The sequence below is a fragment of the Pogona vitticeps genome, chromosome 4 (assembly GCF_051106095.1).
Source record: "Pogona vitticeps strain Pit_001003342236 chromosome 4, PviZW2.1, whole genome shotgun sequence".
Classification (NCBI taxonomy): Eukaryota; Metazoa; Chordata; class Lepidosauria; order Squamata; family Agamidae; genus Pogona; species Pogona vitticeps.
In genome coordinates, this window is record NC_135786.1 from 104,017,003 (window position 1) to 104,281,017 (window position 264,015).

A 264,015-nucleotide genomic window follows, 5' to 3' on the forward strand; every position below is an offset into this window, starting at 1 on the left:
CAGGAAGAACAAGACAACAACAACAACAACTCACCAACAAGTGAATGCCCAATATTTTGACAGAACTATTTATTCTCCTCGGGAGAAAATTAAATGGGATTTGCTCCCCAACAAGTACGCATAGGATTTCAGTCTCAACTATGCCTAGGTCCAAGACAATCTGGTGGAGCAGAAGGTGAAATGAACACACTGAAAAGAAGAGATCTGACACAGATTGAAATGTTTATTTTGCTGCAGGTAGAGCTTGCTTCGTAGTATTGATTTGGTCCCTGATTAAACGATAAAGCTCAACAAAAGCGACCTCTACTTCTAAAAGCTCTTGAGACACAGCAATGGCTGGATGACAGATAGATGACACAGGCTTGTTTGAATGTTCTGCATCATCTGGTACAGTGGCACTGAATGCTGCCATGGCAGTCCAAAGGGAAATGAGAGCACAAGCGGTGGCTTCTCATGGATTTGAAATGCAGGCACTTAAGATTTATTCTAAAAGTCACTGGAGTCTTAAAGGTCTACTGCTGATTGTGCTAAAGCCAACACTTCCAGGGCAATCAATAAGGCTTTCCAGAAATTGGGAAATACCTTCTGAATCCTTTAGTTGCCTGGCAAAGTCTAGGCATACCCATGTAGTGTTTCCATGCACACACTCTGTGGTATGTGTGTGTATATTGCACCAGATGTGTGTTGCTGGTTTTTCCTTTCACAAGCAATTCCTCTCATCTCTTGGCAAGGTGTTGTCTGAATTCCAGAAGGTCTAAAGGAGTGCCACTGGAAAGCAGACATTGACAATCCTGATCCATATATGGAGCCTTAACCATTTGGTGCTTTGGGCACTGACCAAGGTTTCTGGGTTAAACTTCAGAAGTCTTCATAGGTCTATAAAGGGAATCTTTCCATGATGTCCAGAACAGCCACTCCTGCTAGATGTTTTGGGGTGGGATGTGAGAAAACACAGCAGTGGTTCTTGCTAGATCAGTCTTTCCATGGGGGGAGGCTGTTCCATGTCCCACATTTCAACTCTAGATCCTTCCTTTTCCTGGCGGCTAGGGCTATAGGTCCCTTGGGTAGCTCGTTTATTGGCTGTTACAATGGATACAGTGCCTGCCAGAAGAAAGATCAGTAACAAAGCCAGTGTTACTGAGCCAACAGAGGTGAATATGTTGGAGGCCAAGTCAGTAGTCAACTGCAAGGGAAGAAAGAATGTGCAACATGACTGACATTGAAGAAGAAGAGGAACAGACAGAGAAGTTATCATGGAAGGTTAGACAAAATCCTGTTGGTGTAACTTTGTACCAGAATAACCCAGACTGGGTGCCAGAAACATTTAGTGTCTTATGGAAAGCTTCCTATCCTCCCTCCCCATTTTCAATTTTAAGGATGCCTAGGGAAGCCTTTGGGAGCCTCAAGATGCAGGTGGGGGAGACCTGAATATTTTAAAAAAATCACTGCTGGATCACTGCCAGCACGACGAGGACTGCTGCCAGTGATCCTGCAGAGAACCTTTGCTATTAAATCTCCCCACCACCACAAACAATCTCAAGGCTACCAAAAACATCCCCCATGTTAAAAGTAGGCCTTGATATTCTTGAAACCTAATATTGGGAGGGTAGGAAGCCTTCCATGAAATCAAACTAAATGTTTCCAACATGGTATTTAAGTCATGCCACTGCCAAGTTAGTTGGAAAGTTTTCTGATACATACTTAAAGATACAGTTATAAGAAATGTCTGTCTAGTTCTTCTACTCAGAAGGTCCATACACTTGCTGAGAAATGAACTGTTTCTCCCTCTTACCACTATAAATAAATTGTCTGGGGGGGGGGACATGTCATCTAAATATTTGGTGAGGTGAAGAATTCATATTTTGGAACTGTAATATTCCAAAGTACAAGATCCCATCTTAAAAGCAATATCCATTGTGGGAGTTGAGCTCTGGAAAGGAAATTCATCCCATCTCTGTATGACTTCTATGTCTTTGGAAAAGGAAATCCATAGATAGATCTATTATTTTCACAACAGTACATGTTTTATAAAACATGGCATCATCAACAATAAAACCAGTAAAAGAAAATGTTTCCAAAGTGACATCAATTAAACGGAAGAAAACTAGAATTTTCAGAGATAGGGAAACTATTCTCATATCCCCCCCCCCCCATCCTGTATGTATCAGAAACCAATGATGACAAGATGTACCATGAGAAAACATGGCCATTCTAGACAGCATCAGCCTGGGAGGATTTTGATATCCGGCCTGATTTTGCTTTGGGTTTTTTTGACTGGAATTACTAGTGACAATTGAACCATCAGAGATGGAATGTGTGCTTGGGGCTGGACTTTCCAATCTCAAATGTTTGAGAACAAACAAACAAACAAAGCCAGGAGGCCTCTCTCTCTCTCAAAAACTATATCCCAGAGATTAAGAAACCAAACTTGACTACCTGTGCAGGGAACAGTCTTTCTGACACTGATTCCTAGAAATATGGTTTGAATAAATTCCTCATTTTGTTCAACATTTGACCTTTATATAGTTCACCAGTACATTTTTATGCTGTAAGAGAATGCCACTAGACGAACATGAAACAGAGTCTTGGGGCAAGGGGTGGGGTGTAAGGTGTTTTTGTTTTAAAAGATCCACATACAATAAAACAAAACAAAACAAAACAAAATAAAGGAACAAAGCTAAACTTACCCTGTTTCCCCGAAAATAAGACCTAACCTGAAAATAAGCCCTAGTATGATTTTCCAGGATGCTTGTAATAAGCCCTATCCCAAAAATAAGCCCCAGTTAAGTGAAACCCCACCCTCTACCATTGTGCAGCATTGTGCAGGAAGCAGAAGATGATGACATGACTGCATTTGAATAAATGTAGATTGTTGTACATGAAAAAAAAATCCCCTGAAAATAAGCCCTAGTGTGTTTTTGGAGCAAAAATTATTTGCTCCAAAAATCTTATTTTCTGGGAAACATGGCAGTTCAGGGCATCTGTTTAGGAAATTTGTGAAAAGCAGTGATTACAGTCTTGCACTTATGATTATCATGTCCCTCAGAAAATGAAATAGTTAATTAACTATTAATTAAACATTTGCAACAGCACTCTAACCTTTTTTTAGGTAGCAGCCTTACTTAGAGTTTCAAGAAAGAGTGGCACATACAATATTTCACAATATTTCTTAAGAGTTTGATGAAACCATTCAAGATTCTGCTCTGCCTGGAAATTAATTGTTGGTGGATCAGAAGCATTTACAGATTGCCACTGCTCTGTGGGTTTAGAAGTGTATTAGTGTTGAGGCTCACAGCAGCAGACAGCCAGGACTTTCAGATTAGCAGGGGCAAAGATATCATCCGTTGTCCCTTTTAGTTTTCTGTGCTTGGTTGCAAACTTCTGGGTAGCTGACTGGAAATGGATGGGTTTTCCCAGCAATAATATACTGTTTTGAACTATCTGTTTTGCAGTCAAAAGCAAAGTTGTTAACTATAGGGGAGCAACTGAGGATTTGACTGATAGCACCAAAGTTTAAACACTACGAACATTTGTTGATGGATGGTGTGAACCCAGCTGCCTCTGGCCATTCCTCCTTGAGTGGAACAAGACAAAACATAGGTGGGATGAGCACAGAAGCCATATGGCCAATCTTGTGTTATAGTATGTTGTACTGTATATTCAGCCGATCTTCCCCATTCCTTCATTCTTATCCCATTTATGCCAATCTTGTGTGACCAAATTTAATCAACCAGGTAGAAAAGCCCCTAGTTAACAATGCTGATTATAAGTATTTTGGATTGACTTTATTCTAAATGAGCAATTAGGTGCCACTGGTTTTATGAAGGTTCCGCTCCTTATGTGGTGATGGTGGTGGGTGGGTGTCATTTCATCTCAGAGCATCTTGAGAACCATATCGGAAGGAGAGTGTGGCTCTATATAGATGCACAGACATCACATGCCTTTTTTGTTTCTCTCTCAAAGTGTTCGGTTGTGTGCATGCATTGTGGTTCAAAACCTTAATTGACTGAAATGTATGAAAGTGGTGGATACATCAGAACATTTCTCTTTCTCTGATCAGCTGCAGCTCCCCAAGGTGCCAGCTGTAGCCTTTCACATCACTATTTTTTCTTGATATCTGTTACAGGAGAATGTGGGGGGGGGGTGACACTGAATCCTCTGCAAGCAAAATGTGGGCTCTACCATTGAGATACTTTAGAGGGTAGGCCTTCTGCCTCCCTTGTTTGGTGGGAACAGCTGTCTTTAGATAAGATGATGTGAAGAGGTTTGCCATTGCGATATATAGTCATTTTATTTTAAAAAATCAGAAGGAAATAGTGTTCTGTTGGGTAAAGGGGTGGAAAACCTGAGGCTCCCCAGATGCTATTCCCATAAATTTCTGCCAGCTTGATGAATGGTGAGAGATGGCAAGGGTAGTACCTAGATGAATCTCCAGAGGGTGACCAGATTTTCACTTGGGTGATCTGTTTTGTACAGATTAAATGTGGTACTTCATTCATAGTCACACACAAGATAACTATGGTATGGTTGTTAAGGACAACAGCTGAAAGTCATATTGCCCTGATTGAGAATTTATTTATAAAAGGGGAGGTGTTGAATCATCTCATAGGACATAGGGGAAACACATGATTTTCACGCTTTGTTTTGTGACTCATCACTGCAAGGTAAAAATGATTAATTTGCAAATCTGATGGCAGGGGATCTGAGGAGATCTTATTGTGGGAGGGGAAAACAGGTTAGTTAAAGGAGCCACCTCAGGAACTTTGTACTGTGTGTTATACTTCATTTGATGAGGCAGTCAACATGGTACATAGGTGTGGGGGCAGAATTGGTGAAATGTGACATAAAATCAGTATTTCAGATTTTGCCAGTTCACCCGAGGGATTTTGACCTGTTAGGATTTTTCTTTCAAGGTTCTTTTTATATAGAGAGAGCGTTACCTATGGGCTGCTCAGTTTCATGTGCAGCACTTGAATAGTTCAGTTCCTTCCTTGATTGGAAGCTTAGGAGTAGAGTGGGATGTAAGAATACAGCCCATTACCTCAATGACTATCTTTTTTATGGGGAAAGGAACATTGTAAGGTGTAAATTTATACTGGACATCTTCTGTTCCATGGTGGACGGATTAGGTCTGCCTTTGGCTGAGGAAAAGATGGAAGGGCTGACTACGGCCTTGATGTTTTTGGTTATTGAATTAGACACGGTTCGGCAAATGTCTTAGTTACCAAAAGAAAAATTAGCTGACCTAAAGGTCAGGGTAGCTTCGATGCTACAAAAGAAGAAGGTGACCCTGAAGGAGCTGCAGGAGATGGTTGGACACCTAAATTTTGCCTGCAGATTGGTGGTGCCTGGTCACGCCTTTCTGCGTAGGCTGTGTACCATAATGCATGGGCTCAATCATCCTTTTCATAGGACCAGGTTTACTCAAGGCATGAGAGAGGAATTGAAAGTTTGGATGCAGTTTCAATGGCATTTCATTTTGGAGAGGAGAAAGGATGCTTAGAGTGGAGTTTCAGATCCAGTCGGACGCTGCAGGCTCCTTGGGATTTGGAATATATTTTAGAGGCAGATGGTGTGCCAGAAAGGGGCTGGAGGAATGGCACCAAGCCAGGGTCACTAGAGACCTGACATATTTGGAGTTTTTCCCCCCATAGTTGGTGCATTGTGGCTTTGGGCAAGTGCATGGGCCAACGCTGTGGTATGTTTCTGGTGTGACAACCAGGCAGTGGTTTATATTGTAAACAATCTGACTTCACATTTGAAAAGGATCATGACTCTGGTCAGGGCCTTCATACTGTGTGCCCTGACATTTAATATTCTGGTGCAGGCCAGGCATGTCCCGGGTGTAGACAATAGCTTAGCAGATGCATTATCACATTAACAGATCGAGCGGTTCAGAGAGTTAGCTCCTGGAGCCAACAAGTTCCTGGAGACTCTTCCCCCAGAGGTCTGGCAAATTGGTGTGGTGATGGAGAAATGGCAATAGGCCTGGCCCTGGCACTGAGGACGCGAAAGTGATGACTCTGCTGTGAGTATGGAGTTTCAGGAATTTAGAAGCCATGTGGGCTTTTTATAGTGTATCTAAATAGGAAAGGTTTGGCACCAGGAACTATACAGGGTAGGTTATCGGCTCTAGCCTTCTATGCAAAAATTAATGGGTACGAGGACTATTCATCAGACTACTGCCTTAGAAAAATGATAGAAGGCTAATCTAAGGAAACGGGCAGAGTAAAGGACAATAGAGCTCCTATATCACCTGAGCGGTTAGAAGGCATTTGTGAGCAGTGGGAGTTTCTCTGTAGGGATGATTATGAAGCTGCTTTATTCAGGGCAGCATCCTTATTAACATTCTTTGGATCCCTTAGGATTAGTGAAGTAGTTGCCTCAGGGAAGGGGGATGAAACCAGGGTAGCTTTACAATGGCAGGATGTTAGGGTAGTGGATGAGATGGTGCAGATTCACATCTGGTGATCCAAGGCCGATCAGTGGGGCAAAGGAACAGGTATCACCCTGCCACATTGTCACACTGAACCAATCTGCCCAGTGAAGGGTATTGAAGCATACTTATTTATTTATTTATTTAATTTATATGCCGCCCACACTACCCAGAGGTCTACTTGATCCTTAGAAGACCAAGCCCAGGATATCTCTTTATACATGAGGATGGTTCCCCTCTGACGAGATACCAGTTTTGGAGGTTAACTGATTTGGCTCTACATAAGGTAGGAGTTCGAGGACTGAGATTTGGGATGCACTCCTTTAGAATTGATGTGGCATCTACAGCGGCAGCCCCTGGTTACTGCCCAGTGGATATTAAACAATTAGGACGGTGGGCTTCGTCCTCTTATCGCAGATATGTTAGGGCACTTCCTAACATCTAGGCAGGGGCCTGGCTTTGTTTGTCTTACAGGTACCACAGTACCTGGCCAGGAGAAGACAAATCATGATCATGCTGCCACGTCCCCATGGGGCACTTGTCTTGGACTTGAAGCAAGGGCCCTTATCGAGTGGAAAGGGCACTGAGGATTGTTGTGGAACCAGATTTGCCATGTAGCCACCTTTGGTCATCATCCTCCAGAGGTGTTGGTAATACACCTGGGTGGTAATGATTTGACCAGGAATGGTGGAAAGGCCCTGATCATCAGTGTGGTTCGTGATCTCACCTGGTTGAGGGCCACATACCCTGCTATGTGCATTGTTTAGTAAACCATCATCCCTCAGCTGACATGGAGGGATGTGAGAGTTTTTTTGCCCATAAACACTGCCCGAAGGAGTATTAACGGGGAAGTCTGCAGAGCTGTTTGGAGTGGCTTAGAATTGGTGATTGGTCACCATAGGCTCTGTATAGCTAGGCCAGAGTTTTTTTCGGTCAGATGGTGTACCTCTATCTGAACAAGGTTTGGATGTCTTCCTGGAAGACATCAAGGGGAGGGGTCTGCTCCTGGCTGAAGCTTGGTGAGCTCAATGGCAGGCATGGGACTTAACTTGGCTAGTCCCTATGCACTGGCATGTAGTGTGGACTAAACAGGTATTTTGGTGAGTCCCATAGCAATATCAGGTAATTAAAGCTCATCTGAACTCCCAGCACTGCGGATTGTGTAATTACAGTGCTTGGGGGGGGGGAAAGATGCACTGGGGACACACCCAGACCAAGAGTCAACAGGCAGAGGGTGGCTTGAGGTCCAAGGATGGTCCCATTTTGGCTGGCCGGGTTATCATGGTCTTCACGGCTGTGAAAACTTGGGCCAGGGACTTGCCCAATTGTTTGTTTGTTAGAGGGTCCGTTCAGACCCATGTGTTCAAACCTGAGTCCACACTACAGCAGGATCCCCCTTTGCCAAAAGATTGGCAATGTTGATTGTTTTCAATAAAGTGTGGCCTGTGTTTAATCCATAATTCTGGCCTCACGTCTTTATTCCAGGGTAGAGGGGCAATGAAAAATCAGAAATCCCACTCACATGGAGACTCCCTGCATGTAAGCAAATCGGAAGTCAGAGGGTGGCTGTCACACATTCAGATAACCCTTTTCTGAATGCCAGAATAGAACCTTGGCTTCTCCAGGTCAATTGTGGAAACCATTCTCCAAAGTCTACAGTGATGGTCTTTCCTTGAACAAGTCATCTTTGCTGGAGCCTTAACTGTGTGTCTAAAAAACATGAGTTCATCCACATTACTATGGACACTCTATTTTGCTATGGGCATTCTGTAATGACACAGTTATGTTATTAAAGGAAAAGCTAAACAAGTCTCTGTCTGGCCAGTGCTTGGATAGCGAAGAGTTTCTCTGAGCTTCTTGAAGAAATGAGAGAAATAATGCAAGCATAATGAATGGTTCACTCTCTGGCTAGGCCTATTCATATTGAGCTACAAGCAGCCAGATGGCTAAATTCCTCACACGTGTTGTAAAGCTCAGTTTCAACTGCAGATGCCAATTATGTGAGTAATTGTTCACCAACAGGAGCCTGGTGTTCACCACAGGACATGTGATAAACGTTGGAATATCTAGTCTGCAGAGACAACGACAATGCTGAGGCACCAGATGGTGAGCAGTATGGGCTCAACCCAAACGTACCTTACATTACAGGAGGCACTCAGAGGTCCTGGGATTAGGACTGAAGGCTGACTGTCAGCTTGATATAATGGAAATATGGAACGCATACAGCCTCCCTTGTCACCCTGGCATTGCATATTTTCCACCATTATTGGGCCACCTGAGCTGTGAGCTCTACTAATGCCTAACTCTGGAACGAAGTGCCGCTTGGCAGAGTTGTTGCCAAATTTTCACCCCGAGCAAAACGTAAAGTGAATCTGAGGATTCCCCTCCAGGCAAAACATCTGCTAAATTTGGAAGGGAGCTTAAAGGTTTTTGCAAAGTTTTGCCAAATGTATAGCGGGAGTCCCAAGCATTCCAACTTTTTTCCCCTCAAGAAAGAAACTTGAAGCAATTTGCAAGTTCTTCTTCAGACAAAGCACATGAGGATTTTTCAAAAAGAGGCAAGAGATTTAGTGAGGCAAAATTCCTTACCTATGAGGTTGGGGAATCTGAATATATGCTCCTTCAGGGACTGGTCCTTATGTATCCTGAGTCCACTATTTCACAGATTTGCTGTCTGTGGCCCTGACCTCTTTGGAGAAGGTATAAAGTTATAGAGATACTCACCATGGTCAGTAATGTATAAATGCCCTTCCAAAATCTGTTGACTGAAAAGTACTGTATTTTTCCGTGTATAAGATGCTACTTTTTCCTAAAATCATTACACTAAAAATTGAGGGGCATCTTATACATGGACGTAAGCCAAGGAGAGAACAAAATGGCCCATACCTTCTCTCTGCAGAAGGCTTCTTTCAGTCACAAGGCTTAGCTTCCTACAGTCAGGAGACTTAGATTCCTCCAATCATGAGCCTTATGTAACTGATGTCAGCTGATGCTGAACAAACCAATTGGAACATATTTCATTGGAGGTGGAGCTGTAGGCAATGCTCAGGTACAACAGGGACTCATAATGTTTGAGCATTCTGAGCCCAGAGGCTGAATACTCAAAGCTAAAATTTCTTAATTTGGGGGTTAGAAAAGGTGGGGGTGGGGTGTCTTATACACGGGGCATATTATAAATGGAAAAATATGGTAAAGTGGGATGGGTAAAAATGCTGCATCTTGTGACTATTCTCTGGAACCTCTAAGGTCAGTCTTACCAGGTGGCAGGGTGAAGCAGCTGTCTTAGGTAGTAGATTTGGAATGTCATGAAAGGGCAGCAGATTTGTAGGTCTTTAAATAATAATTGCATTTGCACTCATGGGTATGAAATGTTGTTTTATCACAAATTTCAGCGGGTCCAAAACGCAGCAGCCAGATTGCTGACTGGGGCTGGTTACAGGGATCACATAACTCCTCTGTTACACCAGCTCTACTGGCTGCCAATCTGTTTCTGTGCGCAATTCAAAGTCCTGGTTCTAACCTATAAAGCGCTAAATGGCTTGGGTCCAAGGTATCTTTAGGACTTTGTGAGCCTGCCTGGGGGTTAAGAGAGGTCTTCCTCTCAGTCTCACCACCTTCACAGTTGCATTTGGTAAGGACATGGGAGAGAGCCTTCTGTGTCACTACTTTCAGACTCTGGAACTCCCTCCCACAGGAAGCCAGGCTGGCCTCATTTTGCTGTCATTCTGCAAGCAGGAAAAGACCTTTATTTTCAGACAAGCTTTCCCTTAACAACTGGCTGCCTGAGTAGTGCTTCCCCCCCCATTGGATGGTTGTGCCTTACTGTTTAGAATGCATTTTTACATTGCTTTTGTTTACTGTATTTTATTGTGGGATCTATTTGTATACTTTTATTACCTGATGTTAGCCGCCTAGAGTGGTCTTGAGTTGGCTAGATAGGCGGGATATAAATAAAATAAATAAAATAATAAATAAATATTTGAGTATTGTGGTATCTTTTTAATGTTTGTATATTTACCGTTTCTAGCTTTCAATATTGTCCTTTAATGATGTAAGCTGCCTTGGTCCTTGTTAAAGAGAAAGGTGGGGTAAAAATGAATGAACAAATGAACGAACAAACAAACAAATGGGGTTTACATCTTTTGAGCCAAAACAATAATGCAAATAGCTCTTAGTACTAGAAGCCTTATGTTGGGAGGATGGAGTGCCATTTCCTGCTTCACTTCCACAAGACATTTTCATGATTATCCTCCTCTGATCTCATTCATTTCTAATTTTATTGTGGGGAAATTATATTGGTATATAGTGTAAAGGAAGTTTTAGAAGAGGTATGAGTATACAGGAAGTGAAAAAAGAGCTATTTAGCTGATAAAAAAAACCTAGCCTGGCATATGCAATGTAAGAGATCAAGAGAATATATTTGCTTTTATGTTGGTTTTTAATGGAATCATCTCTATTACACATTGGCCAAAAGACAAAGCCAGCAGCGTTTGGGGTAGAACTTCCCAGCAGCTAATCAGTTTATGAGTACCCCTGGATCAACTTGATTTTTGTGCTTATCTGTGCAAGAGGAATACAATTTGCATGTGTATTTTTTCCATTGAAAATATGTTTTACATGTGTACGAGTGTACACCTTTGGAAGCTGCTGCCCATTGAGGGTAATGGGACACAGAGCAGGGTCACCAAAGGTGGCACTGAACTAATTTTTTTTTAAATCTAGACTCTTGTCTTGCCTTGAGACCTAGAATCTCTTTTTCCTACAAATTAACACTCAGTAGGTATTAGAGGATTGTGCAGTATCTGTTAGAACCCTGATAATAAAAAATAAAATCTGCTAATCAGCAGCTTGTAATCATGAAGCAAATATGTCCCTGTGCATTCAATTGCTAGGTTTGTTTGTTTGCTTGTTTGTTTAAATGAAACAACATCTCAGATAACTGCTTTCTTCATTTGGTGCCAGAATTCTGGAAAATGGTTTTTATCTACCATGCATTGTTAGCACGAATCAGTGATAAGCAGAATAGCTTATCTAATGTTTGATGCTGACAGATAGCAAAACATTAGATCAACAATTCTTCTGTGTGGGCGCAACATGCACAATGGAGCAATCTTCCGCTTCTAACTACATGGGTGGGGGGGGGAGCCAGTGCCTCATTGGCCTTGTACATAGCACACACCTCCCTGCTATGTTGCTCTTTACTGAAAAGTGGATAATTCTAATTTGCAAGTCTCTGAGTATGTTATTCCTTTGAGTCGCTTGTTGGAAGAAAGCCAACATGGCCTCAGGGACAGGAGAGAAAACTCAGCTAATTTTGCCTTCGAGGTAGCAACAGCTCATGGGCTGAGCAGGAGGGAGCACTTTATCCCTAATGGGGGAGTGGGGGCTACGTCAGTCATAAGGTGCCTGTACTTTGATGAATGAAGGAAATCATTATAAAAACATGACTCCTCCCAGTCTTTCATTCTTTCATTCTTTCTTTCTTTCTTTCTTTCTTTCTTTCTTTCTTTCTTTCTTTCTTTCTTTCTTTCTTTCTTTCTTTCTTTCTTTCTTTACACCTCCAGATGGAGGCATGATGGCCCCAAGGGTTAGAGAGCGGGCCGGACACTTTCCAGTCAAGAAGCAGATTGCTGAATAAATAAGAGCTTAGTATGAGGCTACCATATGAAGTGCTTGTCTACAAAGAAGGGCTAAGAAGTACCTTGAAAGAAGAATCTTTCCTCCCCTCTGCCTCCATGTCTCAGGGACATTGGCTGTTAGAATGCCTGCATCTGAGCACTAGGAAGCATGAGAATATATGCTTTACAGTGGACCCTTGACTTACGGAATTAATCTGTATTGGAACGGTGGCCGCAGGTTGAAAAGTCCGTAGGTCGAGGGTCCATTTCCCATAGGAATGCATTGAAAACCCATCAATCCGTAACATGCCAAAGAAAAAATACCTCCCCACCAAAAAAAGAAAATAAATGCAAAAAGCAGCATCTTGCTCGGACTCCTGAACTCCTGGCCATGCTTGGATTCCTGGACTCCTGCTGCCGCTGCCACTGGGAGCCAAGCCAAGCCGGGCGATCCTGGCCATGCTCGGACTCCTGGGCTTCCCCCATTGCTGCTGCCACTTCTGGGAGCTGAGCTGTGCTGCACTCGGACAGCAGCAGCAGCAGCGAGGGAAGTCCAGGAGTCTGAGCAAGGCTGGGATCGCTCTGCGCGGCTTGGCTCCCAACAGTGGCGGCGATAGGGGGACCTTCAGAGGCCTTCCAGGGCTCCTCCGCCACCATGGAGATATCTCGGAGGTCCCTCCCACTGCCAATCGTGCCTCTGAAGTATGTTCAGCGATGGAGGAGAGCTCTGAGATGCCTCCCATGGCAACAGAGAAGCCCTGGAAGGCATCTGGAGGCACGATTGGCGGCCTACGGATTGGAAGGGGGAGGCAGCGAAAGTGCCAAATTTGAATTGGGTGTTTCCCTGCCTCCCCTTTCTGGTCCATAGGTCGAGTCTCCAGCTGTAAGTCAAAGTGAAATTTTGTGGCTGGAGAAGTCCGTAACACGAAAAGTTCTCAAGTGGAGCCCTCCTTAACTCGAAGGTCCACTGTACTTTTAAAAGAGCAAAGCTCTGGGGAGCAATGAGTATACTGAGCTCTGTAAACAGTTTGTGCATGCCTTGGCTCTTGATTTGCCTCACTGTGTTTGACATGGGTCATCATGAACGATCCTTGCCTGGTTGTTGCTTGAACATGATGGGTTTCAGACCTTGGATTCCTGGTTGACTCTGTCTCTAACCCTAACCCTCACCCTATCCCAAAAATAAGCCCCAGTTAAGTGAACCCTGTCCTCCACCATTGTGCAGCAACCAGAAGAAGATGAAGGGTGCTACTGAGCGCCTGTAATCGAGGACCATGAAAAAGCCAGCCTTCTCATTATGAGAGCCCCACAACCGCTTTGAGTTAAATGGGGTTATGCAGAGCTTTGTACTCCACATGTGAAGATTTGGGAAGCATCTCTGGCACATATGATTCCTAGATGGAGTTTAGATATATATGCCCATGCCCACTTTTGTCCTACTTATGAGGAGAAAATATGCATGTGGCTAACATCTGGATGTGACCGTGATCCACTAACAAGTATTTGCTGTTTGAAAATGCAACCCTGGTTATTTTTACATGGGTTACCTCAAGGACATGGGCATACTCTCCCACATTGTTACTGGGAAACTGAGACAGCGGCAGGTGGCAGAAAATGAAACAGAAGTGTTCCTTAAAAATAGCAATTATGCCATCAAGTCAATTCTGACTTATGGCAACCTTTTTCAGAGTTTTCTAGGTAGAAAGTATTCAAAAGTGGTTTATCATTCCTTTCTTATGGGGGAATCCTGGGATTGTCTGCCCAAGGCTACACAGGCTGGCTCTTCTCTCTGGAGGCACAATGAGGAACTGAACTCTGAACCTCTGATTCTTTGGCCACTTATCCAGCTCACCGATCTAATCAGCCAGTTAAAACAGCGATAGATGTTGAGGTTTGCACCAGTTAAACTACTTCAGCTTTGAGATTCCCATTAGCCCATTTAACCGCTATGGACCTGATAAACCCTTACATATCATAGGATATGTGATACCAGGCACCTGAATTTTTTGGTTTTGTTTTGTTTTTCCTTCAGGTAGGAGTACATACATTTCCCCCCTCTATAACAGAAAAGTCAATATATTTCTTGCTGCCTTCAAAACTTGATGAGGTGTATATGCTTAATGTCTTGGTCAGGTGCGCTTACTCTGGGTGCTGAGCATGCATAGTAAGTACATGAACATTTCCAGCAGGCTGTGGGACCTTTGTTTTGTCCCAGCCTGGCTTCCAGTTCAGAGATCTAAAAAACAATCTGGTCTTGTAGAAGAACTGTGCTGAATAATGTGTGTGTGTGGGGGGGTCTCCCCGCTCTTTCCCTCCTTTTCCTGCTGCCTATGTAGCTTGCAGTCCCCAGTGAATCTTTCTTTCTAATGTAAATAAAGCTTAGAAGATCCCCACCGGCTCCTCCTGGTGCCTGAGTTTCATATTCCAATGGGAACGTGGCATGAAGGCAGGGGAGGGGAAGGATGAAACTCGAGGGACTGGATTTTGGTTAAAATATTCCAAGACATTGAAATGATCTGTTCCTCTCCATCTCATTATCTGTAATTGGCCCCAAACCAGTGGAGCCCTGTTTTTTTTTAAGCTACGGGTGTGTGCTTTCAATTTTTCCCTCAAAAGAGGCAGGGGAGGGATCCCATCTACTTCATGCTTCCTTTTGACATCCTCTTGTGGATTTTATTTCATGCCGTGACATGAAATGTAGGTTCTTCACAAACACAAGCAAGGGTTCTGTCTTAAGAGGGGTGTTGGCCCTCCAAATGGCATGCAAAGACAAAAGAGTCACATTTTTAAAGCACACACAACTCTGGGTATGTTCCTGTGGAGTTTCTTTTCTGTTTTTCTTTCTTTCTGTATTTGAAACCTCAAGTGCTCTTAATCTTTGCCACAAGATTGTCCACAGTGTGGAAAAACTGCCTTTTTTGAACACTGCCCATAATACCACCACCCCCAGCCATATTGCCCAGGGATTTTTAGTAGTCCAAGCTCTGATAATGGCATAAAGAACATGTTATGAACTACGTAGGTCTTTACAAAAAACAGAGTTTTCAAATTTGGGAAATTGAGAGGGGGGGCTGCTGTTTTTTGTCTCTGTATAAAATGCTTCATTGCTTTTTTTTACTGCTTTATCACTGAACCAGTGGATGGAAAGCAGTAGTGATAATTCATAATAAAGAGTAGAAGTATACTGTATTTCATTGCTTAGTGTTTTACCCAAGTACCTTTTCTATTTTTCAGATACTCTTAAAACAAGCATGAGGAAAATATAATGCTCCAGATACTGTTAGACTCCAACACCCATCATCCTTCCTCATCAAACATAGTGGCTGGGGTTTATAAGTGTTGTAGTCTGTCAATATCCAAAAGGGCCACATGTTCCCCAACTCAGCGTTTGTGTACCCACAGAAAGAATGTACGGCAGCTTAGAAGCATGCCCCCACCCCATAATTATCCTTCATATCTGACCTGAAACTGGAGCTAGTATCTTTGTGGCTGAACCAGTCTATCACTGTTCCACAAATATCATAGGGAGCAGGGTCTGAAAACTTTATCACAGCCAAGGTCTGATTCCTGCATGGGTATACCTATTTGCTATTAAAATGCATATCACGAAGGGAAGCTAAGGGTGCAACTAAACAGTGAGGGGACTGCAAATTCACTCACGTTGACTGGTTGCGACTACACTGGGGAATTCTGGTCTGTTTGCTCAAGTGGCCACTCTCAAACTGGATTGCTTGTTATCTGTGATGACTTTGGACTAATGAAGAGGTAATGATACCAGTTTTCGAAAGTAATGTGGTAGCAGTAACATTTTTGTAACAATGAGCATTTACTATCTAAAACATAGTATGTTTCTAAAACATTATTTTGGGGTGATTTGTTGAGGGACCTTTGACCATCTTCGTATTTTTAAAATGCCTACAGAGATGTCTTAACTTGCTTCCAGATGTTACAACTTTCAGGTAGCAGTGCATCAGGATTTCAGCCAATGTGTCTATGTTCCATGTGGGCATGTCAATGATACATACCTCTGTTTTCTGTAGAAGGTCTGTCTATTCTGAGTTGCTACCACTGCTGTAGTATGGAGATGGAGACCTTCAGTTATCAGACATTTTGGACTAATATTCCCACAGTCCCTTTGTTTCTGGGGATTTCTGGGCACTGAGGTCTAAAATATGGGGGGCAGGAGAAGATCCTGCTCCTATGGGATATTATTATGGTATTTTAAAAAGTGCCAATCACTGACATTTTGGTGAAGAGTTCACTGGTACCTTTCATTGTACCCTTAGATTTTACAAGGTTTGTGATTAACACGAAGTATAAGGAGCTGAGGGAACTCCTGCGTGTTGTAGGTAGAATTAGTTTGGCACTGGAGTAGAAAGGAGGTCCTATTTCAAATGAAAAACAGATTGGCGGGATATACAGTTCCTTGCTTTGTATAAGTGAATACACATACACACTGAGGAAAGAACAGAGGGATTGCTTTCATGATTATTATTAATTCTGGATTATTTGAATTATTGGATCTATATTAGTATGTTTTTTATGAATTATTATAGTATTAAGAAATGAGTAACAATGATTCCTTATAATCTGGAGACCAAAATCTAACTGTTACACCACCAAACAATTAAAAATAAACATTGTTTACAACATGGTGGTAAAAACTGCAGGGGAAAAAGAAAAGACAGAAAGAGAAAAGCAAGATGTTATGGTGTGTTAAAGACTAACAGACTTCTTTCAGTGTGAGCTTTCATGGATCAAAATCCACCTCAGACTGAAATAAATCTGTTTGTCTTTATAGTCTCTCAATATTCTCTCTCTCTCTGTCTGTCTGTCTGTCTCTCTCTCTCTCTTTCTTTTCCCTCTTTAATTTTGTCAATATGCTGAGACAGACTAAGAGGGCTACTTCTTTGTAAGTTAACGGCAAGTATGCTACCTTTTGGCAGTTTTGTTTTTTTAAATAAGAAGCTTTTGACATTACAGAATTTTGACCTCCTTTTCACTTATAAAATCTGACCTCGTCCTCCAGGAATAATGGCATACAGTATACATCGAAAATAATTTCCTATCACTCCCAAAACAGGTATGTCAATGTGAGGACAGATACTCCAGTCAGATTACAGTTGTTTGTTAATCCTTCAACAAGATAGCACCACTGTGCTGAGCTAGGGCCTGAAAATACTGTTACCATGTGGCTTATTCTTCAACCTGTCATATCAACAGTTTTCTTTCTTTCTTTCTTTCTTTCTTTCTTTCTTTCTTTCTTTCTTTCTTTCTTTCTTTCTTTCTTTCTTTCTTTCTTTCTGTTTAAATGGGGAAGGTTCAGGGTCCCTATGGGATCAAGAAAGAAAGATGAGCAAGGAGGATGGAAGGAGGAGGAAGCAAGAAGAAGGAAAAATACTCCTTCAGTCCTTGACACCTTTTTAGTCAGCATGATAATTACTCAGGAATAACTACATAAGGATGACTATGCAAATGTGGAATAAATTATTCATGAGGCAGCAGGCATTTATTATTGTAATTTAAGTGTCATTAGGATGTGTTCACATAACTAACACTTGTCATTAATGAATATATTAAGTAATCTCCCAAAGACAAATTCGGTGATAAAACCAAAGTCTTCTGCTATAGGGGTTTATTTTTAGTTTCGAATTCAATAGTGTCATTATCTACTGTGCTTATTCATGCTTTTTCTAACAGTAATTACTGTGATTATATGATAATGATAATGATAATAATAATGATGATGACGACAACAACAACAACAACAATGATAATAATAATGATGATGATGATGATGATGCCGACGATGATGATAATAATAATAATAATATCAGCAAGAGTATCTGTTCACACATTGAGATGCTATCATCATTATCATTATTAAAAAATACCAGACACAGTCAATCAAAATGATAAAAGCATTCACTAGTATTATATAATAGATACAAGCTTTAACCAAAAACCTAAGTACCTGTTAAATATCGGTGCAGTATATGTGCTATTCCTACTACTGCTGTTTTCTGTAGCTCTGATGGTGTTATTTCTGAGATCTGCAACTTATTATTATTATTATTATTATTATTATTATTATTATTATTATTATTATTATTATTATTATTATTATTATTATTATTATTATTATTATTATTATTATACCATGTGGACAGTGTTTTCTGTCAGCATTCTGAAAGGGATCTAAAAATACTTTAACAGAACTTACAAAGGAAGTGTTCTGTTTTGGCCATTGATAGTATTAGTGGTGACTGGCCTGCCAGAAAACAGGGAAGGTGAAAAGTACCCAGAGTACTTTTAGCTGGGCCACACATCATTCGTGTGGCTGTGCTTTTCAGAGTAGGCTCATTTGTTTCCAGGAACATCTATTAAGATGTGTAATTTGTAGTAATGTGACAAAAATGAATTAGATCAAGGCAGAGAGACTGAAATATATATGAACTGTGGGAAAATGGGGACTGAATACAAAGCAACTGTATGGGGCCCTGTACAGTCCATTGCAGCTTTTAGGTCAAAGGGTTGAACTGGCCCTAGCAAGGATGTCTGGGCAAAGTTTGAGGAACCATTGACCTGGAAGACTGCTGCTATCATTGGACTGCAAGAGAATGCTGGCATCACGAAAGGAGAGCAAATTTACCCAAGCTGTATACAGTTTTATTATTCTAAATACAGTAATATAATATTGATATTTTATAATAATAATAATAATAATAATAATAATAATAATAATAATAATAATAATAATAATAATAATAATAATAATAATAATAATAATAATAATAATAATAATAATAATAATAATAATAATAATAATAATAATAATAATAATAATAATAATAATAATGAGTTTGTGGCACAGCACTGTTCTGCTTCACAAAAGGGCAGTTTTTTAAGTCATCTAGTTACAGTAACTCTTAAATTACCCTATTTCCCCTAAAATAAGACCAAACCTGAAAATAAGCCCTAAGTATCATTTTTCAGGATGCTCGTAATATAAGTCCTACTCAAAAAACAAGCCCTGAAACCCCGCAAAAATTAATATAAGACCCTGTCTTATTTTTGGGGAAACAGGGTAGTAGCTTTGTCTGAAAACATGTGCTTGACAATCAGCAATTGCATGTGGGTGAAGGAGCTGTGATGTACATATTTGGAAGCCATGTTGCCACCTGAGGCAGAGCAGCCAAAAGCCTTCCTCTCAATCAGATCCAGTTGCACAGACTCAAGTTAGGTGCTTTGGCCACCTGGGAAAGAAAATCCCACAAGTGCTACCTCCCCACGCCTGGCAATAAAAACAAAGCCCCTGAAAGGGTTTCACCACCTGTGATGCTAAGCAGTAGCAGACATGCTAGGTGTGGTACAAGATGGCCGTGTCTAACTGCCTTTTCAGTCTCTCACACTTCCCTATAGGGTTGGGGCACTTTGGGAGCTTGTGAGAAATGAAAAATGTAGTTAGACATGGACAGCCGGTGCTGCTTGAATACTAGTGTAGAGAATCTTGTGAAACAAGATGGAGGAAATTGGAGCTCAGTCTATATGGACATTACACCATATAGGGTGAAACATATACTTTATTCAGTTCCGTGGAGGAAGCGGATTCACCTGCATATTCTTTTGCATTAAAAATTGTTCCTACAATTTAATAGCTATAAATTAGATAAGCCAGTTTGGGTCACATCATGACAAAACTCGCTGGAAAAGACAGTAATACTGGGGCAAGCTAAGGGCAGCAAGAAAAGAAGTAAAACCATGTATGAGGTGACTTAATGAATAAAAGGAGTCATGGTTTTGAGTTTCTGGAACCTGAGATGGGCTGTTAAAAATAGTATATTCTGGAGATCACTAATTAATTAAGTCAACATTAGTCTGAAGTGACCTGGCAAAATAATCACTCAATTGTTCTAAATATGTTTGTGTTTTTTTTTAAAATAATGTAATATAATAATAATATGCTGTCAAGTCAATTCTGACTTATAGTGACCCTTTTCAGGGTTTTCTAGGTAGAGAATACTCAGAAGTGGTTTATTGTTCCCTTTTTCTGGGGGTGCTCTGAGGCTGTGCAGCTTTCCCAAGGCTACAGAGGCTGACTCTTCTTCCAGGAGGCACAGTGAGAAATTGAACTCTCACCTCTGGCTCTGCAGCCAAATACCTAAACCACCGAGCTATCCAGTGAGCTAGCTCTTAAAGAATGCAGGCTTTTTTAAATGGTTTTTAAAAATTATTTTGAAAAATGGTTTTAAAACTGTATTTGAGGGGTGTTTTTATCTCTTGCACCTTGCTTTGGAAGCACTGGCAGGTGGTCAATAGTTTTAACAGAGAAGTGAGTGAATCTTTCTGTTCTTCCTACATGAAAATAGCTGAGGAAAGCAGCAGAGAAGGGCACCATGCTCATATCACAGCCCTCAACATGTGGTTTGGGTTGAAAATGATTGAATTGTTTACTCCTTAGCACAATGTGTGTCCCTGTGCGCTTGTGATACTGTTGCTGACTCAGAAAAGTAATTGAATCGAGGCCATGTTTTACTTATGCATTCTTCTTTCAGCAATTGCGAGGGGGGAGGAGAGGGAAGAAAAAAATTAAAATTTAAGCAGAGAAATCCCCAGTGATTCTTTTTTTGTTCTGATGACATTTGGTGAAATCAAAATAGCAGCCACCAAATGTATTCTGGAATTGGAAATGAAGGCTTTCTTTCCTCGGGGACAGTGGATGATCCTCTCTTTAGTGGAAGACACCCGTCTCAGGAGATGTTTAAGCAATCACACACCTCAGGGCTTGGCTGGAATGCAGCGTGGAATGGATGCGCTTTGGCTTTAGAGGTAACAGATATCTGAAGTGTGCAAAACATTCATAAATCATGACACAGAAAGCAAATGATAACACACAGGCATGAGCACAAATAGACACAAATGAAAGGAGGTAGATGCAAGGTGACAAAGGCAGAAGGTTTATTGTATGTACAAAGACAGGAATGCTAGTACCCATGTACACGTACAATGCCGTGGAAGAATACAGGTGTACAAAGAGAGGGACAAACAAGAATTTTGGAAGATAGAAGACATTTTTGAGGATGAGGTAGTAAGGGGGAAAGAGGTCCTTTATGATTGCAGGGAGACAAAGGGATGGGTGACAAGGATAAAATGTACTGAGTCTTTCCCTATACTTCAGTGAATTGTAAGATGCATCATGCATAAACAAATGAACAGTAATATCAAGTTTCTAGTACTGAACAAATATTTGGAGGTGGGAACTCCTGCTAGATTCCCTCTCTGCTCCACCTCAGCCTGCCATGCAGTAGCATCAGAATTTACAAGGAAACACCCTTGAGAGCTCCATGGCCACCTATAATATATGTAACGTAAAGCATTCCGCCAACCTATAATGTATCTTATTTTTTGTAGATTCCTTTGCAGTTCTCAGCTCTCATCCAAATGTTTCTTTCTCTGTTTTTCTTTTTAAAAAAGAAAGAAAGAAACCCTGTAGATATGGCAATCATTTCTGACGTCTCTTGTAATTTATTAGGAAGACTGCTGTTTTTACAATGTCAGTAAGGAGGCTGAGATAATAGGTTCTATTCAATTACACAAGTAGAAGAATATTATTCCCCTTCTTGCCATAGAATGCCTCAAGGTACTGACTGCTTGGTACCAGATTCACCTTGTGATTTGTGGTGGGAAGGCAGGAGATATTACTTCATTGAATTATTCAATATAATTAAAAAAATGCTAGAAGTTTACCTTTTAAACCTTTTCTTCTTCTGAACTAGTAAGCTCATCCATCCTTTCCTCAAGCCTCAGATGTTGGAGGCTGCGGTTGTAAACCCACTGTTGTATTAGGCTATTTGTAACCATATCCTCAGCTATTTCACAGTTGGCAACATCTGGAAGAGGGTTTCAGGATTTCCATTTGTGGAGCAGGGCAGTACTTTTATGTGTGTGCACCTGATACAGTTCAAAAAGATATATGTACAAAAGGCTGGGGAAGTTGAGGTCGGGGAAACAATTGCCCCATTCAGATGTTCTGCCCTAGAGTGTCAATCAAACTGCACCATACAATAAATGACTTTAATGGCCATTGCTCCATCCTAGGGGATTGTGGGATTTGCAGTTTAGTGAGGGCCTTAGAATTCTCTGCCAGAGAACTCTTATGAACTCTGCTGAACTACAGCAGAGAATTCTAAGTCCTTTGCCAGACGACAGATCCCAGGATTCCATAGGATGGAGTCACAGTAGTTCAAGTGGAAGCAAACGGATGTAACTGCATCTTACACATGATGCATGCAAAGTCCTCAAGCGAAGGGAGGCCTTGCTTTCAGTCTCACCATCTTCACAGGTGCATCTGATGGGGACACAGGGGAGAGCCTTCTCTGTCACTGCTTTCAGACTCTGGAAATCCCTCCCACAGGAGGCCAGCCTGGCTCCATCTTTATTGTCCTTCTGAAAGCAGTCCAAGAGCTTTCTCTTCAGCCAAGCTCTCCCTTAGTGACTGGCTGTCTGAGAGGGGTTTTAAATGGATTGTTGTGTCTTTTTGCTCTGAACGTGTGTGTGGGTTGATTTTGTTTACCGTTTTTACAAATGGCATTTATTTTAATAAATTATTTAAATTATTGTCTTTTACCGATGTAAGCGAAATTGGATCTTCTTTGAGGAGAAAGACAGGGTATAAACAAACAAACAAACAAACAAACAAACAAACAAACAAACAAACAAACAAATAAATAAATAAAGCAAGCAAGCCAGCAATCAAGCTTGCAAATGTGTTTGGCTGAATCTGCATACAGTGTTCCCATAATCAACAGCCCTGTCTCACCAAGGTTCTCAGATATGGGACTTCGGTAAGGACATTCAGCCAAAGATCGGTACAGGTGACTTTTCAGACCTTCATGCTGTAAGTGACTTCTCGGAAGGAGAAGGGAAGGGAGATTGAGAGGGAACATTAGGGCCAGCCTTCCATATGTCCATGTGTCCCTGGTGTTCTTCACTTCTCCATGTTTTTCAGCATAATGGCTTAGTAGGGCTGGTGTCTGTTTTATTTTTTAAAAAAGTTTTAGGAGAAAAATCCCTTCCGCTTTAAAGGTATTAAGGGCTCTCTCTGCCTTTACATCTCACCATCCTAACAAAAGGTACAGATAGTAGAAAAATCAGTGAACAAAACTGGAACACAGGGCATATTCAAATAGAAGTAAATTAAAATCAACAACTGCTTTGGGAATGTTTTGCCTGTTTCTCTCACTTTAAAATCACCACTGTATCAAACAAACAAACAAACAAACAAACAAAAACCCTACAACTCAACATGGATTAACATCATAGCCTGTGATTTCAACATCACAGTAAGGATACCAAATACCTCCTGGTATTCGCGGAACTCCCTCGCTGGGCACCTTTAAGAATCTACTAAAGACCTGGATGTTTCGGCAGGCTTTCTCACCTGATTACTTTTGATTTTCTTTTCTCTTATTGTCTTTTCACCTTTAATTGTTTTGTAATTTGTTATTTTATTTTTATAGTATTTTATCTCTGTTGTAAGCCGCCTAGAGTAGTCCTCCGCGACTAGATAGGCGGGATATAAATAAAATAAAATAAATAAATAAATAAATAAATAAATAAATAAATAATGTGCAATGGTATACAGTATTTTCAAATTGTTCAGATTATTGGTAAAAATGGGGCCAAAGAGTGGTGGTGTCTGCCTTTCTGATACCTAACTTAGCTTTCCTGCTTGGCAAAGGCATCTTCTGTTGTGCTTTGATGGCTTTAAAATGACAGCCGCAGGCCGTGATCACTGGTAATCATCCTGTTCACCCCACTCCACTGCTGGATCATCATCCATGCGCAGAATGAGGTAGGAGAGGAGCTGAAAAAGGTTCTGCCACAACAAGAGAGAGACAAAGAAGGAGAGGTCGCTTACATCTATCTCACAGCGTTCGCCAGCATAGTTCATCTCACAGACGCAGTGGAATTTGTTGAGCAGGTTTTGGCAAAGGCCTCCATGGAGGCATGGATCAGACATGCACTCGTTAATGTCCACTTCACACCTGCAAGAGAAAAGTTAGCCATGACTTGGCGCCAACATAAGAGGAAGAGGCAAGTCATTGTTCAGTTGGTGTAGGACCTGAGGAACACATAGCCCATGGGTTCAGGGTCTCTACTGTGCGGAGAAAACGGATGAATTTACTTGATTAGGACCTGGAGGTCCAGAGGGGCAAGGCTTAGGTTTCAATTCTCATTATTATATGAGGACGATAATACAGTATAAACTATGAATTGTGCCTCTGGATATCCGCAAGACCAGGGGATTGTGATGCCAGTGCATATGCGGGGAGTACATTACAATTTAGTATTGACCCTGCAAAAATAATACTCAAGGCCTACACCAGCCATTTGTGTGTCGGGGGGCCCCACAAAGCTGTTTTGCAGTCTTCCACTTCTCTAATACCGTGCCACTGAATTTTGGCCAGACACCATTAAACACCATCTAAAATGAGGTTTGAAAAAGCTTGCGTTCTTACTGATTTAAAAGCATGTTCTGATGTAACAAACCACCATGCATGATATTCAAAATAGAGTCTTCTGTCTATGAACACTGTCTGTGTCTGAAGGTTGTGTTTTGAATGCCCCTTTTAAACATTGTAGAAAATAATTGATTTATTTTCTGTAAAATGTGATCGCAGAAGGGTAGTTGGTTCCTGCTGGGTTGTGCTTCCAGTATGAACACTGTGGGACTCAAAAGGTTTCACAAGAGCCCAACATGAATTAAGGGTGGACTGTAAGATATATCTTAGGATCTGTAGCATAGGAGCAAACATGCAAGATTGTTTTGGGTGTGAATGGCTATAGAATAGATTCCCTGAAGTCAAACATTGGAAAAGGTTAGATCTGAAACAGCCTTCCAGAACCCAGTGATTCCGCCATCCCACACATGCTGAATTACTTTTTGCATCATACCCCAGACAGTATGGCCTGCAGTTGATTGAAATGGGCTTTCTGCTTACTTCAATAGAGAGGCAGCTCAACACACACTAAACAGCACCATGGATCTAATGTGAATAGGAAGCATTCATAACAAAGGACCTCAGTTTGTGCATTGCTTTGCGGCTCATGCCTTTTTGCATATGCATCAATGTTCATAAATAATTTGCAGAAGATTGCCAAATACACAAACACGTACATATATAAAGATGCAGAAGGATCTTCGCAGGATGACACAATTGGGGAGATCTCATGCCTGAATGTTTCCCTGTGGCTGTTGTTATTGCCATTACATTGTGTGAAATCCAAGCAACGACCTCCTTTGAGACACTATATTTAGACAAACATGTCCACTTTGATGTGGTCTAGTTCTCAAAAACAGAGGCATGAGCTGCTCGTAATTTTTGAAAATGAGCTAACTGAACTCTTACACACCAGAGGGGAGACCATTGTACTTCCATTAGAACCTAATTGTCTGCCACAGTGGCCTGGAAGTGATGGCTGTGGTGCTAGTTTCATTGCACGGCATTCCTGCATGGAAAACAAAGTTCACCCATCCCTTTGCAAAGGCATGCGATATACTATGTCAAAAGATCTCACCGCCGTCCAGTAAAACCCGGGAGGCACATGCATTCTAAGTGCCCTTGGAGCTCAGTACAGTTGCCATAGTTGTAACACGTGAGATTCCCTTTCTCATTCCCACACACTGTCGAGGGGATCCGTATGCGCCTACAGGGAAACAGCAGTAGGAAATCTGTGAAGTTACTTGTTCCGATTCTTTTTTTTTTTCAAAGCAAGTCTAGTTTTTATCTTCTGAAAATACATCTAAAGCCCTCAATTGCTTCTATCATATTTCAGCCTCTTTTTGGAATCACTGCATTATCTCTACGTCTGTCTATTTTTGGTCTCATCATTCTCCCCTTGAGGAGACAGAAGGTGGCTTAAAAAAATATTTTAAAGTCTCAAATGATTAAAAGCATACTGATTGGGTTTTTTAAAAAAGAAATCCACAACATACCAATATATTAAGATATTACTTTAAAACTATAATAGAAAGCCCACTATAGCTCCCTTTACATAACATTCCAGTGCTTGACATACTAACTTGAAAGTAAGGATCAGTGCAAATATTACTATTGGCACTAATGGGCCAGGCCAGGCCAGGCCAAAATATTTTGCTGCTATGCCCCCTCTCTACCATTTAAGTCAAGATCAATACTTATACCTCATTATTTTAGCAGATGGGCCACAAGATTCCACAAGTCCTTTTCTGACTCCCCATTCACAAGAACATCTCCATCCACAAGAAAACAGCAACAACAAATAACTATTTGCTGCCCTTCCAAGACATAGAAGATTTGCTGTCTGAGGTGGTCACCTCAGGGCAGATGTGCCCTACGGAATGGCTGCTTATAAATATTCCAGGAGAATTACAAACAAGAGCCAGCCTGGTGATCCTAATGAGAACATGGACATTCCCCAAGGTTACTTCCTGCTTTTAAGGCCAAGGGAAGTCATCGTTCAGCCACCTGTTTGTCTTTACTAGACTATCTTGTGTGTCAAGCATAAGGAATTCCCACAGTAACATGGCAATATATTAGTCAGATCTGAGTTTTTTGGTTGCTTCTCCCCATGTAAATGCAATTGAGAGTCTGGAATCAAGCACTAATTGCTAAGAGAATTCAGTGTGTGTGTTTTGGACACAAGAAATACATATTCCTTGCCTTTATTCGAAAGAGGACTTTAAGGTGGTATAAATAAAAATTAAAAATAAAGAACAATAAAGCCAATTAAAATGTTACAACAATCAGCAAAATTGAGAGGCTTAAAAACTTAGTCAAGTGGCATTCTTAATGCAAATATGCATGCAAATACAGTCCAGTGGAAAATCTATTTTAATGCCTACACTAATATAAGGGGTTTGATTTACCACTGAAAATAATACAATGTACAAACCAGGCAAGCCACCTGTCTGAAGGCATTCCAAAGCTGGACTGCCACCAAAGAGGAGGTCCTCTTGTTTGCAAATTATCGGTGCAACACTTTCATAGAAGCCATATAAAGAAGGGCCTTCTCTGATTCATTTAATATATGGGCAGTCTGATATGGGAGGTAGGGCCCCTTCAAATACTTGTGGCAGAAACAATTTAAGGCTTTGACAGGAAGCACCAATGTCTTCAATGGAGCTTGGCAAGTGAATGGGTGACTCCTTCAGAAGTGATGCGATATGTTCCCCCCTAAGCAAATGAACCCAAATATGAGTAGCCAAATTATGCACTAGCTGAAGTTTCCTGAGCAACCAAGCCCTATGAGGAAAGACCAAAAGATCTGGGCATTTTCGCCTTGTGAAAAGAAGACTGAGGTAAGATATTATAGCCCTCTTGAAATACTTGAAAGGTTGTCATAAAGAGGAGGGGCAGGATCTATTCTCAATCAACCCAGAGTGCAGGACACGTAATAATGGGGGTGCAAACCACAGGAAGCCAGATTTCAGGAAAAACTTCCTAACTGTTAGAGGAGCACAACAATGACACCAATCACCTGGGTGGTGGCAAGTGTTCCAACAATAGAGACATTTAAGAAAAAGTTTAAATAACCATCTGTCTGATATACTGTACTTTGATATGGATTCATGCATTGGTTGGACTCAATGGCCTTATAGATCCCCTCTGACTCCATTATTCTGTAATACTATTCTTTTTAAGGGTAGCCCCCATACAAACACATCTGGAAATTACATGTGCATTGAACATTGAAGTCAGACTATCATTTTGCTTGAAAGGGCCACACATGATTAATAGGATAAAATGGAAAATATTTTACAAGCTAACATTACCTTAAGAGATAATGCTGGGTCTAAGGGAAATCTCAGGATTGTTTCCTTGTGGGGAATGAAACTGCATACAGCTTGCCGTATTAAAGAACTACAATATCCACACTCTTTGCTCTTGCCAGAATTGAATATGTTGGCCCTCAACATATTTAGTTTAGACTATGACTAAATCTAGACAGCAATTCAGCAATGCAAGAAACTCTCCTAAAAACCAAAACTGAGTATCACCAGTATGCTAAAGTTACTGTAAATCCCCAGATTACTTCAACTAGCTGGTTTACTGTACAGTGGACCCTCGACCTACAGATGGCTCCACTTACAGACTTTTCGAGTTACAGAGTTCTCTGGCTGCAAAATTTAGGTTCGACTTGCAGCCGGAGAATCGACCTACAGACCGGGGGGAAAAAACAAACCAAACTGGAACAAAAACAGCCGGTTACGGATTAATCTGTTTCCAATGCATTGTAGATCAATGGAGCCTCGACCTACAGACTTTTTGACCTGTAGCCACTGTTCCAATACGGATTAATTCCATAAGTCGAGGGTCCATTGTATATAGAATTTGGATCACAGGACGGACTGTGGGATTTCAGAATCCATATGCAGTGGAGCTGAGCAACAATCTCTGCGATGCTATTTTCTGAAAGCAACCTAGCATCAGTTCACCATAATCCCCATTCCCTCCACAGGGCCAGTTCAACAGGGAACTGTGGTGAACAGTGTCAAAATCTGAGAGATAGAGAACCAAGAGGTTGCACATCTTTTTGACTCTGATCTGAATAAAGGCCATTCAGCAGGGTGACCAGAGCAGTTTCCATGACAAATAATGACCTAATCCAAAACTTAAATTGGTTTAGTTAATTTGTTGCAAGCAAGATTGCCTATGATTAAACTGTCACAACCACCTGGAGCACCTTATTTAGAAGGAAGCTGTTTCTAATTATCTGAGAGTAACTAAAATCTGGCTCCAGCAATAATTTCTTCAGTGGCGTCTCCTTCAAGCCACTGAGCCTTTCAATGAGACTATAATAATGTCCCCATTGGCTTCATGTAACTTGCTGAGATGGGCAAGGGTTGTGATTACAGGTGGCTGGATGAACCTCTCTCAACACACTGTCTCCCATGCTGCATCATTTAGTGTTGACTCCATAAAACTGGACCAGACATGCATGAAAGCAACTGTTCCAGAACTGTATCAATAATGGAATTGTGATCAATGTAAATATGAGCAACTTTATTGTCCTAGGACTGCTCTGTACATTCCAGTATAACTTTCTCAGGGTACAGATGTAGTAACCCCTTAAACTTTAGAAAAGCTTCTGCTGGGTGGCTAATGGTGACAGAGAAGTAAAGTTGCTTTGCCATTTTTATTTCCATAAAGGAGCAACAGTGATGTGTCCTCATCTCTCTATGTTGCATGGCATGCTCAGCATCCCCCCACATATCATGTCTCCCAAACTGTTGCAATTTAAACTGTAAACTCCTTGTGCCAGGAGGAGGCTTGGAGGAGGGCATATTAGGGGGTTTGCTTGTGTAATTTTGCAAAATATCACATACAGTGATGGTCATGTCTAAGTAATCACAATTAGTAAATTAGGGTGTGTTGAATATATGTCCACAACTTTACCTGATTTCCTCTCAATGCAACCTGCAGTAGTGCAATTGCTAATCAAGGGTTTGTTCAAGGTTTAATGACAGCCTCATTTAAGGCTCAGAAGTGAATGATACTCATAATGGATGAACGTCTTCATCATACTTCGCTACAGTACCTGCAATATGTTCCGGTAAAATTCTCAGGGCACAGACAGGAATAACTATTAATCTCATCTATACAGGTAGCCCCATTTGCACACAGATGCCCGCGACAGTCATCTATGTCTTCCTCACACCTTGCCCCCGTGTATCCAGGATCACATACACATTTGTACAATGTAATTCCATCACTGCAGTTTCCATGCACGCAAGGGTTTGATGTGCAGTCATCAATGTTGATTTCACAGTGGGTTCCGGTGTATCCATCAACACATGTGCAATGATAATAAGTATAGAAGTCTTCACACACTCCATCATGCATACAAGGGTTTGAGCTGCAGGCCTCCAGCTGAGGACAGCCAGTGATAACAGAGTTGGCAGATATTTTGAGGAACTGCTCTTCCTGTGGTTTTTTTGTATAGCCATCAGCACTGTCAAAGTAGGAGAGATAGATACCATCAATCTCTACGGTGCTCATGCACCCTCTCAGTCCATCCAGATTGTCGAAAGCTTTGTCAGCTAGGTAGATATCTGTCTCTTCTCTCAGGAAGTTGAGGTTTCCAGTGGCAACTGTACTTGTCACACCATCTTTCTCATCATCTAGATCAATGCGCCATCTTGAAGACTGAGATAAGGGTTCAATCATTGAGAAGGTCACTTGGTGCCACTTCCCATCACTCACTGGCTGAGAAGTGGTTAGGCTCAGTGTATAGAAGCTGTTGCCACTTTGCAGCTGAAACCTCAGCTTGTTATTCTGGATACCAATAGCAATGAACTCGGGCTCCTTCTCAGCATAAAGCAGTATCACATCTGAGTCTTGAGTCCGAAAGCCAAAGGTTATCTTAGTGAGGTCCCTTCTGATTTTCCCATTACTTCTGTAGAAGATTGCACTGCTTCGGCCATTGAAAATGGCATTGGCAACACCTGGACAGAGACAGCAGAATTCATTAAGCAGAAAAGAGGAGTGTTAATTCTCTGCTGCATTTTACTTTGGTTTTGGCATGTGATATATATGCACATGCTCAACAGTGAAAGAAACATATAAGTAAACGCTGAAGACAAGGATGTAAGGTTTCTTTATTAAACCACCAAAATATCACAGGCAAAAGCTAGCTTTTGACTTTGTGAGTGTTCTAATCAGGCTTGGCATTACAAAGCTGGGGATGTAGAAGAAAAACGAACATTCCAAAATTGTAGAAGAAACGCAATTGTAGAAGAAACATAAATGTTCCAAAATCCATGGCCAGATGTGTGAGCCAGGTTTCTTTCTTTAAAGCCATTTCCAAAATAGGGGCTTCAAGGTGAGCTCAGCAGTGGTAGATTTCAAATTTCACCTCTGACAGCATGGATTAGAATGGCCTTTTCAAGTTTTTTAGATTAAAGTAACAGTACCACTCTATTGCAGTGTTTTAGTGGTCTAATATCACTTACCCTTGCCTTTGGACTGTGAAAAAGGACCACACAGTGCTCTCATTCTCATTTCAATCAATCAATCAATCAACCAATCATTCAATCAATCAATCAAAAAATAAGTACATAAGTAAGTAAAGTAAGTAAGTTAGTAAGAGGACATAGTTCATGCTTTGTATGGAGAAAGTGACAGGGCATCTTCAACCAGAATCAGCCTTCCACAACATCGTGTCTTCTTCTATAGGTACTGGACTGCAGATCCTGTAAATGACACTGTCACCTACAGAGGTTCTAGGAGCGACTATCTAATAGATGGAGACAGAGGCTGGGAGTTTGATTCCCTACTGTACCTCCTGTGCAGTAGAGCTAGCGTGTGTGGCCTTGTACAATCTACACAAACCCAGGATACTGCCAGAAGAAGGGAATGGTAAACTACAGGGGTCGATTATCTCCCCAATGCTGTTCAACATTTATATGAGACCACTGGGTGGGGTCATCAGGGGGTGTGGGGCACTGTGTCATCAGTACGCTGATGACACCCAGCTCTACATCTCCTTTCCACCTACTGCAGGAGATGCCGTCCTGTCCCTCCAGCGCTGCCTGGAGGCTGTACTGCAATGGATGCAGGAAAATGGGCTGAGGCTGAACCTGGACAAGACGGAGGTTCTGAGGGTGGGTGCCCCCACTATCGATGGCTTGGGTGACTCTCTCTCATTTGGGGGGGTTACCCTTGCCGCAAAGAGTGGGGTCCGCAGCCTGGGGATCCATATGGACCCGGTGCTCACCATGGAAACTCAGGTGGCATCGGTGGTCCATTCCGCGTTTTTCCATCTCTGGTGGATTGCCCAGCTGCGACCCTACCTCGATATGGGGGCGCTCACCACCTTGGTACATGCACTCGTAATCTCCAGATTAGCCCACTGCAATGCGCTCTACGTGGGGCTACCTTTGAGGTTGACGCAGAAGCTCCAAGTGGCGCAGAATGCGGCGGCCAGACTCCTTAGTGAAGCGAGAAAATTCCACCACATTTCTCCAATTCTGGCCACTTTGCATTGGCTGCCCATTCGGTTCCGCATTGACTTAAAAGTTTTGATGCTTATGTACAAAGCCCTAAACGGTTTAGGGCCTTGATACCTCGCGGAACGCCTACTCCCACCAAGTTCTACCCGTGTCACTCGTGCGAGCCAGGAGGTGAGGCTGAGGAGCCTGATGCCAAGGGAGGCCCAGAAGGAAAAAACAAGAAACCGGGCCTTCTCAGCGTTGGCTCCTCGCCTCTGGAACAAACTACCTCTGGAAATTTGCTCAGCCCCCTCACTGGGTATCTTTAAGAGCCAATTAAAAATGTGGATGTTTCGGCAGGCCTTCCCTCCAGCTAATCCCTAATGTTTTCCTTGTCCTTCTCTACTGTGACTTACTTTGTTTGCTCTCCATCTTGCTAATGTGTCTACTGTATAATAATGCTTTTTAAATGTATTCATGTATTTTATGCTGTAAGCCGCCTAGAGTGGTCATAACTGACCAGATAGGCTGAATATAAATAGAATAAATAAATAAATAAACCACTTCTGAGTACTCTCTACTTAGAAAACCCTAAAAAGGGTTCCCATGAATCAGAATTGACTTGAAGGCACATGATTATTCACCATAAGAAACCTGCAGTTGATCAACATCCAAAAGATTGTCGTCTGGAAGGCCTGGAGACAGAGATGGGGAAAGAGAGAGACATCTAAGGACAGCCTGTGGGATAACTTAACTCCTGGCATTGTGAAATGTGGGTCACACCAGCACTGAGAAAAGCTGTGGCTGATTTTATAACCTCCTGAACTGTATACAATGAAAGGAGGATAGCATCTTGATAATTACAAGAGTTTTTTTCTGTCTTTCTTGCACTTAATGTTACAGTGGTGCCTCACTTGATGAGGATAATCCGTTCCAGCAAAATCGCTGTTAAGCGATATCCTCGTCAAACGAAATAAAAAATCCCATTGAAATGCATTGAAAACCTGTTCAATGCATTCCAATGAGCCAAATAACTCACCGTCCAGCGAAGATCCTCCATAGGGCAGCCATTTTCTGCTCCCTGTCTTGCGAAAAAGCCTTCCTAAATACAGCGGTGAGCCATTTTGTACACCTGGTGGCCATTTTGAAACCTGACGATCAGCTGTTTTTGATCATCGTAATGCAAAGAATTGGTTCCTGAAGCAGGGAACCAATCATCGCAAAGCAAAAAAAAACCCTTTCAAACATTGTTTTGTGATCACAAAAACTTCATTGTGAAGCAGATTCGTCATCAAGCGGGGTAAGCGTTAAGTGGAGCACCACTGTATATGTATATATACTCATGGATAATTGGTCTTAATGTTTCATACTTAATGAAAATACAAAATCCTGAAATGGCTTCTTCACAGTATTCTTGCTCTTTAACAGAACCTTTGAAGTTGATTTTTTAAAAGCTATTGCAGGACCACAGCTATTACAATATGTATTGGTAATGTCACAGGCACTAGTCAATTCATACCCACTTAACACAATCAGAGAAGCAATCAGCCTCAGGTACAGAAGAAATGGGAATTGGTAGTAAACAGATGTCTCTATTATTACCTGACTCATAGGCAGTTCATGATCTGGGCAGAAGGGACATCCCTTACATTCTGGGCTGAGTGAAGCGGAACCTCTTTCCTGTCAAATACATTTATTCTTTCCCATGACATAGGCATATATAATTGCTCAAAAGCTCAATTTTATTGTGATCTTTTTTGCTCTTTAATTACTTAAACAGCTTGAATAGAGTAGCACTATCTTCCCAATGTTAAAAACAAAGGAAACAAACCAACAAATAAACAACAGCCATCACAAAATGTCAAGAGGACTGAGGCTCTCTATTTACCCTGAAGTGGTTCTGAAAACTGGCGCTATGTTGCTGAATTCTTGAATGGTAAAGAACATTACTGGGCAACTTGCTTTTGTCATCGGACGTTGCAAGCTCATAACCTGTAATTTCTATCTGCCCTTAGGTTCTTATGGGCTGCAAATCAAATCAAGCAAATATAAGAAATAAGTAACTGAATGAATAAATACTTGCATTCAAATCCTTGATGAACCAGCTGGCATTGGGCTTCGTGAGGGCACGGACCGAGCTCACACCACTTCACTTCCTCGCAAGCTTTCCCAGCCGTATTTGGTGGACAAGTACAAGTGAAGTCATCCCAAATGGAATAGCAAACACCTCCATTCTGGCAGGGGCTGGACTGAATAGGAGAGACAGAAGTCTGTTGTGAGCAAACACCTCTGCTTTTGCAATCAAGGAAAGAAAGAAGGCTTCTTCTCTTACTAGACCCTCTTGCTTACAGGGGAAGATTGAATACTCCCGTTATATCATCACTTTGCTCACATGAAGTGGAGGGTAATCCATTAAAACCCACAACTGTTAGTCTTGAAGATGCTTGGTTGGCTTTGCCTTTATAATTTCTTAAGAGCGGATAAACTAAGAAATGCAAATATTTCTCTATATAGTACTAGACTATAGACCTTGGAAATAATGTATTAAAATAAAGTCTTTGCTTGGAATTCATTACTTTGGGCATAATGCCTGTGTACTTTGAGGGTATATTAAAAGTAACATGGTAGGTGATAATGCCATTACATTTTTTATTTTTTGGTGTAGTAACTGCCACTTCCTTATTTCTCATTGCTCATGGGGAGGATTGCTGGTTATTTTTCTACTTTTAACTGCTTTTAAAAATATTGATGAGGAAAAAATAACAAGTAATTATTTCTTGTAATGATTGTGAATGTTTTTTTTTTTTTAGTAGTGAAGAATGTTAATGAGTTTTATTTAAGAAAGAAGCATTGATTTACTTTTGGAAAGAAACTTGCTGGAATTTTGTTTGCAACTTTGCATGCTGTCTGTGGCTTGTGTGACTGGGAGGAACTAACCAATCGTTTCTTCCAGTCTTTGATTTCAAAGAGTCCTGCCTTTCTGCTGAGTGTTCCTTTCCCTCTATTTTGTCTGTAGGAGGCAGTTGTTTGTTTATTGTTGATCTGTTTGGTTGGTTGCTAAGTATGCATGCAATAAAGAAAGCATAGACAAGCAGCTTGTAATCACAAGCAACTGTAAGTAATGTTTTTTATTCTTTCTCCTACAAATGTCTCAGAGTGATTCACTGAAACTTTAAGCACCAGTTAATGAGAAAGGGATGGTCTCTGGGGAACTTGTAGCTATTATCCTCTGTTGATCTAGTACTTCCACTGTATAACAAAAGTGACTTAAGGTTTAGGATGCCCAACCTGTAGGCTGTGCTGGGAGAAACACACATGATCTAGGCTGTGCTAGGAGAAAAGGAATAGGAAATGCATTGCCTTTGTTCCTGGAAGTGTGATGGTTTATTCTGAAAAAAGAAAGCAGAGCAAGCCTATGAAAAGGAAGCAGCCATGATTACAAGTAAACATCTTCCAAAAATAGTATAACATAAACGAACAGCTCTTTTGTACTAATCAAATACCTCATCAACATGCAACTCAGAGAAGACTATGTTCTATAAACCCAAGTATTAACTCTCATGTAACTCATAGATGGTAAGTGTTTACTGTATATATTTATAATTGTACACAGTGTTAAATGAAGGATGTGTGATTCCTTGTACAGTAGCTCCAAGACCTGTGGAGTATGCATTTGTATCTATGCAAAGAGATAACATTCCTTCCCACTTTGACATTTTATGGGCCTCATTACCAGATCCAATGTTCATAATATACCGTATGATTACTCTCCTCCAAAATGATAGTATTACAGTAATTATGGGAATATGTTGGTTTGAAAACTACAGTGAGTTCAAGTTGCCCTTAATGAGTAGCAGGCTAACTGGTTATCATTACCTTTCCATTTAAGAGCGGTGTTTCCAGCCCCCCAGATGTTTTGTGGTATTGGCAACCACAAATTGCAAGACCGCATGGCAAAATCTGATCTTACCTGCCTGTTTCGGATATCGCATTAAGATATTCTTACTGTCACATGCTGTTTGGGACCGCTGTGAGTTCAAAAGAAAATTCCTTGCTGGAAACATGGAAATGGCTCTTTGAGAAACAGCATCCTTACCTTGCAAAGGTTGTCTCCAGCGCAGCCTGGGGCTATGTTGATCAGTGCGCTCTTGCTGATGACAGATTTCTCTGAAGTAGTGACAGGGAAGAATTCCAGTGGTTTGTTGTTCAGTCGTAAATCTTGGATGCACCCTTTGAAATACCCACCATTTACATGGGTTTCTTGGTCCTCTGGTAATCCACCGATGTAGATAATATCTCCCCTCTGGATTTTTATCATAGGTGTAAGAAGAAAACCTAGGTTTTGTGTTGAGTGGAAAAGCTCCATTTTATTTGGTTCTATTTTTAAAGATATTAAATAGAAATTTCCATCATTCACAGCTTGAGATCCTTGGAATTTGTTGGAGCTAGGACCTGACAGGATGAGTTTCCCATCTTCTAGCTGGATCTTAAGAAGTAGGAATGTGCTTTTTTTCAGAGCTAGTAACAAGCCAGAAGGCTGGCGTGTACGGAGAAACATTGATATAGTCACACTTTCATAATCGCTACCTTGCACAGTAAAAGCAGCATAGCCTGTGGATTCCTCATGTCCAAATCTTCCTGGAATGTATTCTTGAGCCCATGTAACACAGAGAAAGAGACAAAATGACAAATTTTAAGAAGGGAACATTGATGGAAATGTAACCATGCCACACACCAAAAAACAGAAGAACTTGTATCATGTATAACTGAATAATTGGTTGCCCTTTCAGCAGTGAAATAACACTTGTCTTCTGCCTGAAATTTCAGTATTGTGAGTGACCTAACTCATTGGCATGTAGGGCTGCTATATATTGAATTCGGTTGTCTCCTTAGATGGGGCCAGGGTCTGAACCAATGTGTATGGCATTGGGAGGATTTGGACAAACAGAAATCTCGAAGAATCTGGTAGGGCAAAGGCAAAACCAGGATGGATTCAGGAGAAATAGGGGCAACACTAAGAGGAAATGTGCAGGGACTGGAACAATCTGGAATGTAGTGGATTGTGGTGTCTTTTTTTTCAGATTCCAGTAATGACTTTCTGTTAAAACATTATTTTATGGGTAAGCTCAGTAAAATGCCAAATAGTTGGAAATCTTAGTAGCGTCAGCACTTTTAATTGCAGACTCAATCAGCGAATGTCTTGATGTTTTCAAACAAAATGATGTAGTAGGGAAATAAGAGAGAAGTTATGGGTAGAATCCTATTGATGATTTATGCTTGCCGCAGCGAGCATCAGCAGTGAGATAGGGGTGTCAGCCTTTTCAACGTGACCAGCCTGTTCTGCTCAGTGGGAAGCAGCGGCGCTCCGGCCCGCCTCTTGTCTACGCAGAGCTCACACATGCACACTTTCGCACTAGTGCCAGTCACAGGGAGATACAGGGGTGGGCCAGAGGTGCTGCAGCCACGCTGCGGCCGTACAATGGTGACAATGAATGACACCTTTTATCTGGTGTATGGAAGGTGTGCGGAAGAGGGGGGTAGTCTTATATGGCGAGTATATGACAAACTATATTTTGAGTGGAAATGTTGGAGGGTCATCTTATACGCCCAGTTGTCTTATATGCCGGCAAATACGGTAATAACTGGTGGTGTTGTTACTTTTAATAAGGAATGTTAAGTGATTATTTCTAAAATGTTCAGATTTATGATCCAGGGATTCTCATTATGATGTACATCAGGTTCACAAGGTGGTTTCCTCTCAAAGCTGTTATCATTCTTCCCTGATGCCTTGGAACATGAAAATCAGAAAGAGCATCACACATAACCTATGATTTGCCACTTTACAGATGTCAATAACGTGGAAGTGCTTCCAGTTGTCACATCAGGAAATGTATTTATCAGTTTAGAGCAACTGATAGGAAAATCTTCAAAATCATATGGATGAATACCATCATGTGAAGTTAGTTTCCACAAAAGTCTGGTGTTGCTGTCCATCAATATGAAAATGGCAGCATGGGATGGTGGAATTTAGGGCAAATTTTGTAAACCAGAACTGAAGTCTAAATAGCTCAAATAACTTTTAGAGTTGAAAGTCTTTTTAAAAATAGAGATTGTGAAGATTCCAAATTCAGTCTGAGATTTGATAAAGTTGTCTTGGTCCATACTTCTTAGGCTGTCTGTACGCTAGATGAAATTTGGACTCGAGTCCTGAAGTAGATGGCCAGTAGCACATGTGGCTGCCCAAACGTGCACATTGGGAATCACACATAGGAAAAAATATGGTCACATCAAAGGTGCACAAAGTACTGCTAAAACAGGCTTGGTCAAAGTGTGCACATGTGAATGCATGTAAGCATTTTTTTAAAAAAGTGTGCAAAATGCATCTGGTGGGAGTACAAAACAAGGGTTTTTGCCTCTCCCCCCCCCAAGAACAACAAAACCTGGTACAGAGTGGTAATGGTTCTTGAAAAGAAAGTCCATAGGTGCAGACTTTGTAAATATACACTTATCAATTAAGGAGTGGTGGTCCGTGGGGTGCTGTTTGATGTCTCATTTAGTGCTTTGCTATAGACAGCAAAATGTCTCAGGTCACGACAACTCCTAAGCTGCAGCATTGATAGATGAAGTGGACCTAAATCAACAATGACAACTGCTCATTCTAATCTAAAATCTTCAATGCACTACTGTTCATATATTTGAAACAGCATGAAGAGCATCAAATGGGTTTAAACCACCAACAACCAAACAGCTGTTCACAAGCTCCCTAGTCAGACTTTTATTTAAAAGAAAAACAAAGAAATGAACAAAGCAAGAACTTTGTGTCTGACTGAGATCTCCACAGGTTTTGTTTTTTTTAACTTTTCTGCCTCCAGCATTTTATTTTAATGAAAAGATTACAGGATCCATAAAACAGGGACATTCACCGTGGTACTCTTCCTTCTAAATATTACAGGCTTCATATATGTATCAGCCTTTTTAGGAGAAAAAAATAAATCCCTATGTTATTTCTCAATAGACAGTTTCATAAATAAGAAATGAAAATGTATTAATTTTGTAAATGAGGCTATTTTATCTTATATTTCCTTCCTTATGAGATTCTTCAAAATATGGCACATATGCCTAAATCTCCACATACCCCCTGGGTTGAAATGGGTGTTTCTAAGCATGAAAGTGTGTGTGTGCATGTTCTCTCTCTCCCTCCCTCCCTCCCTCCCTCCAACTTCTCTCTCTATTAAGGACGGAACTTGAAAGACATTTTTTATGTTGAAGAGAAAAATACTTCTGATTCAGCAAAGCCAGCAAGTAGCAGGAAGAGTCGCAACATTACAAAGAGAGGCAAAGGAAGGAAGGTTAGCCTTCAAAAAGGTAGCACGGTGCGCATGCAGTTTTCAATTACTTTGCTTCAAAAGAATTACTGGATCTCATCTGTGGTTTGATGGGCCTTTAGTATAACCTTGGTCAATATTAACCTCTTGAGCCATTACATCTGGATGCTGATGAAAATAAATCAACATTTCTCGGCTTTCTTTTTTTCCCTTTTTTCTGTGTTGCAAAAATGTGGTCCTGCACTTATTGATTTATCATAGATTATTTAACAAAGGTGCTTGCTTTTCTATAGCACAAAATATGATCTTTAAAATCCAGAAAGAGGGGGGCAAGGCAGAGGTGAATCTAATCTACCGTTTGGATTTGTGTTGCATATTATGGACAGAAGCTTTAATTAGTACTTTAATCAACAAATGCTGCAGTCCTAGAAATAAGGGGCTTATAATTTTGCAGATATATATAAGTCTGGCTGTAAAGAGTTGGCTGATGAGTGAGAAGTCATTTTAATTTATGACATTGCAATATAAGAGGACATCAAGTTTTCCAATTTAAAACATTTATTTGGCTTTATATTTTTAATTTGATTATGGTGCATTAGTTTAACAAGGGACGGAAAAGGGCATAGTAACAGTGATCTGGTGTTCTACAAATTATTTGCAATATGCTCAATCAAGTGTATGTTTATTTGAATGTTAACTTTGTAGCACCGATGGGGGTTTATCACATAGCAAATGTAGCTTATTAAACTTTAAATTATGTTTTGCTTCCAACCATATATCAAAAAGTCACTTATTTTGTTTAAATGTTATTGATTAATCATGATAACACTGGCTATCTTGTTTGTGTATGTCTATGGACATATGTGTGTATGACACATCAGTAGAGTTCAAAAGTTTGTGTGGATGCACATGCAGGGGAGAATGAGATCATGTTGGGGGCTCTACCACACGTCTGTTCAATATAGACCAACATTCCATTGGGATTTTACATGTGCTCAAAAAGAATCATGGAAACTGCAGTGGCTAACTGACAAGGTGCTGAGTATGTGCTGGGCATGCAACCAAACATGCAACCCAACACATGACTGCCATGGATTAGAGATGTCTGCTTATTAAGCATTCCTTTACTTGTGTGGATAGTGTTTGTGTACATTGGCTCTGTCAAACATTACACTGGACACCTGTAGGAGTAAGAGGGTCTTTCTCATAACTTGAAAGAAAAGAGTTACAAGTAACACAGTTATCTGGAAGCTGAGTCATGGCAGCTGGACTAAGCTGCATTAACGAAGGGAAAAATATGTACAAAGTGGCTCTGTGGGTCATTGTCCTGATGGCAATTTTTAGAGTATCTATTTTAATTGTATTTTAATTGTTTTATCTTTTATTGTATTTTTATTGTATCTTAATTGTTGTAAGCTGCCCAGAGACTTTTGGGCAGAGTGGGCGGCATATGAGTTAAATAAATAATAAAATAAATAAATAAATAACAGGGGCTCCTTCCAGCCTCTGCTCTTGCCATCTGGTCTCACACAAACTTGCCTTCACACATAAATATCTACATATGAGGACTTTCCATCTACATGAATGCAAGGGCAGAGATGGGTTTTTTTCTGTCATCAAAGCCAGGATGACAAATGTTGGCCATGGGGCCCTTCTTCAGATTATTACATGAAGTCAGTGGGGTTGTTCTGATGCTAGGGTGCCAGTGCCTTTTATAAGTGAAAATATGTTTGTGATATATAGAGATTAAACCCAAGGTGGTGAAGTTCCAGGTGACTAGGTAATATGAAGAGGCATAACTGTTTTGAGGTGTGTTTAATTTACAGATGGGAACTTTGTTTTCAAAGTTTCTTCAAACTCAAGTTGTCTCCAACTAAATTTCATGTCTATGGAGGAGAGCACCCTACCAATTTTGAAAGTTCTTTGAGTGAGTGAAACAGTAAATAAGCCTGTCAGGTTCTCCCAATCTCTCCTATAAAGCAACAATTGTCAGAGATTCTGATGGAAGCCCTGAGACTGGAGCTCAAATAACCAAACACATGCAAGCTGTTTTGGTGAAACTTTTGGCCACAGCTTTATCGTTACAGCTGCCAATGGCCGATGGCACTAGCATAGGGGACAGATCCTCATCAGCTACTCCACCTGGTGTCCAATACAAACCAAAGAGACAGACATAGGGTTAACCACATGGACACAGGCCACTGTATCGCCTTGTCTGTTCCCAGGTGAGTGAGGGGCATACAACAGTATATATAGGATCACTCCACCACTACCCCGCCCCATAGAGGGGGTGTGAAGGGATGCAGGAGGAGGCAGCTGGAGGAGGGGAAGAAAGGAGCAGAATTGAGAAGGCAACAGGTCTCTGCCCATCTTGGAAACAGAGGATGCCAGAAGCCATCTACCCTTACCAGGTTTATAGATTTGTGATGGAAACCAGGCACTGGAGACTCCAGTCACATGCGTGGACAAGGCTATGTTCACCTGGATGCTAACACAGCTCTGAAAAGGTGAGGGGGGGGACCACGAGAGATCAGCTGCAGAGACTTTCTTGTGGTAATTTATACAAGCCTTCTCTAAAAGGACCACTTTTTGTATCTAAGCTTTCTCGTCCTTCCTGACTTCCAGAACCTGGACTCTGAGGGAATTACAGTTAACTAACTGTGACCCACCCCAAGCTGACAAGTAATTTAGAGACTACAACTCAACCCTATGGGACTGTGGGGGAAAATGCTGCTGTAACTTTTATAAAAACTAACATGAGTCAAGAAGCTGAGATGGAGTCCATGGAGTTATTAACAGGAGCCCCCGACTCTGCTGGGGAGGGGGCTGGTGAGGCACACAGGGGGCCAACATGGAGGGCATCCCATGCCTGAAGTGCTGTACTACCACCACCTGAATCAGTCCCCAAGCTTCCCAACCAAGCTGTGACATGAAGCCAGAGTATGTACTCCACCTCTTTGTTGACTAAGCACATAAGCTACCTGCTTAGAACAGCACTTCCAAGAAAAATTCCAAACAGCTCAGGGTGGGTGGGAGGGAGCAGCTCCAGGAGACAAAGAGAGCTTTAGGTGGCTAGCAATGTTTTTTTACCACCACCCATAGCAGCTAGGTGTCCCATCCAAAGATATCCTGTCCGCCCAGCAAAATACTTCCACCCTGTCAACCTTTCTAATTGGCTAAATTCAAAACCAAGGGCAGGAGCAGCCCTGGGAAGAAGAAGTGTCTCCAAGATGGTGCCCGCTACTCTGGCTGGCTGGCTGTGATGTCACAGATGCTGAGAAAACATGGCCACCAGGTGTGTTCTGGATGCTTGTGCCCCAGTGTATATGGTGTGGAGGCATACATATATTATTGAATCAAAATGGTAAAGACGCACTGTACTGAGAAGAATAGTCAGGAGGAAGAAGATGTCTCAGACACTTTCTAATCATTTGAAATAGCAGAAGCAGAGGCCTCTCTTGGAGCTGGATGGTTTTAATTTTGCGTCATATAAAGAGGCAAACATATTCATCAAATGTAGTCCTGTTTTCCAAAGTTGGTTTTGAAACCTTCAGATAAAACACCGCTGCACTTCAAAGCCATCTGTTAGGATTATGGCTCTAGCAATGTCATTTTGCAACAACAACAATAATAACTGCAGCAACAATGGCAATAGTAATGATGACAATGACAACGACAATGATGTGCGTGTGCTGTGAAAAGCAGAATATGAACTAAAATAGTATTTTAAAAATACTAGAATCTAAATGAAGCTTTATGAACAATGAACCCCTAAGCTCCTTAGACCAGATATCAGCTGCTGTAAATCCACATAGCTCTGCTAAATTCAGTACAACTGTGCAATATTACATCTGCAACAGATACATTTTGGATCTAACCTGTTGTTAATAACAATGCCTTTCATGTCCATCTGCTCCTTTGGGCTTTGTTTTTTTCTTGTGATGTTTCAATTTTATTTGGGTTAATGCTATCTATTTTGTTAAGGATAAATATATCTGAAGGAGCCTTTGGTGGACTTAAATATATTTCAGAAGTATTCTCTCCATCTCACATCTTTACAACCTGCTTTTGCCATACCTGCTCAGGTGTCTTACTCCCAGGACAATCCTCTACATAGAAAAATAAGATGTAGTCTGAACTATATATGTGTTGCAGGATTGCAACTAGAGATGGGCATGAATTAAAAAAATGAATCACCAAATTCATTAAAAAATAACTAATTTGTCTATTAGTCTTAGTACGAATCAATGCCCTAATGAATATGAATGAACAATTATTTAGTGATTTTGATACATTGATTCATTGGACTATAAAGTGCCCCCCCAGGACCAAGAGACACCAGAATTGCAGGGAATCTTCCTCTTATTCTCCTCTACGATCTACCCATGTTTGGTAAAGATTGGGTTTCAGATGTCCAAATTATAAACCCACAAAGAGCACCCCTAGGAAAGTTCCCTCCAGGCACCTAGAGACACCAAAATTATGGAGAAACTTCCCCTGACTCTCCTCTACAATGTCTCCCAGTTTGCTGAAGACTGGGCTTCCTCAAGCCAGGGCATTTTCCTGGGGGAACCCAATTTTTGGGTGTATAACCTGGATGTCAGAAACCCAATCTTCACCAAACTTGGAGGGATTGTAGATGAGAGCTACGGGAAGCTTCTCTGTGATATTGATGTCTCCAGGTGTCCCAGTGGTTAGGCACAAGAGAATGCTAAATGACAGGGCCAAAACATTTTCCTTATCCCAGCACAGAGGAAGGTTCTAGTAGGAACCTTTTTCTCTGTTATTCATATTCTCCAGCAATCTTGGAGCCTATCTGATGACGATTGGTCACTGGAAGGTAAGCAGTGGGCTTCATTTTGCATGTTGATTGAACAAACACAGCAGCATTAGAGTATTTATCTCTGGACTGATAAAATTTCGTCACCTTGGTTACTTCTGCCCCTAGAACACACAGTGGGTAATAACCGCTGCTTACCCCTGCTTTAGTCACTGAAGCTATTTCCATCTTCGCCTGGGATAGCTATATGCATATCTAGCAAATTGAATATCTGCTGCTCCCACTCTGGAACTCGCTCCCATGGGAGGCCAGACTGGCCCCATCTTTGCTGTCACAAATGGGTGAAGATCTTCCTCTTTAGGCAGGCTTTCCTTAGACTGGCTGTCTAAGCAAGTTTTTAAAATGGGATGGGATGTATTGTTTTGCTCTTAAATCTATTTTAGTAATGCTTTGACCTAACATTTATATCATATTTATTTAATTCTTTGAATAATATACTGTTTTTAGCTTTTAATACTGTGTTTGTAATGATGTCAGCTGCCTCGGGCCCTTTTTAAGGAAATAGGCAGGATAAAAATATTATAAATAAAATAAATATATCTTGCACAAAGCTTTTCTGTGAAAAATGTAAGAGGGCTGGGAGAGAAATGCTTATGACTAGGGTGAATTTCATTTAAGTCAAATTTATTTAAATCACAATTCAAATCACAATTTAAATTTTAAAAATTGGATTTGTTGATGATATAGATTTATATTTTGATTTTGATTTTATTTATTTATTTATTCATTCATTCATTAGATTTAGACCCCCCTAGACAGTGTCTACTCGGGGTGGCTTACAAAATCTTAAAATATCATTAAATAACAATAAAAGCATCACAATAAAAAATAAACAACATTCATAATCATAAAAACATTTGAACAATAATATAGTGTGATCAAGATGGGGAATAAAAGAACAGAAAGATAGAATTCAAGAATTGACAGGAGGGAAAGGCTGCCTGAAGAGCCAATTTTGTAAATGGCTCTTACATTTAAATTGTGATTTTAAATAAATTTGATTTTAAAAATATCATTGATTTTTATCTAGCCGGCTTGCGACATAGCTGTTGTAAAGCACTCTGCATTTTAACCATATATGTTCTACAATATGACCTCAAGTGGCAATTAAGGTTCTGGTACAGTCCAGTTTGCCTTACCTGTAGCACAAGCTGGCCCAGTGTAAGGTCTGTAGCAGTCGCACTGATAGCTCAGCCACAAGTTCATGCAGCGCCCTTTGTTTTGACATGGGTGGTGTTCACACCAATCCTTTTTAGCACAGCCTGCCTTGACATTCAAAGACGAGTCAGAGGACATATTCTCTGGGATAACAAAGTTCAAGTCTATTTCAACGTCCTGAAGACAGCCTATAAACGAAGGTGCAGAATTCATATCATAGATGTTTTGCGGAGAGTCTACACTACTGTTCCCCACGGGCAAGCCACCCAAAAATGTGCTCTGGAATGCAAATATTGTCTGATTGCTATCTACTGTAGTAGTGGTTTCATGGAGACAGGATTCTGTGCAAGAGCTCTCGGCTAGCTTAAGAGTTACCGTCCTTGCTATAATTACCTCCACCGAATGCCATTCGCCGTCACTGACATTATGGGGTATATGCAAAAAGGCCTTGGATTTGTTATTCATTTGCATGGACAAGTGTAAGTAGCCATTCAGTAACTCCAGCTTCATGAACATGTCTTTGTTTCCTCGGTAAAATATCAGGGTTGTTGGTTGGACAGTCAGAAACCTAAGGTTTATGTTATAGAAATAGTCCTGGGTAGGGGCTGTGGCACTGTGAACCTGAAGGAACCCATTTCCCTGAAAAGACAATGTTGTCATTATTTCACAGTGTACTCCAGTGTATCCAGCTGGGCACAGGCAGCTAAATCTGTGTTGTCCATTTCTTAATTGAGGAATGCACACTCCCTCATTTTGGCATTTATGCTGAACGCAGCCGAGGAGGACATCCGTGCAGTTCCAGCCACCATAAAATATCCCATCCTCTTCTCCCGGCGGGCAATGGCAAGTATAATTTCCAAAAGAATTCTCACAGGTCCCCCCATTTTGGCATGGGTTTATGTGACATTCATTGATGTCTTCTTCACAGTGAATGCCTGCAAAAACCAACAAAACACATGAAAAGCAAAGGAGAAAAGAAGGCACTGATTGCACAGATCAAATTAGGCGAGTCATGTGACATGTTAAAAGCATATGCATGTTCCCTGATCTTATAACATTATCCCTCATGCATGCAAATGTTTCAGGGCTGCACACCTAAGAATCAAACATGCAAGTTAACAGAACAAAAGCAGGCTTATTTGCCAAATTAGGATTAATGCAAACTCTTGTTAAAATAAACAGATAGTGTTTGTTTGTTTGTTATGGGAGCTCTGATTCTAAACATGTCTTAATTGTATTGTCTAATTTGGCCCTTGAAACAACACTCAAAAACATTTGATAAAATATGCCAGGTATGGTAGATAAAGTTTGAAAACCTCTCTTAACTAAATCAATTATAAAACTCTCCCTGACGCTGGATTATTAAGGATTCTTCCAAGACAGATGGTTCTTCTTTCTACCATTAAAAGGCATTGTGTAGCTATTTTATCTTTTCCTTCTTATTATGTTTGTATGATAAGCAAGAAGACATAAGAAGCAGATGGAACAGTTACAAGTGGAAGACAGGGCTGTAGGGATCCCACCTCCCCAACCAATTAGGTGATTGCATAGTAAAACCCTTATCTGGAAGTATCCTTGTTTGATCCTTGTCATGCTTATTTTTCTGTCAAAATTACAAAAGTATCATATCAAAAATCTCTGTATTGTGTGAGTGCTGATAACCATTAGATTATTTAAGCTGATTTTTTTGTATCCAACAGCTTTGTGTTGTTCTGTGTACCATTGATAAGATATGAAGATTCCTCCACTCTAGGATGTGTGTATGGAACCTTTGCAATATGCTTTTATGGTCTACAGAATGCCAGACCTCTCTTTGTCCCTTTTATAAGGATATTGATAAAAAGGTAAAGGTAAAGGTAAAGGTTCCCCTTGGCATTTTAGTCCAGTCGTGTCCGACTCTAGGGGGCGGTGCTCATCCCGTTTTTCAAGTCGTAGGGCCAGCGCTTATCCGAAGACAGTTTTCTGTTATCACATGGCCAGCGTGACTAGGGAACGCCATTTTACCTTCCCACCGAGATAGTACCCATTTATCTACACGCATTTACATGCTTTCGAACTGCTAGGTTGGTGAGGAGCTGGGACAAAGCGATGGGAGCTCATTCCATCACGTGGATTCGATCTTATGACTGCCGGTCTTCTGACCCTGCAGCACAGAGGCTTATGCGGTTTAGCCTGCATTGTAATCAGGTGGTGGAAAAGGTGTGTATCTGATTACACCAGAAAGGGTTACTTTACTGGGAGTGATTTCCCTTAAAGCAACCCTTTGGTCTGTCAGGAAATTACTCTGGTCTGCCTCTCTAAAAAGGACCTGCCCTACAGTAGCAGCTACAATTATCCACAGTACAGAAACTGCAAAAAGTCATGGTAGCTCAGACAATGGTCCCTCAGTCAAGGTCGTGTAGAATAAATCCCACAGAGGTGCCCTGCCAAGCCATGCCACTTGTTCCTGCTGTGTTCTATCCACATCATTCAGCCAGTCTTAGGAGTGGGTGGGCGGGCATTCATCCTGATCACTGATCTGAACTTGGTGGCTCATTGTGTGTTGAGAAAGGATGTCCACAATGAGCTTGGCTGGAAAAAAGAACTTCCCTTTATTTACCCTACCTTGTCACAACAATGAACTCAAACTCCCATCAATTAGCTTCAATATATGCTACTTTTCCAGTTTCCAGTATGGGGTCCCCTCAGTGAAAAACTGAAAAGAGGATGATTTTATTTCAAGGGGATCCCCCACTATGACCACTATTTCCACACTATTGTAGTCCCAGTTACTATGTATGGATGTGAAAACTGGATAGTGAAGAATACTGACAGGGGATAAAAAAACCCAATTCATTTAAAATGTGGTGTTGGATGAAAATTTTGAGGATATCATGGATTGCCAGTAGAACAAAAAAGTGTGTCCTAGATTAAATCGAGCTCAAACTCTCCCTAGAAACAAAAATGACTAAACCAAGGCTATCATACTTTAGGAACAGCATGAGGAGACAAGAGAAGAAGGCCATGACGTTGGGAAAAGTTGAAGACAACAGGAAAAGAGGAAGACCAAACATAAGATGGATTTATTCAACAAGGGAAACCATAGCCTTGAGTTGTCAAGAGTAGAGCTGGGCTGTTCATGATGGGACAACTTGGAGGTCACTCATTGATAGGGATGCCATGAGTCAGAGGTGACTTGAGAGCACATAATGACAACAAATACTATAAACATGTTAACATTACTCAGCATTTGCCTCAGCAGAGGAGGGCTCTAAATGAGGTCACAGTCTTTAAATCTAGCCCCCACATCCTTATACCTTCTTGTCTCTGCCACCTCTAACCTCACCACAATAGTCAGCAAAGTCTGAAGGGGTGTTCTGCTCTCTTTTACTTAGCAGTATCTCAGACAAAACAAAACAAACAAACAAACAAACCTCAAGTCATATATGGGACTCCTCAATAAACAATGTTGCTATCAGTTTGGGATTGAAAAAAGCAGAGTATATTAATTCATTTGGGTATCAAGTCATGCATAGTTGTCTGATTTTATCTCCAATATTTAGGGCCAGTCCTTACATATAAGCTGCCTGAGGTAAAGGGAAAAATAATGCTCCCCATTTTCCCATATGCAGAATCCTACAAATATAGCATCGAATCTTACCTCAACATTGGTATCTGGACAGCATGATTTAGAGTGAATAAACTGTGTGACAAACAGCTCTGTCACTCAAGGAAGAAAAATGGCCTGGGGCTGCCACCTCAATACTGCCACCTGAAGCCATTGTTTTACTCTCTTATGGTAAGGCGATCCCTGCCAATAGCTATATTTTCCTTCTCATTCTAACTTCTTATGTCCTGTTTAACTATGATGTTGGACAAACACATATTCTAAACTATTGCTGTAATGTAAATGAGCCCCGAGACAGAGAGAGATAATTAATCACCAGATTGTCATGAGATTGTCCGTAGTCTCCCTCATTCATTCTCTCTCTCTCTCTTTGCTCTAATCCTGTTTTACTTCCAGGCAGAAAACAATCCCCAGATAAATAACTTGCTTGGGGTTTTCTTTAGGTTCCCCCCTCTATGTCCATTCAGTCACAGAGTATCTTTACATTACAGCAATCGTTTAGAATATGTGTTGGTGTATATGAAACCCAAGTTAAATCAACTCCAAGTCACATGGCAGTCACGGCGTTTGAGTTGCAGTTTGCATTTCCTTGGAACAAACCTTTAATCCCATGTTTTTGAAGGGACACCCTGCTCTCTCTCTCTCTCTCTCTCTCTCTCCAATTTAAGGCTGGGACTCAGAGCGGCAGGTGGCTCAGCAAGTGTGTATATGAGTAGACCCTGGGTGTCTGCCCTGGGAGGAGGGAAGAGCACTAAGAAACAGCCAAGCAAGCCAGCAATAGAAAAGGTCTGAAATGTCCTGGCTGGAGGGGAAAAGAGAAAGGTGGCGGTGGTGATGTTTTGCCTGCCTGCCTGCCTACCAGTGGCCAGTTCCAGGGTTTGTGTGCCAGCTCAATGGAGGGACATCTCCTTGGGTTGATCTTGCTTTGTCCATCCCTTTGCCTCCCACCCCGGGACTAGAAAAAGATTTCGGGGAGCAAGTGAGTGAGTAGAATGGGGTCCACTTCTATCACAACTACAGCAGGGGCAAGTGACTGTGAGAGTCAGCCAGCAGAGCTACTTAACAATTAACATGGACCAAGATATCCACATGGGGGGGGGGAGTTGATTTAAATGAATTTAAATGAATTAATTCCACATCCACATTAAAATTAATGGACCTCTGGCGGAAGAATTAAAAAAATACTTACTACCGCTACAAAAACTATGATCCCCTGTCAAAGTAATTCACTTGTACACATGTGTTGTGCATTCACCAGTTTTTACAGCAATTCAAAACAAGCTAAACCTGATTTAAATACAGGGGCTTTTAAAGTAGCATAGTTTTTAAAGACTTCCCCTCCTGCTGCTTCTCTTTTGCCTTCCCACTTTCTTTTCCTTCCTGAGCACACTCTCCTCACCCTGTGTCTCTCATCATCATATTCCCTCTTGCCTCATTCCATTTCCCCTGCTTGCTTGCTGTTTATTTCTAGCCCTATCTACCTTTGAGAAGCTCTGCCACCTGCTAACCTTTTCCTGTCCCCACCATTCCAACATAACCACCATCATGTGGCCAACCCTGAGGTGCCCACAAGGACTGAGTGGCACAAAGAAAGAAAAGCACTTTTTTGAATAGTGGTGTTATATTTTGCTTTGTAATTTGTAATTTAAAAAAGGGGGGAGGGGGAAAGAGCAGAGGATACCACTCACTCTTTTCCAGCCAAGCCAAGCCTTCATGTCTAGAGATTCTCATTCAGTAATCCATAAAATAACATAAAAATGAAAAAGAGGGCCTCTTTCATGACATTCCTCTTTCATTAAAACACAACAGTCCCATTCCTTTTTTGTGGCTCTAGCCAGCACTGCTAATGCTGAGGGATGAGGAGGGGTAAAGTCAAATGACATCTAGATTACAAACTGTCCAGCCATATTGCCCTCAGGTAAGAAACTGCAACTACTTGGCTATGTTCAAATTGTTCCTCAGTGATTTTCCAGCTAGTCAAGCTCTCACTTTAGAATACCTTCTCATAATATCTGTGAATATCATCTATCATCTCTGGTGGTACTTTACAAGGCAATTCAGGATTACTATAATCTTGTATCATATCTCATCATTTGTCCCTGAGGGCAGCAGTGCAAAACAGCGGCAAAGTAGTCAGGAAGGGAACATTATTTTGCCCACTTTGTATTCATTTCCCACAGGTATAAATGACTTTCTTGAATGTTGCCACTGCCAACCATGCCAAAAAAAAACTACTAAAATAACATAATGTGTTTAAAAATACATCTGACAGAAAATAGTTCCAGGAACATGTTTACAGTATTTGTAAACCAAATGCATTGCCACCTTTTAAATTAAGTGACACATTTTACAACTCTGAGGAAAAAATACAATGCATGATGAAGCAGAAATTAAAGACACATTAAAGTGTCTTTGCTGCTTTGAAGCACTTTGCATGTACAAAATTGTTTTGAAATTATTTAAAACCACAGAATGAGTGCCAACAATATTCCAATAAGGAACAAATACTTTGTTAACAAAAGCATAATTGGGGGGAAAAAAGCTTTGTGTCTTGGGTCTGCAATACGCATCAGTCTTGCTCTGCACCACCTTTTCTGTTTACCTGCCTTTCTGCTATATCAGATGAGATTTGGTTTGAAGTATACCAATATGTAGCAGATGGGAAATATTAATAACTGTTCTGTTGTAGCTTGATTCTGAACCAAATCAGGCCACTTTGGACAGCTCTGGATTGAGTCTAAAGTGGTTCATATCTGGTTCCCAATGGATCCCAATCTCTTCAGTGATCCAGACAATAAAATAAAACAACAGCCTGTCTCCAAAATATTGTGAAACATAAGGAAAACAATGAGCTAGGGAAAGAGGGAGGGAGAAGAGTAGATCTTTACTGTTTTGATAGGTATGATTTCCAATGCAAAGCAAAAATATCAGCAGCACTTTCCAGTCACAATTATGGCAGCTGCGGGTGTATGTGTGTGTTATTTTATACGTTGCTTTATTTTCTTCTAGGAGGAAAGAAGTTTCTGAAAAAGCTTTGGGGGGGGGAATTTCCTTTCCTTCATATTTCTCTCTCTCTCTCTCTCTCTCTCTGTGTGTGTGTGTGTGTGTGTGTGTGTGTGTGTGTGTGTGTGTGTGTGTGTGTGTACACATGTCTCCGCATGCCTTCAAATTATTTCCAACTTATGGCAACCCTTTTCAAGGTTTTCTAGGAACAGAATACACAGAAGTGGTTTACCATTCCCTTTTTCTGGGGGCTTCCTCAGACTGTGCAGCTTGTCACACAGAGTGGCTTTTCCCTCTGGAGGCACAGTGGTTGTCTGTTGAATGTGTGTGTTCCTCTCAATGTGGCTTTTGTAGCAATGTTCTTAGGCCTTTCTCTTCTCCCTACCCACTCTGCCATTTTGACCCTAGTATATTAATTTAGGTTGGACTTTTATTTCATTCTGTTAAAAATATTGGATTTTCCCTAAACACTTCAATATGTTCTATATGAAAGCAAAAGTTATAGACAGATGAAATGTCTATTGGTCCCAGATAGGGAGGGTTATTCCCCTCACAGTAGGCTACTACATTTCTGAATTTCAGGCACATATGCGAAAAAGCTGAAAGGCTATGGCAACTATTTCAGGCACAATGCCTTCAGAACTCTCTGCCAGAACTGTGGCAAGAGTACACCAAGTTGCCACAATGTGTATATGGGTGTAAAAAAAAACTCCCCAAAATATTATGGCCTTTTTTGTTTCCTCAATGGGAGATATGAACATCTGGAGCTTCAAATCTCAGCAGGTGTCCTGATTTGATTTGTGTTGGATCAGATCTGCATCAAGGCAAAAATGGGGATGAAGGACCCCACCCCCTACTTAGTCCACAAGTCATGCCTAGAGATGATCCAAACAATACTGAGTTAGATGGAGCAATGGTAAGACTGCTTCCTATATGTGCAGAAATGCCTATCAGGTCTAAAGCAAAATGCAAATACTCCTTCTCCAAACAAGCGGGTTGTTTTTAGATACTCGGCAGAGCCCCTAAACACACAACAGCACACAACTTTGTAAATTAAAGTAAAACAAATCATTTAAAAAACCACAAAATGGCCTGTAAGTACTATATTGATTTATTCTGGACTTGCTGCTCTTGAATGGCTGTGGATATATGTAGAATGCTTGTTCTTCTGGTTAAAGACATGCTGAAACAATGAATGCTCTATAGGATGCTACACACCATCTGCACCATGGCCTGCATGCTGTCTGGTCCCTTGGCGTTAATGGGCAAGAATAATATCCAAGTCCTTCCAGCAGCAGAACAAGGTATGTTGGTGGACTCAATTCCTTCCTTCCTGAATCCCACTACAAAGCCCACATTGCTCCAAAAAGTGGGCGGGTGAATCTCTCAAGGGGCCATTAGTGGGACTGCATGAGAGAAAAGAATTACCAATGCACAATGTAAGGTTCACTTATATGATACAGCCCCACATATTTTCAGCGGAAGTGGACAATATGCCAGTGACTGCATGTATCCCCAGCTCCCTACTGCCTGAAAATATGAAAAGCAAAATTGAAAAGGCTCAAAAAGTCCCTCAATGGGCAATTTTTGTTATGTCTTGAAGACTTCATAGATTCTTGAGCCCCACCACCACATCTGCACTACTTAATTTTATATATATCTATAGATATATATATAGATATAGAATATATACATTCTATATATATTTGGCCAGTAGGAGCTGCAGGAAGGCTTTTCAACTAAAAAATATTTTGGTAAGAAGGTTTGTGAGTGGAAGTCATGGGAGTGGATGCTTGATGTAATCATAAAAACACAGAACAATGGAGTTGGATGGGGCTTCAAAGGTCATTGAGTCCAAACTCCTACTCAATGTAGGAATCTGAGACAGAGAATAAATAAATATGATAGGAACCTTTGGAGCATGTATACCTTTTTTTTTTAATTTTTCATGCATAAACTTTTTTTAAAATGCAGTTCAAAACATCTCATTAGAATTGAAGGACCAGTGCAGAAATCCACCTTAAATTTTAAGTTTCCACCAACTTGTCTTGTAAATACTAGCTAATATTGCTTGTTAGTGGCCTTGTTGGAAGCCAGGGCAACTGTCTTTCATGTTAAGAGGATTATGAAACATTTATAGCACTGCAGATGCAATTTAGCTACTCAGAGAGGTCTGTCTTTCAGTAGGTTGCAAAACATTTCCATGGCAGAAAGGCATGAGGTATACTGAAACAAGCTGTGGAAAATAGTTTCTAAGGCACTAATTGTCTTGAGCCATTAAAATATCTACTAACTCAAATGTTCTCTGTCTTCTTAGAGGAAAATAAAAAGCAAACTAATCCAACTTTTACTGATGTTTACGGTGGACAAAAAGTTCCGATTAAACACATATCAGATGGCATCATTGTCTCAACAGCATTCAGTAATTTTTCTGCCCATGGTAACACACTGCATGTCAAAACAGGTTGTGACTTATCCCTGTCAGCCTTCTGTTTGAAAACTCTAATTCTCTTTGGTCATACTTTTCATATGCTTAATGACTTTATTTATTTCATTTAAAACATTTTTAGCCCACCCTTCTCCTTAAAAGGACCCAAGGCAGCTTGGGCCATAATTTTATGTCCTCTATTTTAAGGACTTCTGTTATTGACTGGGGTTTTTTTACATGAAAAAGTGAATGATGTTGTGTTAAATGTGGTTAATTATCAACATAGCTGGATTTGCTTTTTAAAAAGTTACGCAGGTTGATTTCTTGCCATTTCTTGTTTCTCCCCCTTGACTCCAAATTTCACCATTTACTGAATTGTAAAGGTATTGATAGAAGCAGTTACTGACAGCAAGATCACTTTGTAACTCAAAAGGGAAGGATTGCATTAATATATTTCTGTAGTTGCCAAAATATATCCTAGATATATTTCACCAACTGATGGTTTGGTTGTATTGGATAGCGAAGTCTGACTGAGAGAAAATTTCAAAATAAAATAATTACCCATAGTCATTACTCTAAGCAGCATAATAAAACCCATTGGTTTTGTTACTAATTTTAAAAATTAACAATATTTTTCTTCCACTTCTGCTCAAAATATATTCCAATTCATCTGCACCAGAAGCAAGATAAACAAATGGCAAATTTCTGACAACTAGGCGCTGACATTAACTTGGAAGCAAAAGAGAAGAGATTACCTGTGACCACTGCCATTAAAAGAGCCCAAGCTTGTATCTTAGCCGCAACCATTTTTGCCACACAAAATATAGGTCTCACATGTCCATGTACAATGCGACAAAGTTCTTATACATTTTGAAGAGGAAGACGAGTGGATCCACAAATGTGGCATATGTGTGATTATAGTCTTGACAGTGTGTTCTTCTCCAAGCCAGATCAGCGAGGCTTAACATAAGACTCATTACTGTGCTTACGCAATGGTTATTCATAGTGGACTAAGTCCAACATGATTCTCCAAAGAGTAGACCCATTGAAATCAATAGCACTTTTGTCCCTGGTAACTAACAAACCCCATTCATTTCAACAGGTTGACTTTGGGTAAGACTAACACTGAAATTAGCTGTGTGTGCATGTATCTATATCTATAGCTAACATATACACATGCATACACTCTCACAGACACACTTAGTATGTGATCCCAAATACATTGAATTGGAAGTGTTTTCTGGTCCATTTGTTGCTTATTCAAACCAAATATGATTCCTATCTCCATTGTGGTTGTATTTTAACTTGTGACTGGACTCTAACCTCTATGATTTATTTTGTTTAGCCCAGTGGGTGGGGAAATCCTTAGCAAGGAGCTATGCTTTCAAATACTGTGCAGCAATATCGGGCAGTTTCCTGGCTTTTTGAATTGTGGGTACAGAAGCACAGTATTCCACATTCAGAAACCCAAGGTTCTTTGAAGAACTGAATAATAAAAGAAGAATGTGATTTAATAGAACGGCTTCATAACAGAAAAAACGGGGAAGGTCGGATAGACAGTCAGATGAGGGTGAAATCAAGGTTTGCTTACAGAATCGAAACTGAGGCTCTTTGTTCAGAAAAAAACTATTTGCACAGCATACAAATGTTAAAGAAAGTTAAACTGACTGGGTTTCTTTTTCTCCCATGGATTAAATAGATGATCAAATTATCATGCTGTGACCTTTAAAAAGGCATAATATTAAAACAGGACATAATACAGTGCCCATACTTGGTAAACACCCATGCTAAATGCGTAACAATTTCCTAATCATCCATAAAATGTTACAAATTGCAGAAAGTCATAACGTGGGTGTGTGTGTGGAGGCTGTATGTCAGGACATTCAGGGACCTCCATTAGCTTTAACAAAATTCTCCCAAGTCAAAATTCATTGACTTCCAAGTGACTGTGAACACTGGATCATTCCAGTGTTACAGTGGAATTGGTAAGCAAATTCATTTTCACTCCTGAAAACATTTAGAAGGTTTTAGAGTCATGTTTATTTCTTAGATGAATACAATTGCATGGAGGGCTTGGACAACGTCCAGTCTGCTGTGAAAGGGATTGTGTATTTTGTCGCTTGTTGGCTGTTCCTTGTTCATTCTAATTGAGATGGGCATGTACATCCATTGTGCTGTCTAGTGTGAAACCGCTCCTGCCTTTAACTCTAGCCCAGGGAGAGAGCAGCTGGGAAAAACAGTTCAGTGGTTTGTGAGAATTTCCTGTATTGCTAAAATACAGGCGCATCTATATAATACGGAAAAGTGACTGCATTTCCATAGCCTCATTGTCAGACCATGTTATAATACAGTCTAAGAGCCAGCAAGGTAGAAAAAGATAGTTTTAATAGGACTTGGCTAGCTGAAAGAAGATCACAGTGTAAAGAGTAATGTTGAAGAAAAGGAGGTCTGTGTGGTATATATCAGCAATGAACCAATATCCCAAGGAAACCATGCATATGCCTAGCATCTTTATACAGAATATTAATATTTGTGCATCTTTAAAAAACAATGTGGGGTGGGGTAGGAGTGGAAGAACTTGGCGATTGTCAGTGAGCCTTGTGTCTGATTGAGGTATAGTGGATTGAGCACTGGATTACCCACCTTGGGTCCTTTTGGGGAGAAAGACAGGATATAAATATTTTAAATAAACAAATAAAACAAATAAATATGAGGACTCAAGAGACCTGCATTCAAATGTTTGCTCAGTTGTGGAACTTGGGCAGGGTGGTGGCGGTGGTGGTGTCAGGGGTGGCATTGGTAAAACCATTCCTTAAATATCTCGCATGCCTTGGAAACCCTACTAGAGTTGCCATAAGTTGGAATCAATTTGATTGCACATAACATACTCCCCTGTTTCTGATGGGCTTGGCTTGCAGGAAATATAGACTGTTGCTGTTGGGAGTAATAGTTCTTTAGGTAGTTCAGTCACATGCAAAACAGAGCAAAACTTCTGCAATTTCTAATAGTTGTGTGTAAGAGGACATTTCGTGCAGAAGGAATTTCATGCATATTTTCAGCAGCAGATACATTTGCTGAAATCCACTCTTCTGCACCATATGACAGATGCAGGAGTCCCTTCCTTCCTTCCTTCCTTCCTTCCTTCCTTCCTTCCTTCCTTCCTTCCTTCCTTCCTTCCTTCCTTCCTTCCTTCCTTCCTTCCTTCCTTCCTTCCTTCCTTCCTTACTTACTTACTTACTTACTTACTTACTTACTTACTTACTTACTTACTTACTTACTTATCTTTTCATGTATCTCTCCATGGATTTTGCAGAGTACAATAATGAGAGACCTCCGACAAAGCAGGAAAAAAAAAAAAGCTGAAAACTAACTCTTAGTGGGAAAGCCAATCTCATTTTATGGGGGGGGGGGGGTTAATTATGTAAACACTTCTTCCCTTTAGTTACAAACCTAGTGGTGGCAAACATTGTGGGTAGCCAAAGTTGACTTTTTTTCCCTGTTGCATCTTCTCTTGTTCCTGAAAGTGTCTCCAGACTTAATCTGACAACTAAAACTGGATAATGGTGTCTTAAAATCATCTCAATGCCTGTTTCGCCAAGCGTCAATGAGTCAGTATAAATATGCATCATCGCTCACATTCTTACTTACCCACAAACACTCTTCAAGCAAGAACTGAGATGCTATGGGGGACTGTTCCACCAAAAGAGATTGTGTGTGTGATATACCATCCAAAATATATATTCTCTAGTACTGTACTTGTCAACACACCATATTCTGGCAGCTTGTATCACAACAGGACTTTGTATTACTAGTTGGGAGTATAATGAGCAATGCTAATGGAAAGAATGCCTGTAGAGCAGGCAGAACTCTCTATGTTCATTCCTGACTGCTGGAGGAAAAGTACTGCCTGGCGTGTCCTACAGATGACTGCAACAAGTGACGAGCTTTATGTATGTATGTATGGCCTGTCACACGTACAGCATCACTGATAGGACTTTGGAAACATCCAGTAATGCAGCCGTTGTCAATCTTGTCACACATTCAGCTGGTAGTCATTGACATAACAATCCAGTTATTGAGTATAGAAAAGTCAAGGGGCACCTGTGTGAATCAGCCCATAACGATATGAAACCTTTTGGTTTCATGGTGAAAACCATGCAGGAATTTTGATCTGCATATTGCAATACCTAAAAGCCTCCCTCTGGTGTAATATTCCTTCCTTCCTTCCTTCCTTCCTTCCTTCCTTCCTTCCTTCCTTCCTTCCTTCCTTACTTACTTACTTACTTACTTACTTACTTACTTACTTACTTACTTACTTACTTACTTACTTATCTTTTCATGTATCTCTCCATGGATTTTGCAGAGTACAATAATGAGAGACCTCCGACAAAGCAGGAAAAAAAAAAAAGCTGAAAACTAACTCTTAGTGGGAAAGCCAATCTCATTTTATGGGGGGGGGTGTTAATTATGTAAACACTTCTTCCCTTTAGTTACAAACCTAGTGGTGGCAAACATTGTGGGTAGCCAAAGTTGACTTTTTTTCCCTGTTGCATCTTCTCTTGTTCCTGAAAGTGTCTCCAGACTTAATCTGACAACTAAAACTGGATAATGGTGTCTTAAAATCATCTCAATGCCTGTTTCGCCAAGCGTCAATGAGTCAGTATAAATATGCATCATCGCTCACATTCTTACTTACCCACAAACACTCTTCAAGCAAGAACTGAGATGCTATGGGGGACTGTTCCACCAAAAGAGATTGTGTGTGTGATATACCATCCAAAATATATATTCTCTAGTACTGTACTTGTCAACACACCTTATTCTGGCAGCTTGTATCACAACAGGACTTTGTATTACTAGTTGGGAGTATAATGAGCAATGCTAATGGAAAGAATGCCTGTAGAGCAGGCAGAACTCTCTATGTTCATTCCTGACTGCTGGAGGAAAAGTACTGCCTGGCGTGTCCTACAGATGACTGCAACAAGTGACGAGCTTTATGTATGTATGTATGGCCTGTCACACGTACAGCATCACTGATAGGACTTTGGAAACATCCAGTAATGCAGCCGTTGTCAATCTTGTCACACATTCAGCTGGTAGTCATTGACATAACAATCCAGTTATTGAGTATAGAAAAGTCAAGGGGCACCTGTGTGAATCAGCCCATAATGATATGAAACCTTTTGGTTTCATGGTGAAAACCATGCAGGAATTTTGATCTGCATATTGCAATACCTAAAAGCCTCCCTCTGGTGTAATATTTTTCACATAGAAGTATCCCTGAGACGCTCCCCCTCCAGAGAAAAGGTATTATATCAGAGTTCATAATACTCAAAAGGCTGATTCTGTGCGAACCTCCTGGTACAGTCAGGCTGTCAGCGTCCTTACTTGGACAGCCATTACTGCCTCATGCTTTTGAGAGTAGAACCACATAATATGCTTAGCATATACTGAGAAGCAGTACTCCCTGAAGTGGAGTTGATCTATTTGTCCTCCAGTACATACCTTATGTTTTGTATGTTTTGCTTTATAATTGGCCATTGGAAGGTGCATGTTAGCTTAACATGCATTTCTCATTGCATCTCTGAGGAAACTTCATTATAGGAGGGAATGGAGGTTACTCACAGGAAATATTTCTTTCCCTATTTTGACATGGAGTCTTCTGTTGGTATTAGATGGTGACGTCTAGAGCGTCTTACCATACTCCTGAAACCAACTAGGAAGGAAACAATGGACGTACTTTCTGATGTTCCGTAATACTTTTTAAAATGGATTGTTGTGCTTGCTGCTTTTAATTGTTTTTATTTACCATTTTTAATATAATACTTTTTACTTCTTTGAAAATACTTGTATACATACTGTTTTTAGCTTTTAAACATTTCCTTTTTAACAAAGTAAGCTGCCTTGTGTCCTTTTTAAGGAGAAAGGTGGGGTAAAGAGACTAAGAGACTACTGAGAAGTGGTTTATTATTCCACTTTTCTTGGGGAGCTCTGGGACTGTGTGGGTTGTCCAAGGCCACAGAGGCTGGGTCTTCTGAGATGTATAGTGAGAAACTGAATGCCTAACTTTTGCTTCTGCAGCGAGATACCTAATTCAAGGTAAGCCAAATGCAGCCAAATCAAAACTATTACCTAGCAGTTGGGGGAAGATTTCTTCTTCGTGGTTGTTGTGGGTTTTTCGGGCTGTTTGGACGTGTTCTGAAGGTTGTTCTTCCTAACATTTCGCCAGTCTCTGTGGCCAGCATCTTCAGAGGACAGCACTCTGTGCTCTGGTGTCCTCTGAGGATGTTGGCCACAGAGACTGGCAAAATGTTAGGAAGAACAACCTTCAAAACACGGCCAAAGAACCCGAAAAACCCACAACAACCATTAGATCCCGGCCGTGAAAGCCTTCGTGAATACATGTTTTCTTCACTTCACAGTCTTATTCATTTGATGTTAAATGTACATGAAATGGGACTTGCCACATTTCTACGTGCCTCTATTTCCAGCCAAAAAGGAACCTTGTGTTTCAACAGAGGGCAAGGAGGTGGGGGAGATGGAGGCTGCTGGATAACTGGCCATTTCTTTGCCTCACAAAATTGGGAGTGGCAGTCCAAACCCCCACCACCAGAGGTGAAATCTGAAACCTATGCCTCTCACCTGAGTCTGCAACCCCCATTTGAAAACCTGATTTTTAACCAAGGAGACTAGCACAGCACATCTGGCTGTGATTTTTGAAATTTTCTGAGTCACCTACCATTCTGTGGCATTCAATCTGATGGAAAGCTTTATGGGATCTATTGTGGTTGCAATTTTTCAGTGTTCTAATAGCTGGAGTCCCGAAGGCAGCATGTGTCGTTCTGCCAACTCCTGCGACATTGCTGGAACCAGTTGTATTGGCTCTTGCCTTTCCACTGGACCATTACAGCAATGTGGAGAGAGGGGATCTGCTGCTTGGGTAACAGCCTATCCTCCATATTACCTTACCCGGGCTTCATGCTCTGGAGAGGACACTCCTCGATTCAGAGCATGTTACCATAGTCTCTCAAGACTGAAGGATGCCTATGCCCAATAAAATCATTACCCACCCTTGCTCTCAGATTGTGTGTAAGGACTATGCAGCTTTTGCCTTTTTTTGTGCTGGGCAAAGTAGGTTAGACTATTTGCCCACTTAGCTCAGTACGGTTTCCTCTGAACCACATTGATTTTCTGGGGTTGAAGACAGTTCTTATTCCTTGCCATGCATGCTTCTTTTGAACCAAAGATGCTAGAAAAGAAATGCAAAGCATGGCTGAACTATGTAATCCCTCCTCAGCAAAAACTATGACCAGCTATGTCCTTGAAGTGGTAACCAATGAAGTAATAAATAAACCTCTGCTCAGTCCATAAAGAAAATCTTTTGCCTTTGGTAAGTAGGACCTTTTCAAAGGGAAATGGAAAGGCCATAACCCTTGGAGTTACAGAATATATTTTGCGTTTTATTTCCTTAAGTGTGTATTTATTTGTAGAGGGGGGGGGAAGGAAGGATGTCATATTGAATGATAGCAAAAGATGACTGCAAAGAAGAGAATCCTATGGCTTGAATGGAAACATGTTTATGTATCAGTGCTTGTGAGATTAATCCAAATGCCATTTTTCGCCAGCCAAGAGCATAACATAGAGCGTTGAAGTTGCCCTTGGCTGTGCTAGTCTAATTATGGCTGTATGTGAAACAGTCTTCAGTGTGTTTCGATTTCTCCCCAGCCTTCTCTTCCTTTCCAATCTATCTGAGTAAAGACCCACAATGACCCACGCTTGCTAGGCTGGATTTCCTGTGGAGAACAGCCTTGTTTCTTTTTCATGGACTGGACAGTTTGGGAACTGTCAACGTTAGCCGCTCCTCGCCCCTCCATCCCACTCCATCTCTGTGTGGTGCTTCCTACTTACGTTGACCCTTTAACTTAAGAGGTCACACTCTGGAGACATACTCAGCCATGCCTCTTGTACAGAAGCATGGAATTCTACCGGAGGCCAGTCTGTTAAGTCAGCCCACTTAATTTGTACAACAGGCTAAGGCCTGGTACGCTATTTCGTGATCCAGGTGCAATTATTTTTTAAAGGAAAACATGAACCGTTTTTGCCCAGTCTAGAAATCCAAGAGTTCAAAGGGGTGAGAGTGCATTTTTCACACCGTCCATAAAAGTCTGAAATACATTTTGAAAACAAGTTTGTAATTGTTACAGACATTTCTGATCCTTCTAATCTTAATGGTCACAGTGCTGTTGTTGTTTTAGGTGACATCATTTTTGCCACAGGCATTATGGAATCCTTATGTAAGAGGGCTATACACTGGCTGCTAAGCTGGGTTACCACAGCTTTAACAAACATAAAGGAAAATGTAGAAAATGGGCAAAGTGAAAGTCCGTTTTCCTGGTACTGTGCCATACATTCCACTGTAGAACTAATCAGGAAGTGATTACTACTTCTCTTTTTATTCTGCAGTTTTTCTTATGAAAGAAAGGAATGGACCAAATTTCTCCTCCACATACCTTTTTGTTTTAAATGGAGCTGGGGGAAAGATCACAGAAATGTATACTCGTTGCATGACCAATCAATTTTTTAAAAGAAATTGTTACATAAAATACAGTCAGTCATCAATAGTTAGCTTTGAGGTGGGTTTTTAAAATGGCCTTTTGAAAATTGATTGATTAACAGGCCAAACTTACAATCACTTCTTCACCAGTTTTTTTTTTCATGGAAACTACATAAACTACATTTTTGTTTTTATTCTAAATACAGTTCACATGAGAAAATTTCACTAGGAATAATACTTCCTAAAGAGAATGCTTAGGATTGAAGTAAATCTTTCAAAATTGCAATATATCTTTTTTTAAAAAAAAAAACACCAGGCAGTTTCTGAATTGCAATTTCCCCCTGCTTTAAATGGTAACACTACTTAAGCTGCTTTATTAGGTTTGTTTATCTGGATGAGAGATAATATTTCTGCTCTTTTAGTGTAAATATTTTGCAGAGATGCTTTACTTTAAAATTATTTTATTATAGGGATTACAAGTGAACTTGAATTAATCTTGTTTTAAATGAGAAGCAGAAAGATCAGTGACCTCTCAGATGCTTTAGAACTGCAATTCCCAGAAACCCCAGTCAGCACAACTGGTGGTGAAGGCTTCTGGGAGTTGCAGTCCCAAACTCCTGAGTAACCCAAGGTTAAGAACCAGTGGTATAGTGGATAGAGTGACTGACTAGGACCCTGGAGACGAGAATTTGAATCTCCACTTTGCCAGGGAAACTCACTGAGGGAATAGAACCACTCCTTAAATATCTCACTTACCTTAAAAGCCCTATTAGGGTCACTGCAAGTTCGTCACAACTTAACAGCACATAACTAACTCTAGAGACGTACAGTGGACCCTTGACTTACAGATGGCTTGACTTACAGACTTTTTGAGTTATAGACTTCTCTGGCCGCAAAATTTAGGTTTGACTTGCAGACTGAGATTTGACTTACAGACCAGAAAAAAACCAAAATGGAACAAAAACGGCCTGTTACGGGATTAATCAGTTTTCAATACACTGTAGGTCAATGGAGACTTGACTTACAGACTTTTTGACTTGAGAACCACCTTCCAATACAGATTAAGTTCTCAAGTCAAGACCCCACTGTAGTCCACTCTATCTATTACACTGCTAATGCTTACCAGTGTGGTAATTCATACAAAAACCCCAACCCGCAAACAAACAAAACGATACTTCAAATACAGACAAATCTGTATCAGGGAAAGAGAAGTAAAGACAATTGTGCCTTCGTTCACCACAACAGACAATTGAGATGCCTTTTGAACTATGCAATTTAGTAAAAGATAATGCAGAACATTATCTTTTACTAAACTGCAGCAACAAAAAACATCCCAAAGAAAAGGCAATGCAAGAAAGCAAAGTGGCTGTCCAATAAGGCCTTAGAAATAGCAGAGAGGAGAAGGGAAACAAAAGGCAAGGGAGATAGGAAAAGTTACAGAAAATTGAATGCAGACTTCCAAAGAATAGCAAGGAGAGACAAGAGGGCCTCCTTAAATGAATAATGCAAAGAAATAGAGGAAAATAACAGAAAAGGAAGAACCAGAGATCTGTTCAGGAAAATTGGAGATATTAGAGGAACATTTTATGCAAAGATGGACATGATAAAGGACAAAAATGGGAGGGACCTAACAGAAGCAGAAGACATCAAGAAGAGGTGGCAAGAATACACAGAGGAATTATATCAGAAAGATTTGGATCTCCCAGACAACACATATAGTGTGGTTGCTGACCTTGAGCCAGACATCCTGGAGAGTGAAGTCAAGTGGGCCTTAGAAAGCTTGTCTAACAACAAGGCCATTGGAGGTGATGGCATTCCAGTTGAACTATTTAAAATCTTAAAAGATGATGCTGTTAAGGTGCTACATTCAATATGCCAGCAAGTTTGGAAAACACAACAGTGGCCAGAGGACTGGAAAAGATCAGTCTACATCCCAATCCCAAAGAAAGGCAGTGCCAAAGAATGCTCCAACTACCGTACAATTGCATTCATTTCACATGCTAGCAAGGTTATGCTCAAAATCCTACAAGGTAGGTTTCAATATTATGTGGACCGAGAACTCCCAGAAGTACAAGCTGGATTCTGAAGGGGCAGAGGAACTAGAGACCAAATTGCTAACATGCGCTGGATCATGGAGAAAGCCAGAGAGTTCCAGAAAAATGTCTACTTCTGCTTCATTGACTATGCAAAACCTTTGACTGTGTGGACCACAGCAAACTATGGCAAGTCCTTAAAGAAATGGGCGTGCCTGACCACCTTATCTATCTCCTGAGAAACCTATATGTGGGACAGGAAGCAACAGTTAGAACTGGATATGGAACAACTGATTGGTTCAAAATTGGGAAAGGAGTACGACAAGGCTGTATATTGTCCCCCAGCTTATTTAACTTATATGCAGAATACATAATATGGAAGGCTGGACTGGAAGAATCCCAAGCTGGAATTAAGATTGCCGGAAAAAATATCAACAACCTCCGATATGCAGATGATACCACTCTGATGGCAGAAAGTGAGGAGGAATTAAAGAACCATGTAATGAGGGTGAAAGAAGAGAGTGCAAAAAACAGTCTGAAACTCAACATCAAAAAAAATAAAATCATGGCCACTGGTCCCATCACCTCCTGGCAAATAGAAGGGGAAGATATGGAGGCAGTGACAGATTTTACTTTCTTGGGCTCCATGATCACTGCAGATGGAGACAGCAGCCATGAAATTAAAAGACGCCTGCTTCTCGGGAGGAAAGCGATGACAAACCTTGACAGCATCTTAAAAAGCAGAGACATCACCTTGCCAACAAAAGTCCGCATATTCAAAGCTATGGTTTTTCCTGTAGTGATGTATGGAAGCGAGAGCTGGACCATAAAGAAAGCTGACTGCCAAAGAATTGATGCCATTGAATTGTGGTGCTGGAGGAGGCTCTTGAGAGTCCCCTGGACTGCAAGGAGAACAAACCTATCAATTCTAAAGGAAATCAACCCTGAGTGCTCACTGGAAGGACAGATCCTGAAGCTGAGGCTCCAGTACTTTGGCCATCTCATGAGAAGAGAAGACTCCTTGGAAAAGACCTTGATGTTAGGAAAGTGTGACAGCAAGAGGAGAAGGGGATGACAGAGGATGAGATGGTTGGACAGTGTTATCGAAGCAACCAACATGAATTTGACACAACTCTGGGAGGCAGTGGAAGATAGGAGGGCCTGGCGTGCTCTAGTCCATGGGGTCACGAAGAGTCTGACACAACTAAACAACGACGACGAATGCAGAACACTCCTGCTACTTTATGCCCAATACAATGAAAACCACTGAAGAATGGAAGCCTCTTTTAAGGGTAGCATTAAAATACCTCAAGGAACAGATGTCATGGTACTCAACACTGTGGAAACGCTCATTTGAAAACTGTTTTCAGTGGGCATAACCCCAGCAAATTAAGCATATATATAAGAGAACAGGACTGTGTATGAAGCTGATTTGTAATCCGCCCATGCCGCTCCAATAAGGGTGTTCTGTGAAGGGTTGTGTAGATTTGTAAAGAGTAAGCTCATCAGATCTCCTGATTTCAACCTTGAAGCTTATTCTCTTCTGGTTCCATACGAATAGGTTTCTCTTTTGCCCAGAAGTTTGCATGTTTGTGTCCATTTCTCAAATATATGCATATATTGAAGTATTATGATGTATTGTTTATTTATTTGAAATATTTTTATCCCATGACGCTCCTTAAAAAGAAACCAAAGTGACTTATATCATTAAGGGTGACACTAAACTCCAAAATTCCAGACCACCTGTCCCAGCGGTTTCATATAGATGTTAAATAGCACTGGGCACAAAACAGATCCCTGAGGGACACCTCTGGCCAATGGCCAGGGTGTCAAACAGGATTCCCCCAGCTCCACCTTCTGAGTTCTCTCATCCAGGAAGGACTGGAGCCACTGTAAAACAATGACCCCAAGACACATCCCAGAGAAACGACCCAGAAGGATACAATGGCATTGAAAGCCACTGAGAGGTCCAGCAGAACCAACAGGGACACACTTCCCCTGTCCAGTTCCCTGCATAGGTCATCCACCAAGGGGACCAAAACAGTCTCTGTCTCATCACCAGGCCTGAAGCCAGACTGAAATGAATTTAGATAATCCGTCTCATCCAGGAATCCCTGGAGCTGAGAAGCCACAACCAGCTCCAGCACCTTGCCCCAAAATGGGATAGTAGTGCCTGGCCAATAATTGTCCAGTACTGTGGCATTCGAGGAGGGTTTTTTCCAATAAAGGTCTTATTACTGCCTCTTTTAAACATGCTGGGATCCTACCTGCTTCAAGGAGGCATTCACTACCTCTTGGACCCACTCAGCCAGTCCCTCTCCGGCAGCATTTATAAGCCAGGAAGCGCAAGAGTCCAAGGGACAAGTGGTAGCCTTCACCTCTCCAAGAGTCCTGTCCACATTATCATGCTGCAAAACCTGAAACTTATCCATCAACATCAGACAAGCAGGAGCCAGAGTTTACAGGACCTGTACTAACTACAGCATCCAAATCAGAGTGGATCCAAGCAATTTTGCCTTTGAATGCAAGCATCTTTAGATTGATCCACTCATAGACTCAAGTGGGTTTGTCCGCACATTAGAATTCGAGGCAGTCCAACACTCCAGCTACTGCAATGTAGTCCAGCATGTCTAGAAGACATTGGCACCCTATACAGGCATTCTGTTCATGTGTGCAATCCACAGGCAATGAAGAAGTACATTAGTCTTGCTCTCCTTTATTGTTGTTTAATCACAGAAATAAAATAAGCTGAAGAAATGGAGGCTGCTCTACAAAAAACTATTTTGTTTCTCTGATCAAATGATCTCAGAGAGGGTCAAGGGAGAGAGAATCCTTCTACCCTCCTTGGGTGTGGACTCCACCTACCTCTGAAAACCAAATGATCCTCAAGTGAGGGGAAGGCTGGTCTAATATGTATGTGTATGTGCTAAAACATTTGGGGGGAAAATAAGGGATTGCAGATGTCTGTTCCAAATTTTTTTAAAAAATTGACAATGATTTACTAGAGACAGCTAGCTGTAAGTTGAACTGCTCCTACATGGACAATGACAATAAACACACTCCTCTCCTACAATTTCAGGTAAGTTAAATTTATGTGTTCAAAAGATTTCTGTGCATCATTGTCAAACACAAAGAGATGTAGCAGATTCAAAATATCTGCTGCTTGAAGGGCTGTGTCATTCATGTCTGATCGTATCATACCACAAAGTGCTGCAATCAGACTGGATGTACTGTAAGTAACAGATAACCCCACCGTGCTTTCAAGTGCAAAAAAGTACATAGCCCTAGGAGAAAACTATGTGATGGTGTGATTGCAGCAGAGCTTGGAAAGTTACATTTGGAATGTAATTATACAATTACATAAAACTATAATTACAGATGTAATTATAGAGTTATCATTCTTAGCTCCCAGAGTAGGAGCTATTGTTACACAACATTTTAAGATAACCTATTTTTTTAAAAGAAGTCATGTATCTTTGTTCTGCAGGACAACATGAGTCAGTATTTGAACCATGTAATATTTTCCCCTGTGATTGAGCAAGACCAGAGACCATAACAACAAAAGTTACACAGAAATTACTGATTCATCAAAAAAGAAGTGATATTATCCATTAAGTTACAAAGGTAATTTAATGAAGCCATACCATAGTTAATGGGGAAAGCATTAAGTACAAGAAATTTCTTGCTTCCACTCTCTGGTTTGGAGATGAGTGTGCATAAACTCTGCAAGAAGCCAGGCCTGTTATGCTACCTGAAGAAAAGGACAAGATGGCACCCCCTTCCCAAGGCCACATTTGGAAGATGACTGAAGAGGCAGTGAAATCTGACTTCATTACTGTGGGTGAGAGCATCCTCTATCTCACCTGAGGGCAACAGCCTAGCTTAAGGGCACAAGGCTCCTCAGCTTACACCGTTTTGGCCTCCAGAGGAGGGTGATGGCCACAGGGGTCTGGCCAGTAACCACTTCACACCATTGGGAATCTGCTGCTCGAAATGACAGCCCCGCTCTGCCTAAAGATAAGGCCAGCTATGTTCCAGAGTGTTTCTTGTGGGACCTCAGGAGGCATTTAGGTGTTTGAGACAGTAAGACATAGTTTCTATGTGGATAACACACTTTACAGAAAACCTGATCTTATAGCGGCTAAAAAAGTCAGTCTCCCCACCACCCCCCAGCTGAAAATATGAAAAAGCTTTCATATTCAAATTCCTCCCCACCCCACCCCCCATGGGACTGATGCACTTTTATCCAAATCTCCTGCCTTGTTAGTTCTATCGCAAAGACCTTTGATCTCAGAAATAGAATCACTTTCACTTATCTGTGGTGCCAAAGCTAAGGAAGCAAGGGAAAAAAATGAGGGGAGGCTTAAAAAGGTGTCACCCCTGCCCTGCCCTTCAAAATTATCAGAAAATCTAAGCCCCGATTTTACTCCCTTTCATCTCGCTATTCCTACTAGTGTGTTGAAAATATTCTCATGGGTTTTTTTTTTTACCTAGCACTTTTTCAAGGGCCGATGTTGTGCTGCAGTAGATTTAAAAGATGTTTCAGATGCTGTGTCTTGGAACCGAAAACAGATGATAACTGGTGTTAGTATGGTTCACGGTGGTGTGCAAACATAGGGGACGGCTGGATTCCCTGTTCTTTTCCAGCCATAAGGGAAAAAACCCACCCAAACTTTGCTGCTTCAGAAAGTTTCTCACAAAAGACTCCTTTGGCTTCTGATCCAGTACGAGTGACTAGCACTGGGAAGCATCTGAACTGGAAAGCCAAGCATTCACACATTAGCGCACAAGAGTATCAGAAGAGTATCGAAGAGTAGCAGATTTCTTGCTACAGACATTGATGCCGACAGAAATACTGTGTTAACCTTGGAATGCATATTTTCCTCACTGCATGTAGGCTCAGCTGCCTTGTCCTCATGCTATTCTCCTGCTGTCTTGATCCATGCCTCTGGCTTTTGATGCTGTACGCATGCCTAGCTTGATCCCATTTTCCACCTGGTTTGCATGCAGCTTTATTTGTGAGCTGTTCCTTGCACAGTTGCACAGATTTGGAGCATAGGTTTGTCTCAGCTCTGCTGTTTTGTTAAGGTAGGAAGCCACAGTTCCTTCCCTCAGAAACTTGGAAAGGATTGATTTGGGAGAGTAGCTTATTAGCAAAATCCCAACTATTCATCGCAAGGAACAATCCAAGTACCTTGCAGAAGAAGCAGCTACATTTCTAAAATAAGCTACAGTTTAGGAGTTTATGGGACGCCCATTCCTACTGTCACTCCATATCATTTTGTTTGTCTTCTTTGTAATGTCTCATGCTTTATTGTGAGGTTACACCATGCTTTGCTCTGTTTTCATAGTCAACAACTGGAGGGAGACTTGCATCCATTGTCAATTTCTGAATGGGTACAGTCCATGGGAATTCATGCTATAGTACATTTGTTGGTCTTTAAGATGTGACAGGATTTGGGTTGCACAATGTGATAGTGTTATGAGCTGTATATGCCTAACAATTATGAAGAAGGGAAGGGAAACGAGATATGGGCCAAAATCCTGTTCATGCAAGTTTTGTGGTGTAAGGGCAATATTTTTAGAATGTAAACATTTGGTCCTAAGTAATCCCTTTCATTGCTGTAATGTGCAGGAATGACAGGAGGAGAGCAAGGATTCTTTAATTACTAAAAATTGCCACCACAGTGGTGGCAGCTTTTTATAATTAAAGACTTCCCCTCCTGTCCTAGGGCTTCTAAGTGCTCCCAATAGTGAAAGAGACTTGAGACCATGGAAGCCTTAGAATGGAAGGAGGATATTGTAATTCAGGAAAAAAACAAAAAACCCTCAGCTGATGATACCACTCGTCTTATGCTGCAGAACGTGTACAAACAGGATTTCTGCCGTGGAGTTGCAGTAGATGTATGCTTACTTAACACATTATTATGTGTAAGGATCTAATGAATAGATTCTTCTATCATAAGAAAAGGTTGTCTCAACACTATGAAAAAATTAGAAGCTAGCTGTTTTCTTGATCTTTTAGAGGTCTAATAAAGGTATCACCTGCTCTAGCATCAACACTAGGAGACACATTAAAAAAAAAGTGAACCACTGCAAGATTTTTCACTCTGCAAGAGAGTGCAAAGATCAGCACTTTTCGCCATCATCAGCAGTATTAGCAAAAACACTGCTATTTGCATTAAATAGAAGATTTTCTATGAAAAATATGTGAATTTTTTTTTTTTGCAAAAAAATGCTGAAATGTGAAAAAATGGACAAAGCTTTTAATCCTGCACAGCCAAGAAAAAACTTGGGCAGGGGAACATTTTCTCTAGCAAGAATAAAACAGGATACAATTTACATCCTGGTTATGTGAGAAGACACATTTAATAATAATAATAATAATAATAATAATAATAATAATAATAATAATAATAATAATAATAATAATAATAATAATAATAATGATGATGATGATGATGATGATGATGATGATGATGATGATGATGATGGTGGTGGTGGTGGTGGTGGTGGTGGTGGTGGTGGTGGTGGTGGTGATGATGATGATGATGATGATGATGATGATGATGATGGTGGTGGTGGTGGTGGTGGTGGTGGTGGTGGTGGTGATGATGATGATAATAATAATAATAATTACATATTTTAAAAAATACAGTTCAGCTTCAGGACCACAACAATGACAAATGTCCTCTGACAGAAGCCAGTATGCAGAATATTTTCAGGTTGCTAGGATTTTACTAGCCATTGCCAAAAACTTTGAAGTCGAACTTCACACTTTAACAAGTATAGCAAGGGTGGAAGGAGGTGTTTGGCCCTAGACCTGTGTTTGATTGACAGCTTAATTTCCTGTGGCCTTTGGCAAGTAATCAAATGTGACCACTGCAATCTTTTGAGGCCTAGAAGAAGCTGAGAGCAGTAAAACCATTTCTAATCCAAATATAAAATCCTAACAAAGCTGTTTAAGTGGTGTCATCATTTAAAACAGAGATATATCACAATTCAAAAATCAGCCCATTATTTTAAATAAAGATAAATTGAAATACACACTTACCTGAGAATAAATTTAATTGAGACCCATAGGGGAAGGTGGAGAGAAGGAGGTATTGGAAGAGGCAGGGGAGAGAGGCTTACAGGAAGAAAAAAGGACAGAAAGGGAATGGATCTGTCCATCTCTGCTGCTAGCCACACCATGACCACGGCTTTCACGTGTCCCTTCCCACATTACCCCATGGGAATGTGGCCCTTCACAGAAAAATAATGCACGCATTTAAACTAGAAGCATGAAATAAAGAAGCCAAATTCTGTGGAAGCTGTTTCCTAAATTACACAACATATCTATCTCCCCCCCCCCCAGGGAATTGCACATTACAGTCCATTTTCTATCTTGGCAAGAGAGGGGCTTCTAGGCATGAAATAGGAAGGCAGAACTGAGAAAAATAGACTATTTGTCAAGTTATCTGCAAGAGTCTTTCTCTATATCTCCCACAAGCATTTCCTTGCCCCAGATAAGCTTAAGTGATATCTGTACATAATTCAAAGGAAATAGTTTGTCAGAATTTCCCCAAAATTAAGCAAATGGAAGTCGGGAAGTATGGGATGAACACTAAAAATATATCTATAGAAAGATTTGGGCTGTTGTACATAGAGTTGACAACAGGATGAACAGCTTATATTAGGGATGTGATGGATTAAAGAAAGGTTTAAAAATGATGGCAAAAAAGGAAAACCTTAAGATCTATTTTGAGTTTGTCAAAGTGCTCTTTCAAGATCAGAGAGTTTCTGAACGAGAGGATGGTGCTTTAAAGTGCTAATTGTCTCTCCCTTTTAATTTTTTTTTTAAAAACACACACATTTGCAGGCAGCAAGCATTTGCTGATCCTAAGCATTTCCTGTTTTGCTCTACTGAAGACCATTTATTACAGTGCAATCCTGTATACCTCTACTTGCAAGTAAGGTTTATTGAGTTCAATGAAATTTATTGGTAGAAAAGCACATACAAGATACCAGCCTTAGTGCTTTAATTCTAATCACTGTCAATCACATATTTTAGGGACCAATATCTTCCCTTTGTCTCTTTGATTAGCCAGTGAGGATCAACTCAAATGAAACGAGATCAGTAAGTCTTGTAGTATGGCCTTTCCTGCTGTGTTACCTTTTTATTTATTTTTTTAATGGAAAGGTTTACTCCAGAAAAGTTTTGTCTTATCAGCCATTTTGCTATTTAGACCTTTTGTGTTAATCAAGGCTCTAACAAATGCTGCCCTGGCTAGTGTCTTTTAAATGGCCAGTTTGTGTGGGAAGGTTCCAGCCCCTTAGCTCACCCTCTGCACTCACCACTCTCAGAACATAGGGAAAGAGTAAAAGAGGTTGGTCTCTGTGTGGACATTGTTTATAGACCTCCTGTTGAAGGCAATAGAGCACAGTGTTGTCATACGCTTGAGATCATGTGCTCTGACCTGAGGAGCTGGCTGAGTAGAAGGAAGAAAGGAGTTTAGAAAATCTCCCTGAACATTGCCTTGGTGGATGAGAGTACAGAAACTAGCTTACCAAGGCATAACAGGCTACAAAGAACTTATTTCCTTTTAAGGATATATCTGCCCCTAAAGTGAAAAAAAGAGATGGAGAGGTGGATAGGTTTTCTAGTTCAGATTTGTTTGTTTGCTTGCATATTCACACTGGGTAAAATCCAATGTCACATGAGTGACTTTGCTCACACAACAGTGACATCGCTCACAATAGGATGTTTGCCTCCTCCCCTCCCCGCTGCAGCTATAGCATCCCCACATTTGTTCCAAAGGGTTCAGCATGAGGGACAAAATCTTGTGGCTACACAGAAGGTTGTAATATTTATTGGTTTTATTAGGAAAAGAGGCCCTCTGTTCAACTGATGGAAGTACCTATAGGCTCTGTAGCCAGCCTCTTCTCATGGGTGAAAAGTAAGCTGGGGTTCAGTTTCTCTTTTTCTTTCATTGATAGACACAGAACTGTAAAAGTGCTGGATTTCAACCTAAGCTGGGTGGGTTTTTATTTTCCACAGAGTGATGAGCCATCCCTAGGTACTGCTGAAAAAAGACCTCTGCATGAAACCTGGAGGCCATTGCCAGCTGGCGTAGCTTGACAATTTTGATCTGGAAAGCCTGTCTCTCACCCTGTTGACCTAAGCTAGCCTAAGTTCTGTGGTGCTACAGGAGAAGTGATTGACTGATGGGCAGAGAACTGCTGTCTCAAGAACACCCGATGTCTACCTTTGCTCTCTCTACTAGGGTCCACTCTGCTTCTGCCCCTTACAATTCTATCACCTGATTGCATCCAGCCCTATCTTTGTGGTACATTTGAATCATGAGGCCTTGTGTGTTCTGGACCAGGGTCTGGATGGAATGATGGGTTGGGTCAGAGTCACTTAATTGAGTCCTTAGAAGATGGAGGCAGGTAGGCTGCCTGTTTTGGATGGCTCTGAGATATGCGAAGGATCAAGGGCATGCCTTGGATACATCTTTGTTGCTGGAGGCAAATACTGTATGACCTTAGTCTTTTAACAGCTTCAGCTGTGGCCATTCTTGAACAATCATAGCTTGGCTATAGAGGTTCAGGCACTGGTCAGCTCAAGGCTGGATGACTTCAACGCACTCTGTGTGGAACTGCCCTTGAGGGTGGGCTTAAAGCTTCAGCTGGTTCAAAATGTTTCAGCTAAGGCTTCTGAATGGGTGATCAATTCACAACATGTAATAGGCAACATGTAACACTTTTGCTGAAGGAATTGTACTGGCTGTCTATCAGGGATGTTAGCAAGTCTTTTGATTCAAGTCTCAAGTCCGGGTCTGAGTTCTTGGTATCAAGTCACAAGTCACAAGCCCCAAGTTGGAGTCCTTATTGAAAAACAAGCTTTTCCTCTCAGAAAAAAAGGGCGTGGTGAGTGGGTTCTGAGTTGCAAGTTGAGTCCAAGTCATTGGGGGGAGGGGGGGAAACTATGTCAAGTCACCAATGTGACTTAAGTCCAACTTCACAGTGAGTCTCATGACTCGAGTCCCCATCCCTGCTGCTTACTTGCTATTGAGCAGGATGAAAATTATGTTATTAGTATACAAGCGGCATAAGATCCGGTTATTGGAGATAGAAAAATCCCTCCCATAGACCCATGCAGTTCTTAAGTTCTTCTGGGGAGCTCTTCCTGATGATGCCACAAACCACAGAGATATTAAGAGCAGTGCATTTAGTATGGTGGCACTGATTTCAGTATCTGAAATACTCTTTGATGTCAAACATATACTGAAAATTCAGATTTTTAGGTGCGTGTTCAAGATCTAACCTATTTTGCAACCCTTTTTAATGTAGATTAGCCTTACCATCTATTTAATGGATAGTGCAAATGCTGTCTTTTGATTTTATGTATGATTTTAAGTTTGCCTTTTTGAAGTTAAAGTTGTACATCGCTTTCAGTAGGCTGTCTATAAATATGCAGAGACAAATGCACAATGCTGTGGCTAAACATTCAAACAATCTAATGTCAAACCTGCCCTGCACTTATCTGCATTTTAGAAATGCCTACTAGAGTTCATCAGAACGCGTATTGCATTCCCTTTTAACGGTATTTGCTGCCCAGCTCCTAGTTCATGCATGTTCATTTACTGTTCATTTACCACTTGATGGCTACAGCTGGCAGTGACAGGCATGCATGAATGAACCATCATAGTTTTCATGCCTTCAAAAACTTCTGTATCCATTTTTTGGGTTTTCTCCCCCCAACAATGTAAGTCAGCTCATATATTTTTCTATGAGGCATCAGAAACTGAGTAGTCAAGCATGAGAAATCAAGCACCCTGAATCACCCTGTAACCAGTCTTAGGGGTTCAACTCTTGGGCTAAATGTCTTAGAGCAAATCTGTTTTTAAAAGAACGCACTGCAGCAGAGTGACTTGGTCCCATTTTGTCCAGCCTTTCAGTGATGCTCTGAAAGACAGGCAAGGCAGATAGATAGGAAAGCTCTCACACAGAAAAGGGAAACTTGCACTTGCAGGTTTTGCACAAGGAAAGGAAACACAGCTCTGGATACTTCTTGTTCTACTGTTTGCTTCCAGCATCCCTTGAGGACTTATGTGTTTGGCTGTTTATATGTCCCCTGTATCCAGCAGCTGACACAAAATTGATACTGAGCCTATGGCTCTATGCTGTCCAGCTGTGGAAATGAACATTCACCACCAGTCAGCAGTATCAGTCTGTCAGAGTCCCCTCCAGCATGAAGCCCTGGAGAACTTGATAGTCCATGTGGATAAAAAGAAGCAGCAAATTAATTGTCCTTTCTCCAGATATTCCTAAGCCAAAGTCATGTCTCTGTTTAATTCAATCTGCTATTCATGATCTGCTGTTCAAACAGACACAATTTCCAACAGACACAGCAATCTTGTGACATAGGTCAGAATGAGACATAATGAAGAACCCATCCTCTTCGTAAAGCTTCAGGTCTGAGAAGGTATTTGAGTCTAGCTCTTCCTGTTCCACTTTAACAGAGTTAGTTAAGAAGTCTCGAGCACATCATTATTTATGCATATGGTTGTGAAAATGGGCTGGGATAACATTATCTATGTTACATGGCGTGAATATTCAGGAGTCAGGCTGGGACAAAAATGTGATAAAATCATAACATAACATTTAAAAAGAGGACCACTCTGGAACAGGGTGATAAGGGTTTTCCATTCAGATTTTTTGGGCTCAAGTCCCAACATTCTCTAAGAATTCCCAAAACAGAATTTTAGAAATTCCAGCTGACAGATGCTCACATACAGACACCTTCAGACTCATCTACATTTCACTCATCTGAAGAAGGGCCTAGTTTAAAGGTTTCATGGCTTAGCTCTGCCTTAGCCTCTTTTTTTTAAAAAAAGATTTTGCCCCTGGTGCTACCTGGGAGTCCTAGGGCTTCCTGCGATGTGTAGTTTTGCTGCCCTTTGGGCTCTATAGTATCCTCTGTACAATAGACAGTAGTAGTAGTAGTAGTTAATAGTGCTATTCAAAGTGATTGGATTAAGCTACTGGGAGGTGTGTGAAAGGTGGCAATGCCAGACAAAAACATTATGCAGACATACAATGGATGTTTTGACTCCTCTGCAGCAGGTGTCTTACAAGGCAAGGCAGGCTGATTGTTTCAGCACCTTGGAAAGCTCCAAGTAACCAGCTTGCTTAGGAAAAAGTAGAGGAAGACCTATGAGTTACTTTTCTAACCTTTTCCCTTCCAAATCTCCATTCTCTATTCTGATGAGCATGATACCTTCAAGGGCCAACTACCTAGTTTGAAAGCCAATGTTTCTTGTCCTTTCTTTTTTCCATCCCATCACACATACCCTTACCCCAGTTACGCTGCTACCTGTTCTTTAGAGCAGATATGATGGAATCGGAGGCACGTGATTCAGGTAAACCTGAAGGTGCAGATGTTTGCAAGAATTGTAACCTTAGTCCCCAAATGAGTGCAAAGAATTAATTGCAGTTCGTCAGCTGGGAATATACGTAACAGCTCATGACAATGGGAGTACTTCCACTGTGACTATTTTGAGCTTACTAGAGCCATTTCTTCCAGGATGCTGACAGTTCCTCCAATAGCATACATCTTGGAAATTACCAGTCTACCTCCTCTAGATCCTTCAATTTTAGAATTTTTAATCTGATTCTCCTGTTAGATCAGGCTGCCTCTGAAGCTGCATTCCAGTTGGATGAGAGATTCTTAGTCTTATTTGCAGAAGGGTAGCACTGTAGACTCTATGCTTCCAGTTTGCTTGCTGCTTGTCTTGCTGTTTCTAGGAGATCACTTCCTTCTTTAGCCAAGAAATTAATGTGCATATGATTCAAGTGCCATGACATTATCCTCTTGTGTGTTGGCTCACTGTAGTTGAAAATGACTAAAGAGGCTGAGGGAACCCTTTTGGGGATACAAGATGCCAAAATAAATAGTGGTGGAGGTGGAAGAGACATAGCTGGCAGAGTTCCTTCTTATGAAAAGTCCACCCTCCAATGGTGCCTGCAGGCAGTGCATGCATGGATGGTGAAGAATGTAAGTAATTCCGACATTTTTCCTCACTGTGGCTGGCAAAGGTTTTCACATAAGATCACTTTGGTACTTGTCCCTTTTCCTTAAAAGCCTCATTTTCTTCCTTCATAGCTGGGCAGCAAATGGCCTCAGAATGTAAGCCTAGTTACCTTTCATCTCCCTTCTTGCCTTACTGAAGGCTCAGCAGCTGTGATGAGTTCCCCGCCATGGCCAAAGACAGAGTTCACAACTATGTTTCTTTCCAATATTGCATATAAATATCATGATGATCTAGACACATGGTATTTCTATAGTTTAAGCCCGTGAAACTTTTATAATACAGCTTACCAACGAAGTGACACCATACTGCTGTAGGTCAGCTTTTCGGAGTATGACATCTCAGTCACTAACCTTGATGTGAACATTTTAAAAAGTTATTACTAGTACAAAAGCTAGGAACAAAATCAGAGTGTCAGTCCAGATGCTCAGTTTTGCCTATAAGAATGCTCTAAGGAGGCCCATTCATAAGACTAGGTCTGCACATTTAGTTGAGGAACTGAGCATATCTGAGCTAACTGATGAGGTCGTGACTCAGCTGGCTTACAACTCAAACACCACTCAGCTAGCTCAACCACAACAATCTGACCATCCCACCGCTCAACTGGCTTCTGCTAGCTGTGGATCATCCCTGAGAGTGTCCTATTTAGAAAGACAACCGACCTTCAGAAGTATCCTCTAGGTTGACCAATCCACAAAAAGTTCATGAGTCCTAGTCAGTGACCCTAGAAGAACAGTTGGGAAATAAACTCATGGATGCCCTCTCATTGCCAGAAGTAAAAGCTGGCTATTTATGAACCCCTGAGCCCATTTGCTCTTCGTAAACTGTCAAATGAATTAAAACAGTTTGTAATCAGCCCTGGGCTTCATTATCTGTCATTGGTATGACGTTACACAGAGCTTGTAGATGTCCCTGCAAAGACAAGGTATTATTAACAATCACCGGGGTTATTCTACTAGTTTGTCCTTGCTTTTTGACACAGTCAGCAAATGAGATGAAATTTGACTAAATTATATCCACGGCCAGGAATACTGTTTTTACAAAACTGCTTTCAATTAATTAAACATTAGAGTCTCTTGTTCCATGAGCCATTACAAACAAACAAACAAAAACAGGGCTGTTGGGGTGGGGGGGGAGAATTTGCTCTGCTTTCTTGCTAATCCTAAGCAAAATATACTCCTGACAAATAAACATGTTAACTCACATCCAAGTCAATTAATGGCATTAGGAAATCTACAAGAGACCCACACATCTCTAGGACTCAATAACATGCTTTTATTGCCCCCACAGATACCCCCACAGGTACCACTTTGGCAGAAAACAGGTGACATTTTATGTGATAAGGAGAAATTAGCATTAGTACACCATATATATACACACCATGTATATGTTCAGAGAGATACATATTCATTGCATGTGTCACTATACTGTATGATATAATCTATCTATGTTTTTTTCTGCATAGAAGTGGTAACATTGAATTATTGCTTGTCCAAGAGCCCTTTAGGATCTATGGCATTTATGTCCAGAAGGGGGAGCCTTTGGACTGTGCCACTTCACTGTATCAGTTGCACAGTTCAGGCGGCTGTATTACCTGTCAATCCAGCAGGACACCAGCACACATAACCTGATGCTATATGATAGCTAAACTCCAAAGGTAACTCTGGAATCCTTCTGTACCAGTTTGCCCATGATAATTCCACACACTCGCTCTTGTGATGGCAAGGATTACTGCTACACTCATTTATGTCGATTTCACAGTGAGATCCAGTATAGCCTGTGGTACAGAAAAGAATCAAGTGTTGCAATTTTAGGAAGTGCGATCACTGAAAACAGTGCTGTAATGTTGACTCTGGAAGTATGGCAATTTGCTGCCAAAATTAGTATTGCAGAAAATTTGTGGTGTGTGGAAGGGTGAGGAAAGCTGAGGTAAGAGAAGTGAGATCACTGCTGCATGCATTTGTGTGCTTTTGTCTAGTCTTGTATTTTATGAGAGCTGATGCAAAAAAAAAAAAAAGAATTGGAGCTGAGCATAAAATGCCCAGTTTCAAACCAGCAATCTTGTGAACACAGTCAGTGGCCTGGTGGACAAACTAACACACTGTCGTTTACCAGACATAGTGCTGTTCCTACTTCTTTCAGTGTCTCTTTTTTGTAGCAACAAAAGAGGTAGAGACAGGGCACTGTTCAACAATTCTATCCGATGCAATCACAAAGAAAGAGAACTACCCTCCCCAAACTCCCATCTAGATGTAAAGTGTTGTGTGCAGAGAGTGCTAAAAAAATTTAATGGGTGCCCATGGAAAATGCAACTATAAAAGTTTATGTTGTGTTTTAAAAATGAGGTTTGAATAGCAATTTACTAAAAGTTACTGTGAAAGAATCAATCAGCTCTCCAGCCAAATCTGAAAACAAAGTCAATGTACAATACCATTGCTTTGCAAAATAAACTCTTTCCTGGCTCTTTCTGACAGTTGAATGTGTGAAAAATTATAAGAAACAGAAAAACAATTGAGGGGGGGGGAACCCTCCTAGAGTCCTAAAGTACTGATAGAGCAAATTGGTACCCGACCAACTCAGTCCATTTGCATGTTATGCTCGTAATACTTTGCCGCCCTGGTAGAAGTAACAGTGATTTCTACTGAGATTGTTTTGGCTGTTTTTGGGGATCAGTAACTTACTACACCAGCAAAATTCAGTTGTCTATAGTTGAAGGGAAATGTAAACAACTGAGAGAAATGTAAATACAGGGAGGCAATATGCCATGCTACAAACATACTGGATACCAACAACACTGATGCTGGGCACCAGACATAAAAGAGCAGCACAGCTATCAGTATCACTTTTGCATAGATGAGGACAACATAGATTTTCTTCCATAGGTTCAAACTGGCTTGCCTGGGTGATCACTTAGACTATTTTTCATGTGTATTGAGTACGTAATATGGTTAAAGGCTAAAGAATGCTCCAAGCTATAATTCTTTTTTACTTTTTAGTTGTGTATTTTAAAGTTGTATTCTCTGCTTTTGAATGTGCCTTTTGAAGCTACTGTATATGCTTCTGCATTTTTAGAATGTTTGCTCCTGCAATTTTGAAACATGATTATAACATGATATATGGTAGGTTCTGCTTGCACCTAAAGTTTTATTTTTGAATGTATTGTTGTTTGCAGCTTCTCATAATTGTATGAATTTTGATTGGCAGTCACACCTGCAGCTTTTAACAAGTTGTAAAGATGAACTTACGTTTTAAGCATTTGTGCCTATAGTTTTCCCATAGCTGTAAGACTCTGCAAAGTTTTCAACAATCTTGATGTATTATGGAACATGGGAAGAATGTAAATGAATAAAGCTTGCAGAAACATACAAGCTGATGTTGCCTGGAATCACTGTGATAATTAAATAGAACTGCTGGATATTTCAGTGGTTTGGGTATCTGGCTGCAGAGCTGGGGGCTGGGTGTTAAATTCCCCATTGTGCCTCCTTGATAGGGGCTGGACTCCATGATCCATAGCGCCCCTTCCAGCTCTGCAATTCTAAGAAATAAAATAAATAAAAATAACTTGATACTTTGATGTATTTTGATATGACTGGAAAGGGTTATCTGGTTTCATTCTGGAATTAACCCTTTTTCAGGGGGAAAAGCAATCTCTGACAAATCAGGCTTCTGATTTTTCCTAAAGGTCCATGAAGGTCTATAAGGCTCTTAGAGAGGGGTTCAGGCATCAGATTCTCTGACCTGACACTTCAGCTGTGGAAATCCCTGCCAAAGAAGGATGAACAAGCCCCCTCGCTGTTATTCTCCTCTTCTCCTTTTCCCCAGATATGCTTGTGACACTGAAGAGCTGTTGAAGAGTGTTTAACTGGTTGGGTGCCATTATTTCTTTTTACTTGATGTATCTTTATAGTATATTAAAATTCTTCTTCTTCATTATTTTCATTCTATTTGGTTTTTGCTACTGTTAATGGCGATGAGAGCTATTCTGGAGGGGGAAAACAAATATAAATTGAATAAATACAATAAATTAAAGCATAGAATTTGATGACCAACACAAAATTTGCTTTTTGGAGAATTCTAGTGGTAATTTGTGTTTTCCCCCCTAAAGTAAGTTGTTTGTCCTTAGGGTTATGATGATGAGCTTTCAAAGATGTTGACCATGTTTGTGAAATGTCAATAGCAGGATTAAGTAGGGCTTCCAGTGGTCGAGGATGGAGTATCAGGGGCTTGCATAACTCACGCCTTTTCTCCCTAATTAGTAGAACTGAATAAATAATGCATGCTAAGTCGATATATGAAAACTGTTTATAATTTATAAAGGTTAGCCATTCAGCATATTTTGGTACAGAATGTATATTGTTGTGGTGCATAATTTGCTCTAAAAAAACAAATCTTTTAAAGAAACCAAAGACACCCATTGAGATGGCAAGTTGTGAGGAAAAAAAAGAAACTTTACCTGACCAGCAGTGACATATGTAACTCTCCATTGTATCCTCACAAGTGCCATTGTTATGACATGGGTGTGACCAACACAAAGGAACTAATGTAGGGAACACATGCAGAAAGAGGGTCCGCCACAGCTTAACATGCGTTTAGTAGACCGACCATCTGTCTAGCTTTCTAGAGCTGCTCCATTGCAGTGGTGTGGTTTTTCTTTTTCTTTTGAGGGTCACATTCCCTTAGTGGTTATTTGTTGTGTGTGTGGATGGGTGGGTGGGGGGAGCACATGCTTGTCATAAATATGGCTAGTCCTTTAAAAAAATTAAGTTACTTGACACTCTCTTGCTCTCTCCCTCATCTCCCGTCTCCTTCTCTTCCTCTTTCTAACAACTTTCTGCCTCTGTCTTTTTCTCCCTGGCACTGTTACTCCCTCCTCCTCCTCCTCCTCCTGCTTTTTCTTCAACCAGGTTGCCAGGGAACCAAAAGATTGCTCTTGCTAGAGACTTTGAACTCACCATTTCAGAGGGCTTTTGAAATTAGGCCATGGACTGTGTAGGTTGCCCACTTATGAACTGCTGGATATGTATAAGTTAGGCTGGAGCCCTGCCCCCTCCTGTTATTCTTTGGTAACAGCTGCCCAAATTTTTCCTTGCCTCTTTCCAGAGCTGAACAGTATTTCTGTACTGACTCCCCACCCAAAATGTCTCTCTTATTCTGCCACTCTATCTACATTCAGCACAGTTTTCTTCAAAAAAAAAAAAAACAAACAAACCTCTCTTTCTTCCATCTTTCCCATCATTCAGTACCCCTCATTAACATTAAGATGTACACTTAGCAATGAAAACAAATTTTAGAAATACATACACCATACATTTTAGAAATATATTTAAAAATGCCTCACACAAAGGCAGAGAACTGGTTATCATTCAAAACAACACTTCAGGTTTCCGATGGAGTTTTACCAATCCAAACCCTTCACAGGCATGCTGAGTATCCCTGCGTGGACCAGGAGCATACACACCCTATTGTCCACTACACAGTCACAATCCTTCTCCAAGCTGAATGGGGATACAAAATAAGAAAACAGGCAGGCAGAAAAGAAAACAAAAAGGCAGAATATGAAAGTGCTTGCAGAAATACATGCAGAGATGGGTTACTTGGAAGACAGACTCTGCTTTTCAGAAATCTTTAGCCTTGACATGACCTTTTGCCCCAAATATGGCAAACAGCTCTCATTCAAAATGGGCAAAATCTGATCTTCAGCTTCATTTTTTCCCTCACACACGGTCATTTTTACATGTGTATGCTCTTAAATTTCACCATTGATCCAGTTTGAGACGCAACACAGAATTGGTCCAACAGAGTGGCCTCTGCAAAATGATGCTCGTACAGCTAATGCTGCTGCAAAATTTGCATTTTCCTTTATCGGTGGAAAGCAGACAACCTGAGCCTGTAATCAGGACAATTCAGGGGACACCTTTATTGGTGTGGGTTGATGAGTGTCATAAATAACTGTTATTGTTGCATTCAGGCAGAAAGGAGCATTTGACCTCAATGTGGTATCTGTTCTCTCATGATAGGAGAATGCAGTGGTTTATGTCATTTGCTCTCCTTTTCAGGGCTTAGGCTGTAAATGCTATTGCTCATGTAAGCAAAGTGGCACCGCCCACATGTAAGAGGAGAAGTTTTCAGCTGCTTTGAGGGGAATCCCAAGGTTTCCAGAGGTACCTAAATCCACAGAAGAAGACTACAAAGGATGAGAAACCCCCCCCCCCAAGCCTAATGTGCCAGCCCAGGCTGTTCATAGGATGAAGGGGAAATGTGTATTAAAACCTCGAAATCTAATCAGCAGAATATTACACCCCAATGTTTTGCTGCCAGTTTCACTTCTTTTAGTCTAAAAAGGTATTCAAATTAGATAGCTGTTTTGGCAAAAAAAATCCATATCCACTCAGTGAAGTGTTAAACTTGTATCTGGGACTTTGAGTTTTATCTTCCCACTTCACATACTACAGGTATACCTGTCTCAAATGATCAAATGTTTCTCTATACAAAAACATTCCTCTTGTCTTGAAAAATTAGGTCTCAAGACTCCAGTTCAGATTTCTCTGACTGTTATTTTCTACATACGAGAAACTGGATATCATTATTTTACTTCAGTATTAGAAATAGAATTTCATGTCCAGCTTGTTTTGGAAGCACTGGACAACACCAGCAATCATTATGTTAGACTGCACAGGGAAGCCATTGAAATCCACAAACACCAGCAGAGCTTCAACAAAAAAGAAAGTTTAAAACTCAACAAGGCCTGGCTCCCACCACTGAAAAATACAGCCTGCAAAAGGTCAATGAACTCTAGTCAGCCACAAGGACATGGGATCACTGCACACAAAAGATCAGCTAATGACACCCATCAATCACAGTGACAAATAATATCTCCCCTTTATTACAACAATACATCCACAACAAAAATACGTTGATCACCATAATCACCCAATCCCCTGAAAAGGACAAAAGCTGTTCCCACAGCTATAAATACTCAACTATCCAACAAACTGCAACAGAGCACAGAGTTCTGATTCCTGTCCTCTGAAGATGCTGGCCACAGAGACTGGCAAAACGTTAGGAAGAACAACCTTCAGAACACGGCCAAAGAACCCGAAAAACCCACAACAACTTGCAGATCCCAGCTGTGAAAGTCTTCAAGAATACAAAAAAAAGGAAAAAGAAAAAAGAAAAAGAAAGAAAAAAGAAAAGAAAAGAAAAGAAGCTTATTGAAATTCTTTGGATTTAGCAACAACAACAAAAATATTTTTCTGAAGAGCGCTAAGAGGCATTGGGCTATAAAAACAGCTTGAGGTCACACATGGCCTGGAGGCAATTCTTTGCTTATCTCTGATCTACAGAGATGGAAGAAGACCATTCAGGTAAAATTTGGTACCATCACCCCCTCAAACTGAGAGTTCATCTCTTGTGCCTCCATCTTGGAATTTTGGTTCAACTTCAGATCCTGTGGCATTAATGTCTAGCCTGCTTGATAATTGATTCTTCAGATTTTAATCCCCACCACAAGCCATGGGTTACAAAACCTGTTGAAGAGTTCTCTAGAGCTCAAAATTTCACCTTTCAAAAATGACTTTTTCTTAGTCCAGTAAAACTATTGGCCAACACATCCTAATAGAGTTTAATCCATTTACGTATGTAGCACTTCCTTCACTCCATCTCAAAACTCTGACCATGTAGACTTCATGGCTTAGGTGACGAGCTCACTTAAACTCATTTCACCTAACCTGTATTTTGTTTTTGTTTGTTTGTTTTTGTTTTTTCATAATATCTTTCCCAATTAACAATATATCGGATTCTTGAAAACTTCCCTGCAGTTTTGTTCATATTTGAGTTCTCCCCAATAAAGATATAGCTTGACTGTAAAGATTTTAGATTTAATTTCAGTGTCTATATCAAGATGGAAAACAATTTTTAGAAATGTTGGCAGAATATTTTTGTCCAAAACCTGACCCCCTGACAACACTTTTAGAATTAAAATAGGTTTATTACGGAATATTACCAGAATCTGGAAGCAAAAAGGGAAAGGGAAAAATGGAGGGCTTAACCCTTCTCACATAGCCCATCCCAATTGGCTTTCAAACACCTGTTATGTTTACATTGTTGCCATGAAGTCCCTTCCAACCTATAATGATCCTAATAGGGTTTTTGGGGAATGGGAAGTACTTAAGACTGGTTTACTATTGCCATCCCCAAGTAAAGATGTGCCTAGGTGGCCTCATTATCCCAGCCTGGATTAGTCTAGATCAGTGGTTCTTAACCTTTGTTACTCGGATGTTTTTGAACTGCAACTCCCAGAAACCCCAGCCAGCACAGTTGATGGTGAAGGCTTCTGGGAGTTGCAGTCCAAAACTCCTGAGTAACCCAAGGTTAAGAACCAGTGGTCTAGATCATGCTAAACACTGCCGTGTGTGTGTGTGTTCATAGGAAGGGTGAACCAAAAAAATTCAGCTGGGGACATAAAGAACAAAATAGCTCAGATAATGAGAAGCATGACTCACAATTCTCATCCTCCCTACATCAGGAATGAGGAATGTTTGGTCCTCTAGATATTTTGGATTTTGCCTTTCCCAAATTGGTACCATTGATTGTGCTGAGTGTTGACTGATGAGAGTCGTAGACCAAAAGATTTAGAAGACAACTATCGCTTGTCCTTTGTGATAGGTTACCTATGGTTTTTCAGCTTTGATTGCACATAATTATGATTATTAATGAATAATGTGCATGCATGCATCCGTGCATACCAGCACTCAGTATGCTTCCTGCCTACCCATGTACAGCTTTTTTTGGTACATTTTAATGAATCTCACAGGATGTTTTCTAAACGCTTGACATATTTTCTTGAGGAAAGCAACCCTAAAATTAACATCTGAACGATTTTTACAATCTAACAGAAGGATCCTAATTCAAAGGAAAAACAAAACAAAACCCTAATCTCTCATCTTTGGTGGAGAATGAGATTGGGTTTCAAGTTAATTTCTAAATACCCTCAAATTCAAGCTGGAATCAAAGATTTGCCAGTTGGTAGAGACAATCAAGAAGTTCACATTGTCAGCCAGCTTGACCCACAAGGTGATTCCCATCTATTAGGCTAAAGGTAACAAGCACTTGTCATTTATTGTCAACAGGTTTTCCAGTGCTGGCAGTACATACCCATCGATGTCATCTATACACTCGCCCCCATTGAGGCATGGTTGACTAGCACACTCATCAGTGTTGACAGCACAGAGATCACCGATGAAGCCAAGTGGACAGGAACAGTAATAGCCCCCCAAATTATCATGACAGGTTCCACCGTTCAAGCAAGGTTGTGACAAACACTCATCTATTTCCAGCCCACAGTTGATGCCTGCCAAAAAATTAAGTACAGTAAGAAGTCTGAAAGAACATCAAAATGATCTGTTTGGGAAAGGCATTTCTACTTACAGGCTCCTGTAGACTGTGATAATCTTCTAGTCTTGGGATTTTACTATTATGATTATAATTATTGCAATCATTCTTGTTTCACATCACCAGTGCATACATGTAGGTTCCTAGTATTCAAAGGCCACTAAAAATAAATCTGGCTACAATGTAGCTACATTGCTACATATAATAAGAGGAAGCAGATCTCTCTCTACTGCTGTTTGTAGGGTTTGGTTCTGGATGCATTTTAATCTCACATGGTTTCTTTTGTTAGCTCCCTTAGCTTCCAAAGACTTTAAATTTGGTTTTATGCATTTTCTAACTGAGATAGGTTAGCAGCAGAGCGCTCTCTCTCTCTCTCTCTCTCTCTCTCTCTCTCTCACACACACACACACACACACACACACACACACACAGAGAGAGAGAGAGAGAGAGAGAGAGAGAGAGAGAGAGAGATTTGGTAGGCTATTCATAATTTCCTTATAGCTAGCTTTGATACTTATTGTGATTTTTTTTATGCATGTTTCAATAAGAGATACAAGACAGGATATGCATCTATTGATGAGTAGAAAGGAATAAGATAGGTCAAACAGAGTTCTGTGGGGTCCAACTTCTGATTACATGGTGGCCACTGGTCAATGGGGAGCATAGTAGCAGAATATGAATTTGCTTGGTGTTTCTCATCATCTGATATGGAGAGATGTACTGGTAACAGAAGTGATCAATTGCTATCCTGACTGGTATCCATAGATCGCTGTGGGGGGTTCCTGAATAGATCCACTTGCCTTTTAAAGCTATCCAAGCTGGCATCCATTACTGCCTCTTTAATTGTTTAACTATGTGCAATGTGAAGAAGTGCTTCCTTTTATCTTTCCTAGATATCCTATACATAAGCTTTAGCAGAAGACCCCAGGTTCTAGAACTACAAGACACAGAGAAAAATTGCTTTGAGCTTAATTTTATAGTAACTCTCACATCATGTTTATTCACCACAGTCATCCAATTAGTCACAAGTTTTTAAATATCACACAGCTTTGGGCTTCGTAATGCCACAGTCCTGCATAATTTCAACCCGATCTTTTTGGTAAGCTTCAGAACATCCAGACAGGTATACAGTATAGTCTGATAAACAGCAGCAACGTTCATGGTCTGAACCCTCTCTGGCTTTTCATAATTCATTCTATTTCAGGCCATGGCACAATCCTGAACTGTCATGGCTTGCTTTTGGAGCTATATATACATAGCCAAATATGTTTTGGTGCTTTTTATTTAGCTGATCATGGATAGAATCCATAACAAGTTTTTTTTTTTTTCAATTTAACACTGGTTTTGCTATCCCTGAAAATAGCTGGCCAAAAGGGGGCTGGCCAGATTCTTGGTGCTAAAAACAAGTTTCAGCCTCCAAAGGACTTTTCTTTGCACAACGTGAATATTGAGCAGTTCTTCTAAATGGAAAGTTGTTTTATTTCTCCTGGAAAGCTGCTTTCATGTTCCACTTCCATCTTGATTCCCTTCTGAAATGATAAACTAGCACAACCTGGAGGCTGGCTGTTCCTCTCTGCCATAAATTGCCGCTGCCTAGCATGCTATTTGAGAGGCAGATTCTTCCTTCTTGTGTTGTGTTTGCTTCCCTGATGTGTGGAGGCCTTTGCTGTGACCTTGGCTGTGCTGAGGTTGTTAGGTAAATCTCTCCTGCTTGCTCCAGTATTGGCGTAGCTCAGCTGGTGCAAAAATAACAGGGGAAGAGGGCACTGACTGCCTATTGCTATCTGGCTACCAGGCCCCCTAGCTTTACTGTGAGTGTTGCAATTACTACAGAACAGCTGCTGCTCGCTGATGGCTGGGTTGCCCTTGCTGTATGTGAAAGATGCCTTGGCTATGGGTTTGTGTTCCTTGTTTTTATTTACAAGTTCAAGGGGAGAGTTCTTTCTCTTCTCCCAGGTTGTGCCAATCTTCCTTGCTTTTGGAATTGCTACAGAAATGGGGCAGCCCTGAGCTTCATTTCCATCTACAGCGTAGCCTCCACCTGGCACGGGCAACTTATATTTGAAAAAAAAGAAAGAGACCGTATATGGGCAGCAAGCCTGTAGGCTTCGGGTAGGACCAGGAACCTGAAGAGCTGCCGGTGGTCAGTGTGAACAGGACTGAGCTAGCTAGATCTGATCAGTTCCAAGGTAGCATCCTTTGTTCCTAAGCTCTAGTGAGTTACCTTTGGGGAAAGAGGGTAACCTGACATGATGTGCCTGCACATGTAACGGGCAGGAGGAAGAGGAGGAAATGAAGATAGGAAAGCCCTCATTGGTGCTTGTACCTCTCAAGATAGGAGTTAAAACCCACAATTTCCATAGACAGACTGCAAAATTCTGGGAACTTCCATTACTTCATTGTAATGCAGTGGCAAATTGCTGCTACTAGGGAATGATTTGCTCCTTGGTGCATGAGAAGAAAGACAAGCAACATGTTGTTAATTAGTGCAGTTTATGCCATTGCACTTAGACTAGTTTAATTAACCAACAAGAATCTGGCCATTACCTGATGAAGAGAAGTGAAGATCCAGTATTTTTCCCTTCTGTGCTGCCTCTTGTATTTTCACTGATATATTGTGCTTTTACATTCTTGCTTTGCAAAGTATGACTGAATACACCTGAATATACCAGAATACACCAAAACATGGTAGAGAGCAGTCAGTGAATGTGGCATGAAAATGCAAATTTCACCACCCATAGTGCTGTGTTCTGTCTGAAAAGAAGTCAGGGGTACAGAAACTCTTTCATTTGAATCATGGGGACATTTGCTGAGGAATGTTACCTTTGCAAAGCACACATGTCCAACACTTCATGCTATGAACCATAAAGCAAGGTAGATGTGAGATCCCCTAAAAGCTAGATCACACAGGTTCTAGTTGTTTAAAGAACTGCTGGATAGCTCAGTGGTTCAGGTACGTATATGGCTGGGGAGCCAGAAGTTGGCAGTTTGATTCCTCACTGTGCCTTCTTGATGGGGACTGGACTTGATGATCCATAGGGCCCCTTCATCTCTGCAGTTCTAAGATTATCTGGTCCATTCTGTCACACATATGAGCCATCTTAGGCTCACACATTCCCCCCTCCTCCAGAGAATGAATGTGTTACATTGACACTAATGTGCACATACTTGAAATCGCTTATACGCTCCCACAGAATCGGGCCAGCCTCTTTTGTGTGGTAGATGGATAGATTTCTTGATGCATACATCTTATTCTGGGCACTGAGGAAAAACTGAAACCCAAAGACTGTCCCTATGTCCCAGTGAATGTTGGATCTATACGCTGGTCCATTGTATGAGGCTGCTTTAAGATTTAAAAGTAACCAGCATTACATCAAGAAATGTCAAGCAAATCTCAGCGTTTTTGCCTTATGAATTCATCATGAGTAATTGTTTAAAAAAAAGAGGGAGGGGACTCCTGTGCATTTGTCAAAGTATGTCTACTGACCGTAAATCTGTCAGGGCTTGTTAATAGCAGCTCCCTAAGAACATTTGAAAACATGGTGACAAAAATAAATGCAGTGCGTATCAAAGTCACTGCATAGCCAGATTCAAAACTACGGGCCAAAAAACAGCCTGATTATTAACATGAAACCACAGGATCGTTTGCTATGTTGGATCAGGCTATTAGTCTGTCAAATCAAGTAACCTGCCTTAGGCAAGTGAGCCTTTCCATCTATAAAATGTCTAGCCAATGTGATGGATTGTATATGGGAGGGATTTCCCTCTGGTCTCTCCAGCTGCAATCAACTGGCAAAAACATGGGATTTTAAGAGACATGGAAGAGGAGGAGGAAGAACAGGAAAAGAGATATATATATGTGCTGGCACCTACATACTTTGCTCTGCCATAAATAAAAGCAATATGAGGAAAGGAAGCAAGGAATCTTAGATCTATATTCCTCAAAATTAAGAGAAGGTTCAAGACCACTAAGTCATGCAATGGCTTCTTTGGAATGCCAGTGGGTTCTGGTTATGTGTCCTCAGGTCATCTCCAACTTACAGCAACTAGAGATGGGCGTAAACTGCTGGTTCAGCAGTTTGGGCCGATTCATCTTCTGGATGAACAGGTGTTTGGTGCTTCCCAACCCTGCCTCCTCCAGCAGTTGCCCCCTCAGAGGCCATGCCTGGAGGAGGCAGGCCTGGGAAGCTGGAGTGCTGCCTCTGAGTGGATGCCCGCTAGAGGAGGTGGGGTTCAGAACTGCCAGAGCCCTCTTTGTTCGAAGGATGGACCATATGAACTACTGAACCAGTGGGTTCATGCCCATCTCTAATGACAACTCTATGAATGGGCAATCTCCAAAATATCCTGTCCTGAACTGCCCTTAACTCTTGTAAATGCAAGTCTATGGCTTCCTTTAAGGAGTCAATTCATCTCATGTTTTTTCTTCCTCTTTTCCTGTTGCCTTTAACATTTCCTAGAATTATTGTCCTTTCCAGAGAACATTGCCCTTTCATGATGTGCCTGAAGTAGGACAGCCTCAGTTTCATCATTTCCCCTCCAGAGATAGTTCTTGCTTGATTTGCTAAAGGATCTACTTGTTCATCTTTCTCAGTACAGAATATTTACAAAGTTGTTTTCCAGAAACATATTTGAAATCGATCAATTATTTTCCTGACAACCTTCTTCACTATCCCGCATGCACACCCATACAAAGTGACGCATCCTTACATTAATTCCTTCATTTCTTCCAAGTCTCAGTCTTCTTCTGATTTCTTGGCTGCAGTCTCCATTTGGACTGATGGTTGAGTCAAGGTATACAAAGTCTTTAATAATTTCAATATCTTCATTGTCAGCATTAAAGCTGTGTATTTTTTTTAATGTTCAACTGCAGTCCTGCTTTGAAACTTTAACTTTTATCTAAAGTTATTTTAAGGCATTGCTGCTTTCTGCCAGTAAGATGGTGTCATTTGTGTATCTTAAATTTTCTGGGGTTTTTTCCAACAATTTTCAACATGAATCTAGTTCAGTTTTCTATATGATATGTTTTGCATATAGATTAAAGGGACAGGGAGATAAAATGCACCCTTGTCTGACGCCTTTCCCTATAGGAAACCATTTTGTCTCTCTATATTCTGTCCTGTCAGTAGCTTCTTGTTCACAATACAGGTTATGCATCAGGACAATCAAGTACTGAGGCACATCTATTTATAGACTACAGAAAGTCTTTGACATTGTAAATCATGAGAAGCTATGGATCATTCTGTAAGAAATGGGAATGCCAGCACTTACAATTAAAGAAGTGTTTGCATATACAGACAGACAGAAAGACAGACACACACATCTCATCATTTGTGAAACAGTGCTATCTGATAGGTGTATGATTCAGATAATAGGTGTATGATTCAGATTGTTTTCCTCAATTGAAATGTGGATGATGATGATGATTATAAAGATGACGAAGATGAAAGGCAATGTTTCTCTGTTCTCCAACAGGGCAAGATATTGCTCTGCAGTCCTGGGCAAATAGTTATCTCTCAATTTCAATTCTCCTTGGGAGGACCTGAAATCTATAAAGAAACACTGTAAACCACGTAAATGTCTGGGAATAGGCAAAGATGTTCATCTAAAAGTGATGGGCATGATCCTGCCCCGCTGGCCAAATTGCTGTAGCAAAGGTGCATTTAATTGGGCCCAAGTTTATTAGCCACCTTGAAACATCTGATGCTAGAGCTCAATGTTTTAAAAGTCCATCTGAGCAAAGTGTCTGCTGATCCTATAAACATATGTTCAAAAAAGCTTTGGTACTTTATAGTGTTTCCCTTTTTTTTTTCTATATATAAAAACCCTGAAGGAACAATCGGCCATGACTTTGGAACACTGGATTTAGCCTGGTTTGCACCTACTTCCAGATCGCATGAGCTAGGCTTGATAGGTTCTTTGGCTTGGCTTGGCTATGTTTAGTCTCATCTTCACATGAAGAATATTCACATTTTCCCCCTCAACAGCAGTCCCTACAATTCTTCATAGTTCATCTTAGCTGTTCTTCACAGCACCAGATCAGGCGTACAAGAAGCCACAGTCTGCACAAGCATCCCAAACTTTATGCATTCTTGGGATTAGACTACTAACATAATGGAGATATGGTCCACTTGATGGTCAACATATGCAGCATCACTTATACTCCTTTATTTAACAGCTGCCCAGCACATGCATTGTAAACACATCACACATCTGCAGTGCATTATCACAGCTGTAAAAATGCAGATTCCTCTTCCACCACCCTCTCTCTGTCGACTGCCTTAAATGTTCCGTCTTCCTGTTTGTCATGCACACACAAGCTTCTTTCATTTGTGTGAGAATTATGTGAGACGTTTTTTGGCTCTTTGGGCCAGGACGTGGGGGGAGGGGAAACATGCAGTATACCAGTCACATATAGCAGCTTAGAGAGCTCATGGAGCAAGCAGCAAGTTGGAGCCGGTAACGAGAGCATTTGGTTAGCATTACTGCTATTGATTTATTGCAAGTCCTCGGCATACACATCAAAAGTTATAAGCTTTTTAACATCCCAGGGAAATGAGATGAGGCTGGATGATTTCCCACTGTGATTCATGGTGTCAGGCTGGGATAATAGCAATAGGCAAGCTCCCTTTGACAGAGTAAATGAGGATTTTTATTACCGGCAGGGACACCTTGGGGGTTTCATCCAAGACTCCCTCTGGCTCACGCATTTAACACATCTCATAGCAGACTGCAGAAAACCAAACAACAACCAGAACAACAACAGCAAGCATTTTCCCCCTCCTCCAAAATACTCTCTGATAAATCACTTCTTTAAGCAGACTTTAAAATCCAGTATTTTACTACCGCAGAAACAGCAAACCACCCCTTTATGGAATTATTACCCTTATTATTTTACTTGTAGCTGCTGGAAGCCATACATCAACATATGAAGTCTCTTTGGGTTTATATTTTAAGACTGACTCTCTTACCTCTGCTGTTTCAACTTGTAACCCTTCTAGCCTCTAATAATTCAGCTTCCTGTGTTGTGCTGTGTTTCCCTAATTGGGAAGTAACTGGGACAGAAGGAGGAAGAGAACTTGAAATGTGTCATATCTCCAGAATCTGGATAAAGACTGCTGATTATTCTTGTGGGCTTCTTCATCATCATGGTGATCTTCTATCTGCCTAAGATTATTCTAGAGGCTGTGCTGTGGGAAAGCAATAGAAGTAGGGCTGGAGAATCCTCCTTCCTTCTTTGGAGCAGACAATTTTCCGTTATACAGACATTTGGAAAGTTAAGGGCAGTTGAAAGAAACTCTTGAAGATTGTAGGCCCAAAGTTAGATAGCAAGGAACAGTGGCCATATCATTTCAAGCAGAACTCCCTGAAATGATAAAATTGATCTAGTATCTGCCTTACTCTCTGTTGTGTAAACTAGCTTGTTTTAGTTTCACGATTGCTCATTGGGGGATATGGCGTATTGGGCTTCATTTGTAAGTCTGATTGTGCTTTGGAGAAATTGCACGCCTGGGGAGAAAATGGTGCAAATACTATGAAATGTGCATTTCCCCTCTCATCTAATTTGACCTTTCACAACGAATAAGACTATACCCATGCTTCAGATGCACTTAGGATCAATTCCACACTACAGTAATTATTTAGACATAATCTATTTGATAAATTTGTGCCCGTCTTTCTCACCAAATACAGTAGTGCCCAAGGAATTTCTCCACAATAGTGTTGTGGACAGACTGGATTCCACTTGGGTACACTAGATCCCATACTTTGTTACTGTCCTGATATATTACTGCACGGGATGTGAGATGATGATAGCCAATGCCAGCCACATGGAAGTAGCCTTGTTGCAGCAACTACATGAAAAGGAATGCATTAAGTACCTGGGCAGCTGTTTGGAAAGAGTTCATAATCATAACGTATTGCAGTGTCATGCCTCTTGATAAAAGCTGACCCAGTACTACCTGAGTGGCTCATTTTGACTTCGACTGCACGTGAAACAAGGAATGTGTCATCTAGTAGCAATGAAAATCAGCATGGTGAAGCTGCCATGGAGGGATATTTATTTTGCAAAATGTATGGTCATTTCAATTGTTTGGCATTCATCTGGATTTTCACCTCTGAGAAAACCTGAAGAAATCCCCAGGGAGATAGGACATCATGAATCACTATTTATGACAGCTTTCATTAGCAGATCGTTGTTCCCAGTAAAAAACAGTTTGAGGCTTACTTTGGGGGGAAGGTCTTGAGACACTTTTAGAAGCATGTAATTATTAATGGATATAGACATTTGACAGAAGCTCCCCACACACTATATTACATAGTAGATCTCTCCCTAGGTTTGTGGAATTAAATATTTTAAGCCTGAGCACACCTTCTAGCTCATTTGAAAGCAGTGGCCTCTTCTGAATGAGCATGCTTATAACTGTGCTCTAAATGAAGAAAATACATATATTTACATATAAATATTTTGCATATTTTACTGGCAAATTCATGTATACGAATGTGTAATGTAGTAGTGTACTATAGCTTTTCCCTCCCGTTATCTATGTAGACTGTAAACTCTGAGTTTCAGTGGTTGGATATCCTATGTAATGCATACACATAAACATGATAATAAGTAGCCAGTTAAAATATTCTCTTCTATTGTTTTTAAGGAGAAGTATTAGATCCAGGTTATGAAATGACCTTCAAAAATCAATGCCAAATAAGCTGTTCCAGAGTCAAAGGACCAAAAACAAGGCCATTGGCACTTTGTAATGGGAAAAGAGCTCACACATTGCTCCTTGGTGGGGGAACTGGGGTGAGAAGTACACACGGCTATTTCTGTTTTCATCTATGACATGTCCAATGCTATATGATCATCGTTGTCAAAATCGTCAATGTCAAAGCAAAAGGATCATGAAAAAGAAAGCAAGAAGACAAAATAACAGGGGGAAGGAGAGAAAATGAGGGAGATAGCTTGGAGAAAGCAGGAGAACATGGTGCCCAGGGTCTCTTTATGGTGAGGGCAACCCCAGTCCTATCTAAATGCTTCATATTTTTCCTCCTTTCCTCACTTTCATGTGGTTCACTACATCCCACCACCACCACCACTGACAAAAGGGGAGTGTGTCCCCCTTACCTATCAAGGACTTCATTCCTGTGCTTAGAGTGACAGCCTTGAGCTTGGCTAACAGGACAGGTTACAAATGCAGCTTCCTGCATACAACAGGAGGTCTAGGTTGAATGTGATCATTTCAGAGCAGCCATGCTGGCAGTTAATAGGCTTTTCCTTCTTACTCCTCTCTGGCTTTCCTGTTGTTCTGTAGTTTCTCTCATCACTTGGCCTGGGCCAAGACACCTACTGGTACCAGCAGGGTAGCAGGAAGGCAACACACGTCTTGTTTGAAATCACATTTGGTGTGTGCATGATGTATCTTAACTGAAGGCAGGGTTTCAGATGAAGACTATGTCCGTCAACAGAAGAGTATCTGCTTTTAACTTTTCATATACTTCTACACTCTGTAGAGTTTTCTTCTTGTTTTGTTTTGTTCCAAGAGGGTGGGAAGGCGATTTAAGCCTCTTTAAAAAAAAAATTCTCATTCTCCGAAAATACTTGCAACTACCATATCTTTGTATAGTGTAACAGTGTTACACAGCTTGTCCATTTACCTCATTATATATTGTTCAATAAACTTAGTTTATCAGGGGAATAAATTGTTTCTAAATTTCAATAGACTAAATATTCTTCAAGTTTTATTTTAAGCCTGACTCAGCAATCTTGTGCAATAGAAATTTCTTCAGGGAAACACTTAGACAGCAATTTTTATTTTTAAAATGATTTTTTTTTTTTTTTGCAGTTTTTGGTCGATGTTTTGCTTTGTAGATTCTTGGTTCTGGCTTCCCATAATAATCACACAAGTGCTCTCATCCAGTCCAGGATCACAAAGGAAATAGGACAGCATCCAAACATTACACTGTCAGTCAAATCTGGCTATGTGTGACAGTGTGTGTGTGTGTGTGTGTGTGTGTGTGTGTGTGTGTGTGTGTGTGTGTGTGTGTGTGTGTGTGTGTGTGTGTGTGTGTGTGTGTGTGTGTGTGTGTGTGTTTTGTTTGTTTGTTTGTTTGCTTGTTTAGCTTGTATACTGCTTCCATTAGTGCCAAACCACTACTCTGCCATGGGTCACAATAGATAAAACATCAAACAGAGATAAGAATAGAATACGAAAAACAGAAAGAACAAATCAGCAAATAACAATATAAATAACTATAAGAACAGATGACATTAACCAATAATGTACAGGAAACACATGGTTTTTTTAAACAATATCCAAATATTTTCACAAGAAATTCAGAAAAATGAAGGAATCCAAGCCACATTGTTCAGATAAAACTCTTAAGCAATTTCAGGTCACTCTTCTTGTTATCCTTTATAATACTACCATTAACAAATCATCCCATCAAAAGAGCTGGATAGTTTCTGTCAAATTATTAAACATTACAAGGGTATTTAAGGAAATATCACTTGGCGCTCAAACTGGCCACCACCCAGCAACAAAATGTATTCATTTAAAGCTTCTTGATTCTAGTGGATTTAATTGTATCAAACTCTGTGGCAGATAGCGGCTATTTACCTGGAAGTCGGTCCAATTTTAATGGAGCTTATGTGCAGAGAGGTTTCCCTGAATGTCAAGTAAATGTGTTCTCCCTCTCCCTCTAAGTAAATGTGGTTAGAACACAAGAGGAGGTCATTTTAAATGATGTTTGATATGAAAGTATTATGGGAAATTTCATGGGGAGATTTCACATGCCTGAGAAAAGCCACTGTGTGAAATGGGATTACCAAGAACATACTGTGCTGATCTCCAGCTGTGCTTTTTCTTTTCCTCAGGATTTCGTTAGCTTACTCCATGTGAAATTCAAAAGCCAAGTATATTCAGTAATGATTAGTTGATTCGACTCTGGTGACCAAAAAAAAAAAAAAAAGACAAAACTAAAAGTGATTTGAAAAATGTGTAGAAGTATTTACTGTGCTTGCAAAATGTCTGGGACTTTTTTCAGAGGGAATATGAGGCTTTTGAAGAACTGGGTAATGGACTTTATACCTTTGTTTAAATAAATAAAAATGCTTTTCAGTCAGTGTGGAATGCCTCTTAGAAAGTCCTTGTTGTTGTTTAGTTGTTAAGTCATGTCCAACTTCGTGACCCCATAGAACAGAGCACACCAGGCCCTCCTGCCTTTCACTGCCTCCCGGAGTTGGGTCAAATTCATGTTGGTCGCTTTGATGACACTGTCCAACCATCTTGTCCTCTGTTGTCCCCTTCTCCTCTTGCCATCACACTTTCCCAACATCAGGGTCTTTTCCAGGGAGTCTTCTCTTCTCATGAGATGGCCAAAGTATTGGAGCCTCAGCTTCAGGATCTGTCCTTCCAGTGAGCACTCGGGGTTGATTTCCTTCAGAATGGATAGGTTTGTTCTCCTTGCAGTCCAGGGGACTCCCAAGAGTCTCCTCCAGCACCACAATTCAAAAGCATCAATTCTTCGGCAATCAGCCTTCTAGAAAGTGCTAGAACCTTTGATATACTGATACACAGATATTAAAGGGTATGTCTGTGAAAATTCAGGTACTCTCAATAGCATCAGCCTTACAACTAAATGGTTAGAGAGCTTTCCCACATAATCAGTAACATTTTAGGATTGTGTCTAGAGGGTGACCCAGAAAAATGTGGAGATGCTGAAACTACATTATGTGGAAACAGTAGGTAGTACAGGTGAGCTAAGAAAGCAGAATGATTCCTGTGGTTCTAGTGTTAGAAGGAAAGTTGTATACAATACTGCAAGTCAAGAAGATCAATAGAAAACTATGTGGGCATGGAGATCCAGGAAAGTAAAAGCAGGTAAAGAGGGCTGAGGGTTTGGTGGAAGCTACAGAAGAGCTTCAAAAGAGTCCAGCATGTTATTCAACAAACCCTCTCAATAGAAAGTAAAGGAATGTGAGATCAATGTGGAAGCCCAAAAAATATATATCTACTACACTGAATGAATTACTCAGACCAGAAAGTTTTAAAGCCAGGAGGCATTGTCTTTGTCACATATCACTTAATCAGCAAAGTCAGGAACAACCTGCAACATACATTAGTCGTAATCTTGCTGTGGATTTATGCTGGCATAGATGTAATGACTTAAATTGTAGTAGCAAATTGCCAGTAATTAATGAGTTGCCACCCACATTCCTAGCCACACACTAAGTTGCACAACTGGCACATGGTGAAGAATGCGAGCAGCATTAGAAACAATTTACACCATCAGACTCAACATCAGTTTAAAACTACAGTGGTGCCTTGCTTAGCGATCGCTCCGTATAGCGATGAAATCACTTTGCAATGGACTTTTTGCCATCACAAGAGAGATAGCTTAGCGATGGTTCCTATGGGGAAAATTCGCTTTGCGATGATCGCGGGGAGGATTCCATCCAGCAAGTTTTTGAAGCCCACATTTTAACCAAGACTTCCTCTAGAAAAAAAGTTTTTGTATGGTTTCCACAAAATCATGAGTGGAGCCAGAGTTAGAGCAGCAGTTAATTCTGAAAAAATGACTTTATTGTTTAAAAAAGGAATCACTGGGTAGAATCATATTGGTGGTTACATAAGGTTTGTATAATTTGCCATTGCTACTTGCAGCTAATTTATTAGGTGTACATCTTGGCTGTGCAGCCAGAAATGTGACCAGGTACACAACCAAGATGTACCCCTACACCTTGCAAATTACTTGCAATTAGCCCCAGCAAGTTATTCATATCTCACACAAACACCAGTAAAATTTGGCCACTTTCTCAGAATGTCCCACCCTATTTCTGAACAGACTTCATAAGATCACTAAGTTTGTTGGCTGTAAACGACTTGAATGCTCTCAGGAGTGCTGTAATGTATATTCCATCCCTCCTTTTTCATTGTTAAGTAGGGGATGTTGGCAAGTCGGTGGGTCCAAGTCCCAAATCTAATTCTGAGTCTTTGGTCCCAAACCCCAGGTCCAAGTATCTATTCAAAACAAGCTCTTTCCCCCAGAAAAAAGGAGGGGTGGGTGGATTCTGAATTGTGGGTCGAGACCAAGACATTGAAAAAAAAACCACACCGCAGTCGAGTCCAACTTGAGTCACTGGTGCGACTTAAGTCTGACTTGACAGCGAGTCATGCAATTTGAGTCCCCATCCCTCTTGTTCAGTCAACATTCTTCCCAGCCGGTTGTTTTGAATCATTGGAAGAACTCCAGAAAGTGGTCCCTGCTGTTCTTCACCATCGAATCGCTGCCTGGGAAGAGCTTTAGCCTCCTACTTTCAGTGACAGTCTCAAACCTTAGCTTTGACTGTCAGCTACTCAACCATGACTGCAGTGCACTGTGCAGTTCTTAGCACCAGCACCATTTCTCTAAGTTAACTATTGTGCAAATAAACCTGAGACCAAGCTGTGTGAGACTATAATTACTTGCAAACAAGTACTGTACCATATTTTGCACTGTGCAAGGGCTGAATGCCTAATCTCTGTCACTTGCCTTTCACACTTGTATCAGTGTGCCAGAAGCTTGGTAGGGCTTTCCCATCAAAACTTCAGTTGTTCCATTCTGTCTGTTTGTGGCCTGTTACACAAGCAAGTGCAAGAAGCACTTAGAGTGTCCCTGCCCAAATAGTCGTTGTTCCAGGTCTTTGGGGCATGATGGAAGAGTTCCTTGCCACCAACTTGTTATGTGAGAAACTAATTGATACAAGCAAGCAAACAAACAAAACCCACCATCCCAGGGACTCAGACATAGTCCCCTGGGCCAGGACTCAAGAATCTGCCTTTTAAAAGGATGACTGCAATGACATGTTGAAGCTACCCCTAACTTCACAATGGCAGGATGATGCTCCAGGTTAGAAGTGGTCAATTCTGGTACAACCAAAGGCCAGATTTTTACTCCCAGTATTCTTCCTTAAGATGCATCAAGCTCAAAAATGGTTCCAAACAGTCCAAAATGGAGAGAAGGAATCAAAACCGAAGTTCTGGCCATTTTGATTTTTTTTTTGGGGGGGGTATGTGTGCATGTGGTGGTCGGGACGTGAGGGTCCTGTAGTGCCCCTCCTGGAAAACTGCTGCTCTTGGGTGCCTCAGGTTTAGCCTCACCTTGATCCCCTCCCCCGCCTATTTCTGAGGCTTATAGGGATCTGGAGAGCCTAAACAACAGGACAGGGGGCAGATGCAGCTCATCCATCTAGACTGCCATCTTACTGGTTATGAATGGCCTTAACTTTCCAAATCCCTTCTTTGGCATCAGGATCAAATCCTGAGCCACTACTGGGGTATCCTAAGCTAGCTGAGAAAATCCTTAGACTGTAGTAGAATGTTCATTGTGCCCAGTTCCACATGCAGATTTTCCAGCAGGGCAGATCATGGAACTGGGTGGCAAGGAAGTCATGTTATGCTACCCAGTCCACTCTCAGTTTTTCTTAGTTACATGTTTTTGTAGCTGAGCCATGACATTCTAGTCCAATTTTGGTTTTAAATCCTGATGAGCTTTAGCTGAAATTAAACCTGTTTCTTAGGGAAGAAAAGAGCACTGATGACAGAGACAGACTCTCATCAGTGTTTGTAAAAACTACTGTTTTAGCCTACTACAAATAAGCATTATTTACCATTTTGTTATCGTGTTATTTATTGAACAGCTTTGGACAGCTACTGTAACTACGAGCTGTACACAGTTATTTTAGCTTGTATATCATTTAAACTTTGGGCTTGAATAATCTGCATGAACTTTTTCTACTGAATTAGAAGCTGAATTTAAATATTACATTTGACATGTTTTCTGGTTACTAAGTTTAAGGGTGCAATGAGACCGTGGGAAAGATGTGCATCTGAGTGCACTGGAAAGGGTCACTTTGTTGGTAGTCATCTCCCCTAAAGTGACTTTTCAACCCATAGGGGAATTGCTACCAAAAAGTAGTAGCCTTACTGCTGGATAAAAAATATCCAGCTTTGACACAGATTAGGCTGGAGTGCTATTGCTTGTAGATCGGAAAATATTCCTTCTGAACTGTGTCTCAAGCAGTACAAAATGTGAGCTATACACCTGTATGATCCCACCCTAGGCTGGCCAGTTTTACTGTGAAGGAAAAATAACTACAGGGGGCCCCAGATAGGAGTTTAAAAGCAGTTTCCCATCAAAATTCCCTCACAGCTGTTACCTGTCTGTTTTCTGTCTCTTTATTGCTATTAAGCAGATTGGCTTCTGAAATAAGCTACAGGCTATACCTTTTTGCATATCTCATCCCCAGTTTTCCACTGGTGTCCATCTATACTAACATAAAGTCTTACTCACCACTTTGTGAAACTTTACCCAGTCAAATACATTATTTTACTATCATTACATTTTTCCCTTTTCTTCAAACAGATAGTGTTATGTATTCGCAAAGGCTTTCACAGCCAGGATTTAATGGTTGTTGTGGGGTTTTTTTTTTGGGGGGGGGGGTTGGTAGAACTCTACCCAGCCACAAGGACCAGTGATCACTACACACAAAAGACCATCTAACGACAACCATCAATCACAGTGACAGATAATCTCTCCTCCTTATCACAACAATACACCCACAACAAAAACACACTGATCACCATAATCACCTATCTCCTGAAAAGGACAAAAGCTGATTTCACAGCCATAAATACTCAACTCCCAAACAAACTGCACCAGAGCACAGAGTGCTGTCCTCTGAAGATGCTGGCCACAGAGACTGGTGAAAAGTTAGGAAGAACAACTAGACAGTGTTATGTCTTCCTTGGGTTAGCTGTGGATATTAACACTTTAATTCTTTTCAAATGGCTGTTGGGGGAGTTAAAACATGCTTAAAAGGGGAATTATTTTACTTCTCCAGAGCAGCAATATAAGGATGCTCCTCTTGTAGATATGATCCATGAAGCAGAGTGGGGACACTTGGCCTAGAAATGATAGTCAATGTCCCAAATAGATAGTGAGAGATACTCGCCTGCTTCTAAAAGAAGGGGTAGGGATGGCTATTTACTCACTGGGTGAAGGATGGTGTGGTGTGTCCAAAACATGGAGAAGAGCAAAGAGAATGCACAAAAGTCATGAAGCAGTGAGTACTGTGGATGCACACATAGCACACATTCACACCCACTGCAACCCCTCCAATTCCAAATTTGTTAGCCCCCATTTGAAGTTGACACTGGACAGAACACTGAATATGAGGAATTCCCTTGAGCATTCACACATATGAATCAGTGTTGGGTTTGGGAAGGAGGGGTGCTTCCAGTATCAGCCAGAAACATTCAGCTACTTCAGCTAGCAGCCAGGAAGAAGCCAGTGTGTTTACAAAATCCAGACTGCTTTTTTTGTATCATTGGGAACATTGTGAACATTTTCATAGATTCTTACCTGTGTACTCCAGAGGGCAAATGCACTCATACTTCCCTATCATGTTCAGGCATGTGCCACCATTCAGACAAGGGTCCGAAACACATTCATCCACTTCCAGGTGACAGTGCTTTCCTTGGTAGCCTGGGACACAGTAGCAGGAGTACCCGCTGAGGTTGTCTCTGCAGACTGCTCCGTTGTGGCAAGGGCTGGAAAGGCATTCGTCGATATCAGTTTCACAGTATGTACCCGTGTATCCTTCAGCACAGAGGCAGGCAAGGCCACCGGGCTGATCCTGGCAAGTGCCTCCATGCCTGCAGAAATGCCAGTCACATGAGCTGGCAGCCATTTCGCAGGTAGTTCCAGTGTACCCCAAGGGGCAGTTGCAAGTAAAGCTGAGGTTTCCTGCAGCACTTGAACAGGTAGCATTGTGGAGACAAGGGCTGGAGGAGCAAGGGTCGTAGCCTGTTTGCACACAGTGTTGTGACGAGTCAGGACAATGGCAACCGCCACCTTTTGCTGCTGCTGCAGCAGCATCGTCATCACCACCACACTCAGAGTCCTTTTGGCAAGGGTTTGACAGGCACCTGGGGCCATCTTTCATGCAAAGTGACTCTAGGAAAGAAAATCAGAGATTAATGGGTTACTCTCAGGAGTCAGAAATGGATAGGAATAAATGAGATCTGCAACAAAGTGTTGCAGGCCGTCCCTTGCCCTGGAGACCTCCTATTTAGTGCTTAAAACAGTGCATGTTTTTGCATATTTATCTTCTCTCAGTATATATAAAAAGCATTGCCTCATTCCTGGGCAGCTCGGTGTTCTGCTTCAAAATGGTAATTGCTCAAGCTATTTATGCAGAATGAAAGCAAACACAATTGCACAGTAGGGCCTAAAAGATGCACGTAATCCCCTGGATTAATTATAAATGGCCCTGAAATTTTAATTCCAGTAATTTAATTTGGGTGGCCTTTAAATGTGGTCTGCAACCCTACTGTTGACTCAATAAATTAAAGGGGGGAAACCCTGCTTTCTTACAGCTGCCACAAGAATTCAGTGGTGCACTTTCAATAGTGCCCTTGCCCACTTATTTTCCTCTCCTCTTTCTTCTCCTCCTCACTTCTTTTCTCCCTCCATATACCTCAGATTGGAAGACCAGTGGGCAGAGACAGTTCAGCTTACTGCTGTGCATATAGCATTGTGTGGGATCTGACTGCATTTTTCGCTTCATGCATTGAGCTTTGTTGAGTGGTAGGATGTTTGTGGAGGCAAATGTTTATTACTGTATTTTTCTCTTTGGAAAGGAAGAAGTAAAGAAAATGCAGAGGAGATAGTTTATTAGTTTAAACAGATTTAATACATTTGAATAATCCATTTCAAATTGTGTTAAGAAATTCATAGACAAAGCACAGAGCCGGATCCAGGCACCCGGGAAGACAGAAGTCCGGAAGAAGCACCAGTGGCTACAAAGCGACCTGCAAATTATGCAGCTCTCAACCCTGCTACCTACCACTCAGTAAAGCCCTAAGGGTGGGCCAAATGGGGCTTTGACTCAGGGTAACAACATGTAGCAGGCACGGAGATTTGCTGCAAGTCCACCTGCCTTGAGGGCATATATACCATCTCCAACCACTCCTCCCTGGGTAGAAGGTTACATAAGACAGATGAGCTCAGTGTGGAACCAGTACAGCTTTCATGCACTCAGACCTAAGTGCTCTTCCCCACCCCTCCATTCTCTTCAATAATGCATCAATCTCACATGACCCAAGCTTGACCAATCGGGTAATGAAACCTCACACACCAAAACAGCTAGTAACGGTGCTCCCATTCAGTTCCAAAATGGAGACTTTGTTTCCTTGCTTTGGGTTCACTTAAACATGCACCTAGGAGTTTGAGCCCTGGATATGGCAAACATTAGGAAGCTCAAGTTGCTACCAGTTATTGGCTGAAATCCTGTTGCACAGGTACACAAACGCAGCATGCAACAGGTAAGGCCTTATGGAGATTTCTTAATTTAGAGAATGGGAAAGAAGTATGCAATAGGATTTCAGCCACTGAAATGGATTAAAATGTCCTCAGAGTGGTTACGTATGTTAGAAAGCTGATAATGGGTGCATATTGAAATAGTACCTCTCTTGTGGCTACAGAGAAAGAAATCTCTTAAAAACATTAAAGTATTTTATAAAATGCATAATAACATGAAAACACAAGTGGAGAGGGCTGGAAGTACATTATGAGATGGACAGAAGCTTCAGTCTGCACTGCTTTTTGCCCAGTCTAAAGTGAAAAGGGGGGGCATCAGGTGGAGAGAGACGATAACAGTACTTTCAAACAATTATCATTCCAAACATGAGGGTTTAGATCCCATTAAAACAGAAGCCTGTGTGTTAAAGTCACACAAAGTGATCCCTAGCATATGGGCATGAACCATTATCATAAGCTTCACTGTTATATCCAATGTAATCTCAAAGCTAATGCTTTCCATGGAAACTATTCATGCATTCAGCTCTCAAGTGCCTGAGTAATCAAGAGATGCATGTGTGAATGAGTCCAAGGAATATCAACATGTATTAAAGACCTGGTTCCCAGGATCCTGTGGGCGGGGTGATGGTGGACAGCAGCTTGTTATTGGCGACACATAACTTCCTTTTCCTGACTGGCTGAGCTAGATTTGTTCATGGAAATGTAAAAAAGAACTGAAAGGGTTTGCTAGTGTCTGGCCTTTTCACATAGGGGAGCAAACATCTAATTCCACAGACGCTGCTTTTCCTGTGTGCTGTGACCTGCAGTGTGAGTAACCCATGCTAGGGGGTAAGAGCATGCTGAGCACAGACACATGGACTTCCTCATGTTTGAGCTACAAACATCTGTTTCTTCTGAATAAGAATATTGTCCCAATTAACACGGTCAGAAGGGAGTGTAAAGAGTACGGGGAGGGAGGAAACAGAAACCTGCAGTGACGTTGGGCGCTGGGTCTTGGCAGCTTTGAATACAGGATAAGAACCACACAAGTTCTTTCCCGTTCTCAACCAATTAAGATCACTTAGCTGTGACCTGCTTTGACAGAGACTCTTGGAAAAAAATATTTAACATCTAGAAAAATTAAAATAAACTGCCGATCACTTTGGATTTAGACTGACTGACACATAAAATAATTCTCTGAGTCTCTTTAAAAGGCACCATAGCATTAACCTAATTACTTGAGGAATTAGTGCCAAACATTTTGCCCCATAGTTAAAGCCTTTTGATGTAACTGAGATGCTTTGGCAGGAGAATCTTTTCTCCTTCAGAAAACAGAATATATTTGAGTCAATACTTCTTCTACGGAGATGTTTATTCACAGTAAAGATTGCCATCTACTGGCACTTATCAGTATTAAGCAGATACTTCTCCCATCAAAATAAACGGTCCCCTGTAAGGAGTGCTCAGCATTGGTTCTTGCATGAACATTTAATATAAACAAAGTAGAAAAGGCAACACAAATCTCTTTTATCAAAAGATTTCAATCTTAGACCAATGTCTGTTGGCAGTGATAGATTGGATGAGGGATAATTAACCGAAACTTGATCCAGACAAGACAGAAATGCTCCTGGTCAGCCACAGGGCAAATCATGGGATAGCCTGTTACACTCTCCCTGAAAAAAACAGGTCTTCAGCTTGGGTGTATTCCTGGGCATAATCCTGAGCTTGCATGCACAGTTCTCAGCAGTGGTCAAAAGTGCATTTGCTCAGTTAAAGCTGGTTTTGAATATTGTATTGCACTCTATGTGAGGCTGCCTTCTGAAGAGTGTTCAGAAAATTCAGCTGGTTCAAAATGCTACAGCTAGATTGTTGACTGGCATTGGTTACAGGGAGCATGTAACTGCCTTATTGCAACAGCTTCACTGGCTGCCAGTCTGTTTTGGGACCCAGTTCAAAGTGCTGGTTATTACCTATAAAGCCAGGCAGTCTATTCTCACAGACTTTCCTGAAACCTGGTGAGCTGTAAGCCACACAAAATCCAATTGCAACAGATTTCAAGTGATGCCCTTTTAAAAGTGCATGGGTCAATATAACAATATTCTCACTAAACACCACCTGCATGTTTAATGGACCAGGTTCAATCCCTTTAGTAGTCAGTAGGTCTGGGAAACATATGATTAAGCCGCTGCTGAGCTGGGCTTCAGCAGCGTGGCTTACCTTTGCCATCTTCCCTGGAGGACGTGAGATCTCGCAACCTCGCGCAAGCAGATTCAAGAAGAGGGGGGAACAATAGGTTATTTAAGGACGGTTCCCCCCTCTTCTCTTCCTCTTTCTTGCTGGCATCCCACCCGCCTGCCCTATATTCTAGTGTGAGTTTATCTGGTCGCCTTTGGGGCCAGATAGGAACTTTTGACCTGTTTCCTGATTGGCTTTTGGAGGCAGGGATTTTTCACCTATCCCACACTGGAAAAGGTGCGCTGGCATTTTTTGTGGTGGACATTTGGTCACACTGGCGGTTAGTGCGAACTAAACAGGTATTTTGGAAAGTCCCAGAGCAATAGCAGGTAATTATCGCTCATCTGAACTCCCAGCACTGCGGATTGTGCGATTACAGTGCTTGGAGGAAAAGATGCACTGGGAACACACCCGGACCAACAGTCGACAAGGAGGGAGTGGCTGGAGATCTGGGTGGCCAAATTTGAGACAGTCAAGTTTCTCGCTGTCTTCATGGCTGGGAGAACTTGGGCCAGGGACTCGCACATTAGTTGGTTATAAAGGGGCTGTTTAGACCTCAGGTTTTGAAACCTGAGTCTGCACTACGGTGGATCCTGGAAGCCACTGCCAGATGATACACACATTATCATGTTAGACATGCTCACCAGAGCTCAGAAGCAGCTAGCTAATCACAATACTAGAATTAGCTGTAGCTATAGAACTGGTAGCATGGGGTGGTTTATTCTGGATTGATTTATGAAGCATGTTTTCCCCCTTTCCTTGCATGTGAGATCACCTTTTTCACTCTAAATTGGTATTTGGGGTGTGTCTCACAGTATTGAACTTAGGGGAGCTACTACAAATTATTCTCCTTTCAAGAACAGGGCTGATGTCGACCACCTCAATACATTTTTTTATTAGATTAGCACTGTATCACATAGTTGTTTCAGCAATGAGGCACCCTCGCTTGCTTTGATCTGGTTGCTTTATTCCAGGGGTTAGCTCATTTCATTTCTTAATGCAGTTGCAACAGATATAAAACTTCAGGTGTGCACTGCTGTCCTGGGGACAAGATTCATTGTTCTCAAAATAGCTGCTGATGGGGAGATGGGAGAATGACAAAAGAGAAGGAGAAGATGTGGAGGACAGGGCTGTGATTCTGGGGGAAATCGAGGTGATTTGAGAAGTGCGGTGTGGACTCTCACAATGGGGCTGTTTATCCTATTGATGTGAACAGCAACAGCAAAACAAGATGGTGAAAGCCAGTAGGGACTGGGTTTAAAAACCGCAAGGCAAAAAAAAAATGCCCCATGTCAAGCAATCTCACCTCAATGACAGCAACTTTTTTAAAAGCTGCAATTTGTGGAGAGCTGGGAAGGTTTTAGCTGGCTGGTTTAATTATCAGAGTTTGAGAGTTTGATTCCCCACCTGTGAGGAGAACCAGCCTGTGTGGCCGTGGGCAAGCTGCTCTGTTCCAGAGCACCTCTAGAAAAATTGAGTGGTAAAACACTTCTGAGTATTTTCTACATGGAAAACCCTGAAAAGGATCACCATGTCAATTGACTTGACAACATACGATTATTATTAGTAAGCAACATTTGAAGTAGGTGTGCTTATTTTTTAAAATGTGGTCACTTTCTGGATCATTAGGTCTTTGTCAGAAGGCTCCAGCCTGAATATCTTTCTGTCTGTTTCAGAAATCAAGCCTAAAGGATGATCTAGTGGAGGATCAGTGCCTTGCACATGGTGGCTGTTACATACAGCACTGATGTTACCTGTCTGTCATGGGTTTGGAGGGAAAGTTCCATCCTATGGGGAGTGGAAGGCGGGACATCAGGAGGAGGGGCTGTACTGTATATATATGTGAAGCCTGTGTGGTGAAGTTTTAGCAGACGCTGGGATGTGAAGAAGCAGCAGCTGGGAAGAAGAAGCTGGTGTGGGAGTCTGTGTGTCAGACAGGGTACTACTGTGTGTCAGTACCAACCTGATAGGTTCAGGTGTCTGTATGGTTAGCCAGAACTGATAGGTTCAGGGTCTGTGCTTCAAGTTAAGGGTTCTGTGTGAACCAAACTGTGTGTATGTATGAGTGAAACTAAGCCACGTTACTATATCTTATTCACCTGATAATTTTATTTTCCCTGTGTGTTGTATTTAATAAACCTTATTCTTTTATTTGTTGAAAATCCATCCCTGGTCTGTGTGACTTCTTATAGGGAATGGTTGGTGGCAGCTTAGTTAAAGTGTGGCAGATCCCAGTAGGTCTGGGTTTGTCACATTGATTGGTGTCCAGCGTGTGGGATACGACTGGTCCAGTTGTCCAGCGGTCCAGCAAAGCCTTGGCAAGTGTGCCCAGAGCAAAGGGGGTCTAGTCAGGGACAATCTGAGGCGCGTAGGTAATCTTCTAGGTGTACCTCACGGGGAGGTGCGCTAGTGGAAGAACGTGCCAACTGGGGAGACTAGATTAGGGTGCTCTGAGGCAGCCTGGTTTTGGCGGGAAAAAAGCTGAGGCAAAATTGTAAAGTAGCAGTGATCTAGCCTGCCTGCTGAGAGGCCTAGCAGAGGGGGGTAGACGCTGGCTCGCAACTGTTGCAAGTGAAGTGCTGAAGAACAGCAGCAATCTATAGAAAGCTGGTTCTGAGGCAAAAGAAGAAAAAAAAAGTGGTCGTTTTATTTTGAGGCTTGACTTTTTAAAGCAGCCTGTTCTGAGGGGGGATTATGCCCTTGACTCGAAGCCAAATGGCAGAAATGGGTGAAGTGAAAGACCCCCAGGTAGACCAAGGTTCTGAGGATGAATTTGGCTCAGTGCAGGGTGACAGCACAGGAGAGCAGAACCCAGAACTCAGAAAAATACTCCTAGCCCAACAGCATGAACTGAGGGTGAGGGAAATGGAGGAAAGATTAGAGAGAGAAAGAAGGGAGGAAAGGGAGAAACAGAGACAATTTGAATTGGCATTGGAGAGAGAGAAAATGGCGTTTGAATTAAGAAAATTGGAAATGATGAACCAGAACAATAATAACAATAGGGATTCTGAGGGAGGCCAATTGTCTAAAGCTGACCTGAAGAAATTCCCTGTGTACCACAAGGGAGATTGTCCTGAGGTGTTCTTTTCCTTAGTGGAAAGAGCGTTTGTGGACTTCTCAGTGAGGGAAACTGAGAAGATGACCATCATGCGATCTTTAATCAGTGGTAGCCTGGCCGAAGTCTATGCCGAGATGCCTGAGGAACTGATGAAAGATTTTGCAGAGTTTAAAAAACTGGTGTTTGCAAGACATGGGATAAATGCGGAACAGCTGAGGCAAAGATTCAGGTCCCTCACAAAGAAACCAGAGCAGACTTTTACCCAAGTGGGGGCCCAATTGGTGAGGCTGCTTGAGAAATGGCTATCTCAGGAGGGGACAGAGACCTTTCAGCAGCTTAAAGACTTGATAGCGCTGGAACAGTTCTATTCAGTCCTGCATGGGGAACTGAAATTCCAGGTGAGGGAAAGGAAACCAAAATCTGTGGCAGAAGCCGCCGAGATTGCAGATTTTATTTCCCAAATAAGAAAGCCCTTGGGTGAGGGGAAAGCTATGGGGAAACCTAAAGAAACCTACAGCAAGTACTCTCAGGGACCAGGGAAAAACCAGCAAGGGGGAGGGGCCCATGGTGAAGGGAAGCCCTCAGACATGAAACCAAGACCTCAGATTTTGGAGGGAAAACCAAAACAAGATGAGAGAGATTCAAAATACACCAGAAAATGTTATTTCTGTCAGGGAAAGGGCCATCTAATCTCAGAGTGTGAGAAATTAAAGCAGCTAAAAGGAATTGTGCCTCAGGAATCGAGTGGAACCAAGCCAAAAGCTGTGTTCTGTGTCCAGAAAGAGCAAGGCTCATTGTCACTGAGGGAGCCTGTTGCCATGGCTACTCAATCTGGAACAGCTACATCTGCTGATCAGGCTGAGGAAAATGGTCCTCTTGTAGAGGTCAGGCGCTGCCTGTTGGTGAGAACAGATTCTCAGTTGTTTGAAACAGCAGGGGTGGACGTAGGAATACTTGACCGCCAGTATCGGGGGCTGCGGGACACTTGTTCCCAGGTGACCCTGTGCCATCCAGATATTATTCCTAGGGAGTATGTAATCCCAAATGAGAGCATGAAGGTGGCAGGGATTGAGGGGCAGGTGATCTCTCTGCCAGTAGCGGAGGTACCGATGAACTTTCAAGGCTGGAGGGGAGCTTGGCGGCTAGCAATTTCATCGACTCTGCCAGCAGCCGTGCTCGTGGGAAATGACCTGGCTGAACATGTGAAAAGGGTGCTAGTGATTACACGCTCACAAGCCACCACGGGGACAGTTCAGGGGGGTAATGATGAGCCCGAGACGGAAGCAGGGGGGAGTTCAGAAGCTGTGGTGGAAACCTTAACCACAGACAGCAGATTTGGACAAGAGCAAAAGGCAGACGCCACTCTCCAAAAGTGTTTTGAACAGGTGACTGACGCCCAGCTAACACCTGAAACCCCAGTGAGATTTCTAGAGAAAAAGGGGATTTTGTATAGAGAGACCCTGAGGAATACCTCAAAAGGGGGAGATGGAATCAGAAGTCAGCTAGTGGTGCCTGAAAAGTATCGCCCCATGATCTTACAAAGGGGGCACTCTGACATGTTTGCTGCGCACTTAGGGGTGAACAAAACACAGCAGAGAATCACACAGAATTTCTACTGGCCTGACATAGGGAAGCAGATCAGGGAGTTCTGTAAACAATGTGATGTGTGTCAAAGGCAGGGGAATAGCCGCGACAGGACCAAAGCAAAGTTGTGCCCTTTGCCTGTGATTGACACTCCGTTCAAATGCATAGGGGTGGATATTGTGGGACCTTTGCCCAAGGCCACAAAGAGGGGGAACAGGTTCATTCTCACCATTGTGGACCATGCCACGAGGTACCCTGAAGCCATACCCTTGACTAACATTGAAACTAACACAGTGGCAGATGCCTTGGTGGGGTATATGTCCAGGATGGGATTTGCCTCAGAAATAATCACAGATTTGGGCGCATCGTTCACATCAAAGCTCATGAAACGCTTATGGCAAATCTGTGGAATTAAGCACAAGGAAACTACTGCCTATCATCCTGAAAGTAATGGGTTAACTGAGAAGTTCAATGGGACTCTAATGCGCATGATTAGGGCTTACTTGGCAGAGAATCCAAACAATTGGGACCAGAAGCTGCAATCCCTTTTGTTTGCTTATCGATCAGTGCCACAAGCCAGTACCGGGTTCAGTCCCTTTGAACTTTTATTTGGGAGAAGGGTGAAAGGGCCCCTTGATTTGATCAAACAAAATTGGGAGCAGATCACCCAGGATGACCCACAAGACGTTGTGACATACATAGACTCTTTGAGGAATAACCTAAAGAGAAACCTAGAGCTAGCAGCAGAGACCCTGCAAGCTCAAAAGGTCAGAAAGAAAGCTTGGGATGACCAGGAAGGCAGGGAGAGGCACTTTAATCCAGGGGAGGAAGTGCTTTGGCCTAGGCTCTACAAAAAGAACAAACTGCAGCTGGGTAGCCCAGAAATAAAATACTTGGGTCACATGGTAGGGGGAGGAGTGATAAAACCCCTAGAGGCCAAAATAGAAGCAGTTCGTGATTGGCCTAGACCCAACACCAAGAAAAAAGTTAAATCATTTCTTGGGTTGGTGGACTACTACAGAAAGTTCATCCCGAGGTTTAGCGAGATTGCGGCTCCGCTGACCGATCTGACGAGGAAGAAGGCTGATGACCGCATCCCGTGGGCCAGCGACTGTGAGGAGGCGTTCCAGAGGTTGAAGCAGGCGCTAATCAACTATCCAGTGCTGCGTGCTCCAGACTTCGACCGGGAGTTCATCATCTACACCGATGCGTCTAACAGCGGGGTAGGAGCAGTTCTGTGCCAGGAGGATGAGAATGGTGACCAGCATCCAGTGTCCTACCTGAGTAGGAAACTTCAAAAAGGTGAGAGACATTTGGCAACCGTGGAGAAGGAGTGTTTGGCCATAGTCTACGCGATCCAGAAGGCCAAGCCTTACATCTGGGGAAGACATTTTGTTCTGTGCACTGACCATTCACCACTGCAATGGTTAAAGACAATGAAAACCCACAATAGCAAACTTATGAGGTGGGCTTTAAATCTACAGGACTATGACTTTGAAGTGAAGGTGGTCAGAGGGTCAGTGAACTGTGTTGCTGACGCCTTGTCAAGAAGACCTGAAGATTGAAGACGGCGAAAGAAACATGGACTATATATATATATTGATGACAAAAAGTTAAATGTACCTGGTTTTTGAATTTGGTTTGTATGAATAAAGGTAAATTGATGTAATGTATATGGTAAATGTTTAAATGCCTAATTGCTATGGTTAACTTAGAATGTAAGTATAAGTAAGTATGATATGGTATGTATAACTGTTGTTGTGTGTTTTATCCAGGTTGTTTTTTGGGAAAAAGCACCTTAGCTTTCCCCCTACAAAACAACTTATAAAGAGGGGAGGTGTTACATACAGCACTGATGTTACCTGTCTGTCATGGGTTTGGAGGGAAAGTTCCATCCTATGGGGAGTGGAAGGCGGGACATCAGGAGGAGGGGCTGTACTGTATATATATGTGAAGCCTGTGTGGTGAAGTTTTAGCAGACGCTGGGATGTGAAGAAGCAGCAGCTGGGAAGAAGAAGCTGGTGTGGGAGTCTGTGTGTCAGACAGGGTACTACTGTGTGTCAGTACCAACCTGATAGGTTCAGGTGTCTGAATGGTTAGCCAGAACTGATAGGTTCAGGGTCTGTGCTTCAAGTTAAGGGTTCTGTGTGAACCAAACTGTGTGTATGTATGAGTGAAACTAAGCCACGTTACTATATCTTATTCACCTGATAATTTTATTTTCCCTGTGTGTTGTATTTAATAAACCTTATTCTTTTATTTGTTGAAAATCCATCCCTGGTCTGTGTGACTTCTTATAGGGAATGGTTGGTGGCAGCTTAGTTAACGTGTGGCAGATCCCAGTAGGTCTAAGCCTAAATCAAGCCTAAAGGATGATCTAGTGGAGGATCAGTGCCTTGCACATGGTGGCATCTCCAGATAAAGAATCACCAGCAGCTGGGAAAGACTCCAGTCTTAGCAGCTGTTTTCCCTCCTTCCTTTTGTCCCATCAAGTTTGGGTCCAGCCTTCCATGAAAGAATTTGTTGCATTTATGTTAGCAGAGTGCAGCAGGTTAGAAAGGTATGCTTGCAGTTATACAATAGGAAAAATTATTCAGAATGCTCATGGTGAACTAAAGGGAAAAACAAACAAGTATTTTTCCAAGAAATAGATTCATTTCAGGTCAACATAAAACAAACAAACAAAATATAATCTCTAATTAGGTCCAGAAACCTTGGAGTTGGCTTCTATGTTTAGGTATGCCATTTTGAAAACCTAAGTCAGAACATTCATTAGTTAGAGTTAACTCTTAGAATCTGGGATATTAACTCCTGCTATTCATGTTTCAAACTTAAAGTATTTTCTAGGTCATTAAATTAACATTGTTCTCACAGCAGTTTGGATTGGAAGGATTAGCCAGCAATATTTACAAACCAGAGAATGCCTGAGTGTAACCCAGCCAGCCAGCCCCCACACAGGTTATCAATAGCAATCCTTAGAGAAATCCATAGGAGGCCGAGATGTGCAATCTCACCTAGAAAAATGAAAAATAAAAATGTTGTGGCAGCTTAAAGACTGGCTGTTGTGTTTTAATGTGAGCTTTTGTGGACAAGTCCATTTCTTCAGTGCCTGAAAGGTCACAATAAAATATAGGCATTAGTCCCTAAGGTGTCACAACATTTTTGCCTTTTTTTATAATGTTTATTTTGCTTTTGCTTGACATGTATGCACAGACTAATATGGCTATCTCTTCTAATTCTCACCGAGCAATCTCTCTGACTATTTCACCCCCAGTTGCTTGCTATTTAAATTCCGCATTGCTACATTTCCCAACACTCTGTGTTTACACTGACTTTCTGTTCCTGTGAATTTCATCAGAGTGCAATGATTTGTTTACCCATGCAACCTCCAGTACTACTAACCTTATATGCCCTGGCATTTCCATTCTTTAGGCTCATTCAGAATTTTTTCTGGCTATTCTGAATGTGCCACTCCTGGAAGGTGTACAGATCCTTTACACCTGCCAGCCTCATGGGCTTTTCCTAGACTTAGTTGGATCTGACTCACAACCTGTGTTTCTTTTTTTCACCTTCTTGATCTACATGTCTTGGCTTACTTTCTTAAACTGGAAGGGACCCCGTGCCAGAGGATGCCAATGACTGCCGCTCCCCCTGTGGAAAGTCTACTATCATGCAGGATCATAAAGGGGAACCCTGCTGGACATTTGCACTGCCTCTCGCTAAAAAAACAGATGTCTGCCAATACCCTTGTTGTGTGCATCTATGTGCTACAGCAGCATCATAATGTTAGAACTCCAGAGCTGGAGAGGACCTCCTATGGACCATAGGTCCAGCCCCTCTCTAGGAGGCACAGTGTGGAACTGAACTCCCAACCTCTGGCTCTGCAGACAGGTACCTTAACTACAGAGCTATCGAGCAGTTCAAGCACCCCATCATCTTGCCCTTGGACCATTCTCTAAATTTAGGTTTAGGCCATGGGAAATGTGGTATGACAACCAATTCCTAAGTTTCAGCTAAGTGTACTTTTCCCCGGAGGCCATGGATGAGAATTGTGCATTGGTATCCTGAGTGATCACTGGTTGCTGAAAGAAACCAAACCTGTCACTGAGATTACAACACAGCAATGTTCAAGTCACGCTGCCAATGAAATCTCTTCAAATCCTTTGGCCCTGAGTAGGACTGTAAAATAACTGATTCCACTGGAAGTGTATTCATTGCCCAAGGTGCTCGGCATGGTATCAGCGAGTTCTTTGCTATGGTACACCTAGGCATGTCTCAACTTGTTTAGAATGGGCTGTGACAGATAGCGAAAAAGACAGCCCGTAAATCTGCCAACAGTTCCCCTGCAAATGCAACCCCAGAAGGCTGTGCATGTTATCTTGAGTTTTCGGATGCTATATGATGGCACTTGAGGAAGTGCCAAAGAGAATGAGAAGACAGACGCACAATCTTAAGAAGAGCCAAAGAGACGAGAGGAGGTGCCCCCCCCTTCCGATGTTTCCAGCATGAAAAAAAATGAGAAAGAAATGCTATGCTCGGCTTGCATAGCTTGGCAGGTAAAGAAATAAAACATGCCAGAGGACAAAGAAAGACAGACTGATAGAAAGCAGTAATCTTAAAGGTACCAATGCCTCTTTGCAGCCTGTTAAGCCAGTAGACTTATGACTTTCTGGATCACCCTGCTAGCTTGTCAAAAGAGGGAAATGCTGGCTTGCCTTGCCATATTTCAACAATACTACAGATGGCCAGACGGTGTTGTTGTAGCTACCAGTTCAGCAGAAGCTGGGCATGATTTTGTTGGATTCAACAGCAAAAGTAGCCTTTTAGCAACACCCAAGACTCAGTATGGGGAGAAAATGATGTTGTCTCAAGACCTGGTGGAGTTGGAAGGACTGTGGGATGTTTTGGAGGAAGAATGTATGCACAAAACAATGTGCATGCTTTAAAACGTGAATGTATTAAATGCACATCATGGGGAGAAGTGTGCAGAAGTGCTTTAGTTGATGGGGGAAAAGTATCAACATAGGCTCAATGTACACATAAAGGGACACATTGGGAAAGTGCGCAAACACCAGCACAAATTTGCTTGTGGGGGGGAAGCAGGGTCCCACTGCTGGGGCAGTTAAAAAAATACAAGTCACCCAATTTTAGATGATGATTAGATGCCAATATTTCTATTCAGTGGAACATTGTTTGGATCACACTGGACTATGGTCATCATTCTTCCCCCTGAGACAGGCAGAGCAATCAGAACTCACCAGCTATGGTGGGTGTGGAATCCACAGAAGCCTCTTATGCTAGAACAACTTCCCTTTCACCAGCAGAACAGCCTTGTGCTGACTTACAGTATCTCAGAGATCTTCTGGCATAAGGAACTGCCAGCAGAAACAGCTGTGTATGCTGGCTAAGATCAAGCAGTAGAAAAGAGGTAGGATAAGGAAGGAGCAGAGTTATGACAGATTTAAACTGTTGTCAGGCTAGGAATACAATTAGAGATGGGAACAAATTAAAAAAATGGTGATTCATTTTGATCCGTTGTTCATCAAGGTTAACGGATCAACGAATACAAATATATGAATATTCTTTGATGAATTGATGGATCAATCTGTTGGTCTGCAATTTAAATGGCTGTAACAGTGGCCCTTGACAACCTAGAGACACCACATTTGCAGGGAAGCTTCCTCAGACACTTTCCTACAACTCCTGCAAGTTTGGTGAACATTGGATCACGGACCTCCAAATTATATACAGTGGTGCCTCGCTTGACGAGGATAATTTGTTCCATTCAAATCGCTGTTAAGCGAAATCCTCGTCAAGCGAAATGAAAAAGCCAATTGAAATGCACTGAAAACTGGTTCAATGCGTTCCAATGGGTGAAATACCTCAGCATCCAGTGAAGATCCTCCATAGGGTGGCCATTTTCCAGTGCCTGTAATGCGAGGAATCCGTCCTAAAGCACAGCGGAGAGCCATTTTGCACAGCGGGTGGCCATTTTGAAACCCGACAATCAGCTGTTTTTGATCGTTGATAAGCAAAAAATTGGTTCCTGAAGCAGGGAACTGATCAACGTTAAGCGGAAAAAGCCCATTCAGTCATCGTTTAGCTATTGCAATAGCGATCGCAAAAAATTGATCGTCAAGCGATTTCCTCGTCTAACAAGGTAATCGTCAAGCGAGGCACCACTGTAGTCACAAAGAGGACCACCCAAGAAAACTCTCCCCCAGGTACTTAGAGAACCCAGAATCACAACAGAGCTTCCTATGTCTTTCCTCAACACACCTGCCAACTTTGGTGAAGACTGGATATCAGAACTCCAAGTTATTCACCCACAAATTTGGTCACCCAGGAGAGTTTACCACACAGCATGGGAGCCCATGGCATTGAGGGAGTTGTATTTGGCCCCAGCAGAATGGGAGGTCCCTTTGGCAGAGGCATGCATGAGGCATTCAGTTTGTCTTCAGTTCAGCACAATATTACATTTGCCAGTGAAGTAGAGTTTGCCCTCAGGAGGACTGGAGGCAAGGAGGTACAGTATTTAGCAGCACAGCAGGCTTTTTGGCTCCACCAGGCACTGAGGAAGTTGGCAGCAGGAAAATAGGCTCTTTTGGCTGCATCGAGCCCTGAGGGAAAAGGCAGCAGGAAAGCAGGCTTTTTTGGCCGCATCGGGCCCTGAGGTAGTTGGCAGCAGCAAAGTGGTGTGTCTTGCCCCATCAGGCACTGAAGCAACAGATCAGGTCTGAAATCTGAAGCCATGCGATGGGGTGACACCCAGACAGGCTTTCGGTGGAGCTGAGACAGGTCCTCTTTGGCATCGGGGATGCCCGGACAGGCCTTGGGTGGGGCAGAGCCTGGCCTAGGAGACTCACCTGTCCACAAACATCTAAGTAGACTTGTTGACAACCTTCAAAGAAACAAAGAAGCTCGTTTAGAACTAGAAAGCTGGGGGTTTGCATCTTGGCTGCTGAGACCACCTGGATATGATAAAGATAGCCCTCGGAGGTTTCAGGGGGCTGAGACAGGCCGGCCCTTTTGGTACAGGTTGAAAAACCAGACAAGCTCCGCCATCTGAAGCCGGCGATGGCAGAGCAGGCAGGCCTTTTGGAATGCAGCCCAAGTTGAAGGAGCTGCAGGATTAGGAAATTGTTCAAATGGCCAGCAACGTCATTGACTTTTTGCCCTGATAAAATTTGCACTGATAAAATTTGCAGCCAGAAAGCAGGCTTTTTGGCCCCATAGGGGCACTGAGGTAAAAGGCAGGAGACTCTGGTCTTCTTCTTCTGAAACATCACATTTTTGCCTGCAAAGTTACTTAAGTCTGTCCCCAGGAGACAACTGAGGTTGTCAAAGCAGCAGCAACAGCAGGAAAATAGGGTGGGCAGAGCCTGGCCCTCTTGGCATGGTCAGAAGTACTTTGGAATATCACCTTCAAATCCATGCAACAGGGTTATGCCTGGATAGGCTTGGTGGGGCTGAGACCGGTCGCAAATGACACAAAAGTAGCCCTCAGAGGTTTTGGGGGGCTTAGAAAGGCCAGCCCTCTTGGCACAGATTAAAAAACTAGATGATCTCTGCGGTCTGAAGCCGCGCAATGGGGTGATGGGGTGGGGCAGAGCCTGGCTTAGGGCGTGCCTTTATGTTGTAAAAGCTGGATGAGAGTTAGTAACAAAACATTAACACAGTAATGAAAAAGAGAAGGTATGGCAAATAACAATAAGTAATAAAAATGTTTGGAAGTTACTCTGTATGCCCAGAAGAGACAGGCAGGAGCTAACCCGGTGAGGCACCTGGAAACAGCAGCAGACAGGATTTCTACAAAACATGGCTCACTGGGCCGACTTGACCCAGCAGGCAGTGAGGTAGTTGGCAGCAGCAAAGTAGAATGTGTTCCCCATCAGGCACTGAGGTGATTGGCAGCAGCAAAGTGGTGTGTCTTGCCCATCGGGCACTGAGGTAGTTGGCAGGGCAGCAGCAAAGTGGCGTGTTGACTCTTGCCCCATCGGGCACTGAGGCACATAGCAGGGCAGCAGCAATATAGGCTTTTTTGGTCCCATTGGGCACTGCGGAAGTTGGCAGCACAGTAACACGTGGCGCTGTGAGTTAAACTGCTGCTGAGCCTATATGCTTGTTGAGTGGAAATCAGCAGTTTGAATCCGTGAGCTCCTGTGGCTTGTCCCAGATTCTGTCCGAGTGGACTTTGGAGCACCGTGTTGGCATGAGACAGCCGGACAGGCATTGGGTGGGCTAGAGCCTGGTCCTCTTGGCACAGGGATGCCCAGACAGGCTTGTGGGGAGGCAGAGGAAGAGGCAGAGGCAAAAGGAAGCAAGTAGACTCTTGTCTTCTTCAGCGCAAAGGTAGTTCAGTTTGCCCCCAGGAGGCAACTGAGGTTGCACAACTGCAGCAACAACAGCAGATGAATAGGGTCCAAGGTGCTACTAATGTAATGGTGGTTAATCCATGGGGCCACTGGTGAGCTGATCTCCCATAGTTTGTTCTAAGTTCTGCCTACCTAATGAGACAGTAGAAGCAGTCTTCTTCTTAAGCAATTCCATTTGCCTGCTAAGTTAGGTTTGTCCCCAGGAGGTTACTGAGGTGCAACAGCAACAGCAGCATCAATAGCAGAATAGAGTCCAAGGTGCTACTAATGGTGGTTTGAATCCATGCAGCAGGGTGAGCTGAGCTCCCGTAGGTTGTTCCAGGTTCTTCCTAACCTACTGAGGCTGTAGAATAGCTAGGAAGCTGGATTGAACAGTCTGGCAGTTTTGGGTGGGCCTCTTTGGTAGAGGGGATGCCCACACAGGCTTGGGGGGGGCTTAAGACAGGCCTGGTTGGTGCTTGAATGCCCAGACAGGCTTGAAAGCAGACTCTTGCCTTCTTTGGGCACATCACATAGCTAGGTTTGCCCCCAGGAGGCAACTGAGGTTGCACAACAACAACAACAGATGAATAGTGTGGTCCTACTAACGTAATGGTGGTTAATCCAAGGGGCCGCTGGGCTTCTCAAGTGGAAGATCAAATCCATGCAATGGGGTGACCTGAGCTCCCATAGTTTGTTCCAGGTTCTGCCTACCTGAGGCTGTAGGAAGCTGGAATGAACAGACAGGAATTAGGAATGAAGCCCGAGTGGATTTTGGAGCACTAACGTAGCTCTTTGAATAAGCAGGCAGGCAGGCCGGAAAGAATTTGGCCCGATGAGCCAACTTCACTCAGCAGACAAGATTTTGAAGGCCCTTGGACCAATTCTTGGCACAGAATCAGCAGCAGGCAAGCCCAAGGCAGCTGGAGACGAATGCAGGGATTGGGGCCAACATGGCCCAAGTAGGCTGGAATTGATGGCCGGTGGAGGGGGGGGGGCTTAGCCTGCTGTAGCAGGCCACTCTCAAGCCTCTACCAATCCAGGTCTCTAAGAGTGCTCACTACCTCTCACCAACCTATCCTTAAAATCAAAAGGACAAGTGTTTCTTTCAAACAAATAATATGTTTATTGATTACACAAAATAAAAGGGTGAATCACAGGTATAAAATCAATTAGTCAATCACTGTTTCTCAGACACTATCTCTCACAGACTTTTCCCTCACTGACAGGCTCTTTCTCACTCTCTATCAATCTCTCTAATCACTCATCTTCCAAACTCAATCTGATCTCCTCTCACACATCACACACACCTTATATAACCCAGCTTCTCCCACTTCTGCACCACCCTCTGTCCTCTCATTGGCTGAGGTTCCCCTGCCCAGCTGTGACGGACAGGTGAGAGCAGAGCTCAATGCCACAATACCTCCCCCCTTAACAAGTTGTTTTATGGGGGAAAGCTAAAGTGCTTTCCTCTATAAACAACGAGGAGCAATACAATAATACATTTAACCTAATAACAATATTACATTTAATAAACATTTTCATAAACATTAAGTACACATCTTACCTGCAATGAGAGATATTGGGCTTTTTTTCCATTTTTTAGCTATTTCAGATCTTGCGGTGCCTATAAGATTTGCAACTAATTCTTTATATTGTAGTTTCTCATTTTCCTCCGTGAATAATGAAAATAACATTAATGTTTTGTTAATATCTATTTTTTGATTAGTCAGTGTTTCTATCCATCTAACTACCTCCTGCCAAAAAGTTTCTATTTTGGGGCAAGAGATCCAAATATGTTCCAGAGTTCCTTTTTGTTCACAGTTCCTCCAACATTTATCAGATATATCTTTATTAATTCTATGTAGTTTTGTAGGGTATAGATGCCACCGATGCACTACTTTTAGAACAGTTTCTTTTGCACTTGCTAATATAGATTTATATGGGTATTTTTCCCAGATGCCTGTCCAAATTTCCTCAGGTATATTAATATTTAAATTTGTTTCCCACACTGTTTTAGATCCTCCACCTTTTCCATATTCTTTCTCAATAAACCTTTTATATATTAGTGATCTTAATCCTCTCTTTTTATTTTTATCTTTTTGTATACAATATTGTTCAAATTCAGTTAATGTTCTTAGAAAGCCAGTTTTTTGTCGTAAGTGAGTAGCGAAACTTCTTATTTGTTTTATTTGTAGCCCATTGCTTTATATTTGCTTTGTTTTCTCTTCTATTTGCCTGATAGTAATTGGTTCCCCTGAATCAAATAAGTCATTAATTCTATATATTCCAATTTGCTTCCATTCCTGAAATTGTGAATATTTCTCTTTAGACTTAAAATCTGGGTGATCCATGAGGGGACATAAAGGGGATACTGGGGGGGGGGCAATGTTTTACTATGTTTTCTCCGTATCCTTAATGTTTCAGAAATGAATGGGTTCTGTATTTGTTCTCCTTTTCCAATTTTTTTTAGTATTTTCTTTCTTTCTTTCTTTCTTTCTTTCTTTCTTTCTTTCTTTCTTTCTTTCTTTCTTTCTTATTTATTTATTTATTTATTTATTTATTTATTTATTTATTTATTTATTTATTTATTTATTCGATTTATATTCCGCTCATCTGGTATATTCTACCACTCTGGGCGGCTTACAGAATATCAAAACAATTAAAAAACATAAAAACATTAGCATACAACAATAACAAATAGTGCAGGAATAAATAAATAATAAATAGCAAAGCAAAAGAAATCAGTAGTTGACAGGAGGGAAGGCCTGGATGTACATCCATGTTTTCAGTTGGCATTTGAAAGTACCCAGTGTAGGGGCCTCGTGAATCTCCGGAGGAAGGTTGTTTCAAAGGCGAGGAGCCACTGCCGAGAAGGACCAGCTTCGAGTCTTTTCCCTCCGGGCCTCCTTCGGCGTCAGGCTCCTCAGCCTCACCTCCTGACTTGTGCAGGTGATCCGAGTAGATCTTGGAGGGAGCAGGTGCTCTGCCAAGTATCGAGGTCCTAAACCGTTTAGGCTCTTATAGGTAAGCATTAGAACTTTGAATTCAATGCGGAAATGGATGGGCAGCCAGTGCAGCATGGCTAGAACAGGAGAAATATGTTGGTGTTTTCTCACTCCAGCACCACTTGAAGTTTCTGCATCAGACTCAAAGGCAGCCCACGTAGAGTGCATTACAATGGTCTAATCTAGAGATTACAAGCACATATACTAAGGAAGTGAGCACCCCCGTGTCTAGGTAAGGTCGCAGCTGGGCAATCCGCCAAAGATGGAAAAAGGCAGTGAAAAGGAGATGTAGAGCTGGGTGTCATCAGCATACTGATGACCCAAGGCTCCACACCCCCGGATGACCCCACCCAGCGGTCTCATATAGATGTTAAACAGCATTGGAGAGATAATGGACCCCTGTGGGACCCCACAATTGAGATTCCATGGGGCCGAGACATTCTCCCCAAGCTGTACTCTCTGGGGTCGGTCCTCCAGGAAGGAACGGAGCCAGGCTAATGCCAAGCCACCTATTCCCAACTCGGAGAGCCTCCCCAGGAGGATACAGTGGTCGACGATATCAAAGGCTGCCGAGATGTTGAGGAGAACCAACAGAGACACTTTGCCCCTGTCAGCCTCCCTCAACAGGTCATCATACAGGGTGATCAATGCCATCTCTGTACCGTGGTGTGGCCTGAAGCCCGACTGGAATGGATCCAGGGCATCTGTCTCATCCAAGTGGGCTTGAAGCTGATCAGCAACCACCCTCTCAACCACTTTGCTCATGAAAGGTACACTGGCAACAGGCCTATAATTGCCAACCTTGTCCGCCGCCATATTAAGTTTCTTTCTAATGGGCCTGATGAGTGTCTCCTTGAGGGCAGATGGAAACCTGCCCTCAAGGAAAGACCCATTTATTATTGCTGTGGCTATTCTGTTGTTTTTGGCCTGGCTGCTTTGATTAGCCAGGCTGGGCAAGGGTCAAGGGAGGAGGTGGTGGCTTGACAGCGATCAAGCACCTTGTCCACAGAATCAGACATCACAGGGTGAAAGGAGTTGAAAATCACCAGGCAAGATGGAGCGCTGGACATCTCTGTTCGACTCATTGTATTTAAAAAAGGAGAGAGCTCCCAGTGGATGGCCTCCACTTTAGATTTTAAAAAGGCTGCAAACTGGTCAGGTGAGAAACTAGGGGGAGGCCTATCATCTGAACCAGTTCTGGATAGGTCACGCACTATACGGAATACCTCCACCTGCTGGTTGGACGCTTCGCTTATCTGGTTAGCGAAGAATGATCAACATGCAGCCTTTACCTTATTCAGGTAAAGGTTAGTTGTGACCTTAACAGCTATCCAGTTATGGTCTGTTGGGTTCTTACTCCATCTACGCTCTAGCCTTCTCCTTATTCGCTTCATCACTCAAAGCTCCTGGTTAAACCAGGGTGCTGGCCAAGCTCTACGACAGAGAGGGTGTTTAGGTGCGATTGTGTCTATGGCCCTGGTGGCAGTGGCAGACCAGTTGTCAACCACAGCGTCGAGAGGAGCGCTAGCCAGGTCAGCCATCACCCCCCCTCATGACATCCTGGAATCCGACCAGATCCAGTAGTCTTCGATGGCGGCCCATAGAAATAGGTCCCTGCTCCCTGCAAGGGGGGAGAGCCACTGTGAGGTTACATTTTATTAGGTGGAGATCTGACCATGATAAGGGGACTGACATGAGGTCCATCACCACCAGATCACACTCACTCCAACTGGAGAAAAAGACCAGGTCCAGTGTGTGACCACCCACATGGGTGGGGGTGTTGACATAACCCAAATGCCTCTGCCCCCGCGTGCATGTTGAAATCACCCAAGACCAAAAACCTCGGGGATCCCAATAGTGCTGCGGAGACAAAGTTGGTCAACTCCGGAAGGGAAGTGGCTGGATCGCGGGAAGCAGTAACCCAGCAAAATCCCAATACTATCCCTGGCCCCAATCGACACGTGGAGTGCCTCTAGACCTGGCTTTACCACTGAGGAGCGCCTAGTAATCTCTAAGCTGGATTTATAAACAATGGCTACTCCCAGTCTACCCTGGTGCTGGATAGCATAACCGGACAGACAGACAAGAGCCAGGGGAGGACCCCCTTCCCCACTGATCCACGTCTCGGTTAATAGCAGTGTAAATATACTTGTTTACTATGTCCGTTTTCATTTCACTTTCCATTTTGACCCAATCAGAATTTTTACAAGTCTCGTCAATTTGTATAAGTTTAATAATTTGGTTTATTTGTAAAGCTTCATAACATTTTTGAAGCTGTGGTATCCCTAATCCCCCCCCCTTTTGACCCTGTCTATATTTGACACTATTTATGAATCTTATCTTCTTTCCCTTTCCTGCAATAAAATTTTCTAGCTTTCCTTGCTGTAGTTTTACTTTTTTTGTATCTGGTTGTAATGGAATATTTTGGAATAGAAATTGAAATTTTGGTAATATATAAGACTTAATCAAAGTGATTCTCCCCAGCACTGATAGGTTCAAATTGACCCACTTTGTCATTTTTTCTTTTGCAAATTTAAATAGATTTTTATAATTTCTGTAGATTAATTGATTAAGATTTTTTGATATTTAAAACTTGAATAACATAACTCTAAATGAGATGCTTTTCTAATTTCATTTTGTTCTCTAATAGCGATATTTAAACATAATAATTTAGATTTTTGGGAAATTAATTTTTAAACCTGTATATTGACTATATTCCTCTAATATTTCTTTTAAATGTTCTATTCTTTGTAATGGGTCCTCCAAAAAAAAGGAGCATATCATCTGTGTATATGTTTATTTTGTGTTGTCTATTATTTGTGGACAGTCCTCTAATGTTTTCACTTTCTCTTATTTTTGTCGCAAGAGGTTCTATTATTAATGCAAATAGGATTGGAGACAAGGGATCGCCCTGTCTAGTTCCCCTAAATAATGTAAATTTTTCAGATTCTAATCCATTAATGAGTACCGTAGCACCAGCTCCTGTGTATAATTCCTTTAAAACTTTAATAACATTTTTACCCATATTCATTTTTTCCAACAGATCAAACATGAATTTCCATTCCACCCGATCAAAGGCCTTAAGGGCATCCAATGAGAGTATTGCCATCTTCTTTTTTTATTATTATTATTGGCTGTATATATAATATTCAGTACTCTCCGGATAGCATCTCACATTTGTCTTCCTGGTATTAACCCATATTGATCTGTATGAACATATTTAGTTACAAAACTACTTAATCTTTGTGTCAATATTGTTGAAAAAAAATTGATTTTGATTTTGCAATGTTATAGGTCTGTAGGATGAAGGAAACATTGGATCTTTTTCTGGTTTTAATATAGTTATTATTCTGGCCGTATGCCATGACTGTGGTATTTTCTCACCTTCCAAAATTGAGTTGAATAGCTTTAGAAGATGTTCTATGACATCTTCTTCCCATACTTTATAGAAATCAGCTGTGAATCCATCACAGCCTGGTGCTTTTCCTTTCTTAAGTTTTTTAATAACTGAATTTATCTCAGTTTTCGTTATTGGGCTATTTAAATAATCTTTATGCTTCTCTAAAATTTGGCTTATTGGTAATGTTTGTATAAATTTCTTAGTATTTATGTCCGGTGTTACTTCTGATTTATATAGATTTTTATAATATTCCATGAATGTAGAAAGTATTTGTTGCTGTGAATTTACCATTATTCCTTCCTTCGTTTTTAGTGAGACAATTGTTCTTTTTGCTGCCATCTTTTTAACTGCATGTGATAGCAGTTTAGTGTTTTTATTTCCATGTTCATAATATTCTCTCTTTAAATAGTTCATAGCAGTATGAACCTTTGCAGTATCCAGTGCTTCTAACTCTGCTCTATTTTTTGTTAATTCATTAAGTATGTTCTTGGTTCCTAGCTGTTTATGTTGTTCTGATAGTTTTTTTATTTTTCTTTCTAATTGTTCTTGGAGCTTATTTAGTTCTTTCTTTATTCTAGAGGTTTCCATCATAAAAATTCCTCTAAGGTAGGCTTTTAAGCATCCCATAGCAATGCTGATTTTATTTCTGCAGTATCATTTATTTCATGAAAATTTTTAATTTCTTTCTTTATTTATAATTTCTATATTTAAACACATGTTAGAGCTCAATCTCCAAATTCTAGATTTACTCTTTGCATCACTAACCCAAGAAAGTTTTAATGGTGCATGATCTGAGGCTACCTCAGAGGCAAATTGTATTTTGTCTAAATTTGGGGCCAAAGTCTCTGACACAAGGAAGTGATCAATTCTTGAGTAGGTACAATATCTTTTGGAAAAAATATGTATATTCTCTTGCTTTAGGGTTTAAATATCTCCAGCCATCAATTAAACCTGATCTCTGTATTAGCTTCTTGATTTTATTACCATCATTTGATACCTTTCTATTTTTTGATGTTGTATCAATTTTGTTTAAAATACAATTTTTGTCTCCGCCTAGGATAATTTCTCCCCAGGCAAATTCTTTCACCTTTCTTAAAAAGCTCTGAATAAAATTTGCTTGACCTATATTGGGGGCATAATAAGAACCAATAGTTAATAATTTGTCTTCCAAATTTCCTTTTACTATAACATATCTGCCTTCAGGGTCTCCCATATAATCAATCACTTCAAATTTTGAGTTCTTCATAAAGATTATTGCCACCCCTCTAGCCTTATTTGTTCCATTTGCGATATATTGTTCACCTATCATTGGGTGCTTAATTATCTCTCTTATTCTTATTTTGATGAGTCTCCTGTAACAACACATCTACTCCTAATTTTTGAATAGTCTTAATGACTCTATATCTTTTCACTGGTGACCCCAACCCATTGACATTATAAGATAAAATTTGAAGATTATCTAACATTACAGTCATACATTCTATATGCTATCTTTACAAATATATTCTTTTTCAATATTTGTCTAATAGATTTTATACATATTGTGGTATACAGTCTATATTCATAATTTACTAAGCCAGATTGTCTGCTTTGTTCTAATTTTCTTTTCAGTGTCACCCATTTACCCATACCTAATTCCCTCCCACCCTTTTCCCCCTCCCTCACCCTCACCCTGTTCCAACAATGGTCAGTGAGAACAAGTCCCCAGCTCATATTTGAGCTGAGAGCTGTGCCCTGTGGAACTATAAAGGTAAAGGTTCCCCTTGACAATTTTTGTCCAGTCGTGTTCGACTCTAGGGGGCGGTGCTCATCCCCGTTTCCAAGCCATAGAGCCAGCGTTTTGTCCAAAGACAATCTTCCGTGGTCACATGGCCAGTGCGACTTAGACACGGAACGCTGTTACCTTCCCACCGAGGTGGTACCTATTTATCTACTTGCATTTGCATGCTTTCGAACCGCTAGGTTGGCGGGAGCTGGGACAAGCGACGGGAGCTCACTCCATCGCGTGGATTCGATCTTACGACTGCTTGGTCTTCTGACCCTGCAGCACAGGCTTCTGCGGTTTAGCCCACAGCGCCACCACGTCCCTTATGGACTATAGTGGAACTATAGGGAGCCAGAAAACTTAACGTTCCCTGTAAAAGATCAGATCTTACCCCATGCCCGCTCTAACCCTCTTAATCTATACATATGTTAATATAACAATTACAATTTATCTATGTTGTTTATAGATATTGTATCTCTTACTTATCATTACATTAAAGTGTTCTAAACATATATTCTAAACATTATTGAATATATGTGCTTCTTATCTAAAATTTCTAAGGTTTGTTTCTATCATATGTATTTATGTTAAATAGTATTTTATATTATTTTACCATCATATAAGCGTGAACTATAACAATACAATACACTAACTTCTTTCATGTTTTAAATGAGTTATTAGGGTTTTATGATAGCTACAAATCTATATATATAAATCCTTCCAGCTCTTTTACTAAGTTCTGGGAGCAATGTAATTATCTTCAGCAACAGATGTACTCTCCATTATGGCCTTGAAAGTGCAGCTGTATATCTCATTTTGCATTTCTCTTCGACCGGAGCTGCATTTTTTTGTATATGATCTACTTGATTTCTCTGTTCACCCGTAGTCTGTTCTCTTGGAAAGGGAATATTTAAATCTTCAAAAAGACGTTGCTGTTCCTCTATATTTGTTGCTGTTCTCCGTTTATTTCCCATCATAACTGATTGTCCAAATGGATAGAGCCATTTGTAGATGAATTTCCTCTCCTGAAGAGCTTGTGTGTAACATCTCCATTGTTTACATTTAGATATTGACTCTGCAGCAAGATCTTGAAAAAGTTCAACTTTTTTTCCTTCGTATGTTAACTCCTGCAATTTTTTCAAAGCACGGAAGACATCTGTCTTTATTGTAAATGAGACAAATCTCACGAGTAGGTCCCTTCTCCAATTCTTTGATCTTCTCCCGACCCGATGAGCTATATCCAAATCCTTGGGAGTGATTTCGAGGTCTGGGCAAAGTCCTTGAATCCATTATAAGATTATTTGTTTTAAGTCCTCCCCTCCTGTCTCAGATTCCTTAAAATGTCTCAAACAGATATTATAACATCTTCCCCGATTCTCCTGCTCTGTGAGTTTGTCTGTTAATTGCTGCACTTGCCTTTCCAATAATTCATTTTTTGTTAGCAGATTCTGTGCCAGCTCAAATGCCATGTCTGCTGCTTCTTGTATTTTACTAATATTTGACTTGACTTCCATTAAAGTTCATTCTAGAGGTGCAATTGCCCCCTTCATATCACTTTGTAAGTCTTTTCTTAATTGTTTCATTAGCTGCCTCATCTCATCCTTATCTTTATTAGTTTTTTCTTGCCCTCGTCCCTTCGCCTTACCAGTCGCCTCGCTTTCGCTCTCGGAACCCGATGAGCCGGATAGCTTTTCATCTTCATCTGAAGAGACTGTGGCTTCAACAGGGAGTCCCTTTTATGTCTTCTTTTTTGTCTTCCCCACATCTGGGCAGCTTAAAATGTTTTACCTCTCAGTTTATAAACATTCATGCTTAATTGTTTATTTTCTCAGGGCTTTGAGCAGAGCTGATCTTCTAATCAGCCATCTTTGTTGGCTTGCAGACCACACCCTTGGGCTTATCCATCAGAAGATCAGCACTGCAGTTTGAATCCTTTCGACTGGGTGAGCTATGTCCAGTTGCTTTTCACCCAGCTTCTGCCGGCAGTAGAGAAGGCTAGTCGGCTGGAATAAACATGCATGAATAATTGGAATGAAGCCCAAGGAGGCTGGAATCATGAAATATGTATAAATATGCATTTCAGAGATTTTTCAGAATAAATGAATCAGTGGATACTGATCCTGGAGATAGGGAGGGACATGTCACACACAGCACATCTCAGGAGGAGGGAGCACATTGGTCAGGTTTGGGTGGGGCTGAACCTGGCCCTCTTGGCATGGGGAAGCCTGAGGAGGATAGGACGCTGAACTCAGCAAGCAGCATTTGAGAATCAAGTCTGAGGAAGCTGGAATGAGCATGCAGGCTTTTTGGAAGTGGAAGGAGCTGCAGAACTTGGAAAGTCATCATGTAGCCAGCAATGTAGACTTTTGGACCCATCGGGCACTGAGGAAGTTGGCAGCAAGGTAGACTGTGGTGCTGCGGGTTAAACTGTAGTACTGAGCCACTGGGCTTGTTATAGGTGCTGTTGTTGTTGTTGTCCATCCTGGTACAGGGGACACCCAGACAGGCTTGGGGGGGGGGCAGAGCCTGGCTCTCAGGAAAGCAGTAGCACCAACAGGAGAAAAGGGTCCAAGGTGCTACTAACGGCGGTTAATCCACGGGGCCACTGGGGTTCTCAAGCGGAAGATCCAGGTTGTTCCAGGTTCTGCCTATCTACCGAGGCAGTACAAAAGCCAGGAATGAACAGCCTGCCAGCTTTAGGTAGGCCTGAGACAGGCCTGGTTGATGCTGCATAGGCTGCAGTATAAGCCTTGTTCATCAGTTAGCCCAGAGTCATCTAGGGCAGTGGTCCCCAACCTTGGGCCTCCAGATGTTCTTGGACTACATCTCCCAGAATCCTTCACCACCACCTCTGCTGGCCAGGATTTCTGGAAGTTGAAGTCCAAAAACATCTGGAGGCCCAAGGTTGGGGACCAGGGCTAGAAAACCTGGATCTCGGAACTTGATTCTCAGTTTTAACAATTTGACCTATCACCAGAGAAGACCTTGCTCAGTCATGTGGCTCCTCTCTTCCCCTGTGCTAGGAATGGCTCTACTATAATGTACAGTGGAAGCAACTGCCTCAAGGGGCAGATGTTGGACAGCAGCACCAAGAGTTCTCTGACCATTGCAGCTGAGCCCCCAGCCATTTCTGTCATTGAGAACAAAGCTCTATGTGTCACATGGCCCATCCTGCACACTCCAGGTTAGTCTGTATGCTCAGAACTCAGGTTTTGATACAGTCTTTTATCAGTCCCATTGTCAGTGCTGAAGTAAGAATTTCCAGTCCAGGTGGTTGGTATACCTGTAAGACAGTGGTTCCCAACCTTGGGTCCCCAGATGTTCTTGGACTACCAAAAGCTTTCACCATTAGCTGTGCTGGCCAGGATTTCTGGGAGTTGTTGTCCAAGAACATCTGGAGACCCAAAGTTGAGAGCGATGGTTATAAGTGACCACCATGTGTTCCTTTGCCTCAGATAACAAAATGTTCTGGGCTACCCCCTGCTTGTACTTCTGTCTTTTGAAATCTGCTTGCCTCGCTGGATTACACTTCCTCCCACTGAGTTTTTCAAACTTCCATTTCTGTCTTTGGGCTCATCCATATCTGGGATTACTCCTTGTTCCCCTCAGGCCTGTTTGATGGCTTCCTCTGGCTCTTGGCCCAAGCCTACCCAATATCGTGCTACTCGCTTCTGGTTCCTCTGGCCAACACAACCAGTCAGTCCAGAAACCTTACTGCTTGGTTGCCTCCTGACCCTTACTAGCCCTTAGAAAAATTTAGATGGTTACTCCTCAAATTTCACAGGCTCATTTGACATAAGGCTGTCCAGGATGGAGAATTTATTCCACTCTGCTTTGTATTACTTGGTACCAAAGGTCTCTGGAGTTTTACCAGGATTTGTGGCCAAACCTCTGTTTGAAAATAAGTTTCTCTTCTCTTTCAAAAAGCTACTTCTCTTTAAGAAATAGTTAACAGATTATTGAGATATCTTAAAGAAATTGATTTCTCTGTCTAAGTGTCCACTGAAACTTTCTCTTAAAAATGGGTTCTAGAAATTCCAGTACAGACAATAAGATCAATCTGCACATCTCTAGTAAAACCAGTGAATTGTGTGTGTTTTTGAGCCTTTCTGCTGGCTGAAAATTTCTGACCAGGACAATCTCACAATGGACATCAAGCTGTTATTTGCATAATTATGTTGTAAATGCAGAGTCCCAGCAGCTGAAATGCATGCGGGACTTCTTCGCTGATGATGCAGCTGTTGTTACTCATTCTGCTGAAGAGCTCCAACAACTTATGAGCCATTTTAGTAAGGTCTGCCAACATTTTGGATTAACAATCAACCTGAAGAAAATACAAGTCATGGGCCAGGGCATGGACTCACCTCCCTCTATTACCAGATCTACACAAGAACTGGAGGTTGTCTGTGATTTCATATACCTTGGCTCAACGATCTTTGACACTCTCTCTCTAGATGTCGAGCTGGATAAACACATTGGCAAAGCAGCTACCATGTTCTTTAGACTCACAAAGAGAGTATGGCTTAATAAGAAGCTGACAGCATATACCAAGATCCAGGTCCATAGAACCTGTGTCCTGAGTGCACTCCTGTACTGCAGTGAGTCCTGGACCCTTTGTGCATGACAGGAGAGGAAACTGAACATGTTCCATATGCATTGTCTCTGATACAGTTTTGATATCACTTAGCAGGACAAAGTTCAAAATAGAGTAGTCCTAGAATGTGTGTGTTTGTGTGTTTAGTCGTTTAGTCGTGTCCGACTCTTCGTGACCCCATGGACCAGAGCACGCCAGGCCCTCCTGTCTTCTACTGCCTCCCGGAGTTGTGTCAGGTTCATGTTGGTTGCTTCGCAGACACTGTCCAGCCATCTCATCCTCGGTCGTCCCCTTCTCCTCTTGCCATCACACCTTCCTAACATCAAGGTTTTTTCCAAGGACTCTTTTCTTCTCATGAGATGGCCAAAGTACTGGAGCCTCAGCTTCAGGATCTGTCCTTCCAGTGAGCACTCAGGGTTGATTTCCTTTAGAACTGATAGGTTTGTTCTCCTTGCAGTCCAGGGGATTCTCAAGAGCCTCCTCCAGCACCACAATTCAAAGGCATCAATGCTTCGGCGGTCTGCTTTCTTTATGGTCCAGCTCTCACTTCCATACATCACGACAGGAAAAACCATAGCTTTGACTATTCGGACTTTTGTTGGCAAGGTGATGTCTCTGCTTTTCAAGATGCTGTCAAGATTTGTCATCGCTTTCCTCCCAAGAAGAAGGCGCCTTTTAATTTCAGGGCTGCTGTCTCCATCTGCAGTGATCATGGAGCCCAGGAAGATAAAATTTGACACTGCCTCCATATCTTCCCCTTCTATTTCCCAGGAGGTGATGGGACCAGTGGCCATGATCTTAGTTTTTTTGATGTTGAGTTTCAGACCGTTTTTTGCACTCTCCTCTTTCACCCTCATTACAAGGTTCTTTAATTCCTCCTCACTTTCTGCCATCAGAGTGGTATCATCTGCATATCGGAGGTTGTTGATATTTCTTCCGGCAATCTTAATTCCGGCTTGGGTTTCTTCCAGTCCAGCCTTCCGCATGATGTATTCTGCATATAAGTTAAATAAGCTGGGGGACAATATACAGCCTTGCCGTACTCCTTTCCCAATTTTGAACCACTCAGTTGTTCCATGACCAGTTCTAACTGTTGCTTCCTGTCCCACATATAGGTTTCTCAGGAGATGGATAAGGTGGTCAGGCACTCCCATTTCTTTAAGAACTTGCCATAGTTTGCTGTGGTCCACACAGTCAAAGGCTTTCGCATAGTCAATGAAGCAGAAGTAGATATTTTTCTGGAACTCTCTGGCTTTCTCCATAATCCAGCGCATGTTAGCAATTTGGTCTCGAGTTCCTCTGCCTCTTCGGAATCCAGCTTGTACTTCTGGGAGTTCTCGGTCCACATACTGCTGAAGCCTACCTTGCAGGATTTTGAGCATAACCTTGCTAGCGTGTGAAATGAGTGCAATTGTACGGTAGTTGGAGCATTCTTTGGCACTGCCTTTCTTTGGGATTGGGATGTAGACTGATCTTTTCCAATCCTCTGGCCACTGTTGAGTTTTCCAAACTTGCTGGCATATTGAATGTAGCACCTTAACAGCATCATCTTTCAAGATTTTAAATAGTTCAACTGGAATGCCATCACCTCCACTGGCCTTGTTGTTAGCCAGGCTTTCTAAGGCCCACTTGACTTCGCTCTCCAGGATGTCTGGCTCAAGGTCAGCAACTACATTGTCTGGGTTGTCCGGGATATCCAAATCTTTCTGATATAATTCCTCTGTGTATTCTTGCCACCTCTTCTTGACGTCTTCTGCTTCTGTTAGGTCCCTCCCATTTTTGTCTTTTATCATGTTCATCTTTGCGCAAAATGTTCCTCTAATATGTTCAATTTTCCTGAACAGATCTCTGGTCTTTCCTTTTCTGTTATCTTCCTCTATTTCTTTGCATTCATTTAAGAAGGCCCTCTTGTCTCTCCTTGCTATTCTTTGGAAGTCTGCATTCAACTTTCTGTAACTTTCCCTATCTCCCTTGCATTTTGCTTCCCTTCTCCTCTCTGCTATTTCTAAGGCCTCGTTGGACAGCCACTTTGCTTTCTTGCATTTCCTTTTCTTTGGGATGGTTTTCGTTGCTGCCTCCTGGACAATGTTACGAGCCTCTATCCAAAGTTCTTCAGGCACTCTGTCCACCAAATCTAGTTCCTTAAATCTGTTCTTTACTTCCACTGTGTATTCATAAGGGATTTGGTTTAGATTATACCTGAGTGGCCCAGTGGTTTTTCCTAATCTCTTCAGTCTAAGCTTGAATTTTGCTATGAGAAGCTGATGATCAGAACCGCAGTCAGCTCCAGGTCTTGTTTTTGCTGACTGTATAGAGCTTCTCCATCTTTGGCTGCAGAGAATATAATCAATCTGATTTCGATATTGCCCATCTGGTGATTTCCATGTATAGAGTCGCCTCTTGTGTTGTTGGACAAGAGTGTTTGTGATGACCAGCTTATTCTCTTGACAAAACTCTATTAGCCTTTGTCCTGCTTCGTTCTGAACTCCAAGGCCAAACTTCCCTGTTGTTCCTTTTGTCTCTTGGCTCCCTACTTTAGCATTCCAGTCCCCTAGAATGAGAAGAACATCTTTCTTTGGTGTCAGTTCTAGAAGGTGTTGTAAATCTTCATAGAATTGTTCAATTTCAGTCTCCTCAGCAGTGCTGGTTGGTGCATAAACTTGGATTATTGTGATGTTGAATGGTCTGCCTTGGATTCGTATTGACATCATTCTATCATTTTTGAGATTGTATCCCATTACAGCTTTTCCCACTCTTTTGTTGACTATGAGGGCTACTCCATTCCTTCTACGGGATTCTTGCCCACAATAGTAGATACGATAATCATCTGAGCTGAATTCGCCCATTCCTGTCCATTTTAGTTCACTGATGCCCAGGATGTCGATGTTTATTCTTGCCATCTCCTGTTTGACCACCTCCAGCTTCCCAACGTTCATAGATCTTACATTCCAGGTTCCTATGCAGTATTTTTCTTTGCAGCATTGGATTTTCCTTTCACTTCCAGGCACGTCCACAGCTGAGCGTCCTTTCGGCTTTGGCCCGACCACTTCATTAGCTCTGGAGCTACTTGTACTTGTCCTCCACTCTTCCTCAGTAGCATGTTGGACGCCTTCCGACCTGAGGGGCCCATCTTCCAGCGTCATATCTTTTAGCCTTTTGTTTCTGATCATGGGGCGTTCTTGGCAAAGATACTGGAGTGGCTTGCCATTTCCTACTCCAGGTGGATTGCGTTTAGTCGGAACTCTCCACTATGTCCTGTCCGTCTTGGGTGTCCCTGCACGGCATAGCCCATAGCTTCTCTGAGTTACTCAAGCCCCTTCGCCACGACAAGGCAGCAATCCATGAAGGTGTCCTAGAATAACCTGGAATTTGTAGCATTATTGAAACAGTGACATCTATGTTGGCTTGGGCATGTTGTGAGAATAGCTGATGATCAGATTCTAAAAGATCTCCTGTATGGAGAATTAGTGCATGGAAATCGCCCCAGAGGAAGCAATACAAGGATATCTGCAACCGGGATTTGAAGGCCTTAGGAATGGACCTCAACAGATGGGAAACCTTGACATCTGAGAGTTCAGCTTGGAGGCAGGCGGTGCATCATGGCCTCTCCCAATTTGAAGAGACACTTGTCCAGCAGGCCGAAGCAAAGAGACAGTCTCGAAACCGGCAAAACCAGGGAGCTGGACAGGGGACAGATTCTCTTCAGCGTGGAAGGGATTGTCACTCTCATATTGGCCTTCTCAGCCATACTAAATGATGTTCCAAGACCTCTATTCAGAGTACATTACCATGGTCTCTCAAGACTGAAGGATGCCTACACACAGCACTATGGGATGCCATATAAGTTGAAACAACAACAACTTCAGATAGAAAGCACTATAGTGCTAAGTGGGGGAAAAAGTCACAGAGGAAACCATGTAACTAAATAGAGAAGATAAATTGAATAGAGATAGTGGGGAAAACATAAATAACATCATAAAAACCTAATACTTTTATGAGAACAAATGCTTCATGTGGAAGAACCATCAAGCTAATTTATTTAAGAGAATATGAATAGTTCTTCAGTACAGACTTGAGTTTTTCTGCACTGTTTTAACATGATTTATATCTGGAGATACCGGCTCAAGAAGCCTGCATTTATACCTGGAAGTACAGACTAGATAGAGATGGGCACAAAACTCAGTTTGGAGGTTTGTGCCAGTTCGTATGCATGACTCCACAGGTGCCACACATTACCTTCCCCTGACTCCCCAGGTGGATCCCCCCACTCACCATTCGGTGTGCACTCCTCTGCTCCTCATCTTTGGCTGTTTGACCAGTCTCTGGCTTCCTTGCCCTCCTTCCTTGGCAGATCACCTACTCAGACAAGAAGGCAGGACAGGCAAACCTGTGCTTCTGCCAGATACTAGTCAAACAGCCAAAGAGGAGGAGGAGATGAGTGCCCTCTGAACTGTTGAGTGGGGTCATTGGCTGGGAAAGGGGGGGATGATATATGGCACCTGTGATGCTGTACATATGAACTGGCCCAAGCCTCCGAACTGAGGTTCATGCCCATCTCTAGCACTGACTCAAGAAGCATCCATTTAATTGTCTGCCCTCATTAATCTTCTTCTTAAAACTTTCCTCATTAGTCAAGTAATAATTTTCAAACAAAATCTCCTTCGCTTATATGAATTAACAGGTTGTAAGGCTTTGATCATCATCATTATCCATGTGCTCCTCCTTCATTGTGAAATTCTTCCATTCTTTTATGCAAAATATGCATGTTTTTTTCTTTATGTACCAAACCCCTCCATCTCTCATGCTGCAGCCCCAGCTACTTTTGAATCTCAGAGGCTGATGATAATTTGCTGTCTGAGGCAGAGCAGCAAACAACAAGCCCCAAAGTACCTAATGTCAGTCATTTTATTTTGGCACATGAAGTAAAACATCCCAGTTACATACCACCCTCTTTACCAGTAAAAATCTAATAATTTTAGCATTTAAATATCTAATTTACAGCTTCCTCATGACAGCCAAAATCAGCCACCAGAATTAACTGCTTCAGTCTAACTAATAATGGTCAGGCAAGACCTGACTGAGGCAGCTGTTTAATACTTTTGTCCCAAAGAAACTCCACTTTACTGAGATGACAACACATAAGAGAGTAAACACACAAAGAAGATGAAAGAAAAGAAAGTAGAAAGACATAGGAATGAGTAAACAACAACAACAACAACAACAACAACAACAACAACAACAACAACAACAACAACATGCTCTATGTTTTCCAAAACTAATGAAAAGCTGAATCACAAAACAAAAATGAATAAATGTTGAGTTCTTCTCTATGAGCAGGTACAAATGGCGTGGCAATTTAAAGAAGAAACCAACCACAAAACACTAAATATAAATTTTATCTATTCCAGGTCTATTTTTGAAGCATCCTCATATGTTTCCATGGCAACCATGTTTGTGGCTTATTGCCTTGAATGAAGATGATTGCCATGGAAACCAACAAAAACAACAGCAACAAAAGGAAGAAGATATTCCAATTCCTGTAAGAAAAAGCCAATCAGTGTTTTTTTTTCAGATATGCTTAAATCAGCAAAGACAAACGGATTACATATTTAGAGAAGCAAAACAGCAGCTGCTAACTCTGTAGCTGCAGTGTGTGATTAATAAAAGGAGCAACTGCAAAAGCAGAACATAACTAAGTATAATTTATGGGGTTGCTAAGAGATTAAAAAAACTTTTAAACTGCAATTTGATGAATAAAATCTTTTTTATTCTTATCGTTCCACCACAATGCCAGTGCCATACTGGTATAAGGGCTTCCTTTTGCTTCCGCTTGTTTGGTCTGTGTAGAGTCCCTGCCATCCACATCTCACAAGTGTGCCAGCGTTGGAGCAGTCCTTACTTAACATCAACATCAATAGCAGACAGGTTACAGTAAACACAGTGACAGTGTGACAGGACTCTGCAGCACAGCCATGCACGTGCACTTCTTTGGCTCACAACAGCACTGTCTACATGTTCAGAGGCACTGGCATGGAAGAATGCTTCTTTGAATCTTTGTATCTCTTGTTGCACATAGAGCCAGATGCAAGAAGCGAACAGCCACAGAACATCTTGCAAGCCAGTTACAATGTGCCAGTTCCATGGGCTTGTGATGCTCCCTTTTTGCAACTTAGCATCCTTTCTCCTCCTTAGGAGCAGTGCCCCCGGCCCCTTAATATCTGGAGAACAGGCAGTAAAATGAACTTCACTCATATAATTTAGGGTAAGTCCGAAATATCTTGCTGCCTGAGGCAAAGAACAAGATGGCACCCCCTCCTTACTCCAAGGGGCTAGTAATGACAATTCCTGTGAGTCCCTTCTCTGAACACCTTGCTCCTTTCAGGTTGTTGCTCGTGGCTGCAAACCAACTTTGCAAGGTAGAAAATATCAAAATCCCAAAAAGTACACGAAACCTCCAAGTGCAAGGCACTTTCCTTACTACCAACAACTCCTTGCTCTGTCTGAGCAAAAACACAGCTGTATTTTTTTTATTTTTACAAAAGGTATTTCAAAAGAGCATACATGTTTAAAAGTAAGTTCAGAGCTTCTAAAAGAATAATTATGGTGTGAAGCAGTTCCATAATGAAAGCTAAACAAAACTCATCCAGACACTTAAGAACTTAAGAGTAACTTAAGAACTTTAAAGACCCACAGAAACTTAAGAATTTAAGACCCACAGCAATAAGAAAAAGCTAACTATCTAGTTCTGTACTTGCAAAGTTGCATGATTCCAGTGCACATGCAGAGTTCTGCAGAATAACAAGCTTAAATTACACAATGAAAAATCAAGCAAGCTAAGCATAAGCTTGAAGCTGTTTAAAGCTGCTTATGTAAACAATTCTTCTGTCTCTCCTTGTATCCTGTCATCCCCTTTTTGAACGATCCAACCCTTCATCCAGTCAGATGGTGTACTTTCTCAAACTGTAATTGGTACTTTCTGCCAGAGTAACTCATCAGACAGCACAGTTGCCACTAATATAGGTATCATGAGAATCCAGGGAGACTTGGCCTCTCTTAACACTCCTTACACTTACTGATAATATTTTTTCATCAGGAGAGCCAGACTCACTAATTAGAAGGTACATTCTTCCTCACATCCAATTGTTTCAATCTTTCACATTCTTGAGGGAATGGAATTAACCCTTTCATTGTCAGTTTCCTCACACATGTACAGTATATACATTCTTGATCACATATCCAGAACAATGACCAGGAATCCTCCATGCTCCTGCAGATATCGTGGTTGGTTTTACATTATTCCTTTCTCCAATTAACTATGGCTTTGTGGAGGAATCATGATCGCTGGGGAATAGGGATTGCGTTGTGGAACTCATCAGCATATTACAATTGTACTTTAAGAACCTCAGTGTTTCCTTTATTCCTTTAAACACATCCAATCACATCTAATTTTGGAAGCTGAACAGGGCCAGGCCTGGTTAACGCTTAGGTGAGAGACTACTGTGAACACTACTGGGGAGCTCTGGGTGAGGCTAAGAAGGAATCCTGCCTGAAAACCTTGAGCACTGTTGCTAATCAGAGTTGACTTTCCTGGTCTAGATGGACCAATAGGCTGATCCAGTATAAGGCAGCTTTATGTGTTCCAAACTTTCTAATCTATCTCCCTGTGTGTAGGCATCCTTTGGTCTCAAGAGACTATGCTGTGACTAGAGGTATTGAAACAGCGTCTAGTGTGGCTGAGAAGGCCAATTTGAGCATGACAATCCCTTCCACACTGAAGACAAATACAATCTGTCCCCTGCCCAGATCCCTCATTTTGCTTGTTTCGGGACTGCCTCTTTGCCTCAGCCTGCTGGACAAGCGCCTCTTCAAATTGGGAGAGGCCGTGCTGCACCGCCTGCCTCCAGGCTGAACATTAAGGCCTTCAGATCCTGCTTGAGATATTCTTGTATCACAGCTGTGGTCTCCCTCTGGGGTGCTTTCCCTGCACTAATTCTCCATGCAGGAGATCTTTTGGCCATTCTCATGACAATCTATCTTCCAGGACAATGTTATTGCAAAGAGAGAGGGATATCTATATTGCCTGAACCTCCCCCACCCGCAAGAATCCTGTTATCTGTGGAATCTGTAACCACCTGAGACTCCTCTTATAAGAGATCTTGGCCATCTAGATACATTTACCTGTGGAGTACCTCAACCTGTGACCTTAGGGTGTGTACCTCCCCTGTTCAGACCATGGGTGTATCGCAGACATGTTTTCATTTACAAGCAGTTAATCTTTAATTATGTGGGGATTCCTCTGAACTCTGTTCCATGTCTCTCTGCTAGTGAAAACAACTTCTGACCTAGTTATTTTGAAGATTTGGGTTTGTTTGTTTTTGTTTTTTTGTTTCCTTGTTTTACTGTTTTCCCAAGTTTGTTATTACTGTTCCTACTTTGGAGAATTCTTGTGAGTTCATTATAACTTGTAAATTTGTCACTGTGCAGTTAGTCCAGGAATGCAGAATGTGCCTAGGGATAACACTGTGGAGTAGCAAGATTCTGGGATTATGAAGTACTGAGCTGCAGGGTTGTAATCCTATAAAGGTTTAGCTGCATTGTGTTAAACGGGACTTTCTGGTTAGCAAGTGTATTTTATGTCTTCCATTTCCTGCAAGAAGAAACTAGCAAATCACATTTACAATATGACCAAGTGACCGATGTACAGGAGCAGCGAGGAAGGAATCTGTAGTTTAAAGTAATTAAATCATAAAGAACCTTGTAATGAAGGTGAAAGAGGAGAGTGCAAAAAACGGTCTGAAACTCAACATCAAAAAAACTAAGATCATGGGCACTGGTCCCATCACCTCCTGGGAAATAGAAGGGGAAGATATGGAGGCAGTGACAGATTTTATTTTCCTGGGCTCCATGATCACTGCAGATGGAGACAGCAGCCACGAAATTAAAAGGCGCCTGCTTCTTGGGAGGAAAGTGATGACAAATCTTGACAGCATCTTAAAAAGCAGAGATATCACCTTGCCAACAAAAGTCCGAATAGTCAAAGCTATGGTTTTTCCTGTCGTGATATATGGAAGTGAGAGCTGGACCATAAAGAAAGCCGACCGCCAAAGAATTGATGCCTTTGAATTGTGGTGCTGGAGGAGACTCTTGAGAATTCCCTGGACTGCAAGGAGAACAAACCTATCAATTCTAAAGGAAATCAACCCTGAGTGCTCACTGGAAGGACAGATCCTGAAGCTGAGGCTCCAGTATTTTGACTATCTAATGAGAAGAGAAGACTCCTTGGAAAAGACTTTGATGTTGGGAAAGTGTGAAGGCAAGAGGAGAAGGGGACGACTGAGGATGAGATGGTTGGACAGTGTCTGCGAAGCAACGAACATGAATTTGACACAACTCTGGGAGGCAGTAGAAGATAGGAGGGCCTGGCATGCTCTGGTCCATGGCGTCACGAAGAGTCGGACTAAACGACTAAACAAACAAAACAAAAAAAAAGGCAAAAGGAGATGGTCTATGACACTGGTGTGTCATCCAATTGACTGTAGTTTCTGTATATATTGCTTTTACTCCGGTCTTGAGAGTTTTGATACAGGGTCATGAACCAGAAAACACACAGTGAAAAGCTTCTGTCTAGAACAGCCACAAGGATGCTTCTGTTTTATAAACCTCTGCTTCCCAGAAAGAGACCTAATTGGTTTCTTGAATTAAAGCTAAATACTTTTAAAATATTGGAAAATAAGAATTACCCCTACTTACAGAAACTCCTTCCTATGTTTCTGTAGAAATTTATCTGAAGGAATAAGATGTGCTTTCCCCTAATGAGAAGGAGACAGGTACTAAATATTAAAGTATTGAGAGTTTTGGAGAACTTGAAAATGTACACATTATTGTGGGGTTATAGGGGATAGTAATCAAAGTATTGCCTGTTGTGCATTTTTTGTTTTATTTTGTTCTTATGAACAACAGTGCAGCCTCTGTTTTGTATTTAAGTATTAGTGTATTTGTATTTTTTAAAGTATTAGATATTTATAAAATAGCATCCCTATAGGACATCCTTTAGGGACTGTTGATGATAAGAAATGCTGAGCATCCTATTTAAAAATCCATCCCAGGTTTTCCTTCTGCTTGTCCTTTGTGAAATGAGTGAGCAACTGAGTTTAGTTTACTGCTATCATGTAGTCAGAGGTTTACTCTATCTCTTAATCTGTTTAAACCTATTCATAACGTATCAGGGATTTTCACTGCTAACCCAGGTAAATCCCAGATTATGTTTTCTGGCAGGTTTATCCAAGACATGAATCTGACTCCTAACTGTATATAAGAGGTGCTTTTTTCCGCGTAGCATCTGCCCAGCATTAATGTCATATTAAGTGGTTAACAAATGGCAGACTAGCAGCATATTTCATAGAGGCAGCAGCAGGAGTTGTTTGATTGCTATGTAACTGTGTAAAACAAGTTATCATCTGCCACAACCCTGGTGGTTCTGTTCAGTGCTCCACATAGCTTTGAACAGGAGGAAGTTTCAGGAAGTGTAAATCAGGAAAAAGACAACTAGAGCTGGCTTTATAGGCATAACAAAATTAAGTAAAACACAATGGCAAATAGAGAACCAATAGGCAAATAAAATCCAACTAGTCAAAGTTTGCAGTAGAGGATACATAAACAAGTGTAGGACCAACAACTGAATAGGACCCAGTTAACTAGACTCAGGTAGCATCCTTCTTCAAGAAAATTGCCACTTTGTCTAAAACATCAGCATTCACACCTGAAAGAATATCCCTTAATTTCTCCGGATCAGCCCAGCCCTCCCTCTTTTTGAGGAGCCTATCCAAGAAACCAGAATGAAGGTCCTTATAGAAGAGGCAATATAAAACCATATATTGGAAGGATAGTTTCTCTCCTCAGTTTTTCTCCTCTAAATCTTCTGCATAACACCTTGGAGGGCATAGCATTACTTCTGGCTAACAAAAAGGCTCTCCGGGTGTCAGAACGTTATAAGAAATAAAATAACAATAATAATGCTGTGTGTCCACACGTGAGTGGAAGTTGCATGTGTAGCAGCAAACAGATCTTATTGGCAGCACTCGGTAGGTTTTGGTGTTCAATATCTAAAAGTCTGCATTTAATAAAACAGTATGCATGCTCCAGTTTAAGTGAACCAAATATGTCCAAGTCAAGACCTATGGCTTTAATTTTGTTTTCAAAAAGATGCATCTCCCTAGAGGGTTCTGCTTCTTGTAAAAGGTGATAAAGCAGGTGTTGTGATCAGATGTATACAAAATTCTGAGTCAATGCTTATAGAATCTTAATCAGACCACTGTTTCAAACCTGAGTAGCCCTGTCTCTAAACAAAGCATCGCATATGCAACACTCTGGCAATCAAAGAATTTACATAGGAAAGAGCCCTGGGTCTGTTCCAAGGAACAGTCCCATGCAGTCAGCCAAATTGAGACCCCATAAAAGACTTCAAAGATAATTTTAGATCTATAAACTTAAAGAGCTTCCACGACATATTAATTACCTCTATTGTAGAAAAAAAATGTTTGATGACTTGGGCTGTGAATTTAGCATTATTCCTGATTTCCATACACTGTGGAGCGCAAAAAATGGTCTGGAGCTCAACATTAAAAAAACCCCTAAGATCATGGCCACTGGTCCCATCACCTCCTGGCAAATAGAAGGGGAAGATATGGAGACAGTGACAGATTTTACTTACTTGGGCTCCATGATCACTGCAGATGGTGACGGCAGCCATGAAATTAAAATACGCCTGCTTCTTGGGAGGAAAGAGATGACAAACCTAGACAGCAATTTAAAAATCAGAGACATCACCTTGCTGACAAAGGTCCGCATAGTCAAAGCTATGGTTTTTCCAGTAGCGACGTATGGAAGTGAGAGCTGGACCATAAAGAAAGCTGGCCGCCGAAGAATTTATGCTTTTGAATTGTGGTGCTGGAGGAGACTCTTGAGAGTCCCCTGGACTGCAAGGAGAACAAACCTATCAATTCTATAGGAAATCAACCCTGAGTGCTCACTGGAAGGACAGATCCTGAAGCTGAGGCTCCAATACTTTGGCCATCTGATGAGAAGAGAAGACTCCCTGGAAAAGACGCTGATGTTGGGAAAGTGTGAGGGCAAGAGGAGAAGGGGATGACAGAGGATGAGATGGTTGAACAGTGTCACCGAAGCAACCAACATGAATTTGACCCAACTCCGGGAGGCAGTGGAAGACAGGAGGGCCTGGCGTGCTCTGGTCCATGGGGTCACGAAAAGTCGGACATGACTTAATGACTGAACAACAACAACAATGGAGCCCAAGAAAGATTAGTTTGGAACAAAACTCCTAAATACTTAAATTGGGTCACTTGGTCAGTTTTATTTCCATTGATGTTCCAGTTAAATAGTTTCCTTGATTTGCCAAAGACCAGGATCTTTCCTTCCTCTTGAAATATCTTTGTACAGAATTACTTTTTGGGGCAAAACCTGGCAACAGATACCCCCACAATACTACCCTCAACTTCAGGATAACTTTTATACATTGTTAAGTAAAAGCCCATTCTCCACATCCACCTAATGGATTACTCAGTGGACTGTACCTCTTGAAAGCTCATATGTCCTTGTTGAGCCATTTGGGGATTTCTTTTCCTTATTTCTTTTAAAGTATATTTTAACCATTTGAGTTCTACATATTACATTTTTGTGCAGGCTTAATTTTGTTCAGTGTCCAAGGACTTTCAGGACCTTAGTAGAGCAGCCAACTTCTATTTCCCCTCTCAGTAAGTACCAATGATACATAACTCATTTTACAGTTTAAAAATAAAGTCAAGAAACCTAAAGCTTGAACACTGAGACAACAGCACAGTAAAATGCAAAACTAACATGCAGCAGCTAGGCCATAAGGTTCTGTTTCAAAGAGCCTACCATTTTTCTTTCTTTTTAACAGCATGCAATGCCTTCCTAAGATTTGCTTCTAGGTCGTTCTGAATTGAACTGCAATACTTCCAAATGTCTCAGGGGCATAACTCCAGTGGAGCTCTAATCTAGTGCAGGCTGCCTGGTTTAGTTCAGTATATAGGGTGTCACTAGATCAAATCAAACTAACAACAATGATGTCATACTGCTATTGCAAAGCATCTAGCATTGACAGAAAGCCCCAAGTAGACTTTGTCTAGAGGGGCGGGGTATAAATCTAAATAAAGTAAAGTAAAAGAAACCTCATTTTTGTTCCTCTGCAAGTATGAAGTCCAATACGTACTTTGATTCCACATTGTGCAGTGTGACTGGTGCTCATTAAGACTGGCAAGGTAAAGTATCCAGTGAAAGGGAAGCCAAAGACAAAAGCAGGTGGATCTAACTTTGGATGCAACCAGACAGCAGGAAAGGGGCATCCAACCGCACCAGAAAGGGTTGGTTGACAGGGAACGATCTCCTTTAAAGTGACCCTTCCATCTATCTGGGAGAATTGATCCAGCCCAGCCCCCTAAAGCAGTGCTTCTACAGTGGTACCATAGATTGGGGCAGACTGAAGCACAATTCCCTGTACTTTATGTGACTGCTGGGAAACAGATTGCACTGGATAGCTGCATGAGTGGAAAAAAGTGAGATCTATTTCCTGTGTCATCATACTGTTTTTATTTGCTCCTTGCAGCAACTGTTCGGTACAACTGTAAAATTTAATGGTCAGTACTGGAAGGGAAAGGGGTGAAACTGAGGCTGTCCTACCTTGGGTGCCTCATAAGAATGGAAGATTATCTGCAAAAGGCAGTAATGCTGGGAAAGACTGAAGGTGGCAAGAAAAGAGGAGACCAAAGATGAAACTTATGGACTCCCTAAAGGAACCACAGGCTTGAGTTTACAAGAGCTGAGCACAGCTGTTGAGGACAGGACACTATGGAGATCTTTCATTCATAGGGTGACCGTAAGTCAGATGTGACTTGACAGCATATAGCAACAATATTATCTAAGCCTCTGAGCTATCCATTGGTTCAGTTATGCTAGCCCCAACTAAGCATCGTCGCAGAGAATCAATTGGTGAATCATAAGTCAATATTTATGCAAATCCCACTGAGTCAATGGGACTAGCAATAGGATGCTGGTCGACATGTTCTAGCTGAATTAAGGAATAGTCCCTTGTGTTGATTCAGTAGGTTTCCATTCTTTCATTCTTGATTCTGTGTTGGAGGATTGTAGCTTCTATCAATCTTTCAAACCATCAGGCAGGAGACAGTACCCCCACTTGCTATACTGGAATATCTTCCATTGCTATTGTGAGAACTCATCCACAAACCACTGCACAAGATGCTGTACAATGATGATGTTCTGAGGAGATACATTGCTTGTAGTTTCTGTGTCAGTAAGGGTTTGCATGAATGCTGGAAAAATAGCACCCCCTCTTTTACTTTCCTGCTAGTAAGTAAGGGCAGACAAAGCAAGAGGCAGAAAGAGCTATTTTATGTGCAGTAACCGATACCATGCTGCTTGGGGCATTCTGGGAAGTCTTCATTCAAAATTAAAGATAAAAATAATTTCACCCATCTCTGGACACACTCTTAAGAACTCCAAAATGCCAAAAGCCTAGGCAATGGCGACACATAATTCAAGATCACATTCAGATCACAATGCTGCTGCAGATGTATATCATAAACTTAGGGAAAAAAACAGCAAGAGTAAGAGACGTTGCCACACAAAACAGCCATACAACATATATACTATTTGACCATTAAAAAACAAACAAACCAAAACCAATTTATCTGACTGTCAGGTAGCAAAGCGAATAGACCTGCTTCAGCTTACGATCCAGATTAAGATGCCTCTGGCCACTTCAGTTCTAGGTTGCTTTGCCATGCTCAGAAGCACATCAGTGGAGTACTCTGTATGATGAAGAGTGGGGGCTGCTCGAGGTCAAAAAGTAATGTTCTCTCTCAACCCATTTATCATGTAAAGAAAACTCTGTCTTGTTCTTTGATTAAAAACTATGAAGCCTTGTAAAGGAAAGTGGTGCATGGAACAGCCTAGAGACCTTTTGGAAAAATGAATATTATAGGGGGACCAACTGAAGTTTAATTTCTAGAAGTTAGAGAATTGTGCCACCTAGTGACTATAGACTGGTTTTAATTAACTCAAATTAATTTGGTTGTTGTGGTTTTCTCGGGCTCTTTGGCCATGTTCTGAAGGTTGTTCTTCCTAACGTTCTGGGATTGAATAAGGATAAGTTCAAGGTTTGAAGACTAATGATTAAGGACTGAAAGCTAAAGTTCACAAATTGAATATGGAGAGATGCCTTGCAAGAATGTTGTTGAACCCAGACAATGCCGGGCTTCAGTGGCTTGTTTTAATTATTTTTCTCTCTCTCTGCACCAGTTGAACACATTTCCTCTCTAGCTTGTGTTCTTACTGCACAGAAGGATATTGATGATAGGAGCCAGGTTGGTAGCTGCAGCTTTTGATAAAGCCATCATCACTTTTTGCCCTGCTCCCTGTTTTAATTAAGCATAACTGGTGAAATGACACTTGGAAGTCTAGCTAGGCAACCAGAAATAAAATTCATCACCAAGAGCACCGAATGAAACATTAGTTCTCGCAGTGCAGAATGGCAATCAAAGCCCTAAGCATGTGAGCCCCAAATATTACTTCTTAAAAGACTTCTCCTAAAAAGAACTAATTAGAAAAGATTAGCAGAGATGAAGCATGTGATGACTGGAAAGAGTGGAGTAATGAAGGCTTGATTGGTGGCTGTAATATTTGGAGGAAGTTTCTTAGGAAAAGAAAAAGAAAAGCCACATGGTCCTTCTGGAAAATCAAAAAGCAAGGATGCATAATACCTTTATTTGACCAGTAGGATCTCAAAAGAGGCTGGCTTTTGAATTCTGCAGGACTCTTCATCAGGCTGGTTATTACCAAACTTTGGCAAGGAGAGAAAGAGAGGTTTTAAAATCATCTTGGCCAAATGTTAAGGCCAGAGTCTCATAATTTAAAGTGAAGTTTTAAATGGAGGCTGAAAAACAGAAGCTTCTCAAGGAAGCCTAAGCTTCTTTCTGGGCACTAAATAACTAAAACAGCCATCCACACAATCCTTCCTGAGAGTAGCCTCATTCAACTCAATAAGCTGACTTTTGAGCAGATATACATAGGATTCTTTTGTATATAAATAAAAGCAGAGTTTGATTGCGTGTGGCTTCTCTGTGATGACCTGTATTTATTATTATGAGTGGCTTTGTTACATCACTGGTTTTGATGGCTGAAGATCCTACAGGATGTGACCCCAGGCAGCAGGGATCTGAGCTGAAACTAGCAAAGCACTAGTCCAGTTTAACACATGATCAAAACAGCCGTACAAATGAGCCAGGGATTAGATATGCTACTAACTAGGGAGCCAGAACCTCTTTTTCTCTTTTAGACTGTGTGATTAACACATTAGAAGCAACTGCATGTCTCTGTTTCAAATATGCTGATAAAAATTAGCCGCATCCCCCTGGCCTGGAGTGCCACTGGCTTGAAAATGAAGCTAACATTGCAGACCAGTATCATTCTTGAGGAAACAGCACTTGGGGAGAGAAACATGGTGGTGGTAATTCAGTTTTGCTTCACTCAAGCCACCGCAGAATCTGCAACTTGAAAAACACTGAAATAGTAAAGGTCTGTGTATGTGACATATTTAAATCTAAAAATAGGGGGAAAGGAAAATGGGGGGGGGGGGAGAGATGCATTGTAGAGTACTTCTCCTTAAAGTCATACCTCCATTTTATGTCATACCCCTCACACACACATACACACCAGAACAGGATAAGCACACTATAAAAAGGATGGATTCTGTACATTTTGGTAGCTCTGTGAAGGGGGGATTTCAACAAGTGTTGCTTTATCATGCAACAGGCAGGAGGATTGCTCTCTGAAGATAGTAAACCCCTGCTGTTTCATAAGGCTTCACAGAACTATATTATAATGTATATTATTACTCCCATTATTACTGACTATATAACTCCATAATTATACAATGAAGAATACAATCTATATTATGTATGATCATCGGCAGTATTAAGTTCTGGACCTTTTGCTGGCAGAATACTGTTATCTAGTGGAAGTTGGGGAAGGTGATTTCTCTTTGATCCTATGTGCAATCCTTTGGAACCTCTCTCTCTCTCTCTCTCTCTCTCTCTCTCTCTCTCTCTCTCTCTGTGTGTGTGTGTGTGTGTGTGTGTGTGTGTGTGTGTGTGTGTGTGTGTGAGAGAGAGAGAGAGAGAGAGAGTCAGTGAGTGAGAGAGAGAGAGAGAGAGAGCTCCAAAGCCTACAAAGTGATGGGGAGAAAAAGGAAGCTGTATGACATTGGCAATATCCAGCAATTATATATTGGCTTTAGGACAAGGAGGAGGATGAAAATGAGGATGAGGACAACAGCAGCAATAATAACAACAGACACTACACATCACACATTTTCCTGATGCAACCTAAATCTGAGTCATAAATTTAGTTAACCCAGATTAGACTAGACCCAATGGAATGTACTGCATAAATATTGGCTTAGCCTCTATTCCTATTTAAATGGTTCTACTCTAGTTATGAAGAATCAGACATGACTAAATGACTAAACAACAACAACACTCTAGTTAATGAATTTAGTTCATAGTTTGTTAAACTTGTAGTTGCAACTCTATGTTCACTTACTTTGGAGTTACCTCTAAATAAGTATGTACAGGGCTATGCTGTAATAGAGTCTTACATCTTTACATCTGGAGCTGTGATGGCAAAAAAATCTTGTAAATAAATAAATAAAGCAATAAAGCAATTTTTCCTCACAGCTATTTATTTTATTTTATTTATTTATTTGATTTATATCCCGCCCATCTGGTAAGTCGGTACCACTCTGAGCGGCTAGTTCTTAATATTCAAAATTTATGCTGTCTGAGTGTCAGCCATGCTATGGCATTTCCCCATACCATTATTGTTCTAATTCTTAACAACTTTATATCCAGATGTCTATTAATATTCAGAATAATGCACAGACTTTAAGACAACATTATTAGACATCAGCCAGATTTAAATTCCTTAATGCTACCCCTAGAGAGGCACTCTGGTTGGAAGGAAAAAACAAGGAAAAGATCAATTTTAGTTTTTACAAGGATATGTTTAGTAGAAGCATTTACTTAAAGTTTTTATCCCAAAGTCTATTCTACTCCATTCTGGCAAATGACGACTTCTGTAGAACACAAAATCTTGCCTGCAATTGCCTCAAAAAACCCTGATGAAATGAAATAAATCACATATATCTGATTGCAATTCATAAGAGCTCATGCAGAAATAAATGTTAAGTCCTAAAAATACCACAGTATTTTTGTTTCCAATTTTGAAACAGATTTTCTAAAACTGTGACATATTTAGTATGCCTTCCCCACCCCAAGTCGTGTCTTTATTTCACAAAGAAAGCTTTTCTGAACATTGAAACAGGTATTTTGCAAAACACCTTAAGGCATATCTAGACAAGATACTGATCCTATATCTAGACGTGAGAGGAAAAGTGTGCCTGTTTATTGTTAATCAAACATGTCTCACACTACATATAATATATTTTTGTCTTGCTATCAATGTGTGTTGTCAAGTTGCCTCCATAAGATCCTGTCATCAACAGTTCTTGTCAGGTCTTGCAAACTAATGGCTTCTTTTATTGAGTAAACCTATCTCTTTCCTTTTCTCTGCCACCTTCAACTTTTTCTACCTTTATTAGCTGGTATTCTGTTGTTCACTTCAACTTACACAAGTGTGACATCATCAGGAGACCGCTACTTATTAAAGAATTCCTTTTTTCCATTCCAAGGTATACATGACTCACACACAATGATATGTTGTGCACATCACAAGGCTGAAAAAGGACTTATTTAATTATTAATAACCTACCACTGCTGGTAATGTTACTCCTGTTGCATAGATGGAGCCATGCAACACAATAAACCAGTGTCTTTTACAGGGCATCATATCTTTTAGAGAGAATTCAGGCAACACTGAGGCAAATGCATATTTTCCCTCTTAAAATGTTATCTCTTGTTGTCAAGTCACATCCAACTTATGATGACTCTAATACTAGTTTCCAAGGTATGTGAAATAATTAGGAGTGGTTTTATAAGTTCCAAACCCTGCTTCATGAGTTGCCAAGGCTGAGCAGGGGTTTGAACCCAGGTTTCCTGGGTTCTACTCTGATACTCTTTCTACTATGCTACATTGGCTTTCATTTGATCCAACATCCACTAATACTGTATGTCTTTCTGGCAGTTCATGGTATCCATAAACCTGTCCTCCAATACCACGTTTTGAATGAATTGACTTCTCCCACCCAGCTTTCTTCTCTGTCTAGCTTTTATCTCCTTATGTAAGGTAAAGGTAAAGGTTCCCCTTGACAATTTGTCCAGTCATGTCCAACTCTAGGGGGCGATGCTCATCTCTGTTTCCAAACCATAGAGCTAGTGTTTGTCCAAAGACAATCTTCCTGGTCACAAGGACAGTGTGACTAGACACGGAATGCCATTACCTTCCCACCAGGGTGGTACCTATTTATCTAATTGCATTTGCATGCTTTCAAACTGCTAGATTGGTGGGAGCTGGGACAAGTGACAGGGGCTCACTCTGTTGCATGGATTTGATCTGATGACTGCAGGTCTTCTGGCCTTGCAGCACAGAGGCTTCTGCGGTTTAACCCGCAGCGAACCTCCTTATTCTGACACAAGCAAACCTCAACCCATTTTTGGCAAATCAGTTCATTTTAATTTTGTAATTCATTCATTGGGAGATGGTCTGGCTTTTGTCTAAAAACTCAGGCATGTAGCACTGAACAAAAATATGTCAGTACCTTTTTGCTGGTTCTGTGTCAGTTCTCCTAATTGTTCTCAGATGTCTCTCTGTGTATGTAGGTTTATTTCTGGAAGCCAGACTTACTGTAAGTACATAATGTATGCCTTCAGTAACCTCTAAAAATACAATTGATGAAAGAGATTGTGGGAAGAAAGCAGTTACCCCATGAAGGTAGAGAATAACATTTTTCACTTCAAGCTAATTCACAAGCAGAGAAGAAAAGACATCCAAGGCTGAAAACACAGCGGGTGAGTTAGTCTCTTGTAGGTGTGAACCAACAATGTTCTCTGTGTGAATTTGCTGTTGGAAATATATGAACAAAGTAAATATGAAACATAAACCGTGGCTTCGCCACTATTCAAACACAGAGAAATTTATTTATTTCAAATATTTTAGGACCCGGGGCAGCTTACATCATTAAAAGGCAACATTTAAAAACTAAAAACAATAAGTGCATTAAATATTAAAAAGAATCAAACAAATATCACACTAAAAAATATGAACAAAATAAACACCGAAAACCCAATCTACATCCAAGGAAGAAAGACAGCAAACCAGACATTTGTCCTGTTCCTGCCCATCTAAGAATCCATTATGGTTATATAGTTTCTCTTTCTTCCTCTGCATATATTATACACACATACAAATGTATGTGCGAATACAAATACATGTACGCATATATGAACCAAATAGTTGATAAAGGTCTGATCGGGCTGGTCTGTAACATGATTCCTTTCATGAAGGTAGTTCAGTGTGTCTAGAAAAATTAGCAACATAGAAAGCTAACTATTTTGAGTCAGATTGCTGGTCACTAACAGGCAGCAGATCTGTAGATTTCGGTCACTTTTTCCATCTTTACCTGGAATTGCCAGAGGGGTTTATGTGGATCCCCATATCTCCACCACTTTTTTTTAGCTCACCTAGATTAAAGGAGAGCATCTAAAAGGGACTCTAATATGCATATGTTACACATGCCCAGACCTACAGTTGTGTGGACCACCACCCAACCATTCTGTACCTAAATAAAGGGCATGTAGATTCGAGGCCAACCCACCCTGTATCCTTTAGGAATTTTTCTGACTTGCTCCATCCCTTTGTCTTCATCATTTTCTGTATATTTCTGGGTCCCCATTAAAAATCCTGCAAATAGGCTATGACATGGCAAGTGCTATGCAGTGTCCTAATTCTGAGACCTATCCACTCAAAGCCCACACAACATTCTTCCACAGTCACACATACATGCAATCCTAACACATTAAGATAGGCAAGAAAACAAGGAAAACAATATTCCACGATACAAATAAGCTACCTACCCAATCTTGCAAGTCTCTCCCTTTGCTCTACAACTGAACTGCCATCCTTATCAAATAGCTGCCAATTGAACACTTGCTTCACTGTGCGTAACATTAAAAATGAACTTGTAAATAAGGGTCATGTTTCCTCTCAAATGCCAACCTAGTCATTTAAATGCAAATATATTTATTCATGAATGTGTAAGTGTGTCTATATTATACTGTATCTGTGAGGTATTCACCAAACTTTCCTCAAAGAAACCTGTGTTAATCATCTGTCTGGCAGAAATTCAATTTGCTTAACAGTATTGCATCTGAGTAGCTGTACTTCATTCCAGTTCAGGAAATGGTACAATAGGAGCATGATAAAAGCCTTAGGAAGGCTTTTTCACCCAGCACTTAACAAATCTGAATGCATTTGAGATGTTTTTAAATTCAAATTGGTGGATTTTGTACACTCCCTGCTGTAAAGGACCCTAGCGTCCTGTGTGTTCCATAAAACTGAAGGAGACACATGAAATGGTAGCAAACAGGCAGACCCAATTCTATCAAGCAGAGAGAATTTTAAACATACAGAGAGAGCTGAAAAACCTTAAGGACCATTAATAGTGATGACTGCATAGATCAAATTTGAATTTTCAGGAGGATGAGAGGAATTGCTAATATTTTTCTTGGTGGAAAAATAGCAGCCAAATCCATCATCGTAAAGACAATGAGATAATGGAGATACTTGGAAGAACAAACCCACCTTGGGTTCTGTTCACACACTGCAGAAATCTAATCTGGGTTAGCAACACCTGAGCTCATTCCAGTTTCTCATTTATTCTCTTGGCCAAGAAGAAAATCAAGAGTCAATGAACGTCGACAGATACTGGCAACGCTGGGTCCTCTTAATCCACCTGTCTTTCAGAAATAGCACGGTTACAATTGGAATCGGCAACGAAATGTTGCAGGGTGGAGTGCTTCGCACTCACAGTTCAAGCCATGACTTTTCCAAAAGTCCAACAATCTTTTACCCCCAATTCTCTTGAGTTTTTATTTGCCTTTTTCCAGCAGTCTGTTAGCATTTACATGCCTAGAGAATGCAGAGTTCCAGTTTACACAATTTACACTTCTGTTTTTGGAAGTAGGTTTTGTTTCTGTTTTTTGAGGGAGGGGATTTCTGCCAGCTTAGCTACATTTCATGGTTGGTGCCAAGTTGTCTATATAAGGATCAACAATATTTTGAGGTATGACTCTCCTATTACTGTGTATCAGGATGAGTAAAGTGGAAACCTCAAGTCTGTATATAGCCTCCAGATCTCCAAGTTTAAAAAAAGGGTCTGCACAAAACGCCCACGGGGCTTAGCAAGAGGAGGGGAAAAGGGATCAAAGCGCTGCCCGATTGCTTTGATCCCTGCTTTCCCCTCCCCTTGCTAAGCCCCGGGGCACAGCAAGAGGAGAGAAAGCAAAAAAAAAAAACCAAAAAAACAAAAATGACCCGAGGAATTACTAATTGATTCATTGTTCGTCAGGTCCCTGGGGGCAATTCGTGGTTCATGGGTCAAGTTTGAGAGGCTGTTTTAGGGGCAAAGATGGTAGAGAGGGTATTAAAATGGTACAGAGATGCTGTTTGGGGGTTAAGATGGCAGAGGCAAGCTGTTTGGAGGTGCAGAGGGCACTGACATGATGTACAAAGTTTATGCATTTATTGCTCACTGGCATGATACACCAACACCAAGTCTACGTATTTACTGCTAATTGGCATGATATAGTAAGTCTATGTATTTACTGCTCATTGGCGTGATATACAAAGTTTATGCATTAAAATGGTGAGTTTGTAAAGTTCTCCTTCTATAAGAGGAGAATACCTTACCTGCCAGTATTGATTAAATATTAGAGCCCAGAACTGTGGCTGGGTGTGTTTTCCCCCACTTACATTGTTGATGTTGTGTGACCTATTCAGGTGAGAGGTAAGTGGGGGGTGGCGGAAGGGGGAGCCACTTTTATATACTTTGGCCAGGGCCCACCAGAGCCTTGAATTGACTCTGCTTGGTCTGTTGGCTGAAGACTTTACCATATTTAGCAACTAGCATTTATATACACAAACAAATACCGTAGACACTTGTAGTGTCACTCCTGGTTGTCCATTCAGTTTTTAATGTAAGTAAATTTTTAAGGCTTTTCTTTCTCCACTCCAACCCTCATGCACAAGTAGGGATAGGAGAGAATTTTAATTCGGTTCCTTTCTAGTTTAACAAATGTCTTCATAGTCATATTAAGAATAGAAAGAATTTGAGATTAAAAATATTCAAACCTGCTTTAGACTTAAGAGTGTAGAAAGTTGGCAATTATGACTCAGCTGTCCGTCCATTTTCCAGTCCTCCAGAATAATCCCATGACTGATTCACTTAGATGTAATTGCTCAGCTGTTCCTATTTATTCAGACTGGCTCCATTTCCAAGAGACCAAATTGTACATTAGCTGAAGTGCTGAAATGCTCTCTTCTCCCTGCCATCCCCCAAAAGTATGGAGATGAAATGTTACTTGAATGTTACAATTATGAGAATTATTAATGGAAGCAAATGTGAAGCGGTGAAATATCTTAGCACATTATCTTGTTTTTCCTCCCCTGTAACTTGTAAATGAAAAGACAGAAATATGTTATCTTCCTCCCTGCACCCCCCCCCCCCCCCGAATTTGAATAGCTATCTAAGAACACAGGCTATGACTTTGTACACTGAGGGTATTTTATTTCATTTTATTTAAACCAGCCAGTTTTCCTACAGGAACACTCCAGACCTGGTGCATATCTTCCTAGCGGGCACTTCATTCTACCTCCAGCTAATGAGGGTCAGCTAAAGCACTGGTTCTTAACCTAGGGTTGCTCAAGAGTTTTGGACTGCAACTCCCAGAAGCCTTCACCACCAGCTGTCCTGACTGGGGTTTCTGGGAGTTGCAGTTCAAAATCATCCGAGTAACAAAGGTAAAGAACCACTGAGCTAAAGCACCAGAACTTTCAGAAACTCATCAGGCAAACAAAGGGGCCTGCTTGCTATTGCTGGGAATTTGCTGGTCTCCTCCATCTTCTTCATAAGCAAGGAGTGTTCTCTAACCAAGCCAAAAACTGTAAATCCCTTGTAGGCAGAGCTTTCACCCTCTTTAGATAATTAGACATTAATTAAGCATTTGTAAAGCATTTGTAAAGTAACAGTACTTTCTCAAGAGAAAGAACAGTCCTTTTTCATTAGGAGGAAGAAGAGCGGAAACTATATTGTATCCACTGCTCAAAGTGGAAAATTGGGTTTTTTAATATGTGCAGCTTTCATTGTAAGTAAAGTGTGTGTTATAAGTATTCATATGTGTGCAAATTACAGCTGTGTGCAATAAAAAAACAGATTTGCTTTAATTTTGTCAGGACAGTTGAAATAAGGAAATTTAAAAATGGCATACAGTACATCACACAATTAACAGAAAACACAAGCATTGATGACAGTAGTTAATGGGATGTTAACCATGTTAATCAATCATGTGAAGATCTCTAACATACAGATCCTGTTGCAATCTATGGTTTGAATTGTCTTGCACAGAGGATGGGGCCTTTTACAAGAAAGTTTACCACTGAACTTTTAGAATTTTAAAATTCTCACATCTGTGCCTAGGTAAAATATATATGGAAGGATGTGGTATTTCTTAAAGTAAAAATGCTCTCTCACACAAAGAATTACTGTATTTAGTGAAATCAGCTGGTTTACTGGCAAGGGCATCAAGTGGTCCATAAAACTATCTGGTCCATGTGCCTTTAACCCCAGCACTCTGCAGACTCTAGCCAATGAAGTTTCTCGCAGCATGGGAAAAACATTATAGCCTTCTACTTTATATGCCTGAAGTGTTTATTTTGAAGGCATTCTTGCAATGGGTACTTAAAACGTTGAGATTCCTATGAACTGATCTTTGACAGAGAGCTTCCTCTCTCATCTAAGTGGGATGCACCAAAAGCAACAGCTGTGTTATTGTCTTAATTTTATTTATTTATTTATTTATTTATTTATTTATTTATTTATTTATTTATTTATACATACCCCGCCTATCTGTTCAAAATGACCACTCTAGGCGGCTTACACACAGGAAAAAGTGATAGAGAAGCTAAAACAGGAGTAACCATGTCCACATACAGCAAATGACTTGGTAATACTGTTCTTGACATGTCCCACTTCAACCTAGAGCTCAGAAATGTTACTACATCTCCCAGAATCCCCAGCCAGCATAGTGGAAGTCTTAGTCAAAAAACGAAAATTTATGAGCTCATTCAGATTGAGGGTATGTGATCCCATCACTGAACATTCTCTTGTATGTAAATAGCTGAACACAGAAAGCTAGATTAATGTGGAAAAGATTGGGAGGGAATTCAGTGAGAACTTTTTTTGCTCTGGCATGTTAGTTTTCTCAAGAGCAGTCAGTACAGGATGTGGGAAATATTTGATTTTAAGATTTTTCGTACTCTTCATCAGAAATAATTTCCTGTGAGAAAAGAAGCCAAGAACAATTGACAGAGAAGAGCAAGAGAGGTATTAAAAGTGGGTTCCTTTATTGGTTAATGTTAAAAGTTGTCTGTATACCTAAATAGTTTGGTGAACATAACTCCTTGTGCCCACTCATAGCCAATTTAATGTCCCATAGTTTTGTGTGCTGAATTTTCTCATCATGAGGAACAGGCTCGTTTGGGAAAGTATGTAGAGAGATGTTGCAAGCTGTATACTTGTCTGAGGACTGTGTCAGACTTCCGAGTTCCCACAAAATGAAGATCTGAAGCTGGAGGGACTGTAACCATTACCACTCTGGGTAGTACATTCCTCTGAGGGGAAAAATTGTTTCGACAACAGATCCCAGAGTATGTTAGCTAGCATGAGTAGTATGAGTTCTAGTACAAAAACTAACCTGTCCAAGTTCCTGTGTCCATGACACACATTTCATCATAGAACACGCAGGGAACAATATTATATTACACAAGGAATACACATTGCTGAAGTCATGTGGTGAGATGGCATGTTATGGCAGATGAACAGTAGAACTTGGGTGGGAAAGAACAGTGCCCCCAAATCCTTTTTCAGCCATACTGCTCATTATTACATTTCATATTAATTTACTGACCTTATCAGGATCAAAGACTAGAAGAACCATGTATGCTACGCTGACATTTTTAGTAGCCAACTGAGATGATAAAATAATAACAACAACAATAATAACATATGTTCATGGTCAGAGAATAATAAAATCACTATCAAATCATTCCTCTTAAAGAACTGCAAGTCATGGGATGACCATTTACTCTAAAAATGGCAATGTTCTGCATTCGGTATTAAGATGGTAGGGTTAGAGGGAGAGTTCTCTTAAGCTGGCCTTGTGTTTGCAGCAGCAGCTAGATGGATGCTCCTGGACAGAGCAGGGACGAAGAATCTGTAGCCCTCCATGTGATTGATCTCTGACATTAGTCATTCTGAATACAGCTATGGTAGTTCAGGAGCATCTGAAGGGCCTCACGTAACCCACCCCTAGAATAGAAGCTCCCATGTAGGTCATAAAGATGACAGTTATCCCTACTATGTGGCCTAAGCTTATCTGGAAGTACTTTATATCTAAACCTGTGATTCTGAATGTCACGAGCATTAACAATTTCCAGAGATCAAACCACCACAATGAAATGAAAATCATACCACACGTTTAGACATCTGCCTAGGGTTATGAAGAAATGTTGCCAGTGTTTCATTTATGGTCCAAATAAGATGTCTTGACATGATAAAACAGCTTATAGGGGATTCTCAAACCCTCACAAGAGAGCTTGCCTCTAATGCAAGAGTGAGACAACAAACTTTTTTTTCCTGTTCTGTTTTGAGCAATGTGCACATACATAATATCTATAGCATGTTTTCCATTTACAAAGATAAGACTGACTGCTCACAAAGAAAGAAACAACCCATCTATGATTTCTACTTTGTGAAGGTCCAAACAATAAGTCAGAAGCTATCTTAGTCAGCATGCTGCATAATGCTGGCAAGGCATAGTGCTCCACATATGTAATTTGCTCTTCGCTCTTTGTTGAGTGAACAGAGATCATGGAAATCACCCATTAATATCAACAGTGTTTCCACTTGCATAAGGAGCTTCTCAAGTGTCAAACCACTGATGCAGTGGATTGTTGTGCAGGTGGACTGATGGGAGAACAATCTGCCCTGTAGCTGAAAATCTCTTAGATGTGAAGAAATTAGCCAAGATCAATGTTGCAAATGCAAAAATTCTGATACTGGCAAAAAAAAACCTTGATTTTTTGTCAATGTTCTTTCTGTTTTACTGAAGCAGAAATGTATTATTTACGTTTCAGTTTCCTCTTTATTCTTCCAAGTGGATCCCTAGATGTCTACCTCAGAGTCCTCCACAGAGAGAAGTTCCCATTTTTCCACTTAGTTATCTTTTTTCCCCCCACTCCATCCCCAGCTCTCAACCCAACCACTTAATCACTCTTCTCCCTTGGCTATCACCGGAGAATAGAAGTTCTATCAAACTGCTGCAGGGGGAACCTGGGAACTGATGGTACATTTCTTAGATGAAGAAGGTCCTGCAGGCAGGACCCGTACTATTTTACTGATTGTAAGGCATTATTTTATTGATTGTATGTAAGCCAAGTTGAAATCAAATTCAATGGCCAAAATCCTCTAGTAAAATGTATATTGCAATATATATATTCACAGTGTTCTGGTTCTCATGCACCTGGGAGTGCACACAGATGAGCAACAGGGTGCATGACAAACATCTGGAAAGGTCACAGATATTAAATAAATTTAATAGGATTCTGACCATTAGGTGTTATGAATCTTGTTGATGAATTTTGGGTCTTACCGTACACAGCTTTGAAGCTGGTGCAGTTTGAAGCAAGGAGGGGTATTCCAAGAGATAGAGTTATAAAAGAAAAAAGCTTCATACTTTGAAAGTCTGGTGCATGTCATCTTGTAGATTCAAAAGTAGAAGTCTTCTACATTCAGAAGTCTTATAGACTCTGGAGTAGAGATGGGCACGAAATGAACCACAAAGCAAGAAACAATCCATGAAATGGCCTATTTCATGGTTTGTTTGTTTGTTTGTCTGTTTTTTAATTTGTTCCACCCAATTAGTGGCAGAGCTACTACTCAGGGGGGCAAATAAATCAGAATAACACAAACAACCCCAATAATGCCCACACAATCGATAAACGTGAGACATACCGTATTTTTCGCACCATAAGACGCACTTTTTCCCCACAAAACAGGGGGGTAGAAAGTCTGTGCGTCTTATGGAGCGAAGAAAACAGATTATATTTTCCTGTTTTCTTCTCCTAAAAAATTGGTGCGTCTTATGGAAAGGTGCGTCTTATGGAGCGAAAAATACGGGTAATATGAAACAAAAGATAAAATACCAAGTAAAAAATACAGACTAAAATTTTTTTTAAATATTTAAAATATTAAATACAAGAAAGGCAGCAAAAACAGGCCAGGTACATAAACAAGGAGGAGGAAAAGCCTCTTCAAACAGTAAGATTAGTCTGGGGTAAGGCCAAAGAAGGCTTGTGAGAAAAGCCAAGTCTTAACTTGTCTCCTGAAACCAAGGAGGGAAGGGACTAATTGTACCTCAGGTAGGAGCGATTTCCAAAGTTATGGAGTGATAACCAAGAAGGCCTGGTTTCAAATGACATATTTTTGGGCCTCCCTCGAGGTCGGTACCCGCAACAACCCAGTGCATGAGGTATGAGTGGGATGGGTAGATGTTTTGAGGGCGAGGTGCTCAGACAGGTAGCAAGGCCTTAAACCGTTAAGGACTTTAAATGTTAACATAAGCACTTTGAACTTGGCATGGAACCGTAAGCAGCCAGTGCAGACATGCCAGGACAGGTGAAATACAATTGAACTGTGATGTTCCAGAAACCAGCCTGGCTGCTGCATTCTGCACTTGCTGTGGCTTCTAAACTACCTTCAAAAGCAGCCCAATGTAGAGAGCATTGCAATAGTCTATTCTCAAGATTACAAGCACATTATCGACATTTAAGGGCACCTCAGGGAAATGTTCCTGTCCAGAATGAAAAGAAACAAGCTATTATTGGCATTGGTGATTCGTACATGGGCCATAACTCAGGCATCTCAAATCCAATTTTTGGGAAACTTGGACTGATTCTCCTCCCCACCCCCTCTGAGTTTGGTGACAAACCACAAGCCATCACAAACTGCCATATTCCTGGTTCCTGACCATCTCTACTCAGGCGTCTGCTGAAGCTGTAGAGACTTTCAAGTGGCTTATCACAACAGAATTTATTCATTTAGCAATTTCCTATGATTCCTTCAATCATTAGCCATGTCAACTGAAATAATGGTTTGTAAGAATGTGTCCTGGTCTTGTTCACGAGAGGTCTTGATGACTACACTCAGACAGTACAGTGATACGTTGAATTATAACTCCCTATGACCATAGCCCATATGGTAATTCTGTGCTGGCTGGGCTTGATGGGCAATGTAATTTAACATATTGGAGGACATCTAGCTGGGAGAGGCCACTCTGGAGAAATCCTGGCAGCTGCTGTCAGAATCCAATGTGGGTATATCTGTGTGCATTACAGTATTCACAATACTTTTTCTTGGGGGGGGGGGTGTTAGCATAATCCATGCACGCAATGTGTGGCACATATTATGAACCACTACAACAATTAGCATCTGTTTGTGTACATTAAATAATAAAGACATTTAGGATTCCAGGAGGGGAGGGAAGCACCCTTCCTTGCTCCCTCTCCTCCAGAGATACCCATGGTGTGTATTTACAAAACTTTCGGCAGTGCACTTCTACAGTGTCATAACTGTGGTACTGTGGAGGCTAAGACTTTGTTGTTGATGATTATGATTTGTGCAGGTTTATGCCAGAAGACTGGATTAGGTGGCATTGTGGTTAGGGTAAAGGTCCAACTATTGTGTATCTGCAAAAGAATCATGCAAAGATGGAATTTTGATTCTGTTTTCACTATAGTGGATTTCCCTGTGGAGGACAAAATCCAAAATGATCTAGTTTTAAAAGTGGCTTTTTAGCAGAATATTGTCCTGGGAACTGGGAATTTCATGCTTCTAGTCCCCAAGAAGTGCAAAATTCACTGGGTGACCTTGGGCCAGACAATTTCCCTGACCTAGCTCACACATTGTTCGTATGATAATAAAAGGAGAGTGAAGGAGGGTTATGTATGGTGTCTTGAGCTAATGAGATGGAAGGCAGGCTATGAATAAATCTAATACTGATACAAATATAAATAGATTCCTGGCCAATGGCAAGTTAGCACCGTCATCCAAAAAGTTACCCATTTACCTAAAGTTACCTAAAGTCTTTTCCTTCTAATTTGTTTCTCACTTTCATCTTAACAGTTCTCAGCATCTGCTGTATATGACATTATAAGTGTATGGGAGCTACAAGAGCCTACAAAGCAACAGAAGGTGACCCAGATTACAAAGCACCGGACGCTAATGCCAAGTCTCCTTGTTGCATGGCAGCTGCTGGAAGCTTGTTTGATTAAGATTCAGACTCATTGGGCACAATTTATACAGTCTCCCCAGTCAAACACACATGCGTGCATATTCTAACTTAGTTGTGAACCCTGCTGAATAAATTTCTCCTCATAAACATACACACCAACCAGCTGAGCCCAATTTATGTTTTCTGTGTTATACCTACTGTCATCCATCTGTCAAAATAATGAAAGAAGCCCATGTTGAAAGCTTTTTTTTATATGTCTCTGTAAAGTGAATATATATTTTTTTCTCTTAAAAAATCAGTTTCACAAATTCACTTTCTAGTTTTATAGGGTCATATAGGTAAAATGAAGCACACTTTGTTATTTGTTGAAGCTTATTTTTTTTTAGTACAACCTCCCCCATTCAAGACTTTTATGACATTGTTGTAAGACTCTTTTAAAATGCTAGATCTAAGAAGGATACTTGCCAAAACAGATGGAATAAGCAAATTAATAAGTTGCAATGGATGACCAAAAAAAAGTTATCTGTAGTTTCTAACATGTTGAGCCTTAGGAGAGTCCAGATGTGATCTTAAAAGCAGCAAGAATGTTTGACAGGGACTTAGTGCTTTTCAGTAGCCAGCATCCAAATAACAATCCATTCATTCACTCACTCACTGGGGGGAAAAGCCTCTTGTTTTACTAAGCATCTTGAACTCCCATGACCTCAAAACCATCTGTTCTGTGGTTTTCAGTAACTTCGGAACTAACCAATTCTTTCTATTTTTTTCCCCTTCAAGCTAGTCTACCAGGACTACTGACTTATATGCTTAGACAGAAGAGTTACAAAATGACATAAGAAAGAGAGAGGGAATGCTTACTTTTTAAGTGGATGAGCAGCAAGACACTGAGGTAGAAGATGAGGAGAGAGTTAGTTCTAGATGCAGCCATATCATTCGTCTTGATGAACCATCCTCCTTGAAAGTTGTCAGTTACCCAGGGGAGATGGGGTGGGTGTTTATTGCTTCTTACTCCTATCCTGAGCCCAAGGTGACAGTCAAGGCACAGAGTCCACCGCATGCCATCTCTGCCTCTGCCTCTTGCCAGCATGCACGGCAGACCTGCAGAGTTCAATTTAAAAAGCATTTGTGCTTGGTAAGATTTTACTCCAGCCGTACTGGGTGACATCTTAAATCTGGTGCAGATTTCTCTGCTGTGTGGACTGGAGTCTCTCTTGTCTCCCTTGGTCTGATGGAGAATTGTGCCAAGGGAGGGAGGTGGTGCCCTCACACTCTGCCAGGAGCAATCTTTTTCAGGCTTTCTTTTCCTCATGGCAAAACTCATTCCATTTCCATTCCCTGCTCCCCTCAATATTACATTACGAAGGCAGAGATAATAATACTGTGTATGTAGGAGCCATAACCTTTTACAAAACAGACCAGGGTAAATGAAGCTGCATGCTATATTAACAGAGCAAACCAAAACGAGAATTCTGTGATGGCTGTCACTTCACCAGTGCACCCTCAAAACTGTAAGCAGGACCTTCAGGCCAGACCAGGCACCTTGACTGTATGGCTCTTAAGTTTCATAGAAAGTGCCGACCAACTCCCACCTCCAACTTGTACCATTCCTTTGGAACTGGGAAATAAAAGGTGGGTGTCCATCTCTCTCTGCTTTGCCCACCAAAGTACTCTGCACAGCAGGAAGCAAGTCCTGGTGGGTGCAGTAGTATCTACTCTAATTCATACTGCAAGGAATATTTTAGACCTGGCTTTCTCTATTGGGTAGGTTGATGGTGACTTGGGTGTGCAGGAGATCTCTGTCATCAGATTATTATTTGGTGGATAACACAGCTTCTGCAGAGGTGGGGAACTGATTAAGATGGTTTCCTGATTGCCTGTTGCCACAGAAGCCAGTTGTGTTGAAGCCTTTGTTATCTTTAGGAAATAGCCAGGGCAGTGGACATATCTGTTCCTGAGCTCCATAGAATGGGGCCAAACTTGCTTATTAGAGAACTGGCAGTGATGAAACAAGCACAAGAGAGATTAGAACAACAATTGTGGAAAAGTTGGAACAAGTTCAACCAAATATAGGATAGAGCGCATACAAAGGCCAACTCTGTGCTGGGGTTGGCAGCAAAGAAATCTTACTCCTTTGATAGCATTACCTCTGTACAGAGTTGCCCAGAATAACTATTTGGAATTGGAAACAGCCTATTACATTCTCTCCCATAGGAGGAGAACATAGATTTGATTGTGAACAATCTGCATGGCACTTTACAGATAAAAGCACTTGGATCCACTCTTGCCATTTCTGACTTATAAAAGCAACATGCTTAACCAGAGGCAACTGATAAAGCATGCAAGGGGGAATGATGAATGTCAAGAGTTCTAAAGTGTCAGAAGGAAGCAACTGAAAAACCATTCTTTTAAAAAGCACTTTCTGAACCCCACCATGGAGCTAACCTCCGATATTCCATTCCTCTGCAAGGTTCTGGAGCATATGGTGGTCTCAACAGATAATCTAGACCAGTGGTGGTGAACCTTTTTGAGCCCAAGTGGCCAAACCGGGGGGGGGACAAAACCAAACAGTGGGCAGTGGGCAGAACTGGCGGCAGTGGAAGTGATGGTGGAAGGGGGAATCCTGGGCACAGAGGTGCTTCCAGACCCCACTCCAGATCCGCCTCCTGTCATGCCCAATCCCGCCAGCACCAGCTGCTCTGGACCCTGGCCCACCACCGGTTGGGGCACTAGCACCGTGGCTGCAGCCACCTCCTCAGGTTTGTTTGCTGGGGGTAGCGATCTGGTGACATGGCTTGCATGTCTGCAGAGAAGTCTCTGCATGCCAGCTGTGGCATGCGTGCCATAGGTTCGCCATCACTGATCTAGACTCATTTCAGTCTGGCCTGAGGTTTTGTTATGGAATGGTCACAGCTTTGGTTACCTTAATGAGTTTAAAGCAGGAACTGAAGGAGCGAAAGTGTTTGTATTTTAATCAGGTATGAGTAATTATGCATTTTAGTAGTCTTCCAGAAAAAAATTAAGTTCCAATTTATTTCCCACAGGCTTCTAGGAGCTTAATTAAATGCTACTTAAAGAAAAGAAGACTTTGGAAAAACAAGAGGTGGAGGAGGAGGTGGAGGAGGAGAAGGAGAAATTGCCAAATGATTCTGAATACTGCTTTATGACTGTGAATCTTAACTTTTTGTAAAAAGCTTTCAAACAATGATCAAGAAATGGCAACCTCCTTTCCAAAGATCTCATTATACATCTATAAACCTGTGGCATAGCTATTGTATTCTGTGGCCAGAATTCTTTTAGATATTTATACATCTGGAGAGAACTATGGAGTTTACTGTGGATGACTGATGAGATGCCGGTTGCATATCTGTTGTGTGCCTAATCATATGCCAAGATGCAGACTCAGCATCCTGGCATGCACCCAACATCTTGCCAATTACCCATAGCAAATTCTGCAATTCTTCTTGCATGCATGTAAATATCCAGTACGATTTTGGCCTCTGTGTCTGAAAAGTGAATTGCTATCTATGGAAGCTCACACTGAAATACATTTGCTAACAGTTTGTTTTTGTTTTATTGTTGTAGAAACAGGCTATCAAGGCTATCTCTGAAAAAATCAACAAATATTTGTCTTGTGAGTATGGTATGGCTCTTTGAAGTCCTTGCTCAGAGGTATGTCCTATACAATTACATGAGTTTTTTATTTCTGTAAATGTGCATAGGAGACTGATGTATTCATGTTTATTGGGAAGAAGAGACCGTTAGTGTTATTGTTTTTGGATTGCAACTCCCAGAATCTTCAAGCCAACATGATCAGTGATTATCCTGGCTGAGGGATTTCTGGATGTTACAGTCCAAGAAGCAAATTGGCAGTGACAGCAGTGAAGAAAGTTTTCTTCCATGCCACCATTACATCTGTATAGAGTTGTCTAGTGGAGTTGTTTCAAGTGGTCTGGGATCTAGTGCATGCTCCCACCTCAGAAGAATAAGACGTGGACTCTTCAGTGACCTGTTGTGAAGAATTTGCACAACACTTTGCAATCAAAGTCCTGAAATCTGCTCTGACTTAGCTTCTGCGGTTGAGGCAGGTATTGTGGATGTAACTTTGGTCCCTTCTTGTCCAATGAAAATGGATATGTTTAAATCTGTTAAGCCTGAGGATGTGGACAAGATGTTTGGAGAGGTTAAAACTATTACATGTAAGCTGGATCCCTGACATTCCTTGTTTATAAAAACAGCCTGACAGAGACTAGCCAAGTGGGTAAGGGGACTGGTGGATACCTCCTTGCAGCAAAGAAGGGTGCCAGCATGCCTGAAGGAGGCAGTAGTAAGACGTTATTGAAGAAGCCCACCTTGAATCCCAGTATGCTGGACAGCTATCAGCCAATCTCAAATATTCAATTTTTGGACAAGGTATTGAAGTATGTGATGAAATCAAATTTAAACTCCAAGAATTACGTAGATTACCTAGGAATTTGTTTTTAATTTTACCTATATTTCATATACATCCATAATTTTAAATTGTGCAACATTTTGATAAGAATAAATAAACAAATAATATATTGTTTTGTTATCATCAATACTCTGAAAACATAGGGAGAAATGTCTGGGATATTTTGGTACTACCATCCGAATGAATAAAATTCAGATCTAAATGTGAATTGGCCTTGATAGGCTTTTTAAATTATACAGTTTGCTTGCTGTCTCCACTTCTCAATCATTCAGCTTACTCAGATCAATGTCTTCACACTGTAAGATGTAGCCTCTCATTGCCCCCTAGTCTCTTCTATCTCTGATTACTCCACTCCTGGTGATTGCAGTCCTGTATCCATTTTGTTCCCCAAGAGTCCATCTAATTGCTCCTGATTTTTTTACTCTTACTGAAAATATCCAAGATTTTCTCCCTGCCAGAATTGCTATTTTTCATATTTGAAAATGTCTGACACTGATGACCTTTCCTTTCGCCTTTCAGAATGTGGGGATTTAACTGATTTTATCACTAGTTTCTTTATTATTTCAGATATGGAAAAGGACTGATTGCTAACCCTGTTCATTTTTAGGGGGGATTAGCCTTTTATTTTTTCCAGGAGCACCTCAGTGTTAGGTTCTGGATCCTTGTCCACACTACACATGTTCTCTGGCCTTTCTTCCTCTGTAATGATGACCAAGGCATTTTCTTAGGACTGCAAATTCATAAAACCTCCCCAGTTTGAAACCTTTAGAGTCTAGACCCAAGTGCAGAATTTCATTTGCAGTCAAAGCTCCCGATGCTTATAAGTTTGCAGTGTGATTCAGGTGAAAAGGAAAAATGATTTTGAAAAATGTGCAGATTTGGAAAATTCATATGAAAAAAAATGTGTACACTTGAAAAATGCACACAGACATTCTTTAATGACTGGGAAAAAATTCATACCTGTCAAATGTGCAAAAAATGCATACATTTTGAAAAAAATATATAACAGAAATACATAAAATTACTATATGTGTCCTTCATCCACTTAATCCCTGTACTCTGACAGAGGGCTAAATCAGAATGAGATTGAAGATGGAAATTGGAGACCTTCAACAAGCACAAAGCATTTCAGATCCAAACATCCCTAACAATTGATTAATTTGGTTACTACAGTGATTCCCAACCCTGGGGTATTGAGGGTATGAACCAGGACATTTAGGGGCATGCAAAAAAAAAAAAAAAGTCAACAGTGTAAAACAAGATGCAAGTCAAAAGTTGTGAAATTAATTGAAAGTTATGGCAAGTGGTGGAGTGGGTTCTCTCCATTATTTAGCTTCAAGAAAAGCCCTGTTCCCTCACTTTGTCATTTTGGTGAATGGCAGGGACTCTCTTCTTAAAGGTAAAGGTTCCCCTTGACAATTTTTGTCCAGTCGTGTTCGACTCTAGGGGGCGGCGCTCATCCCCGTTTCCAAGCCATAGAGCCAGCGTTTTTTGTCCGAAGACAATCTTCCGTGGTCACATGGCCAGTGCGACTTTACCTTTAGGGACTCTCTTCTTAAACAACGTTAAACATACATGCTCAGCGGCACGCCACTCACAGGCTCAGCTTTCACTCTCCTTTGTATCACAAATATTTGAGTGCTATTGTACCGGAACCAGTGTATATATATGCAGGCAACTTAATCAGTCCTGTGGGTCCAGGAACCATACCACTTACAAACATTTTGCTCATGTGAAGGGTACAATTTATGGAAATGGGCTGCCAAGGGGTATGAAAGTGAAAAAAAGGTTGTGAACCAGAGGGTTACTATGAAGAATCCAGCCAGCACCATAGCCAAACTGTTGCACTGCAGATACCAGTCACTTCCCCATCTTATTATATTGCGAAGTGGGTTAGGCTGAAAGATAAAAAGTCTGCCACATGGTCACCCAGTTAGCTTCATAAACTGGATTGGAAGTTTGTCTCTCCTCAATCCTGGTCTGGGAGTTTAATCATAATTTCATGATGCCATTATCTGTTCCAGGGGATGAGGTGGGGAGTTCTTGTCTGTTGAGGCAGAAACAAGGGACAATATTACTCTATACTGTACTGAGGGTATATCCACACTGTGAAATTTGGTGTGCTCTGGTCCATGCTTAAAAGGTTCTTATATTAAGTACAACCAATTTTAATTCTCATTTGGGTGATCCTTTTGTCCGCACAGGAGATTGTGCTACAGGTCCTCTTTTTCCATGTTATAGGTCCACACAGAGCAAGATTTACTCCGTTTACTCATGAGTAAGGAGAAAGCTGCAGCACGAGGGGGAAATGTTGGAGTGAAATTAGGGAGATTGAAGGCAGGTAACCCCACTCTTTCCCCACCTTTCTCCTTAGCCATGGCTCTGCTGGGGCTGCACTGTTAAATAAAGCAAGTGGCATATCAAAATGGCAATGCATCAATCTAGCATAGTATCAGAATTGCACTGTGTTGGTTAGGGAAATGTTAAGAAAAAGATAAAATGAAAATCGAGGCGCTCTATCTTAATGTTACAACCCACCTAATATGTCACAGGGTTGTCATCTCAGATAATGCTGCCCACAGTTCCAGTTGATGCAAGCTAACCATCCACACAGTCTACACAATGAGATAGTTAGGATCACACTGAATTGTACCAAAAAGAATATATGCCCTACCGCTGTGCCAGACATGTGCACAACAGCTCTTAAAGGGGCAGGATGGAGCAATTTAAGTGGAAACATGTGTAGATGTTGTCATTTGCTTCAAAACAAATCATACCGACAGTGATCCATATATTGATCTATGTATCAGTGTAGACAGGCCCTGAGCCACTCCAGGAAGTGTATCTGGCAGTAGTGGTTGTGTTACTGAGTAAAAAGTGCTGAGAGTTTATTTGGAGAAGCAGCAGACACACTCCTACACTGTCCTGAGTTGTATAGGATGCTTGTTTTCCAGCAAAAATTAAACTATTTTGCATATTCTGTCATCTTGTATAGTTAAGATAGTTAAAATAAGAAATAATGAGGAGTAACTATTACTTGTCCTATGAGGCACAGTAAATGGAACTCTCATTGAATGGAATGAGCTATACAGTCAGCAAGGCATCTTTACAATTCATGGTTTTAAGAGGTACACATGCCATAACTGACATCCATAAAGTCACCCTGCTAATAGCAATTTTCAGAATTTAAGTACTTCCACGGGACGTGGTGGTGCTGTGGGCTAAACCGCAGAAGCCTGTGCTGCAAGGTCAGAAGACCAAGCAGTCGTAAGATTGAATCCACGCAACGGAGTGAGTTCCCGTCACTTGTCCCAGCTCCCGCCAACCTAGCGGTTCGAAAGCATGCAAATGCAAGTAGATAAATAGGGACCACCTCAGTGGGAAGGTAACAGCGTTCCGTGTCTAAGTCGCACTGGCCATGTGACCACGGAAGATTGTCTTCGGACAAAAACGCTGGCTCTATGGCTTGGAAACGGGGATGAGCACCGCCCCCTAGAGTCGAACACGACTGGACAAAAATTGTCAAGGGGAACCTTTACCTTTACCTTTACCTTTGCCATTCTGCTAACAACATAGAATCAATAATAGTGGGCTAAAAAGGGATCCATGCCGCTAAGCTTTAAGGCCTTGCTGTTTTGTAACAAACCCAATGATTAATAGGTATATTAGAAGCCTCCTTGTTTTGAGCCAGAGTATGGATCCATTTAACCCAGTACAATTAAGTCTGACCTGTTAGCATGGCAAACAGCACCAAGCAGCAGCTAACTTGTCAATTCATCCCCTGAAAACCATAATGATTAGCAGAGTACACTTCCCCCTTTGAAAAGAAATAACATCCATACTTCTTATTCTAGATAAGAGCAGAAAGCTGGTACATATTTAATTGAGAAAAACATTGTTCGAAATCTAGTTGCATGAAGTTACACTACAGTACATAAGATTGATGACACCATCAGCTGCAAATGTGTGTGTTTTTTGGGGGGGAGGGGAAATACCTTTTATGCTTTGTACATCACCAAGGTATTGTATGGCTATGCCATTGTTTCTTCCATAGTTATTTTTCTTTTCCTGCAAAGAAATAGAAGCAGTACTATGAAACATGGGAGTATTATGAATTGAAGACAATGTTATCTGTAAAATTTTGGGAGTGAGACAAGGCTGATTGTCTAAGGAGATGTTAGTGTTGGCAGAAGACTATAGAAACATTCCTTTGTTGGACTGCAGGTCACAGAATTCCCCAGCCAGCATGGCCATAGGGATTCTGGGAGCTGCATTTCCAAAACATAAGCTGCTCTGACTATATGACAATTACTTGACATGGAAATAAACTGAAGAAGAAACTCCCACCTTAGTCTAGAACAGTGGTTCTCAAACTGGGGTCCCCAAATTTTCTTAGACTGCAATTCCGAGAAGTCTTCACCATCTGCTGTGCTGGCCAGAATTTCTGGACCACTGGTCTAGAGCAGTGGCACACTCTTAGATTTGGTTCTGTATTGTGCTTCACTCTCCTCACAGACCATCTATAGAAGATGACTAAATCTAGACGTGAATGTTCTGGTGAGTGCTAGGAAAATAGGTAGCAACACTTCCCAGCCTTATGCCACCCTCTTTTTTTGAAAGTACAAACTTTGTCTTATTTTTGGGTGGAGGTGTCACCACATTATTCATCCTTTTCTTGGAGGAGAAGCTTGCCTTAGTGTGGAGTGGGTGGGGCTGTTTGCCCCAGATACTAAACTTGCTTGTTATAGGTATGCTGCGTTCATGTGGGAGAGCCTAGCAAGGAAAAATTACATGTTGGAATGCCTCCACTTAAGAATTTCTATTCATCCTACCTGGACTTCTCAAGCCTCGTTATTGTGGGTGGCCACACCTAGAGCAGCATGCAAAGTTGTTAGTAGAAACCAAGCCTTTTTGACAGTGGCCCCATCCTTATGGAAGAGGATCCCTTTGGAGATCCCTCAGGCCCCTTTTTTTATTACATTCAAAATGTTTCTGAAGACTGTTCTGGCACATACCTGCTCCAGGATGGTATACCTCCCCTCACTCCCTGAAGCTGCATAGCGTTTGGTTTTGTTCTGCTTATTTCATTTCTCAAGGGCTGTAGGTCTTCCAGTTGTCCAAAATAAATTTGTCTGCAGTCCTGTATTCACTTCCCTGGGAGCAGGTCCTATTGAAGTCCATGGGGTTTACTTCTGAAGAGACGCAGGTCAAATTGCAAGATAACCATACACGTATTCCCACGCCTCATGCCTCTGTTGTTCTAGTGTTGTCAAGTAGAATGTTAAACAGCAATGCTGACATGTATCATCACTGCTGCGTATCAAGTTCATTTATGTACACACTACAGCATTCATCCCAGGACTTGCACAGGGTCAGTTGAAAGAACAGTTCAGATAAGCTGCTAAATTCAAAAGGGAAATTGGGGCTGTTTGTATTTTAACATGTAAAGCACCTCCTGGATACCTTTCATGCATTGCAAGCAAAAACCAACTGACATCGCTAACATGCTGCAGGAATCCCTCAGGACCTATAGAACTCAATATACTGTGTGATTTGGTTATCCTTACCTTTGATGCATTCTTGCACAAAGAGCTTTTTTTCCTCCTTTTTTATTTTTTAATTTTTTTTAATTTTTTATTTTTGCACTTCATAGCACATAGTTTATACCACCGGGAAGTGATGCTGCTGTCAGAAATGGATGTCGGGTCAGCTCTTGACACCACAGATAAAAAATCTTGCCATTAGTATTCTCCACCATCCAACTAATGAACTGTCTAATCACATAGTTGCTGCCTGTACTGATCATTGTTCCCTGTTGCCAAGGTTGCAGGAGGTTTTGGGGAAGAACAAAATAACATTTTTAACCAAAAAACAAATTCTACATGCTCCACATGAAACAGATTCTGAACTTTTTATCTCTTAAAATGAGGTATTGGCAACTGGTGGCTCTTGGGGAAAATCTGGCATCTTGAAGAAGGTTGGTTGCTAGTTCACAGTATAAAGTGTGTATGTGTGTGGAGGCAAAAATGGTTATTGCACTTGGGAATGAGGATTGGTCCTTTGGCCCATCATCATCCACCCATTCTTTCCCAGAATGAACCTTTTAGCAAAACTAGCAGCTGGTCTAGGATGTTACACTTTCAGCTTCAGAGCAGTAGATACTGTTTAGGAAAAAATGGAATATAGGTACCAACCCTCCTTAAATCAAAATGATCTGATCTATCAGGAGAAACAGAGAATGCCTGTTAATTTTGTATATACCTAAAGTAAAGGCAAACATAAAGCAAAGAAAATTCACAGTGGTTGCTGCTATCTGAGCCCAGCTTCTTCTTCCCATGCTGCCATTTGAGTGATGGATGTACATACAGTACTAGGAAATCAAACTCTGGTTCTGGCAGTATTCCTGATTCTCTACCCACATGTTTTGGACAAATGACCTGCATTGATAATCACTAATGACAACAAAACATTATGCCATATATATGTTCATCTATCCATTCCACTCCCACCCCATTCCCTTAATTAATAAAAAGACCACTATATGGATGGTCAGAGGTTTCTCATTGACTCCACAATTGCCAGCCAGTTAGAATCTCTCTCTCTCTCTCTCTCTCTCTCTCTCTCTCACACACACACACACACACACAGAGTTTCTTTCTAGTTTTAAGAACTGAAACCCCCTCAGTTTGATAATTGTGGTAGGTTTGTTATGTGGTGTCCATTCAAAACTTACTTATAGTGATCTTAACAGGACTTTCATGGCTGAGCAGGAATTCAAACCAACACCTCCTGATTTCTGCTTTTAAGATGTTATATCTTTCTCCACTTTTTTTCCATATGAAAAATTTGGAGTTTGGCATTATAAGATGTCTTATAGTGCTCCCCTCTCCTTTAAATCAGTTATTTAAGTTCTCTAGCCAAACTACTAAATATTAGATACAGTATTCCAGAGTCCAGAGGAATATAAAATAGTTATAGGCCTCTAAGGGATGTCATGTCATTGTCAAATATTAGTTCAGACAGCATTCATCTTAATTTTGATGCATTTCTTACAAGCTACAGCTTTGTACTAAACTTACTTCTGAAAGATTGTCATGATAAATTACTGTTTCATATAATATGTGCTCAGAAGTTTTATCCATTGATCCCAGAATTCTCCTCACTTAGTTCTCTCTGAACTATGTTCAGTCAAAGACAGTGTGATATGTATTATTTAAACATTCAAGGTGCAAGCACACTGCATCTTCGGCACAGACTGGTGCAGTCTAAAGTGTGTCACTTGAGGTCAAGGGGAGGAGTGAGATGGCATTTGTGCAATCATAGTGTCCAAATGGCATATTGACCTTAAGCAACCCTATTTCCAGTATCATGAAGTGGCATGATAAATGAGCCACTTCAGGATATCAGCAAATTGAACATTTCTCTGGCTCCTCTGCAGAGGGGTGGGGGAAAGAAAATAATTCTTTCACTGAATCACTTAGATCAATTTTCTTTTTAAAAAATTGCCTTTTGGGTAGCAGTGATTAATAAACTGTCTGCAGTTGCAGTTTCAATTGGCATTTCACATAAAGGCAAAGAAAAAAAATTGTAAAAAATATTCTGGAAAAAAATAATAATCTCACACACACACTAAAAGCCCGTCACTCCAAGCCCCATCAGAAGGCGATGGGGCTGGGGAAAAAAATCAAAAACCTCCCCCACCAGTTCCATCGGAACGCAATGGGGCTAGGAAAACACACACACCAAAAAACAAAAAATCACAGCACAGAAACATAATCCCCCCCAAACCCACCCTGCAAAACCCTATAAATGTACTCACCCAGAAGCAGAAAGGAGCACCACGCAGTCCAAAGCCTCTCTGCAAACAAACGTACACTAACAGTTGGGGCGAAAGAGCTACAAAGAAGCTCTTCGCCGACCAACGGTTAGCCCTCTAATTTGAATACCCTGCCTTTTTTCCCTGCCTCTTTTGTTTGCAACTCGAAGCTTCGGCTGCAAGTCAAAGCAAAATGTTGTGGCTGGAGCTGGTCGCAACTCGAAATGGTCGTATGTCGGGACGTTCATAAGTCAAGGCACCACTGTATCACCAGGGCTGTTCCCACATTGTTTCTAACTTTTGCTTCTGTAGCAAAAGAATATCCATTAAACTTTATTCCACCAGATAATGTTGCCAGTAAAGTATTTGCTGCACTTTGTTTACAAGTGCTTATCTTGCTGAAGTAGCTAGCATTTGTACACATTATTTGCTCAGAGACTCAGGGCCAAAATAACAACCATCTTTCGCTTATACTTTCAATAACTAAATTGCCCCTTGTTCTTTTAGTGAAGAAAAAACACAGGAAGCATTTTGGAATGATTTTCATTAACAGATCCTATACTTTGACAGTGCAGTGTGCTGTTGTAGACAGTTGCCCCCTGCTTTCATTCATTCATTCAATTCTATTCCATTCCAATGCAACCTTTCCTCCATAAAGGGACTCAAGGCAGCTCACAATAAGTAATCTGCAGCAAATTGAAAAAGACAATAAACATACAATTTAATTGAAAAAAAAACAATTTAACATATGATAACATAAAAATTGATCATACGAAATACTAAAAGAACCTTTAATAATATACAGTGGTGCCCCACATAGCGAGGTTAATCCGTTCCGGATTAACCCTCGCTATGCGGAATCGTCGCTAAACGGGTAGGGAAAACGTATTGAAACGCATTAAACTTAGTTTAATGCGTTCCAATACATTGCTTACTTACCCGTTCAGCGAGGATTCCCCTTGCCGGCAGCCATTTTCGCGCCCTCGCTAAGCGAGGGCAGGCCGTGAAAATGGCTGCCGGCAGCCATTTCCGGGCTTCCGGCGGCCATTTTGGAGCCGCCGAACAGCTGTTCGGCGGCTCCAAAATGGCCACCGCAATACCCGATCTTCGCAATGCGGGTTTTCCCCATTGCGAAGATCGGGTATGTTTCCGTATAGTGATCCCGAAAAAGGGATCGCTATACGGAAACATCGCTATACGGTGCACTCGCTAAGCGAGGCACCACTGTACTTCAAAAATCATAACCACAATGTTAGGAGAGTCTAGCTTTGATGCTTATTAACCATAGTGGTGGTGCTGTGGGCTAAACCGCAGAAGCCTGTGCTGCAGGGTCAGAAGACCAGCAGTCGTAAGATTGAATCCACGCGACAGAGCGAGTGCCCGTTGCTTATCCCAGCTCCCGCCAACCTAGCAATTTGAAAGCATGCAAATGCGAGTAGATTAATAGGGACCACCTCGGTGGGAAGGTATCAGCGTTCCATGTCTAAGTCGCACTGTCCATGTGACCACGGAAGATTGTCTTCGGACAAAACGCTGGCTCTATGGCTTGGAAACGGAGATGAGCACCGTCCCCTAGAGTCGAACACGACCGGACAAAAATTGTCAAGGGGAACCTTTACCTTTACCTTATGGTTGTTAAATGCCTGCTTAAAAAGTAATGCTTTTATCTGATGCTGAATGGATACAAGTGAGAGGATCAATTTATCCTCCTGAGGGAGGGCATTCAACAACCTGGGAGCAGCACAGAGAAGGCCCTCTCTTACAGTGGGGTCTCTACTTAAGAACGTCTCTACTTAAGAACAATCCAACTTAAGAACAGCTCCATTTGCTAAATTTTTCTTCTACTTGAGAACAGAAATCCAAGATAAGAACAGGAAAAAAAACCTTTCCTGCTCTTTTTTTAACCTTAGGTCATCTTAGGTTAAAAAAAATTCTCCCCCTAGTGGTAGAGTACGTATTAACCAGCTTTGCATTAGTTCCTATGGGAACTAATGCTTCAATGTATGAACGCACCTCTACGTAACAAAAAAACAGCCAGAACGGATTAATTGGTTTTCAGTCCATTCCTATGGGAAATTTTGCTTCAACTTAAGAACGTTTCAACTTAAGAACACCATTCCAAAATGGATTAAGTTCTTAAGTAGAGGTTCCACTGTAGTTTCTATGGACGGAAAAGAGCAGATATGGATTAAATGGTTTTCAGTGCATTCCTATGGGAAATGCAGATTCAACATAAGAACTTTTCAACTTGAGAACCACCTTCCAATACGGATGAAGTTCTCATTTCTGTGGGAGCATTAAGACTGAAATAAGGGCCTCACTTGAAGATCACGGGAGCTGAGAAGGTTCATACAGGAGAATAATGTCCTTCACTTAGGTTGGGCCTGAGCTGTATGGGGCTTTTATAAGTTATAACAATTACTCTGAATTTGGTCACAAAACAGACAAGCAGCCAGTGAAACTGTTGTAAACAAGAAATTACACATTCCCTGTACCTAGCCCTGATCAGCACCTTGGCTGAGTTGAATATGCTCAATGTCCCTAAAGAGGGAGGGCAGCACTATATCTCAGGCATAATCTTTACGTTTCAGGCTTATGTTAGGATTTTTGCAGCGATCTGGTTCCTATAGGTTTAATATCTGCTGAAAAGAATTAAGTAACTTTTGTACATTTCCGTTTATTGTCCTGATACAAATCCGTTAATGCCCAGCCAAATAAAGAATTTTGGACATTTCAGAAGCTTGCCCTTTTGCGATGTTTTGGTGGTCGGCTAAAAATAACATCCTGGTTTTTTTCCCCTCCTGTTCATGAATATAATGCATTTAATACATAGTGATTGACTCACAGCTTCTATGTCGATACAATGGGTTAAACTGCTCAGTGTGTGTGGTTATATCAAAAGCTCTGCTTGTGGTATTCTGATGGTGATGGCTATTTCACAGATACCAGTCATTACTAGATGATGGAGTTATCAGGGACAAGTGTGCATGCATAAAACCAACTGAGTGTCATCCCATTCAAGGAAGAGCACTGCCATTAGTTGCTAAAAGGGAAGTGAGAATCTTTTTGCAAAGATAATTTAGAATGTGCTCCAGACAGTGGTATAAGTGCTAATTTGCGGCCGCTCTCTGTACTGTTTCTAAGCATGGGATAATCAGAAGCAAATTTTCAGAATCCAACATCTGCACTGAGAAGTGGATCAAACAGGACAAACCACAATGACCTTGACTGCTCGTCTTGTGCAAAAGCAAAGTCTGACTTAAATGCTGTGAGAACAAAATAGGTTGTTCCTTTTTTTATTTTTAAAACTACCATCCCCTCTTGTACAGCATTCTTTTTAGGAAGGTTAGAAATTTATAACACAGTTGAACCTTTGCACCAAATTACATGAATGACTTAACTAGCAAAATGAACCTGTGGGCTAAGGTATCACAGTTAGCTTTTCAAATGTCCTCATGACCATTGTAGTGATACGTAGTGTAGGCTACTTCTCTGAGTAACTATGGCAACATAAGGGTATTTATTTTCCATTGTTATCAAGCTGCAATTGGTGTTTGCAATATCTCTCCTTTATTTAATAGCTCATTTCTCTTTCTCATGTTGAATAGTATAGATATTGACGTTATGACAATCAAATTTGGACATGTACATGACCCTTATAGTGGAACCTACACCTGCATTCAAGATGTCTAGGGATCTTTCTCTTCTCCTTTTTTTAAATGTTAAAAACGTTATGGGCTTATGTCCTTATCTAAGAGCTGAAGGTTACATTTCAGATCACATCTGAAATGTAATGATGAAAACAAATGTATTCAAATTAAGATCAGGCAAACTGACAGAACACCAGGAAAAATTACGTTCTTTTTGAGACTCAGAAAGAGACAATTCAAAAGTCCAAGGAAGATTTTTTTTATACATAGTAGTTGGGCACCTAAGAATCTTCGTCCTCATGTTATTCTCAATTTTGCAGGTGTGAATTTTGCTATCAAATATCTAATGTAGCTTTGCTTCTGATGTCATCCAGATTATACAACAAAGTGTGCTGTGGTGATCTACAAGTGGGGCAGGGGACAAAAGAGTCCATACTCCATGTTCAGGCAACATTTTGTTTTGACCAAGGAAAATGTACAAAACTGTGAGTGTAAGTTTTCACAATTTCCATATCTCTTTATTGAGCAAAGTGTTGCATGTTGCCCATGAAGGATGCACATGGCTTCCTTCACAGCAGATGTTTTGTGCCTGGGGAATAATAGCAGCTGATGCTTCCAAAATACAGGACTACTACTATTCCACCAGTTGAGACTTGTGATGTTGCTAAGCTTCATCATTTAATCATTTGCCCTTAGTCTCTTCCACACCAATATGGGGAAAGGAAGTGTTGCACAAAGGTAATCGTGGAATACTCTTTTCCAGTGATATGTTGCAATTCAGAAAACAACAGAAAAGAGGGAAGGGCATCAATACTGAGTAAACATGTGGCACCTTTCTCTTTTCCTACACTATATTGTGAAGGCTCAAATACTGGCATAAGGCATGGAGAAGAACTTACATTACTGTGGGAAAGAACCAAGAGTGGACTAGTATGTGGTGCCATGCATTTTGATTTTTTATTATTTTAGTTAAATGCTTTTCCCAATTACGTAAACTACCTCAAATAGTTATCAGTACATTAGGCAGTCTATAAGCTGAGTGAATGAAAGAATGAACGAACGAATGAATGGTGTGACGTTAGAATACATATTAACTAAACAGCTCCTGGGCATGCACATGTAGGTAAGAGAGAAGTCATCTATAAGAGAGCACCTAATGGCTGAAATAAAAATGTATCCATTTAAAAAGGAAGTTGGGGGACTGAAATTAAATAAAAATCCTCCAATTAATTCTATATCCTGAAATGAAGACAATCTGTCTGGTTTTTTTCTGCTAGACAAGAAGAAATATTCTCATATCATATTTATTTACCAGGCCCTCATCTTGAATATAATTCTTCTCCCTCACTAGAAATGTTGCAATCATAATAATATCACTGGCTTTTTCAGTTTCCAGACACGAGAAGTACCTGTACACAGTGCTTCCTGGCTAGGTACAATATCCAGCTGCCAGTTTAGAATCTGCAAAGTCTTACCTGACTCTGATGCCAAGGAAAACAGATTTTTCAAAATATAAAACTACATGGTTGGATCAACATTTTCTATGAATGGAAATCCTTAATCAAAGCTTTCATGATCTTGCAGTTTTCAAGGACTATTTTGTATGCTTCATTTGGTTCTCAGGTGCAGCCATCCAAATATAAGATGTCACAAGCAGGTATATATAAAGGATAGTGAAATATAGAAATTGTTGCAATTTATGAGATTTGAATGAATGAATGAATGAATGAATGAATGAATGAATGAATGAATGAATGAATGAATGAATCCTCCTCCAATAATCTTCAAATAATTACCCTCCTATGATAAATGTTCATATAGCTTCCAAATGTGTGTTGTTATCATCTATAATTGAGGATGCCTCCTGACTGTTAATGGTCTCTGAGTTTGCCCAGTGGTGGAGGCTATCCTGATTGTAAATGATATCAGAATGTAGTCTTAACCTTCAGGCATTGTTTTCTCCACACCAATTGTAAACTTCTGCAATCAAGTAACTTATCAGTAGGGGAAGGATTTCTATGACATGTCATATTTTTTTCTGCAACATGTTTGGGCTTATGGGTGGGTTTGAACATGTTTATAAGTAATCTCCTGAGAAAGGCCAGATTACTTAGAAATATGTTTGAACTTGCTTATGGGTTCAAATGTAGGTTGCAGAGAAAATGTGAAATGTCACAGAAATCCTCCCCGTACTTATCAGGTTGATTCTTCAGCTACTTTGATCTTATAATCTCAGCCTGAAGAAGCATTTAATGTGACCTGACAGTCTGCTTCTAATGTTAAAAACAAATATGAGTAGTCAGAGGTTATCTTGAGAATAAGATCATTTTTAGAAAGAGGATCTACTGGTGCATTATTGCTTGCAACTAGAGATGGGGGTATTCATATACAATTATCCTCACACAGCTGGACTTAATGAGGACCCGGCCCCTGGGGCCAGACCGTCCACTCACATGTTCATTGGCGGTGGCAGCCTCGCTCATCCTTGCAATCACTCCCAGAGCCCTCCTTTCTTCCTGCTCAGCTAGCCACTCCTGGCAGGGGGAGAGAGGACAAGTCTCCCTGCACAGCTGCCGAATGGCTAGCCAAGGGGGAAGAGAGTCATGTTCCAGGAATGACTGGAAGGATAAGCGAGACAGCCACCAACACCGGATGTGTGAGTGAACAGTCCATCCCCAGGAGCTGGACCTTTGTTAAACCCAGCTGTGCTGGGACATTTTTATACAAATATGAATACTTACAATGCTTGATCTGGCATCTTTTTTTCTTTTATTAAAATAAATTTTATTTTCCCAACATAAAACTTACAAATATATAAGAAACAGCATCTTTTATATATATATATATAAATATCTTTTATATTTAAAAAAGAAAAAAGATGCCAGTTCAAGCATTGTATATATTTGTAAGATAACCTCTACTGATATTTGTATATATGTACAGTATATGCATATATCTCTATCTAAAAACCATACATACTGTAAAGCTTAGCCTACAAGCCTTTTTGTATAATAATAAATTTCTTTTAGCAATATCTTCTCCATATTATTCATTTTGGTCATTTACTTTCTATTTATTACAAAGCTTTCATAGCAAATTGATTTTACTTGCCCTCTAAGTCTCTTTGTTAGCCTGTCCATTTCTGCACACTCTAATATTTTTTGATATTTTGTTTAGGCCTATAAAATTTTCGATACTCTGACAAATTCATCTTTTGGCGGGTCTCCCTCTTCCCATACCTGTGCCCATGCTAATCTAGTTGTTGTCAGGACATGTGATATTATATGCTTGCTTATATTATTTGGTATTAATCCTAATAAGAAAAATTCTGGTTTAAATTGTATTTCTTGCTTAATCATTTGCTTAGTGCATGTATGAATTTTAATCCAATATTTCTTTGCAATATCACATGCCCACAATGTGTGGTAATAAGTTCCTTCTTGGTTTTTTTCATTTCCAGCATTTATTAGAGATGTTGGCAGAAATTTTTGCAAGTCTGGATGGAGGGAGATGCCATCTATAAAACATTATGTATAGGTTTTCCTTATAAGATGTTGCTAATGTTAGCTTAAGATTTTTAGTCCACATTTGTTGCCATTTTTCAAGCTCTACAGTATATCCAATTTTTTTTTTACCATTTTACCATTGTCTCCTTAACCTCTTCATCTTGGGTGTCCCATTGCAATAATTTGTTGCTTTTCTATAGTGAGTAATATTTTATCAAGTGTTGTGTATTCTCTATAAAATCATGTTTTTTTGTCCTGATTATAGATCAATTATAGTTGTAATTGGGGCCACCATGAAAAAAATCAGTCCTTGGCTCTCTAGTTGATCTTTTTGTCTTTAATAGTCCTTCCTTGTTTAAGAGCTCATTATATGTCGTTATTTTCTCAAAATTTAATAGATCTGGATGAGTAAATGCTTCCATCAATGAGATCCACCTAGGAGTTTTCACATATATTTTGCATTTAATTTTTTCCCAGTATTTATGGGTTTTTGCTGTTCCATACCATAAGAAGGCATGCCAGCCCGCTTGAAGGTCATGTCCTTCTAGTATAATATTCTTTTGTTTTTTAATTTTATCCATTCCTTAATCCAATTTAAAGCACTTGCTTAATAATATAAATTCCAATTTGCTAGACCAAATCCTCCCCTTTTGCATCTTGTAGTAGTTTATGTTTGATTCTGGGCTTCTTCTTTTGCCATATAAATTTTGTAACTAAAGTATTTATTCAAAGAATTTCTGCTTTAATTTAATTGGTAAATTTTGGAATGCTTGATCAAATGCTTGATCTGGCATCTTGACTAGAAGCTTTTTCATTTGATTATCAGAAGGCCTTTATTTTAAGGGAATGTCCCCTATAAGATGAAAGTCTGTTGGTCATAAAAAATCTTATGGAGCCTAATCTTAGATCTTAAATTAAACGACAGTATTAAACTTTTCCATGCATCTTTATCTTTCCCCCTTTTTTCGAGAGACCCAGGTGTCACCTGAGATCCTCTCAGCACATGACAGAACCAAATTTATATGCTTGCAGCATTCTTCAACTTTTCATCTGAAAATGGAAACTAGATGCAGATACTGTATGGCTTGAGTGCCAGCCACCCCTTCCCCTTTTCACCACTTGCTTTCTTTTGTTTAGCAGTATTCCCCATAAAAAATATTGGAAATCAGAAAAGTTGGAATCCGTTTTCTAATCATATCACTGTTATTATTAATAACAAAGGCAGACAACATAATGTAGCTTTCTTTTGACAGATTTGTGTTTAGTGCTGTAAGATGAGTACATGGAGATAAGTCCAGAACTGACATTTGCTAGGGTCAAGGTGCTCACCCTCACCTATCCTGGAGGACAGGTAAACACTGTGATGTACTTCATGACCTTTAATGATAGTTAAGATCTACCCAGTCAGAATCTGACATTCCAGCCCTTACACCATTATGGCTCTTAACGCATGTAATTACCCAGTAGAAGCCTGAAATGGCACCATCCAAATAGTGACATATCATGTTATTTTGTTGAATGTTTAGGTTATATTTTAAGTTCTGTAACGTTCCATAGGGCTTAGTCCTTACTAAGTGTGCTTAAGACTGCAACTTAAGGAATTGGTCTTGTGCATATGACAACTACGTTTAAAGGTTCCTTTGTTCATTTTAAAGTTGGTGCAGGGGTCTACTGAAGAGCAGAAAATGCTAACTGCTTTGACCATCAAATCATTAGAAAAAATTGCACAGGTCAACAAAATGATCCTTAATGTGCAGTTCCATTTCATCAGGGAGATGCTTTCCATACTAGGAAAGAATCATAAATGAAAGGAACTGCAGCACTCTTAAGAGTTCAAGCCATTTGGCTTCCAAGGGTAAATTATCATGGAATTTCCCATCATCATAATGGATCACTTTCAATTTTTAAATGTGTTATGCCTTAGGGCATGTTCAATTTGCAAATAACTACTGCTCTGAAAAATACAAACAGAAACAATAAGTTTTACTAAGTAATGGCATGTTTCATCGTTATCCATATTGTTAATGCTGGAGATATAATATAATAAAATATGGATTTGCTTCTAAAGCAAATAAAAAGAAATTTAGACTTGTCTTACAGCTGCAGGAGAGGACTGGCTAACCATGTTCATGTTAGAAATCGAAACACTACTCCAGCATTTCAACCCCCCCCCCCCCAAAAAAAAATGACATATAGGAAGAGACTGGAAGCAGACATGTAACACTTTATATTTATTTGCTACTGAATATCCCTGTTTCATTACAATTTGTTAGGAAGAGAGCTGGGCAGCAGAGTTGCCAACTTTAACATTCCTGTACCTTTAACAATAACTTCATCCAGCAAAATCAGCCCTTAAACAGAGACTAATGGACATGGAAAGACAGACAGATCTGGGTAGATGCCCCAACTTTAGATCGATGGACACGCACAAATATTGCTTGCTCCTCATGGCCTATTTATCACAGCTTGAGACATATAAGTTTAGGAAAGCCTTTACTCTGGCTAGATATGAGGCCTTTCCCTCAGCAGTCCTGGAAGGCAGGTTTAAGAAGATCCCAAGGGAACAGAGACTCTGCCCTTGTGGATCTGGTGAGATAGAATCCATTGAGCATATGATGCTCAGACGTAACAGGCATAACAAGATTTGAGGAAAATATATTACACCTCTCTTAAAAGACGTGACAAGCCAGTCAGACTCAGACTACTGTAACCAACTGTTAATTGATCAAAATCGGATTACTACAGAACTGGTAGTGAAATTTTGGGCGGCACGCCATAGTAGCCAGAATAGATAGCCAAACTTAGACATTGGTTTTACATTGTCATATTTGCAGTTTTATTGTCTTTTGCTTATTTGACTTGGCTTTTTGTAGTATATGTCAGTACTTGAAGCTCTGCATTTAATTTTTTTTTTATTTATATGGCTCGATGCTGTAACAATAAAAGTGTGTGTAAAAACTTCATCCTTTCTACAACATCACCATGTAACGCAGGTACAAATTTTAATTGTCTAAATATTCAAGTGAATATTCAAGTGAAATAGTGAAACTTGCTAAATGAAATAAATGAAAGTAAGATATTGAAAATCATTCAGATTCAACCTTTTCCAAAAAACAGAGATCATTATTTTATTTTTATGTAGACCTGCTATCTTTTTATATCCCTGTTCCTTTGGTACGATGGGATGCTGACAAGTATTGAGCCTTACCCAGAAAAAATTGAGCTAGGAAGCTGTAACTGCGACATTATTCTACATATTCCCCCCAGGAAGTCAACGCACTCGCAACATCTGTCCTGCAGCTTCTTAAGTCCCTGCAAATAAAATTTCTCCAACTCCTGGTGTAAGCATTCATTTGCAGCATTATTTGCCTCCAGAACACTCCCAAATCATTGTTCCTTTAGGTATTTTTTGAGTTTGGGGAACAGATGGAACCAGAAGGAACCAGGTCATGAGAATAGGGTGGATGGGGCATCACTTGAAAGCCTGAGGAGGTCAGTTTTGTCATTGTTTCACCTGCAGTGTGTGACGAGGCATTGTCATGCAACAGGATGACACCTTTGGAGAGCTTTCCTTAACGTTTTCCTTGATATTTTGCCTCAACTTCGTCAATAAAGCATAGTAATATTTTGCATTGATAGTTGAACCCTGTTGGAAGTAGTCCACCAGCAGAAGTCCCTTCTTATCCCAAAAAAACTATTGCCATTTGCTTTTGCATGGATGTCTTTCACACTGGCAGGCACAGAAACAGGCCTTCCGCTGGGTTTCTCACTTTCAACACTGAAATGGCCAGTTTTAAAATTGACAACCCAACATTTAACTGTTGCATATGAAGGGCCACTGTCACCCATAGTTTGTGACATTTTATCATCAATCTGCTTCACATCTTTCCCTTGGAGAAACAGGAACTTGATTATGGTCCTATGCTCTTCCACACTGAACTTTTCTGGAGGTGCCGCCATGTTCACTTTGGATCTGAAAATGAAAGATAAGTTAAAATCATAGGTAGTTGATTTTTGCACCATTCAATATAGACAAATTGGCCAATACACCCTGCAATTTACAGCTTCCTATCTCAATTCTTTCTGGATAAGGCTCAATACTTGTCAACACCCCCTCAAATTAAGTGCTAAATAATGTTGAGAAAACAAGAAGCTTAAATATTTCTAAGCAAGGAAATAAATTACTGTATTGAAAAACTTCATCAGTTTAACTGCTGCATGAGATTTATTTGTCAAATGCACAGGAGGGTGGCCAAATAAGAACAGGCAACACTGCACAATAGCCCTAAGAAGCTGGTTAAGATTGCCATATCACTGGCTGGTTTCTGCCCAGATTTTAGATATACTACCAAATGCCTATTTAGCCCATCAGCTAGTTTGAATGTGAAACTTTCATTTTAAAAAAATTGATTGTTTCTAGCCCTTCTAGTATCACAGATGTAAGAAAAAACATGTAGTCATTGTTTTGTCCAAATGTTTTGGACAAACAAGCCTGTCGGCGTGATTAGCCAACAAGTGACATCATCCACATTTTAAAAGAAGCTCACATATGTCTAACCCAATTCTGGGTGTTACGGTTATGGGAATTCTTGGTTCTTGCAGGGTTATCTGCAAACACTACAGAGAAAACAGACAATTCACGCAATGAATGCTGATTGAGATTATGGGAGCTGTAGTCCAAACATGGACTGGTATTATGCATCTAACAGCATTTCCTGCTTTGGCATTGGGTTGGACTTTAACTCTACAACTCTCAATAACAACTATTCATTTTTGTCTTCCACAGGACTATGGGAGCTTATCTACCCTGTCCCCCCCCCCCAAAATAAGACCTAACCTGAAAATAAGCCCCAGTATGATTTTTCAAGATGCTCGTAATATAAGCCCTACCCCAAAAATAAGCCCCAGTTACTTGAAACCCCGCCCTTCACCACTGTGCAGCAACCAGAAGATGGCATAACTATATTTGAAGAAATGTAGATTGTTGTACATGAAAAAAATAAAACATCCACTGAAAATAAATCCTAATGCATTTTTGGGAGCAAAAATTAATATAAGACCTTGTCTTATTTTCAGGGGGAAATGGTAGGAGTCTAAATACAGGAGTACCTTGGTTTACAAATTTAATACATTATCCAGGATGTTACATAATGCAAAATATTCGTAAACCGAAACACGGTTTGCCATAGGAACAGGGGTGGCACTATAAAACTCCAGGCACAATGCATCCTGGGGAAACTTGCTTTGTACTGAGAAAAAAAATCATAAACCAAGGCATTATTTTCAATGAATTTCCATTCATGAACCGAAAATTACATTAACCTTCGTAAACTGAAGTACTACTGTAGGTGCTACCTCAAGATAAGGAACAAATGTGGATGAATTAATAAAATTATTAGAAACTTCTGATTGTTATTGAGCTTGAGTTTATGGTTGTTGTGCTTATTAAATTTCTGGAAAGAGGTTTCAAACAAGGATAGCAGAACCAATCCTATGTCTATTTGCCTTTGGAGTATAGCATAGTTATTTGAACTGCTTAGTCAAATATACATCCTACTAAATTAAATGGATTTTACACCTCAGTAAATGTGCATAGTGAACTGTTACATTTGTACTTAGTAGAAATCAGAAATGGACAAAATTACTTTTTTTTATATTTAAGTCCCAGAATCTCCCAGTGACATGATCCTCCAACTGAAGGATTTGGGATGATGTGATCCAAAAAGGAAAATTTAAAGTTTTGCTATGCCTACTGCAATATGGCTGATGTGAAACAAAAAGTCACTTGATGGGGGTAGGGGTTTAGGAAGAGGGTATCCAGTGTGTGTGTGTGTGTGTGTGTGTGTGTGTGTGTGTGTGTGTGTGTGTGTGTGTGTGTGTGTGTGTGTGTGTGTGTGTGTGTGTGTGTGTGTGTGTGTGTGTGTGTGTGTGTGTGTGTGTGTGTGTGTGTGTGTGTGTGTGTGTTCTATATCAATTTGCCCCAGCAATGTATACTACTGCTCTACATAGTTATCCTCTCCCATTTTTATACCAAATGACCCTGTAAAGTAGATTTGAGTGAGACACTGGCTCAAGAACACCAAGTATGTTTTGTGACTATGTAAACGACTAAACAACAACAACAAATCTGAAATGTGAACTGGGATCTACCTGTTTCAGTTCGAACACCAACCAGTACACCAAGTTTCTCAGATCAGTTGTTACTGTATCAATGACACCAAGACTGAAGCATACTGGTCAAAGAGCAATATAATAATTAATGTGCTTAATTTGCATAATATTTAAAATTCATATTACCGTAATTTTCATAACATGGAAATTGGCATATTATGCAAATTAGACTCCTTAGCTTTGGAGAACTGGAATATGGCATCCTCAACAACGGTTCTTGGGAGTTATTTATTTACTTTAGCCCTCAGTTGCCATCAACAGTATAATCAATGGTAAAGAATTGTGCCAGATGTAGGCCAATGTATCTTGAAGGCGACAGTTGTTCACATCTGTTACAATTCACATTCACTGTATATTGTACAGTAGATACCAGCATGAAGGTTAGGGCCATCAGCGACTCCTGGTCTGGATAGTTACCTATTGCTTCCAGTCTCAGAAACAGTATACCTTTGTGTTTCAGTTGTTGGAAAACGTGAGGTAGTGGATGCAGTTGCATCCTATCTCCTTCTAAAGAGCTCCTCATTGTCAACAGATTGGCTACTGTGTGGACACAAAATTGAACTACACAGGCCTCTGGTCTGAAACATGGCTCTTATGATTTTATCCTAGCCTTAAAGAGATTCAAGAGCAGCACCCCAGATGCTCTTTTATTGCTCATTCATTTGTTACCAGTCTGAGACTGGGATCCAGCAATATCTGGAGGCCATAGATTCCCTATCTTTATTCTCTATGAATACTGATACAATGACTTCTGAAATCATTTTACATGTTCAAACTGAAGCAGTAGGTAAAACTCTTGCTTTTTTAAATTGGCAGTTGCTTCCGTAATAGCTATTTTAAAATACTCTTTTTAGAAACTAAATAAATATTTGATTGTATTATTATAGTTGAGCATCTTGGAATCCATGCTCATGCCTGGCAACCTCTATCACATCACTAGTAAAAATAGATCTGTGCAATACTGTGACAAGATCATTAATACAACTGCAAGTAACTTTTGATATACTGATAAATTGCACCTCCTAGTGGACACAGCTTGTTTTTTTAGCACAGTTCTGTGTTTCATGAGTTAATTTTAACCGGCTAGATAGCACAATGAGTTTGTCCACTAATGTATTTGCGAAGGCTTTCACGGGAGGGATTTAATGGTTGTTGTGGTTTTTTTGGGCTCTTTGGCCGTGTTCTGAAGGTTGTTCTTCCTGACGTTTCGCCAGTCTCTGTGGCCGGCATACTCTGAAGATGCTGGCCACAGAGACTGGCGAAACATCAGGAAGACGAACCTTTAGAACACGGCCAAAGAGCCCGAAAAACCCACAACAACCATTTTATCTACTAAGTCTCCTGGGAGAAACAGCCAGCAAATCTTGGGCTAGCTGCATAATCCCAGAACGCCCCCAGAAGAAGGGAACAGTAAACCACTTGAATACTGTGTACCAACTCTGAAAAGGGTTGCCATCAGTCAGAACTGCCTTGATGGCACATAGCTGTTATTAATTTACAGGATTTTAAAAATGTAATATTTATTGATAAATCTCTAGATGCTCAAACGTAAAAAAGCAAGAGGCAGAAACACTGTGGCACCTTAAACACCAATTTCTTTTTTTTAATGTGGGATTTCACAGATCAAGACCACTTTCTCAGACACAATCCAAGTCTTCAAGACATCTGCGTTAAACAGCTTTGCACAAACAGTGTGCATCTGAATACAAATCCTCATTCGTGAAGATTTCTGGAATTGTTCCTTATGTGTTGTTATTATTTGACCCACCCATTCAAAGGCAACACAACCGAGTCAGGTGTCTAAACTTTTTGCAACCATCATGCCTGGCAAAGAATTCTGAAGAGTTCGGATGGTTTGTGCAACTTTTGGACCATTTTGGTAACACTTGGGTGCTCCCAGTCACTCAGTACATCAGTATGGTATACTGAGTGAAATGCTGGACTAGGGATTCAAATCCTTGCTAGACCACCAAAATCCAGTGGAGGATACAATGAAAAACCACTGCTTCCATATCTCACCAGTCTGGAAAATCTCTCATAGGATCATCATAACTGATTATGAAACAGCTTGGCAGCACATAACCATTGGCAGTGGTTAAGCTGTGGTATTGCAAACAAGCCTCTGCTCGTGACCCGAGTTCAACCCCAGTGGGTTCAGGTAGCCAGATCAAGACCGACTCAGCCTTCTATCCTTTCGAAGTTGGTAAAATGAGTACCCAGCTAGCGGGAGAGGGAAATGTTGTTTGCATAATAATGCTGTAAGCTGCCCCGAGTGCTCTAGCAAAAGCCAAACAACAGCAATCTCATATATATTATCCAATCTTGGGTTTTTAAAAAACTTTATGGACCATTCATGTTGTAGATGTAAAAGGGGGGGCATATTAGTCTGTGCAAACATTATAGGTAAATGCAAAATAGAAATAGAGAGTAAAAAAAAGACAAAAATGGTGGCACCTTAAAGACTAACTTATAATGTTTAAAATGAGCTTTTGTGGAGGAGCAGCCGCATAAATAGTGACTCACTACATGCTCTCCACTGCAGGGCGTTGACACCCATACTACCCTGCTTAAGGCTTTCCTCTGCTGCTCTGCTTGTTAATATGCCCATGCTGCATTTTATGTCTCAGTTTCTGCTGTTCTTTGAGTTTTGCTTATGTTGTTTTTATTTGACGTATCGTTGTATTCTCGAAGGTTTTCACGGCCGGGATCTCATGGTTAATGTGGGTTTTTCGCGCTCTTTGGCTGTGTCCTGAACATTGTTCTTCCTAATGTTTTGCTGGTCTCTGTGGCCAGCATCTTCAGCAGACAGTAGTCAGAACTGTCTGTGCTCTGGTGCAGTTTGTTTGGATAGTTGAGTATTTATAGCTGTGGGATCAGCTTTTGTCCTTTTTAGCAGATGGGTGATTGAGGTAATCAGCGTGTTTTTTTGTTGTGGGTGTATTGTTGTGATAAGAGGGAGAGATTATCTGTCACTGTGATTCATGGATGTTGTTAGGTGAGGGGGTCCCTTTTGTCCTTTGCTGACCGTAACATTTGTTGTCTTTGTGGTGCACTTGAATACTGTTTGTAGGGCTGTGTTTTTTCAAACATTTCCCCATGCGGTCCGTGACACCTTTGATGTATGGCAGAAATACTTTATTTGTGGGTGGGCTGAATTTCCTCTTCAGTTTGGTGTTGTTTTCTTGGTTTGATGGCTCTTGTGATTGCATTTTTGGAGTAGCCATTTGCCTGTAGAGCCCAATTCAGATGGTTGAGTTTGGTGCTGAGAAATTGAGCTTCACAGTTCCAATTTGCACGGTCTATCAGTGTTTTGATTATGCCTCTTTTTTGCTGTTGGTGGTTGGAGTTTTTGTGTAGGTACTGGTCTGTGTGGGTGGGCTTTCTGTAGACCTCATGTCCCAATAGGTCAGTTTTGCGTATGACCATGACATCTAAGAAAGGGAGTTGGCCCTTTGTCATTTTGAAAAACAGGCCCTGGCTCCGGCACCTTTCACACCCACAGTCTGGTTCTGATATGTGGATGACACCTTCACAGTTTGGAACCACGGTGAAGAAAAACTGGAAGAATTTCTAAACCATCTCAATAGCATCCACCCAAATATACAATTCACCATGGAAAAAGAAATAGAGGGCCAACTCCCTTTCTTAGATGTCATGGTCATACGCAAAACTGACCTCCTGTTGGGACATTCTGACTCCTGTCCTCTGAAGATGCCGGCCACAAAGACCAGGGAAACGTTAGGAAGAACAACCTTCAGAACACGGCCAAAGAGCCAGAAAAACCCACAACCATGACTTATCTTTATTGTGTTGTCAGCCGACTGTGAACCATCCAGAATTGTGCCTCACACTAATAGAGTGGTATACAAATTGAAGGAAGGAAGGAAGGAAGGAAGGAAAGATGACTCCAAAGTAGAGCCTAGATAACCCGGGAACTCTGGGGAGCAAAAAAAAACGCAGGGCTGCGATTTGCCTGGCCATCTTCCCAGCCCTCACACTTCGCCCCTTCTCTCTTCGAGGGGTCTTTCCCTCACTTTTACAAGAAGCCCAACCTCTGAGTTTTACCACCGGCGCCTCCACGGTGGAGGAAGTCCGCATCCAAACCGGAAGTGGTCTCGCTCGCCCCGCCCACTTCATAACTCTTTGATAAAAAATGACAGAGCTGCTCTCTCCATGCAGCTCTATGGCGCGCTAGTCTGGTAAGCCTCCCCAAGTTGAACTGGGAAGCGGGCGCGTTGGCTGTCTCTCGACACAGGGGTGGAACGACCCACCTGTCACTCGCCTCCCCTCTTGCTCCGCCCCCTCCCCTTTCCCTGCACGTGCGCGGGACTCCAACCGTAAACACACGCGCGCGCGGCGCTTCCTCCTCCCGCACGGAGGCTGCGTCTGACCTGAGCCTTTCCCCGGAACCCGGAAGTGATGGCGAGGAGAGTTGTGAGAGTGGGCGGGGACGAGCTGTCGGTGAGGCAAGTGTCTCGGATTTTTTTTTTTTTTTTAAGGGTGGCGTTTTGAGGCCTCTCTGATAACGTTGACTGCCGGTGGGCGAGAGGTGTGTATGTCTTTGGCTCGCGCCCTGCTGGCCTTTGAGGCGCCTGTTATTCACCCCCTTCTCGCGATAGGAAGGGAGGGAGGGGGGGAGGCAAGTCCAGAGGCTCCGCCCCCTTTTTTCCTGGCTGCGTCGGGTCAGGGGGGTTTCCGAGGGGCGCTGTCATGGTGTACTCTGATTGCTTTGCGGGGGGGGGGTGAGGGTCCACCGAAAGGAGACGCGGGGTCGGTATGTTTCGCGCCCCCAGGTGGCTCTTGCCAGGGGCTGGGTTGCCGTTCCTAGTCTTCTTCTCTTACTCCAGATTTGGGGTTTTCAGGATCGTGTACCGTTTGTGCGCGCGTGAACGTGGCCTCTGAGGTGTGTAGATGGGCTTGACTCTTGAAAGGGCCTGTCTGTGCAAGATCTCAAACGTGGGGGGTCTGGCAAAATGGGGGCGTGGGGAGGAAGGAAGCTGTGTTGCGTTTTTTTTGGGGGGGGGACAACCCCTGGAAAGGAGATGGGGTCTGAAAGTTATTGAGAGTTCCTCTTCTGTAGCGGCGGCGGCAGCCAAAAAGAAAAAAAAAGCCGCCTGCAATCCCTTCTCTGCCCCCTGTTGGGAGTTCTGCTTCTGAGGAGAAACCAGGAACACGTGTAACAGGAGAGGGCAGCAGCTGCTTAGCAAGGAGGCTTGGTTCTAAGCATACGTTCTGCCAACAAGTGTGACTGGACTATAACTCCCATTGTCCCCAGCCAGCATAGCCTCTGATTGGCAGTGATTGGAGTTGCAATCCAAAAAACGTGTGAGGTCTTACAGGTAGAGCATGATCAGCCATGTTTTCCTGTTTGGCAGCCTATACCATCTCCCTGGACAAGTGGAACATGAAGCTAGTCACTGAAGGAGCAAACAGTCAACCCACCATACCACTCATTCACTCTTCTGTGCACCTCCTCTGAGACTGCAACTCCGTGGTCAAATGCCATGGGCTTTGTTGCAGGTGTAAAATGGATGGAATTGCTTTTTCCCTCTTGATCACACAATGCAGAAATCAATTTGAATCAGTCTGAACTTTTTTCTCCCGACATTGTTTTTTCCCCCCCTCTGCTACTGCAGGCTTCAATTTTTTTTTTCTTAAAGCTGGAACAATTTGAGTGGATGTTTTCCAAAAGGATGTGAGGTGGTGTGGTATTCTGGCAATGTACTGAGCTGGGCATATTCAGTACATTTCAACAGAAGGGAAACCCATTCCAATTTTTCTTCCTAGTCATCTAAAAGTGTATGTTTTTTTAAAAAAATTAAGATGTGTTACATCACTTCATCAGTACATTTATATATGTACTAGTTTAGCAATAGATCAACTTTGCACAGACAATAAGAGACATACAGTAGAAACAACCCTGATGAACTACTGCAGACTACTATGTGTATATTATGGAAATTTTTGGAAAACTGTCCCTTTTTCCTAGTGTTGTACAACACGTTAAACAGCCCACCAGCTTTGCATAGGAGAGACGGGGATCAGCAGAGGAGGGGATCAAAGGAAGGTGGGCTGTGATGCAGGTCAAATCACATCAGACTGAGGAACCAGCATGGACACTGGCATCAAAACAATCTGCTATCTCGGTGTGATCTTCTAATCCAAACAAGCATAAAATAGGGTGCAAATCAAGCTGCAGCAAAGCTGAATTGCTCTGGATTTGGCTTGCCAGTGTAGTTGCAGCTTGAGTGACCCGATAAAGGAAGCAGGTGAAAGGAGCCCAGTCTTTTGTATTAACCTAGTGTGGGAGGGCAAGTGAATGGACAAAGGTGGTGCTTCATTTTATATGGAACAGGCACCTCTTGCTCCCTTACTGTGGCCTGTTCTTGCTACATTATCTAAGAGCTTTGATGGGGAAGGAGGCAGAGTATCTGGAGGGAAAGGTGGTTCAACCATTAAAAGGGAGCAGCAAGCATTATTTGCCCAGTCATTCCTCATGAGAAGGGAAAGACTAATGTTTGAGCTGCTTGTTCAGTGCCTTTGTGTCTCATTATGTGGCATGCTTCTGAGTGGGTCTAGAGGAGGGAGCAGGCAAGAAAAGCGGGTGGTTGTTATTATTGTCCCCACCCCAGCTTCTGGGTATTGTAACAGGGTGGAGTGGGACTATGGTATTTCCTAGAAAGTTCATGTAAGCACCTGCTTCTGATTACAGACTGGGTCTCTGCATTGTGCAGAATGCAGACAGGTAATGGACTAAGTAGCTAATCTTCTTAAATTGCTTACTTGAAATCCCTTTCTGGACAGGTCAGTGATGGGGATTCTATGGCCAGAGACTAATTCTCCTTGCTGTTCCAGTAAGAGGGAGCAGGAAGAGGGAGCACCATAATAGTCACTGCTTTCACCCAGTCACTGTTTGTTTCATGTCCAAGGATTTCAGTGTTCAAGAACTGGACACTGTTTCTCATTTTCAAAGTGGTCCATATTTGCAAGTATTTGTGGGTATGTGTTCACTTGAATATTTCATACTGAATAAAAAATTGGATTTCGGACCGTCAAGTAGGGGATAGTGCCAAGTTTTAAAACTTTAATAAATATGTATATTTTCAAACAACAACATTTGTTTGTAAATAATTGTAGTTCTTCTGCATAATTTACACATACTGCATGGTTAGCTTTTCAACCATTTCCCCTCTTTTTGTAGGTAATAACTTCAACTATTATTGAAACTTTTTGGCTTCCATATGAATTTCCTGTTTTTAAAGTGGCACAAGTGCAATGAAGAAAAGGAGAAAGCTCACTGCAAATTTAGGTGATAAAATACATTCTGGTCGCCAGAGGGAATCTCCTGGTAAGATTCCTGTAATAGATTCTGTGCAGGAAGTTATTGTCAGTTCTGCAGACATAACTGCTACAGACCAGTTTGTGCGTTCCAACGAACTCTTTCCATCTCTGAACCAAAAAAAGCTTTTAAGTTCCCTGCAATATAACAGAAATCTGCTCAAATACTTAAATGATGATCGACAGAAGCAGCCATCATTTTGTGATCTTGTCATCATTGTTGATGGGAAAGAGTTCAGTGCCCACAAAGTAGTTGTTGCTGTTGGCAGTAGTTATTTTCATGCTTATTTAAGCAAAAACCCAAGCACAAATGTTGTTACTTTGGATCATGTAACTCATTCAGTTTTCCGTCATCTGCTTGAATTTCTCTACACATCAGAATTTTTTGTTTATAACAATGAAATTCCTCTAGTTCTAGAAGCAGCCAAGTTTTTAGATATTATTGATGCGGTAAAGCTGCTAAACAGTGAAAGTATTTCCACTTCACAATCTGAAGAAAAAACTGAATGTCTGTCACAGGTAGAAAAGTTCAGTGAACTAGCTAAAGCACCAAGCAACCACCAATGCACCTTGTGCAGTCGCAACTTCTGTTACAAGAAGGCCTTAGAAAATCACTTGTCCAGAGCGCACCCATCTTCTGTATGTGGCAATGAACATCGGCTAAAAATGGTGGAGAGATCCGATACTTCTACTAGGAGATCAATGCGAAACCGCAAATGTCCAGCCAAGTTTGATCAGAGTGACAATGAAAGTGCATCTGAGAGCAATAAAGTCCCTCCTGTCAAGGAAAACAGTGAGTCGAACAATGACTCTGAAAGTAGTGGAAGTGAATATAATACGGATGAAGACAGGCAAGAAGATGACACTTCAGGTGGCGATACCAGGTCTGAAGAGCAAAGTGAAAAAGAACCTGATGATAGCCAAGAATCAGGTGGTCTGGCAGGAAATATTTCTGAAGGCAGTCTCTCCACATATATTCCAGTCATCGTTCGAAACCGCAGCAAAAAACGTTTGCAATGTCCAAAGTGTGATAAAACATTTGATCGAGCAGGTAAGAGTGGAATGAGATTTTCTTTCTTCCTTTGCAAGTGGGGTCAGTTGGGAAGTAAATTCCATATTATGCTTTGCTTCTTGGCCATTTCCTTGGGCTCTCCCCACCCATTACTCATGCTTCTAAAAGGATCCATTCCATTATATGGTGTAAGTGAAGATCATCTGTAGGGATGAGTATTACAGCATGTATTTATTATTTGTTACATCTATATCCCACATTTTCTCTAAACTAAGAACTTATGACTCCACCCATGGCTCTCTGTCCCACTGCACAGCATCCCTTTGAGGTAGGTAGGGCTGAGAGTATACTACTGATATAGGGTAACTTAATGAGTTTCATGGTGGTGTGGAGATTTTAACCCAGGTGTGCTAAGTCATCATCTAACCCTCCAACCACTAGATCATGCTGACTCTGTTATAGAAATATTCTCAGTATGGAGCAAAGCGTGCAGCTGACATCCTTAGAGTAGTAAAACAACAAATGTTAGTAATAGAAAAACTAGCAAATTAGAGCTTCATATGTTCCAGTTTATTGCAAGATCCCTTGTCGTGAAATTCTGACACAGTGATATACTGGTCTTTTTAAATGTAGAAGTGGTATTGAGCAACTGAACACTACATCATATTGTCTATTAATGCTTTCATATGAAAACATGTGAAGATAGAATTGGAAAAATCTCATATAAACAATGCCTTGAAATTCCATTTATTTGTCTTGCAGGTTTTCTTTTCTTTTTTTAAGAGCACATGGCATCTTTGAAAAATATGTTGCTATAGGTGTAAGCAGAGGTTTTAACATTTGATTTTTTTTCTAAGAAGACCAGATGGGTGGGGTATAAATTAAATAAATAAATTAAATAAATAAATTAAATAAATAAATAAATAAATAAATAAATAAATCAGTGATTTCAAACAGGTGAGTCATGACTTTATCGGTGGTATTACAACCATTATAGCTGGGCATGTGTAGTCTTACAGAAGCTTTTCCCAGTGGCGAAGGATGATGGAAATTGCAGTAAAACTACATTTGTAAGGCAAATGTTCCTTATCCTTGATCTGTTGAGAGAAAGGGGAATAGAGAGTATGAGATCTACATCTAGGGATGATTCCTGTGCTCCTCCGGCCAGACACATAATTGAATCTGAAGAGTGTCTTGCAACTCAGTTGAAATCTCAGGTTGATGCTGAAGTTGCAGCTTGTGATGTGGCTGCCAAAATTTATGCAGTTACGACAGGCCACAAGAGAGTTGCTGCAGTCATGTCAACTATGGCCACATGTTCAACTCCCATATGAAGGCACCAATTCAGACTATGACTAACCCATTATGTGACTGTACCAGCACTTCTCTGTGCTCCCAGAAGTGGTCACAAATCTGAACAATACAGGAAATTTATGGGCTACATCAAGCTGTACAGTCTAATGTCGTGCCTCCAAGGGCCCATGCTGCCCCTGAATTTGCTGTACTGGCAGCAGTGAAAAAGTACACTTTCCTTTCAGCATGGTGTAGCAACTTTTCATGCCCCCCCCCCCTTTTTTAACCAGCCTCCTGGTATTTGACTGCTTGTCACTAAGATGTGCTGGAACTTCTATATTATTGAAGGAAATGTGGTATTTTTTTTTTCCAATGCCATTCCAGTTCCAAATTCAGCTGCAACCACAAAAGGTGCATCAGTTAGTGGGAAGCGTCAGTGCAGCCCTGTAGCCCCATTGCTGCCCTACACTTTTAGTTAATATAAAAGTAACACATAAAAACATTGGGTTTGTATTGTCCACTGGGATTAAAGAATAATCTTCATTCTGGAAGGAGTTAAGATCACCACTTTCACGTCCTGTAGTGGGGTGGTTGTTTTTCTTCTAATGTCTTGAGTGCTGTCTGTTCCACAACTTGAAAGGGGTCACAAGTAGGCTGTCAAATGGAATCTAGCAAAATAGATGGAATTAATTAGTCACGGCATTATAAATGTGAGGTTTAGTTTTCAAGCATGGCTTCCAGTGGTGAAACTGATGAAAGAGTTCAAAACACCTTGCATTTTGTTTTAGTTCCAGTGAGAGTCTGCTGTATATAAGTGGTGAGCTGTTGGTGGGTGGCCTGGGAGAGATGACAGTGATATACCACTATAGTTGAAACACCAAACCACTCTACCTGTCCAGTTTTCTAACTGAGAAATAAGATATTCCCAAAATGGAAAGGTTTCCTTGAAAAATAGCTTTCTTTTTCATAATGCATTGTAATCTGAGATACCATACTTGGAAAAGCCCTCAGAAATGTAACAAAACTTAATGTTTATGTTTGGTCCTTGTGGATGTTAGCAGGGCTGTGTAATCTAATGCGAGTGGTTTATTTTGTAGGAAAATTTGAGAGCCATGCTCGGGTGCACACTGGTGAGAAGCCTTTTGAGTGTGATATTTGTCATCAGCGCTATTCAACCAAATCTAACTTAACTGTACACAGAAAGAAACACAACAGTGAAATGGAATTTCATAAAAAGGAGCACAAATGTTCATACTGTAGCAAATTGCATGCCACCAAAAAGACTCTGATAAAGCATATAAAGAGGCAAGTATGAATGTAACTTGATGCATTGTGGTTAGGTATTGTGATGATATGCTTTCTTTCAGGATAAAAGTACATTGATATAGACAGTTATGAAGAATTGTCCACTTACAAAGCGTGGCAACTATATGCAAAGTTAAGCTGGTTTCTAGAGTTTGTCAAAGCTTAATTAGGCAACCCTAATTAAAGAAGAAGGAAACTATCTTAATAGCTTAAGTGATCAAAAAGGAACATCTTAAATAACATAAAAGAACCTCAGAGCTTTGATCCTTAACAGAAAACAATAAAGTAAATGATGAAAAATACTCAATAAAAGTGCAGCAGCAATGTTGAAAATGCTAGGAGGAACAAAATCATAGCTGCCCTGACACCTTACTTTGGACCATCAGTGCTCTTGCTAAGCATGAACAAAACTCTTGCCACCCTCAGCATGGCTAATGTCTGTGGTGGCTGGGGATGATAGTAATTGTAGTTCAAGAGACCTGTGCATTTTATTAAATGTCTCATTCTTCAATTGAAAACCTTGAGACCAATTCTCTTTCTTTCTCTCTCTCGCGCCCCTTCACTCTCTCTCTCACACACACACACATACACAATTCTACACATATGATGAAGAAAGAACACACACAGCAATGCACATACAGTGGTGCCTTGCAAGACGATGTTAATTTGTTCCGCGAAAATCGCTGTCTTATGAAAACATCGTCTTGCGAAAATAAAAAGCCCATTGAAATGCATTGAAACCGGTTCAGTGCGTTCCAATAGGCTGAAAACTCACCGTCCAGCAAAGATCCTCCATAGGAGCGGCCATTTTCGTTGCCTGTAAAGCAGGGAATCTGTCCCTAAACACAGCGGGGAGCCATTTTAATTACCCGGTGGCCATTTTGAAACCACCGATCAGCTATTAGAAAAACATCGTTTTGCGAAGAATCGGTTCCCGAAGCAGCTTTCAAATACATAGTACAGCTTACGCACTATAGCAAAGAGTACCTGAGTTCATACTGATATGCTTTCCTAAAATATATTCACTAAATAAATGATTTCTCATCTAATCACTCTCTCCCCAGATTTCATCCTGAAAATATCCAAGAGTATCTCTCCATCAAGAAGAAAAAAAGTGAGGGCTGGAAATGTGATGTAAGCACGGCTCTGATTTTCCTGGGGAGCAGTTGACTCTTGGGTTTTTAATTTTTAAAATAATCTGTCTCACAGATAGCTAGCATTGTACATTGTGATGGCCTTCTCAGGTTTTTAATCTCTCAGGCTTCTCATGTTGCACTGGAAACTGTTCTAAAATGTTCCTTTGTGAAAAATACGTAGGCACATGAAAGCAGAATGGAAAAGGCATCTCAAGAAACTCTGGAGGGAAGAAAGCTGTACCTCATAGTCTTGGATTATTCTATATTTTTTAAAAACTGCCTGAGAAATGTGCAGTTTATTTTCAGGATAAATTAGGTTGTCATATCTTTAGCATATTTGATCAGTGTGTGTGTGTGTGTGTGGGGGGTAATTGATGCTTCATAAATTGAATGGAGTGATCATGCACTCTGTTATGTGCACTTGTGAATAAATCCTTTATATCAGCAGTCCCCAACCTTTTTGGGACCATGGACCAGCTGAGCCTCTGAGGAAGGCGGGGCACCCGCTCGCGTGGGCGCTCATGTACTCTTGGGCACATGGTCTCAGGTGCATGCGCAAAGCGGTGGGGTGTGTGCCCACCAGCATGAGCGCTCCTCCACCCCTTCATGCATGTGCAAGAGCACCTGCATGCCCGCGCACCCCCACCCCTTCACGAAGGTGCATGCATGAAGGGGTGGGGGAGCGCTCACACCGCATGCTCACACCAGCACTGGCTCACGCATGCATGTGCAAAGGAGCTGTGGGGAGGGGAGTGCGTGGGGGGTGGGAGGTTTGTCTCCGCAGCCTGGTCCAGCTCAGGCGATGGACTGGCACCGGGCCACAAACTGGGGGTTGTCGACCTCTGCTTTATGCTATAGTACAGCGGAAGTTCAGAACAGGCTTAGATTTAAAAAATAACACCTTAAATTTAGTGGGGTCTTGATTTGTGTAATTCCAATCATGAATTCACAGGAAATAATAATACAGCACTAATTAGTAATAGTATGCTCAGTCATTCTTCCATCATGCTGATAATTTTACAGAATGCAGAAATGAAGAAATGGAAACAACAAAGTGAATATTCCATACGTGTGTAGTTAATCTACAACATGTGTTATATAACATTTCCAGGAAGATAATATTCTTTTAGACCAATTTTTTGTTTCATTGCATTATCACGTCTTAAAAAATAGTCTGTTTATTATTATTGTTTCCCTGCCATTGTCCAGGAAGACTATGTATTTGACAAATTTCAGTGGGCCTTTTTGGTTAATAGTTGGGTTTGATGATCTGTCACTTTAGATTTGCAATAAATCTTTCACAAGAAGGCCTCATCTGGAAGAACACATGATTCTTCACACTCAGGATAAACCTTTCAAGTGTATCTATTGTGAAGAGCACTTTAAATCCCGCTTTGCCAGGCTGAAGCATCAAGAAAAGTTCCATCTAGGTATGAAAACTTAATTTTAATAGAAGTTGTTCAATACAAATATGTTTTATTCAATGTATATTTGTTAAAATGGGTGAAGTTTCAGTGCCTAGCTTGGGCACGTCTCTTACAAGATTATGTTTAAGTGTATTTGTTTAAGAATTGCTCCAGCATTCAGTGTTTTGGAGGCTGGGGATGACACAGTAAGCTGAATCTCCAAGGGAAGAATACATCCAGCAGATTAAGTTTTAATTAGTTCTTTCTGTAACTCTTATTTTATTTGCTGCTATGGTTTATGTAATGAAAAGCTTGAAAGCAGGTGAGCTCAGCATTTCAAACAAGGATTTCTACTTGCTTATTTCTTGTACAGAAGTTAATTAATTTTCTTGAGGACAAACAGATTCTTTCTGCTTATTTATTCATTTATATAATGTCATTTTATTTTTATCCCATCTTTCTCCCAATTAAGAAACCCAAGGCAGCTTATAAAGGTGGTGTTGGGGAATGGGGAAGAAATGTTCTTTGCTAAGAACACAGATCAGTTTGTTTCTATTCATACAAATGTGAATGGTGTTTTAGTGTAGTAACACAGTGTGATAAGATGGGATGTGCTCCCTGTTTCAAAGAACTCTTTATTCTGGATGCATCAGTTATCTTAAGCCTACCTCTGTTGTTTTGTCAGCCTGTCCAGTGTTATGAACTGGAGTGTATCATCTGAAGTAGGTGTTAAGTATTAACACAGTGGTTTCATAGAGAGTACGGACAATGTTTGCCAACATGAACATAGAAATGCAAATTCTGGTATGTTTGTGTGTCTATGCATGTGGTGTTTTAAAGGGCTGATAAGTTGATTTTTCTTTTCAGCTTTGCATTCTTATCTTCCAATAAAACATCTTTTGTTATGAAATAATCTACTAGTTCAAATTACCAATCTTTTAGTTTGTGTTTTTTTAGTTTGTTTTTGTTTCCTTTCTCAGGACCTTTCCCATGTGATATTTGTGGTCGCCAGTTTAATGACACTGGAAACCTGAAGCGTCATATTGAATGTACTCATGGAGGAAAGAGAAAATGGACATGCTTTATTTGCGGAAAATCAGTTAGAGAAAGGTAGGTGAGCAAATATATACATTCTGTCATGTAAATCAGTACTAAAATTTTCTACTATATGTCTCGATATTACAGAGGTATGTAAAATAAATAGAGGTTGACCTAATATTTTGGTTTTCTATAAGCTTGCTCAAGAGTCCAATGGCAGAATTAGTCTTAAAGTGGTCTGGAACAAAAGTGTGTTGTCACCTCTGCTAGGAACTAACTAGTGTTTACCCAGTGATTTTCAGGTAAATTATTTGAAGCTAGTAATTAAATGATACCAGAACCAGGCAGATTTCAAATATAGGAAGTGCCATTTTTGCATAAATATGTACTGTAGAAATACTAAAAAGCAGTTTCATATTTCATCATATTCTAATACTGCTAGGAGGCGCAACAAAATGTTGCAGTGCAGAGTTGTCTTCTTCAGTAGTCTGACCAGGTAGATCTTTCCTAAACCCAAATATCCCTCCTTGTCATCTAACACTAGTGATGAATATCTGAAATAGTGTGGTGTGGGTTTAGTGTTGAGCACCACATTCCTCCCCAGTCTCCTCTCTGATAATGCTTAGGGAAGGAGGTTATGCTTACCAAGTTGTAGCCCTCTGAAAGTCGAGAGGGAATGAAGGACTTGCCTCATGAGTGATGCATTTCAGGAATGGCTTCTGTTGAATTATTTCCCCCCTTCTCCATTTATACTAACCTTTGTACTTTTCACTCTAACTGGAACTATTCATCATGAAGGATATAGAAAACTTCCTGATATTTCATTTTTTCCCCTAGAACAACTTTGAAAGAGCACTTAAGAATCCATAGTGGAGAGAAGCCTCATCTGTGCAGTATTTGTGGACAGAGTTTTCGTCATGGAAGTTCATATAGGTAATACTAGTTAAATTGTGTTTTTTAAATAATTGGTAGAAAATAGTCTGGAATTATTTATTGAAATTATATGTTTTCATTTATAATGTCAGAGCAGCTAATAGCAATGAATTAAAGCCTGCTATAACAGTTTTTAGAATTCTATAACAATTTTTAGAATTCCTGTAATATTCAGAATTCAGAAAAAAACTGGGTACCAGTTGTGCAAACCTATGCATGAGTAGATTTCTGCTATGTATGCAGCCCCAGTGACGTTAGTATACAATTAAAGCCTAAATTGCACTTCTTTGATGCATTCCCTCCCCACAATCCTGTAATCCAAAAGTATTTAAACTTAATCTGTTGGGCTAAATTGTGGTTCATGTATACAGAACATTGCAAAAATCAGCAGAAACATAGCAACTCATGGACACTTCTGTGTTCCTGGGAACAGTGTGGCATCTTATTTCATGGGGTGTCAAGCTATTGTTAAATCACTGTTCTAATTGTGGAGACTGGTGTCTGAAAATTTGTATCATGTCAGATTTGTTTTAATATGATGCATATGAACTACTGAAGTCTAACCCTGTGCTTATTCCTACAGGCTTCATCTAAGAGTCCATCATGATGACAAGAGGTATGAATGTGGAGAATGTGGAAAGACATTTATTCGCCATGACCATCTAACAAAACACAAGAAGATACATTCAGGTCGGCAGTGACACTGGCATTAGCATTCTCTGTAAAAGAATATTGGGGCATAGCATTTTTAGTTATTGCTTCAAGGTCTTTTACACCATTTCCCATCATGTTAAGGCAAGTGGTCAGAGATGGTATGTGTGTCCATGTATAAAAGGGCTGGATCCAAAATAGCCATTCTGTAGACAGAATGGTTTCTTCCATTCATTGAAGGCCTTGGGATCCAGCAGATGTTCCATGCAGAAGAAACAGCAGGGAGGCAATATTTCTGCTTTCCTCTGCAGCTCTTTGCACTGTGCTTTATACTGTTCCAGTGGATTGCCAGTTCTCCAAAGAATCATTAAGATTCATTCTGACCTCTTCCCTCCTATGCATATAACTAAGCTAAATGCTGTTCTGGAGCCAATGTAATATATATATAGGAAGAAACATGGCAAAGTTGTTGTTTTTTAAACTGGTTTTTTTCATCACAAAACCTGATGGAGTTTTCTTAAAACAGGTGGATTTGTCACAGCATTGAAGAATATAGTGATGACATACAATAGTATGAACTGCTCATAAGAGTTGCATTTGTATGAAAACAATTAGTTTTTCAGAAATGTTCAGTTCTGTTTGCTGGTGCATTTTTATTCTTTCTCTTTACAAGTCAGAATTTTTCTAGTTACAAAATGGAACAACAGTGGAGGAAAACACAGCCTATTCTCATATAAACTGGTGACAACAAATACCAAGTGTAACAGGAAAAAGTGAAAGGTGTTTAGAAAGCTAATCTTTCCCAAAGGCCAAAGAGAAACATAGAATGGTTTTAAAGTATGCTCTTCTCTCAGGCAAGGGTGGGGAAGCCAAAGGCTGAACTGATTTTTAGAGATGTTCTTAAGGGTCGCATTCCAGGGGTGGGTTGGTTCAAAAGCAAAAGGGTGGGGTCAAAATACCAGTTTATTTTGCCTTTAAAGTTCTAGATACCAGTAACTGAATTCTAGGAGCATCACTTCAGTCATTTAATATAGAACAGTTTTCTGTTACATTTGAACCTGGTGAACTCTAGCTAGTTTAAATTACTACTATGAAAAAAGCCAGATCAGTGGTTTATCTCCAGCTTATTGAACTAAATGTAATATGAACCAATCAAGAATTATCTAAAGTTGAGTGTTACACTGACTTATCATAAAATTATTAAAAAGAAGCTTTGGATCTCTTCTTCCATCCCAAAAACAGGAGGAAGCACATGAGCTGTACTTATGACCATAATGCTAAACAAGGTTTAATGCTAATAAAAATGATGTCGGCTATGTTGGTTTGCATTAGGTGAAAAGGCCCATCAGTGTGAGGAGTGTGGAAAATGTTTTGGCCGAAGAGACCACCTCACTGTCCATTATAAAAGTGTTCATCTGGGAGAGAAAGTGTGGCAAAAGTAAGTTTAATTTTAATTCTGAAGGATATCAATAACTTGAGTAACAGTTGGGTAGACTAACACATACAGAATGGCCTTGGTTAAATAAAATGACCATGATCAGATAAATTATGATCCATTGCACTGAAAAATAGCTATGTCCCATCAGTGTTCCCCCAACTTGTCCACGAGCTATCTCTGATGTTGATACAAGTGTCTTTGTATTGGTGAACACAAGCTGTTTGATTTAAAAAAGAGACCATAGCAGTATATGTTACATGAGAGAACAGAACCATTTGAAAAATTGTGCATTTTTCTATGTATCCATTCTTTGTGAACATATTGAAATGGTACACAAGAAGCAGTCTAATGCATTTACATCTGCCTGCAAAATACAATTTAAAAGCAGGAAAAGCTGAAGGTTGAACATTTGGGTAGTGATATAGTGCAGGTAAGCACTGAAAATGTTTGATAGGCTGCTGATCTTGTAACTCATGTTTGCTTCTTTGTAGATACAAAGCAACCTTTCATCAGTGTGAAGTCTGTAAGAAAGTTTTTAAGGGAAAATCAAGTCTGGAAATGCATTTTAGGACACATTCAGGTAAACAGATTTATATTACTGTAGACCAGCCATCTCTAAACATTTAATATTCATAATAATAGGAGAAAACAACACAGGTCCGTTTCAGTGATTGTTTAGGTTTTACTTGTTTCTTGGCTACTTCTAACAACAAAAAACCTTGTGGCTCTTTGAAAACTTTTTTAAAAAAAACTGGCTTAAAACATTGAGGTCTGCAGCCCACTTCAATGAAAGCATGGGGTATTGATTTGGTTAGCAGCAATTGTACACATTGTGGTGGGTGAGTAGAGAATGCGTACAATTTAAATATTGTTAAGTACACACATTGCTCATTTCTTTGTCATCAATAATTAACAAAGAGTAGTTGGTTGGTAACACAGATATGCTAGCCCGAGGTTAGTTAGTTGATGTATATTACAGTGAAAAGACTTTTGAATTAGATAGTGTATCTTAGCATCTGGCTATTAAAAGTGAGTTTAGACGTCACATGAGTAATAGTGTACTTGTATGTACTCATATCAAAATCTATCTTATGAAAAGATTAGCCATTTGGTATAATTTTATAGATTGTACAGTACAGTAGTTTTCTGTGGAACTCACCTGTCTATGGCCTTTCTGCACAGAAAGACCACCAGGCATTTTAGTTCTCAGTGGAAATACTGTTGACAAAGTACTTTTCTGTTTCTATCCCTCTTTTCTAGTTAAGGAATCAGGTTCCCATAAAATAGTCTATTTACGTCTATTTTCTGTAACAATGTATACAACACATCCATTTTTACAGCTTAACAGATTGGGGTTTTTCCTTGTAAAGGAATTTGTTTTCTAAAAGCTGATACTATTCTTTAAAAAGGCTGCTCTGTTGGTGCCGATCCTTAAAATATATTAGGCAGTCTGTATTTTATAGAAATTACTTAAAATATTTATGTGTGCAGTGGAGCAACCAAAAAGAATATATAGAACTGGCATAATAGGAATTACTTTTACTCTATTAATACTGAGTTTTTAACACAGGTGAGAAGCCATACAAATGTCAAATTTGTAACCAGACCTTCAGAATTAAGAAGACATTAACCAAACACATGGTTATTCATTCAGATGCTCGCCCTTTTAACTGTCAGTTCTGTAATGCGACATTTAAACGGAAAGACAAATTAAAATACCATACTGACCATGTTCATGGAGGAAAGTCTGCAGAAGGATCTGTAAGCCCAGAGTTGGAGGAAAAAATCACTTCTTTGCCAAGCCAGTATACACCTGATGATAAGGGTTTTCAAGGTGATTCTAAACCATTCATGGAACAGAGCACGGTGTACCAAGGAGAAACCAAAACAATGCTGCAGAATGTATCCCCAGACGTATGTGTGCCAGTAACACTGATACCTGTTAGAATGCGTGAAACTCAATCTGAGCTGATACAACATCCCACTCCAGTTACATCCTCACCTCACAGCAACATCCTTCCTCCACAGCCACCTCCAACAGATTACCAGCAAACAACAGATCTGGCATTTTTAGAAAAATATACTCTTACTCCACAGCCTGCAAATATAGTTCATCCAGTCAGACCTGAACAGATACTGGATCCTAGAGAGCAGTCTTATCTCGGTACTTTACTGGGTCTTGATACAGCCTCTTCTGTACAGAATATTTCAAATAATGACCATTCATGATCATGTTTAATAGAATGGGACATTCTATTTAGCTATTAAGATGTCAGAAGGCTAACATAATTGTTAGTATTTTCTTTGGCTTCTTCAGTCTGAAAACTGCTGAACAAAAAGAAAGGTGTTGTGTTTTTAAAGCAGCAGCTTAGCATTCAAAGTATATTCATCATGTGTTTTTAAAAATTATATAGATTTTTTAAAGAGTTTTGAAAGGTACTAGGGCCAAGGTATCTTAAAGGCATATCTGATTAAGTGTGGAGCACAGTTCACCTTTGTGTGTTTAACTTTGTCTGTTTCTTTTCATATGTGAAAATATTTTGGAAGTTTACAGTAAAAAACACACACACATGTCTGCTCATTAGAGATTAGCTGTGTCCCAAATAAATATCACACTAATTTATAAAACCATACACATTTTACCAAAAGAAAAAAAAACTATGAATCAAAATTTGAGGTACTACGTAAAGGCCACAGTAATGTAAATGGAATTCCATCACCTACATCAGTAGGAGAAGGAAAGAATACAAGTGTGCCAACGTATTAAGATACTTACCAGAAGTCCACAGGCAAGTATGTGACTGTATAAGCTCCAGAAGCCTCCTTATTTGCCCAGGCTCACATTTATTGTGAGCTTGATCATTTGGAAGAAAATCTGCTGGAGATAAGGAAGGCTTACATGATTTCTATTGAGCGCTAGACATTATATTAGCCATCACTTATACACATAGCTTGTTTTCTTGTTTGTTGTAATCTAGACTGGTTTTTTTTGGGGGGGGGTGTCTCTGAAACACTTGAGAATCTTGTACTGAAGTTCATTATATTTGTCAGTCTCTTGTCATACCTAGAATATGCATAAAAGCAAATTCAGAATTTAAACATTAATTTTACCTACATGTAGTTTGTGGGATATAAAGTACGTATGATCTGATATTCAACCAGGATAAATCTATAGTAAAATTTGCTCAATGTTTGTCAGCTAAACTGATGAATAAGAGTTGGTTAAATAGCCATATAGGCTTTCAGACATAAATTCAAGGGTTTACAGTACTAGAGCTAAGAGTACATAGTCTTTGCCACAAGCACTGACCAATATTACATATCCTGTTCCCATAGAATAAATTTGATTTAAAGGTTCTGACAATGTGTACCTCTACAGTGTTGTAGAGGGCAATATACAGCCCCCTCAGGTTTCTGTGGAGATCCTCCTAGGCCTCTTCAAGCCTGAAAAAAAATTAAACATTTTTTGTTGCAAAAAGATGACTTGTTCACTTCTTAATTACCAGCAATTCATCCCTAAGATTTATTGTTTTAATTGTTTATGCCAATAGTAGGACTAGAGAATCAGAGAACCAAGAGCAATCAGGGGAATGTGAAACCTAGACTCCTGATTTATGTTATCAGTCTGTATTTTGGAACTCACTTTTAAGAACTAGACGTGGCACCATCATCTGCCATGACTTTGGGGATTTGTATGTTTTTTTCTGCACTATCTACAATATATTGGTGCACAGCTTGATAAAGACTAGTATAGATTGAAAGCTAGAATTTTTGTGGTTTAATAAAGATATCCCTTACCCTTGCTTTTATATTATGCAAGGACCACCCAGCTTTATTTTCTAGACTGTGTGGACAACCTGAACAGTGGCCCAGAGCACCACCTAGAAAGCAACATGAACACTTATCAGCCAAGCAGGACTGCACACTGAATAAAATATCAACCACTAGATAATGAGCCTTGTGGCGCAGTGGTTAAAACGCTGTACTGCAACTAAAACTCTGCTCATGACCTGGGGTTCAAATCCCAGGTAGCCGGCTCAAGGTTGACTCAGCCTTCCATCCTTCCGAGGTCGGTAAAATGAGTACCCAGCTTGCTGGGGGGGCAATGTGTAGCCTGTATAATTAAAATTGTAAACCGCCCAGAGAGTGCTTGTAGCGCTATGGGGCGGTATACAAGTCCAATAAATAAATAAATAAATAATACTGTTAATTTGACTTCAGTTTGTTTTGCACAGTAGGTAGACTAGATTTTATTCCCGGTTCTCTGATGGGGGCTTGCCATTTTTCTGTGTAACCTCTTTCCCTGACAAGATAGGAACCCTCAGTTTCAAAAGAAGGCAGTGAAGAAAGAGAAAATGCTGAGTACCTGCCAGCTCGTTTGATGAGTTGCGACTGAAAATCCAACCAACAGTTGCCAGGGGTAGAATGTGAAGCTTAGATTCCTAACTTGTGTTTCCAGCCTACATTTTGGAACTCACTTTTAAGAAACAGACCTGAGATGGACATCTGCCATTACTTTTGGAAATTCCATATCGTTTCCCCCCTCCCCTTGCACTATCAAAAATATATTGCTGCACAGCCTGATGAGGAGTAATAATATAGGTCAAAAGCTAGGATTTTTTAAAATACAAATTATCTAATAAAGGTATCACCTGCTCTTGCTTTTGTATTTAATATAGTAAGTTGCAGTTAAGAGCAGAACCCTTTCAATCAATGGAACTTATAGAGGAGTTGACTCACCATATCCTCCTTGATCAATGGGCCTACTTCTAATGGAGTTTATTATACTAAGCAACAGGATTTTGTCCAATGTGTGTCTGGAGACTTGGAAAGATAATTGATCTGGGACTCCCTATAAATGCAGTACCTCATACATTTTTTTCTTAATAAACACTCTAATTCTTAAATTTATTCACTAATGGTGTGAGAAGGAAGACAGAACAATGAATCCTGTTGGTGTGCTAAGCCCTCTTCCCTAAGAAATGGACAGTTATGAGACTTCCAGTTCCCCAAAAGAGACTGTTGTCAAAAAAGAGGTTTTGGAATATCCTGCTAGACTTAACAACCCAGGGTCAACAGAAAGCCCAAGAAAAGAATAACCAACAGAGGGGAGGAGCCTGCAGGATAAAAGAGAATAAAAAATGAACAGAGACAGAAGTGAGAGAGGCGAGAAAGAACCATCTGTGGGAGGAAGAACCACCTGTGGGAGGAGAGGACAAAGAGTCAGGAGTCTATTATTGAAGAAAGGGAACAAGGAAAGTTTATTCTCTAGGAGAGGGTAGGAATGGGGGAAGACCACCTGAGGGAGAAAAAGAAAAGCTATAGAGGATAATCCCCAGTGCAATCTGAAGGCCAGGAGTGGGTCACAAAAGAAGACCCATGAAGGGGGGGGGGAGGAGGAGGCAGAAAGGCAGAAGTGACTTCAACCCTGTAAACCCTCTTTCTGGAAGAAAGAGAAAAGCTTAGATAATTAGAGCGACAGGGAGAATCAAGTGGGGCAGTCCTCCCGAATAAGAATGGCTTCCAGAGCCGCCACCATGTGATGAGACAGGAAGACGAGAAGAGGGAGAGAACCCTGGGGGTTGCTGGGACCAACACTCATGTCACAGCAGCCTATGCTCAGGTCCACATTAGCCCCTTTGTCTGGAGTCAGAGGAAGAGAATAATGAGTGAGGCCCCCCACCATAGATACTAAAGTGTGGACTGTTCAAGGAAATGGTTTTGTTCAAATACCAAATCTGGAACCTGAAGTTGAACCTTTTGAACTAGTTGTAAAGATGTTACCAGTTATGCTAAATAAAACATTGCATTTAAAGCAGAGCAGTTGTGAGTTTGGAATTGGGGGCAGCCTCCATCAGGGAGACAGAACCCAATCACAGATGGAATAAAACTCATAGCATCTCTTTTCTTGCTCATGATGTAGTTTCATGAGTAAAATATTGCATCCAAAAGGGTTGAGATTTTTAAAAAAACGTAATCCTGAAATACACCAGAAATACTCATTAACTGTTCGATACAGCTGGAATATGTAAAACTGTAGATACGTTTTAAAAGATTTGTCCAAAGAGGCACATATAAATCCTGGTTTTATGGTTGTTTTCAAGTTTGTACAAGAAGTAGGTGGGTATGTGCACAGCAAGGCTAGGAATGAATGGTCTCAAGAGTACTGTACTGTATTGTCAATGTATATTGAATCTGATCAGGTACTGAGTAAGTGCAATGGGTTGGATCCAAACGAGATAATATTTGAAGTGGTTTTGTGAATATTAGTAAGATTTAAATTAGTGAAGTCAGTAATAGTTAAGTTGTTCCCAACCTGACAGCACAGAACACACACATGGAGTTAGGCGCATTAGAGAGGTGAACTGAGAGACAAGTGCAGAGAAACTAAGATAGTGCAGGAGAAAAAAGGGAGTTACTGTAAAAATGTCTCACCCTTGGTCAAAGACACAGAAGATGGAGTACTAGTTAAGTATCCAGAGAAGCTTAGACTTGTCTTGTTTTGCACCTGTGGAAGTGTCTTGCTGATGTCCAAAGGCTGGTTTCCTGGTTTTGCAAGTTCTTTTATTTCTTGCATTTAGCCTAATTTTATTGTATGGTTTTTCTAATCTTTTTTTTTAAAAAATCTTTTTCAATAGCTAACTAAAAGGCTTTTGATCTGGAAATCATTTTCAAGGACTTCAAATTCTAGATCCAGTACCTAGCACAGCTATTGAGAGTTCTGAGAACACATTAAAACAATTTTGGTTGCCCATGGAAAGCAACATGGAGGGGGCAGCTAATTTCTCCCTTGAAAGCATAAGGGAGAGGAAACATATCTCAATCTCCTTTCCAGAGTTTAGTTAGGAGCAGAAACTTCTTGAGTAGTCTGCCCAACTCTAGGGAAAAGTGCAGAAGCACAATATTGATACAAATGAATACAATGTACAATAATGAACAAGCCACTTAAGGATACTGGCCAATTAATCACTTCCTCTGCTCCTCAGTAGATAGATGGGCAGGGGTCATGAAAAATTTTTAAGACTGCCTAATGGACTAGTGTGTGGTGTAGTAATGGATAAAATGATGAATGCGCCAGGACTCTGGAGAACAGGGTTCAAATCCTGACTTGGTCATGAAAACACGCTGGGGGAATGTAACTGGTAAAACCACTCCTTAAATACTTCACCTTCAAAATCCTGTTAGGGTCTCTATAAATCAGACCCAACTGGACTGCACAGAACACACAATAAGACGACGTACTGCTGATGTGTTGCATTGCAGCGGCGACTTCAGCTGCAGGAGGTTTCTAAGATAGGCTGCTGGAGTGATTTCTGTGTGAACATTAAAATCACTCAAATGAAGCCCCAAAGGATCCCATATTACCTCGCTCTCTGCCGCTAAGGTAGCCGCAGCCTTTAATTTTCCCCATAAAGTAACTGCAACACCACGGACGCGGCTCTAGTCGATTCCTAGAGTAGCTTTTTTCCCAAACTTGGCCGGCGTACAATGAAGTAGAATGGTCTTGAGTAGACCGCCCTTTCATAGGGCGATCATTGCTTTAATCCCATCGCATTCGCTTTTCTCCCTCTCTTTCTCCCAAGACCACATCTTATACATTTTTACATGCAATCATCTCTTAGTTTTTCTAGGCCTCCTTAAAAGTGACGCTTTTGAAGAGCCAGGAATTCCTGTCTCCTCGTGTGAAGGCGCTTGCGAAGTCACCGCCCGAGTGCAAAGCCGGGGGAAGAGCCTTCGCGAGCACCGTTGCTCCAAAAAAACAGCGCCCCGGCGGTCTGCCAACTCACGGAGGAGCGCAGCGTATTTCTATCCCCCCCCCCCCGTCCCTTGCACTCGTTTGAAATTAAATACTCGCTTACCATTGGTGGGCTCTGTGGCGGCCATAAAAGCGCATGGGACGCCCAAAGCGAGGAGAGAAGGGCTCCTTCCATTGGCTGAGGCTTCTCCCTTCGGCGCATGCCTGTCCGGGCGCCAGAGAGCCCTAGGCTTAGATTGGCTGTAAGTGCCTTGAACGCTCTGTTTCTGATTGGCGGCGGCGCTAGGTTTGAATGCTGGAGTGGAGGTTGAGGGGGGGGTGTGGTGGCGCGCGGGAGTGGCTGTCGCGTCTGTCAGGGGGACCGGTGGCCGTGAAGTCGGGTGGCGAAGGAAAGGTGGGGTGGGGTGGGAAGCCAAGGCGGGCGCCTCGCCGGCGGTGCCTTCCTGTCGGGCCATGGCGGTAGGGAGGCAGTCCGTGGAAGCAGCCGGACTCGGGGAGTTGAGTTCTCCTGGAGCAAAGGGACGGCGGCGCTGGACCGTCGCGGAAGGCTGCGGGCGGGAGGAGGAGGAATGCCCCGCCGTGCTGTCCCTCAGCCACTTCTCCCGGCCGCCCTTCCTCAGCTTCGGCTCTGTCCGGGTCGGCACGTCGCGCCTTCGCCGTCTGGCCGTGGAGAACCCCAACGCGGAGCCGGTCCGAGTGGCCGTCTGCCGCCCTCCGCCCGCCTCGAAGGGCTTCAGCGTCGAGCAGCAGCGCGGCTCCGTCCTTCAGGTGCCTTTCGCCCCGGGGGGGGGGCGGCGGCGATGCAAATGATCGCCTGGACCTTTAGATAGCTTTTGTTCTGGGACAAAAAAAGGGGGGGGGTCGGAGTAGGGATCGGTCATCTTCAGTCATGACGGGATCTAGGATAACGCGTTGTTACTCCCACTCAGGCGAAAGGGCTCCCGGGGTGGTTTATATCCAGCGTGCAGGGGGAAAAATCAACTTACTGTCTAATCTTCTGCCGGGATCTGGTTTATTGGGATCTTCCTTCATAACAAGCGTGGAAAAGATTAAGCAGTGGTGGCTTTATTAATAATCTGATTAGTCTTCTACTCTCCGTCGATGCCGTGGCTGGCAAGGCTGATTAATGGCTGGTGTCCAATGGCTCTCTCTGGATAGCCCATTTTGAAATTAGCGCTGTTATGAATTTTTGGATGCAATACCGTTGGACACATCTATTGAGTGAATACAAGGTTTTTGTAGCTGTAGGAACGTTATACTGTACTTAGACCACTTTCTGAAATCATTAGAAAATATTTGTAAAGGGGGGGGGAGCCCTACCCTGCCCTCAAGAAATGGTAAAGTATTTTAATCATCTGTCTGTGAGGATGGATTACAATTTAGGGAAGAGACAACGCAGTGTTTCAACCCTATGAGCTATATGCTGTAATTCTGTTTGTTGGTTTTGCAGATGATTATAGGCAGCTATGGGAATGAAGTTATTTGTCTAATTTATGCAGTCAATATTTGGGAAGCAGAAAAAGGATTTATTATACTTAGTAGTTTCATGCAAGGCGACTCACAATCTTTATAAAAGGTAGGGGGGAAACCCTCCAAAATATTAAGGAAGATCACTGTCAGAAGCTACTGGCTATGATGGTTAACTGTGCAACCCAAACATGTTTATTCAAAAATGGTGGAGTAATATTCCATTGTAAATGTTCCTCTGTGGCAATACTTCCTAGTATGATTTTTTAGTATGGCAGCTTAACTGAAAGATTCTATATCTAACAGAAAATGTATATTTAATAATGTGTATGTCAGTATGTCCCAAATACCTGTACAGCCTGCTCTCCAGTCTGATGGGAGGATAATAGTAATCTGTGCTTCATATTTGTGCAGGACTTTGGAGTCTTTGGAATATGCTGAAGTTTTTCTCAGTGAGATTTCAAATATAGCTGTGTGCTATTCCCTTGTGAGACTGAATAAACAAGGACTGTTTTCTCGTTAGTGCTTATGATTTTTAGGGCACAGTGTTTTTCTGGTGCAGGATAGGGTTTTGATCCTGCTGTTACATTGGTTACTGATCAACGTTGCCTATGGCTTATGCTTTTTGATCCTGCTGGTACGCCTTGACATAGTTGTTTGAGAGCAATATTGCAGATTCTTATTTATATATTTTATGGATATGACGTTCTGGCTGTTAAATATTTAGACTTCAGTTGTAGCATAAAAGGAAATATAAAATGATTGTGCAGCGTTTATATGTAAGTTGACACATTGTATAGATGTTCCTTGTATTTGATATTTCATGTTTTTCTTTCATAGCCTGGAGAAAGAATATTCATTTCAATAACATGGACACCTCTGGAAGGTGGCAAAATTCGGGAACTCATTACTTTTATTGTAAATGATGTTGTGAAACATCAAGCAGTTTTGCTGGGCACTGCTGAACAGCCTGTAAAGAAAAAAGTGAGCAATGCTTTAAAATCATTTTTATTTTGTTTATTGTTGTAATGAGACAATGTTCAGGCTTTTGCTTCCAAAACGTACATCAAGTTGCATATTATTCTGTAGCAGATTTTAAAAATTCTTCTTTGTAAACCATTGGTGAGATTTATTTATTTTTTGCAACTAATGTTTGAATCAGTGGGAGCCAGTCTTTGGTGTTGTCATAGGCCTGTGAACTACAAAGTGTCTGAGATAATCTTAGAACTGCAGAGCTGGGAGGGATACTGTGGATCATCAGATCCAGCTCCTGTCAAGGAGGCAGAGTGGGGAATCAAACTCCCAATCTCTGGCTAAACCACTGAGCTATCCAGCAGTTCCTGTTGCTTAGCATAGCAAGCTGTACTAGAGTAGACTCACTGGATCAGTGAGGATTTGGTGAGTCAACTCTTTAGTTCCATTGATTCAAACGAGCCTACTCTATTTGTGACTTAATTTAGTGTAGTAAGTTGCAACTAGAATAAGCTCATTTGAATTCTCTAACAGAGAAGTTGACTCACCAAATCTGCACTGATTCAGTGGATCTACTCTGGTGCTATACTAAGCAACAAGATTCCACGCAATGTCTTGAAAGGCCCAATAATTGTGTATTTATTCACACTGGCAGTTACTTTTAGATAATAAAAGATTATTATACAGCAGCATCAAGAATAGTTAAAACTAAGTCTTACATACAGTACTAAGAATTTATTAGGAGAATAAAGAATATTTCCTCTACCAAATTCTTAACACGTGACACTTGGTTTGAACCATTCTTGAGCTTGCTGTATGTCTTATTATACAAGATTTTAACAGCCTTTGTGACTAAATGTGTAATAGAGATTTCTGTCTGCATTTGAAATACAGATTTAATTGCCATAATTGTAACAGATTGCTGCCTTTATCAAGCGTCACCATAAACCATGCCATTGGACATGATTATTATATCATTTGTAGAAAGACAAAACATTTTGAATGGTTCTTAATATACGCATATAAATAATTATTTAACCATATTGGCCTTTCTTTCAGAGGAATCTTTGGGATACAATAAAAAAGAAAACACCTTCACAACGTCCACAGCGTAAGAAAAGACTGCCCATCATTAAAAATGTTAACAAAACTTTTCAGATACCTGAAAAAATGGACAGAGGTAGAAGCCCACTTCAGTCCTGTGAGAATATGGAAATGAATAGAGGTAGCATTTCAGCTGATGAAAATTCTTTAATTCTGTCAGAAAGTAAACTCTCTCTCTCTCCTATTAGTCCCATCATGCAAGAAAATCAGCATATCACTTGCACTCCTGGCTCAGTGAGATCAACTACTTATTCTGTGCTTGGCACAGCAGCTTGTGATGAGTTACTAAAGGATATAAAAGAAACATGTAGTGTTATGCCACTATGCGACTATCTTGTGGGAAAAAAATTAGAAAGTCCACATAATGTTAACTCCATGGGAACACATCTTTCTCATACAAATTCAGTTTGCACACCAGAACAGAGATTGCATACTCATTTGAATCACAGGAGAATTTTAAGCCCTGATTCCTTTGTAAGTAACAGCTATGAGCTGGCTGAAGAACCAGCTGCAGCTGCAAAAGTGCCAATTCTTTCACCTGATCAGTTTTTAAAAGAGAATCAAATAGCCATTCAGCCTGCTTTGCAGGTACATAAATCTGTATTTCTTTCTTCGAATGTGGACTCAAGTATGTCAAGGACAACTTTTCCAAGACAAAAAATGGAAAAGACACAAGTAGTGACTTTTTCTGTGGATCCAAAGTTTTCAAACAAAGCATTTAATGACATAAACAATAGCAAGTCTGCAACGCTTAAGGACGATAAGTTTGAAGAAAAGATCAGCAGGTTCAGGAAAACGGGCAAAGACCAGACCTCCTATGTCCAGAAAGAACTGTGCAGAAAAAAGCCTGTACTTTCCAGCACTGTTACCAAAAGTAAGCCAGATCCTCCTAATGGAAAAGAGATGGTGCTGAAAGCAAAATCTAAGAGATGTCTTTCTAATGCAATACAGCAATGTGTCAATACTCCTGAAGGTACAAAACTGCAAATACTGCCAAGACTTCCAGTTATAGAACCACTTTCAGGTGAAGTGAAATGTCTTGAAGATAAAACAGCTTCTGCATGTTTGGAAGTAGCTTCGTACAGCCGTAAAAGAAAAAGTCAAGAATATTTAATAGATCCTGATAACAGAAGTGAAGCATATGGAGAAACTGTTAAAACAAAAAAGATCCAGATATCTTCTGCAGAAAATGGAAATAAGATTGGTTTGAAAACATCACTTCCCAAGCCTATGAGCAGAGAGAAGCGAGGCCAAACAAAGAGATCTGGTAATGTAACATTGTTTCTGTTTTTAATGTGTTGAAGAAAATGTTTCCATAATATGGTGACAGGGCTTGGTATATGGTCTCTGTATTGACAGTATTTGAAATAATGAAGTCTGTGTGTATATTTTTATGTTTTCCCAAACCAACAAGCACATACTAACTTTTATTTGACATTTTATTTGATTTCAAATACCAGCACCACTTTTGGTCTTATAATTTAAAATGAAATAGGGTTAAGCTGTTTATCCAGAAACTGTGTGGCACCCTTTCACAAAAGCTCTTGTTATCATCATGATAAGAAATCAAAGTTTTGCTTTCAACAAGCTCATTTTTCCTTGTCTTGAGGAACAGAGATCAAAATAAAATTGAGAGAACTGGGTGTTTTTGTCCCAAATTTCGTTGTCACTGGTACTTGCCTTACCCTGAAGGCGAGTGAAAATATTTTCTCCTGAAAGTACACACAATTGTTTTGATGAGGCGAGGGAAATGTTCTGATGTGTCAGGGACAATACACCATTCTCAGGTTAAACTGGGCATTGGGAATTGCTGAAGGACTTGAAGAAATTTACATTTGACACAAAATGATAGATGTAACTCTTTCTCTTGATTTTTCCTGCACCTGCCAAAGAACTGCCACGATACGGAATGATTGCTTACCATAGCAAATGCAACCTGTGAATTAGAAACAACAGAGGAACAAGATTTAGCAGAAATAAAATTCAATTAGGGCTTGCCTCTTCTTTCTCAGCATGGAGACAATGTCTAGAGATGATCTGTAGCTGGGGAGAGAAGTATATAGACACTTGTAGAATAAGATACTGTAGCTTTATGTTCTGAGAAACAGTACAACAGAATTATCCTTTGCTTGCACGATTTCTTAGTCATTTGCTTTCTTCCTAATCTATTGTGCTTGTTTCTAATTTTCAGGCTCCTTATCTCAGAAATTCAAGACTGCAAAAAGAACTAAGAAAATAGTTCCTGTTTCACAGTCCCACCTAACCTTTGTGAAACCTTTAAAAACAGGTGGAAATATGTTATTGCTCCTTTGTATTTTCAAGCAGAAAGAAAAGGCTTCTCCATACCTATTAACATTTCAACATTTTTCCAGAATTTATATATTTTAAAGAATGGTGTGTAGTTGTCTTCTAGAGCAGTATTTTATTAAATAATAAAAGACTGCTGATAAATATGCCTTTTACTTTTATTTCATAACTGGAAAAATGTACATATTAATAGAGAATGGTTACATCTGTGCAAGAGAGACAGCGTGATATAGCTGGTAGGATGTGATATAGCGGGTAGGATGCAGGTGACCATGGTTCAATAATAATTTCTCATCTAAGTTCCACCTGCATATTGTGGTGAGATCATGGTACAGTGGTGCCTCGCTAAATGATGATAATCCGTTCCACTGAAATCGCTGTTTAGCGAAATCATTGTCTAGCGACAAGCAAATCATCGTCTAGTAAAAATTGGTTTGCGAAGCAGGGACCAAACATTGTCCAGCGAAATTCCCCCATAGGAATCACTGTTTTGCGAATCGCTATAGCGATCACAAAAAGTCAATGTCTAGCAAAAAAAAACTGTCATGCGGGGTAACTGTCTAGCGAGGCACCACTGTATGGCATACCTCTGCTTTGTCAGAGATCTGCCCATTTTGTTAGCAGTCTTCACTGATATTGTGGTTGCATCCTTGTGTATGAGATGGTACCTATTGACTTTGAGTAAGTTTCTGCTTGTATTCTTATGAGTGTAGGCAGTTTTTAATATGGAACAAAGAGCTTTTATAGATTTTACTCCTATAGCTGCTGACCTGTGGGAATGGTGGATGAGGAAACAAGTATCAAGAGAGGGCAAAAAAAAAAAAAAAGGATAGGGTGAAAAATTAGTCACTGTTCTTATACTATAGGAGTAAAGCCGGAGGAGGTTAAGTCTTTATTGATGATGCCAAAGGAGAAATGAAGGACATGAGATGCAAGATTACTGGCTGGTGATAGAATTGTTTCATTGTCTGTTCAACTGTCTCTGTGTTGGTTGTTGTGGGTTTTTCGGGCTCTTTGGCCGTGTTCTGAAGGTTGTTCTTCCTAACGTTTCGCCAGTCTCTGTGGCCGGCATCTTCAGAGGACAACACCAGAGCACAGAGTGCTGTCCCACAACAACCATTAGATCCAGGCCGTGAAAGCCTTCGCCGAATACATTGTCTCTGTGTTCCTTATTTTGTTTCCTTTCTGTATTTGAGTATTAATTCTCAGTGGTTCAGTTACAGAACAAATTTAACTTTTAATTATTTGAAAAGATATTCCTAGGCATCCCATGCCTTTTGTGGCCAAGAACATGTTTTTTGATGAGCGCTGGAAAGAGAAACAGCAACGAGGTTTCACTTGGTGGCTGAATTACGTACTTACTCCTGACGACTTTTCTGTAAAAACAGACATTTCACAAGGTAAAGTGGATTTAGAGAATCTTAATCTTTCAAAAAGGATACACTTATGTAGAATTACACAGACTGCATCATTTATGTGTACATACCTTTACTTCTAAGCCTTCTATTAAAAGACTTGCTTTAATGAATCTGCCTGCCCATTAAGATTAGCTGGTCAGGTCCATTTTTATGTCTTGCTGATATAGAAATACCTACCCAAGGAATTTATCTGTCATCCACCCTGATACCATCCTAATTCATTGGGAGATCTTTTTAGTCTGATAAGCAGTTGACCTAGTGGATATGAGAGTATTATTTCTTGTGGCTAGGAATATGGAATTTGTTTTCTGGAATGATTATCTGATGCCTTGTGACTAAGTGGTCTGTTTGACTTTTAGCTGTTTGATTTTTAAAAAATTATATGAGCAGTTCTGCAAATTACTTAAGTTTGAGTCAAAAAAAGAAGAAGACATTTGTAATCAGGCAATAAGCAATGGTTATTGTTGTAAACTGTAGTAAGAAAATCCAAATATTAATCAGCAAAGTTTACAATTCTAGTTTCTTTTGCAAGTAGTTAACATCAGGAAAATAAGCAGTTGATACCTTTTACTGATTAGGTGATAAGACACAAGATTTTTTTTTGTTAAGGGCCAGTATACAACCCAAATTAAAACACGTGACTCATTATTGTACAGTATATTCTGGAAAAGCAGATTCCCTTTACTGATATACATAGGCTCAGGAAGAAATGCATAGAGGAGTGTTGTACAGTGGTGCCCCGCAAGATGATGTTAATTTGTTCAGTGAAAATCACTGTCTTGTGAAAACATCATCTTGCGAAATGCAGTTCCCCATTGGAATGCATTGAAATCTGTTTAACACGTTCCAGTGAGGAAAAATGTCGTCATTTTGCGATAATCGCCCATAGAGAAACCATTTTGCGAAGCGCGGATCAGCTGTAAAAATAGCTGTCTTGTGAAAAATGGTCACGAAAACACCCGCTTTGCGAGTCGCGGACTCAGCTGTCAAAATCGTTGTCTTGCAAAAATCGGTTCCCAAAAAAAGTCTTACGAAAATCGGTCTGAAACATCATCCAGCGAAAATCGCCCATGCGAAACACCGTTTTGCAAAGCACTATAGCGATCGCAAAAACTCATCGTCAAGCGAATTAACCATTTTGCGAGGTAATTGTCTAGCGGGGCACCACTGTATGTGCTAAATTCATAATATGAAAGAGCAGGGAAAAAGCAAAAAGGAACCTTATTTAAAATAGGAAGGTGAAATATAATTCTTTTTTTCTTTGTTTTTAGTGTAACAGTTCAATTCCCTACAAAATTCAAGAGCAACAAAAGCATCATATTCTCATAGAAACAATAAAAGCATGGTGTAACAGGATAATATAGATACTTTTACTAGAAATTCACTGTATTTTTCCATGTATATAACTTTTTCCTAAAATAATTAGAGGAAAATTTGAGGGTCATTTTATACGCAGAAGGAAGTGGAGGCAAAAGAACAGCTATGCTTGGCCACTTCTCACTGCTGCCTATTGACTGCTGCCACCACTGCCAGATCGCCTCCTCCAGCATCACTCATGGGCTACCTTTGCACAGGGGACAAGGCGGCAATGTGAGCTGGAGGTGAGCCCCGGCAGTTGCACTGCAATGGGCGGTCGGGCAGCGGAGGCTGCAGAAGGTGGAGGAGCAGCCGCGCTGGGCTGCCCCTCGTGGCTGCCCATTGACTGCTTCTCCACCAAGGGTCAAAATTGCATTGGGGGGTTGTATACATGGAAAAATATGGTATTTTGAAGTGATATTTAATTTGAGGCACTTCTTGTGTTTACATGTACAGAACTTTTAACTGAATATCTCTTTAGTCTTGGTACTATTAATACTCTTTAATGCTTGATATTTTCTGATAGGTATTTAGGGATAGGATTTTATTTTGCCACAAATGGAAAACAACACTGAAGGCACTCTTTGTTCTACGTTTCCTTCATTCATTTTACCTCCATTTTACTCATGTATGTAAAATCATCCCACTAATTTCCCCCCATTAAATTGTGTTTCAAGTATAATGACAAAGGCAGCTGCCAGTTAGAACTTAATGGCTACTTTCAGGATTTGAAGGGTGGGAAGGTGTCACTTTCTCTGCGGTGAGCAAGCTTGTCTACACCTAGTTATCATTCTACACTCCTCCAATGCCAGCCCACTCTCTTGCCTCTTTGGAGAGGATTTCATATCCAGCAGCTCTTCTTCACCTCTAACTGCAGAAAGATACTAGCAAAGGGTGATGTCCATCCAGATAATTTAAGACAGGGCACATTCAGATTGGTATATAGATCACTGTTTGGATTACTTTTGGAACTATTTCGATCATATCAAATCATGACCTCCACATGTGTTTTTTTCTCCATTCCACCCCATTTTTAGAGCTGTCCCACTTCTTTTTGGCACAGCACTAGGACTAGTTTTTTAAATGTCCTCTTCTGTAACTCATGTGGATGGTTAATTCACTCTCCGATAGAGCTGTGGGTGATCTTATCTGAGGTGACAGTTCTGTGGCACATTTGGTTGGTTGTGGCATTGAAAAGGATGATGGAGAGGCCCCTCTTTTTATCTATTCTACTGTTCTAAATTTGTATATACATGTTTTAATGATGCAGTGCTTTTCTATATGAAGAAGAAACAGTAGCGGTGTTATGTGTACCATGATGATGCATTGCCATTTTGCTGTATCACTTCATAATATACAATCGCACATCTATAGAGACATGATGACTACGGCAAAAAGCAGGGAAGGGGATAGAAAAGGGAGTGTCATTAACAGAAAGGGAGACAAGTTGGAGCGACCCAAAGACCTGTCTGGACCCTTCTCATTGGAGAAAAATTTTGAATGGAAGGATTACTCAAGTGAGAGATAAAATAGATTGTACTAAAAATAAGAACCTTATAAGCATGAATCAGACCGCTTCAGCTTCCTCTGTCTGGAGATCCCCTCACTGGATCAAATGATACTTTCTAGAGGAAGAAAAGTATGAAATTAAAAACATACCATTTTCTCTTCTTCAGTCAATGCAGCATTCCTTATGTTGGGAACAGAATCTCATCATAAGTCAAGTGTTCCTAAAGCACCAACAAAAGAGGAAGCATCCCTAAGAGCATACACAGCACGATGCAAATTAAACAAACTTCGTCGATCAGCATGCCATTTGTTTACCTGTGATGAGATGGTTAGAGCAATAAAACGGCTGGAAATTGAAATTGAAGCAAAGCGCTTGCTAGTTCGAAAGGACAGACATTTGTGGAAAGATATTGGTAAGAATGAAACAAGAGTCTTGATTTTGTTACTTGTATATACAAAAAGTTGTGCAATATTAGAATATTATTATTATTACACATAATAAAGCAGGCAGGTCTCTATGCCCATTAACCATTTCACTGTGTAACCTTATGTAATACGCAGGAGCAGGTGACACTTTTATTGGACCACTAAAAAATAAAACAAAAACCAGCAAGCTTTCAATGATAATACATCTTCTTTAGGCTGTGCACCAGGATCTTGTGGGTGGTTCCAAAATTATATGCTTTTATTAAAGTCCCAAAGTCTCATAGCCATTGGGGCCAGGTTAAGCTTTTTAGGTGGAAATGGCTGCAGTCTGCAAGAGACCTGAACTTATACTATCTTTCTCAGCCACATTTCATCTTGTCATGCTCTTGTCTTGTTCTTTGCAGGAGAGAGACAGAAAATCCTCAACTGGCTTTTATGTTACAACCCACTATGGCTACGCATAGGTCTGGAAGTAAGTTTATAACTTCTAGATTAAAGGCTGGGAAAAGAATCTGCTTCAGTTAATGAATGAACTACTTTACATCATGAACTGTTTCCACATACCAACATGTGGTGGTGTTCCTTCTATCACTTTCTTTTGTTGCTTAGTCATTAAGTCGTGTCCGACTCTTCGTGACCCCATGGACCAGAGCACGCGAGGTCCTCCTGTCTTTCACTGCCTTCCAGGGTTGGGTCAAATTCATGTGGGTAGCTTCGGTGACACTGTCCAACCATCTCATCCTCTGTCATCCCCTTCTCCTCTTGCCTTCACACTTTCCCAACATAAAGGTCTTTTCCAGGGAGTCTTCTCATGAGATGGCCAAAGTATTGGAGCCTTTCCTTCCGGTGAGCACTCGGGGTTAATTTCCTTCAAAATGGGTAGGTTTTTCATCTTTGCAGTCCAGGGGACTCCCAAGAGTCTCCTCCAGCACCACAATTCAAAAGCATCAATTCTTTGGCGTTCAACCTTCTTTATGGTCCAGCTCTCACTTCCATACATCGCTACTGGAAAAAACATAGCTTTGACGATGCAGACCTTTGTCAGCAAGGTGATGTCTCTGCTTTTTAAGATGCTGTCTAGGTTTGTCATTGCTTTCCTCCCAAGAAGCAGGCGTCTTTTAATTTCGTTGCTGCTGTCACCATCTGCAGTGATCATGGAGCCCAAGAAAGTAAAATCTGTCACTACCTCCATATCTTCCCCTTCGATTTGCCAGGAGGTGATGGGACCAGTGGCCATGATCTTAGTTTTTTTGATGTTGAGCTTCAAACCATTTTTTGTGTTCTCCTCTTACACCCTCATTAAGAGGTTCTTTAATTCCTCCTCATTTTCTGCCATCAGAGGGATATCATCTGCATATCTGAGGTTGTTGATATTTCTTCTGGCTTGGGATTCCTCCAGTCCTGCCTTTCGCATGATGTATTTTGCATATAAGTTAAATAAGCAGGGAGACAATATACAGCCTTGTCGTACTCCTTTCCTAATTTTGAACCAATCAGTTGTTCCATATCCAGTTCTAAATGTTGCTTCCTCTCCCACATATAGATTTCTCAGGAGATAGATAAGGTGGTCAGGCGCTCCCATTTCTTTAAGAACTTGCCATAGTTTGCTGTGGTCCACACAGTCAAAGGCTTTTGCATAGTCAATGAAGCAGAAGTAGATGTTTTTCTGGAACTCTCTGACTTTCTCCATAATCCAGCGCATGTTAGCAATTTGGTCTCTACTTCCTCTTTCCCTTCGAAATCCAGCTTGTACTTCTGGGTGTTCTTGGTTCACATACTGCTGAAGCCTTCCTTGTAGAATTTTAAGCATAACCTTGCTAGCGTGGGAAATGAGTGCAATTGTACGCTAGTTGGAGCATTCTTTGGCACTGCCTTTCTTTGGGGTTGGATGTAGAGTAATATTTTCCAGTACTCTGGCCACTGCTGAGTTTTCCAAACTTGCTGGCATAATGAGTGTAGCAGCTTAACAGTGTCATCTCTTAAGATTTTAAATAGTTCAACTGGAATGCCATCACCTCCACTGGCCTTGTTGTTAGCCACGCTTTCTAAGGCCCACTTGACTTAAGTCTCCAGGATGTCTGGCTCAAGGTCAGCAACCACACCATCTGGGTTGTTCGGGACTTCCAGATCTTTCTGGTATAATTCTTCTGTGTATTCTTGCCACCTCTTCTTGATGGCTTCTGCTTCTGTGAGGTCCCTGCCATTTTTGTCCTTTGTCATGTTCATCTTTGCACAAAATGTTCCTTTAATATCTCAATTTTTAACATATCTCTTGCTTTTCCCTTTCTATTATTTTCATCTATTTCTTTGCACTGTTCATTTAAGAAGGCCCTCTTGTCTCTCCTTACTATTCTTTGGAAGTCAGCATTCAATTTTCTGTAACTTCTCCTATCTCCTTTGCATTTTGTTTCCCTTCTCTTCTCTACTATTTGTAAGGCCTCGTTGGACATCCACTTTGCTTTCTTGCATTTACTTTTCTTTGGGATCGTTTTTGTTGCTGCCTCCTGTACAATGTTACGAGCCTCTATCCAACAAATGGAGTTCTTTAAATCTGTTCTTCACTTCCACTGTGTACTTAATGGATTTGGTTTAGATTATACCTGAGTAGCCCAGTGGTTTCTTCAGTTTAAGCTTGAATTTTATTATAAGCTAATGATCAGAGCCACAATCATCTCCAGGTCTTGTTTTTGCTGATTGTATAGAGCTTCTTCATTTTTGGCTGCAGAGAATATAATCAATCTGATTTCGGTATTGCCCATCTTGTTACGCTTCTGGCGCAGAGTAAATGAAGACACTTTACCAGTTGTTCTTTGACGGTTATATTTACATATATGTACACTTATATACAGGCAGGTCTCTACAGCACATCTAGAAGTCTTCACACAGTCCGACAGCATGTGTGGTAGAAAATCACATCAGAAGAAGAGAACATTCTACAGACACAGTCCATATTTATACATAATCTTGTCTCTGTCCAGTCCAATCGGGTTCCAGGTGACCTCATCTCTGCCCCTGGGCTCTTTCTGGTTTCACCTCATTGCATCAGCTTAGGATGATTCAGCTTTTCTCTCATCTGCACATAATGGCAACTCGTTAATGAAACATATATGGGTTCAGGCCTATAAAATTCTATACCCTGACACCCCTCCTAATTTTTTATGCCTGAACACAGCATAATCCCAACACATTTACACATTATTTTTTAACTTTTAATTTTAACACACACTTGTTACCTATAACCTCTGTGTGTTCTGTATGCACCTTTGCATCTGTGAACACCTTACATTTCTTTATGTATTCCATTTCCTCATCCATGGCCTCTAACCATTTTCTTTTTTCAAAAGCAGGAAGTTCTAAAACTTCTTTGTAATTTTTTAGGTTCTATATAAACATGACACACTCTCACACCACCCATTCCAAACCTCTTGGATGGTATATCCTTGTTTGTCCTTTGGGACCTTCTGGGACCTTGTGTTTCTGTCTGTGCCTCTGTCTCACTAACCTCGCTAGTGTGTGTTTCTTCGTGTTCTTCAATAATTTCTCCATCTTCATCTTCTCCATCTTCATCAGCAGAGGACCTCGTGTCTTGCTCATGTGTTTCTTTCTGTCTAAACTGACCTCTTCTTTTTTCACTCAGTGGAATGTATAATTGTGAATTTGCGTGTACTTTGTCCCAGTTCTCCCCCTCATTGAAACTGGCAGACCTAGAAATTACAATGCTTCTATCACCATCTAGAAATCTATACGCCTTTGAGCTAGGCTCATAACCCAGGAACCTCATTTTCTTTGTTTTCGCTTGACCTTTTCTCCTGAGTTGCTTTGGCACATGTACCCAAGCGGTACATCCAAACACTCTTAAATACTTCAAACAAGGTTTCTTACCAAACAGTAAATAATATGGGGTTTGATCTATCGAGGATGACCAAATTCTATTAATTAAAAAATTCGCAGTTTTCAAAGCTTCGGCCCACAGCGCATGATGCAACCCTGCGTCAGCCAGCAGTGCATCTTTCATGTTCTGGAGCACCCCATTCCTTCGCTCCGCCACTCCATTCTGAAAAGGACTATAAGGGCTTGTTTTTCTATGTCTGATTCCTGTGGATTCTAACCACCTCTGGAATTGTGTATTTGTAAACTCTGTACCTCGGTCAGTCTGCAGTTGCGCCACCTGGTGGCCAAAGCGCCGCTCAATAGATCTAAGCCAATTCTTAAATGTTTGAAAAACTTCTGTTTTGGATTTCAGTGTGAAACAAAACGAAAATCGTGTATAATCATCCACAATTACCAATGCAAATTTTGCTTTTCCTAATGAAGGTGGAAATGGCCCTATTAGATCAGCATGTACCAATTCAAATGGTCTATTTGTCTCTCTGGTACTCTGTCTCCCTTTTGGGGCAACTTGTGTTTTGCTTTGCTTACAAATTTGACAGTCCAGGTAATTCTTACAGTCTCTTATGTTCACATCTCTAGCCATATTTTCCATTTTTTACACTGTCTTAAAGTTTACATAACCCAGTCTTCTATGTAGTAAGTGTATACAATTGTCATGTTGGGGTTCATTTCTGTTTACCATGTGTGTGTCTCTGTGTGTTTGGCCTTTTAATATGTATAAATTGCCCTCTTGCTTCGCTCTGGCCACTACTTTTTATTTTTCTTAATTATACATTCTCCTTTTTCAAACGTTACACAAAACCCCTGTTTATCGAGTGCTGACACACTTAGAATATTATACTCAATTGTGGGTGTAAGTAACACGTTACTTATCTCCAACTTCAGACTGGGAACAAACACTCTCCCTTCTCCTGTTACGTCTGCTTTTTGTCCATTTGCCAGCGTCACGTTCTTCAACTCTGTCTTTCCTAGAAAACAAAACATCTCTACATTGTTAGTCAAATGATTTACGGCCCCCCAGTCAATTAGCCATTCAGCTGCGTGAGTGTCCTTGAAGTTATCTCTTATTTTTCTGCTGACAAGAGAGACCGCTCTCTTGCTGCTGCTCTCTGCAGAGCAGCTGCAAACTGCTGCCTCGGAATCCTTTCTGTTTGGAAACGTCTCTCCTCTCAAACAATTCTTTTGCAAATGATTTCTGGACCCACACTGGTAACAGGCTTTGATCATCATGGCACGCCCACGCTGCTCTCTGTTTGTCTCTGGCTTTCGCCTTCGGGACACGCTGCCGTCTGGACTCCGTCTCCGTCTCTCCCGGTCAGCTCCCACGTGGCTTTCCTCTGCAGCTTGGAATCTCTCTTTCCAGTGTTCCTCCTCCTGCAAGATTCTGCTTGTTACATATTCAAGAGTTAGTTGTGTATCGGAAAGGCTTTCTAAGCTTGTAATAAGCATGTTAAATTCTGAACTTAAACTGCTCAAAATCAGGTAAACCTTTTGCTCCTCAGGGAAAACAACGTTCATTAATTGCAGTTCATTGAACAGTCCCTTCATGGTTTGTAAGTTCTTTGAGGCACTTTCCCCAGACCTCATTTGGCATTTATAAAGCCTCCTGGTTAGGGAAATCTTTGTGCCTGCTGTTTCTCTCAGATAGATGCCTCTCAGTCTGTCCCAGACTGCCTTGGCTGTGTTCAGTCCTTGTATATGCACTAATTCTTCATCTTCTAGGGACAAAATAATAGTACTCAGAGCTCTCTCATGCTCTTCCTCTTGCTCTTCTGTTAACTGGGCTGGAGGACGGTTCACATAAGACCACAGGCTCTCTCTTTGTAATAACATTTCTGCTTTGACTGCCCATGTCCTGTAATTTTTACCATTCAGTCTATTTATGGCCAAGCCTCCTACGCCTCCCGTGCTGTATGCCATCCTGCCTTCTCTCGCAGTTCTCTGTTTCCTTTCCCCTCCTGGGCTAACAGACGAACTGTCTTCTCCCAAGTCTTCTACTTCACTGCCACTGTCACTTTTGCTCTCTTCCTTCATTTATTTACTTCACCCACGTTTACTCACCACCGTCTATCTTGCGCAGCGCACGTTTCTGGGCCCATGACCTCTGTTACGCTTCTGGCGCAGAGTAAATGAAGACACTTTACCAGTTGTTCTTTGACGGTTATATTTACATATATGTACACTTATATACAGACAGGTCTCTACAGCACATCTAGAAGTCTTCACACAGTCCGACAGCATGCGTGGCAGAAAATCACATCAGAAAAAGAGAACATTTCACAGACACAGTCCATATTTATACATAATCTTGTCTCTGTCCAGTCCAATCGGGTTCCAGGTGACCTCATCTCTGCCCCTGGGCTCTTTCTGGTTTCACCTCATTGCATCAGCTTAGGATGATGCAGCTTTTCTCTCATCTGCACATAATGGCAACTCGTTAATGAAACATATATGGGTTCAGGCCTATAAAATTCTATATCCTGACACATCTCGTGATGTCCATGTATAGAGTTGCCTCTTGTGTTGTTGGAAAAGAGTGTTTTGATGACCAGCTTGTTCTCTTGACAAAATTCTATTAGCCTTTGCCCTGCTTCGTTTTGGACTCCAAGGCCAAACCTTGGAGTTCCTTTTATGTCTTGACTCCCTACTTTAGCATTCCAGTCCCCTATATTGAGAAGAACATCTTTGGTGTCAGTTCTAGAAGGTGGTGTAAGCCTTCATAGAAATAGTCAATTTCAGCTTCTTCAGCATTGGTGGTTGGTGCATAAACTTGGATTACTGTGATGTTGAAAGGTCTGCCTTGGATTGGTATTGAAATCATTCTATCATTTTTGAGATTGTATCCCATTACAGCTTTTCCCACTCTTTTGTTGACTATCAGGGCTAGTCCGTTTCTTCTACGGGATTCTTTCCCACAATAGTAGATATGATAATCGTCTGAATTTAATTCGCCCATTCCTGTTCATTTTAGTTCACTGATGCCCAGGATGCCAATGTTTATTCTTGCCATCTCATGTTTGACCACCTCCAGCTTACCAAGGTTCATAGACCTTACATTCCAGGTTCCTATGCAGTATTTTTCTTTGCAGCATCGGACTTTCCTTTCACTTCCAGGCATGTCCACAGCTGAGCGTTCTCTCGGCTTTGGCCCAACCACTTCGTTAGCTTTGGAGCTACTTGTACTTGTCCTCCACTCTTCCTCAGTAGCATGTTGGACGCCTTCTGACCTGAGGTGCTCATCTTCCAGCGTCATATTTTTTAGCCTTTTGTTTCTGTTAATGGGGTTTTCTTGGCAAAGATACTGGAGTGGCTTACCAGTTTGTGCGCCAGGTGGATCGCATTTAGTCCGAACTCTCCACTATGACCTGTCCATCTTGGGTGTCCCTGCACAGCATAGCCCATAGCTTCTCTGAATTACTCAAGCCCCTTCGCCATGACAAGGCAGCAATCCATGACAGGGCTCACTCTCTTACATTGCCTTAAAATATTAAGAGATACAGATTAATGCCTGTAATGCATGTGTCAGTATCCTGAAACAGATCTGATAACATTCATATTCTGAAATTCTGAAGCAGATTTGCATATTCAATTTTATTTGCAGCAGAAACCATACAATTTCCCCTTACTTAGTTACTTAGTTATGCCTGGACCTAGTTGCTTCATGTCAAAGACTGTACCATGAAGGCCTGTGCTGGTCTTAAATCCGTTTGCTACTTATCTACAGTAGTTCAGCACATTCATAGCAAGTACACATTTTGAAGATGGTTATAGGTGTAAAAGTTTATAATAATACTATATGCGCATTTTCAAAAAATCGCATACATGGGTGGGTATGTATGAACAGATCATATATTTGTCTGTTGTTGCATTTGTATTTCTAATTATAGCTATAATTAATTTTCTGGAGTTTTTTCAATAAAGTCCTTGAGCTATATGTATGGCTTAGGTACTCAACAATGTTTGAGAGCAAGGTATCATGAGCCTCAAAGAAATAGGATTTAAACCCTTGTGGAGCCTAGTTCATTGTATGTTAGTGGGAAAATGGAATGTAAAGCAGAATATAGTGTCCCCCAAATATTGTCTTATTTCCAAAAAAGAAGCAGGAGATTACACTGATCAATTATTAGCTGGTTAATGATTGGTGGTACATTTGGGATCTTAAATTTTCTAGTTAGCATTGTATTGTTGCTTTTTGTAAGTTTGCTTTAAATTATGAATTGCATTGTTATGTCTCTAAAACTGTTTTCTGTTGTTCTGTTCTGTTACTAGACAATTTATGGTGAACTTATTCCTTTGGAAAGTAACAGTGATGTGATGGGTTTAGCAGTGTTTATACTCAGCCGCTTACTGTGGAACCCTGATATTGCAGCTGAATATAGACATCCATCAGTGCCACATCTTTATCGAGATGGTAACTGTTTTTTCTTTCTTGTCCCATAATCTGATGTATTCTTACAAGATGTCTCTATGTAAAATCTTGTATTTTACTTCTAGGCCATGAAGAAGCATTGTCCAAATTTACACTGAAAAAGCTGCTTCTGTTGATTTGCTTCCTTGATCGTGCAAAATTGTCTCGAATTATTGAACATGATCCTTGCCTCTTCTGCAAAAATGCAGAATTCAAGGTATTCTCATTTACATTTCGACATAATTGATGGGTTTGAGGGGCTGGCCATTTTAGTTTTTTTAACAAAAACAGCACTTTAGAAACACTAGCAAGTTCGATTAAGCATAAACTTTCTACATGCGGACACATGATGTCTGCGTGTAGAAATCTACAATCGAAAAAGGTTGGATCTACAATCCAAAAAGGTTATAGCAAAGACATCTACAATCTTGCACATATTTTGTGTACCACAAGGCTCTTTGAAGTATAGCTGCAAGCCACAAGACTGCCTTAAACTCCAGTAATAAGAGCGTTTGCTCAGCAGAAAGCCCCATAAAGTGTTCAGGATTGTAGACCTGCTGTATGTGTGTTTAATTACTCATTTCTTTTTCTGCAGTCTAGTAAAGAAATATTGCTGGCATTTTCCCGAGATTTTTTAAGTGGAGAGGGTGATCTTTCACGCCACCTTGGATTTATGGGCTTTCCAGTTAATCACGTGCAAACTCCATTAGATGAATTTGACTTTGCTGTAACAAATCTTGCTACAGATTTGCAGTGTGGCATTCGCCTTGTGTAAGTTTCTGCTGAGATTTTTTTTTACAGAGGACTTAAAGAAATTGTTAAGTTTTAACATGGAATCTTTTATATTTTAAGGAGAGCATTGGAACTTCTGTCAAAAAATTGGAGTCTTTCCAAAAAATTAAGAGTTCCTGCAATAAGCCGACTTCAGAAGATACATAATGTCAACATTGTACTTGAGGTACTTAAAGACCATGGGATTCAGCTAAAGGACGAACACAGTAAGCATTAGAAAGTATTGCCAGGACAGAACCATATAGAAGATGTGATAATGGGCTTAATGACTAACCAGCTTGTCTGATTTTTAGGTGGAACAATTGAAGCAAAGGATATTGTGGATCGGCACAGAGAGAAAACATTTGCTTTACTGTGGAAAATAGTGTTTGCTTTTCAGGTACTGCATAATACACTTAGGAAGCAAATCATTAACTGAAGTTGTTCAGTATGTATATATTTCTTGTAATGTTGTATATTCAAAAATATAATATACCTCTGAGGATGCTTAGTAAAATGTCTACCAGTAGAACCAAATAAAATTGTATGGCTCTTCACAAAAGTTAATTCATGAACAAGAGTGGAGGGGGCCAATGGATCTTGTTCACTGATTGCCCATCAGCAAGAGAGTGTGTTCAAACTACATATGGCAGTCATGGTCCTACTTTATCCTGGCTACATAAAGATAACTCTTGTGAAAAGCCTTTATATGCCACCTAATTAATATGTATTAGCTATGTAGTCATTAGTTGTACTATAAGATATGGCATAAGTATGTAAATAGAGCCTCCAAAAAAGATAGTAAGGTTCTCTGCATTTAAAGTATACAAATTTTTATCATTATAGTTCAGTCTTTGAGCCATCATAGAAAGATTAGACTTTAAATTTTTGGAGAACTGAACATAGTGATCAGAAAAAGAAAGAAGTGAACTTGTTAGCCTTCTTCACTTTGTTAGAGAAATAAATCAATTGTTTTTATTTATAAAACACAGTCCCATGTATTCCTACTCATAATAAGTTTCACTTAGTGTCGTATAGGTCTGTATAGAATTGCAACCTTACCTGGGAATTGTAGTCTGAAATCTTGTATTTACCTAAGGATAAACTCCACAGGTCAAAACCATTTTCAGTTTTCTGTGTGTCTAAGAGCATTTGCAGAAGTGCTTTTTCGGCTGACTGTTGTACAGTAACTTATGTGGCTGGTCCTGTGATTGATTGCCCAACTACAGTAAGACATGGTGCAGGCCATATCACATGTACTTGCACAGTCGCCTTTATGTCATTCCATGATGACAAACAGAATTCTGGCCATTTTTTTAAAAGTCCTACCTTTGAGGAGATATAGGAACGTACAAATTAGTTAATTGGGAAGTGGGTGGAGTTGTGGGTTAAACTGCAAAGCCTCTGGGTTGCAAGGTCGAAAGACCAGCAGTTCGAATCCACGCAATGGAGTGAGCTCCCGCTGCTTGTCCTGCCAAGCTAGCAGTTCGAAACCATGTAAAAATGGTGAGTAGATAAATAGATACCACCATGGTGGGAAGGTATCGGTGTTCCTTGTCTAGTCGCGGTGGCCATGTGACCACAGAAACTGTCTATGGACAAATGCTAGCTCTACAGCTTGGAAACGGGGATGAGCACCGGCCCCTAGAGTAGGACACAACTGGACAATTTGGCAAGGGGAACCTTTATCTTTACCTTACAAATTAGTTAGCTATATATAACAAATGTTTTAAGAACATGTGTTTGCTTTTTCTTAGGTGGATGTTTCCCTTGATGTGATTCAGTTAAAAGAAGAAACTGATATTTTAAAGAACATGTATATCTCCAAAGGGAAGGGAGTGTCTTTGGAATCTTCTGTTGTTAAACAAGTGAGAAAAGATAGCAGCAGCAATAGCTTTTATTCATCGGAAAGTTACAGTGGAAATATAAAACTGTTAATGATTTGGGTGAATGCCGTCTGTCAATTTTACAATGTGAAGGTAAAGAATTTTTCCTTTCAACAACTTTTAAAGTTATGTACCTCTGTTCTTGTGTGTGCTTGACAAAATAATTAAGGTTGAAATATTTATCTGCTAGATAAAAAGTTATAGGATATTAATCAGTAGAAATAACCTTTAATTATGGCAGAGACTGCAGAGCACATTTACTTGAGCCCTTGTTATTATTGTACTCTGAAAAGTGAAAATTGAAATAGTTCAGCGAGTGTGTAATCATGGTGTGGCTGGGAATATGTTTTTCACAATCATGCCCATTTTCTTCAGTTAGCTTTACTGAGGCTGTGGTTACGTAGTCAAGACAGGGTGCTTGTTGAGTGGTAGTTGCCTGCTTTCAGTACTTTTGCAATTATTTAAATTAAAGCAAGCTATCATAGAAAATGAATATGTATGCGAGCACTTAAGCAGTGTAATGAGACTTGGAGTGGCCCTTTTAAATTTATATCACAACGCTGTTAAATTCACATTAGAGAAACCTGTCTTTCAGCTAAATTTTCTGACATTCAGCGTAGACAGTGCTGTATAGGGTGGGCAGGTGGTCTGATTCCGTGTCAGGTATACAGAGAGATGCCACTGGCAGCGTAGTTCCCTGGCTCTGATATATTTGTCTTTTTAAAACTAGGTAGAAAACTTCACAGTATCTTTCTCAGATGGAAGAGTGCTATGCTATTTGATTCATCATTATCATCCATGTTATATACCTTTGGATGCGATATGCCAGCGCACTACTCAAACAGTAGAATGTACTAAAAGTGGTACCCTTGCACTTAATTCGTCCTCTGAATCTGAAGGTTCTCTAAATCTGCTGAGTGAAACTTTTGACCAAGGTGAGCATTAAATGACACTTTGAAAACAGACAGGTGGTTTTTGCATCTGATTTAAAATATTTAATCTTTTAAATCTTTTTTTATAAAGCTGTAACTACATCCATGCTTTATAAAGAACTTCTTGATAACGAGAAGAGAAATTTCCAACTGATTAATGCAGCAGTTTCTAACCTTGGTGGCATTCCATCTATGATTCACCATTCAGACATGTCTAATACAATTCCTGATGAAAAGGTAAAAGCCACATTTTCAAAATTCACATTTGATTTTTTTCATTTACAACATGCTACATTTTTGAGTATTCCCTGCTTTTCCCTTAGGTAGTTATCACCTATCTGTCATATCTGTGTTCACGACTTCTAGAACTTTCTAAAGAGATTCGAGCAGCTCAACTGATTCAGTCCGCTTGGAGAGAACGCAGACTGAAAACAAAACTTGCTCAGGTATTCCTTTCCATTGCTTTTCATTTTGCTATAAACTGTCAATAGAAATTGACTGCAGGAGGAAGAAAGCATTGCTTATAAGCATTTGATCTGTAATTTTTTTTCTTGCCAGACCAAGAATGCAGCAGTTGTAATTCAGAAATATTGGCGAAGATGTTTGGCGAAGATGGAACTTGAGAAATTAAAAAAGGCAAAGCAGGAAGAAGCTATAAAGGTATAACTTGTGATCAAGCCAGTAAGACTGGTTGTGTGTGAAGTTATTCTGTCAAAAATAAGTGAATTATTCACCGACCTGAGATGAATAGGAACCTTATTACGCCCACCTAGAATCAATAAGACTTCAAAATAAAGTTGAAATATGGGTTTTCACTACTAGAGTCCCCCCCATCCCAGAACAATTGAAGCATCCTGAATCTTTATTAAGAAAAGTCATTGTAAAAAAAATAAATCTTGTATTAGCAGTGTAAACATTAAATAATTGATTCTAACAATGTTGCTTCTTTTTCCTCCTACCACCTTGTGATTCAGGGATGGCATGAAGCTGCTGCTGTCTTTCAGGCTTGGTACAAAATGAAGAAAGCGAGGAAACATTTCCTAAAGATGTCTAAGGCTGCTCTCGTTATTCAGATACACTACCGTGCATACAGAGAGCAAACCACTCAGAGGCTGAAGTTCCTGCAAATGAAAAAGGCAGCTGTCTGTTTGCAAGCAGGCTATAGGGGTTATAAACTACGCAAGATGCTTAGATGTCAATATGCGGCTGCTGTTAAGATACAGGCTGCATTCAGGGCTTACACTGCTAAAACAAAATACCAAGCCTTGATTCAAGCCTCCCGTACAATTCAGAAATGGTACAGGGCTTCCAGAATGAGAAGACATTTCCTGAAGACAAAAGCATTGGTGACTTCTTTGCAGGCAGCTCTGCGGGGATGGCAAGTGAGGAAATGGTTTCTAGAGCAACGTGCTGCTGCAGTGATAATACAGACTGCCTTCAGAAGGTATGAGGCACGAAAAAGGTTCATAATGACAAGAGGCGCTGTTCTAATTCTTCAGCAGCACTACAGGGCTAAAAGATCGAGTAGAAAACAGCATCAGGAATACATTGTTCTTCGCAGCAGCATCATACAGCTCCAAGCAGCTTGGAGAGGGAATCTTGTGAGGAAGCAATTCCAGAGACAGCTTCAGGCTGCTGTGGTCATACAGTCCTTCTACAGGATGCATGTTAACCACACAAAGTTCAAACGTTTCAGAGGAGCTGTTATCACAGTTCAGAGATGGTATCGTGCTATTGTCCTAACCCATAGGAAAAGGCAGGAATACCTTTCTTTAAGGGAAGCAGCTGTTAAAATCCAGGCATTTTACAGAGGTGGGAAAGCAAGACGAAAAATTCAGCACATGGACCAGGCAGCTGTTCGAATCCAAGCTATGTTTAAGATGCATCAATGCAACGTCACATATCAAGCAATGAAGCTGTCAGCTGTTATCATCCAGAGAAGATACAGAGCTTTTTGCAGAGGAAGAAAGGAGCGCAGATACTATCTTCAGATAAAGAAGTCTTCTCTCATCCTTCAGGCTGCCTACAGAGGCATGAAAGTTAGACAGGAATTGAAAATTCTGCACCAGTCTGCAACTTCTCTTCAGTCATTCTATCGAATGTACAGACAACAGAAGTCCTTCCAAAAGTTGGTTGCAGCAGCAAAACTTATTCAGCAGTGGTATCGTGGTTGCAAAGGTCGAAATGTCCAGATGCACAAATACAGGCAGATAAAGATGTCTGCACTTCGAATACAGTCTGCGTTTCGAGGCATGAAAGCAAGGCACCATCTGCAAAAGATGCATAGGGCTGCAACCACCATTCAGAGGCTGTTTAGAACTTTTCTTCAAAGGAAGAGTTTCCTTTCACTTAAGGCTGCTGCTCTGACAATTCAGAGGAAGTACCGAGCAACAGTGCTTTCCAAACAGCAGCATGAAGAGTATCTCCACCTCCGTAAAACAGCTATTATAGTGCAATCAACCATCCGAGGCCAACTGACCAGAAAATCAGTAAAGCAAATGCAGAGAGCTGCTACCGTTATCCAGGCAGCCTTTAGGATGCATATGGCTTACACTCAGTATCAGGCTTTGAAGCTTGCTACTATTAGAATACAACGACAGTACAGAGCATACCAAGAAACTAAATGTGTCAGAGGGTTGTACTTAAAGCAGCGCCACTCTGCTTTAGTCCTTCAGGCTGCCTTCAGAGGAATGAAAATGCGATGGGTCTTTAAAAAACAGCACAATGCTGCCATAATCATACAGAGTAACTATCGAAGGCACAGACAACAGTGTTCCTACAAACAAATGCAGTGGGCGGCCAGAGTTATCCAGGGAAGAGTCAGAGCCAATATGCTCAGCAAAATTGCAGTCCAGCAGTATTTCTGTGTTAAGACAGCCACTGTGTGCATTCAGAGAGCATTTCGGAAGATGAAGGCAACACAGTATCAAAGACACCAAGCTGCTCTTGTACTTCAGCGGAATTTTAAAATGCAGAGAGAACGTAGAAGGTACCTAGCTTTAAAAGCAGCTACTGTGCTGCTTCAGAGGTGGTACAGATCACTGATTTTGGGAAGAAGACAGGTTCGGAAATATGCTTCTGTCTATGCAGCCATAGTTTGTGTGCAGTCTTTCTTCAGAGGTTTTAAAGTAAGGAAACAGATCAAGCACATGCATTCAGCTGCAAGGATAATTCAGGCATCCTTTCGAAGGCATAGAGCTAGGGTCAAGTACCAGAGGCTGAGATACGCTGCTATAATCATACAGACTTACTACCGAACTTACGTAAAACTGAAACATCAGCAAAGTTCTGTAATGCAGAAATCTGCTATAGTTACTCAGGTCTTTGACAGTGATATGAAAAGAAAACAAGAATTGGCAGCAATGCATATCGCTGCAACTCTCATCCAGTCTTTTTATCGCATGCATGTGCAGCACAAACATTACAGACTGATACAGTGGGCAGTAATAACTATCCAGTCTGCTTATCGTGGAATGGTTGTACGCAGAAAGACAAAGAAAGCACATCCAGCAATGGTTCCGCTCTTTTCTATGGTTGTGGACTGCAAAAAGTCTGTCCAATTTGTTACTGAAGCGACTGTGTTGCACGGACTATGTTACACAGAACAGTATCAGAAATACAGGAAAGCTGCAACTTTAATACAACAACATTATCGGTCTTATTTAACTATGAAACACCAGAGAGCGGCTTATTTACAAACTCTGAAGAGAATCATCATTGCACAAGCTGCAGTCAGGCGCTTCATTGAACGTCAAAGGTTCTGCAGGATGAAAAGAAGTATAATAAAAATTCAGGTATACAGCAGTACTTCCCCAACACTAACTAGTTCAAATAACTATAGTATGTACTTATTACCAGATATGTTCTAAAACTACAAGTTCTTTGTAGTGGCCTCTGTGAATGCACACAAATTGGTTTTCTCTGCGCCTGCACAGGACGTTTCGGATGATTCTAGACCTTTAAAAAAGATTGAGAATGAGATACCCCTCTAGGGTGCAAGCTCCGCCTCCTCAACCTTCCTCTCAGTTCCTTTTTTTCCACCACTCAGTTAGGACGTTAGGAACAGTAGAGCTTCAGTGAAAGGAAAGTAAACCTGTATTTATTTGCTAAATCTATTTCCTTTTTGCAATTAGATCACCTACATTCTTTTTAGTTTCTTTCCTTAATGACTGAGATTTCGAATCGCCTGTATACAACTGTTTTTCGCTTTCCCGTCTTTTTTACCCCCGTCCCCTTAGACTTCCCCCCCAATTCCCCTGTTTTATGGCCCCTCAGGGATTTAAGCGGTGCACTATTTGCTGCAAGAAAATACCCCTCACCGACGGGCATGATAAATGTTTATTCTGCCTGGGCGAAGCCCATCAGACGCAATTGTGTCCCGCCTATAAGAACCTCTCTTCCGAGAATCTTCCGAGGAAGCAGAGGAAACCTATTTGTGTGAATTCACAGAGGTCCACTAGCAGAACCATGGTTACAGGTAGGTAACCTTTCTATTTGGAACTAAGGCGGTCAATGCCTATTATGGTGTTCTGGGATTTGCCATGCTGTTGCTGGTTATCTTTGCTTTAAAGCTATCTAGTGGCTAAAATCCAGTAGTAAATCATAGCAAAATGGGCCCATTGAATCTGCATATTTGTTGAGGCAACTCCTCTGTAAGTTCCACTGATTCACTGTCTACCCTAGCTGTGACATACTGGGGTTTTAGACAGTATGTAATTACCCTATATTAAAAATCTCAAAGCTCATTTGTACAGTGATGCCCCGCATAGCGACGATAACCCGTGCAGCAAAAATCATTGCAAAGCGATTTCGTCACTGTGCGGTTTTAAAAAGCCCATAGAAATTCATTAAAACCTGTTTAATGTGTTCCTATGGGCTAAAAACTCACCTTTAAGTGAAAATCCTTCATACGGCGGCCATTTTCTCTGCCCGGTAAGCGAGGAAACCGCGTGAAAACAGCGGGTGGCTTTTTTTTTTAACCCAGTGGCCATTTTGGAACCGCCAATCAGCTGTTGAAAAAACATCGCTATGCGATAAATCGGTAAGTGAAACAGCGAACTGATCATCGCAAAGCGATTTTTTACCATTTAAAACATCGCAAAATCTTCATCGCTATGCGGTTTCGTCGTTAAGCGAGGCACCGCTGTATACTGAATGAAAGCTCAAGGAAAATAGGATCGTTCTTCCAACAGAATGTTTTCTTCAGCAGAATCAGGACAACAATAATTGCCCCTCTCCACAAGCCCCTTTGGTGTATACAACCTGCTTTGGAAGGCTGAGTAACCCTTCAAAGCAGGTTTCTGTTTGCTACAGATCGCTGCACGGAGGAGATAAGGGGAAGAAAAGCCCATTGCAGTCACTGGCTGTTTCTTCCATGGCTCAGGCCTTGAGCCATGCTCTTTGCCTGGATTTTTTAAAAAAAAACATGATTATAGAAGTGAGAGTGTCAAAAAGCAGTGCTAGGAATAAGGCATTTTAAACCAGAGAAAAATGGAGTTGGTTCAGTTTATCTTTTGTCGAGTTTCACTGTATTCATTTGAAATCTGTCTAGTACTTATAGCCAAATTACAGTGGTGCCCTGCTAGACACTTACCCCCATGACGTCAAAATCGCTTAACAATGACTTTTTGCGATCGCTATTGCGATCGCAAAACGATGGTTCCAATGGGGGAAATCCACATTGCGTTGATTAGGAGCCTGCTTCGCGAACTGTTTGTTCAGTATATGATGATTTTTCCGGTTCCACAAAATGGCTTCCCTCCCTTTGCAAAATGGCTGCTTTCCAGACCCCTGCTTTGGAAGACAGCGATTTTAAACAGCTGATTGGCGGTTCTTTATGGGCAATCTTCGCTGGACGATGAGGTATTTTCCCATTGGAACGCATTGACCAGTTTTCAGTGCATTCCGATGGGTTTTTTTTTTTTTTTTTTTTTTTTGCTTGACAATGATTTTCCTGGAACAGATTATCGTCGTCAAGCGGGGCACCACTGTATCTTTCACTGAGACCCAAAACATGATATTTAGAAAACTGTTCATCCTGTGGCAGTTGGTGCTATCACCGGAAGAGTATGCATTTTCTAATCATGATTCAGGGTGGGGAGAGTTTTAACTAAACAGCTTGGATGGAGATGAGGAGGGTTGCCTCGAATGATGGTTGAGAATATAAAGGGATTGTATCTGGTGGTCCACTTTTTAAATACATTAAAATCTTATCTTGTCATTACATGAATAACTGACAACCAAGAGAAGAGCATTGATTTGGGCTGAATATAGTTCTAAACAATAGTGATGTTCTGCAAACATTTTTCCACTAGGCTTTTTTAAGGGGCTGTAAAGCAAGGCAGTTGGCCATTGAAATGATAGCAGCTCAGAATCGAACCACAGTTATGCCAGCATGGCTCCATAGAAGCAGAACCACGAAGGAATACAGAGCAATTGAGAGAGCTACACATGTGATTCAACGTTACCAAAAAGCTAAGCAGCAGAGGATATGGTAATACAGCAAGCTGTGCAAGTGTCTTAAATATCAGTTATTCTGCATTATATATGGGAAGGATAAAGAAAAAACCTGAGGAATTTGCTGTTTGTGTGTTCATTTTCCTGTAGGTTTTTGAGGATGAAAGTTTCTACAGTTCTAATTCAGAGAAAATGGAGAGCAACTCGGGCAGCGAAAATGGCTCGGCAAAAATTCCTGGCAATCAAAATCTCTGTACAAATAATTCAGTTCGCATATAGAAAATACTGTGCTAGAAAACAGCTTCAAAAGGTGATTTGCCATAGCACTGACTTTTAATGTGAAAGAGACACGGAGCAGAATGATCTAATAAAGTACTCAAGAGTATAAGACTAGAGATATACTTGTGACCTTTAACTGAAATTTATATTTTCTCAATATTTTTGTCAACTATAAATATTTCAAGGGCAACATGGAATTGAAATATTCTATATCCTTTAGAGGGGATAAAACATTGCAAACCATAGCCCTAGTTCCACTAGTAGATGGAGTCTCTTACTCCATTTTCACTAATGATTAGTGTGCTAGATTCTGCAATTTTAACTCTAGAAATTTTCACAGTTCTTTAACATCAAAAGCAGTTCTAGGCCAGTACATATATTATAAAAATAATATGACAGGGTGGATAAAAATCAAATTGATTTAAATCATGTAAATTTTTAAAAAATTATTTTAAAGTTTAAATTATTAAAAAATTGACTTTTAAAATTTAAATCACATTTTAAATCAAATGGATTTTTAAAAAATCATTGATTTTTATCCATCCTGTCATGTTGTTTTTATACTTATATTTAAATCATATCCACCCTGCAATATGAAACATCATTGAAAATTAGAGGTTTTAAAAATAGTGAGGGATTTAAATTCATGTGAGACTATAAACATACCTGAGCAAATTAATGTTTCAGTTTGGTGCTGGGGGGAAAAGTTGGCAGCATTTAAATTCCCTTGAGAGATCATTCCAAAGTTGGCACACCACTGCTAAGACAGCCCTCTAAGTTTGTCAATGCATAGTGCATTTCTAACAGTGGACCACATGTAGTTGGTCATGGATACAAATAGGAAACTAATGTCATTATTTTAAAATCAGCATAGCAGTTATCTGTCACGGTTTGTCAGCTCTCTGGCAAAAACTGAAAGATAGTATTTAGGAAGGTATGTTTTTATAGGTAAATGAGTAGGTGAATCACTGGGCTTCAATATCTTGCTTATTCTGAACTTGAATATTTAAAAATGGCATCACAAAGCTCTCCCTGGTTCAGCTGTTAATTCAGTTTATCTTTCTTTTCTCTAGATTTTGGTCCAGAGACGACAAAACGTTCTGCTTCATTTTACAGCTGCTGCATATCATCATCTTGCTGCTGTTAAAATTCAGAGGGCTTACAGAAATCATCTTCATTTGAAACATGTATACTTGCAGCTCTCTTCAGTTTTGTACATTCAGGTTAGTTCTGGAGAACAAAGAAATAATTGTAGACATTTCTTCCTGTTGTTTAATCCTGTTCATAACAATATATATAAAGTAATTCATGTTGCTTAAGCTTGGAACTCAATTCCATTTGTTTTAAAAGCTGTAAGTGAGCAGTTACTTTTGCCCTGTCTTTTTAAACAGCAGTGGTATCGAGCAAAAAAACAGAGGATAAGATACCTACAATATCGTGAGAAAATTATTAAAATACAGAGAAATGTGAGGAGATGGATAAGTGATAGGAAAAAGTCTGCAGTTCAAGAACACAAGAACCCACAAACCCTAAGTAATGGAATAATTAAATTTCAGGTAAATGAGTATCCTAGAGACATTTTATGGTTTCGTTGAATTATCTTCTCAATGTCTTTGCTCCCTTCATGTTTTAGTGGTAAAACCTGAACTGTGATGCATGAACAGGAAGAGTTGTAATTTCCGTGCTAGAGCTTTGAATGCCAGGCAAAATGAAACCTAGGCAGCCATGCTAGGTCATATGATGACCCAACACATTTAGAGGGGTGTCAATTGGAGAAAAGTTATGTATGTATCAAGGATCTGATTCTGCTGGGCATCTTCCTGTGTTCAGGCTTGGTGGATGAAATTGGAAGAAGGAATAGCATGTTGTTTCTAAAGTGAGAAGAGATTCAATTATTGGCTACTGCTAAAGCTCTCATTCCTCATTCACTTGAGGGAATGGAGGTGAGATCACCCTTGCTGTCTCTGCATTCTGTCAAAGGGTCCAAAAAATTATTTTGTTCCCCTAAATTATCAGTGTCTGAAGGTGACTTGCCATAAATATAGAATCTTAAAAACCTCTGAAAAAGGGAAGATTAAAAATAAGCATAAAAGCAACAAAAAAAATCACTGGTGGGGAATCTAATCTATAAAAGCAGTTGTTACCATAAGAACTGGACCTGTGGAAGTAGCTGCTTGCCATGTAATTGAAGCTGACAAAAGCCAAGTTTCCAATGGTACATAAACAGCCAATATGTGAGGTCTCGTTAGATTAGACTTAAAAAAAAAAAAGCTTCGCTCCTCAGAGGAAATGAATAGGGTGTATTCCTAATACCCTTTCCCACCTTTTTCTCACATCAAGAATTCACTGAAAATTGTTTTAATTACTCTCCCAGGAATGTCCCACAAACTACAGGAGGACCGCTGTATCTGTGGGATTGGCATTGTGGGAGTTCTCTTATCCACAGTCTGAAAATATTTAAAAATATTAAAAGAAAAGAGGAGAAAGATGTATTTTCACCATGTATTTCTGAGAAATGGTCACTTGAGGAAGTCAGAGACCATTTTATATATTGTTATTGAGGAATACATCAAATGGTTTCTGGCTTCCTCCCAGGGGCCAATTCTGGTAATACATAGTGAACATTTTCTCCTGATTTTTTTCTTTTACCTTAGTACATATATTGTTTGTTATTTGTGGTTTTCAGCATCTCTGGGTGGGGGGAATTGAAACCAGTCTCCCACAGATATGGGGGTCATACTGTACATCTAAAATTTAGTACAGTGGTGCCTCGCTTAACGATTGCTTCGTTTAACGATGTATTCGCTTAGTTCAGTGCATTCCAATGGGGGGGAATTCACCAAAAATTAACAAAGAATCAGAACAAAGCCTAATTAATTCTGCAAAGGTTTTACAAGGTGCACTAATGATCCCAAGCATTTAAAACAGTTTTTGAACATTTTAAGACACTTTAAAAATAGTGAAAACGGTCCTGTCAAAACCATTGAAATGCATTGAATAGGCTTCAATGCATTCCAATGGGGGAAACATTGTTTCACTTAGTGATGTTTCCTATGGCGATTTTCACTTAACGACGGTAATCCGTTCCCATTGGAACGGATTATCGGGTTTTCAATGCATTCCTATGGGAAATGGTGTTTCGCTTAGCGATGTTTTCCCATAGCGATGTTTTTTTAACCAATTAACACCGTTAAGCGAGGCACCACTGTATATCTCTTAAAGATCATAATTTCAGATAATGTGTGGAGCACTTGCTTTATAAGCCTCTTCCATCTGTCTTTTCTCTCTGAATGACTTTGAGAGGAATGTAGAATGTTATATTTCAAATATCTGATTATTTGAGTGGAATCACCTTCAGAAAAAACAGAGTTGCAGTTCATTGCACTGTAGAACCTATTTTTTCTCTTCTCTTGCTCCTTATCATACAGAGGTTAATTGTTATTTTCTTGCTTAAGGCATTATGGAGAGGATATTCATGGCGAAAGAAAACAGATACTGCAGAAACTAGAGCTCTCCGAGATAGCTTGATTATTGCCAATAAAGAAAGCAAAGAAGAGAAGAAGCTCTGTAATAGAACTGCACTTGCTATTGATCGCCTTCTAAAATACAAGCACTTCTCTTACATTCTGGCAGCTTTAAAAGAGCTGGGTTAGTATTTTCTTGTTTGAAACAATTCACAAAGTGCTATCAGCCCTTTTACTAGTAGCGTAATCTTTTCAACTCCAAAGCACTAGTGCTCAAAGAGGGGCCATGTATAAAGATGACAGTGAAAAAGAGAAAGACAAGGAAGTGGGGTTGGGTCAGTTTGAATAACCTACATCCACGTAAAAGCGCACACAGACACTTTCTCACCCTTCTTCATGTGCTAAGAAGCACAAAGGTGACAAAGCCCTTTCCCCTCTTTCCATCTACAGTGATGCCTTGACTTATGAAATTAATCCATATTGGAACGGTGGCCGCAACTCAAAAATTTTGTAAGTCGAAGCACCATTTCCCATAGAAATGCATTGAAAATGATGTAATCCGTTCCGGCCGGGGGGGAAAAATCACAAATAAATAAATAAAAATCTGCAAGCCCCTGGGGCTGCAAAAAAAAAAAAAAATTAAAAAAAATTGCTGCAGAGGCTTCCTGGGCTTCCAAAGCACTGGCACCCGGTGTGGCGGTTTCCGCGGCTTCGGAAGTCCAGGAAGCCGGCAGTCAGGGCAGCTTTGGAAACCTGGAAAGCCAGGCTTCCAGAGCCGTTCATGCTGCCGTCTGCCTCCCGTACCCACTGCCTCCTGCAGCGGCGGAGGCAGTGGGGACAGGAGGCAGAGGGCAGCGGAAGTGGCTTTGGAAGCCGAAAGCCTTCCCAACCTCCGTGCAGGATGCCGGCTTCCTGGGCTTCCAAAGCCACCCTGACCGCCACACCAGGTGCCAGCTTCCTGAGCTTCCAAAGCACCAGCATCCGGCGCAGCGGTAGGGGCAGTGTTGGAAGCCCGGGAGGCTGAGCCTCCTTTTTCCTAAAAAGGCCTCTTCACCACCAATGGTTTGAATTTTCCGTCCTTTCCACCTGCCTTTTTTTCCCGTAGGTCGAAGCTCCGGCTGCCAGTCGAAGCAAATTTTTGCAGCCGGAGCTTTTCGTAACTTGGGACATTCGTAAGTCGAGGCCCCACTGTATATGCAAGCCTAGCTTCCTCCTGAACAAGTTTGCAGCCATGTAGTAGTGGGCAATGTGTGCAAGAACAATCCTTTTTCATTTAGTATAACCAGCAATGCCTAATCTGTAATACATGGATGGGAACCAGTTAGCAGTACTTGCTGGTTCCTAAAGTGTGGGCTTTAAGGAAGGATAGCCCTGGAAGGTAATTCCTCAGGTCTGATCCTAGGAAGCATCTCTGTGAGTCTAGCGATTTTCCATTTTTCTGGTTTCTCATCTGCTGTCTCATAATCTATTGAGTTTTCACTTGATGTGGATATTGTTTGCTGGGGTCACAATGAAATTACACTCTTGCTTGTTCAGGTTGGTGCAGTGGAGTTTTGGTTTTCTTTATACCACAGAACTTTTTTCTTGGTGAAAGATGTGTTATGTTACTCTGAATTACTGCTGTGTTTATTGCGTTCATTCATTATCATGTAATTGCACCTCTTGACACTGGAAGCATTGGACAGAATTCATTTGTGAGTGGGGAGTAGATATGTGGCATTCTGTGCTCCAAAAGAGATTCCCTGTAAGGCTTGGGGGGGGGGGGGCTGAAACGGGTTATAGGCTTAAATAGCTTAAGGGCTGGCATGCTTATCTTGCATCCAGAAAGTAAGAAAGACTCACATAGGCCTTCACATACGTACCTTTGTCCCCACTTCCACCTGCAGTTATGCACAATGTGGTTCTCGGGTAGCAAAGAGGCTACACATGACCGGTTTCTTGCTGCATGCCACACCAAATATGTAAATTGGCCAGTTTTCATTTAAGGCATGAGTGTTCTGGTCTTGTATTACTTTTACATCCAGTAATGCTACAGGTGAAAATTGGAATCACGTGAGATGAGGGAGAACATGCTGAACAGTTCTGTCTCCTCCATTGGGCCTCTGCCACTCTCCATACACTGGGACTAAAGGCCTGCAGGCAGGACCTCCTGTACTTTGTATAGGCTTTCTGAGTACTTTGGTACCCTATGTTTTAAATTACATTATAGATTGAAACATATAATGTAAAGCCCGAGTTCCAAAAAGTGCAGAAAGCTGTCTTGAGTTCAGCGGCTGTGTTCAACATATTTGCAAGCTGAACACAAGGAATGAGGTGGAATTAGGCAGTCGGACATTATAGAGAGGATGGAAACAGACTGTGCAAACCTTTCCCTGCTCCCCAGCAATTATGAGAAATATAACAATTGAAGTGGGTTTGTGTGTCTGAGAATTGTTTGGTAGCTTCACCTTTCCTTTAGTCTTCCATGTGAAGCAACTGTATTTGTTTTAAAAATGTGGTGATTGTCATTCTTTGTCATTAATTATTATTCCTTTCCCCCCCCAAGAGGTTGTAACTAGACTATCTCCCGTTTGTTGTGAAAGCATTTCTCAGACAGAAGCAGTCTGCACGATTTTTACTTTGATACGGAGCTGCAATCGTAGCGTCCCTTGTATGGATGTTATCACATACTCCGTCCAAGTCCTGCTCAATTTATCTAAGGTAGTTACGTTTTTCCAAACTTTGTTGTAGCAGCATAGTAACGTTTTTATTAATGTTGGCATGCATGTGCATGTACACTCAAACACATATGTTACATAAACCAGCAGCTCAAATTTCACTGGAAACATGTGAAAATTGACATCTTTTGGCATGTAATTTATTGTGAATTGCTGTGTTTGACTTATATTTAATAAAACATGCACAGTATGATTTTGCTTTTACATGCTACACATAGTCGGCAGGGCAGTGGTGGCGACAGAGTAGTACAGTTCAACACCAGAATGGAATTTATTACTCAAAACGTCATTTTATAGTCATTTTCCACAGGTTTTCAGGTCATGATATACAGTGGTGCCCCGCATAGCGAGGTTAATCCGTTCCGGATTAACCTTCGTTATGGGGAAACATCGCAGAACGGTGAGTTTTGTGCCCATTAGGAACGCATTAAACGAAGTTTAATGTGTTCCAATGGGTTTTCCCGTTCCCTGTAGCGATGTTTCCCCATAGCGGCAGCCATTTTCGCGCCCTCGGTAAGCGAGGGCAGGGCGCGAAAACGCTGCGTGGGGCCATTTCAGGTGTCCGGTGGCCATTTTGGAACCGCCGAACAGCTGATTCCCCGACTCCAGGAGTCCGAGCATAGCTGGGAAACCGGGCGCAGGGCAGCTCCAAGCAGCAGCGGGGGCAGGGGGGGGGGGTCTGGATGGATTCCAGTGCTTTGCCTGGAAGCCATCCAGATCCCCCTGCCCCCGCCACCGCCGGGAGCCGCCCCACCCGCCTATCCCAGCCATGCTGGGACTCCCTGGAACAGCTGAGGGGCGGGCGTCTGGGCTTCAAACCACCGCCCCTCAGCTGTTCCAAAAGGCAGTGGTTTGGGCTGCATCGGCAGAAGCCCTTCTCCCGGAGCAGCCCAAACCCACACCTTTTGGAACAGCTGAGGGGCAGGCGTTTGGCCTGCTCCCGGAGAAGCGCTTCTCTGCTAGCAGCCCAAACGCCCGACGGTCAGCTGTTCTAAAAAGCGGGCCTTTGGGCTGCTCCCAGGGAAGTGCTTCCCCGCGAGCAGCGCAAAGCCCATTTTTTTGGAACAGCTGACCAGCGGGGCCTTTGCCATGATCGTGGGGGAGCGCTTCCCCGCGATCATCGCAAAGGGAGTTGTCCCCATAGGGGCCATCGCAAAGCGATCGCTCTTGCGATGGACTTTAGTCCATCGTAATGTGATTTCATCGTTAAATGGAGCGATCGTTATGCGAGGCACCACTATATTGCATATTAATTTGATTATGTTCAGATATTCTGGGTTGCAACTAAATTCACTTACAGCAATTACAATCATACAGATTATTAATGGAGGAAACTGCTTACTGATATAGTTAGTCACATTGTACAAATCACTGGCAGATATATACTGTATATTCATTGTAAAAGTCTTTTAACGCTTGTAAGTATTGGGAAAGTCTTGCTTGATATCAAAGTTCTTCAGGTTTCATTTAACGCTAAATGCTGTTCTTCTCTTCAAGTATGAAAGGACAACTGAAGCTGTTTATGCAGTGGAAAAGTCGGTAGATACCTTGCTGGACCTACTTCAAATGTACAGAGAGAAAGCTGGTGGCAAAATTTCAGAGAAAGGTGGAAGCATTTTTACCAAAACATGCTGTCTGCTTGCTCTTCTTTCCAAGGATTCAAGACGAGCTTCTGTAAGCATTAATCTCTTCTCCTTTGCACATTCCTATTCTTCAAACTGTTCAGGTTTTAATATGTAAAGGTAAAGGTAAATGTTCCCCTTGACATTTAGTTCAGTCGTGTCTGACTCTAGGGGGTGGCGCTCATCCCCGTTTCCAAGCCATAGAGCCAGCGTTTGTCCGTAGTCAGTTTCTGTGGTCATGTGTCCAGCGCAACTAGACACGGAACACTCCCACAGTGGTGGTACCTGTTTATCTACTTGCATTTGCATGCTCTCAAACTGCTAGTTTGTCAGGAGCTGGGACAAGTGACGGGAACTCACTCCATCACGTGGATTCAATCTTACGAATTAATATAGTACAAGGTCATAACTGGTATATCAGTTTAGCTGATAGAAAGATATTCCATATCATGAAAGCCAGCTGTGCTTCCACTGAAAAGGTGGCTCTAAGAGTATCCCAGGTTACAAACCTGATCCCTCTTTTTATTTTTATTTTTTATTGTTTTTTGGTAGGTAGAGCAGTCCCTTTTCAGAACAGGAAGAATTTAGGTTGAGTCAGGCAGATGAATCACTTATTAACAGTGCTAATGTCTTATTGTAATGAATTATATAATTTATTAGCTCTGTTCTAATACCCAAACACTATTTCAAGACATTGACAGCCTCATAATGATTAACTGAAAAGGAGTGAGCTATGTGTCATCTGTATATTGCTGTCACCTTTATCCACATTAGTAAATTCTTTTAGTAGTCTCATTTAGATGTTGAATAGTGTGTGCGATAAAATAGATCCCCTTAAATCCCATGCCATAGCTGCCATAGAGCAGAGCTGTAATCCTCCAAAATCACGTTATGGAATCAGCCGCACATGTGGGAGGAGGGAATCAGTGTAATACAGTACCTTCAATACACAACTCTGTTCACTTCGCCAGTGGATGGTACTGAGAGCTGCTGTGAGGTTTAAGGGAATGAACAGTCACAGCTCCCCTTTCCTGTCTTTGGTAAACATCACACCACAGGGCAACCAAGGCAGTTTTATTCCAAACTGGAACTGATGCCTTAGTGAAATGAAACTAAATAAATTTCATTCAAGAACGTCTGGACTTGGTCGGAAACCACCTGCCCAGGTATCTTGGCTAGGGAAAGGGATGTTGGCATATGGTCTATGATTGTTAGCATCTTTAGTTTCCAGATTTGGCTTCTTCAGGAGCAGTATAATGAACACCTGGCCAGTACCATTTACCCCTTTACTATGTCCCTTCCCTATTAGAGCTATTAGGTTTTTAAAGCAAATTAACAAAAAAGAAAGCCCTTCAGATTTGACAGCTGGTTATCTGTTAAGTGTTGTGGGCTAGGAGAAATATGTTCTTCACCCCATTTGAGTTTAACTTTCCTTTCCTTAACACAATGTCCAATGGCAGATGTTTATAGGAGAGAGCCAGTAAGCATAAAATAGTCCAGCAAAAAGCAGGGTGATTTTTCCCCTAATATTTGCATCTTCAGGGTTTCACTAAGTGCAGTATTGTGCTTTCTTTAACTGCAAGTGGTGGCTTGTTTTTTTAGGAGATCCGAAACAATCCTCGAATGGTTGCTCGCCTTCAGACCTTATTTAAACTCACAGTCCGTAAATATCAAATGGATGCTCAAAGGCTCCGCACCAAAGAAAATTCATGTGCGTACAAAAACGGCCATTGTTCTATTCCAGTAACTCCCGTAAGAACAAAAATGGTCTCAAGGTGAGTTGAATATCTGGTTGAATTTTTTTATTTTATTTTATTTTATTTATTTTTGGATAAAGCAGTGGTCCCCAACCTTTTTTGCACCGTGACCAGCTGAGCCTCCAAGGAAGCCCCCCCCCCCCCCACAGGTGCACATGCGCTCTCGGGTGCATGGACAAAGCGGTGGTGGAGCGTTCGTGCCAGCGCTGGCGCGAATGCTCCCCCACCCCTTCACGCATACGCAGGGGCGCCCGCATGAACGCCCACCCCTTCGCTGGGGCACATGTGTGGAAGGATGGGGGAGTGCTCATGCCAGTGCTGGCACGCGTGCACATGCGCAAAGCAGTTGTGGGGAGTGCATGCGGTGGGCCGGGAGGTGTGTCTTCCCAGTCCGGCTCAGGCCATGACCTCTGATCTATAGTATTTCTTTCATTACACAGACAGAGACCAGCCTGGATTTTAAGGAAAGATAATATTCAAGAGATTGTTAATCCACTGCAAGCAATTGAAATGGTACTGGATACACTTGGGATTTCTTGTAGCTAAAGGACAATCATGTGTCTAAAAGAACATTTGGAAATTATGTCATTTCCCAAAGAAACAGAATTGAGAGCATCTGGTATCTATGTATTATTTAGAATTATTTTATTGATACTTTACTAATATAACTTAAGCTATGAGGCTTAAGTTGTAGTGCAAGAGTTGTCTAGCAGACTGGGTTTTGAATCTCTTATAGACTCAATTATTACTTGGATATTATTTGTGAGTAACACATTGTATGCTATGTACAGGACTCTTTTTTTGAGAATACTGTTTATACAATAAAATGGAAAATAGAAAACTGAGTATGTTGTGGCTTTTTTTTTTTTTTTTTTTTTTTTTTTTTTTTTTTTTTTTTGCACTTGGAAATTCTTTGTGTTTACTTGGGAATTTTGTACCCTGAAAATAAGCCCTAGTAGGGTTTTTCAGGATGCTCGAAATTTAAGCCCTACCCCAAAAATAAGCCCTAGTTAAGTGAAACCGTGCCCTGCACCATTGTGCAGCAACCAGAAGTTGACATGACTTTAAAATAAAACATCCCCTGAAAATAAGCCCTAATGCGTTTTTTGGAGTAAAAATTAATATAAGACCCTGTCTTATTTTTTGGGGAAACATGGTACAGTACAGATATTGGTTAACACTTAACTCAGTAGATATTCTATTTACATGCTTTCAACATCAGGTAGTACAGGCCTTGGTGGCAGATCCCTAGGCACAGGCCAGGTTAACAGATGCAGGTGCACTGGCTGCTGATGTGTCCCGGGGACTCGAGTGCCAAGATGGCTGACTGTTCTTCCATAAGTGCATCTACATCTCAGAAGGCCCTTGTCATATCTAGGTGCTTAAGCAGGGCACTGGGGTTTCACCAAGACTTTTCACCTGGTGGCTTGGGCTTACTGGTGGCCAGTGTGGCGGGCAGACATCCGTAAGTATATCCAGTCCTGCTCAGTCTGCACTCATGTGAAAGTTCCCCATCAGCAATCCCAGTTCCTGCTGCAACCCTTGCCCATGCTCCCACACCTGTGGTAGTTATCTCCCTTGACTTCATTGTGGATCAGCCCCCCCTTCCAAGGCCACTGTCATTTTGGTCCTTATGGACACCGTGACTAAGATGGCACATTTTGTCCCTGTCTCCAAATTACCCACCATATCCTATATGGCCCAGGTTCTCTTGGAACACATCTTCCATTTGCATGGTCTCCCCAATGCAGTCATCTTGTACCATGGCACGCAGTTCATTTCCCACTTCTTGGCTGCTTTCCTGAAGATCCTGGGGATTGAATGCCGTCTATCCTTGTCCTACCACCTGGAGACCAACCAAGTCTTCGAGCAATATCTCCACTGTTTCCTGAGTTTCCACCAGCATGACTGGATGGACTTGCTCCCATTGGCTGAGTTTGCATACATACAGTGGTGCCCCACTAGACACTTACTAGACGCATGACGTCAAAATTGCTTGACAATGGCATTTTTGCAATTGCAAAACGATGGTTCCAATGGGGGAAATCCGCTTTACGTTGATTAGGAGCCTATTTTTTCCAGCTCTGCAAAATGGCTTCCCTCTCTTCTCAAAATGGCTGCTTTCTGGCTCCACAAAATGGCTTCCCTCTGTTCTCAAAATGGCTGCTTTCTGGACGGAAGCTTTGCATTACAGCGATTTTTAACAGCTGGTCAGCAGTTCCCTATGGACAATCTTCACTGGACAATGAGGTATTTCCCCCATTGGAATGCACTGACCGGTTTTCAATGCATTTCAATGGGGATTTTTTTGCTTGACAACGATTTTGCTTAACAGCGAGTTTGCTGGAACACATCGTCAAGCGGGGCACCACTGTATAACAATGCTCTGCACTCCACAATGGGGCATAGCCCCTTTTATGTGAACTCATGGGACTATCCCTGCTTGCCTGCTGGCTCCTTGGCCCCATTGGCCACCTTCGGGCTCTTCGGGAGGTTTGGGTTGCATTCCACTGCCACCTGGACTGTGCCAAGGTGATCTATAAGGCACAGACGGACCACATACACTGTCAGACCCCAGCTCCGCATTGGCGACAAGGTCTGGCTCTATGTGCCTCACTGTCAATTGCGCTGCCCTGCAACTAAACTGGATCTTAGCTTCCAGGGGCCCTTTCGTATGTCCCAGCAAGTCAATCCTAGCTAGACCTCCCTCCTCACTTCTGGATACACCTGGTATTTCACATGTCTTAGCTGAAACAGGCCATGGAAAACCCTTTTCCTGGGTACTAGGCTCTACCGCTGCCACCAGTCCAGGTGCAGGGGTGCAAGGAGTTCATGGTGGTCAGGATCTTGGACCTTAAGTGGCTTCATGGCCAGGGTAGACCAGCAAAACATTACAGATACCTTATTGGTCCAAAGAAGGCGCCAGTATTGTACTGACACCAGGAATCAGCAGTCCTCAAGCCAACTGGAAAAAACAGTGGTGCCCCAAACAAAAAAAATACATAACTATGAAACTGGATATTGAATCAACACTAAATCTAGCACACATATAGCAGAAGTCTGCTTTTACTGTGTGCCAAATTTGGGGAGATTTGGGCAAAGTGTTTGAGTTATGATTTTTTAAAAGTACAGTGGGGTCTCTACTTAAGAACGTCCCTACTTAAGAACAATCCAACTTAAGAACAGCTCCACTTGCTAAATTTTGCTTCTACTTGAGAACAGAAATCCAAGATAACGAAAAAAAAACTTTCCTGCTCTTTTTTTAACCTTAGGTCATCTTAGGTTAAAAAAAATTCTCCCCCTAGTGGTAGAGTACGTATTAACCAGCTTTGCATTAGTTCCTATGGGAACTAATGCTTCAATGTACGAACGCACCTCTGTGTGTGTGTTTAGTCGTTTAGTCGTGTCCGACTCTTCGTGACCCCATGGACCAGAGCACGCCAGGCCCTCCTGTCTTCTACTGCCTCCCGGAGTTGTGTCAGGTTCATGTTGGTTGCTTCGCAGACACTGTCCAGCCATCTCATCCTCAGTCGTCCCCTTCTCCTCTTGCCATCACACCTTCCTAACATCAAGGTTTTTTCCAAGGACTCTTTTCTTCTCATGAGATGGCCAAAGTACTGGAGCCTCAGCTTCAGGATCTGTCCTTCAAGTGAGCATTCAGGGTTGATTTCCTTTAGAACTGATAGGTTTGTTCTCCTTGCAGTCCAGGGGATTCTCAAGAGCCTCCTCCAGCACCACAATTCAAAGGCATCAATTCTTCGGCGGTCTGCTTTCTTTATGGTCCAGCTCTCACTTCCATACATCATGACAGGAAAAACCATAGCTTTGACTATTCGGACTTTTGTTGGCAAGGTGATGTCTCTGCTTTTCAAGATGCTGTCAAGATTTGTCATCGCTTTCCTCCCAAGAAGAAGGCGTCTTTTAATTTCAGGGCTGCTGTCTCCATCTGCAGTGATCATGGAGCCCAGGAAGATAAAATTTGACACTTCCTCCATATCTTCCCCTTCTATTTCCCAGGAGGTGATGGGACCAGTGGCCATGATCTTAGTTTTTTTGATGTTGAGTTTCAGACCGTTTTTTGCACTCTCCTCTTTCACTCTCATTACAAGGTTCTTTAATTCCTCCTCACTTTCTGCCATCAGAGTGGTGTCATCTGCATATCGGAGGTTGTTGATATTTCTTCCAGCAATCTTAATTCCGGCTTGGGATTCCTCCAGTCCAGCCTTCCGCATGATGTATTCTGCATATAAGTTAAATAAGCTGGGGGACAATATGCAGCCTTGCCGTACTCCTTTCCCAATTTTGAACCACTCAGTTGTTCCATGACCAGTTCTAACTGTTGCTTCCTGTCCCACATATAGGTTTCTCAGGAGACAGATAAAGTGGTCAGGCACTCCCATTTCTTTAAGAACTTGCCATAGTTTGCTGTGGTCCACACAGTCAAAGGCTTTTGCATAGTCAATGAAGCAGAAGTAGATATTTTTCTGGAACTCTCTGGCTTTCTCCATAATCCAGCGCAAGTTAGCAATTTGGTCTCGAGTTCCTCTGCCTCTTCGGAATCCAGCTTGTACTTCTGGGAGTTCTCGGTCCACATACTGCTGAAGCCTACCTTGTAGGATTTTGAGCATAACCTTGCTAGCGTGTGAAATGAGTGCAATTGTACGGTAGTTGGAGCATTCTTTGGCACTGCCTTTCTTTGGGATTGGGATGTAGACTGATCTTTTCCAATCCTCTGGCCACTGTTGGGTTTTCCAAACTTGCTGGCATATTGAATGTAGAACCTTAACCGCATCATCTTTCAAGATTTTAAATAGTTCTACTGGAATGCCATCACCTCCACTGGCCTTGTTGTTAGCCAGGCTTTCTAAGGCCCACTTGACTTCGCTCTCCAGGATGTCTGGCTCAAGGTCAACAACTACATTGTCTGGGTTGTCCGGGATATCCAAATCTTTCTGATATAATTCCTCTGTGTATTCTTGCCACCTCTTCTTGACGTCTTCTGCTTCTGTTAGGTCCCTCCCATTTTTGTCTTTTATCATGTTCATCTTTGCGCAAAATGTTCCTCTAATATGTCCAATTTTCCTGAACAGATCTCTGGTCTTTCCTTTTCTGTTATCTTCCTCTATTTCTTTGCATTGTTCATTTAAGAAGGCCCTCTTGTCTCTCCTTGCTATTCTTTGGAAGTTTGCATTCAAGTTTCTGTAACTTTCCCTATCTCCCTTGCATTTTGCTTCCCTTCTCCTCTCTGCTATTTCTAAGGCCTCGTTGGACAGCCACTTTGCTTTCTTGCATTTCCTTTTCTTTGGGATGGTTTTCGTTGCTGCCTCCTGGACAATGTTACGAGCCTCTATCCAAAGTTCTTCAGGCACTCTGTCCACCAAATCTAGTTCCTTAAATCTGTTCTTTACTTCCACTGTGTATTCATAAGGGATTTGGTTTAGATTATACCTGAGTGGCCCAGTGGTTTTTCCTACTCTCTTCAGTTTAAGCTTGAATTTTGCTATGAGAAGCTGATGATCAGAGCCACAATCAGCTCCAGGCCTTGTTTTTGCTGACTGTATAGAGCTTCTCCATCTTTGGCTGCAGAGAATATAATCAATCTGATTTCGATATTGCCCATCTGGTGATTTCCATGTATAGAGTCGCCTCTTGTGTTGTTGGAAAAGAGTGTTTGTGATGACCAGCTTATTCTCTTGACAAAACTCTATTAGCCTTTGTCCTGCTTCGTTCTGAACTCCAAGGCCAAACTTCCCTGTTGTTCCTTTTATCTCTTGGCTCCCTACTTTAGCATTCCAGTCCCCTAGAATGAGAAGAACATCTTTCTTTGGTGTCAGTTCTAGAAGGTGTTGTAAATCTTCATAGAATTGTTCAATTTCAGTCTCCTCAGCAATGCTGGTTGGTGCATAAACTTGGATTATTGTGATGTTGAATGGTCTGCCTTGGATTCGTATTGACATCATTCTATCATTTTTGAGATTGTATCCCATTACATAACAAAAAAACAGCCAGAACAGATTAATTGGTTTTCAGTCCATTCCTATGGGAAATTTTGCTTCAACTTAAGAACGTTTCAACTTAAGAACACCATTCCAAAACCGATTAAGTTCTTAATAAGAGTTTCCACTGTAGTTTCTATGGACGGAAAAGAGCAGATACAGATTAAATGGTTTTCAATGCATTCCTATGGGAAATGCAGATTCAACATAAGAACTTTTCAACTTGAGAACCACCTTCCAATACAGATTAAGTTCTTAAGTAAAGACCCCACTTGTAACACTATTTTACCTTTTTGCGGAAGCAAGTGACCAGAAATTGCAGCTGTTTAAAACAGATAAAATATGTTGATAAGACAAAATTTGCAAACCTGAAAAAAAAAAAAACCTCAATTTTAGGTCCCTTTCCCCCCTTTCACAATGACTGAGCCATTCATGGCTCTAATTCAGACTTTTTAAGTAGTGTTTTTACAACCTGAAAACCTTTAGAATATGCTGACTTTTTAAATAACTTTGAACATTTTAAGGGACTTGCCTATTTGCATAGCATAGCCTTCTGACCAATCAGAATGTGTCTGGAGTCAGCCAGGCACCTATACAGGGCACATGTCAGAGGTGTGTAACTTTTAACCCTGCCACAGCATTCAATAGGAAAGAAGGTATTTAATTCCTTCCTGGCCAAACCATTTTATATCTGGCCTGTGAAAATATTTTAAAAGATCCATTCAGGAGCCAGTGACATACTGGAAGTCTGATGCAAATGCACTGTCTCCGAAATGTCTGCCAAAAACTTTCTCCTGATTCCTTTTTCTTCAGACTGCTTGGCACTGCATCACCATGCCTGCAACACTTTTCAGCCAGGCTTGGCAGCAATTGGCAGGCATTGGAAAAGTAATCCAAGTTGCATTCCGCAGTCGGTGGTTTCAGCTTCCTGCCTCCATGCTTGAGTATCTGGACAGAATCCACCTGCTTTTTTGGCATTGGTTTCCCAGGCTGCTGCCTCTTTTTTTACTTTAAGTAGGAGGTAGCAGCATGCTTGATCTTCCTTCTTTTCTTTCCTGTTAATTCACTTGTGATTATCACAACGGCCATATTGTGTATGTGCCTATTTCAGCAGCTCTCTGAAGAAGCATAGATGTTAGCCAGATGTTGCCTGGAAGTTTATAAGGTAAGTAGTCTTTGGTAAAATCAGTTGTAAAGAGAGAGGTGTGTAAAAAATGGATCTGATACAGAGATCCTCATGGATCCACATGATTTTTATGTAGGATCATCCCCAAATCACTGCTCAGTATTAGGCCCCATTTGTTTCCATAGATTGCAACAAGGAAATCATGGGTCGCATTCCCCTGTTTGTTTCTCCACACAACCCAGGTTCACTTTTGGGAGTGACAATTTTTTTCCACTCTTTTCTGCTGCCACCAGAGGATTTCTCCTCACTATGTCAAATATAACTCTTCAATCAGTGTTATTCAATAAAACAATGTTTATTAAAATGTTCACAGGTAAATCAAGTAAAGTAAATCCTGGATGGTTTTATTTCATTTATTCAATCAACTGTGCTTTGTTAACATTTGTATTTGCTTATGTAGAATCATGTTAATCCAAGTATTTATTCATTTCTTTTCTTATTCCCTATCTCTCTATTACTCTTCTCTAACACAAGACTGATCCCAACTGCCTAAACTGCTTCTCTCTAACTGACATCCTTAACTCTAACTCTCATCCCTAACTCTAACTGAAATCCTCTCTAACTAACTCCAAACTCAGACTCTAACTGAAATCCTCTCTAGCTCCAAACTGCTCTTTAACTGTCATCCATTCTCTTTTATATCCCCAGTCCCGCCTTTTCTGTACAGCCATTGGCTCCTGAATCAGGGTTCCATTGTGATGGACAGGAGTGGTTCCTGACCTGTCCGTCACAGTGGCCTAGCACTTGCTTGGCTCTGTTCCTTTGTGGAGGACCGGCCCCAGAGAGTGCAGCTTGGAGAGAGTATCTCAGCCCCATGGAGCCTCAACTGTGGGGTCCCACAGTGGTTGATCATCTCTCCAATGCTGTTTAAAATTTACATGAGGCCACTGGGTGGGGTCATCAGGGCGTGTGGGACATCGTGTCACCAGTATGCTGATGACACACAGCTCTACATCTCCTTTTCATCTACCACGGTGGGTGCCGTTCTGTCCCTTCAGTGCTTCCTGGAGACTGTACTGGAGTGGATGTGATCAAACGGGTTGAGGCTGAACCTGGACAAGACGGAGGTCTTGAGGGTGGGTGGTACTTCCATCAGCGGTCTGGGTGACTCCCTTTTCTTTGGGGGGATGACCCTTGCTGCAAAGAGTGAGGTCCGCAGCTTGGGGATACATCTGGACCCAGTGCTTACCACGGAAACCCAGGTGGCGTCCGTGGTCCGCTCTGCCTATTTTCATCTATGGCGGATTGCCCAGCTGCGACCATATCTTGATGGGGGGGCCCTCACTACTCTTGTCCATGCGCTTGTAATCACCAGATTAGACCATTGTAACACACTCTACGTGGGGCTGCCTTTGAGGCTGACGCAGAAACTTCAGATGGTCCAGAATGCGGCAGCCAGGCTTCTTAGTGGGGTGAGAAAACACCAGCATATCTCCCCCACTCTGGCTGCTTTGCACTAGTTGCCCATCCATTTCCGCGTTGACTTCAAAGTGCTAATGATCATTTATAAAGCCCTAAACGGTTTGGGACCTCAATATTTGGCAGATCGTGTTCTCCCACCCAGATCTACCCGAATCACCCGATATAGCCAGCAGGGGCGGCTGAGGGGTCTGACGCCGAGAGAGGCCCGGAAGGAAAAAACAAGAAACCGGGCCTTCTCGGCCGTGGCCCCTCAGCTGTGGAACAGCCTCCCAACAGAAATTCGGCTGGCACCCTCGCTGGGTGTTTTTAAAAGCCAGTTAAATACTTGGCTATTCAAGCAGGCCTTCCCTCCAGCCAACTAAGTCTTTCTTATTTTTTCCTTTCTTACGTTATTCCATCTTGGTAATCCTTTCTTTAAATTAATTGTTCTAATTGAAACTGTAACTGTAATTTTTATGATTTTATATATTTTTGTACTGTTCTGTTTTATTTTGTAAGCTGCCCCAAGTAGACATGGTCTAGAGAGGTGGGGTAAAAATCCAATAAATAAATAAATAAGTAGACCTTCAGCAAGGAGAGGGAGAGACCAAAGCTGAAGAGATGAAAGAGATAAATAAGTAGGGTCTTCAGGGAGACAAGTACAGCAGGTAAGTAATTGTCATGAGTATATTTCAGGAAGGATTTCCATTTGTTTTCATACGGGAGAGTGGTGGAAGGTTTACGAGCCCAAAGGAGAACCTACATCACGTCGGGAGTATCCTCCAAGCTGCAAGACTAAGGGAGGTGATGTCGTGGTGATAGACAAGGCTGTGGTCGAGTGAGAGGAGATCTGGGCGAAGAGGAAGACGGAACATGTCCGATGACATTGAGACCAGGTGAGTGAACCATGGTTGGCGGGGCCAATATGGGGCTATTAGGATCGCGTTGGCTCTGTCTTGTCGAAGATGGATAATTACTCTCTGGATGAGAGGTAAAGGAGGGAACATATAAAGGAGATTGTGAGACCAGTCCATCAGGAATGCATCTCCCAGAGAGGTGCAGTCCCTCCTGGCTCTGGAGCAGAACCGGACACATTTCTTGTTGGCATCGGATGCAAAGAGGTCTATGGAAGGCGTGCCCCATCATAGGCATAGCCGCCGGAATATGACATCGTTCAGAGCCCATTCGTGGGTTCTCCTTGGTAGCCGGCTGAGGTGATCGGCTAGGATATTGGCTTCGGTAGAGATGTGGACAGTAATAGGGAAGATATGGTTGGAATAACACCATTCCCATAGGTCGACAGCTAGGTAAAGGAGGGAAGGAGAGTGGGTGCCACCTTGCTTGTTGACATAGTAGAGTGCAGTGGTGTTGTCTGTTGC

The 264,015-nt window shown here is 41.1% G+C and overlaps 3 protein-coding genes across 8 annotated transcripts; 2 read left to right on the forward strand and 1 right to left on the reverse strand.

Moving 5' to 3' along the window:
- Window positions 1-205: 205 nt before the first annotated feature.
- Window positions 206-166,079, reverse strand: CRB1 (crumbs cell polarity complex component 1). Of its 2 annotated transcripts, XM_078392297.1 has the most exons (9): window positions 165,271-166,079; window positions 103,842-104,435; window positions 45,334-46,287; window positions 36,126-36,679; window positions 34,113-34,278; window positions 29,638-30,544; window positions 25,636-25,764; window positions 23,975-24,101; window positions 206-1,183 (listed from the first exon to the last, which is right to left on the reverse strand). In XM_078392297.1, the coding sequence occupies exons 1-9, from the start codon at window positions 165,731-165,733 to the stop codon at window positions 968-970; spliced, it is 4,110 nt and encodes a 1,369-aa protein (XP_078248423.1). In that variant the 5' UTR covers window positions 165,734-166,079; the 3' UTR covers window positions 206-967. The 2 variants fall into 2 exon arrangements, with proteins under 2 accessions (XP_078248423.1, XP_078248424.1); XM_078392298.1 differs by lacking the exons at window positions 103,842-104,435; window positions 165,271-166,079 and adding an exon at window positions 55,146-56,073.
- A 28,289-nt stretch (window positions 166,080-194,368) lies between these two features.
- Window positions 194,369-211,033, forward strand: ZBTB41 (zinc finger and BTB domain containing 41). 4 transcript variants are annotated; one of them, XM_020784674.3, is made up of 11 exons: window positions 194,369-194,466; window positions 197,207-198,394; window positions 200,746-200,953; window positions 202,018-202,087; window positions 203,372-203,519; window positions 204,476-204,605; window positions 205,371-205,466; window positions 206,050-206,156; window positions 207,450-207,555; window positions 208,047-208,135; window positions 209,126-211,033. In XM_020784674.3, the coding sequence occupies exons 2-11, from the start codon at window positions 197,281-197,283 to the stop codon at window positions 209,782-209,784; spliced, it is 2,727 nt and encodes a 908-aa protein (XP_020640333.3). In that variant the 5' UTR covers window positions 194,369-194,466; window positions 197,207-197,280; the 3' UTR covers window positions 209,785-211,033. The 4 variants fall into 4 exon arrangements, with proteins under 4 accessions (XP_020640333.3, XP_020640331.3, XP_020640334.3 ...); XM_020784672.3 differs by having other exon boundaries at window positions 194,379-194,554; XM_020784675.3 differs by lacking the exon at window positions 194,369-194,466 and adding an exon at window positions 194,817-194,908.
- A 4,421-nt stretch (window positions 211,034-215,454) lies between these two features.
- ASPM (assembly factor for spindle microtubules) lies at window positions 215,455-254,898 on the forward strand. 2 transcript variants are annotated; one of them, XM_072998079.2, is made up of 27 exons: window positions 215,455-215,553; window positions 217,619-217,762; window positions 218,810-220,121; window positions 221,046-221,141; window positions 222,415-222,561; window positions 225,612-225,857; window positions 226,275-226,342; window positions 234,031-234,172; window positions 234,256-234,386; window positions 234,765-234,940; window positions 235,022-235,167; window positions 235,255-235,340; window positions 236,698-236,919; window positions 237,557-237,761; window positions 237,850-237,995; window positions 238,082-238,204; window positions 238,317-238,418; window positions 238,733-241,552; window positions 244,073-244,251; window positions 244,365-244,524; window positions 245,567-245,716; window positions 245,885-246,049; window positions 247,949-248,141; window positions 250,503-250,657; window positions 252,172-252,348; window positions 253,899-254,071; window positions 254,494-254,898. In XM_072998079.2, the coding sequence occupies exons 1-27, from the start codon at window positions 215,512-215,514 to the stop codon at window positions 254,597-254,599; spliced, it is 7,812 nt and encodes a 2,603-aa protein (XP_072854180.2). In that variant the 5' UTR covers window positions 215,455-215,511; the 3' UTR covers window positions 254,600-254,898. The 2 variants fall into 2 exon arrangements, with proteins under 2 accessions (XP_072854180.2, XP_020634348.3); XM_020778689.3 differs by lacking the exon at window positions 215,455-215,553 and adding an exon at window positions 215,642-216,079.
- The last annotated feature ends 9,117 nt before the right edge of the window (window positions 254,899-264,015 follow it).

What these genes read in the sequence shown, in the direction of transcription:
- ASPM (XM_020778689.3), top strand. Translation starts at nt 215,765, where the DNA reads ATGGCGGTAGGGAGGCAGTCCGTGGAAGCAGCCGGACTCGGGGAGTTG. An exon ending in AGCGCGGCTCCGTCCTTCAG is followed by an intron (nt 216,080 to 217,618) that starts GTGCCTTTCGCC and finishes TTTCTTTCATAG; the next exon opens with CCTGGAGAAAGAATATTCAT. An exon ending in AGAACAAAAATGGTCTCAAG is followed by an intron (nt 254,072 to 254,493) that starts GTGAGTTGAATA and finishes TTCATTACACAG; the next exon opens with ACAGAGACCAGCCTGGATTT.
- ZBTB41 (XM_020784674.3), top strand. Translation starts at nt 197,281, where the DNA reads ATGAAGAAAAGGAGAAAGCTCACTGCAAATTTAGGTGATAAAATACAT. An exon ending in GTGAGGGCTGGAAATGTGAT is followed by an intron (nt 202,088 to 203,371) that starts GTAAGCACGGCT and finishes CTGTCACTTTAG; the next exon opens with ATTTGCAATAAATCTTTCAC. An exon ending in GCATTTTAGGACACATTCAG is followed by an intron (nt 208,136 to 209,125) that starts GTAAACAGATTT and finishes TTTTTAACACAG; the next exon opens with GTGAGAAGCCATACAAATGT.
- CRB1 (XM_078392297.1), bottom strand. Translation starts at nt 165,733, where the DNA reads ATGAGTTTTGCCATGAGGAAAAGAAAGCCTGAAAAAGATTGCTCCTGG. An exon ending in TTGCCCTCTGGAGTACACAG is followed by an intron (nt 46,288 to 103,841) that starts GTAAGAATCTAT and finishes TGGTTTTTGCAG; the next exon opens with GCATTCACTGTGAAGAAGAC. An exon ending in GGTTCATCAAGGATTTGAAT is followed by an intron (nt 30,545 to 34,112) that starts GCAAGTATTTAT and finishes GTCTCTGTCCAG; the next exon opens with GTGTTGCCAATGCCATTTTC.